We start from the raw sequence: 237,183 nt of genomic DNA on the forward strand, positions 1-237,183 counted from the left end.
GTCAAAAATGTAGAAGAACCTTTTTATCCTTCTTTATAGGTTTTGGAGTTCTCTATCTCCCTTATGCTACTTGTAAAAATCTATAGTGAAACATAAATTGAGATTTAAGGAGATTAATAAGAAGAATAATAACAATGTACAAATGAATTTAAATACTATAGCATATCTAATATGTGTAAGTGTGATAGTATTATCATATGTTCTATTGTCTATTGCATGCACACAAATCCAAGAAAAGGTTTTCAGCACGTGAAGTTTGATTGTTAGTGATGATAGTAATAACATTCTGCTTTAGCATGGAGATGCAAGATATCCGATCACATGTAAAATATCAATAGTTTGTCAAATCTTTAGTGTTAGGTGATGTTAGTAATGATAATTCTTCAATGACATAGTTTTGATTCTCAATATGAGTTGAGTTTTAGCCATATATACAAATACTCCTCAATGGCATTTAGAGCATATGCCTATAATTTAGGTTCTTACACAATACAAAACAAATTTATGGATATGGATTCATCCATTCATAGATTAAAATAGTACAATATATTTAATATAATAATGCAACATACCAGATTTATACTCTTTAAAGTTCTGTCATGAATCCAAAATATGTATGAAATCTTGTTTAGAATGCATCCTTTCTATATAAATGGGAAAACTAATATTAATTGTCAAATAACTCACATATTGAAAGGTGCTATATATACCATCATTTAAAAATTTTAAAAAAATTTACATACAATATAAATGTATCTTATGTTATTGATAAAATAATATAGGGTATAAGCCAAGTAGTTTCTGGCCTCCGGACCCGGAAACTGCCCGAGGTCGAGGTCCGGCTCGCCACCTCGGGCAGTTTCTGGCCTCGAGGGCCCGAGGTTATTCAAATAACCTCGGGCCCCCGGACCGGGAAACTGCCCGAGGTCGAGGTCCGGCTCGCCACCTCGGGCAGTTTCTGGCCTCGAGGGCCCGAGGTTATTCAAATAACCTCGGGCCCCTGGACCCGGAAACTGCCCGAGGTCGAGGTCTGGCTCGCCACCTCGGGCAGTTTCTGGCCTCGATGGCCCGAGGTTATTCAAATAACCTTGGGCCCCTGGATCCCCAAACTGCCCGAGGTCCAGCTCGGCCTTGCCACCTTGGGCAGTTTCTGGCCTCGGGTGAGCCCAATAGTGCCACTAACATCATATTGAATCTTGTGGTTGAGTAGATTTGCAATATATTCCTAGGTATTGATTTGAAACTCCATTAGCAATGCAAGTTTTGCTTGAGCTTTATTACTCACTAGATAGTATTGTGACTGATTGCACAATAAGTAATGGTTATATGGTGGAGTTAGCATATAATTCTAGTAGATTGGTGTTTGCTATTAAAAAACATCATTTATTTAAACACTGGCTTAGAGTTACCTCTAACCTCAAGGAGGTAATTTATATTTATTAAGATTTCATTACATATTTATTTTTGTTTTATATATCACACTCACCTTGAGTTTTTAGAGTTTGAGGTTTTTGAAGTCTATTAAAGTATGCAAAGGCTATGGCTTAACAAATGCAAAGTGAGCACAATCCCAATATAGACGGAGGCATAGAAGGAAATGACATGTTGATGATGACATAGAAGAAAGTTAAATGAATCCTTACTTGAGAAGAAAATCCTATTATATATCAAATCGTCAGTAATAGTGTTAGTGTTAGTTATCAATGTTAATATCATATTCCATAATTGCAAATTGGTATTCTCACATGCAACCATCAATTTGTAATGTTTGTGTGTTGTCATCTCATCCTTCAATATCTTATCAACAATTATATGAAGTGATAACACTAATTATGTAGCAGTTGTGGCAATGCTCAAGAAAACTATAAAAGCCCTTAAAATGTCCTGATCTAAGAAAAAAAAGGCATATTAGGCATCTTAGAATTAAACTCTCAATTTGTTCATTAATTCCCACTAAATCAAGAGTGAGATCTTCTATGGATTGGGTGTAATAGACTTCAACTTGAGGAAACTCCCCATCATTGACTTTGTCAATAGCCTAAAAAACCCATATTCTACACTAGCTAATGCATTGTTTCCCATGGGGATGTTGTTCCTCACCATGAAGAAATAGTGGGTATGTGTCTATAATTTATTCTTGAATTTATTGTACATCCACACTTTCTACGCCCATTGTTAGGCAATTTAAAAAAAATTTGTAATGAAGACATTTGTCTTGTCCAAAAAAAAAGTAACATATTAGACATTGAATATAATAGCATTTTGTGCTTTTAAGTAGTCTTGCCATACCAAGAGCAAGATCTTGCAAAAACATGTGGCACTGCTCTTGAAGCATTGAAGGTAATTACTCTTTAGTAACAATATTCAAAATTTTGTATACAGGGAGCTTTAGTTTGACTTTATAAAAACCTTTAATAGAAAGAAGATTGTAATATGGTTATGGTGGAGACGAATGTGGAATGTTGGTAAACCTTAGGGATGAAGGTAGAAACTAATATGAAATGTTAGGGACTTATAGATGAGTAGTAATGACTTTCCTTTGAGCCATTTCTATATTAAATTTTTTAGGAGCGTAAGGATAATAAAAATACTATAATAACTAACTTTTTTGGCATTTATATATTAATTTTTAGTCTTGGGAATAAGGTTTATTTATTATGACACTAATAATACTCAGATTCTTGAAATGTCAATCTTAGAAATGAGATTTCAAAATCATAGTCTATTTATGAATAGAAGAGCTTCTAGCATTCTAGATACACATGCTAGAATATTTATCATTTTAATGACCATCTATATATATATTTTTCTACACTTGAACTTTCTAGAAAAATACACAAGGAAATATAAATTATATTATAGTAGTAGAGTATGCAAGCACACGGGCCCACATGCATTCTCTTATGTGAGATTACCTCTCAAGCTTGGAAATGTAGATAAACTTGATTCTTTGATGTGATATCACTTTTGAGTCTTTTAAAATATTTTGATTTCTATTATTATTGTTCACAAATGACTCTCAAAAAATGCTAGTGGGGATTCATCCAAAAAATATACCTTAGTTTTCTCATATAGGAGGATTGTGCTATAGGCAAGTAAGTAGAGTTTTTTATATGAATTACTATATAATGGTCTTTACATTCTAATAAGGACTAGAAGTGTAATATGAAGATTGTGATAATGAAAGAAAATTAATATTCTCACATTGATTTGCCCTACAACTCTTACTTACAGATATTTTATTTTACTTAAGAACTCTAGAATTAATGAATTTTATGTAAATATATATTGCCTTACCATTATACACTATAAATGGCTACCCTTCAAAAAATTTATCTTGATTCATATTAATGAATTGTAAGAAAATCAAAATATGATAGTTGTAAAGATAGTCTTTAGTAAGAAAATAGATAGGTTCTCATGAACTTAAAATTTTCTAAATAACTCAATCTAGTAGAAACTTTTGACCTAGGTATTCATATATTTTAATATTTTAAAGTTTGTCAGAACCTTAAATTTTTTAACATAGATTTTCTTTGTAAGAGTTATAGTTGACTACATTGACTTACATTGACTTGTGTTGAATTGAGCTCAACTCATGAGCTCAACTCAACTTTGGACCATCCCCGCTAGAAGCTCTTCTATTCATAAATATACTTACCATCTTTGGTATACTTTAGTAGGGCCGACTGCAGTGAGTTGGTGACCCTGCATCTCAGTCACAACAATCTCTCCGGTGTTATACCAGAGGAGATATCTCGCTTGAAGAAAATGTACACGCTAGTTCTTAGCAACAACATGCTATCTGGATCAATCCCGGCATCTGTGGTACAGATACCAAGCCTTCGAGGTCTTCTACTTGGGCACAACAAGCTTGAGGGTGGTCTTCCAGTGGAGCTAAAAAACACCAGCAATCTAATCCAGCTTTCACTGAACGACAACCAGATGGCGGGAGAAATTCCAAGCTGGGTCGGCTGCTCAGTTAAAGAGACGCGGTATAATAATGATGTAACATTCCCCTACTTGATGGTGTTGCTGTTCAACATAGAGCCATCCATCTGCAAAGGCTACAACGAGGCCATGTTCATACTCCAGGGGATACGTTTCCATGAGTTTGAGCAACTTCCCATTGCAACCAGATGCCAAACTTGGTTCTACCTAGCACCTCCAGGTTTCAACATTTATTTAACTCCAAATCATACTAGCCACTGGTGCATCGATATCTCATTCAACAGCTTCACAGGAACAATCCCAACAGAATTCTGTGCGACTCAGAATTTGTATTGGCTGAACCTTGCACACAACTTGCTCACAGGGGCTATTCCTTCCAATGGGCAACCTCAAGAACATTGAGTGGCTAGATCTCTCACAAAACCAGCTCGAATCACAGATCCCGGGCTCGCTTGCCGACCTCACCTTTTTGAAGTACTTCAACATCTCACACAACAGGCTTCTTGGAGGGATTCCACAGGCAGGGCAGCTTCCAGTTTTCCCAGCAAGCAGCTACGAAGGAAATCCGGGGCTGTGTGGCATCCCACTTGCAGAATGTCAACGTGCTGCTCCTGATGACCATAATTTGGATAATCATTCTGGTGGGAAGGATGAAGATGGAAGGATGCTGGCTGGCATTGTTGCTGCTGTTGTTTCATGTGTTTTATGGAGCTGTGCAGTATTCTTCAGCAAGAGTTGGGAAAGATTACTTCAACGGGTCTTGATGTCTTGGTTATATTATTGAGTTAAATTCAAACTGCAGTCAATAAAAGTGAAGATAATGTAGTCTATAAAAGTGAATACAATCTTTCAAGATTTCTAGCTTACATACGTTCATTAGCAATGGTCATATGAGTGGTTTGGCAATGAAGAGCTTGTTGCTGATTTGCATTAGTCCCTACTTTTTCATGTCATGTGTTCATGACTTTGTTTCTGTATTATATGTAAGGATAGATATGCATTAGTTGCATTTTCACTGTTGACACATCCAAAATATAACACAATCTCCGAGGTTCCAGAAAATCTAACTTGTCCAGGCTCAATTTCTTTAGCAATTAACACATATGTCAAAACTTGATTTTTATACTTACCCATCTTTATCTACTATTCTCTTCTTAGGTTGCTTTAGTGCTAATAGTTAAGATGAAATATAGTATATAGTGTCTTTGCATGAACTACAAAAGATTGAATGATAAGATATTGAAAAATATGTTCTCAATCCCTCATATCAATGATTTGGTGTATTGTGGTGTTTGCTACTTTTCAAAGATTGATTTGAGATTAATGATATCATCAAATTAATATTAAGCTGGAAAGACAGTATTTCAAACAAGGACAAGTCACTACAAATTATTAATGATGCCATTTGGTTTGACAAATATGCTTGCAACTTTTCAAAGGTTTAATGAATCAAGTTTTGCAACCTTACTTGGGGAATTTTGTGATTGATTATTTTGATTGTAGCGCACTTTATCTTTCTCCCCTTAAGCCAACTGAAAAAGGGGCAATTACTTGATGAGAGAGAGCCTTTAGTGACTATTTTATCTCTATTTATCCCCCAAAGTTACAATATATCTAAATCTTATCCCATGATCACATGCGTTACACTCATCCCCCCTTTAGAGATGTCAATGTCTTCATTGACTATTGACTAATAATCTTTACTGAGCCAAGGGGAACCAACACCTCCATTTCCGCATTGAATCTACTAATCCTTCCATTGTGTAGATTAACTATTCCATGTGAAGCAATTAATCATCCACCCGTATCGCAGTCCCATGGTGGATACTTTCGTCCGTGGATACTCCACACAAGAGGAAGGATATACGCATGGATGCCCAATACGTGCGATTTCAAATTTAGAGGTAGGAATATACCTTGCTCAAGGATATATTATATTTTTTAAGTAACCACTAATCAATGGGAATCAAACCCATGTCATTTGCTTCGATACCACATGTAACGCACTTTATCTCTCTCCCCTTAAGCTAACTGGAAAAAGGGCATTGCTTGATGAGAAAACTCTTAGTGGCTATTTTATCCCCATTTATCCCCCAAGGTTTCAAGGATCTACGGTGACAATATATCTAAATCTCATCCCATGATCATATGCACTATATTGATGATATCTTGGTATTTAGTGTTACCTTAGAAAAGCATGAAATGCATGTGAAACAAAGTGTTGGAATTCTTGAAAGACAACAGGAAATTGAATATCTTAAGCATTTGATTTTAATGCATGGATTGAGAGTTGATCTAGCAAAGATCAAGGTTGTGGTTGAGTAGTATATCACCTACTCCCTTAGCTAATCTTCTCCAAAACACATTGAAGCATACTATTATATATAATTGGGATGCAAAATGTCAAATGGCATTTACACAGTGGAAATAGTATTGTGTTTCTGCTTCAGTGTTGAATATCTTTGATTCTAAGAAGTCACTTGTGGTTAAGATAGATGCGAATGACATTGCTATTGGAGTAGTATTGCTTTAAGTTGGGCATCTTCTTCACACAACAAAATTAGCTGACTTGTGACAAGGAGTTATATGATATAGTTAATGCTGTGAAGAAATGATGACATTATTTATATGGATTGGAGTTCTATATAGATTTAGACTATTAGTCTCTCCAATATTTTATTTATCAAACAAATCTTCAAGGCCACTTTGCATGTTGGTAAGAGTTCTTGTAGGAAATGTTAGTTAAGATCCAATATCGATGAGGGGTGACAATAAGGTGGTTGATGCATTACCTAGGATAGTGAATTATATCTCGTTTGTGAAATTATATAGTGATCTTTTGGATGAGCTTAAAGAGTTTGTTGACTTCAACTCCTTTATCATTAATATGCACATGAAGATTTGAAGAGGGATGCCTCTATTGTTGTGAAAGGGGATAATTTTATGTCATTTGAAATACAAGATAGAATCTTGGTGAAAAAGGGTTATATGGTGGTTCCTTATGTTGATAAGCTCATCAAAAAGATTTTGGTGGAGTGTTATGATATGCCAAATGTTGGGCATCCAGAGGTATTAAGGATGTATGTGTTGGTAAAAACACATTTGTTTTGGCTTGGGATGAAGTTAGATGTAAAAAAGTACATATACAATTGTTTGACCTACTAGGCAATTAAATCTGATCATTAGAAGCTCATTGACCTTTACCATCCTCTACGTATACTTGAGCATAAGTGGGATAGCATCTCGATGAACTTTATCACTAATTTGCCCAAAACCTTTCAAGAAAATGATATTATTTGGGTTGATATGGATTGTTTGATGAAGATTGGCTCACTTTTTCCCCATGAAGACAAGTCTTAAAGCTTTTGATCTTCCTTAGTTATTTGTAAACTAATTATTTAGTCTGTATGGTTTGCTAGGTGATAGTATAAGTGATTGGGATCTCAAATTCATGTCAAAGTTTTAGCAAATAGTATTTGAAAAATTAGAGACTAAGTTGAACATGAGTAGAGGTGAGCATCCACAATTTGATAGATAAACAAAGGGCATAAATCAATTGTTGGAAGATATGCTATGATCATTTGTGGGAAACTTGATTAAGCAAGATGTATGGGAGAAGTATTTACCTTTGCTTCAGTTTGCTCACAATAGACTAAATAATTGGCTATTGACATATCTTTATTTATGGTGATATATAGTTGCAAGCCAAAGTCTCTTGTGGGTTTGAGTTTAGCTTTAGTTCAAGTGCTTTTTGCTTGTGATTTCCTAGAGGATATACAAGACAAACTTAAGTTGGCAAAGTTGAATATAAGGCAAACTCAAGATCGAGACAAGAGATTAACTAATGAGCATTATCGTCATTAGGAGTAAAAAGTTGGTGATAAGGTTTTCCTTAAGTTGTCTAATATGCTCAGGTCTCTCAAAGGAGGTAGTAATATTAAGTTGTCTTTGTAGTATTATAGGCTTTGTGCAATTTTGCAACGTGTGGGAGATCTTCCTTACATTTTAGACTTGCTAGCTAGCTCTAAAATTCATTCGAAGTTCCATGTGAGCAAGTTAAAAACATGTTTATACTTTAGCAATATCTTGGATTAGCTCATCATCCAGGTTCTAGAGATTGATGCTGAGAAAAGCTAGTCTAGCATATATTCTTGTTCAAAGGTTGGTGAAAATATGCCATAAAACGACTCAGGAATTGTCAATTCAATAGAATGGCTATTCTAGTGATGAAACTACATAGGAAACTAAAGATGAGATGAAAAGAGTATTTCCAAGTTTTGACTATGATTTGGACAATATTCCTAAGGAAGGGGAGAAGTAATTTTTATACCATATAAGTCATTTTACTCTTGTTATTTCTCTTGTTTTTATGACTGTATTATCATACTTGCCATTTCCCTCTATATTTACTGGAGGTATATTTGGCCGTATTTGCTTCTTATGGGATTCAAACCCTGGACCTATAGTGACAAGATTCGAACCCAAGATCTACCATGCATGTGCATACATACATGGGCATCCAAGATTGGTATGGACCCATGCCTAAATTAGTTTCCTGGATTAGCTCAAGAATTGATCAGATTAGTTTCCAAGGACTCTATAAAAGTAGAGTTTTTAGGACTTTGTATTTAGAGTGTTCAACATAAACTTTTTTTCCTTAATCTTTTCCTTTGTATTTGTCTTTTGATTTTGTCTTTTTCCTTATCATCTCTTTCTCTCACTGACGAGTTCCTAACAGTTTGAACACTCTGATATCCATGGCTTCCTCTTGTTCAGCTTCAATCATATCTTAATATTCTACAGAAGTCATATCAAATGTTAGAACAATCCAACACTACTCTTCAGTCATAACTCTAGCAAGTTCTTCAACACCAACAATGGCTCCCTTCCTTAGAATTGAAGATTGGTATGCCAACAAAATTTGATGGTATATGATCTAAGTTTCATGGATTTCTCAACCAAGTGAAGCTTCGAATTGTTATGTAGCTTGCTTGCTATTTCATTGCAACTTATTGTGTAGGATTGATCAGATCTCTTCTCACTGGAACTCCTCTTTCTTGGTTCTCCACTCTTTTTAAGAAGAATAATCCTGTCCTCCAAGATTTTGATCTTTTTATTCAATGCTTCATTAGTATGTTCAGCAATACTGATTGAGAGTACATCATCATCAACAATTTACAGCAATTATGCCAAGGCTCTAAGTCTACATCCACCTATGCTTCTGAGTTCTAGATGGTTGCCACTGACATCTTGTGGGATGATGCAACTCTCAAAGAACACTTTCGGCTTGGTTTGTGTGATGATATGAAAGATTTGATGCTTTCTCATCCAGATCCTACATCTCTCATGATGGGCATCAATCTTGCTGTTTGGTGTGATAATTGACTTCAAGAATGTCGGCTGGAATGACATCCAAATTTTGTTTCATGTCCAGCACCCCTGGTTTTTGAGAACCCCGTACATGAGCTAGGTGCAGTTCCAATGGAGATTGGAGCTACCCGACGGTGACGTCTTTCTCATGCTAAGAGACAACATTGGATTGAGAACCACTTATGTATGTATTATGGAGATGTAGATCACATCCGGCAACAGTGTCCTCATCTTCCATCAAGATCACAAGCACAAAGACCCCAGGATTTTCTCCGTTCTCTACACTAGCATCTCCCTCTAACATTATAACTGAGTCTGTGTTTAGGAAGTTCTTCCCATCCAACTTTGAGTCCTTTCTAAACATACATTGATTTCATTGTGCAACAAAATACTATCCCACGTTTGGAAGCTCAGGGAGTTTTGATGTTCAAAAGAGGGAACTGGCTGCCTACTTTGCAAATGTGAAGCAGGAAACTGGAAGTAAACTCACATAGCATTTATCGATTAATCTCATACTACGGAGAGGACATTTGCAGCTCACCTGGTAAGTTGGAAATGTTATATTCAAAATTTAAAGAGTATATATATACAGGAATTACAATTACGATGCTTCTGGAAAGGCTTTCAACATGAACCTCCTCCAAAATCTAGACCAGGTTGCTCAGAATGGCGTCCTTTAGTGGAGGTCATCAATGTGGTTTTGGATGCAAAATTCGAATTGCCACACCGCAATAACATAGAACCAAGGATTTGGAGCTACAATTCGAGCAATCAATGGAGGTCAGGATTGTGGCAAGGGCAGTGAGACACACGCACAGAACCATATCAATTATTACAAGGACTTTGCTCACAGTTGGGTGTTTCACCAGGCTGTGCTTAAACAAATGTTTTTAAAAGTTATTATTAATCAACTAATTAGTAATTAATTATAAGTTATGATGATGCTTTTCAACCTAAAGCTTCAAGTTTCCCTGCTAGAACATGAAGGACAAGAAGATTTAGCGAGAGAGGGGGATAGAGCATGTATACCAAGGTGTGGCAATAAAGAGACTTATTTGGAGATCATCTTTGAGTTTTAAGACAACAATCATATTGTTTCTGCAGCTCTAGAAACGATCAGCGACATCAAGTGCTCACTCAACTGTTGATTATCATGGAGTTCTTGTCAATTGCGGCAGTTCTAGTGATTGCTGAGTTATTTGCTCCAGGCTTGGATTTCCAATGTCCAAAAGCCATGTTCTGGTTTGGGGATTCTATTGTCGATACAGAGAATGTTCAAGCAGCAGCTCCGTTTATTAGTGCCGCAGAGTATAAGCCTTATGGCATGACTTTCTTCAGTAAGCCATCAAAGAGATACTCGGATGGTCGTGTGGTTGTCGACTTTTTTGGTAATTGTGTGTGTTGATTAAACAGCATTTGATGTTATTTGTGAATGTTTTTGCAGCGGAGGCTTTTGAGTATGATAGATTCCTGGATCCCATTTTGCAAAGTATTAACTTGAATTATGCCAATGGGGTGAATTTTGCTGTCTCTGGAGCAACTGCTTTGAACACCAGCCTCGAAGTTCCACTGTACCTTCCGGTTCAGATTGACCAGTTTCTGAGGTTCAAGCAGGATGCTTACTACAGCAGACATGGTAAAGGTAATGATTCTTCTCAGACTTTGCAAAGGTAGTTTCATTCATGGATTCTTCTGTAGGGATGTAAAAGCTAGTTCCTTATTATCATCATCTAAAGACTGCTCTGTATGTGGTTGTCATAAGTATTAATGACCTCAATTCCTACTTGTTGGAGCAAAGAAGCCTTGAGAATGTAACAATTGAGGTTGTTCCATATGTTGTGAGAGCCATCTTTCACACATTATAGATACACAAATTCTAGGTTCCAAATGTATAATAGAGATAGTGGGTAGGTTAGGTATGGCCAACCAACCTGATGCATAGTTTAGCTCCTGCTTGCATTCATGTATTTGTTCTGTGTCCAACTTAGGTCTAAGCTCAAGTTCCACACTATACTAGTTGGTGGAGTACTCATATCCTTGCGTTAAACTACCAATATGTTAAAATAGCGCCAAACTTCATTTGACTCCATTTTATGATTCTTGAGCGTATAGTCTAAGGAACGAAGGGACAAAAGCATAGAGCGACTTAGAATAATTTTAGAGCATTTAGCATTCTAATGCCAAAACTAACACACTTTGTGCTTCAATTATTTCGCTCATTAACTCCATATTTAGGAGTTTGGCTCCGTTCCTTTGTTCAATGGCCCAAAACCCTGAAACTTGGGTTCTGCTCCACTATCCTTAGACATGTGACATATGACATGTGATTCTATGGTAAATCACTATAGGATAAAGGGTGAAACCATATGTGTTACAACTTTATTATTGCCTCTATACTTATATTAGATTTTAGCACACATTTCCTACAAGAACTTCTGCCAATGAGTAAGGTGGCCTTGAAGGTCCTTTTAATGATTGAAATACTGAAGAGACTGATGGTTTGAATCCACAATAATTGTTATACTGATAAATGTAGAATTAATATAAATAAAAAACTGTGTTGAATATTTAGTAGTTTTTAAACCTTTTCACTATTTTAGTGGAAGTCTAATCTATATAAATAATGTTGCCATTCCTTCACAACATACAACTCCTTATCTCAAGTAGGCCAATTCCATTGTATAATATCAAACTTTGTGGCTCATGACTGTGAAAGAATGCCTAACTTGAAGCAACAGAACCCTAATAACAATATCACTCATATTATTGCTTATCATTATTTATTAATCACTTTAGCATTTGTTAACCCATTTAGAATAATCCTTACTTTGATGTTGAGCTTTGTGGCAATGAAAACAATTACCCTTTACCTTGTCCATTTCTCCGTGGTCCAAATGAAATTTCTTAGCCTTATTGCCATCTCCATATTTTGAGCCATGCAATGGGTATTTCTTCCCTGAATATGAAACATTGGTAGGCTGGTCATCACATTGACTACCCCATAGACCATCCCATTGACCTGAGTTGACTGAGTTGACTAATGGTTTTGGAGAAAAGATCTAAACCTTAATAATAGCATCAGTCAATGTTTTTAGAAAATCCTTCTTGACCTTTTGGTGCACATCCATTGAGCTCAAACCTTTGATAAAACATTGCACCTTTAACAATTCATTAAAGGTACTTATAAAACTAAGGCAAAGATCATAGAACTGATGGGCATATGCATCCAAAGATAAAGTCCTTTGCCTGATCTCTAGTAGCTGGTTTATGAGATCAACATTTTTAAACTTTTTGACAAATGAAGCGTAAAAAATCTTTTTCAAATCACTTTAAGAAGTTCACTTAGAATTAACTTTGATGTAATTCTTCCACCACAAAGAAGTATGGCCTGTCAGCTTTGTCATAAAAATAAATAAATTTTCACATTATCCTCACAAGGATTGTGAGACCAACAACTTTCCCACAATGTCAACCAAGAATCAACTTCTTATCTATCACAAATATTTAGTGATAACTTCTATTCCACAATACTATAATTCTTGACATGTTTAATGTACCAATGGTAATCACGAATATGAGATTGATTCAACCCTTCAAGGTTCATATGAAATAAGAAATCTTTAATGAAATTGATGGAATCCTTAACCTTCTTAATGACGTTCTGAACCTCAATAATCTAGTGACTATACTATACTACAACACCATCAAGAGTTTTTTCCTCATCATCATGATTGTCATCACTAACACCATACACCTCATCAAGATCTATATCCCACTCATTTGCCATCCCCAAAAAAACATGTTATTCCAATACCTATAAAATTAACAAGGAGTAAACCCTAGGCCAATCTCCCAACCCTTAATGCATTACAGCCTTAAAGCCATAAAATATTCTTGGAATATTCCTGTGATTTGTGTCATATGTTCTGGCAGATTGTAAATGTAATTGCTCTTGGGGATTGGATCAGCCTCTGCAAAAACATCCCATCGAGTAGGTACGGACAGTAAACATAAACCTGTTGGTAACCAATTTGCTATATGCTCTAAAAATATAATACTTATATAGTGAATATTCCATTATCAATCTGTACATACCAAAGTTACCATCAGATTTGAGCTTGCTGTTGCCCACAGATGTCCAAATACTCTCATCTGTTCATTCGAGGCTCCAATCACCTGGGAGAGCAGAGCAAGGACAATGAATGCACAGGCAAACCTTGAGCCCCCTAGCACTAAATTTTGATCCCAAGAGTGAAGAGACAGCACTTTCGTTGCCAGAACCATACTCATACAATGCCGAAGCAATCTGACAGGTCGAAAATAACGAACACAACTTAGAGCACACAAGCACAAACTAAATCAGCATTGATTACTGAGACTATCGTTTGGTGAATCTTTATGCTCTGATGAGAATCAGAGTGAGGTCACTTTGACAACATTTCTCACCGTTGATTCAAATATGAGAGTAATTTTTTGGCCTCTGCAATAAAGAGCTTCGAACCAGTGACCAAAGGACCAGAAAATCATGTGGACTAAACACAAAAAGTAAGGAAAATATAAGTTCAAAAATTGCCGCCAGCCCACGTACCTTGTCCACAAAGAGCTTCATGATGTGATCTCCAAATCTGTTTACTTGAAGACATAGCAAAAATTCCAACGCATTTAAGCTCACCTGCACATTATTGATTACTTAGTGTTGGATTTTTCTGTTAAGAGAGCTTACCGCAAATGTATCCCTTTCAGCTCTTTCGTGGTCTCCCCATATACGGGTGTCAAATATGCGTAGCACGTTCTCAGCTGGACCACCCTCTAGATGACAAAGCTCTAAATGCCACCAGTTATGACTATGCCTGCAAGAGAAAAAACAGAAACCAGAAGTGAGTTTGTATCACATCTATTTGAAAGAAGATCTTCTCAATCGTTAGATTCCAATGGAAACATTCAGCCCTTCATCCTCCAATCTAAAGCAGATTCCTTGGAATGCAATCCTTCCTTTAAGGTGAGCGATGTTCCACGAGGCATAGCGCTACAAGTGAGTCATTCCATCTCAAGCATTGCCTTGTGGACGTTCTCACCAAGTCTGGAGGGCTGGAGGAGGCCGAGGAGCTCATGCATAGCATGCCAGGTCCAGCTCCCTAGCATCCAAGAGAATAAGAAACCAGGCCACCTGTTGCTCGGACAAGCAATCTCCCAAACCCTTGGCTTCGACCAGTTTTGCCCTCCTTGGTCTTCTGCAAGAAGCATATGAATCACTGACAATCCCGTAATTGTGTGGAGGTCTTCATTCTCCCAGTTAACCCTCCCAGAGTGCTTCCACGACGAGTTGCCTAGCTCCACCATTGCCTATGGCTTGAAAAGGAGATTCAATAAGCAAGCTTCGGACTGGATAGAAAGAAATCCATGCACAAGTCCAATGGTGCAGTCTCTGCGAAATAACACAAAACAAGGTTTTTTCAACACAAAGAGCCTCTTGTAACGTGCAAACAAGAAGATCATGAAAGAAAAGCAGAGCAAGAACAACAGATTTCACTTCAACACCCACATTGATTCATGTATGGCTGTATATATATATACAACTTCAATCAAATCGGAAATCACTAGAGATCTAATCACGATTTGGACTGCTTTTGATATGAATTGTCTTGCTTGTCATGTTCATCATTATTCCTACACTCCCCCTTCAAGCTGAGGGCACTTGACACTCCAAGTTGATTCCTTAGCTTGATGAATGTGAGCTCTGAAAGTGGCTTGGTTAGAAGGTCTGCCAATTGATACTGTGAAGGAACATATTCCAGGTGAAGATCTCCAGCTGCTACACGTTCGCGAATGAAGTGATGCTTCATGTCTATATGTTTCGTACAAGCATGAAACATAGGATTCTTTGACATGGCGATTGCACCTCTGCTGTCGCAATGCAGAATGGTCACATCTGATTGCTGTTGATTGAGTTCTCCAAGTGATCGATGAAGCTAGATGATCTCCCTTGCTGCTGTACTGGTAGCTACGTACTCTGCTTCTGCACTGGAAAGAGCAACCATCATTTGCTTCTTGCTTCCCCATGAAACCGGAGCACCAGCAATTGTGCAGCAAATTCTGGAGGTTGAATGTTGTGTATCCAAGCCCAATGCATCACAGTAAGCTTGAAGAACAAGTTTGGACTGATTTGAGCATTTGTAAACCAATCCATGAGCAGCTGTTCCTTTCAAATACCTCAAAACTCTCTTTGCCATCTGCCAATGATAACAACTTGGAGATGTCGGGGCGAGATTGCATGTATCGGTTGAGGAGACCAACAGCAAAGGAGATGTCGGGGCGAGTCATGTTGGCGAGGTAGAGTAGTCCTCCAACAAGTGATCAGTAGACCGAGGGCTGATCAAATAAATCATCCATCTTGCTTATGAACTTGATGCCAGTGATGACTGGTGTAGCCACGGATTTGCAACTTGTCATGTTGAACTGGTTGAGAAGCTTCTTCACATATTGGCGCTGTGTGAGGGTGATTGTCCTGTCTGCTTCATCCCTAACAGCTGCTGTACAGCTCCTAAGTCCTTCATCACAAACCTATCCATGAGCTTGACCTTCACATCCTTCAAAATAGTGTCATTATTGCTGACAATCAAACCATTGTCCACATAAACTGCCATCACAACAAAGTGATCCCCTACTAAAGAAGATATAGATTTCCATTGCTGTTCAACCTCTACATACCAAGACCCGTAAGAAAAGAATCCAAACATTCATACCACTGACAGGAAACTTGCTTAAGGCCATAAAGAGCCTTGTGAAGCTTGCAAACGAGTTTGAAGCGCTGTGATCCAAAAAGCTCAAAGCCTGGGGGTTGCCACATAAATATCTCCTCCTTCAAGTTCCCATTAAGGAAGGCTGTTTTTACGTCTATGTGATGTGCGTGCAAACCAAACTCCACTAAAGCGTTCTGATACTTGTTTGCTTCACAATTGGTGAGAACATCTCATCAAAATCCACTCCAGGAACTTGTGAATATCCTTGAGCAACATGTCTTGCCTTGTAATGCTGAACTATCCATCAGGATTTCTGTGAAGCTTGAACACCCAGTATAGTCTGACAACTTCACATCCTTTAGGAGCTTCCACCAAGTCATAAGTCTGGTTCTCATCAAGAGAATTCAACTCATCTTGCATTGCTGAAATCCACTTATTTGCATCAAGAGTTTGAATTGCCTGCTCAAAGTTGATTGGTTCATAAGCTATTTCTGTTGCTGCAAAAGACCATTGCTTGGGATGAGGTGCTCTGCTTGATCGTCCAGATGATGGCCGCCCATAGTTCTCCATGTTGAATGGTAGATCACGTGTGATTCTGTTGACTTCTCCAGTTCGTGCACGATTGTAAGCTCCTGAGTTTGGACTTCCCGGGAGGTCACCCAACCCAATACTATTCAAACCCAAGGACGCTTAACCCCAAATATCCCAAGACCCTTAACCGATTGGAAAAAGGGGTGCACTCTTATTCATGGGCCCTTTCCCTCTATATTTGAACCCCAACGGATCGTCTCTCGAGTCGTTCCCTTTGGTTGCTTACAACGATGAGCAGCATTGTCATGTTCTTCAGGAAGAACAGATCCAGAGACTAGTGTTGGATGGTCGTCTACTGAAGGAGATGAGGGATAGATGATTGTCAGATCATCGTCATCTTCATCAACATCTTCAACACCATCCCAACTCCATTCTTCTAGAGTCCAGTTCATGTTTTGATCTGAGCTTCCTTCTTCTTGAACGTGATCTTTGTAGAGTGTTCCTTCATTAAAACGAACGTCAGTGCTTACAAAAACAATGATGATGATGATGATGATTACCAGGCTAGTATAGGTGATATCCTTTTGAATTGGAGTCGTATCCAACAAGAAAGGCCAGCTTGCTTCTGCTATGAATTGCTTGAATTTGCTGAAGACTTCATCTTTGTGATGAAGAAAGAAGACGTCCGTGTGCCTCGAGAAATCATTTGTAAATGTCACAAAATACTTCAAGCAAACAGTCACATGGGTCCACAAACATCTGAGTGAACGAGCTGCAAGGGACAAGTGCTTCTAATCACAGCAGGTTTGAAAGTACGACTGGTTTGCTTGCCAAGAACGCAAGTGTGACATTTTGCTGAACTTTGAAGAACGTGGTTGTTGAAGCCATCCACAAGCTCCTGCTTCTGCATACGCCTGATGAGAGGGGGATTGGCATGTGCAAGTCAAGCATGCCAAAGAGAACTATCTGCAATCATGCATATCTCAAGAGCGTTTGATTTTTCTCCAGAAGCTATCTCCTTCTCAAATAGGTTACCACATCTGGAAAATGCATGGACGACCATTTGCAAGAACTTGACATTGATGTTTGGAGAAATTCACATCCAGACCTTCATCCGTAAGCCTGGCTAAAGAAACCAGATTCTTCACTATCTTTGGAACATACCATGCATTCTTCAAGAGCAGAGACTTTCTTCCTAGTGGAACTCGCACATCCCCAGTTGCACGAACAGGTAAAATGTTTCCATCTCCCACATGAATGCACTTCCCTTTTGTAGCATGCAACTGCACAAAGTTCGACCGGCTTTGCATCAGGTGTCTCTCTAAACCTGAATCGATGGTCAATTTTTCATAAACATTTGGAACTGCTACCTTAGATGATGCCACAAGTTCATGGGATGCCAGGACACTACTCCAAGGATTGCCCAGTTGCAACTTGGCTGCAGTGCATGAACATAGGGCTCGCAGCAAATGCTTATTAAGGGGAAACACCAGGTCTAGCATTCCTGTTTGTTCTTGCCCACAAAATAATCTCGAATTGCTGCTTCTTTACCAGAATTCCATGAATTCTGCTGCTGCTGCAGATTTCCCCTAAACCCGCGACCTCTGCCTCATCCTCCTCTTCCATGGCCTCCTCTGCCTTGATGATTTCCAGCCCATAGAGCTGAATGATTGCTTGATGCAGAAACATTTGATGTAAATTGTGACATCAAAACATGGAAAGGCTTCTGATCAAAGTCCACAATCAAACCTCTCGCAGCCAGCTCCAAGCGTAAAGTTTGATCAGCTTGTTCAAAGTTGAGCGACATCATGCGAACGGTAGGGATGAAAGAACTAAAAGAAGAATCTTGCATGGCCTCGCAAAGCGCTAGAACTTTCTTGCTTTTGTTGAACACCGCCAGACTGCCTTCAAGCTCCATCCACAGATCTTGCATCTTGGCGAGGAACTCTTCAAAGTTCTCACCTGGATGAAAACGGGTCTCACGAATGCAAGTCTCGATCATGCTGATCTTGGAGAGGGAAAGAACAGCATACTTGTTGTGAAGATGAGCCCAGATCTCACAAGCACTCTTATGATGCAAACGCATCATAAGGGCATCTGCAAGCTTAGAAAGAATCAATCCTTTTGCTCGAGATTCCTTCTTTTCCAGTGCAGCTTGTTCCCCAAGATCAAGCTGTTGTCGAGCTGCTGCAACAGAGGCACGAATTGCCTCTCTTCATCCACAACTTCTCCTTCCACTGAAGTTGAAGCTCCCAACGCAGCAGGGGCTCACCACGTATGAGCATCTGCAGCAATTGTCAGTGGTGAAACGATTTCTTCTTCCATCTGCAGCACGCGCATCATTTTCTCGGAGGTGTTGAACCCTCTCCTCCCATTAAAGGCAGTGACTCCCTAAAGCAAGATCAATCCAACTTTGCTGCAGCTCATGATGTGAGGCACAAAGAAAGGAGAAGAAAGAATTCAGAAACTGAGCTCTGATACCTACAGAGCAGAAGAAGTCCACAAGAAAATGAAACAAGAACCTGAAGTGTGTCTGGAAGACATCTGGAACGAGTTTCTCTTCCCACTTGGTAGGCAAGTATCTGGACAAGACAAACCACAACCTGCTTGAATCAAAACAGAGCAAACTCCAAACCAAGATGGCAACTGACAAGAAGTTCATTCCCGCGTTTGCTTCCCACAGGGCAGTCACAACAAGCTAAGCTGTTGGACATCACAGCACTCCAAGAAAACGATTACAAGCTCGATCACTCACCTGAGCTGGCAGAGCGTCCTGGAGTGACACACTGCGTTGCCGCTTCCCTACAACCCGAATCAAGCTCTCGCGGCCCTGGAGCATTGTAATGCCGCCTTAGCGGACCGGCCGCTTCCTCCTCGCCCTCCCAATAGACCTCAACCGTACGCACACAGAAAAAAACCATTTCATAGAACTTTTCATCTGCAAACACGACATCCTTGTAGATAACTTATTCATTTTTAGCTAGTAGCTCATCTAAGCTCGAAGAATCTGAACGGCGCGGAAGAAAAACCTGTGATCGGTGGAAGAAGCGGTCGTCCTTCCATAAGTTCTTGCCAACACAATGATCCGGCCATGTTCCATAGGTGCACAAAGTAGTGGCGCCGGGGCAATCCAGTCGCCACTTCCCAGGAAAGATCTTGGGCTGCGAAAACAAGCGTCTGTCCGGCACCACCGGGCGAGCTCAGGATCACCTGGTTGTAAAAGATTTCGTTTCCTGCGGTGGAGAACGCAGCATTGGTGCTGCGAAGCTCCATTGATTCTTGCGTGCATCGAAGACGCTCACCGATTTGCAAGGAGATAGAGCTTGGGACCCAGAGCCCTGCACTCGAATCCTCCCGTGTTGGGCTCATCCTGGCGAGCAAGTCACATTCTGCTATCACATATGCCCACTTTGGGCATCATGACGAGGCAAAGGTGGTGACCTGGACGACAATAGTGAGCACATATGCCCCGATTGACGAGGCAAAGACTTTGTCATGCCGCAACGAGCTCTTCGGGCTTGGCTCGGGCCGAGACATGCATCACGCCAGCCAAATCTTCTTTGGGATGCCTCAGTGCGATGATGGTTAGTCTCTACATGTTCTCCCAACGGACTCCATGCCCACAATGGGGATATGGAGCAAGCAACTGCATTGTTCGATAGGATACTCATCAAGGATGACAGAGTCGCGGGGGATGTTCTTTAAGGTGCATGGAATCCCTCGTGATTCATCTCTTTGGAACTCGCATTTCCTGATCCTCCACCGAGAGGATCTTTAAGATGACGGTGGAGGCCGAGTGGTGATTCTATCACCTCGCAGTCCCGATCGAAGAGCTCTTGAGACGGTGACACTGAGGACTTGGCACTGGCTGTGTGTAGCGCGCAATGGATTCTTGGCAGTCCACAGGGGGTGCTTACCGGTTCTTATGACTTCAAGCAAGGCGGAGCAAGTTGCAGAGGCCTGCGCAGCCGTCTCGGGCCAGGCACTACTCATCTAGGATCGATCATTCATCGTCTTGGAGACCTTGCAAAGTTCCACTGGAACATTAGCATCCGAGAGAATCAGAAACCAGGCCACCTGTTGCTCGGACAAGCGATCCCCTGGACCCTTGACTTCGGCCAGCCTCGCCTCTTTCTCCTTCCACAGCAGAAGATCAGGCATTCCAGCCGTCCAGTTACTGTGGTCTTCTGCAAGAAGCTTGCAAATCACCGACAATCCTGGACCTCCGATACAGACCGTTATTGTTTGAAGGTCTTCAAGCGAGTACTTCTCCCAGTTTACCCCGCTACATGATGTCCCGTAGTGCTCTGCCCAAGTCTCAGCCACGAGTTGCCTAGCTCCGCCATCGCGTATGGCTTGAAGACGAGATTCAATAAGCGAGCTTCGGACTGGATAGAATGAATCCGTGCACAAGTCCAATGGTGCAGTCTGCAAACAAGAACTGTAGAGCAACCACGAGAAAATGAAACAAGAACCTGAAAAGGTGTCTGGAAGACATCTGGAACGTCTGAAAAGATAACATCCCACATGAGCAGCCCGAACAACGTCAGCCATATGCCACTTTCTGAATGGACTCCTTTCCAGCCGCCTCCATCTTCTCCGGCATAGTATTGAAGTGCCAGGTCCTCCACACTGCATTGTTGCCCATCGTAGCCATAAAATCTGCTCTTCATTCCATTGGCATTGTTTAGCGGCCTTCCCATAATCGTCACCTTCAGAAACAGAGTTGTAGCTGAAGGCCAAATATCTGGAAGACACAGTACGTACCACCTTGTGTTTTTTCTTTAAAAGCGCTGCATATGGAGGTACTTTCCACCTTCTAGGAGGTTTTCCTAGTCGGAGAACCCTCCGTTGCAAAGCAATACGATCCCCTCCTCGGACGTTGAAATCATTTAATCCGTTTTCTGCAACGAGCAGGCTCTCTTCTAAACGCTGTAAGTGCTCCAAGTCAATAGATAGCCGGAGAGTCCAGTATCCTCTCCGTCCAGGACAATACTGCATGCTAAGGAGCTGCTTCAAGAGGTTTATAGCTTCAGCATATCTGGTCAAGAGCCAGTTTTAGTTCAAAAGTATTGTCCGCCATTGGTGAAAGAGCGTACCTGCGTTCTTTCTCCAGAAACGATGCAGCCACAGTACAGATTGTTGCATACACCCATGCAGCCGAAAATCGTGCTAAAAATGGATGCTTGATCTCGGTGTGTGCATTGATCAATTCGAGAGTAGTCCTTGCTTTTCGAAAAGAGGAGTTTACAGCCTCAGAATTACCAGCTTCCAGAGACATGTCAACCACCTGAGCCAATTGCAATGCCTGAAAACTCGACGGTCAGACAAATTTTATAACAAAGTAGGAACGGACCTGCTCATACGCCAGAAAGTCCTCTCGAGAAGCAAAGACTGGCATTGTTCTAGCGCACCTATAGCTTGGATACTTGATCCTTCCAATATCCACAAGAAGAAAAACATGGAACTCCTGCTCACCGTTTAGAAAGAACAGCCTCTGAATAAATAAATAAATTGCTCAGCACCAGCAGTGTAACACTTTGGAGAGGATGTCAACTGACCTGTAAACGCCAAAGTAGAACTTCAAGTGTTTCGGCTATTCGAATGCATGGGCCGGTTGCTTCACGAATTAAAGCCGTTAGATTACTGCCGCCAAGTATTTCACGCTTGTATAAAAAACCAATGATCACTTGCTACTTACAAATGCAGCGAAATCAATGCATCTCGAATTGCTGTAATAAGCTGAATCTTTTTCAAACTTAGCGTAGCACTTTTGATCTGTAAGCAGGAACAGAAATAAAAACAAGGAAGAAAGTCTTAGAAGTAACTACCATGATTTTGCTGTTAACTGCCAAATCTTTGAGCTCTTGTACAGTCAGATGTTCAAGCAACTCAGACGAATTGACGTCCGCGTCGAAAACTAAGTAGCGTCTCTCTGTTACAAGGGAGCAAACATATTATGAAGTACACGATGAAAGAAATTGAGTACCGACTAACTCATGGACTGCAGAGTTTGTGTCACCAATATCTTCATAGAAAATGTTCTGAAGACGGAACCATGGCCCTGCAAAACCAGTCTCCCTTGAGTCATAGTTTGTCCGACGGCGTTTAGCTTACCCTTTCGTTGAGCCAATCTTACAAAAAGGCGCTGTCCATCAGACGAGATTGAACGAAATGCCTCGAGAAGTTCGATCTCGTCTGAAGTAAAGAGATGGAGATCCCGTTCCAATACCACTTGGAGCATGTAAAGAAAATTCTGTTGGTATCGACAGCCGTGGTCTTGTCCCTTGTCAGCTGCATCCATCAGACGGCTCCATTTGACAGCCAGCACTTTTTCTTCTGAGAGACTTCCAATAGTCCGACTCTGGATCTCACGCAAATCAAGCTTGAGGCGTGCAGCTTCCGATGTACTCTTGGAGACATATCCCTGAAACCTTTGTGAACAATTGAAAAACGCCCCAGAGATTAGTTACCTGAACGTCTACCACGCCTTTTTCCATGAGAGGAGACAAATAACGCGAAAGCTCTTTTGGAATATGTCCCAGCGAAAGCCCATCCGCTGTAAGCACCTGGCGCAATGTTGTTGTCAGCCATGAAACACGTCCATCCAGTCAAGTTTACCTTCACAGCGTATGTATCCATGGGATTTTCTGGTTCCCTTACCAGGTGAACTCGCATCCCAGCTTGGCACTCGACGTCTCTGTGGTACTTGCGGCCAGCAATCCTTGCCTCCAGGCAGCCATTGTAAAGATCTCTAGTTTCACTGTTGAGCTCTGCCGGAAGGACGCTGTTGGCCACGTCGGGCTCCTCAAAGCATTCAAGAGTAGAAGAAACTTCCGGTTCCGGAGACCCTGCCGCCGGGTTACAGTCGATCCCAGTCTCGAGCAGAGGAGACTGCTGGATTTCTAGTACGCAGTTTCCGCTTTCCTCGTACTCTATCTTTTTCGACAAGTTGAAGTGAAAGAGTGTATGCTGGACACTGTTCTTCTTTTTCTTCCCACTTTGCAGGCAAGTATCTGAACAAGAGAAACCATCGATCAGCGTGCTTGAATCAAAACAGAGCAAAATCCAAACCAAGATGGCAGTTAACGAGAAGTTCATTCCCGCGTATTTGCTTCCCACACACAGGGCATTCCACCCAGTCACAACAAGCTAAGCTCATGCCTCCTTTTATTTCCAGCGAAACATCACCGCACTCCAACTCTTCCTGCAAAGAAATAGAAGCTCGATCACTCACCCGAGCCGGGAGTGACACATTGCGCTGAGCCGAATCAAGCTCTCACGGCCCCGGAGCATTGCTGAGATTACCGCATGGAACAGCGCCGAGCTGTGTGTAGGATGCTTCCTCTTCGCAGACCTAAACCTTAGCCAAATAAAATATTTCCCGCCATTCCTTTGAATTCACTAGGGCAACAGCTTATGATATTAAGTGCACATGATTGAATTATAAAATAGATGCCTTCAAAGTTTGGTCACCTGTATTACAGCAAACACAAAGAGACCTTCTTAGCGTGCTTCGACCAAGAGGAGAAGTTAATATCTACACGGCATTTCAAGACTATGAAGTCAATATAAATCGCAATCCCATTCCTCAAGGCTATAAAAACAGCCCCAAAATTCCATTGCACAACCACGAGTTCTCATACTATCAATTTAAGTACCATGGCATTAGTCATGATAATGTTTATGCTATGCCTTTTAGGATTATCTCCATTCTCTACACTAGCATCTCCCTCTAGTATTATAACTGTGTCTGTGTTTAGGAAGTTCTTCCCATCCAACATTGCGAATCCTTTCTACACATACAACGATTTCATTGCGGCAACAAAATACTATCCCACGTTTGGAAGCTCGGGGAGTCTTGATGTTCAAAAGAGGGAACTGGCTGCCTACTTTGCAAATGTGAAGCAGGAGACTGGAAGTAAACTCGCATAGTATTTATCCATTAATCTCACTAATGTCTTTCATTGTAGCACTGCAATACATTCGAGAGATCAACCGAAACAACGTCTATTGTGACACTACTCGTGGAATCCCATGTCCTGCAGGTACAAAGGCTTACTATGGAAGAGGACCTTTGCAGCTCACCTGGTAAGCTGAAAATGTTATATTCAATATTTAAAGTGTATATATACAGGAATTACAATTACGATGCTGCTGGAAAGGCTTTCAACATGAACCTCCTCCAAAATCCAGACCAGGTTGCTCAGAATGGCGTCCTTTCGTGGAGGTCATCAGTGTGGTTTTGGATGCAAAATTCGAATTGCCACACCGCAATAACACAGAACCAAGGATTTGGAGCTACAATTCGAGCCATCAATGGAGGTCAGGAGTGTGGCAAGGGCAGTGAGACACAACCCGCACAGAACCGCATCAATTATTACAAGGACTTTTGCTCACAGTTGGGTGTTTCACCAGGTGGGAACCTTGGCTGTGCTTAAACAAATGCTTTTAAAAGTAATGAATAAGTAATTAACTACTGAATAAAAACAAATAATAAATCTTGAAATTGGTTGTTGATGATTGCAATCTTTACAGTAGCAAGAATTACTAGAGGAGAATGCTTAAAAGTCATGTATAATAAAGCCGATAAGGATATCTAAACAATTTTGGTATCTAAAAAGCATTGCTGATATTACCACATGAGACATGTGAGGGAGAGAGGTACATTCTTCTCGTTCGTTTTAAACGGAAACTCTAAGTACTTGCTTTGTTGCCACCATCAGTTCCATCCCACCCTCGAAGCTGGTCGAGGTATCCAGTGTGATAAAGTAACCTGCAGGGGATTGTCGTTAAAACAACGACTTAAAATAGCCAAGCAAAATACTGTCTCAGTATGATATTAGCGTATTTTAGTGCAGATAATACGGCCCATAAGCAAAATACGGTCTCAGTCATTCGGTAATAAATCTCTGAGATGTGCTTATGATATTAGCTTGTTTTAGTGCACATAATACGGCCCATTGAATTTTAAAATAGATGCCTTCAAAGTTTGGTTTAACAGCAAAAACAAAGAGATCTTCATAGCGTGCTTCGACCAAGGAGATAATATCTACATGGCATTTCATGACTATAAGGTCAATATAAATCGCAATGCACTGACGACTATAAAGACTACAAGACTATGGCCGTTTTTATATTCCATTCCAAAATTCCATTCACAACCACGAGTTCTCATACTATCATTTAAGTACCATGGCATTAGCCATGATAATGTTTATGCTATGCCTCCTAGGATTTTCTTTGTTCTCTACACTAGCATCTCCCTCTAACATTATAAAGTCTGTGTTTAGGAAGTTCTTACCATCCAACTTTGCAAATCCTTTCTAAACATACATTGATTTCATTGTGGCAACAAAATACTATCCCACGTTTGGAAGCTTGGGGAGTCTTGATGTTCAAAAGAGGGAATTGGCTGCCTACTTTGCAAGTGTGAAGCAGGAAACTGGAAGTAAACTCACATAGCATTTATCCATTAATCTCAAACTACGGAAGAGGAATTTTGCAGCTCACCTGGTAAGTTGGAAATGTTATATTCAAAATTTAAAGAGTATATATATATATATAGGAATTACAATTACAATGCTTTTGGAAAGGCTTTCAACATGAACCTCCTCTAAAATGTAGACCAGGTTGCTCAAAATAATGTCCTTTCATTTTATAGAGGGTTCCAAAAGTATAGTAAGGATAATGAGGTCTAAGAACTAGTTTTGAAGAAACTCTTTAGTGGTGCTTTCACACCAACTTGAGGTTGAGACTAGGGCTTAAGGGCCTTGGGTGGGAATGAACATGGACTCAGGTGGTTCCAAAGATGCCACCTAAAGAAGTGCTCAAAAGTAGCTCTGACTCCCGAAAGGAAAATCAATTGTGATGCTCATGATTTATATGGAGTGGTGCCCCACTTGAGTACCTTGTGGCTCATTAATCGTCACTCCTTCCTAGGAGTTTGGGCCTTCCCTTTGGGATGGAAGTGGGGGAGTAAAGGTACCCATACTAGGATTTTAAGCCATGGTGTTTCCCCTAGGTTCCAAAGTAAGTGATGCATTCAAGGCTTGGGATTTAGAAAATCCCATAATCAAGTCTTGTTGTACCAAAAAATGTTAAGAACTTAGAAGCTTGGTGTGCTTACCTGCTTGTGACTGCGGGGAGTGTAGTCAAACCTTAAGTCTAGTTTAACTAGGATGGGGATTAGGAGAGAAATTAAGAATCCGTGGATGGATGGCTAACACTCTGTTGCCCGTGTAGTGAGTAGCTGAAACGAAGTAGAACTAAGTATGAACTAATACAATAGACGGGAACCTAGTGAAGGAACCTAACTAAAGCCAAGGCAGTATTGGTTGAATAGATAAGGTAAATTGACAAATTGAAAAGGAAAAATTTATGGCTTACAATTTGGTATTAAAGCTTTTTCCTCAATTCTAGCAAAGGATAGAAGCAGATTATTAAAAGATGGCTAAGGCAAGGCATAAAAGAACCAAGGTGGAGTTGGAACCTCCTTCGGAGCTAAAGCATCTGGTTGAATAAGAAACTATGGATGAGGAATTCTTGCAGAATGAGGACTCTAGTGAGGAAACTTCCAAACAAAAGTCCGGTGATGAGGTTTTGTTGTCAAGACTCGATTAGACATTCTAGAAGGACAATTGACATAGACCAATGCCCTACTAAAAACCCTTATACACAAGTTAAAGCATAACGAGAAATGGAAGAAAAGGCAAAAGACTATTGATGCTGATAGTGTAGAAGGCATGGACCTTTTGGCGGGGACTGAGGTGAAACCAAACGAGGTCGAGTAAACCGAAGTGGAATTAATCATTCAAATAGTTCTCAAGTACAAACCAAAGCCCCCACCAATTTTCAAGGGAGTGAATGATTATAAGGTGGTGGAGGATTAGTTTTATGATATGGAAGATTACTTCCGAGCGTTGCAATTACTAAGCTCGGAAAGGGTTTTATATGCAAAACCATACTTGGCAGATAATCCTAAGTCTTAGTGGAGAACAATAGAGGCCAACGAAGGACTAGTGGCCACTTGAAAAATGATGAAAGTGAGGATTTGTACAACTTATGTTCCTCCAAATGCTAATTTATATCTAAGGGATGAGCTGAGTACACTAAAATAAACAGGAACCATTCAAGAGTATGTGAATGCATTTATAGTGAAGAGGATCCTTTTCATGGATATGGGCGATATAGATGCATTCTATGCCTTCATATCAAACTTATAGACCTAGGCTCAAGGCGAGGTGATGTGTTGGAACTTGACCAACTACAAAGAAGTATTGGATGTAGCTATTAAATTGCACTTTAATTATAACTTGCGAAGGGGAAATATAACGGAGTTAGGGTCCATGTTTAGCAAAGGAGCCAAACCAAGGGGGACATATGGCAAAGAGAAATTTAGAAAGAGTTTCTTTAAAAATGAGTCCTTAGAGTTTCAAAAAGGTAAATCCGGTGGCTAATGAGTAAGTATGGGGGAGTCAAATGAAAAGGGATAAACCCAATGATAAGAAAGCCAAGTTTATTAATAGCATGGGAAATAACATATGTTATAATTGTGGTGAAATAGGATATTTTTTGAGAGAATATCCCTACCCAAAGAAGGCTAAAATAAATGTGGTTATTGTAAGCGACTAAATTTTCCATTCTACTTTAGTCACTTAACCACACCTCCGACCACTTGGAGGAGTCTCATTCACAACCTCCATAAGTCCAATCCAGGACTTGGGACTTGCTAGCCCCGAGAATGGCATCCATGCCACTCAACATTTGCACTTGGTCCAAGTGCTCCACGTGTCCGATCCCATGACCGACACTCAAAGGTACCACCGACATAGCAGCCCGTTACGCTAAGGCCATGCCCAATCACCTTTGCCACACTGGTAGTCCAATACCACTTGCATCACAGTCTTGGCTCTCCACGACTAGGCAAACCATCCGTGAGTGATCATCTCAGATCCACTCCTTAGCATCCTTAGGATGCCCACCGACAAGGGGAATAGCCTTCCCCAATATCCCTCTGTCAGTCCCCATTAAGTCCCTTTCTGCCCCTGGCCGTGTTTGCCAACACTGCCACTGGATCGAGACCCACAGGCCCGACCACTAAGTCCCACGGTCCTCTGGGACTTCCTCACCACACGACTGTGTCCTTGGTCACTACCCCAGAGGACTGCTCCTCTTCCTTTCCACAGTCTGGGCCTTTGGGACAACATTTCGGAACACCGTGGCCTTACGCGAGCCACCTGGGTACTCTCCTCGCCTTCTGCCCTTGGGTGCTCTAGCCATGGGCTTAGAGCGAGGTTCCGTTGAGCCACGCCTGGTATCCAAGTAGGTAGTGCCACCCACACTTGGACTGGGAGCATCGGCCAGTCGATCTCCCGGGGGAACTAGAGCCGGCTCTTGAACACTTCACCAAGCTACCCCGCTTGTCGGTCCGTGTTCACTCTAGTCTTGGACTTCCCAGTGGTCAGCTCATCACCCAACACTGGGTCTGGCCTTCCTGGACCAAACTGGCCCTTCCTGGGCCAAACTGGCCCTTCCTGGCCCAACTGGCTCCAACTGGGCTCCAACCCCCACACTCTCCCTACTATACTTTTGGAACCCCCCGCAGCCCCCCCCCCCTGGGAGACGCACGCTTTGGGCTTTCACCCCTTGACCCGTATTAGTATTTGGACTTAGTCTCTGGCTCGATCTCGGATCCGATTTCGGATCCGACTTCGGATTCGGCCTCGGACTTGATCTCAGTCCCGGTTCCATCTCGGACTCCATCTCGGGTCCATCTCGGACTCCATCTCGGACTCCATCTCGGACTCCATCTCGGACTCCATCTCGGGTCCATCTCGGACTCCATCTCGGACTCCATCTCGGACTCCATCTCGGACTCCATCTCGGGTCCATCTCGGACTCCATCTCGGACTCCATCTCGGACTCCATCTCGGGTCCATCTCGGACTCCATCTCGGATCCATCTCGGACTCCATCTCGGACTCCATCTCGGACTCCATCTCGGGTCCATCTCGGACTCCATCTCGGACTCCATCTCGGGTCCATCTCGGACTCCGCTTCGGACTCCAACTCGGGTCCATCTCGGACTCCACTTCGGACTCCAACTCGAGTCCATCTCGGACTCCACTTCGGACTCCAACTCGAGTCCATCTCGGACTCCACTTCGGACTCCAACTCGAGTCCATCTCGGACACTTCCACGTGTCATGTGTTGGTCCTTTTGGGTCCCTTTTTGGAGCCTCGCTTTTTGCTCGCTTTGTGCTCGTTCCTCGAGCACTTCGTTGGGAGTTCCACTCCCGCTCTTGACTTTTCAAGTCGGAGCTTTTGGTCCAAACGTGTTACGCTCGTTTGGCTCTCGCTTCGGCCACTACCACGTGGCGCCCTTCCGGCTCCACTTTGGGGCCTAGGGATTTTGTGTCTCACAACTCCACCACCCATAGACGAAGTTCGATGTCCTCATCGAACGGTGAACCATTTTATAAAGTAACACCCGCATGTGTTACCATTTCCATCCTTGGCGCGTAGCCAATATTTGTCAATGGTGTGACATTGAAGGCTCACCATGCCTTCTCCATATTCGTCAATGGTTGGACATTGAAGGCTCACCATGCCTTTTGCATATCCTCTAAGGAGGGTAGTCTCTTCAACTTAGAGACTGATTGGACCACATATAGTGGTTCTCTCCTTTTATTGGTTTAGTTCTCGCTAAACCTCTTAGAGACCCTTCTCTAAGTCAATCCCACTACTCCTTCTCGAGTAGTCTCAATTTCCATCAATATAACCTTTGCACTTTGGAACTTTGAATTTTGACTTTTTGGAGTCAATTTCCTAGGTGTCTCCGACACCTTGCCTTGCACCTTTTGTGCAACTCCACTTCCATCCTAGGAAGTTCTTTACTCGAGGGCACCATCATCCTCTCTTCTATTTCGTGCCAAAGTTTCAGTTATCATACTTTGTGCTAGGGCTGTTCATGGCCCTATCATTTGGCTACTTTAGCGCTCCCTCCCTTGGAGCTTCCATTTTCGCCAAATCGGAGCATTTCGGAATCCCTCCTTGGAGACACACTTCCTTTCCCGCAACTTGTTAGCGTCCAACACATTAGTGTTCTTCGCCTAACTTTGTCACTTGGATTCCTTCCAAGGGATTCCACGGCCCTATCTTGGCCACTCATCTTTTGCTCCTATCCGTTGATTGTTGCACCAAGCAACATCGAATCTCTACCTCCCTTCTTGAGGTATTGTTTCGGTTCCATAGCAAAGACTCTTCTTTGCCAAGTCCGGAGGATGTTCACCCCTAGTACGTCTCTTTAGCATCTTCTGCTATGGGCTCTATCCACGGCCCAACTTCGTGACCCTCCCATGGGTCTTTTATAGAGACTACTTTCCTCGGACTCACTATGCCATCGCACGGACATAGTTTATTTCCCTTAGGTGCTCTTCCCACTTGGTCATCACGACCAAGCCACACCACCTTAAACAATTCAATTTCAACATTTTGAACCAGGAACTTCATTCCTTAGCCAACCAAGGACCTTGTCCTTATCTGGCCATAAGATCACCTAGTGATCTCACCTTGGCACCTTAACAGAGTTGCCAAGAGGTACTTGGTCTTCTAGACCTCCAAGTTGTTGACTATAACCCCGGAGGCATCCCCCACACTTGGCGGTGCACCCAAGCCAGCCCTTACGGCCAAGGGTTCATAGCAACTGAGATTAGGTGTCCCCATCTCACTCACCACGACCTTGGTGCCACTTGCACCAAAGCGTTCAAGTTAGATATGCTGAGCTTTCACACTAAGCAATCTAACCGTGCATCACGACTCCGAGGCATCCCTCGCTTGGCGGTGTGCCCAAACCAGTCTCCCCACTGAGAGTCCATGACCACCGAAATATGAGTGTCCTCATATTCCAAACCATCACCACGCCCTAGTGATTTGGGACTCGAACCCAAGCACTAGAGGGTCGGGACTCGAACCCAACCTCCGTATATGCATCTACGGACGGCATCACACAAGATGCCTGGCGTGACTCCCCACGCCGGTGCACCAACTTATTTTTTAAAGCGCGCTACAGATCACAGCTTAGGAACCTAGTTCCTCCACACTGCCAAGTCCTCTCACTTGACATGTCTGTGATCATGCATGGACTCCTCCATGCTTGGCCCCATGGGCCACCCTTTTTGAAGTTAGCACCTTCAACTAGGGTATTTGTTCCCCCGACGTGCCAATCTCGTTTGGCAAGTCCTCCGACCACTGTAACATGGTTCCTGCATAAGCGTGGAAATCCTTGACCATCGACTTTCGTTCAAAGCCCTCTCTTTGAACACTCGGGAACTACTTCCCTAACCTTGATAGCCTTGCCTCATGGCAAGCTTCAAGACCACGCTTCGGCTGCGCCACTCTGATTTCGCGCGTTCCACGAACCATTTACACTTGGCCTTTTCTAGGTACTACGCTACCTAGAATCGTCTTTGGGAACCTTGAAGGAACTCTGTCCCTCAGCTTGCTAAGGCCTCCCTTTTTGCAAGCTTTATAGTTGCCATATAGTCTAACATGGACAATTCCATATTTTAGACCCTCCATGGCATCACGGTTGCTAGCGGCAACACCCTCGAGCCCCCACTTGATTCTCCACTCCCCGCTGGCATAACCAACCTTGGTTATGCCCTTCGATTCCTATGGTTCGGTTCCATCCCCTTCTTGCTTTTGGCTTCACACCTTTCCTTTGGTCATTCTCCTCCAAACCAGGAGGATAGCTTTGCACTTTCTATCATGCTTTAGCAAGTATTATTAGGGATGAACCTACCCAATAGCCTAGGGGGTGGTTCCTCAATCCGGGTATGCTCACCTTATAATCCCACACACTGGGATTACATTGTTGCTTATGGGCCTTTACATGCCCATCACTAGCCTTGCCAAAATTCCATTTTTGGCTTTGTCCAACTCGGGTAGACAGTCCTCTCCTGTCTCCGCAACCTTGGACATTTGGATAGCACTTTCTATCCATCATTCGCTAGGGACTTAGTCCCTTGGGCTTTATCCATTGCCCTCGCGACATCAAACACCACCTTCTGGTGTTCTAGAGTGTTCGGGTGTCCCAATGATGGTTTTCTTGACAGTGAGTATTTCCTTTTATGACATTGACTTACTATATCGCAACATAAGCAACTTATCCCCCGTAAGGGTATATCCGACTTCCCTATGCTAGAAGTCTTGGGTAGCTACCTTCTACCCGTTTAACCAGTTATTTTGCACCTCTTGCTTAGTTGCCTCATAGTTGTCAAGTCCTACAACTCATTGCTTGGTGCTTTCACACCTCCATCATTATCTGGGTCACCACACTCCAACTGCATGCTCTGCAGCTTAGGCTATGCCATTCCCATTCCCACTGGGATTCCTTTGGCAAGGGGTTCTCATGAACCCACCAACATAGCCTCAAGGTACCACACCTTGGCACATTTGGTGTCTCCACACCATCGGCTCCACGAGCCTACCTCTATGACACTTCCCCTTCGTGTTTAAGTCTTTGCCAAGACCAACACCGCTCTTTCTCAGGCCAACCATTCGTTAGCACTGCACCATAGAGGTCACACACAACTTTGTGTCAAAGTTGTTTCCTTCTGGGAACACCTTTCCCATAACTTTTAGCATGGCACATTTTGCCATCGATGAGATACCTACTGTTCTCATACTTGGATCTTATGATCCTCCCCATATCTCATGGGGCACCATACACCTCAGTCCAAATGCTTCAACCAATCCCTTAGGACCGTTTCTTGACTCCACTTGAGTCATCCAGCATTTTAGACTTTGCTAATCCAACGACCTGCGAGGTCTTGGTCTTCGAGGTGCCAACTTGCTGGAATACCACTTCTTGTATTCAGGTCCTGCTCACAAGGACCATCTTTGCAAGTGTTCCTCCGACACTTGTTTTGTTCTCTTGAGCAACCTTTTGCCCCTTAGGACCACTTGTCCATGTGATGAGAATACTAACTCATCCTTTGAGTACACCCCAACTCCTTGGGTTGTTCCAGCATTTATTAGAGGTAGCCCCGGCTACCATTTCGAGGACTCGTGTCCTCATCCCTACTTGACCTCTCACGGTCATCCGTTCCGGTCTCACTTTCATGAGCACCAGCCTCAACCATGTGAGGATAAACTTGTGACTCCTTTATTGTTTTGGAGTCTCTATCTTTCCCGTGATCCCAACTATAGTTATTTACCATAACTATATTAGCCAGTTTGCTAAGTCAAACGCTCATCTGGATCACATCCTCAACTCAATGAGGAAAACCTTGCACTGTTCCCAAGATCCCAAAGTCGTTCCATTATTGGCCCTTTTCTATCCACCACCTTGTCTACAAGTTCACACATGAACTGTAATGGAGAGCCATGTCTTCCTGACCTGCTACTCCTCAAGGATAGGCCCACTCCTCGGACCTTCCAATGCCAACACCAGTGGTGATATACTTGAGCACCAATAAAAGTCGGACTAAGGAACAGCTCCGATACCAAATTGTAAACGACTAAATTTTCCATTCTACTTTAGTCACTTAACCACACCTCCGACCACTTGGAGGAGTCTCATTCACAACCTCCATAAGTCCAATCCAGGACTTGGGACTTGCTAGCCCCGAGAATGGCATCCATGCCACTCAACATTTGCACTTGGTCCAAGTGCTCCACGTGTCCGATCCCATGACCGACACTCAAAGGTACCACCGACATAGCAGCCCGTTACGCTAAGGCCATGCCCAATCACCTTTGCCACACTGGTAGTCCAATACCACTTGCATCACAGTCTTGGCTCTCCACGACTAGGCAAACCATCCGTGAGTGATCATCTCAGATCCACTCCTTAGCATCCTTAGGATGCCCACCGACAAGGGGAATAGCCTTCCCCAATATCCCTCTGTCAGTCCCCATTAAGTCCCTTTCTGCCCCTGGCCGTGTTTGCCAACACTGCCACTGGATCGAGACCCACAGGCCCGACCACTAAGTCCCACGGTCCTCTGGGACTTCCTCACCACACGACTGTGTCCTTGGTCACTACCCCAGAGGACTGCTCCTCTTCCTTTCCACAGTCTGGGCCTTTGGGACAACATTTCGGAACACCGTGGCCTTACGCGAGCCACCTGGGTACTCTCCTCGCCTTCTGCCCTTGGGTGCTCTAGCCATGGGCTTAGAGCGAGGTTCCGTTGAGCCACGCCTGGTATCCAAGTAGGTAGTGCCACCCACACTTGGACTGGGAGCATCGGCCAGTCGATCTCCCGGGGGAACTAGAGCCGGCTCTTGAACACTTCACCAAGCTACCCCGCTTGTCGGTCCGTGTTCACTCTAGTCTTGGACTTCCCAGTGGTCAGCTCATCACCCAACACTGGGTCTGGCCTTCCTGGACCAAACTGGCCCTTCCTGGGCCAAACTGGCCCTTCCTGGCCCAACTGGCTCCAACTGGGCTCCAACCCCCACACTCTCCCTACTATACCTTTGGAACCCCCCGCAGCCCCCCCCCCCTGGGAGACGCACGCTTTGGGCTTTCACCCCTTGACCCGTATTAGTATTTGGACTTAGTCTCTGGCTCGATCTCGGATCCGATTTCGGATCCGACTTCGGATTCGGCCTCGGACTTGATCTCAGTCCCGGTTCCATCTCGGACTCCATCTCGGGTCCATCTCGGACTCCATCTCGGACTCCATCTCGGACTCCATCTCGGACTCCATCTCGGGTCCATCTCGGACTCCATCTCGGACTCCATCTCGGACTCCATCTCGGACTCCATCTCGGGTCCATCTCGGACTCCATCTCGGACTCCATCTCGGACTCCATCTCGGGTCCATCTCGGACTCCATCTCGGATCCATCTCGGACTCCATCTCGGACTCCATCTCGGACTCCATCTCGGGTCCATCTCGGACTCCATCTCGGACTCCATCTCGGGTCCATCTCGGACTCCGCTTCGGACTCCAACTCGGGTCCATCTCGGACTCCACTTCGGACTCCAACTCGAGTCCATCTCGGACTCCACTTCGGACTCCAACTCGAGTCCATCTCGGACTCCACTTCGGACTCCAACTCGAGTCCATCTCGGACACTTCCACGTGTCATGTGTTGGTCCTTTTGGGTCCCTTTTTGGAGCCTCGCTTTTTGCTCGCTTTGTGCTCGTTCCTCGAGCACTTCGTTGGGAGTTCCACTCCCGCTCTTGACTTTTCAAGTCGGAGCTTTTGGTCCAAACGTGTTACGCTCGTTTGGCTCTCGCTTCGGCCACTACCACGTGGCGCCCTTCCGGCTCCACTTTGGGGCCTAGGGATTTTGTGTCTCACAGTTATTAAGTTGGGTGAAATTCAAATTAAGGTATGTGATCTAATCCCTAACTCAAAGTTCTTCACTACATAAGCAACTTTGGTAGAAAGTTGTTCGCAATAATTACTAGCCCTCTAAGAGAAGCTCGAAGGTAATTTTATTAAGATTCTTATTGACATGGGTGCTTCAAATAATTTTGTGGCTACAAACATAATTTGGTAAGCCAGACTAATGGTGTAACAGCTGAGTGAACCAAAGACTATAAAATTTGTTCAAGGTAGCAAAAACATTGATGAAGTATTTCGACAAACAAGAGTTAAAGTAAAGACAAGTGGGTCTATCCTCGAGGAGTAGCATATCTAGAAAGCACAACTCTCCATTTGACACTTGAGTTCATACATGAGTATGTAGGTAGAAAGGGGCTAGTGAGAGAACAACTTTAGGATTTTGGGAATAGTAAAAGGTTTTCCCTCAAACAGTTAATGATGTGATCTATATAAACATTTAATTTAGCAAATTAGCCAATGTAATTGTAGCAAACAATTATAATTGGGATCATAGGAATGATAGAAACTCTTAGACAATAAAGAAGTCATAAAATTATCTTTATATGGTTAAGGATGGTGTTAAAAAATTTGAGATTAGAATTAATGACCATATAAAGTCAAATATAGACGAAGATATATATCTTTAAAATGGTAGATAAGGCCACTTTTAATAGATTCATTTCTTCTTTTTTCTACAATACTATTATTTCAAAAGTAATAGGAATATTTTTATTACTAGTGATAATGGTCTTTACATTCCCAAATGGGTAATAAAGACCAAAAGTGTAATATGAAATTTTAGTAGTAAATTTTTTTAACATTTTCACACTTCTTTATATTATAATTATTCACAAATTTTTGGTCTTCTATCTTTGCAAAACCCTAAAACATGGATGAATGAATGAGTCTATAAAAATATTTATATTTTTAGACTAATGTGTGGTGGTCAATTGTTGAAATATTAAAATATTGAAATATCAAAATGTTGAAAGGTTAAATTATTGAGATGTCAAAATATATAATACAAATTTTCAAGTTTGTAGCGAACTTTAATATTCCCATTTTTATTTGAGCTGAAAATAATTCTCTTTAACTAAAATATTGTGAATGTATATGGGTTTGGACTAACTTTTAATTCTAGAAATTACCTAGTCAGTATTTTATTGTATAAAAAAAATCTCCATAATAATATCAAAACATATAAATTTCTCCAAACCATTTTCATAAATTTTAAGTTCACGAAGGATAACATTTTTCTGACATAAAATTTCTTTATAAAACTTATAATTGACTATATTTATTTGCATTGATTTGAATTAAATTAAGCTCAACTTATAAGCTACTATCCCCAATTCCCATATTCGACTCAATTTTAGACTATCCCAGAGGGCTCACAAACTACCTTTTAAACACTCCAACAAACAAAATTCACCAAAAAAATAACTCACATCAGCATCTTGGAGTAACTCTACAAGCTGCCACATTGTAATGCTGCCTTAAATGAAATAAAACTATCTTTTTAAAACATGGAGATCCACTTAAAAAACTTTTCTTTAGCTAGTAGCTGATCTAGGATCCATCAAGCTCGAAGAACTTCGAGGTCGAATATTGGATGTAAATTGCTGAAAGGCACATTGAGCTCATAAACTGCCATCACCTTGGCTTCCAAGCTGCCATCATTGGGAACTTGGATCACTTTCACGACCTTGCAATCCTCCTTGACTGCCCAGATGTTCTTCTGGCAGCTCACACCATGGAACACAGACTTGCTATTGCTGGAAGAAGTGTTCGTCAGCTGGAGTGCCTCCCACGAGTTGTTGCCACTGTCATATCTCTGCAACGTGTTGGCATCGTAGATCCGGTTGCCATGCACAATACAGCGGCACCTGCACAATCTAGTCATGTCCACCACTTCCCAGGAATGATCTTGTGCTGAGAAAACAAGCGTCTCTCCATTACCAGCGCGCAAGATAACCATCTTGTTACCATCCACGACAAGAGCGTTGGGAAAGGCCATGGTCCCATGCGGTGGCAATGGCAGGAGGGGATACCATCGGTCCTCCAGCGGATTGTATGTCTCAGCGTCCTGTTCCTGCCGCTCACGGTTGCCACCAACGACGTAGAGCTGACCCTCCATAGCCGCGGACGCAAAGAAGAATCGGAGGACACAGCATTGGCGCTGCGGCGCTCCATCGATTCGTGTGTGACGCTCAGTGATTTCCCCTGGCCTAATCCGAGAAGATAGAGCTTGCTGCCGAGGGCCCTGCAATCGAATCCGTAGAAGCCCTGCGGTGGAGGAGGAAGAACCATCCACGCTATCTTGGAGCTATTGGGATTGAACGCCATGATCAAAAGCTCTTCCTTTTGCCTGAGGATCACCGTGGCAACAAGCCATTCCTCGTCCAACCCCTGTGCAGAGCGATCATTGTAGAACTTGGCACTGGAGACGAGATCCCGAGATGAGAGGAGGCACTGGCAAGCGGCATCGTTGTCCAGGCCGGGTATGATTGTCGTCGCCATAGGCCGGCTCTATTTGCCCTAACTCTTTATACGCAGAGTAGGGACCTGCTAAAAATGGTGAGCACATATGCCCCGGTTGGGCATCTTGACGAGGCAACGTTTCTTTTTCCTTGGCGCAATGAGGTCGCTGGCTGGGCGAGACATGCATCACGACAGCCAAGTCTTCTTTAGGATGCCCGAGTGCGATGACGGTTTAGTCTCTACGTCCAACGCCGCGATCTACCAGTATGCAATGCTTGAGACATGTTCTTTAACATGCATGGAATCCCTCGAGATTCCTTGGAACGCAATCCTTGCTTTAAGGTGATGGTGGCGATGTTTAGCGCTACAAGTGCGAGTGAGTGATTCTATCTCAAGCATTGTCTTGTGGACGTTCTCACCAAGTCTGGAGGGCTGGAGGAGGCCGAGGAGCTCATGCATAGCATGCTAGGTCCAGCTCCCTGGCATCCGAGAGAATAAGAAATCAGGCCACCTGTTGCTCGGACAAGCAATCTCCCGGACCCTTGGCTTCGACTAGCTTTGCCCCTTTCTCCTTCCACATCATCCAGTTACTGTGGTCTTCTGTGAATCACCACAATCTTGTAATTGTTTGGAGGTCTTCATTCTCCCAGTTAACCCTCCCATAGTGCTTCCACGACGAGTTGCCTATCGCATATGGCTTGAAGACGAGATTCAATAAGTGAGCTTCAGACTGGATAGAAAGAAATCCAGTCCAATGGTGCAGTCTCTGCGAAATAACACAAAACAAGTTTTTTCCAACACAAAGCGCCTCTTGCAAAGCGCAAACAAGAAGAGCAGAAGAAGCCCACAAGAACCTGAAAACAAGAACCTCAAGTTTGTCTGGAAGACATCTGGAACGAGTGTATGATGGACATTGTTCGTCTTTTCTTCCCACTTTGCAGGCAAGTATCTGGACAAGACAAACCATGGATCAACCTACTTGAATCAAAACAGACCAAGATGGCAACCGACAAGAAGTTCATTTACGCGTTTACTTCACACACACACAGGGAAGTCACAACAAGCTAAGCTGTTGGACATCACACACAGCACTGCAAAAAAACGATTACAAGCTCGATTACTCACCTGAGCTGGCGGAGCGTCCTCACTACGTTGCCGCTTCCCTACAACCCGGATCAAGCTCTCGCGTGGATGTAATGCCGCCTTAGCGGACCGGCCGCTTCCTCCTCGCCCTCCCAATAGACCTCAACCGTACGCACACAGAAAAAAACCATTTCATAGAACTTTTCATCTGCAAACACGACATCCTTGTAGATAACTTATTCATCTCTAGCTAGTAGCTCATCTAAGCTCGAAGAATCTGAACGGCGAAGCTTATGGGATTGAGCTTGGCTTCCAAGCCGGATCAACGTCACAGCCTTGCAATTCGCCGAGACTGCCCAGATGTTCTTCTGGCAGCTCACAGCGTGGAAGAAAAACTTGTGATCGGTGGAAGAAGCGGTCGTCAGCTGCAGCTCCTTCCATAAGTTCTTGCCTCCAACACAATGATCCGGCCATGTCGTTCCATAGGTGCACAAAGTAGTGGCGCCGGGGCAATCCAGTCACCACTTCCCAGGAAAGATCTTGGGCAAACAAGCGTCTGTGGGCGAGCTCAAGATCACCTGGTTGTGAAAAGATTTCGTTTCCTGCGGTGGAGAACGCAGCATTGGTGCTGCGAAGCTCCATCGATTCTTGCGTGCATCGAAGACGCTCACCGAATTGCAAGGAGCTTGGGACCCAGAGCCCTGCACTCGAATCCTCCCGTGTTGGGCTCATCCTGGCGAGCAAGTACCGGCAATGCACATTCTGCTATCACATATGCCCACTTTGGGCATCTTGACGAGGCCATCAAGGTTTTCCACTCCCCTTCTCTCGGAACATCCTATTACGAGTCCTTTACGAAGAAAATCGCGTTGCTGATGCGAGGAAAGCCAGGACGTGGTGACCTGGACGACAATAGTGAGCAAATATGCCCCGATTGGGCATCATGACGAGGCAAATGCCGCAACGAGCTCTTCAGGCTTGGCTCGGGCCGAGACATGCATCACGCCAGCCAAATCTTCTTTGGGATGCCCCAGTGCGATGATGGTTTAGTCTCTACGTGTTCTCCCAACGGACTCCATGCCCACAATGGGAATATGGAGCAAGCAACTGCATTGTTCGATAGGATACTCATCAGGGATGACAGAGTCGCGGGGGATGTTCTTTAAGGTGCATGGAATCCCTCGTGATTCATCTCTTTTGGAACTCGCATTTCCTGATCCTCCGCCGAGAGGATCTTTAAGATGACGGTGGAGGCCGAGTGGTGTATCTATCACCTCGCGGTCCCGATCGAAGAGCTCTTGAGACGGTGACACTGAGGACTTGGAACTGGCTGTGTGTAGCGCGCAATAGATTCTTCGCAGTCCACAGCGGGTGCTTACCGGTTCTTATGACTTCAAGCAAGGCGGAGCAAGTTGCAGAGGCCTGAGCAGCCGTCTCGGGCCCAGCACTACTCGGAGTAGCCGATCTAGGATCGATCATTCATCGTCTTGGAGACCTTGCAAAGTTCCACTGGAACATTAGCGTCTGAGAGAATAAGAAACCAGGCCACCTGTTGCTCGGACAAGCGATCCCCTGGACCCTTGACTTCCGCCAGCTTTGCCTCTTTCTCCTTCCACAGCAGAAGATCAGGCATTCCAGCCGTCCAGTTACTGTGGTCTTCTGCAAGAAGCTTGCAAATCGCCCCTCCGATACAGACCGTTATTGTTTGAAGGTCTTCAAGCGAGTACTTCTCCCAGTTTACCCCGCTACATGATGTCCCGTAGTGCTCTTCCCAAGTCTCCGCCACGAGTTGCCTAGCTCCGCCATCGCGTATGGCTTGAAGACGAGATTCAATAAGCGAGCTTCGGACTGGATAGAATGAATCCGTGCACAAGTCCAATGGTGCAGTCTGCAAACAAGAACTGTAGAGCAACCACGAGAAAATGAAACAAGAACCTGAAAAGGTGTCTGGAAGGCATCTGGAACGTCTGAAAAGATAACATCCCACATGAGCAGCCCGAACAATGTCAGCCATATGCCACTTTCTGAATGGACTCCTTTCCTGCCGCCTCCATCTTCTCCGGCATAGTATTGAAGTGCCAGGTCCTCCACACTGCATTGTTGCCCATCGTAGCCATAAAATCTGCTCTTCATTCCATTGGCATTGTTTAGCAGCCTTCCCATAATCGTCACCTTCAGAAACAGAGTTGTAGCTGAAGGCCAAATATCTGGAAGACACAGTACGTACCACCTTGTGTTTTTTCTTTAAAAGCGCTGCATATGGAGGTACTTTCCACCTTCTAGGAGGTTTTCCTAGTCGGAGAACCCTCCGTTGCAAAGCGATACGATCCCCTCCTCGAACGTTGAAATCATTTAATCCGTTTTCTGCAACGAGCAGGCTCTCTTCTAAACGCTGTAAGTGCTCCAAGTCAATAGATAGCCGGAGAGTCCAGTATCCTCTCCGGCCAGGACAATACTGCATGCTAAGGAGCTGCTTGAAGAGGTTTATAGCTTCAGCATATCTGGTCAAGAGCCAGTTTTAGTTCAAAACCATTGTCCGCCATTGGTGAAAGAGCGTACCTGCGTTCTTTCTCCAGAAACGATGCAGCCACAGTACAGATTGTTGCATACACCCATGCAGCCGAAAATCGTGCTAAAAATGGATGATCTCGGTGTGTGCATTGATCAATTCGAGTGTAGTCCTTGCTTTTCGAAAAGAGGAGTTTACAGCCTCAGAATTACCAGCTTCCAGAGACATGTCAACCACCTGAGCCAATTGCAATGCCTGAAAACTCGACGGTCAGACAAATTTTATAACAAAGTAGGAACGGACCTGCTCATACGCCAGAAAGTCCTCTCGAGAAGCAAAGACTGGCATTGTTCTAGCGCACCTATAGTTTGGATACTTGATCCTTCCAATATCCACAAGAAGAAAAACATGGAACTCCTGCTCACCGTTTAGAAAGAACAGCCTCTGAATAAATAAATAAATTGCTCAGCACCAGCAAGTGTAACACTTTGGAGAGGATGTCAACTGACCTGTAAACGCCAAAGTAGAACTTCAACTGTTTCGGCTATTCGAATGCATGGGCCGGTTGCTTCACGAATTAAAGCCGTTAGATTACTGCCGCCAAGTATTTCACGCTGGTATAAAAGACCAATGATCACTTGCTACTTACAAATGCAGAGAAATCAATGCATCTCGAATTGCTGTAATAAGCTGAATCTTTTTCAAACTTAGCGTAGCACTTTTGATCTGTAAGCAGGAACAGAAATAAAAGCAAGGAAGAAAGTCTTAGAAGTAATTACCATGATTTTGGTGTTAACTGCCAAATCTTTGAGCTCCTGTACAGTCAGAAGTTCAAGCAACTCAGACGAATTGACGTCCGCGTCGAAAACTAAGTAGCGTCTCTCTGTTACAAGGGAGCAAACATATTATGAAGTACACGATGAAAGAAATTGAGTACCGACTAACTCATGGACTGCAGAGTTTGTGTCACCAAATCTTCATAGAAAATGTTCTGAAGACGGAACCATGGCCCTGCAAAACCACTGTCTCCCTTGAGTCACAGTTTGTGCGACGGCGTTTAGCTTACCCTTTCGTTGAGCCAATCTTACAAAAAGGCGCTGTCCATCAGACGAGATTGAACGAAATGCCTCGAGAAGTTCGATCTCGTCTGAAGTAAAGAGATGGAGATCCCGTTCCAATACCACTTGGAGCATGTAGAGAAAATTCTGTTGGTATCGACAGCTGTCCCTTGTCAGCTGCATCCATCAGACGGCTCCATTTGACAGCCAGCACTTTTTCTTCTGAGAGACTTCCAATAGTCCGACTCTGGATCTCACGCAAATCAAGCTTGAGGCGTGCAGCTTCCGATGTACTCTCGGACACATATCCCTGAAAGCTTTGTGAACAATTCAAAAACGCCCCAGAGATTAGTTACCTGAACGTCTACCATGCCTTTTTCCATGAGAGGAGACAAATAACGCGAAAGCTCTTTTGGAATATGTCCCAGCGAAAGCCCATCCGCCGTAAGCACCTGGCGCAATGTTGTTGTCAGCCATGAAACACGTCCATTCACTCAAGTTTACCTTCACAGCGTATGTATCCATGGGATTTTCTGGTTCCCTTACCAGGTGAACTCGCATCCCAGCTTGGCACTCGACGTCTCTGTGGTACTTGCGGCCAGCAATCCTTGCCTCCAGGCAGCCATTGTAAAGATCTCTAGTTTCACTGTTGAGCTCTGCAGGAAGGACGCCGTTGGCCACGTCGGGCTCCTCAAAGCTTTCAAGAGTAGAAGAAACTTCCGGTTTCGGAGACCCTGCCGCCGGGTTACAGTCGACCCCAGTCTCGAGCGGAGGAGACTGCTGGATTTCTAGTACGCAGTTTCCGCTTTCCTCGTACTCTACCTTTTTCGACAAGTTGAAGTGAAAGAGTGTATGCTGGACACTGTTCTTCTTTTTCGTCCCACTTTGCAGGCAAGTATCTGAACAAGAGAAACCATCGATCAGCGTGCTTGAATCAAAACAGAGCAAAATCCAAACCAAGATGGCAGTTGACGAGAAGTTCATTCCCCAGTATTTGCTTCCCACACAGAGGGCATTCCACAGCATTGCTTGGCTGTAGCACTGCAATACATTCGAGAGATCAACCGAAACAACGTCTATTGTGACACTCGTCGTGGGATCCCATGTCCTGCAGGTACAAAGGCTTACTATGGAAGAGGACCTTTGCAGCTCACCTGGTAAGCTGAAAATGTTATATTCAATATTTAAAGTGTATATATACAGGAATTACAATTACGATGCTGCTGGAAAGGCTTTCAACATGAACCTCCTCCAAAATCCAGACCAGGTTGCTCAGAATGGCATCCTTTCGTGGAAGTCATCAGTGTGGTTTTGGATGCAAAATTCGAATTGCCACACCGCAATAACACAGAACCAAGGATTTGGAGCTACAATTCGAGCCATCAATGGAGGTCAGGCATGTGGCAAGGGCAGTGAGACACACGCACAGAACCGTATCTGTTTTTAAAAGTAATTATTAATCAACTAATTAGTTCAACCTCCCTAAAGCTGTTCCTTGGTCAAGTTTCCCTGCTAGAACATGAAGGACAAGAAGACTTAGCGAGAGAGGGGGATAGAGCATGTATACCGAGGTGTGGCTATAAAGAGACTTATTTGGAGATCATCTTCGAGTTTTAAGACAATGATCACATCGTTTCTGCATGATCAGCGACATCAAGTCGACATTCTGCTCGCCCAACAATTGATCCCATTTTGCAAAGTATTAACTCGAATTATGCCAATGGGGTCAATTTTGCAGTCTCTGGAGTGACTGCTTTGAACACCAGCCTCGAAGTCCCACTGTACCTTTCGGTTCAGATTGACCAGTTTCTAAGGTTCAAGCAGGATGTTTACGACAGCAGACATGGTAAAGGTAATGATTCTTCTCAGAATTTGCAAAGGTAGTGTCATTCATGGATTCCTCTGTAGGGATGTAAAAGCTAGTTCCTTATTATCATCATCTAAAGACTGCTCTGGATGTGGTTGTCATAAGTACTCTTGTTGGAGCATAGAAGCCCTAAGAATGTAATAGCTAAGGTTGTTCTATACGTTGTGAGAGCCATCTCTTACACATTATAGATACATAAATTCCAGGTTCCAAATGTATAGTAGGGATAGTGGGTAGGTCAGATATGGCTAACTAACTTGATGAATAATCTAACTCTCGCTTGTATGCATGTCCTTGTTTTGTGTCTAACTTAGGTCTGGGCCCAAGTTTTATACTATGCTAGTTGGTGGAATACTCATATCCTTATGTTAGGCCACTAGTATGTTGAAATAGCATCAGACTCCATTTGGCTTCGTTTCACGTATTAGTTCTGGCATTAGGATGCTCAATGCTCTAAGACTATTTTATGTTGTTCCATGCTTTTGTCCTTTCGCTCCTTGGGCTGTATGCTCAAAAGTCACTCTGTCCTCCAGTTCTTTTGCTCCTTAGCTCCATATTTAGGAGTTTGGCTCCGTTTTTTTGTTCAATTGCGCAAGGCCTTGAAACTTGGGTTCCGCTCTACTTATGTGACATGGCATATAGAGGGTTTAAGTTTTGTTTTATGGTTATCCTATAGTAAATCACTATAGGATAAAGGGTGAAAACCATGTGTATTACAACTTTATTATTACCTCTATACTTGTACTGGTGTAATGCACCCTATCTCTCTCCCCTTAAGCTAACTGGAAAAGGTTTATACTTTTATTGATGTAGCGCACTCTATCTCTCTCCCCTTAAACCAACTGGAAAAGGGGCAATTGCTTGATGAGAGAGCCCTTAATGGCTATTTTATTCCCATTTATCCCCCAATGTTCCAAGGATCCACGGTGACAATATATCCAAATCTCATCCCATGATCACATGCATTATATCTGGATCTTAATAGACATTTCCTACAAAAACTTTTACCAATGAGTAAGGTGTCCTTGAAGGTCCTTTTAATGATTGAAATACTGGATTGAATCCATAATAATTGTTATACTAATAAATGTAGAATTAATATAAAAAAAAACTGTATTGAATATTTAGTAGTTTTTAAACCTTTTCACTATTTTAGTGGAAGTCTAATCCATATAAATAATGTTGCCATTCATTCACAACAACAATCACAACTTACAACTCTTTATCTTAAGTAGGCCAATTTCACTATATAATATCAAATTTATGGCTCATGACCGTGAAAGAATGCCTAACTTGAAGCAATATAACCCTAATAACAATATCACTCACATTATTGCTTATCATTGTTTATAGATTCCACCATAGTCACTTTAGCATTTGTTAACCCCTTCAATGTCTAGCCTTGTGGCAATGAAAACAATTGCCCTTTACCTTGTCTATTTCTTCTTGGTCCAAATGAAATTTCTCATCTCTATACTTTGAGCCATGATATAGCAATTGTTATTTCTTCTCTAAATATGAAACATTGGCGGGCTGGTCATCACATTGATTACCCCATAGACCATCCCATTGACCAAAGTTGATTAACGATTTTGGTGAAAAGATCTAAGCCTTAATAATAGCATCAATCAACGTTTTTAGAAAATTGTTCTTGACGTTTTGGTGCACATCCATTGAGCTCAAACCATTGATAAAACATTGCACCTTTAACAACTCATTAGAGATACCTATAAGACTAAGACAAAGATCATGGAACTAATGGGCATATGCATCCAAACATAAAGTCCTTTGCTTGATCTCTAGTAGCTGGTTTACAAGATTAACCTCTTTAAACTTCTTGACAAATGAAGCGTAGAAAATCTTTTTCAAATCATTTTAAGAAGTTTGCTTATAATTAGCTTTAATGTAGTTCTTCCACCACAAAGAAGCATAGCCCGTCAGCTTTGTTATAAAAAAAATAAATCTTCACCTTATCCTATGAGAACAACTTTCTCACAATTTCAACCAAGAATCAATTCTTAGGTATCACAAATATCTAGTGATGACTTCCATTCCACAATATTATAATCCTTAACATGTTTGATATACCAATAGTAATTATGGATTTGAGAGAAGGTCCATATGAAATAAGAAATCCTTCATGAGGTTGATAGAATCCTTAACCTCCTTAATGACATTCTGAACCTCAATAATCTAATGATTAGATTGCACTACAACACTATCAAAGTTTTTTTCCTCATCATTATAACCATCATCACTAATGCCATACTCCTTATCAAAATCTATATCCCACTCATTTGCCATCCCCAAAAGAACATGTTACTCCAATACCAATGAAATGAATAAGGAGTAAACCCTAGGCCAACCTCCCAACCCTTAATGCGTTACAGCGTTAAAGCCATGAAATATTCTTGGAATATTCCTGTGGTTTATGTCATATGTTCTAGCATATCGTAAATGTTTGGATCAGCCTTTGCTGAATAGAAACATCCCATCAAGTAGGTACGGACAGTAAACATAAACTTGTTGGTAACCAATTTGCTATATGCTCTAAAAATATAATACTTATATAGTGAATATTCCATTATCAATCTGTACATACCAAAGTTACCATCAGATTTGAGCTTGCTATTGCCCACAGATGTCCAAATACTCTCATCTGTTCATTCGAGGCTCCAATCACCTGGGAGAGCAGAGCAAGGACAATGAATACACAGGCAAACCTTGAGCTCCCTAGCACTAAATTTTGATCCCAAGAGTGAAGAGACAGCACTTTCATTGCTGGAGCCATACTCGTACAATGCCGAAGCACTCTAATAGGTTGAAAATAATGAACACAACTTAGAGCACACAAACACAAACTAAATCAGCATTGATTACCGAGACTATCGTTTGGTGAATCTCCTCTGTAGAACCGATCATTTATGCTCTGATGAGAGTCAGAGTGAGGTCACTTTGACAACATTTCTCACCGTTGATTCAAATATGAGAGTAATTGTTTGGCCTCTGCAATAAAGAGCTTCGAACCAGTGACCAAAGGACCAGAAAATCATGTGGACTAAACACAAAAAGTAAGGAAAATATAAGTTCAAAAATTGCCGCCAGCCCACGTACCTTGTCCACAAAGAGCTTCGTGATGTGATCTCCAAATCTGTTTACTTGAAGACACAGCAAAAATTCCAACGCGTTTAAGCTCACCTGCACATTATTGATTACTTAGTGTTGGATTTTTCTGTTAAGAGAGCTTACCGCAAATGTATCCCTTTCAGCTCTTTCGTGGTCTCCCCATATACGGGTGTCAAATATGCGTAGCACGTTCTCAGCTGGACCACCCTCTAGATGACAAAGCTCTAAATGCCACCAGTTATGACTATGCCTGCAAGAGAAAAAACAGAAACCAGAAGTGAGTTCATATCACATCTATTTGAAAGAAGATCTTCTCAATCGTTAGATTCCAATGGAAACATTCAGCCCTTCATCTTCCAACCTAAAGCAGATTCCTTGGAACGCAATCCTTCCTTTAAGGTGAGCGATGTTCCACGAGGCATAGCGCTACAAGTGAGTCATTCTATCTCAACCACTCGAATCCTCCCGCATCCTGGCGAGCAAGTACCGGCAATGCACATTCTGCTATCACATATGCCAGACGAGGCGATCAAGGTTTTCCACTCCCCTTCTCTCGGAACATCCTATTACGGGTCCTTTGCGAAGAAAATCGCGTTGCTGATGCGAGGAAAGCCAGGACGTGGTGACCTGGACGACAATAGTGAGCACATATGCCCCGAATGGGCATCATGACGAGGCAAATGCCGCAACGAGCTGTTCTGGCTTGGCTCGGGCCGAGACATGCATCACGCCAGCCAAATCTTCTTTGGGATGCCCCAGTGCGATGATGCCCACAGTGGGGATATGGAGCAAGCAACTGCATTGTTCGATAGGATACTCATCAAGGATGACAGAGTCGCGGCGGATGTTCTTTAAGGTGCATGGAATCCCTCGTGATTCATCTCTTTGGAACTCGCATTTCCTATCCCTCCGCAGGATCTTTAAGATGACGGTGGAGGCCGAGTAGTGACTCGCGGTCCTGATCGAAGAGCTCTTGAGATGGTGACACTGAGGACTTGGAACTGGATGTGTGTAGCGCGCAATGGATTCTTCGCAGTCCACAGCGGGATGGAATGGCGGAGTTACTTACCGGTTCTTATGACTTCAAGCAAGGCGGAGCAAGTGCAGAGGCTTACCGGTTCTTATGACTTCAAGCAAGGCGGAGCAAGTTGCAGAGGCCTGCGCAGCCGTCTCGGCCCCGGCACTACTCGGAGTAGCCGATCTAGGATCGATCATTCATCGTCTTGGAGACCTTGCAAAGTTCCACTGGAACATTAGCGTCCGAGAGAATAAGAAACCAGGCCACCTGTTGCTCGGACAAGCGATCCCCTGGACCCTTGACTTCCGCCAGCTTTGCCTCTTTCTCCTTCCACAGCAGAAGATCAGGCATTCCAGCCGTCCAGTTACTGTGGTCTTCTGCAAGAAGCTTGCAAATCGCCGACAATCCTGGACCTCCGATACAGACCGTTATTGTTTGAAGGTCTTCAAGCGAGTACTTCTCCCAGTTTACCCCGCTACATGATGTCCCGTAGTGCTCTGCCCAAGTCTCAGCCACGAGTTGCCTAGCTCCGCCATCGCGTATGGCTTGAAGACGAGATTCAATAAGCGAGCTTCGGACTGGATAGAATGAATCCGTGCACAAGTCCAATGGTGCAGTCTGCAAACAAGAACTGTAGAGCAACCACGAGAAAATGAAACAAGAACCTGAAAAGGTGTCTGGAAGACATCTGGAACGTCTGAAAAGATAACATCCCACATGAGCAGCCCGAACAATGTCAGCCATATGCCACTTTCTGAATGGACTCCTTTCCAGCCGCCTCCATCTTCTCCGGCATAGTATTGAAGTGCCAGGTCCTCCACACTGCATTGTTGCCCATCGTAGCCATAAAATCTGCTCTTCATTCCATTGGCATTGTTTAGCGGCCTTCCCATAATCGTCACCTTCAGAAACAGAGTTGTAGCTGAAGGCCAAATATCTGGAAGACACAGTACGTACCACCTTTTGTTTTTTCTTTAAAAGCGCTGCATATGGAGGTACTTTCCACCTTCTAGGAGGTTTTCCTAGTCGGAGAACCCTCCGTTGCAAAGCAATACGATCCCCTCCTCGGACGCTGAAATCATTTAATCCGTTTTCTGCAACGAGCAGGCTCTCTTCTAAACGCTGTAAGTGCTCCAAGTCAATAGATAGCCGGAGAGTCCAGTATCCTCTCCGTCCAGGACAATACTGCATGCTAAGGAGCTGCTTGAAGAGGTTTATAGCTTCAGCATATCTGGTCAAGAGCCAGTTTTAGTTCAAAAGTATTGTTCGCCATTGGTGAAAGAGCGTACCTGCGTTCTTTCTCCAGAAACGATGCAGCCACAGTACAGATTGTTGCATACACCCATGCAGCCGAAAATCGTGCTAAAAATGGATGCTTGATCTCGGTGTGTGCATTGATCAATTCGAGAGTAGTCCTTGCTTTTCGAAAAGAGGAGTTTACAGCCTCAGAATTACCAGCTTCCAGAGACATGTCAACCACCTGAGCCAATTGCAATGCCTGAAAACTCGACGGTCAGACAAATTTTATAACACAGTAGGAACGGACCTGCTCATACGCCAGAAAGTCCTCTCGAGAAGCAAAGACTGGCATTGTTCTAGCGCACCTATAGCTTGGATACTTGATCCTTCCAATATCCACAAGAAGAAAAACATGGAACTCCTGCTCACCGTTTAGAAAGAACAGCCTCTGAATAAATAAATAAATTGCTCAGCACCAGCAAGTGTAACACTTTGGAGAGGATGTCAACTGACCTGTAAACGCCAAAGTAGAACTTCAACTGTTTCGGCTATTCGAATGCATGGGCCGGTTGCTTCACGAATTAAAGCCGTTAGATTACTGCCGCCAAGTATTTCACGCTTGTATAAAAAACCAATGATCACTTGCTACTTACAAATGCAGCGAAATCAATGCATCTCGAATTGCTGTAATAAGCTGAATCTTTTTCAAACTTAGCGTAGCACTTTTGATCTGTAAGCAGGAACAGAAATAAAAACAAGGAAGAAAGTCTTAGAAGTAACTACCATGATTTTGCTGTTCACTGCCAAATCTTTGAGCTCTTGTACAGTCAGATGTTCAAGCAACTCAGACGAATTGACGTCCGCGTCGAAAACTAAGTAGCGTCCCTCTGTTACAAGGGAGCAAACATATTATGAAGTACACGATGAAAGAAATTGAGTACCGACTAACTCATGGACTGCAGAGTTTGTGTCACCAATATCTTCATAGAAAATGTTCTGAAGACGGAACCATGGCCCTGCAAAACCAGTCTCCCTTGAGTCATAGTTTGTCCGACGGCGTTTAGCTTACCCTTTCGTTGAGCCAATCTTACAAAAAGGCGCTGTCCATCAGACGAGATTGAACGAAATGCCTCGAGAAGTTCGATCTCGTCTGAAGTAAAGAGATGGAGATCCCGTTCCAATACCACTTGGAGCATGTAGAGAAAATTCTGTTGGTATCGACAGCCGTGGTCTTGTCCCTTGTCAGCTGCATCCATCAGACGGCTCCATTTGACAGCCAGCACTTTTTCTTCTGAGAGACTTCCAATAGTCCGACTCTGGATCTCACGCAAATCAAGCTTGAGGCGTGCAGCTTCCGATGTACTCTTGGAGACATATCCCTGAAACCTTTGTGAACAATTGAAAAACGCCCCAGAGATTAGTTACCTGAACGTCTACCACGCCTTTTTCCATGAGAGGAGACAAATAACGCGAAAGCTCTTTTGGAATATGTCCCAGCGAAAGCCCATCCGCTGTAAGCACCTGGCGCAATGTTGTTGTCAGCCATGAAACACGTCCATCCAGTCAAGTTTACCTTCACAGCGTATGTATCCATGGGATTTTCTGGTTCCCTTACCAGGTGAACTCGCATCCCAGCTTGGCACTCGACGTCTCTGTGGTACTTGCGGCCAGCAATCCTTGCCTCCAGGCAGCCATTGTAAAGATCTCTAGTTTCACTGTTGAGCTCTGCCGGAAGGACGCTGTTGGCCACGTCGGGCTCCTCAAAGCATTCAAGAGTAGAAGAAACTTCCGGTTCCGGAGACCCTGCCGCCGTGTTACAGTCGACCCCAGTCTCGAGCGGAGGAGACTGCTGGATTTCTAGTACGCAGTTTCCGCTTTCCTCGTACTCTACCTTTTTCGACAAGTTGAAGTGAAAGAGTGTATGCTGGACACTGTTCTTCTTTTTCTTCCCACGTTGCAGGCAAGTATCTGGACAAGAGACACCATCGATCAGCGTGCTTGAATCAAAACAGAGCAAAATCCAAACCAAGATGGCAGTTGACGAGAAGTTCATTCCCGCGTATTTGCTTCCCACACACAGGGCATTCCACCCAGTCACAACAAGCTAAGCTCAGGCCTCCTTTTATTTCCAGCGAAACATCACCGCACTCCAACTCTTCTTGCAAAGAAATAGAAGCTCGATCACTCACCCGAGCCGGGAGTGACACATTGCGCTGCCGCTTCCCAACAAGCCGAATCAAGCTCTCACGGCCCCGGAGCATTGCTGAGATTACCGCATGGAACACCGCCGAGCTGTGTGTAGGACGCTTCCTCTTCGCAGACCTAAACCCTAGGCAAATAAAATATTTCCCTCCATTCCTTTGAATTCACTTAAGCCTCAGTAATAAATCTTTGATCATATTAGCTTATTTTAGTGCACATCAATGAATTTTAATAGATGCCTTCAAAGTTTGGTCACTTGTATTACAAGCAAGATCTTAGCGTGCTTCGACCAAGGAGAGAAGTTAATATCTACACGGCATTTCAAGGCTGTGAAGCCCATATAAATCGCAATCCCACTCAAGGCTATAAAAACAGCCCCAAAATTCCATTGCACAACCACGGTTCTCATACTATCCTTTTAAGTACCATGGCATTAGTCATGGTAATGTTTATGCTATGCCTCCTAGGATTTTCTCCGTTCTCAACACTGGCATCTCCCTCTAGTATTATAACTGTGTCTGTGTTTAGGAAGTTCTTCCCATCCAACATCGCGAATCCTTTCTACACATACAACGATTTCATTGCAGCAACAAAATACTATCCCACGTTTGGAAGCACAGGGAGTCTTGATGTTCAAAAGAGGGAACTGGCGGCCTACTTTGCAAATGTGAAGCAGGAGACTGGAAGTAAACTCGGATAGCATTTATCCATTAATCTCACTAATGTCTTGAAGTTTGTATATGGTTGCTTGGCTGTAGCACTGCAATACATTCGAGAGATCAACCGAAACAACGTCTATTGTGACACTAGTCGTGGGATCCCATGTCCTGCAGGTACAAAGGCTTACTATGGAAGAGGACCTTTGCAGCTCACCTGGTAAGCTGAAAATGTTATATTCAAAATTTAAAGTGTATATATACAGGAATTACAATTACGATGCTGCTGGAAAGGCTTTCAACATGAACCTCCTCCAAAATCCAGACCAGGTTGCTCAGAATGGCGTCCTTTCGTGGAGGTCATCATTGTGGTTTTGGATGCAAAATTCGAATTGCCACGCCGCAATAACACAGAACCAAGGATTTGGAGCTACAATTCGAGCCATCAATGGAGGGGAGTGTGGCAAGGGCCGTGAGACACAACCCGCACAGAACCGTATCAATTATTACAAGAACTTTTGCTCACAGTTGGGTGTTTCACCAGGTGGGAACCTTGGCTGTGCTAAACAAATGATTTTTAAAGTAACTAGCTACTAAGTAATGTATTATTAAAAACAAATAATTAATCTGGAAATTAGAGATCTTGGATTAGTTTCTAGAAATCTTTACAGTAGCAAGAAGTACTAGAGGAGAATGGTGGAAAGTCATGTATAAGAAAGCCGAGAACAATATCTTGCCTATCAGTCTACTTATAAAATGGGTAAAGTTGTAAGATGATGGATATCTAAAACAATTTAGTATCTAAAAAGCATTGCTGATATTACTGCATGAGACATGACGCCTCGGCCACTTCCTCCTCGCAGACAACCCTAGCCAAGTCTACTCACATTCTTCTCGTTCGTTTTAAACAGAAATTCTAAGGACTTGCTTTGTTGCTACCATCGGTTCCATCCCACTCTCGAAGCCAATCGAGGTATCCAGTGTGATAAATTAACCTGGGGGAGGGGATTGTCGTTAAACAACGACTTGAAATAGCTAAGCAAAATACTGCCTCAGTTTAGCTTACTTTAGTGCAGATAATACGGCCCAAAAGCAAAATACTGTCTCAGTCATTCCGTAGAGATGTGCTTATACTATTAGCTTGTTTTAGTGCACATAATACGGCCCATTGAATTTTAAAATAGACGCCTTCAAAGTTTGGTCACTTGTATTACAAGCAAACACAAAGAGATCTTCATAGCGTGCTTCGACCAAGCTAATATCTACACGGCATTTGAAGACTATAAAGTCAATATAAATCGCAATGCACTCAAGACTATAAAAACTACAAGACTATGGCCGTTTTATATTCCATTCCAAAATTCCATTCCACAAACGAGTTCTCATACTATCGTTTAAGTACCATGGCATTAGTCATGATAATGTTTACGCTATGCCTCCTCCCTCTAACATTGTAACTGAGTCTGTGTTTAGGACCTTGCGAATCCTTTCTAAACATTCAATGATTTCATTGCGGCAACAAAATACTATCCCACGTTTGGAAGCTCGGGGAGTCTTGATGTTCAAAAGAGGGAACTGGCTGCCTACTTTGCAAATGTGAAGCAGGAAACTGGAAGTAAACTTGCATAGCATTTATCCATTAATCTCATACTACGGAAGAGGGCCTTTGCAGCTCACCTGGTAAGTTGGAAATGTTATGTTTAAAATTTAAAGAGTATATATATACATGAATTACAATTACGATGCTTCTGGAAAGGCTTTCAACATGAACCTCCTCCTAAATCTAGACCAGGTTGCTCAGAATGGCGTCCTTTTGTGGAGGTCATCAGTGTGGTTTTGGATGCAAAATTCAAATTGCCACACCGCAATAAACAGAACCAAGGATTTGGAGCTGCAATTCGAGCCACCAATGGAGGTCAGGAGTGTGGCAAGGGCAGTGAGACACACGCACAGAACCGTATCAATTATTACAAGGATTTTTGCTCACAGTTGGGTCTTTCACCAGGTTGTGCTTAAACAAATGTCTAATTAGTAATTAATTATAAGTTATAATTCAAGTTTCCCTGCCAGAACATGAAGGACAAGAAGACTTAGCGAGAGAGGGGGATAGAGCATGTATACCAAAGTGTGGCAATAAAGAGACTTATTTGGAGATGGCTTCGGACGACACTTGGCGGTACGACAGCGCATTGGATCAATTCGGGAAGGCGCCCCTCCCAGAACTAGTATTGTGTGTCCCATGTGCGGTCAACCGTGGCTGCGATTGTTAGAGGTTCTAGAAGTAGAGAGCAGTGTCGAGTCCACGCTCGTTGTCTTTCCGTCCTGGTTCTCCATGACAGTTTAATGCTAGGTTCATCTTCGAGTTTTAAGACAACGATCACATCGTTTCTGCAGCTCCAGAAAAGATCAGCGACATCAAGTCGACATTCTGCTCGCTCAACAATTGATTATCATGGAGCTTTTGTCAATTGCGGCAGTTCTAGTGATTGCTGAGTTATTTGCTCCAGGCTTGGGTTTCCAGTGTCCAAAAGCCATGTTCTGGTTCGGGGATTCTATTGTCGATACAGGGAATGTTCAAGCAAGAGCTCCGTTTATTAGTGCTGCAGAGTATAAGCCTTATGGCATGACTTTCTTCAGTAAGCCATCGAAGAGATACTCGGATGGTCGCTTGGTTGTCGACTTCTTTGGTAATTGTGTGCGTTGATTAAACAGCGTTTGATGTTATTCGTGTATGTTTTTGCAGCGGAGGCTTTTGAGTATGATAGATTCCTGGATCCCATTTTGCAAAGTATTAACTCGAATTATGCCAACGGGGTGAATTTTGCGGTTTCTGGAGCGACTGCTTTGAACACCAGCTTCGAAGTCCCACTGTACCTTCCGGTTCAGATTGACCAGTTTCTGAGGTTCAAGCAGGATGCTTACGACATGGTAAAGGTAATGATTCTTCTCAGACTTTGCAAAGGTAGTGTCATTCATAGTTTCCTCTGTAGGGATGCAAAAGCTAGTTCCTTATTATCATCATCTAAAGACTGCTCTGTATGCGGTTGTCATAAGTACTAACGACCTTCTCAATTCCTACTTGTTGGAGCATAGAAGCCCTGAGAATGTAACAGCTGAGGTTGTTCCATACGTTGTGAGAGCCATCTCTCACGCATTACAGGTACACAAATTTGCATTCAGTCTTGAAGTTGTTCTAAAGCCTTTAATAGAGTCTCCATGAGCATGGCGCACAAAACTTGTTGGTCTTCAGCACGTTCCCTCACGGCTGCATGCCGATATTGCTGAGCATATCCCGGAAGCGTTCAACAAGCAGTTGTATGATGAAATCCAAGTCTTGCAAAAGAACAGGACGGGATTTCATCTTCTTTATGCAGATGCTTACAAATTCACTTTGGATGTCCTGGATAAACCGCTAGTTTATGGTGAGATCTTGTGTTGTTATTGTAATTACCAAGATTGGAAGTTTGGGCAAACGTTTGTAGGAAACAAAAATATTTATGTCTTTCCAGGATCCCAAAACAAGACTAAACTATCAGCATGTTGCGAGAGTGGAGGGGAATATAACTTTGACGTTACTCAGCCATGCGGACTAGTTATCCAGCCAAACGGTACCACTTTGAAGCCTTCGGAGTACGTCAGCTGGGATGGCGTTCACTTTACCGAGTCGTTCTATCGGCAGTTGTCAAAGGCATTGCTCACAGGTCGATACATTTATCCATCTCTGAACATTACGCAGATTTGCAACTTCACTTCCAATAGGAAAGTGCGGAGAGAGCCCGAATGACAGAAGTTCATTTGCTGCAACAGCCTTGAGTACTCAAATCTTTCTTCTTAATAGCTTAATTGAAGAAGTACATATATGCCTTTTGAATATCAAATCAAAATATCACGAGCAAATGACAGTGTTAATTTAACTTAATTTTAGTATGTCTTCGACATTTGCAGTAATGAAACTCTATGGAACGTTCCATAACAGAGTTTCATTACTGCAAAATGTCGAAAACATACTAAAATTAAGACTGAGATGCATAAGATAAACTAACCTCTGGGGCTCCTCGAATTCCTATAATTGTGGTGATTATGTTATATATCTCCACATTAGGAAACGAGGCCACTTTTCGTCTCGGAAATCTTGGGCCATGAGCAAAGAAAACAGAGAGTACGCATTGTCATAACCATGAAAACCTCCATAGCTACTATTTGTTGATCTCCCAAGCTTCACAGTATAGCTTTCTGATGCCATCCCAATGATAGGTTGACCAAACTTCCCATGTGAGAAATGTAGCCTTTCTGGCAAATATTCCTTGAGGAAAACCTTGAGGAACTGTCCATTATTCACCTTTTCTGACTGCAATCCTTCGTTCATCTTCTTCACAATGTGCTTTGCATCAAAACCTGGTCAAAAGCTTAGTCAATAAGAGTCAAAATAAAGTTATCACATAAATTACCTCTTGGAGGTCTCAATGCAACTACTGCTCCAACCCCTGATCCATGGAGCCAAATCCTCGAGAATCACCTTACTCTCGCAGCTCATTACCCTTCCATGGTCACTAACAATGATAATATGAACATCATTGAGTCTCTTGCGAGTCTGGTCCCGAGGCATGCCCTGCATGATCCGGATTGTCAAAGTAAACAGCAATGAAGCTTGGACTGGCATGTCCACAAACTTTAGAATGGAGTCAATGCGGTCCTCAAAGGCAAGAGATGAGTTTGCAAGGCGAGCACAGTACTCTTGAGGGCAAGTCCAGTGGCCTCTTACAACTTCACTCCCCGGCCATAGATAAGTTCCAGCCCTGAGTCCATTCCTGACTACCGTTTCCCAAAGAGGCTCTCCGTGCCACCACCTTGGATCCGCCCACGAGACGTTAAACCTTGTCCACGAAACTATTGGCAATAATTCCGTGCCATGCAGGATTCAAACCTGTTTAAATTAATTGATTTACTACTGTGGGAAACACTGGAATCATACGTGGAAAAGCTTCCACACCATTCTCCTTGATGAAGTCAATGTTGGGAGTGGACGTTTTAAACTGGTAACCCCATTTTAATCCATCAACAGATATGAGAATGACCACAGGCTTCTTGTTCATGCCGGCAGCCACCAGTTCCACAGAAACATGCAAACTAACGTCAACAAAGCGATCCTCATATCTCGATCTACATAAGGTCTAGAAAGGTGATTAGTTTATATGGTCGATTTGATGTATGGTACGCATCAGGCATCCCGACTTTGGAGGCCATTTTTTCTCGTCGTGATTACCTTAAGTTTTGTATGAGGACCCTCTCCAGGATTATTTCGTACACAACGTGAACAGCACCACCAACGTGAATGATTTCCCTTGCAAGGCCCCCAGCACAGTCACCGCCAGTGATTTCCTGTTCCAGGGGCTCCGCAATCCGGGCAACACCAACAACAAGCTCGGGTCGATCGTCACACCTGCGAGCGTGAGCGTCTGGCCGGGAATCAACACTCTTGTCATCTCTTTGCAAGGATTGACATCGCTCCATATGGTGTCTATCCATCCCAGAGCAACCGAGATCCTCTATCTCCAACAGGGAACCCTCTACTTGGGATTCATCACCAGCAATAACTATAGGTTCTTTGAGCAAACTTTGCAACCTGGTGATCTCTTTGTCTTTCCCAAGGCTCTGATACACTTTCAACTCAATACTGGGAACACCCCGGTTGTTCCTATTGCTGGGTTGAGCTCTCAGATCCCGGGAATCCCCCAGGTTCCAAGGGCGATAATTGCTTCCAGTCCTGGCATTGCTGATGAAGTGCTCAAGAAGGCCTTCCAAGATCTTCTCAAGCGTCTCAGAAATGCTATTCAACAGACTTAAGTTAGATTTTTCCTTCTTTAATCTTCAAACATTTGCAAGTGGTAATCTAAGGGAAATAACGGATAGCCTCCGCATTCACCTATGGTTGACTCATCGTTGAATCTGACTTTCGATGACTAGCTTCCTTCTCCAACGTTTAACATGGGCCGTTCAATGTTTCCGCCCCAAGCACAGTTGATTCTCCCTCGTTCTATTCAAGAATCTGGACTAGGACGTTGACATGAGCGATGACTTTGTGGATAGACGGTGTCACCAAGCCCTCGTCACCCTGGAAGTAGCAACTAGTGGTACGGAGAATTTCTGTATATGCCATCCTGCCTTCAGACTTCTAGAATTTATCCGTGCTTTACACCATTTCCATTGTGGCTTCTAAAGTGAGCTTTGATATGCAGAAAGTATGTGGGCACCCAGCCGGTGTGGTGATACAGGCTGCTTGCGTTTCGATCTTCTTCTACTCTAGATAGGCCACATATTCAGCCTGAAAAAGAGACAATCTTATCAGTGAAGTAGTAAGGACGAAGAAAGGCGAACATGACGAGTATACAATGACCTGGTTGTTCGAGTTCCGTGCCCATCGACAACGACATGGATCTACTCCCTTGAGTAGTTTAACGCCTTGGGCTCTGGAAAACTAGTGCTCCCAGAGAGATATGCAAAGCTTCATTAAAAGAGGAATCAAACAGGAAAGCACATTAATGCACCGAAGCTTCGGAGATCCTTCAAGTGATGAGTGAGTCCTTGACTAACACTAACGAGCATTATAGCTGCATTAGAACGTCAGACATGACATCCATTCCTTCATACATCTTCGTCCAGTGAGCAGAAAACCTGTCTCTAAATCCCTGTTGCAATGCATGAGAAGATTGCCATGGGCAGAAGCTGCCTGGACCTTCATCTCGGTTGTTTTTTTTTCCCCCGTGGCTGATAGAGAACTCCTGTAATCGAAAAAGAGCAAATACAAGTTGAATTTCCGCTTTCATTTCCTTGAGCCCTTGCGTGGCAGGCATCAAACAAGGCCATCCAACGTCACTGGATTAGTTGAAGCAGATATTTACTGCAGCGTGGCAACTGTAAATCAGCATTGATCATTGAACCCTGGAGTGTTGTTGATTAACAACTTTCCTGGAGACATTGCACAGAAGGATAGAAGAAACTGCTTGAATTCTGAGCGTGCAGACTCTGGCTCTCGTCCCAAGACTCCCAAGAAATTGTGGTTTCATAAGTGTGACCTCAAATAGAATAGCAGTTGGTGGAATGTTGGCAATAAATATGTTATTATTGCTTTCAATTACTTAATTTATTAGGTGAAAGTTTATGTTTTACTAGTGCAATTGTTATTTAATATTTTCATTTCAATCAAGTGGTATTCCAACATTCTTGTCTAGAGTGGATTCTCTCAAATAATAATATTATGTTTATAGTTGAGGCATTTTATGTTCTAATATGTTGATTAAGAATACGTTACAGTTTTGCTATCCATAAATGGATGGTTTAGTACAATAGTTTATTTGAACTTTCAATATGATGATTGTCAAGTATGTGAATTTTTAACATTTGTATTGGGATGCTAATTTTTCAATATACATATATGTCACAAGGGTGTAAAGTTTCATTAATGTTTTAGTATATAAATTCATATAGTCATAATCTTTTATTGCCAATAAAGTTAATTCAAGTAAAATTTATTGAACATTTAGGCCACAATTATCATCATCATCCATTTATATAGTATAAATGGATGACCTAATGTTAATGATTTTACTAGACATAATTTGTTTAAAGGTTTTAGAAGGGGTAAATTGGATTGCAAATTTATAAAATTTTGCATAACATTCAACATGTTAATCATCCAAAAATTATTCATGTGCAATGAGATCAAAAGTAAATTACATTGCCTCTTTCTAATGTTTCTCTAAATCCTAACTCATTAACATAGACACAATAACCTTTAACTATTCTAAGATTTTGATTGATTTTAATTCAACCACTCGCTCTTGTATATAAATGTCATTCCTATATTCTGTATTTTTAAATTCCAAACACTCACAAAATGATAAATCATGTTTGTATGTCATCATGCAATGCCTAGCATTTTGCTGTTTCAATGAATGCCAACTATGCCACGTGGCAAAGCCAGATCAAACTCCTAAAGAGTTTTGGATGATCTAAAAACTTATGGAAAGTCCACCTATGACTGAGCAACGAGTTTTTCACAGGAGAGCCCAAGAGCTTTGTTGTTTGGCACCAGGAAGCCAAAAATCATTCCTTTTTCTTGGCGATGGTAAGCCGGAGGCTTGCGGTGACAGCTTCTCAAGATCTTGTGCCGGCTGCGGACGAGATACGAGCGAAGGATACTGAAAACCAAAACAAAATCTGCTTGAAAACCGTGAAACGGTAGCTACCTCTACATTAGAAAGCTCGAATCACGCTTACTTCAGATCGCAGCCAGTTTCACTAGATGTTTGAACTGGTCCGGAACAAACGACTCCACCTTGAACTCTTTGGGCTTCTCGCCTCTCTTGGGGTGTGGTGGCATCGGTGAGGAGTGCTTGATGCCAATCAAGGTTGGCATTGCTGCATTTTTTTATTGTTAGAACTTAGCACCCTCGAAAACTGAATATCACAAACTTACTTTTGTGTACGCGTCCATAAAGGAGCTTCTCGCCTCTCCAGTACTCCAACGGTCTGGACCGGTACCTTGTGCTGCACCTCCTACCATTTTTCCATTCCATCCCAGATTCTGCTTGAACCGGAGAAATAAGATTGACAGTGATAACAAATGCATCAAAGGTTTGTACCTTTGAGCCACGGGCTTTGTTCGGCCTCAGCCTTAACTTCGCGCTTACGTTTAACTCTCCTTGTCTCACAAGTTGGAGCACAATCTTCTGTCTCGCAATCAAAATCTGAAAAGAACGAAGGAAGAGAATTTGTTTCAACCAAGAAAATAATTGTAGTTGAAGCACCTTTGAGACGAAGTTCCTCTAGGAGCTCATTTGCACTTTCTGTTGTTGCCATTTTCATAGCCATACTACAATCTTCTGTCTCGCAATCAAAATCTGAAAAGAACGAAGGAAGAGAATTTATTTCAACCAAGAAAACAATTGTAGTTGAAGCACCTTTGAGACGAAGTTCATCTAGGAGCTCATTTGCAGTTTCTCTTGTTGCCATTTTCATAGCCATACTACAATCTTCTGTCTCGCAATCAAAATCTGAAAAGAAAGAATTTGTTTCAACCAAGAAAACAATTGTAGTTGAAGCACCTTTGAGACGAAGTTCCTCTAGGAGCTCATTTGCAGTTTCTGTTGTTGCCATTTTCATAGCCATACTACAATCTTCTGTCTCGCAAGTTGGAGCACAAGCTTCTGTCTCGCAAGTTGGAGCACAGTCTTCTGTCTCGCAAGTTGGAGTACAATCTTCTGTTGGAGCAAAATCTTCTGTTGGAGCAAAATCTACTGTCTCGCAAGTTGGAGCACTTAAGCTCACAGTTTCCGGTACTTGGGGTTTCATAAAAGAAAGGTCCAGTGTGTGTTTGATTCGCCTGAAACTTTCACTTTTCCCCAATGAAAGAAGAAAAAACAAGACAAACCTCGCACTGTTCTTTGATCGAACCCGCGACAACCGGGACATGAAGCTCGGATTTTCTTCTCTGCCCTCCTCACGGTCCCAAAACTCGGCGACGTCCATCAATCCACCTTTTGAACAAGAGGGAATCGATGGCATCACTCGCGACTTGTTGGTGGCATTTTTCTTGGATCGAACCCGCGACAAACGACACACTAGGCTCTGATCTTCATCTTCGACTGTGCAAATCAAGAACCTCAAGAAAAGCTACAGGAGGAAAAAGAAGAGATAAAAGAAAGTACCTTCGTTACTCTTGGATTGAGAAGGACCGGACTCCCCCATCTCCTCCCAGTCGCAAAATGTAGCAAGATCCTGCTCGCGGAGGAACCCCAGCGACGCTGGCATGAGCCGGAAGATATCATTCTCCTCATCCTCATCGTCGTCCTCGCTCAGCGGCATCTCCTGCCGCTCCACGATCATCCTCCCTGCCCACAAACCCTAGCCCTCGCAAAAGCAAATTCAAATTAATTGGCTGCCCCAGGAATCGAGCCCGAGACTTTTCCGCGTTATCCACCGTGGACGGCTAGGATGCGGCTAGCTCTTTCACTGTCAGCTGACACGTCAGCAGCAATGCAGTGTTGTGCTTGTTCTTGCTCTTGGCTATTAGGGTTTGTGGCGGGCGATGGAGGATGTGCTGCCCGCGCTGCTGCTGCAAACAATCCTGGCACGGACGGATGCCGTGGACTGCGCTAGGGTAGCTTGCGTCAATCGGCGATGGCGGGCGCTGGCGCACGACGACACGCTCTGGTCGCAGCACTGCCGGGACGAGTATGGCGTGTGCGCTGCCGCGGATTTCATGGGCAATCCCTGCTGCAGCTTCAAGGTGAGCCAGAGAGCGAGAGATTGTAGCATTTTCTAGCGGGCATTCTAGGACAAGAAGTGGATTTAAATCCCACCATTGGTTCTCTCGCAGGAAACTTACGCTGCCTGGCACGACGAATTCAACCAGTATGGTGGGCTCGTCTATCGGACCAAGAAACTCTGGGATGATTTGAAGGGCGTGCTGCGCTCCAATTATCCCGCAGTGGCCGATTCTCTCGCCCGCCAGGCCTCGGAGGCGGACATTGTCGCGGCCGAGAGCACGTTGGGCTGGCCTCTGCCTCCTCACGTCCGCCTTCTCTATCGCTTCTGCGATGGCCAGCAGATCGTGGATGGCGACGAGATCGCTCACCAGTACGTGGGTCTTCTCGGAGGATACTACTTCTACAATCACTTTGTCAACGTCCAGCTCCTGCCGCTCCAGCAAGTTGTCTCCTACACCCAGCGCCTCCTCTCGCGAGCTCCCGCTGGAACCAAGAGGATCGTCATCGCCGCGTCGTGCAACTTAAACAAGTTCTTCCTCCTCGACTGCGACAGTGGGATGGTGCTGGTTGGCACCAAGAACTTCCTCAAGAAGTACGAGGTCATGCCTTGCCTGCCGCTGGCGAGCAGCAATCCCGGCGATGGCATGCTGCGGTGGCTCGAGGAATACCGGGATGGACTTTTGAGTGGCAAGTATACAGTGCGCAACGACGATGGGATCCGGAGCATCAGCCTCTATCCGGAGAATGGATCCACTTGCACAGAGGCTGTGACACAGGGAATCCAGGTGCGTTCTTAAGGTTCTTGCGGTCTCTTTGTTGTGACGTTCTGTGAATTTTTCCAGGTGAGAGCTTCTGCGGTGTTTGTTCCTGAGCTGTCTGATCCAGAGGCTCAAGAGAAGTATCTCTTCAGTTACTCCGTTCGAATGCGGTTCCTGCCCGTCAGTGGCTTGGCTTTTAACCAGTGTCAACTTTCGAGGCGCCACTGGGTCGTGACCGCCGACGATGAAATCGTCGATGAAGTGCGCGCTGAGGCTGTGGTTGGCATGGTAAGCTCCAGGATCTCGTAGCAAAACAGGACTTTTTTATGTGAGCTTACCCTTGCTTCTTCCAGTATCCGCTTCTCAAGCTCGGTGGCGACGCCTTCGTTTACGAGAGCTGTAGCACGCAGAACACGCTGTCCGGATCGCTGGAGGGCGATTTCACGTTCGTGCCTGGATGGTATGTTGGTTTCTCTCTTTTGGTTTAGCTCGCTAAAGAATTTGCTCTCTCTCTCTCTCTTGCAGCCTTAGCAGGCAAGAAGGTCCAGAGTTTTGCGTGAGAGTGGCACCTTTCCCTATGCAAGTTCCTCGGTACATATTCTAAGCGCGCACGAATTGGATTGATGGTTTGTGTTGTAAATACTCTGGAAATTTTTCTTCTTTTTTCTCCTGTGCTGTGCTAAGTTATACCTCTAAGCTCTGGTGCTCCTGTATGTAACTCTAGCGTGGAAGAAGAAAGAAAAACATTCATACAGTTATAAAACAAGCCTTGTGTGGAAGTGCTCTCGTCCAATCAGATGGTGTCCATTTGGCACCTCTCCCAAATTGGCAGCAAAGCTGCCACGCGTCACGAATATTCCCCCGGCCGGCTCTATCCGTCATTCTCTGACGGGCGGGCATATTCCGTCAAGAGGAGAATATTCTTTCCCCTTGGCACTAGGCTTTTCTCTTTTCTCTCTGTCTCTCTCTCTGCCCGCGGCGAAAGAAGAAGCTATGGCGGTAGCGTCGCCTCTTTCCATCTCGGTGTCCAACGATGTGGACCAATTCGTGTCCGGCGATGGCGATGGGTTCGAGCTGGAGCCGTCGCGCGTCGTCAAGGTGGAATCGGAGGAGGCGTGGGAGCAATTCCTCAAGGAGGCCAATGCACAGAGCGCCATTGTAAGTGTTTGACCTACGGCTCTAGCTCCACTTGTAGTTCCAGCGCGCAGCTACAAACGCGATCCTTGGGAATCCTTAAAGGATCTAATCCTTGTTTCTTAGGTGGTGGCTCATTTCAGTGCCGAGTGGTGCGCGCCTTGCAAATTCATGGAGCCGGCCTTCAACAACATGTCCAAGCGATTGTCTCACGTTATTTTCTTGGAAGTAGACATGGACGTCCAACATGTAAGTGGTTCTCTCTTCTTTCTCTCTTTGCTCCAAACTTCGAGAACGCGCAGGAATGAGAATGAAGAACAAAACAAAAGAGTGTTTTTTTTTGTGTGTGTTCTTGGTTTGTGGCCTTCGTACTGATTGATTGCTCCTTTGGGTGGAACTTGGCAGGAGCTGGCTTCCAAGTTGCAAGTGAAAGCACTGCCGACTTTTCTCTTCATCAAGGACGAGGCAGTGATCGACAAAATCGTGGGAGCCAATCCGGAGGAGCTGGAGAAGAAGATCGAGACACTGGCCTCGCCGTGTTGATGAGCACGCACGACTCGACTGGACGGGTCTCGTTTTTTTTTTTCTCTCCCCCTTTTCTTTGTTTGATCGCTACGTAGGAGGCCATGGAATAAGTGCTGCTACAAGCCGGGGTTCCATTTCATCACCATCGTCACGGTCGTTGTCGTCATTCAGCCCGCCCAAGGATTTTCGATTTCTCCCACGAGTTTTCTTCTTCTTTTATCTTCGTGTAGGTAGCTCACAGACTGTGCATATGAATCTATAGATGTTTGCGCTCTACACCGATTGAATCAATCTACGAGAGTTTGATGCGTTACCCCGTGATCACGCCAGGTTCTTGGTTGCTGTTGGTTCCAGAGATTTGGATTGGGATTCTGCGAATGGTGAGTCTGTTCGTCACGTCGCAATCGCTTCGTTCGTGTCCGAGAATGAGAAGACGAGTGGTTTCGTCCAAGCGAGAAACTCTGCGTGGCTCCCCGTAAGCCAGCTATGGAGCTTATCATCGTCAGCTGATAAATCCCCCCCAGATGGCATACAGGGAGCCAGGCAGAGTGATTTTGTTTCTTCTTTCTTGCTCGGCTCCACACAAACTTCGAAGAATCCTGGCAACCAAAAAAAACAACAAAAAAAAACCAGTTTTTTTTTCCTCTCTTCTCTTCCCAGAGACCGTGAGAGAATGATTCATGCGTTTGTTTTTACGAGGAAGAAGATGTAAACGAGAACTTTTACCTGGAAACTTGGATGGATCATCGCCAGGATTTGACAGATCGCTTTCGACTGTAACAGCGAGCAATTTGGAGTCTTTGTGACCTGGAAAGCTGCGAGCTTGAATCGGAGCAGTTCCCAGTCCTCGTCAAACAAAGCTTAAACAAAAGAAAAAAAGAGAGTAGCGATGAGCATGAAAAAGTTTAATCGCGAGAGAGTGTGAAGACCACCGACTTGTGTGCGATAGGAATGAATGAATGCTTGTGTTGCTGCGAGTCTTGTCGCCAGTTGGTCTAGATCTCTCCGCGCTATATACAGTTCAATCAATTCAATCATGGCAGGGAATAGTCAATCCAATCACACTCGAGCTCTTCGCCAATCCAATGCAGCATGAATTCAAGCACTCACCATGGAGAATTCGGATAGAAATCTCGCCTTTGCGTCACTTGCATTGTCGAATTCTCGGTTGGATCCCGTTTGGATGGGGATGGACTACTGCAATGGAATGGAGGACAGCTCTCGATCTCCATGCCCGCTCGCTCGCTCGCAGCAATCTCGCAGTCGATCGAAACGCACAAAGAGTGGATTGAGAGAAGAAACGAGAGGAAGAAGAAGAAAGAACGTTGTTCCGCAAAGCACCTTCTTCCTTTTTATTGCCCAACAGAGTTTTCAATCCACAGCACGTCACGCCCGTCGGCGCCCGTCAGTAGTTCGTTTCTGCCACGTGCCACGCTCCCAGCCGTCCGTGGCGAACAACGAAGAACACACGCATCAACCTCCGTTATAGACTAAACTCTTTTTCTATTTCTTCTTCTTCTTTCGTTACGCGTTTGCTTTGCTTTGCCTCGCATCGCAGCTCCATTGCATGCTTGCCCGTGAAACGGCCGTGATGTAGGTAGCCATCTTCGCTCGAGAGATTTCTTTTCGTTTCTTCTACTCGCTCCAACCGTTGCCAAAGGGGAAGCTTGTAGCCCGCTGCTAGATTTCCTGCCTCGCTCCATGGATCACTCCTCCAGAGCATCACTTATCCCATCATCTCCGCTCGTTCGATCGCTCGCTCGCTACTGCCACTGCCACTGGAATCCAAAGAAGCATTAAGTTAGTCCAATCCACAAAGCTTTTCTTAATCCAGGAAGAACTTACTCGCAGGACGATTCCAACCAACCCACCAACGCTTGCGTACTCTGCGGTACCCGAGCTGCAAGGAAAAGCCCGGAGCAATTACAAACTCCCGCCCCCACTCGATCCAAACATCCCAGTCACAGGATTGATTCAGCAATATCACAACCAGAGCTTCAGTGGTCGTGGTCACAGCTTTGCTGGCTGGACGTTTCCTGTATACGACTTCTCGACTTTATGGAAAACAAGTGAGTGAGAAAGAAGAAGATGAAGCTCACTTCCTTCCATTGGCTTATCTCCAAACTCTTGGGCGGAGGACGAGTTGGGATAACTTAGCAAGCAAACGCCTTGTAGTATACACAGCCCCTGGTGGTTTTTCCTTTCTTTCCAACTGAAGAAATGCCTTACCATCGTACGTTCCCTGCTTGTAAAATAAATGACGCAAGGAACTCACATGGGATATGGCTGGCCGGTGGACTGACCAGTCTCACCATGACCGAGTCTGATCACCAGGGCACCAGCACCTGCAAAGCATTTATCAGAATCTTCAATGGAAGGAATAGACACAAGTTGAAAGCCAAGCAACCGACATGAGGCACTTACCCTTGACAGAGATGAGAGAATAGTTCGTATGGAGCGCGCGTAAGCATGAGCGCTGTCCTAGAGCCGGTCCTAGGCTACTTCTGCAACTTTGCGGGTGTAGGCTTCTTCTTGACCGCTGCTGCTGTTGCTGCTGCTGCTCCTGCTGCCGCTCCTGCTGCCGTCGTTGTCGGGGTTTGATCGGCTCCCTCAACTTGTTGCTTGTTCTGGCTCAGTACCATTTGAACGTAACAGTGCAGCTGCCACAGCGTCCCCGTATCCTGTCGAGCGAAACAGTCTTGGTTTAGTATCATCAACGTACTGTACGAGAGATTTCTCACCAGGGCATCAATATCCACCTCGACTTCAGCAACTGCGGCATTGAAACTGGGATTATTCTTTGCGATTATCTGGATCACGCGGTTCAGGCCCGTTGGAGGCAAGCGCCCGAGACTCTGACCAAGTTGTCTTTTCTCTTCGATCGACATTGGCCTACACACACGCAGGTAAGAATAGGAAGAGAAACCATCGAGCATTTGCCTGTATTTTGATGTAGCACTGATTTTAATCTCCTCGAGCTCGTCTTCTAGATTGTTTAGCTGTGAACGTTCTAGGTGAGAAGGAACTCTAGCCTCACAAGACGTGTACCTTTTTGCAGATCTCGTGAGCCATCCTATCAAGCGCAACTTCCTCTGCGGCTTTAGCCTCCTCGCCTTCGTGAACTTCCAATTCCACCATTTCCTGCTTTCGTTTAGCACCCTTAAAGACACACACAATTACCAAGTGGTGTCAAGTTTAAACACAAAAATCTCCTGATACCGACTTACCTCTTCTAGAAGCTTTGGTTCCAGAACGAATTTATATTTCTCCTCAAACTTTTCAGAAAGCGTCTTAGCCATGACATACACGTCGGTTCCCACTTCGTTATATGTCATCGCGTTCGAGAAAACAAGCCTCACGTCCTCGGCAATTTCTTGCACGCTCCGGTATCCACTCCCATCTTTGGCTTCCATCTTTTCTCGAATAGTTCTAAAGTCCATAGGACGTTTAATTACCTGCAAACAAAATAAAACCACGATGATCAGCAGGGAAGACAAGAAGTAAAAAAGCGCTCCTTACATCGTAGTAATCGTGTAATTGCAAGCCCTCCACATCAACAGGTTGCATGAAAGGCCAAGCCCACTTGTGTTGTGTAACCTGCATAAGAATAGAACGGGGTTTGTCAGCTCACAACTCTACATTGCCTTACCTGTCGAAGAATGTTGCTAAATATTCTCAAGTGATCCTGTGCACGCTTCATATGCAGAGCTTCGCGGCGAGCGTTCTCTAGAGCTCGCTGCTTCTTAATGGCCGCGACTGCCTTTTCTCTATCATCGTCAGTCACTGTAATTCCAACCGGTCTATCTTTCAGGGAAGCTCTTCGCATCCTGAGAATATCAGAAACTTGCCGCTCCATCTGTTTATTCACACAAAAATTTGCAGGAGAGATGGAAGGAAAAACAAAAGAAAAAACTTACATCTTCTACTTTGGAATTCATCTCCGTGACCTGGACTTTCAAGCTTCGCTTAAACTCGTCTTTGTCTGGCGATGCTTGCTGCGAGCCTGTGATAGACTGTGTAAGTGGAATAAAAAAAACCAAAGTTTAATCTATATACCCGGCATTCGACTTCGATCGTTCACAGCCGGAGACTCTCCAGCTTTGCCTTCTTCCACGCCTTCCATGGCTTCGTCCCGTCCATTACTATCGGCGGAGCCATCGGTAGCTTGAGCGGACATAAGCGTGGACAAACTCCGGCATGGACGCTTTGCATCCCTCTCGTTGCTGTTGCTGGGACTAACCACGGAGGTGTTCTTGAGATGAGACATTCCTTTGGAGATCTTTCGCTTCCTCTCACCTGTATCATCCCTCTCCTCCATCCAGGGTTAGGGCAAAATCACACTCTAAGAAAGCATGGCGTCCTTGCAGCTCCAGGTTTGTGATTCTCCTTTTCGTCACCGATGATCGAAATCTCTACCAGGAGCGCGCGCTTGGAGCAACCCTGGGACTGATCGCTGGAGCTGGAGCTGTTCTCTACGAGCGCCGGCTGCTGTGGCGATCTACTGCCATCACAGGACACGCATTGTCTGGCGGAAACATGCCACTGCCTCCCCCGATCCCTGTGAGCCCCAAAATCTCGATTTCTATCTCTGCCTGACTCGCGATTCACAGCCTCCGGAGCCGCTCTTCGGGAAGAAAGATCGAGAGGAGCTCGCGCACGCCTGGAATCTCAGCATCGATCGCTACTTCAAGCCGATCATCGCCGAGCTCTCGGCCAGAGGCTGGTAGAAGGAAATGGAATTGAGAGAAACATTTTGACCTAAAAATAAGTTTAGTCTAGCCTAGTCTCCCAAGTGCCCTAATCGAACAGGAGCTCGCGATTGCCCCAGATTTCTCCAGAGCGCGCGAGCTAGGGGGGATTTCCATGGCGTGGCAGCAGCAGCAGCCGCCGCGGCCAATGCAGGTATGCTTCTTCCGCTTGGATCTCGCGTTTGATTCGAGAGAAGAGATTTCTCGTCGCAGCCGTATGGATACAACAATTTTGTTCCTCAGCCCGGTATGCCTGGAATGCCACCACAGCCGCCGCCTGGATCCGGCGATTCAGCCTTCTACAACTCGGATCTCATTCGCACGGGGCTGGGCGCCTACGGCGAGAAATTGTTTGGCAGCAGCAAAGATTATGTACAAAGCAATGTAAGCTTTCACAAAAGAGAATTTTTTTTTTTTTCCTCTCGTTTCTTAGAGTGTTCTTCCTTCGTCGCAGATTTCCAGGTTCTTGGCCGGGCAAGACATTCACTATTACTTCCAGCTCAACGAGCAATACGTGAAGAACAAGCTCAAGATCATTTTGTTTCCATTTCTACACAAGGTGGGAGGCTTGACAAAATCTTGCTAGAGATTGAGAGATTGTGTTCCAGGGACACTGGACGAGAATCGCCGAGCAAGTCGCGGGAGGCATCACTTACAAGCCTCCTCGGTATGATATCAACGCTCCCGACTTATACATTCCTCTCATGGCTCTCGCGACGTATGTGGTTCTTCGCTGCTACGCTCTTGGCTTCACCGGAAAGTAAGATCTCGATCTCGTTCAAGCTCTCTCTCACCATCGCTCTTCGTCACAGGTTCTCGCCGGCAGTGATGCAATCCAGCTTCTCCCACGGGATTGGAGCGTGGCTCGTGGAAGTGATCCTCGTCAAGGGGATGCTCTTCGCGGTGGGCAGTGGCGAAGTCCCATGGCTCGACACGCTCGCCTACAGCGGCTACTCACTCGTCGGTATGTCTCTCTCCATCGCCGCGACGATCTCGAGCAAGTACCTCTTCTACTTCGCGCTCCTCTGGACGGGGATTTGCATGGGTGTGTTCCTCGTCAAAACGCTCAAGAGAGTGTTCCTGGCGGAGGTCCGGAGCTACGAGCGCGACTCGAGCAAGCACCACTACTTGCTGCTCTTCGTCGCCATCGCCCAAGTTCCAATCTTTCTATGGTTTACTCGGCTCTAGCTTTGCCGCAAAGCTTTCGTGCGTTTTAATTTAGTCGCGGCGCGTATATTCCCCATAAACCCTAGAATTTTTTTTGAAAGGCAGCGCCTTGGAGAAGATACTAGGGGAGGAGGGCTTTCTCTCTCTCCCGGGGCGATGGCGAGCGCGATGGCGGTGGATTTCTCCGCCGCCGCCGACGAGGAGGATGCGATCAACGAGCCTATCCTGGTGGGATCACTCATGGCCGAGGTGAGAGGTTTAGCACATCATCGCGGGAAGCTGTCCGGCGACGGGCTCGCGCAGCTCGTCCGCGATCCGACGAATCGTTTCGATACGAATGCGTTCCGGGTGATCAACGAGCGCGGCGAGCAAGTCGGGTACATCCAGAAGGAAAAGGCCAAGAGTCTAGCGCCGCTGGTGGACAAGGGGCTGGCGCAGCTCCAGTGTATCGGTGCTGGGAGTGGGAGCTCTAACAGGGTCTCGTGTGAGGTCTTCGTGTTTAGCTTGCCGGCGATGGTCGACGCTGTCCGGGATCATCTCGAGTACTATGGCGAGCAGCTGAGAAGTCCTTACGATCCTCCAGTTGATAATGTAGATGATGGTCGTGGTGGTGGTGGTAGCGATCAACGAGTAGCAAATGGTAGTTCTTCAAGAGGTGGTGGTGGTAGCGACCAACGAGTAGCAAACGGTGCTAGTTCTTCAAGAGCTTCGACTAGTTCTTCCAGCAGAGCTTCGACGAGGCGTGATTATCGTGATCACCACCAGCAGCACCAAAGGCCTCCTCGTGATCAGCATCACCGAGTCGATCGGTCGTTAAGTGTAGCGGCGCCACCACCGGCCAGGAGAAAGTTGATGATGACTCCTCCGCCTCCTCCGCCTCCTCCTCCTCAAGCTCCAAAGGCTCCAAGCATCGATGATATCTTCGAGAGCATGACGGCTGGAGCAAAGATCCGGCAGCGCATGGAAGCTGACAACAGTGTCATCAAGTCCTCGTTGATGCAACACCAGAAGGAGGCTCTGGCTTGGATGGTCCAGCGAGAAAACTCGTCAGCTCTTCCTCCATTCTGGGAGAAGAAAGGCACGACAATGTATACCAACACTCTGACCAACGTTACGTCCGCCAAGCGCCCCGAGTCTCTCCGGGGTGGGATCTTAGCTGACGATATGGGACTCGGGAAGACACTCACGGTTCTAGCGCTCATTGCCACCAACAAGCCCGGTGCTGTTCTTCCACCGATCGAAGACATCAAGGAGCCAGAGCAAAGTCAGGGTGGCGAGCCAGCCTCGAAGAAGCTCAAAACTTCCGATGACAAAGGAAAGGCAAAGACAGCAGCTCCGGTGCCCGTTTCCAACGACGGACCTCCCTGTGTTCCAGCAGCCGATGGTCCTCGAGGAACTCTGGTGATTTGCCCGCTCTCGGTGCTCAGCAACTGGGAGTCGCAGCTAAAGGATCACACGTACCCCGCGGGGCTCAAAGTCCACAAGTATCACGGACCGAATCGCACCGCCAACGCCAGGATTCTTGCAGACTATGACATCGTTTTCACGACTTACAACATGCTTACCGAGAGAAATTCTCCTCTCAAGAAGGTCCACTGGCTGAGGCTGGTGCTGGACGAGGCTCACATTATCAAGAACCCGAGAGCGCAGCAAACCAAGAGTGCGGTGGCCTTGAATGCCGACCGGAGATGGGCCGTGACGGGCACTCCAATCCAGAACAGTGCCAAGGATCTCCTCAGTCTCATGCAGTTTTTGCATTTCGAGCCTCTCAACGAGCAGAGTTTCTGGACGAAGACTATACAGAAGCCACTGACGAGCGGCGAGCCTGTTGGATTCGCTCGGCTCCAGGTAAAGTTCCTTCTTTCCTTTCGTTTATAACCGGCGGTTTCAACCAATCATTCAGGGACTTATGTCTTCCATCTCGCTGAGGAGAACGAAAGAGACGAAGGTGAACGGCAAGAAGCTCGTTGACTTGCCTCCCAAGATCATCACAGTCTTCCCGGTGGATCTCAGCCCTGAAGATCGCAGTCTGTACGACAAGATGGAAAAAGATGGCAGGAATATGATCCGGCGCTTCCTGGACAACGGCACGGTGACGAAGAACTACGCCGTGGTGCTACAGATGATTCTCCGGTTGCGTCAGATATGCGATCACACGAGTATGTGCCCGGCGGAAATCGTTAATATGAGCACTTCATCAGACACCGACACTCAAGGTATGCCTATGATCAGAAAAAATAAAAGGGAAACTTGACTTTTCTGAAACTTTGCAGGAGCAGGACCGAAAGCGGCCAGTCCAGAGCTGCTGAAAAAAATGCTGGCCACGTTGGGCGATGATTTCGACTGTCCGATCTGCCTCGCTCCTCCTTCGGGAGCCGTGATCACATCCTGCGCTCACGTTTTCTGCCGCCGGTGCCTCGAGAAAGCACTGGAAGACGAGGACAAGCAGTGTCCAATGTGCCACGAGGAGTTGAGCGAGGACGATATCTTCTCTTCCGGGAAACCAGACGAGGAGGAAGATGAAGAGCTGTCCAACAAAAACGATGTCGAGGACGACGATGACAAAATCGACGTGAAAGGAGTGAAGCCGAGCGCCAAGATCAACGCGCTGGTATCTATGCTGGAGAAGACGAGAGCCAAGGATCCAAATATCAAGTCGGTGGTGTTCTCCCAGTTCTCCACGATGCTCAAGCTCATCGAGGGGCCACTCCAAAAGGCCGGCTTCAAGTTCGTCAAGCTCGAGGGCGGCATGAGCGCCAGCAAGAGGGAAGAAAACATGGAAGCGTTCAAGTCGACACGCAGTGGCTCGCCGACGGTGTTCCTTCTCAGCCTCAAGGCCGCTGGAGTGGGATTGAATCTGGTGACGGCGTCCAACGTGTTCATGATGGACCCGTGGTGGAATCCGGCGGTGGAGGAACAGGCCATGGATCGAGTTCACAGGCTGGGACAGACGAGAGACGTTCATGTGTTTCGGCTCATTGCCACGGACAGCATCGAGGAGAGGCTGCTCCAAGTCCAGGAGAAGAAGAGGGCGTACGCCCAGATCGCGCTGGGAAAGGAGGCGTCCGAGCAGCGGAAGAAGAAGTGCGTGGAAGAAGTGAAGCTGCTCATGAAGTGCTAGATCGCTGGCGAAAGAATTAAAATTGTTTGATTATTTTGTAGGTAAGATTTAAACAAACCAGTTTACTTTAGTTGACCATTATTGACCTGACTTCCAGGTTGCTTTAGGGGTCATTAAGACGAAAAAAGGCATTAATTTAATCTCTGCGTTTTATTTCCAAAGTTGCTATTCATCCTCACTTTTTGGTTTCTCGAGTGTGTTAAAGCCATCAACACAGAAAATAACCGAGCTCATGAATTCTCATAACAGGAGGAATTCCTACTGCTCTTTGCCTATCCCTCCCCAGAATCGCAAACCCCATGAATCTTCTTTATTCCTTATTCCTTCAGGTCACGCTCTTGGGACGAGAGCCAGAGTCCACGCACTCAGAATTCGAGCGGCTTCTTCTATCCTGCGTCTCCAGGAAAGTTGTTAATCAACAACGCTCCAGCATCCGACGATCATCGCTAAATATCTGCTTTAAATGCTCCATCTACGTTGTTTGATGCCGACCACGCGAGGGGCTCGAGGAAACAAAAGTGGAAATTCAACTTTTAGTCTCTCTTCTCTTACACGTTTCGATTACAGGAGTTCTCTATCAGCCATGGAAAAGGATAGAAACAATGGAGATGAAGGTCCAGGCCCCAGGCAGGCAGCTTCTGTGAGGATGTAGTACATCCGAGATCACCATACAGCTGAGACACGTGGTGACACGTGGTGGATCTGGACTCTCACCTGTATATGTGTAACAGTATGTATATAACGGTGATGATATCTGAGCGATAAAGTTTTTCTCTTCTTCCTTAGTTTTCAACATGGTATTGGAGCTCAGGGATTAAATTCTGGGCTGAATGGAGGAGGAAGAGGAGGAAGACGATGAGTGAGCGGCTGTGAATTGCAAATATCAAGATGGAGGTTTTCTTGCTTATTTTGTCTTGTGCAGGCAACCCTAAAATGGAGGCGGTTCTTGATCGAGACTGGCCTGGATTTGAATTGAGAGCTTGCAACACCGCTTGCTACTGCTGGAGACGATCTGATGCCCCTGCTGCTACAAGGGAAGGCTTCCTTGGGCTGGAGATTTGCTGATGCTGCCAAGAGGCTTCTCTTCTTCCTGGGAATTGCTGTGTGCAATGATGGAGATATCACATTTGAGTGGGGGACATGGAACAAGATGCTGGTTCCTGACAAGTCCTGATACAAACTGGGCTGTGTGCAAGTTTGGGTACCTTGGAACATGCTGCTACTGTTGTTCAACACCACAAGATGCTGATTTCATGAGCTCAGCTTTTCTTGGCTAAGTGGGGGTGTGAGATAAATTCATAGTGGTTTAGCATTAGTTTCTTTTTTCTGATCCAGCCTTTGCACGCTGATCTCGGCTGAGTGGGGGTGTGAGGATGTAGTACATCCGAGATCACCATACAGCTGAGACACGTGGTGACATGTGGTGGATCTGGAGAGTCATGATTCTCACTTGTGTATGTATAGCAGTGATGATATCTGAGCGAGAATCTCTGATACCATGTTGGAAACTAAGGAAGAAGAGAAAAACTCTATTGCTCAGATATCATCACCACTATACATATACAGGTGAGAGTCGTGACTCTCCAGATCCACCACGTGTCACCACATGTCTCAGCCATATGGTGATCTTAGATGTACTACATCCTCATCCGAGATCAGCATGCAAAGGCTGGATCAGGAAAAAGAAACTAATGCTAAACCACTGTGAATCTATCTCACTCCCCCACTTAGCCAAGAAAAGCTAAGCTCATGAAATTAGCATTTTGTGGTGTTGAACAACAGTAGCAGCACGTTCCAAGGTACCCAAGCTTGCACACAGCCCAGCTTGTATCAGGACCCGTCAGAACCAGCATCTTGTTCCATGTCCCCCACTCAAATGTGATCTCTCCATCAGCCTCAAGGCCCTTGCGCACAGCAATTCCCAGGAAGAAGAGAAGCCTCTTGGGAGCATCAGCAAATCTCCAGCCCAAGGAAGCCTTCCCTTGTAGCAGCAGGGGCATTAGATCATCTCCAGCGGTAGCAAGCGGTGTTGCAAGCTTTCAATTCATATCCAGGCCAGTCTCGATCAAGAACTGCCTCCATTTTAGGGTTGCCTGTACAAGACAAAATAAACAAGAAAACCTCCATCTTGATATTTGCAATTCACAGCTGCTCCAGATCAGGGGGCTCATCGTCTTCCTCCTCTTCCTCCTCCATTCAGATATAATCCCTGAGCTCCAATACCATGTTGAAAACTAAGGAAGAAGAGAAAAACTCTCTCACTCAAATATCATCACCGTTATACATACATAGGTGGGAGCCACGTGTCTCAGCTGTACGGTGATCTCGGATGTACTACATCCTCACAGCTTCACTTTGGAGAGGTTCATGGCAATCTTTTCATGCATTGCAACAGGGATTTAGACACAGGTTTTCTGCTCACTGTGCAGGAATGAAGGTCACGTCAGTGCAGCTACAACGCTCGTTGGCATTGGTCAAGGAATCACTCATCCACTTGAAGGATTTCCAAAGCTTCGGTGCATTGGTGTGCTTTCCTGTTTGATTCCTCTTTTAACGAAGCTTTGCATATCGCTCTGGGAGCACTAGTTTTCCAGTGGCCAAGGTGTTAAAACTGCTCAAGTGGAGTAGATCCATGTCGTCGTTGATGATGTTCCTGTGGGAACTTCGGGTGCTGAACTCGAACATCCAGGTCATTGTATGCTTATCATGTTCGCCTTTCTTCGTCCTTACTGCTTCTTGTCTCTTTTTCAGGCTGAATATGTGGCGTATCTAACTGGTAGAGTAGAAGAAGATCGAAATGCAAGCAGCCTGTATCACCACACCGGCTGGGTGCCCATACTTTCTGCAAATCTCACTTTAGAGGAAATGTTGTAAAGCACAGATGAATTCGAGAAGTCTGAAGGCAGGTCACCATATAGAGAAATTCTCCCTAGCCTTGAACACGAGTTGCTACTTCCAGGGCTTGGGCCAGTGCTTGACACTGCATCGCTCATGTCAACGCTGCTTGTCCTAGTCCAGATTCTTGAATAGAACGAGGGAGATTCAACTGTGCTTGGGGCGAATACTTTGAGCGCCCCATGTTAAACGTTGGTGAGTCAACCAAAGGAGGCTATCAGTTTTTTGCCTTAGATTACCACTTGCAAAAAATCTAACAAAAAAGGAAAAATCTAACGTTTGCTGAATAAGCGCTTTGCTAAAGTTGGCATGCAGCTAACCAAATAAGTTCTAAAGAGACCATACATAGGCAAAGCGACCATATAAACTAATCACCTTTCTAGACCTTAGGTTGATCGAGGCTGTGATATGAGGATCTCTTTGTTGACGTTAGTTTTTATTGTTTCTGTGGGACTTACCAAATCAAATGGCATGATCAAGAAGCCTCTGGTCATTCTCATATCTGTTGATGGATTCAAATGGGGTTACCAGTTTAAGACGTCCACTCCAAACATTGACTTCATCAAGGAGAATGGTGTGGAAGCTTTTCCGGGTATGATTCCAGTGTTTCCCACAGTGACAATGCCAAATCACAATTCCATTGCTACTGGTACGTCATAAAAGATTTTCTTATTTGTTGGTAAATCAATTAATTTAAACAGGTTTGTATCCTGCATGGCACGGAATTATTGCCAATAGTTTCGTGGATCCATCAGACCCTTCATTTCCAAGGTTTAACGTCTCGTGGGCGGATCCAAGGTGGTGGCACGGAGAGCCTCTTTGGGAAACGGTAGTTAGGAATGGACTCAAGGCTGGAACTTATCTATGGCCGGGGAGTGAAGTTGTAAGAGGCCACTGGACTTGTCCTCAAGAGTACTGTGCTCGCCTTGCAAACTCATCTCTTGCCTTTGAGGACCGCATTGACTCCATTCTAAAGTTTGTGGACATGCCAGTTTCCAAGCGGCCAAGCTTCATTGCTGTTTACTTTGACAATCCGGATCACGCAGGGCATGCCTCGGGACCAGACTCGCAAGAGCTCACAGATGCTGTGAGCAACATTGACAAGATGGTTGGAAGACTCTTGGAAGGTCTGGAAGCGCGTGGGATACTCAATGATGTTCATATTATCATGGTTAGTGACCATGGCATGGTAATGAGCTGCGAGAGTAAGGTGATTTATCTTGAGGATTTGGCTCCATGGATCAGAATCCCTGATGAATGGTATGACTGGGTTGGAGCAGTAGTTGCATTGAGACCTCCAAGAGGTAATTTATGTGATAACTTTATTTTGACTCTTATTGACTAAGCTTTTGACCAGGTTTTGATGCAAAGCACATTGTGAAGAAGATGAACGAGGGATTGCAGTCAGGAAAGGTGAATAATGGACAGTTCCTCAAGGTTTTCCTCAAGGAAGATTTGCCAGAAAGGTTACATTTCTCACATGGCAAGTTTGGTCAACCTATCATTGGGTTGGCTTCAGAAAGCTATACTGTGAAGCTTGGGAGATCAACAAATAGTAGCTGTGGAGGTTTTCATGGTTATGACAATGCGTACTCCTCAATGCGGTCTGTTTTCTTTGCTCATGGTCCAAGATTTCCGAAACGAAAAGTGGCATCGTTCCCTAATGTGGAGATATATAACATAATCACCACAATTATAGGAATTCGAGGAGCCCCAAACAATGGAACACTGTCATTTGCTCCTGATATTTTGATTTGATATTCAAAAGGCATATATGTACTTCTTCAATTAGGCTATTAAGAAGAAAGATTTGAGTACTCAAGGCTGTTGTAGCAAATGAACTTCTGTCATCATTCGGGCTCTCTCCGCACTTTCCTATTGGAAGTGAAGTTGCAAATCTGCGTAATGTTCAGAGATGGATAAATGTATCGACCTGTGAGCAATGCCTTTGACAACTTCCGATAGAACGACTCAGTAAAGTGAACGCCATCCCAGCTGACGTACTCCGAAGGTTTCAAAGTGGTACCGTTTGGCTGGATAACTAGTCCGCATGGCTGAGTAACGTCAAAGTTATATTCCCCTCCATTCCCGCAACATGCTGATAGTTTAGTCTTGTTTTGGAATCCTGGAAAGACATAAATGAGTGTAATTACAACAACACCACATGATCTCACCATAAACTAGCGGTTTATCCAGGACATCCAAAGTGAATTTGTAAGCATCTGCATAAAGAAGATGAAATCCCGTCCTGTTCTTTTGCAAGACTTGGATTTCATCATACAACTGCTTGTTGAACGCTTCCGCAACTTGGTTAAAAGGAAGAAGACAACCCCGAGAGTCCTTTGGCATATATTTTCCAAATACGCTCAGCAATACCGGCATGCAGCCGTGAGGGAACGTGCTGAAGACCAACAAGTTTTGTGCGCCATGCTCATGGAGACTCTATTAAAGGGTTTAGAACAACCTCAAGACTGAATGCAAATTTGTGTACCTGTAATGCGTGAGAGATGGCTCTCACAACGAATGGAACAACCTCAGCTGTTACATTCTCAGGGCTTCTATGCTCCAACAAGTAGGAATTGAGAAGGTCGTTAGTACTTATGACAACCGCATACAGAGCAGTCTTTAGATGATGATAATAAGGAACTAGCTTTTGCATCCCTACAGAGGAAACTATGAATGACACTACCTTTGCAAAGTCTGAGAAGAATCATTACCTTTACCATGTCCGCTGTCGTAAGCATCCTGCTTGAACCTCAGAAACTGGTCAATCTGAACCGGAAGGTACAGTGGGACTTCGAAGCTGGTGTTCAAAGCAGTCGCTCCAGAGACCGCAAAATTCACCCCGTTGGCATAATTCGAGTTAATACTTTGCAAAATGGGATCCAGGAATCTATCATACTCAAAAGCCTCCGCTGCAAAAACATACACGAATAACATCAAATGCTGTTTAATCAACGCACACAATTACCAAAGAAGTCGACAACCAAGCGACCATCCGAGTATCTCTTCGATGGCTTACTGAAGAAAGTCATGCCATAAGGCTTATACTCTGCGGCACTAATAAACGGAGCTGCTGCTTGAACATTCCCTGTATCGACAATAGAATCCCCGAACCAGAACATGGCTTTTGGACACTGGAAACCCAAGCCTGGAGCAAATAACTCAGCAATCACTAGAACTGCCGCTATTGACAAGAACTCCATGATAATCAATTGTTGAGCGAGCAGAATGTCGACTTGATGCCGCTGATCTTTTCTGGAGCTGCAGAAACGATGTGATCGTTGTCTTAAAACTCGAAGATTAACCTTGGTTCTGTGGACGACCACCTGGACTACTACTTTGTCGCGTATAATGACGAACTTTCTAGTTTCCCGATTTCATTTTATGTTTAAACAAACAAAACTTTAGTACAGTTTATTGCTCGTGGTGATTCGCCATGCTGCAGTTTGAAACATGTCAAAAGATGAAAGCAATCAAGCAAGCACTCACTCACCATTGTCTTCTTGCTCGGATCACTGGCTGGTTCTATGGCCGTTTCGATGCTCACGCTTAATCGCCCATAACGTAGTTGATCAGCAGTCAAACCCTCGAAGTCCCGATCCAGGTCCTGCCTACTTCCCGCAACTCGGCAAATCACTGAGCTTGAGCCTCTTTACACTCATAGCACTTAACGGAAGAACACAAAAATAGTGTACGACAAAGTGGTACGGATAACATACGGATTGTACGTAATGTGGTCAAGATCGGACGGCTATCACCGACGCGGGAATTTGAGATCAATCGTTCGAGGCGTCTCTGGAGAGAAATGGAAATCACGCTTCTCCAGCCGCGGGCGCTTCCACAGTGATGGCATAGCATCCGGGAAGGAGCCTTTCTGCGAGAGAGAAAGAGAGAGAGAAGGAATGAGAAAGGAGCGATGGAATCGAGAAAGGCGAGAGCTTTATACCGATCCTCATCCACTTCGCGACCCAGCTCTGGCTGGAATCCATGATCGACACGACGCTGAGCAAAGATTTGGCGACATTGAGCAAGAAAGAGAAAAGAATCGAAATATTTTCCTTTCCTTACCCGGTGAAGAGGGAAGTGGTGCTCTCCTCCACGCTCCCGAAGAAATTCCCGCAGTTCTCACAGCCGTCCGTCGCGAACTGCGCAGTGGCATCGGGTCGATCGATCGATCGCTCGGCAAAGAAAGAGAGACGATCGACAAAGAACCTGGAGCTGCGATTTCACCAAATGGCAGCCAAGACAGGCGACGTAGGACGATTTCTTGCCGGATGGGAGCCCGGCGGACAGCGAAAGCGGCAGCTGAGCGACTGGAAGAATCGACCGCGACGTAGCTCCCATTTCCGGTGCTCTGTCTTGGAAGAACCCTAAAACTGTGGGCTTTGTCTCTGTCTAGTTAACGGAGTCTGTGAGACTAACCGACAACCAGAGCGTTTCTAGGGTTGGATGGATCTGTGATCTGTGATGCGGAGCGTTGGAGAGTGCCGCATTCCTGTGAGCGCTGCGAATTTCGCGACGGTTGTGGATGATCCAGCTCGGGAGAGCTCGCATTTGATGCTATCTGGAGGAGAGATTTCCAGCTTCGGCGGTGGCGGCGGCGGTGGCGTTGGCAGGCATGGCGAATGGATTCCACGCGCTATGGGAGCCACCAGGTAGTGCACAGATCTCGCAGAATGGAGGCCACGCCAAGGGAATCCATTCTTCTTCTTTCTCTTCGTCCATTCGCAAGCCGCTTCCATTGTCCTTGTTTGGAGAGCAAGACGATGAGGACGAGGAGGGGCAAGGAAAAGAGGAAGAATTCATCGCTGCTGATCGAGGAGGAGGAGGAGAAGATGGAGAAGAAGAAGAAGAAGAATTTGGAGAATTCGAGTCAGTGGCGACGCACATTGGCGAGCAGAATGGGAATCGCGTGGAACAAGAGAGAATAGAGAAATCACAGGAGAATGGTTTTGGAGATTTGGAAGCGCACACTCCAGAGGAAAAGATCTCGAATGGCTGGGGTTCCACGGTTCCAACCAGCGAGCTGATGCTAGCGATGCATGGTATTCGCAGCGATCGTCAAGTCCCTCTCCACGTCCCAGCTCCGTCAACTCTACTTCCAGATCTCCACGTCCCAGCTCCATCGATCCTACTTCCACATCTCCAGTTCCCAGCTCCATCAACTCTACTTCCAGAGACCACTTCCAACGATGATGAATGGGGAGAGTTTGCGGAGCCTTCCGTTTTAAAAGGTGGTGGTGCACAGGTTGGGCTCGTCGATCTTATCTCTATGTCCGACGATCAAGAATCTCTCGGGAAACCAAGCACGGTGGCAAAGGATTTATTCTGGAGTCCAGGTGTGGAGCAAGCTTTTCCACCTTCATTGCTGGATTCACAACAAGAGGTTCTTCCAGTCGATGCTGATACTGCCATCTTCAGTAGCGAGATCGCTCTAGAGAAACACGAACAGTCCAAACTCACTGGCTGGGATCTGGATGAATCTCGGTGGGGTGAGAAGCAAAGCACCGTGGAGAACTCGCCACCGGATTTCTTCTTGGAGAATGGTAACAGTGCGGGCTTTGAGCATGACGCTTCACTGTCGTTGCTGGATGCACAGCCGGATGTTCTGCCAGTCGAGAAGGATTTGGACGCTGCCAACTTGATCACTCCAGACGGGTCGAAACTCGAAACCACGGTGGAGAAGGATTTTTTCTGGGATAGTAGCAGTGAAGTTCCTCCATCGTTGCTGGATTCGCAACAGGATGTGCCAGTGGAAATCGATGGCTTCGAGCTCGCAGATGATCGCAGCTGGGCTTTCAGTGCTGCGACGCTGGAGAGCAGCGGCTATTCTCGATCAGTCAGCCTCCCAGCTCCGAAAGCCGACGTGAGCTTTCCAGGCGACATTCTCTCCGGCGACGTAACGTCCACTGGCATCTCTCACCGCCGGAGCCACAGCCATGGAGGCTTCCATCCCAGCTTTACTGCCATAGACGAGTGGTCATCGTTCGAGGAGTTTGCCACTTCCATCGGGCCTCGCAATGCTTCGCCCAAAGGTTTGCTGCCATCTTTCGTTCGTCATATCTGGAAACACTAACATCGATCATTCCAGAGATTGTGGAGGAGCACGAGGAGCAAAGTTTGTGGGACACAAGCCCAGCTCTAAATGCATTACAAGATAATGCACTCGCAACAACGAACAGTGATCTTATGGATTTGCTTTCGCTCGACTGGGATTCAAAGGCAGTCCTGGCAGCGACTGCCACTGACGAGGTAGGTTTTTTCCCTGCTATGCAGTAGAACGTAAAGGATGCATAGCTAAAACAATCGTTCCAGTTCGTCGTTCCAATGCATCATTCAAGATAGCTGTGTCTGTTTTCTACGTATGCTCTTGCAGGCATGATAATTTAACTCCTATCCTTCAGGCACAACCAAACGCAGCAGACATGGAAGAAGGGATGAAGCCGAAGTACCTCAAATCGTGGACTCTTCTCGCCCGTGCTTGTGCCACCGAGTTAAAACTCGGCCTTGGCATCTGGAACGATGCCGTGTCCCGTGGCTGTTCTACGCGACTCGTCTCCACCGAGCAAGGTTGTACGAATCTAGGAGCGAAAGTTTTCCTGCGAAAGTAGCCACTGGTTAACTAACTTTCAGCTGAAACAGGTGAAAACTACTTCACTGCCCTCGTACACATTTACCGGGTTTTTCGCCTCCTGGGTGCCTCGGCGGAGCTCTACGCGTCGTGGCTTCTTCCCGGGATTTGTGAGGAGCTCGCGCTGGCCATGGACGAGTCCCGGCTGGCCTGGACTAGGCTCGAGAGCGTGGTGGAGCTCCTTGATTCGAGGACGAGCTTGACAAGATTGGAGGAGTGTCTTCGTTGCTTGCCATCGTCGCCACAGGCACCATCGTCGCCATCATCGTGCTGTGCGTTGTCTCTCTTGCGTTTCGACTCTTTTCCAGGTGAGTTGTCGAGGCTTTTCCATTTCTCTTGGATCCGTGCAGTTCGTCGATTGACTCGTGTAGCTTCTCTAGACGTGCCACTCGTTGTCTGGGACGACAGCACATATTTTTTACCCGTCGCCAATCTCTGGGCCAACCGCGTGTCCCGAATCTCTCCTGTGGCTTACTTTAGTGGATGAAGGACGACGACACTGCCAAGAGCTTCCCGTGGGATTGCGTTTACGTGGTTTGTAGAGTTACTTGTTTAAAAGCGGCCGCCGCAATGTACAAGAGGTTCCCGACAACTACCAAAGAAAGATCTTAAATATCTTCCTAGAGAAATAGACCAGCAAGAAAACGAACCTAGAAGGCATAGCCGCTTGCGTCAAGCGGTCACACCACGGCTTGCCATGTCTTTATGGACGAGCGTCAAGCTTTTCTCGAGCTCTTGACGTGTCAGGTCAGCAATTTCTACCTGGAAAGCACAAAGAAAACAAAACAGTGAAAGAACGATGACAACGAACTTAAAGATTTTTTGCCACCTTTCCAATCCATGTTTTGATCTCTTTCCTCAGACCGAAAGCTTTGTTTCGTGCTTTCATATAGTCCATGGCGGTCGGTTGTGGAGGCCCATCTTGATTTTGAAGAGCAATTATGACCGCGTCGTGGAGTTTTCTCTGCGATCAAGGAATGTTTTCAGGAAGAATCTCAGAAAAGATAACTAGACAGACACTCACCCGCTGAACTCTCTCGGCCATGATAAATCCATCTGCCGAGTTAACAAGTGGAAATCGATCCGTGAGTGATTGCTTCATTCGTAGTCCTTGGTCGTGGGCGTAAGATAGCATCTCCAGCGTGTTCTCGAGGACCTGCATTGCCAACACCGCTGTATCGAGAAACGGAGCAAAGACGGGAAGATCTGATTCATAAAGGAAGAAAAACTCGGAGAGCGCAGACACTACCTGCAACGTCGACTTGATCAAACGCTTTAGCCGACGTATCTCCTTAACTCGCTCGCGCATCCGGGCGTTGAGCTGACCATTTACGATCTTGAGCTCGTCAAAATCCACCACGTGAAGAATTTCCTCGAGATCTTTCTTGTTTCCGAATTGCTTGAGCAAACTGTTGCGCTCGGTCTTGGCTCTGGCGTTCTTTGCCAGAACGTTGTCCCTTAAGTTCTTCTTCCTTCTGTTCTTGTCCACGACGAATCTACATCAACGAAAGGAATAATCCAAGTTTCGGTATCCGAAAAAGCCGAGAAGAAAGAAAAGAAGCGACTGACCTGAGAATATCTTCTGAGTATGGCTTGTCTACGGGATTGAGCTGTGCCAGCAGCAACACATCCCTGTTGAAATCAACACGATCCTTCCTGAATTCGGCAACTCGGTGCTTGGCCGCATTGAGAACCGCTCGGAGGTCGTCGAGAATGCGGTCTTGTTCCACTTTGATCTTCTCGATATACTGCCGCTGGAACAGGCACTCCTCGTCCACAATCTCCAGTTTCTCCTCGGGGCTCAACGTCAAGACCACCATCTCCTGAGGCTTTGCTGCCACTTGCGAGAATCGGACGCCACTTCTCGCGGGTTGATCCGCCGCAACTTCTGAAGCTGCTCTCGCCGCCGCTGCCGCCGCCTTGGCCTTCTCTTCCGCCTCGGCCTTTTCTTTCTCTTCCTGCTCCTTCTCCATGCTTTCCAGATGAAGCTGGAGGCTGGATTTTCGCGCTACAACCACGCGCTGGATCAAAGAGAAAAGAAAAGAGTCAGCGCTAGGCGATAACACGAAAGAAAACAAGCAATGCACGATCTTGTCGAAAGGAAATAGAGGGAATATGGCCAAGAATCGTGAGATTTGGAGGCAATACACCGGATTTCGACCGGAGCTGGACGAAATATCACAATGCGGGGGATGGAAAAACTCACCGAGAGATGCTCCGAGAGCATCGCGTTCTCGACGCGGATGAACATCTGCTGGCGATGGAGCTCTCTAAGCTGCTTGGCGCGCTCCTCCACCTCCAGATCGGCCATGGGGGCCGGGCGCGAGACCTAGCGCTCCTGGCGATGGCGCCCCAGCTCAAACCGCAAAGAATGAAGAGGAGGGAATTTTTCTGGGGTTGAGTCAGATAGGCTTTAGGGCTTAAAGAGCGGTTGGTCGTTAGAAATATCCTTTTGCCCGCTCCGCCAGTGCCGGAGAGCCACGTGGCTTCGTTATTAAACGAAGATGCCAATTAGACTAAGACATTGTTAGCTAGTTAATCGTGCTTAAGAAAAGCCAGATGGCCGATTTTCAACACGTCCAGCGTTTTTGTGTGGCAATGGCGGGGCTTTTCTGTTTCTTTCAAAATCCCTGTTCTTCTTCCACTCCCTGTTCGTGGCTTTAGGTTTTGGCGATGGCGGACATCCGCGCCAGCAATCTCACTGTTCATGCAGCGCTCCTGTTGACGCAGTTCCTCACGGCCTTCATGACGCTCGCGACGCAGGCGGTGCTCAAGGAAGGCGTGAATCGCCTCGTTCTCGGGTGCTACTGCCTCTTTCTCGCAGGAGCGGTGCTCGCGGTTGCTGCATTCGTGTTTGAGAGGTAAAGAACTGCGAGATTTCGGCTGGATTCTCGCGTTTTCTTGAAATAACTCTCGTCGCCCCCCTTTCTTGGCACGAATGGCATCACACAGGGGGCGGGATCTTCGAATTACGTTTGGATTGATTCTCCAGCTGCTCGTCTTTGGTTTCTTGTAAGTGCTTTTGGATGATCGAGAGCAACTGACGGTCTAATCGAGGTATCTTGTTTGTGCTTTTCTCCTTTTTTCTCCCTTGAACAGTGTGTTTATCATACAAATTCTGGGATTAGTGGGGCTCTCCAAGACTTCGGCCAGCTTTGTCTCGGCAATGCATCCACTGTCAACCGTTTTTACTGCCGCGTTCGCGATGCTCTTTGGGTGAGGACAAAGAAGCTCCAGTACTAAGTAAAGATCGAGCTAACTTTCCTCTTTTTCTAGGGTAGAGAAAGTGAAACTTCTCTCAGTGTACGGGCAAGCGAAGATCGCCGGCATTCTCGTTTGCGCTGGCGGTGCAATCTTGATGATCCTCTACAAAGGCCCGTGCGTTCTCGGCTTGCAGTGCTCGTCACCGTCCTCGACAACGCCGATCAAATCCGTAAGGACTGGGGTCGAGTTCCAGGTCGGTGCCTTTTGCATCGTTCTAAGCTCTATGGCCGCTGGAGCAATGGGAACTTTTGCGGTAAAAAATGCTCTCTTCTCTTTACATCTTCATTCGTTTTTTATTTTTCCAGGCAAAGCTGCTTGAGAAGCGCCCCACACCAGTCACAATCCTGGCAATCACTTTCTTGATAGGATCACTCGTCAGTGGGACGGCTGGGTTCTTCACAATCGACAGTTCCGCGTGGAGATTAACCGGGAGTTTAGTCCCCGTCGTTATGCTCATCGTAAGTTTCCATACTCTGGTGCTGCTTTGCCTAGGCTCAAAGTAACCATACACACTGGTTTTTGGTTTTGCTCAGTCCGTTCTTTCCTTGTCCATATTTCCAGTTTTGATGCTTTGGAGCGTGATGCGGCTCGGCCCCACGATCGTCGGCTGCTACACGCCTGTAAATACACTCATCACGTCGCTTTTCTCGAGCATTTTCCTGGGCAGGCAAGCAAGCAAAAGTCTAGACATCTAAAATGCTTCTTTTTTTGCTTTTGCTTTTGCTTTTGCAGCATCATCGGGGCACTTTTCATTTTGATCGGACTTTTGCTCGTTAGCTGGGCCCACGAGGAGTGCTCCAAATCAACCGCCGAACAAGAAGCACCATGCTCGGCGGAGCCCCTCATCGAGAAGATCGAAGCTATAAATCTCGCCTAGCTCAACAGGAAAGTTGTAAATACTACTACCACTACAGGCTACTCTCATATCATGGGTGAGTATCATTCGCTTCAACTTAGTCAGCACGGATTTCTCTGATCCGAAAGATGGTGTTTGACATGATTGAGATCTAATCACTTTGGCACCCAATGAAGATAGAAAAGAAATTCAAGTAATGTGCCCAGACAGAAAGGGTCCGTAGCAAAATCGCCGAAGCCATTTGCTGCGGATGAGTGTGCTGGATCAATCTAGCAAGAGAAAAATAAGTCGCAAGCAACAGCGCATTGCTATCGACTGAGTGCCCTTGCCTTTGCATACAAACCCTAGGCGGCCACAAGAGCCCTAATAAATCCAAACCTAGCATATTCCTAGAGCATCAAATAGTTTAGCATATTCGGTGAGTATCGCATATTCAACTTTTATTCTAGGCTCGCTGGATTGTCCAATCCCACACGCTCGATCAGCTTACCTCAGTGGTGAGGATGTCAAGATCGGACTCGAGCCTTATAACATCCGCACCAGCTCCAATGAAGTTCTCCGCGGTTTCGATGATGCTTAAGAACATAGTTTTTTCTAGTCTTTGGAACTCACCTTCTTCGAAGAGGAAGAGTCCAGGCTTCGTTCTTCAGATAGAGAAAGTCATCCTTGGCGATCTTGTCACACAGAACATCAAATTCGATCATATCGAAGTCAAGGTCTTTGCAGTCCTGGAGAAAAATTGACAAGAACACAAAAAAGCATTAGAACCGATCGACAAGAGAAAGAACTTCTCATTCATTCTCATCGTACCTGGACGTACTGTTTGAAAGATTTCCGGCCGCCCCCAAGAACATCTTCGGCCCATCCACCGGAGGTCACATAAATCCCGCGCCAATGAGCCAGCTCGATCATATCCCTGAGCGACCGCGACATCAAATTGGAGAACTGGAGCCCAGCGATCGAGCTCCCGCTGGACTCCAAAATTTGCTACACCACTCAGAAACTCACAATCTCGCAGTTCCTCCCTTCCTCGAGGTAGCGCGATCCCAAGAAAGAATGGGAGTCCGCCCGGTGATCCGGCTTTTCCGTGCGACCATGAAGATCACATCGCCCAAACATCGCTCCTCTGACCAGAAGCTTAGTTTTGTACTAACGTTTTCTAGCAAAGTCCTTTGGTGGGCTTTTCCTCGTCGATCGAAGAACCGTCGCTACGATCGAGCAGCGCGACGCGCTGATTTCGAAGCTTTGGACGAGCTCTTCCTCTTCGCTTCGTTCCTCTTTGAGAAGAGAAATCAACAAGTTGATTCCAAGTCCACCAGCTCGAGTAGTAAGTAGGAAAACGAAACCCTCCCCTGCTTCAAATTTTTTACTCTGACATTTATGTGTGGCAAAACGAAAGAACGTAATCACCTGCTCTTGCCTGTCCTCTTGCTTGACATTTCCGTCCAAACGAAACGGTGGCCCCCTTTCCCCGAGACAAAACTCAAGGATGTCTGTCATTTGAGAGAAAAAAGGAACGTGATATAAGCACATTAAGTAGTGTTTACTTACATGTTTGTTATGTGATGGTTTGATTGTACACTTTTAGATATTATAAGTTTTAATATTAATTAGAACATAATTTTGGAAGACCATAGTTTCATAACGAAGGTACACATTTAACACTTCTAGCTAATATATATACATCAAATGTTGCAATAAATTAGAGATTTATTTCATACTGATAATGGTAAGGTGTAAATGTTTTCTACGGTTAAAGGTGGTGTTTTTTTTATATACTACATGCAATGCTAGGTGGTATGCCTATACCTGGCGCACTCTCAACACCAACTTGGAAGAATTTTTTTTTACCAACTTTCTCCTCTTCGCATTTCTTGGCTGCCTCCACTCTTGCCGTCTGATCAATGGAAGCATTCTGCACAAAAAAACCACACAATGATCACAAAAGAAAGTCACGCTCTGTTTATTATTATTCCTGGAGTTGTAAAGTGTTCAACCTTTTTTCTCCCACATGTACTCCCCTAGAAACCAAACTACCCTCTGGGAGCTACTGCACTACATTGCTCGAAGAAATTCCCTAATGCCACGACATATATCTGCCACTGACCATCGTCACCAAAGGGTGATGCATGACGCTCCTTTCGCCTTGAGTTTTGTAGACAAGTATTTTATATGATTCCTACATCTCCAACTAAGAATGTAGCTACAGCACCAGATACTTATCTCCAAACAGGTCCTTAGGGATATGACAATGGAAGCATGCGCTTCACAATATCCTCCTCCGTGTCAGTCATCTGCAGAACATGACCACGGGTGTTGAGCTTCAGCACATCCCTCATTGCATCCACAACAGAATCCTCTAAAAGAAACGGGAACAGCTGACGAGACAGCCCGTAAATAACTATAGTCTGCTGGGCAGAACCTTCAACACTCACACGATTATCAGGTGAGCCGAGCTGGAAAACAAGACTAAGCATGAACCCCACGCCATCAACACCAGCCTCAAGCTTCTCAACCGCTTTTGCCATGCCAGTCTTTCTGTCAGCTTCCCATCGTTTTGCCTGGATCCCAATCGCACCCTTGCTGCTTGGCAGAACGTTGTGAACGGCCTTCTGTCCGGGCTTGCACGTTAATGCTCGATAGTGTTGGGAGCAGTCGTTGATCAGGGCGGCATCCAACCTTCCGTAAGTTGGCGAGAAGCTGTTAAACTGGAGCTCAGCGTCCAAGTGAACTGTGCTTGCTAGACCGTCTGGAACCATTCCCAGCAGCGTAGTCAAGAACTCTCGGAGTGTTATCTTCTTTGTGTACATCACGTCCTTCTTGCCTTTGAGACACGTGAGCATGGCTAGCAGCACTAGTAACCTGGTGACCATCTCTCCCCTTGGATCACCAGTAACCACGCCTTTCTTGCACATCTTGGAGACGGACACAAGAATCTTGCAGAGCTTGTTCTTGTCAAGTAAGACTGATGCTGCGGCTGATGCAAGAACCGGTTCAGCAGCATTAGAGACGTGAACTCGTTGCATGTCTTCGGAAATCCACGATGCCGTCATCATATGATGGGCCATGCTGAGCTCCGCCACCTCCGACCATGATGCAACCTCCACTCCAACAGTGCACCCGAGAACACCAACCACCATCTCATCTTTTAGTTCCTCCTGCAGGTTAAGCTTGTCCCTCGCAAGGCCGAGCAACTTTTCAGGACTGCACCCTCGGTCGATAAAAGCGCGCCACAGAGGCCTTCCAAGGCGGAAGACAGATTCTGCTCCACCAGGCCGAGGAGGTGCCGCTGTCCCTGTTAGCCAAAACGGCTTGAACAGCTTAAAGTCTCGAGAGGGCACTTTTCTTGTCGGATCCAAGGCTTGCGCCGGCACAGAATTTGACAAGCGCGGATTCGTACCAAGCATTACTGCCCAAAGACCAGAAGATGCTGTCCTGAGAACCCGCCTTAAAAGTGTGAATCCAGTATCCATTTCATCCGCCAACTCAGTATCCGCCAACGTTCTAGCCTCGTCAAAGCAAAACAACACCTTCAGCCGCTTGCCGTCGGGTCCCGCAACGCCAAGCACAGGCAACTTTTCGATGGCAGCCTTCAAGGCTCTCTGCACAGTACGGTATACATGGTTTTCCCCCCACAGAAAGTTTGTGGTCTGACGCTCAAACGTTATCAGGCCGGGCGCCTCTTGCGCCACAACTGCAGAGTCTTGAAGACGCTCCAGACAGCCTGGTATTTTGTCACGTATCATGGCTGCTATAGGAAATCCATGCTCAGGATGCGTCTGCTTCAAAATCCAGAGACCCGGGTTAGGACCTCCGCCGCCTTCTTCTTTAGAGTTTCCAGTGTCAGACTCCGGAATGCCTTCCCCAACATACTCTCCGAGAGCCTCAATGCTGGCAATTAGAAACGCAGTCATCTTGAGTGCCGTTGCGTTTGTCGTACAGATCCAGTCGGCCAAATGTGGAGTCCGGCCGGGCATTCCAGCCGAGTCAACCTTCATGCAGGAGACATAGATGGTGTACAAGCCTTTCCTGTGAAGCTCACACGCGAGCCTTGACTTCCCCCAGCCGCTGCCCTGCACCACAGCAAAGTACGGCGCAAGATACCTGGAGCCGGGCGTTATCCAGGTCATGTAATCCTGCTCGATCTTACGCCACAGCTCCTCCAGTATGTCCATGTCCTGAAGTGGATAGTCGAAGAAAGCTTTCTGTGCTATCCCCATGCCCGGCGCTGCTCCTCTGCGAGCCCGCCACATGCGGACGTTGATATTCAGAGACTCCTCAGCCATGCTATCCACCGCAGCCAGAAACTCCTCCCTAGTGTTGAGATTTGCCAGCCGCGTTCGCTTACTACCGGTCGAGTGCAGCCAACCCGCAACTGCATCTATCTCCCCCGATGCAAAATTGGATCTCACCCATGAAGCGAGACATTCGAAGGTGAGGTCCTTCTCAGTTGGAGGCCTGAAACTTGCTGATTCAAAGATCTTCCTCGCTCGTTTCGCCATAACCCTTAGGTATGTAAAAGGTCCGGGTTATCTGCTAAAATAAAAAGATTGCTTTTGGCTTGATTTATTTTTTTTTTTCTATTTCAGGTATTGGGTAAAATCTTTTAGTTCCCATTAGGAATCCTTAAAGAAAAGACAAATCTATAATGCAACCATGTAGTTTCTTAACCGTAACATCTGTTATATAAAACTAGAGTTTTTAGGTTAATTGATATGTACTTTCACTCGAATCCCGATAACACATCTTTTTAATCTCTTTGTTTCAACTAGTATTCGTAAATATTATAACAGAGGAGCGAAAAGAGGACGTGGGCGACGGCCCTTTCCCGCGCGAAGGCATTCCAGCTGAGGAACGTGCGAGTGATCCACGAACAGATTCACCTGTAAAACACAGTTTCGATTCGCTGTGATCGATCTCGAGTGTTTGTTTTCATTCGGTACCTGTCGACCGTAGTTTGTGATGAACCACTCGAACACCTTGGGCTCCCTGGCTTGAAAGATGAGTCTGTCCAATCCCACTCGCTCGATCAGCTTGGCGATTACGTCAGTGGTGAGGATGTCTAGATCGGACTCGAGCCGTATAACATCCGCACCAGCTCCAATGAAGTTCTCGGCGGTTTCGATGATAGTTTTGGCATCTGGAAGAGCAAACTTTGGATCAATCGATCAGAAAGCTAGTCTTCAGAACTTTACCTTCTTCGAAGAGGAAAAGTCCAGGCTTGGCTTTGAGACCCTCGTTCTTGATCATGCGAGTCAGGTAGAGAAAGTCGTCCTTGGCGATCTTGTCACACAGAACATCAAATTCGATCATATCGAAGCCAAGGTCTTTGCAGTCCTGGAAGAAAAATCGATAAGAACACAAGAAAGGCATTAGAAACGATCGACAAGAGAAAGAACTTCTCATTCATTCTCATCGCACCTGGACGTACTGCTTGAAAGATTTCCGGCCGCCCCCAAGAACATCTTCGCCCCATCCACCGGAGCTCACATAAATCCCGTGCCGATGAGCCAGCTCGATCATATCCCTGAGCAGCGACCGCGACATCAAATTGGAGAACTGGAGCCCATCGATCGAGCTCCCGCTGGACTCCAAAATTTGCTACACCACACAGAAACTCAAACTCTCGCATTCCCTCCCTGGAATCCATACCTCGAGGTAGCGCGATCCAAAGAAAGAATGGTAGGGGCTGCGAATCTCCGTCCGCCCGGTGATCCGCGGCTTCTCCGCGCGATCCATGAAGAACACATCGCCCCCAAACATCGCTCCTCTAACTCTAGGGCTTTCCAGAAGCTTAGATTCCTTGGCATATTTTGTACTAACGTCTATATACCTTTTTCTTCCATAGCTATACAAAAAAAAATGGATGGGACGATCACGCCGACCCCTCGGCAGGGGGGAGGAAATTCTTGGCGGCTTTGTTGAGAATGATCTCCCAGCCGGGTCCTCTGATGGGCTTTTCCTCGTCGATCGAACAACCGCCGGTGCGATCGAGCAGCGTGACGAGATCACTGTCGCTGATCTCGGAGCTCTGGACGAGCTCTTCCTCTTCGCTTCGTTCGTCTCTGAGAAGAGAAAGAAGGTCCGACTCCTGCACGAATCAAATCAATCGAGAGTGAGAGAAGTTCTTCCAAAAGCTTCTTTTGCGAGCTTACGTCGAGGGTGGTCTTTCCGGTGTCTTTCTCGTGTTGAAACTCTCCTTTGTTGATAACCAGTGTTTCCAGTTGGAGCTTGCTGTTCGCAACTTTCAGCATCCGGCACTGGAAGGAAACATCATTCATCCTGGGAAACTAGAATTGAAACCACAGCATTTACCTCCACAGAGTGTGCTGTTGCGAGGCGATACACATGCACTGGCCGGGTTTGCCCGATCCTATGACAGCGATCCATTGCTTGTAAGTCCATTTGTGGATTCTGCGTGAAGATAGAAACCAAAAAGAGAAGTAAGCTTAGCTCTCCTGAGGTGAAACAGGCTTGAGTTTACCCAATCGCTGTCGTAGATGATAGCAGTATCGGCGGAAGTCAAGTTGATTCCAAGTCCACCAGCTCGAGTACTAAGTAGGAAAACGAATCCCTCCCCTCCTTCAAACTTTTGAATCTGACACAAAAGAAGATTTATGTATTTGGCAAAACGAGAGAACGTAATCACCTGCTCTTGCCTGTCCTCTTGCTTGACGTTTCCGTCCAAACGAAACGGTGGCATCCCCCTTTCTCCGAGACAAAACTCAAGGATGTCCAGCATCTTTGTCATTTGAGAGAAAATAAGAACCTGAAAGCAGCGATATAAATTTGTTCGAACGAGTCGCAACCGTATACAAAGTGTTCTAGCTTACCCTGTGGCCTCGACTTTTCAGCGGTGGAAGTAGCCTGTCAAGCAGAAACTTGAGCTTCCCACATTCAGCTGTCAGCTGCTCCACGGGAGGCCAGTCGTCTGGTTTTAAAGTTTAGAAAAAACTTGAAAACTTTTAAAGACAAGCTGCCTTACAGTCTTGATTGAATTCTTGGCGCAAAAGATCCGGATGATTGCAGTTCTTTCTCAGTTGCATGCAGACATTGTTAAGCCTCTTCTTTCTTGATGTTCCTAATTTAAAATGTTTTGCGTTAGCAAGTTTTTGTGAGAAAATGAACGATAAATACCAGGAGTGGCCGCCTGATGTAAGTATTCCTCTAGCGTTCTCCTAATAAGCTTGCAGTCGAAGTCTTTTTGCATCTTCGACATTTGAGCGTACAAGAGTATCTCTGTCTTCTTCGGTAGAGTCTTTTCTACTTCCGACTTCATTCTTCGCAATAGAAAAGGTCGAAGAATGTCGTGAAGCTTCTTGACAACCTACATACCAAAGAAGAATGAGTTGATAGTGTGATACTATTGGAGGACTTGCCTCAATTCGCGTCTCATCGCGCTCCTCGTCACTATTGTTTTCACGCTCGGCAAACGCAAACCTTTTGATGGAAGACGTTAGTACAAATTTTAAATCGTGCAAAATGCATGCGTACCATGTTTGGAAATCGGACAGGCTCGAAAAAATGTCTGGAAGAATGAAGTTTAATAGAGACCAGAGCTCGGGTAGCTTGTTCTGCAAGGGAGTTCCTGTCAGCAAAAGAGAATTTTCTATCTTCATCTTCTTAAGCTCTTTGAAGAGCTTGCAATCGTGGTTCTTTAGTCTGTGCCCCTGAAAATAAACATACGCGCATTAGCTAAAGAATCCCTCGTTTAAAGCAACCACTTACCTCGTCTACGACAACGTAGGTCCATTTGAACTGCTTGAAATGAGAAATGTCGACCATGAGAACTTCGTAGGAGGTCACAATGACCGGGAGGGATTCGCCATTGCGGGGCATATGTTTACGCCTTTTCTCAGCTCGCTCTTCTTTGGTACCATGATAAAGCAAGGATTTCATGCTTGGACACCATCTGCATGCTCGACCGGTGATTAGTTCCTCCAACGAGTGAAAAAGCCCAGAAAACAAACCTCGAGATCTCCCTTGTCCAGTTTGCGAGCGTCGACAGTGGAGCACACACAAGGAAAGGTCCCTTCACACCGTTCTCCATCAAATGAGCGATAAAAGTGATAGTTTGCACGGTTTTTCCGAGTCCCATTTGGTCTGCCAGAATACCACTGTACCCGTTTTGATATAGTGCCATCATCCATTGCACTCCTCTCAACTGGTACGACTTTAGTACTCCTCCAGTTACCGAGGGAGCGATTTCTTGCTGCAGCTTTTTATTCTTCTCCTCCTCCGTGACAACTTCGTCCTCCACTTCACCCTTTTTACGCTTTCTCCCTCGCTTCTTTCTCTCGTCCATCTGTAGAGAAACCAAGTTCATCAAAATGTGGTGAACAGGAAGGAGTGGCTCCAAAAAAGCTTACTTGTTTCTTCTGGTTGTTGATCTCATCCATTCTCTCGTGCACAAACTGCGAAAACCACTTCGTCTTGGTCAGAAGCTCGTCGAGCTTTAGCAGCAATCCGTTGGAGCTAGGCCTTTCAGCCTGTTTTTGATTCTCCTCTTCTTTGCTTTTCTTGCCTCTCTCCACCTCGAGCTGCTTTTCCACTTCGATCATAGCATCTGTGAGCTGCATTGCACCCACAAACCCAGTAGAGAGAAAAAAAAACCGTGAGAAGAAAATCTCAGCCATTAAAGAAAAGAACTTGCCTCGCCTTCCAGGACCGACACGGGAGATTCAGCCGCTAATACTATGGTCTCTTTGGCGGATGGGAGGGGCGGCGCGGAGGGCATTTCCTGCCGAGAATATCAACAATGAGCGCTAGAAAATCCCACACCAGCATACCTCGTCCTCGTCATCGATCGTGATGACCTGCATTGGAGCCTCATCCACCTTCCGCGGCGCGACGGCTGCTTCTTTGCCCTGGGCGGCGCGCCTCCTCCGCGTCGCCATAGAGAGAGAAAGAATCCCTCGCCGCTGTCAAAGCGGGAAGAGGGTTTTACGCCCAGCCCCAGATTCGAACCCCCGACTACCAAACAAAGTTATTTGCATTAAAATAAAGTAGGATTATTGAAAGGTCAAATGACCGTTAGAACTAGGGTTCTTGTAGAGAGCCTCTAGGATCGCTTGACGAGCTTGCAGAGATGGACGTCGAGCTTGGTGGCGCTCACGCTGGACTCCTGCGTCACCTCCCACGAATCGTAGCGCAGGAACATCTCCGCGATGAACTGGACCGCGATGAGCTCCGCCTGGTTCTTCCCCGGGCACTGCTTGTTGGTGGGCGTCGGCGAGTCCGTCTCGCGCCCATTCGACCACACGATGTGTGGCAGCAGCGCCGCGCCCTCGCTGCCCATGAATCGATCCGGCACGAAGCTGTGAGGATCCTTGAACACCACCGGATCTCTCATCACGAAGTACTGGTGCGTGCCAAGCAGCTCGCCCTTCTTGATCTTGTATCGCGCGTCGTGCGATTCCACCTCCAGATCCTGCCGCGCGCGCCCAAACGCCACGAAGATTGATGGCATGAGCCGGAACACCTCGAGCACAGTGGCCTTGACGAGCTTGAGATCCCCCAGCGCCTGGATCGAGGCCGCGTCCTTGCGCTTCTTGATCCTCCCGCGGATCTCCTGCTTGAGCCTGGCCTGGAACTCCGCCCCGGCTCGCGCGATGAAGAAAAGGATCGGCGGGAACATCTTGAGCAGCCCAAGTCGAGTGTTGATCCCGAAAGAGAAGACGAGGTTGTGGAGCGCCTCCTCGCGATCCAGCCCGTACTTGGTCACGGCCAGATCCAAGAGCCCGGACCCGGCGGAGCGGAAGAACTCGACGATCTGTTCGTACTTCTTCTTGATCGGGAAGAACGGGAGCTGGAAGCTGTGCATGAGTAGCTCCTCGGTGATGTGAGGGAGACTGGTGTAGGCGATCCCCGCGAACTGGACGCCCGTCCAGGCCATGTACACCGAGTGTGGATCATCGCCCATGGTCGCCATGGGGTCCTGGTGAGTGATCGTCTTGTACAGGAACTGGATCACCATGTTTCCAGCAGTGCTCAGCGACTCCACCGAGCCATCCTTGGCGATCTTCGCCTCCCACTCCTGGGCAGTGCGATCGAAGGCGCTGCTCAGCTCCGGCCCGAATCGCTGCGCGCTCTCGTGGAGGATCTCGAACATGAGCGACTTGTACGTGGTGTGCTTCTCCTCGGCGGTGTCCAGGTACGGAAGCGTACGGTAGCCGCCGGTGAAGGCCAGGTCGGGCATGTAGGAGCCAATCAGCGTGTCGCGCTTGTCCACCTTGGCGTTGTCGAGGAGGACGGAGTAACTGACCTGGTCGAGGAGGACGATGCCATGACCCTCGGGGAAGCCCGGCGGGCCCGGCGGGAAGTTGACACGGAAGACTGTGCTCTGGTTCTTCGCCATCCGGGATTTGTAGAACTCTACCTCGCCCTGGAACCAGTAGAAGTCAAGGCGATCCTTGAGAGCTCCCACGACTGGGACGCCATAGCTGCCCGGGACGTCCTTGAGGGGCTTCTCTTTTCCACTGGCAGGCATCCTCTTGCGCAAAGCTTCGACCTGGAGAGATTGCAATGTATAAGCCCAAGGGGAGATCTGGGATCTCGGATTTATACACGGACCTTGGGCGCGTGCTTCTCGTGGTCCTGGGCGCCCAGAGTCCACCAGACAGACCACGATGAGCCGCCACGTAAGGCTAATCGAAAACAAAGTCCAAGAATTGTAAGAAAAAAGCTAAAAGCAAAGATACCTGAAGATTTCTGATAAGAAACAATCTCTCGCGAGATGTGGGCAACCACAAATGCCACAGTTGTTTGATTGATCATGGGCAAGAAAACTATGGCAGGAGTCAGTGTCCTACAACCGTACAAGAGCGCCGTACCTTTCAAGGCGGCGGTCAATCAGTCAGGCCTGGAGGAGCTTGGAGGAATCGCGATGGGGGAAGAAAGCATCGAAATCGTGGATGATGAAGTAGTCGATGCGGCGCGGCGCGGCCCTGGCCACCGTTGCCCTGCGCTTGCGAGGAGCCGGCGGGCACTGGAGCATCTGGATCCTGGACGCCTTGAATTTGGGAGTGTGGCAGCCTTGATCGTCATCGACGGCCATCGCCGTGTCCTCCCCGCATTCCCGACCGCCGCTGCGCTGCTCGCAATCATCCATGCTCCCATTGTTGCCCGCCGCGGCGTCTGGGCGATCGTCGAATCCTCCTGCTTCCTCCGTCTTGCGCCGCGATTCTTGATGATGGAGGTCGCCGAGCTGGAGCTGCCGGGGACGAGCTGGATGGCAACGCAGGGGAGAAGGCGACGACGAGTGATGGAATCGCTCCAGAACACTGGAATCCGGAGCCGTGATCGCGGCCATTGCTATCAATCCCTAGCAGCACCGCAGCTCTCCATACCGCCCGAAATATCCCCTACACCATAGCCAAGAACAGATTCTGCGCAGATCGGGCACGAAATTCCAGCAAGATCGATCGAATCGCTGGCGAGGCGCGAGCGATCGAAAAGAATAGAGGTGCCGGCGCTCCCTCTCTTCCCTACGCTCCTCCTCCTCCTCGGCGCCTATTTATTTGTAGCGAGAGAAAAAGAGCGGGATTTCGAATCAAGGGCCTAGATTTGCCAGAGGAAACGCCCGGCGGGGATGGGATTCGAACCCGCGCGTGTCCGGCGGTTATATTCTCTCCGTTTCGAGTGTGCACGCTTGCTAGTGGTGGGAATTATCCACAAGCCAATCCCAGAGGGGCGGCATTTAAAGCATTGGGATGATTAGTTTCACTAGGGCAAAGAGATTGGAGTCAAGGTTGATCGATCAAACGAGTTTTCTTGATTAGGTTTGTGTTGTTGTCACGCAAGACCACACACACATTACATTGTTCTGGCTTAAATAGCGAGTGACACAAACTCCTCCTTGAGAATGAGACTTAAGCTCTGGACAGAAAACTCCACTCGTCTCACTTAAATGTTGGTGTGACCACGAAAGACAAAGAGCCTTGAATGGAGCAGTGGAATTGGAGCATTGGATTCCCTTTCCTTGTGTTGTGTTGGAAGCATCAAGCGTTTGACTTGGGTTTGTTGATGGATTGATTGATGGTCATAGTAACAACGTGTGGGTTTTCGTTTGGATGGATCTTAGCTTAAGCTTCTTTGAAGAAATACTTGGCTTGTGTGCGTTATGATCGATCATCTTAACTTTGGCAGCGGCAAAGTTATGGTTTTGATGATGATGAAGCCCCGCAGAAGCCCTGCCAGCATTTACAATCGAGAACATCGTTGTTGTACAAGGCGGGGCTCGAGAGAGGGGCCGCGAGAGCCATGAAAGCAACGAGGCCGACGATGTGTACCACGGCCAGGACTAGTTGGTTTTTGAGGAACACCATGAAAACCAAGTTGAGAGTTAGTGGGTGAGTCGAGCGATGGAGCAATTGCGAATCAAACCTCGGTTTTGGCAGGCACGGACGAGATCCGGGAAGCCCATGATGTTGCAAAAAATGTGAGGAACTACGGCAGCAATGAGATGGCCTGCGATCGATCACCACAACAAGGGCATTGTGTTGGATCATGATGGACGACGCTGGGAATAACTTTAAAGCTCGAACCTGTTCGAACGTAGAGGAATGCGGCGTAGCAGCCAAACACGATTGTGTACCCAAGTTGAGCAACTGGAAAGTATAAAAGAGTAGCTTGTAGGATTAGAAACGAGCAGGAGGGGAAGGAAAACTTGCCTACGACAAAGGCGGCTCTTTTGGGGGTGTATCTTTCGTGATGAACGAGTTCCCAGAATCTATGGACGTGTGCTGCAACGATTCGAGATTAATCAGATGAAAGCAATAGTCCAAAGGAATGCTTAAGAGAGATTACTCCAAGTTCTATAAAACCAAAGGACAGAGGTTACCTGGATTCACCTAAGCTGAAAAATGTTGGAGAGATGAGTATGGCAGCTGTAGGCGAGTACCCTCCGCATAAAAGAAGAGGAATCATGCAGGCTCTGAAAACAATCTCCTCCGACAGCGGTGCCTGAAACAAAGAAAAATCTCAAAGAAAAATCTAGCAAAAAGAAGAACAATTTTACCACAACGTAGTTCCGCCAGGCAACCACGTCCTGCCCGAGAAAAATCAAGCTTGCCATGAAACCGTGATCATTAGCGGCGCCTTGTTCTCCATCGATAAGTTCCAAAAGCTCCACGAACAAAGGACCGAGATACAGCAAGGCAGTGAGCAGCAAAGGATATAGCGTGGCTTGCATCTAACAAAGAAGAAAGAAAATGTGAAGCATTGTAGGCCTAAAAGAAAACTAGACTTACCAAGTAATCCGATCGAATTCCCATCAAATTGAGCTTGCTGGACGATCCCACCGGAAGAATGATGAAACACACAAGCGGTGACAGCACTGAGGCGAGAGTAGCACAGACGAATCGCTGAAGGAGAAGCTGGCGCTGCGTCTTTGCCCGGATCTTGAGTAGAATGGGCGGCGCGTAGAGCACTCCCACGTACATTGCCGCCAGAGCGCCACACAAGAACAGCGCCATGGCTTCCTCTCCTAAACCCTAAGCCTAGCTCTAAATGGTATAATGACATGAAAATTACCATTTTGTCGATATAAACCACTGTGTGGAGCGACGCAGCTCGCAACCACGCTCGCAGGAAAGATACGTCTTAAACGCGAGTCCAAATCCAAAACCAAAAGAAAATATACAGCCTTGTTTGTTCTTTGCAAAACGAATCCATTCTTTTGTCTGCATTTCCATCGAGTGTAGACTAATAGAACAAAAAAAGCAGTCCGGGAAGTAGGAAAAAGAAAGAACAATCACAGCAGCACAGTGCATTGTTGTGTGGAAAGCCGTCCATTCCTCAATTTCTATGATTTCATTACTGCCTGCTACCTTGGGTTTAGGGTTTATTGTTGCTAGATTCAAAATATTTTTTTTCGCTCATGCATCCTGAAAATGTCGTGGTTGGTAGTATAGATGCTATGCTGCTCTGTTCTTTTGGCTTAGTCTCCTTAGGAGGGGCAACCTGGAACACAATAGGCTGCAACGTATTGCACCTGATCATGAGCTCTTTCCGCCTGTTCGGAATGCGCTCACCTGAATTAAAGATCTTAATTGGATTTGAAGGGCTAGTTAGGGTTAATGGGAGAGAAGAAGAAGAAACAGCAGCTGGAATTGGTGCGTGTGGAGAACAGAGAGAGCATGCTCACATTGGCGCAGTTGGAGGACAAGTTTAAGCTGTCATGTAACAAGGTCTTTTGGCAGATTCCTGAGACACATGACTCCTAATTTGTGGTGAGTTGAATGAGATTGACGAGGGCAACAAAGGAACAAAAGGATGATTGCTTGTATGGTGGGACATTCATAAAACAAGCAACCAAGAACAATTGAACGAAATTCAATATGGAAATGTCAGATGCAATAATCTGCCCTCGCTTAAAAGGAGACAGAAAGAAGTGATTGATTGCGAATGCTATGACAATCTACACCAACGATGATGAAAAAGAATTAAACAGGAACTTTACTATTGAACTTTTACCTCCTAGGGTGGGGCAAACAGTCCAAGTCAAGATTGATCCATGTGGCAGCAGCAGAAGGGTACCATGTGGTGGTTGGCTGTTGCTTGTTTGTTAACTTCCTATCTTAGGTACGCCCAACTCCAATCCAGCCTAACGAGGGCTTTTCTCCATTGGCCTATATGGGTTTGCCTCACAAATGCTAATTCCTGGTCATATAAGCATTTCTTTCTCTCTCTAAGTGATGTTTGACACCTCTCTACGCTTGAGATCACCCTGTTTATATGGCTTACCAGAAGTCCTCACAAATTCATGTAGTCATGACCAAAAAAATGCTAGACATTCCTTTCTCTCTCTCAGACTGGTGGGATAACTTAAACAAGCTTGGGAATGCCATGTTTCCATGAAGCCACACTAAGATTCCTCTATGGGATGATGATTGAGTTTCTCCAAGGGCATTTTGGTATAGTTGAGTTTGCCAGTTAGGGATGGATTGACACTAGGAAAGTGAGTTTGCCCTGGTTATTTTCTGGATTATTTCTACATACTTGCATTATTGAGTTTGTAGTATGTTTTTGAGATTAGGCCCCAACAACTATGAGCATTGGCTCTTAAATCTTGTAGAGAGAGTTTCCTTCCAGAGAAAAGTTATAAATCTTTATGTAGCTTGTGATCAATTGTGGTAACAGAGTGTTTCCAAGCTTATTTGAATTTATGCAAGTCTGCTTTGGAGTTCTTCCACAACTCAGTCTTCAAACTCTTGCCTTTTATACTATTAGACTCAAGATCCTTCCACACTACTTTATGATGCTCTTGCCTAAGATTCTTATGTCTAGATCTTCTAATGTTCTACCATCTTCTAGCCCTATTTTGTGAATCATGTTGTGGTTTTGCTAAGCCATAGCTCCTTTAACTCTTCTTCAAGTTCAAAAGTTTTCCAACTACCTCTGGTTGCATGAATTTCAAACTTCAAGCCCCTGAAACCACCCAATTTCAGAGCCATACAAGATTATTAAGTTTTGGAAGATTAGGTCTACAATATAAAAACTATTTCATAATGGCAGATGTCAATGTGCATGTGTGTAATCCTTTTTCATTAAATGCCAAAACTTGGTGGCACTAAGTGTGTGCTAAAATAGGGCAGATTAGAAGTTGAACAAAGATGCAATCTCTTATTCAAAAGAAATACTTGCCAAATGATTTTTGTTTGAGAATTCATGCAAAGTTGTGATAGTTAAGGCAATTAGGGGATTTTATGCACTATGTTAATACATTTGCTTAAAAGTGACAAGGATGCTTAAAGTTATATCCTAGAAGATTTAAATTCACTTTTTCGTAATGAGATTTTGAAGTTTAAGCAAAAGAAGTATTTGGAGTGTAAGAAGACTATATAGCAAGTTGCCTTTAGTTACTTGCTTATGAAATAGTATCAACAGTTATACATTGGTACTTCAGATAAGAATTAAAACTCTAGGAATAAACAAAGTAAAGGGTAAAAAGAAGGTTCTACTTCAGATAAGAATTAAAACTCTAGTAGGAATAAACAAAGTAAAGGGTAAAAAGAAGGTTCTACTTCAGAGGCTCATAAGCAATGGTTAACAAGGTGGTGGTTGGTAACTATTGACAGCTTCTTTTAATCCTAGGCCCTCTATTCCTTTTTTTAGTGGGTACAAATAGTAGCAACTTGCAAAATCTGTTCCTAGTGAAATGGGTAATGTGGATCATTGCTACCATTATGGAGAGGTAGATTATAAATCCTTAAAATGTCCTAATAAACATAAGACAAAATTTTGTATCAATGTCATAAGAGAAAATAGTGGTGGCAAAGTTAAGGGGGTTGATGAATTGGTTAATGCAAACTATAAGAAAGAGGAGGTAAGTTATTTTCCTCAAGTTTTTTTTATAATTAAGCTCCCATGTTAATCATCACTTGGATTTGGTGTTTGCAAATAAAACTTACGAGATATAAGAACAAATTAGAGCTATGCATAACATAATATTTGAAGATTTAGATTGTTAGGATTTAAAGCTGAGTGACTGTCACCCATACATTTCTAGTTTGCAAAAGATAGACAAGTAGCTAAAAAATTTATGAGTGATGTTCTCATAAAGATATCAAAATAGAAAGAAAGAATGGATTTAGTATCAAATAATGTTTGGTATGGATTTCTTCAACAAGTACATTTGAGGGATATATAGTGTTGGACAAAGTTGTATTACATTGAGGTCAAAAGTGTAGCATATGTGATTAAGGGATGAGATTTAGATATACTGTCACTATGGACTTTTGGAACCTTCGGGGATAAATGAAGATAAAATAACTACTAAATGCTCTCTTATTAAGCAATTACCTTTTTTCCAGTTAACTTAAGGGGAGAGAAATAAGATGTACTACATGTGGTATTAGAACAAATGGCACATTCCCATTGATTAGTGGCTACTTAAAATATAATATACCCTTGAGCAAAGTATATTTTTACCCTTAAATTTGAAATAATATGTAGCAAGTATCTATACATATGTTCTTCCTCTTGTGGGACATCCACAGACAAAGGTATCCACCTTGGGACTATAATATGGGTGGATAATTAGTTATCCCAATTGGAATAGTTAATCTACACTATGAAAGAATTGGTAGATTTAGTGCGGAAATAAAGATGTTGGTTCAGTAGGGGTTGTTAGTTAATAGTTAATGAAAATATTCACATATCCACGGATGAAAGTATCTATAATGGGATTATAGTATGGATGGATAACTAGTTGTTTCAACTAGAATAGCTAGTCTACACTATGGAAATGGAAGGTTGGTAGATTTAGTGTAGAAATGAAGATGATGGTTCAATAGGGGTTGTTAATTAATAGTTAATGAGAATATTGACATCTCTGAAAGGGGGGTGATCATGGGATGAGAAACTGAGGGTGATGGTGATATCTTCCTAAAAGATTTACTACCAAGGTTATTTCTTAGTTGGGAGGTTAATCATTGGATTGAGATTGTTCTAGGTTTTTTTTGTTATTTGAACATCAAAGAGATGACTGAACTCAAGAAGCAACTTATGAAGATTATTGACAAAAGTATATCCAACCAAATAAATCATCTTATGAAGAACTGGTCCTTTTTTCTATGAAAAAGATGTATATTGATTATTGGGCTCTCAACAAGATAATAATTATCCTTTACCTCACATTAATGACTTGTTTGACCAAAAGTGTTTTACATGACTTGATTTGCAATTTGGGTATTATCAGATCTGGGTGGTAGATCATGATGTGGAGAAGATAGTCTTTAAGATTTATTATAGATCCTATGAGTTTCTTGTTATGCCATTCGGGACTATATAATGCCTTGGCTACATTCAATACAATGATGGATAGAATATTTAGAGATTATTTGGACACATTTATTATTTTATATGTTGACGATGTTTTAGTCTTTAGTGAAACATTGGAGGATCATTTGAAATACTTAAAGTTAGTATTTTAGAAGTTTTATGAACATAAATTATATGCTAAGGAGAGGAAATGTGATTTTGGTTAATTATATATGAACTTTCTTAGGCATATAATTAGTGGTGGTGTAGTTGAGGTGGATCCAAAAAATGTATAAGTGGTGAAGTCTTAGGAAGTCTTTACTACTATATTAAATGTTTATTTCTTTTTCAGTTTGGTGGGATATTATTGCAAGTTTATTTGCAATTTTGCAAGTATAGTGAATCAAGGGTAGTATACCATTTTATTGATACTAATTTATTGTAAGTGACTAAATTTTCTATTATACTTTAACCACACCTTCAACCACTTGAAAGAGTCTCACTCACAACCTTTATAAATTTTATTTCAGACTTGGGGACTTACTAGCCTCGTGAATGGCATTTATACCATTCAACCTTTGCACTTGGTCCAAATGCTCTACGTATCCAATCCCATGATTGACAACCTAAAGATACTACCGACATATCAGCCTATTATACTAAAGCCATGTCCATTTACCCTTGTCTCATAGGTAGTCTAAGACCATCTATACCATAGTCCTATCTCTTAAACACTAAGCTATTTGTTTATGAGTAGTCATCCTGAAACCACTCTTTAGTATCCTTAGGATGCCCGGAGACATGGGGAATAACCTTCCCCAACATCCCTTTTTTCAGTCCCCACCAAATCCCTCTCCGTCCCTGGCTATATTCGCTAACATTGCTATTGGGTTAGGGCTTGAAGGCTCAATCATTACGTTCCATTGATATCTGGGATTTTCTTGCCACATAACTGCATCCTTGGTCACAAGAGGATTATTCCTCTTCCTTTCCACAGTTTGGGACTTTATGATAACATTTTGAAACACTATAACCTTACATAAACCTTATAGGTACTCACCCCACTTTTCACCTTTGGGTGTCCTAGCCATATAGTTAGAGCGAGGTTTTGATGAGCCACTCTAGGTATCCAAGTAAGTAGTGCCCCCCACACTTGGATTGAGAGTATCAACCATTCGATCTTCCAAGGGAGTTAGAGTTAACTCTTGAACACTTTACCAAGTTACCCCTTTTGTCCATCCATATTCACTCTAGCTTTGGACTCCTCAGTGGTTATATCATCACCCACCACAAGTATAGCCTTCCTTGGTCATACTATCATTTTTTAGCCAAACTAGCTCCCCCCCTTACTATATTTTTAGAGCTCACCAAACCCCCTAGGGTTTAGGAGACGATTGCTTTGGGCTTTCACTCTCAAACTCGGACTCGGACTCGAATTCGGACTTGGTCTTAGTCTCGATCTTAGTCTCGCTCTCGATCTCGGTCTTAATCTGGGTCTTGGTCTCGATCTTGGATTTGGTCTTGGTCTCAGTCTTGGTCTTGATCTCGGTCTCTTTCTTGGCCTCGACCTCAGATTCCATCTCAGATCCATCTTGGACTTGACTTTAGACTCCATCTTGGGTCCATCTCGAGCCTATATTGGACTCCATCTTGGATTCCTTTTTGGACTCTATCTCAAATTCCTTCTCAGACTCCATTTCGGACTCTTTCTTGGACTCCATCTCGGACTCCTTCTTAGACTCTATCTCGGGTCCATCTCGGATTCCATCTCTGTCCTTTGTAAGGTACAACACACCTAAGTTTAAACATTTTCACTAATCCTTTAAGACCATTCCTTAACTCCACTTGAGTCATCTAGCTTTTGGTCTTTGTTAATCCCACAACTCATAAGGTCTTAGCCTCATAGTTACTTTTGAGGTGTGGCTACTTTTGAGGTGCTAACTCGCTAGAATACCACTTCTTGTATTCATGCCCTACTCAGAAGGACCATTTTTGCAAGTATTACTCCAAAGCTTGATTATTCTTTATTTCATATGGGCTACTTTTGCCTCTTAGGATTATTTAACCATATGATGAGAATACCAACTCATCCTCTTTAACTCCTTGGGTTATTCCAGCCTTTTTAAAGATAGCCTCAACTACTATTTCAAGGACTTGTGTCCTCTTCCGTATTTGATTTCCCACAGTCATTAATTCTTGTATCAAATTTATCAACACCGTTCTCAACTATATGAGGATAATTCTATGACTTCTTTATTGTCTCAGAGTCTTCATCCTTCCCATGATCCCAACTATACTTGTTTATTACAACCATATTAGCCAATTTGCTAAGTCAAATGCTCATCTAGATCACATCCTCAACTTTATGCGAAAAACTTTATACTGTTCCCAAGATCCCAAAGTCATTCCTTTATTAGCCATTTTCTATCCACCATGTTATCTATATATTTACGTATGAATTAAAGTGGAGAGTAATGCCATTTTGATATACTACTCTTTGAGAATAGGCCCACTTATGAGGCCTTCCAATGCTAATACAAGTGGTGATATACTCGACCACTAATAAAAGTCAAACTAAGGAACAGTTCCAAAACCAGGTTATAAGTAACTAAATTTTCCATTCTACTTTAGTCACTTAACTACACCTCTGACTACTTGGAGGAGTCTCATTCACAACCTCCATAAATTCTATTCTAGACTTGAAGACTTGTTAACCCCATGAATAGCATCTATGCCACTCAGCTTTTGCACTTGGTCCAAGTGCTCCATGTATTCAATCTTATGATTGACACCTTAAAGTTACTACCAATATATCAACCTATTATACTAAAACTATATCCATTTACCCTTATCTTGTAGGTAGTTTTACACCACCCATACCATAATCCTGTCTCTCAAAGACTAGGCCATCTGTTAATGAGTGGTCATCCTAAAACCACTCTTTACCATCCTTAGCATCACTTTTTAGCATCTTTTACTAGGGGAGCTAAAGTTAGCTTTTGAACACTTCACAAAGTTACTCCACTTATCCATTTATATTTACTCTAGCCTTGGACTTCTTCATGATTATATCATTATCTACCATGTAGGTATAACCTTCCTTGGTTACACTACCCTTAAGTTGAGAGCTACAGCTCTCCCGAGAGCTTCACTCTTTTGACATTTTATCACTTATGTCGAGCCCAGCAAGAGCAAACTAGACTCGAGACCTTCTATGATACCAAATGTATATCCTTGAATTTGGACTTCCCAAGAAGTCACCCATCCCAGTACTATTCAAACACAAAGATATTTAATCCTAAGTATCCCAAAACCATTAACTAATTGGAAAAAAGGGTTCATGGGCCCTTTCCCTTTATATTTGAACCCCATAGATCATCTATCAAATTGTTCTTTTTGGTTGCTTATATTTATCAATATGCTTTTATACAATTGAAAGAGATCTTGACTACAATTCCTATTCTCGGGATCCTAGATCTTGATAAACTCTTTGAAGTGCATTTTGATGCATCTGGCTATGCTATTAGTGTTATGTTACAACAAAATTATAACAATATGGTCAGTGTTACACTAAAGTGGCGTGGTTGTCATGGTTTGTTTTACTCCAAGAAATTGGATAAGATCCAACGAAAATGACCTATGCACAAGAAAGAGATGTTTGCTATAGTGTCAGCATTGGAATATTAAAGACACTATTTAGATGGTCATACCAAGGTTTATATAAATAATAACACACTGAGCTACTTTGCAATGCAACTAAAACTTACACCAAAATACTCATTGGCAAGAGAAGCTTGCTAAGTTTGATATCAAAATATAACATATGTGATCATGAGATGAGATTTGGATATACTGTCATTGTGCATCCTTAGAACCTTGGGAGATAAATCGAGATTAAAAAGCTATTAAAAACTCTTTCATCAAACAATTGCTATTTAGTTTAAGAGGAGATAAATGTGATATGTGGTATTAGAGTAAATGGCATGGGTTTGATTCCCATTTATTAATGGGTACTTAAAATATAAAATACTTTTAAACAAAGTATATTCCTACCCTTAAAATTGAAATTGTATGTATTGAGCATCTATAGACAAAAGTATTTAATCAGTCAATATTATAATTGAGTTAAATACTGTTTGACACTATTTTCCATATAAAACCCCCTACAACCCCACCAAACCCAAACCCCACCAAATGAACTTGATCTTTCCAATTATTTTAGTTCATTAAATTTCATTTCATTTTTTTATGTTTTATTTTTTATTTTTTGTAGACTATACATTAAAATGTGGGACTTGATCTTAGACTCAGTCTCAAATTTGATCGCATTCGACAAGCTCTTTATTATTCCGATCGTGATTTTAGGGGATCCTTTAACCTATGACACTTCAATGAGGTGGTTCCTTACATTATGGTTGTCTAAACAGTGAAGTATAGCCTTAAAAAACATATTGCAAGCCTAGCAATGCAAATATATAAAAGCCTAGCTTTTAATTCAAAAGATAAATCCCTCATCAAAGGCAAGCCCACCTTCTTAGAAACAATCTGATTCCTAATTGTAGCGCACGTGGTTTTTACCCTTTATTCTATGGTTATTTACCATAGAATAACACCACGAAGCGGAACCTAAACCTTCTTTGTGCCACATGACAGATGCCACATGTCACATGCCACGTGTCCATGCCACGTGTCCATAGCAACCCGAGGTTCAGGGCCTTGGGTCACTGAACGAAGGAACGGTGCCAAACTCCCAAGCATGGGGCCAAAGAGTGACGGAACCGATCCACGGCGCAACTCCCGAGCGTAAAGCCCAAGGAGCGAAGGGATAGGAGCTCGGAGCGACTTGGAACAGTCCTAGAGTGACCAGCATCCTAATGCCAGGACCAGCACGCAAAACGGGGCCAAACGGAGTCTGGCGCTATTTCGGCATACCGGTGGCCTAACACGAGGACATGGGTACTCTACCAACTAGCATGGTGTGGAGCTTGGGCTTAGACCCAAGCCGGACGCAGAACAAGGACAGGCACGCAAGCAGGAGGTAGACTATGCCTTAGGTCGGTCGGCCATGCCCGACCTACCCACTATCCCTACTATACATTTGGAACCCCCCACAGCCCCCCCCCCCCTTGAGGAACACATGCTTTGGGCTTTCACCCCAAGCCTCCCTTAATATCAGGAGTTAGTCTCTGGGACAAGCTCGAAACTTACTAAATATGGAATGGCGCTAGATTGCGAATTTGGACACGGGACGAACACCATTGTGTTCAGGCCGATCTCTACATTCCGTAGATATACCAAATGAGCCAATCTGAACACTTTCCATAAATAGCATTTGGGACCGAAATGAGACTAACACAAAGGGTATGATAGCGAGGGTGTTTGGCAGACACGGTAAGCTATCATCTAGCGATATTGAGGGACCAATCTCAACATCGCGGGGGTTCTTGATACTAGCAAGTGCAAGCCAATGACACAAGTTTCTCAAACCAAGCCGAGTATGCTCAGCAAGAAACACATAGGGTTCCTACCTTATATTTATCCAATCTAAGTGCATGTTCATTGACCAGTTTCTCAACTAGCTCAAGTGGGAACTGATAACGGGCCCAGCAATATCGACCTCCTGCCGTCATGGCAGTAAGGTAAGAGTGTCCGAAAGGACTGGTTGACAGGTAACTTTCGATACCTGAAATCACATTCGCGACACTCTCCCCCCCTAGGGAAGATCGATGTCCTCGTCAATGCATACTCGAGTCTAGAATACCGCCAAGGAAACAACTCCAGAAAAAGTTCACGGTACTCACACTATGTGAGAAATGCACCAACTTAAATGAGTTAGGAGGCAACCTCTTTGTCTAACGCGGATGCGCTACCAGCTCAGACACCTTCCGGCCGTCGCCGACAAGGAAATGACCAACGGAGTCAGCCACCCTTGCTGCTCTAGGAGTCACCCAGCTTACAAAAGTGTGATACGCCCTGCCCATAGGGACATAGAGAGAGAAGCCAGAGGCCCCAACCCTCCTGAGCAAAGAAACCAAACCCGTCGGTAAGGTTTAGATAGACGACTGTAAACAGGCAGTTAAAGTTGTTTACACGGTCACGCCCTTTGAACGGAATAAGGAACATCGACAGAGAGGCGGGTGATGTGACCAGTCGACAGTAGTTACCCCATGATTAGAGATTTCACCATGCACACGAAGTGCCGAAACCAGTCTGCCCATTACTGGCCCAAACTCAAAGATCAAGAGATGGACAATATCAAAGTCAGAGACAATGATATCTTAGAGACTTAATTATCAATGAATATAGCTTAGATGAGAACACAAAAGTATTCCAAGTAAGTTATCATTCGATAAACCAATATGATAGTATAGGAACGACCAAGAGCATCATAAGTGGTAAACATAGGAATCACCATCCAACAAAATTCAATAGCAAGTATATCATCAAGTAAACTCAATGAGAAACTTAACTACCGAAGATAGCAGACAGTATGCCAAACAACTTACTAAAGATAACTCAAAGAATACCAAGTATCATTGACTAATAAGCATAATGCTCGCAAATGTATTACCCGAAGGAAATAACATCCCAACCTATCAGAACTAACTCGAACAATAATCAACAGAATAGAATGAATGTTACATGGCTAACAAACACTCGTTTATGCCAACTATCACACTAGCCAATCTGAATAGATCCCAGTCAATAATACCAAGGAACTAGAGTTGCTCAAGCAAGTGTGTGCAACATCCTACTTTGATGTCTCAAACCCAAGAGACCAATCCAGAGCAAACCATGTGGTATTGCGGAAAGCCAAAAGCCATCAAAGAGAACACTAACCATCATGAAAGATCATCAATCATCCTATCAAAAAGAGAGATGCATAATCATTGTCGAAGAAAGAATCCACTATCCCGAAGAATAGCGAATCATTCTATATCAACAACAATCAAGCAAAACCTTTGATAAGGAAAATCAACTACTCTAAATGATAGTCAATCATCACCAATGATTGCTAAATACAAATACTAACTCAACATCGAAGCTATGAGCCAAAAATGCCTTCCCCAACTACTTCTAACAAATGGAACAATGAGCATGAAAACTCAAAGAACCAAAAGCTCGAAGAAGCCTAGAGCAAAGTCTTGCCTAACAATGATCACAAGAAGAAATCATGGTACAACCCACAATATCCTCCTCAACACATCTATAAGCTAAACTTCATAATGCTAAAGCTAATGATGAGCATGTCTTCATCAATCCAAAAGCTAATTATAATGAAGCTATGCTCAACAAGTGATCATTAATCGATCCTCCATGAATCTATCTATAGCAAGACGTAACTCACTTCATAACAAGCACAAAAAGAATCATCAATGATCGATATATCCCAACTGAAATTCAACAAGGATTCAATCACTTCAATACCAATCACTAACTCTTCCTTTCATAGAGTTAACATAGTCCACGACTAAATCACTTTTCAAGGAAAAGCTAAAGCTCAACCCCTTACTAAATAATCTCGTCTAGAACACAACTAACTCAAACTTGCCACTCAGCTTGTTTGAACGTTAATACAGTTGCTAACTAGTAAATGCACGAATGCCAATAACACCAAGCCATAGCCAAATCATCAACACTATCTTCATCGAGGCTAATAAAACTCGACATCATTCTTTCGGAGAGACATCTCATTTCACTTAAATCTCAACACCAATAATGTCAACGACAAGGCATCACTTCAATGCCATCAACATCATAACAAGCTAGAAGAAAGCAAGAGTGAATCACCACTCAAAGCTCTTTAGCAACCAAGCTAACCAAAGTCGAAGATACTTTACTCAGTATCCAAGACCAATCCTTCAACAATACTCAGTTATAGATAACACTTCCTGAAGGAGTGGATCACCATATCCAAGACTCAATGAAATTCAACACCACGGACCAAATGCAACCAAATGATATCGACAAAGGTAAAGTCGACATACTAACATGGAAAACCCATGTAAGTCTAACGACACGATCCTCCACAACACCATCTGGTAAAGCAAGTCTATCGTTGCTAAATCTTCATCGAGTGAAGAAAGTGTCAACAATCCTCGACAAAGTCTACAACCAATCACTAGTCGCAAAGCAACTAACAATCACTCCTTCAACTTGCCTTCACAAGACCCAACACTGAACTCATGTCATTGAGTCATATTCTTGTCCAACATGAACGTAATACCTCATGGACGAGATAAGGTTTATAGACAAGCACACACTAAATGACCACTCGAATCCAACTCAATTGCAATAAGCTCACCAATGCATTTAGCCAATAGCTTTGAGCATGCTTTGAAGAGGCTAGCTATGCATGACCAACACTTAGTTGAAACTAAAGTGAAGACCATGAGATGGATCCACATCGGTACACAACCTCCTCATAGACAAAGCTATAGTATGGGTACCAACATCTCAACTTTAAACAACTAAGTTGGACATCACCATTCTCAGCCAAGGCACAGGGCTACCAAGACCAAGTCAAGATCAGTGAGAGTTCACTACTCTCATAGAGTCTAACGAAATGCAAGGTGCAACCTGCCACCAAGCATAACGTTACAAAAGAAAGGCACAAGGGTCACCCTTCTTAGAAAAGCGCAACAGCCACTTTTCTACACCAACTCCAGACTCTATCCAACTCAATTGCCTTAGCCTCAAAAGTCAGCATCCCTTTCGGGTCGCATCATACAAACTACCTATTAAGGTCTAAGCCAACCGAAGTCAACTCCAACCCCTTCACTAGTTTGTACTGGCTTACGAAAATGGAATGGTTTTTTTTTTTGGGCAAAGTAATCAACAGATCAGCCATTGGAAAAGTCTAAGAAAATTTGTGAAAAGTTTTCCATCCTAGAGAAAGAATGACTCTCGGTCTAGAAATGCAAACTTTCAAGACTCAACCAACTTCCTCCTACCAACAACTTCACATAGGTTCACCTCAACACAAATTCTCATGATCCATTAATATGCTTAAGCATCGAACATCTTTTGCCCATTTTTCCGATATCCAACACCGACATCTGCAAAAATGCAAAATGAACATCCAAGGCTTGATCACGAAGACCACATCTTTGAACATCCATATTGCACTAACACTCTTCTTCAACCACTTTCAAGATCCAATGTGAAGCCAAAAACACTAACAGGAAAAATGACATGGAAAATCAAGCTCCAAGGAAAATTTCTCATCACTCGATCAACAATGCCACTTCCACTAACACAAGTGCTAGTGATATCAATGCCTCAACTACACATCTTCTCCATCCAACAATCTACTCTAAGTGCTAATAGATAAACCAACAAGCCATAGCAAGTTAATGCTATAACCTTTTTACAACACCTCCATGGGCAAACACATAGAACTAAGGAACCAACTTAAGCTTAGCATAATGGACCACCATCGAGAATCTAGTCAAAGTTACTACAATGCTACTACGTGCAAGTAGACTAGCTTCACTATCAACCACTTTGGGGTTGATCATCATTTAACCAAGCAACTTCGTAAACACATTACTCATTATCACATGGATATGATATAAGTATCACAATGATTTGATTATCAATTGAGCAACACTACAAGCAATACCCATGTCATTACTTCAAAGGTTTGTGTGAGTATCAAGTGCCAACTCAATCTGATAAAATGCAACATAAATGCCACACTCCCCCGACAAAGATTTACAACACCCAACACCACTAACTTTTGTTCACAACACGGACAAGCTCATGCCACTCTCTTTCCAACCAAACTCAAAACTAATCCAACACCAAGCTACTCAAGGAGCGATAGCAAGGTTCCCGGAAAAAGATTTGAGCATTGCAACTCAAGTCTTCTAATAGCAAGCCTAGACAAAATGGTATAGCAGTTCACTGCTATCCATCCCACAACTCACCATTATAAGACCATCATCTCCAACATACATCAAGATAGGGACTTTTGATTACATAATATGAACACGAGCAATGAGTCACACCTCGTTGCAAATCATCTCTCCAAGAAGAGGAGATGATTTACGTGTTTGATCCTTCGTCCTTGACGACTCTCTTTTCGGCCTCATCTTGATTAAACCTCAAGCTTGTGTTCGCACTGCTTTCAGTCTAATCCAAGAAAAGTTTATGAGAGAGCACAACAATGATTACTTGAATCAATAGACTCATCCCTACAGTCTTGGTTGATCCACTTGTAACCATGCCTAGGAAGGATCCACTAGTGCCATGCTAAATAGCTACGGACCAGCCTATTTGCCACTCATAGCAAACCTAGGGAGATTTGCTTTCACCCATGGTACATGGAACAACTCATGGAACCACCGATAGGCTATCATTAATCCTACCAACTCAAAGTGTAACCTTGAGTTGCTAATGTGCCTCACTCACGAGCCCAAGCACAAATTCGTGTGAAACGGAACATCTCAATCCCTCTTATGAGCCCAAGAGCAAGCTCACATTATTATGGTACGAAAAGGTAACCAAATCCATACCCAAGGAACGATTGTGAAGCCTTTGCACCCAAACGTGTACCCACTCGGATCATCGTTTTCATCTCTGCGTATGCAATGAGACTAGTTGCCCAATCTCATTGGATAGTATTGCTGAGACGTATTCTCTGATACCAAATGTAGCGCACGTGGTTTTTACCCTTTATCCTATGGTTATTTACCATAGAATAACACCACGAAGCGGAACCTAAACCCTCTTTGTGCCACGTGACAGATGCCACATGTCACATGCCACGTGTCCATGCCACGTGTCCATAGGAACCCGAGGTTCAGGGCCTTGGGTCACTGAACGAAGGAACGGTGCCAAACTCCCAAGCATGGGGCCAAGGAGTGACGGAACCGATCCACGGCGCAACTCCTGAGCGTAAAGCCCAAGGAGCGAAGGGACAGGAGCCCGAAGTGACTTGGAACAGTCCTAGAGCGACCAGCATCCTAATGCCAGGACCAGCACGCAAAACGGGGCCAAACGGAGTCTAGCGCTATTTTGGCATACCTGTGGCCTAACGCGAGGACATGGGTACTCTACCAACTAGCATGGTGTGGAGCTTAGGCTTAGACCCAAGCTGGACGCAGAACAAGGACAGGCACACAAGCAGGAGCTAGACTATGCCTTAGGTCGGTCGGCCATGCCCGACCTACCCACTATCCCTACTATACATTTGGAACCCCCCACAGCCCCCCCCTTGAGGAACACACGCTTTGGGCTTTCACCCCAAGCCTCCCTTAATATCAGGAGTTAGTCTCTGGGACAAACTCGAAACTTACTAAATATGGAATGACGCTAGATTGCGAATTTGGACACGGGACGAACACCATTGTGTTCAGGCCGATCTCTACATTCCGTAGATATGCCAAATGAGCCAATCTGAACACTTTCCATAAATAGCATTTGGGACCGAAATGAGACTAACACAAAGGGTATGATAGCGAGGGTGTTTGGCAGACACGGTAAGCTATCATCTAGCGATATTGAGGGACCAATCTCAACATCGCGGGGGTTCTTGATACTAGCAAGTGCAAGCCAATGACACAAGTTTCTCAAACTAGGCCGAGTATGCTCAGCAAGAAACACATAGGGTTCCTACCTTATGTTTATCCAATCTAAGTGCATGTTCATTGACCAGTTTCTCAACTAGCTCAAGTGAGAACTGATAACGGGCCCAACAATACCGACCTCCTGCCGTCGTGGCAGTAAGGTAAGAATGTCCGAAAGGACTGGTTGACAGGTAACTTTCGATACCCGAAGCCACATTCGCGACACTAATTGGCAAGTCTAACTGCACCAAAAGGCCCAAAATGCCCTTGGACTTCAAACTCTTGCCTTTTATACTTCTAGACCCAAGATTCCTCCATATTAATTGATGATGTTTTTACCCAAGACTCTTATATTTGGATCTTTCAACATTCTACTATCTTCTAGCCATGTCCTATGAATCATATTGTGGTTTTTCTATAACTCATTTTAAAAGTTGGCACTTTAATTCTTTATAACCAACTCCTATAATGTTTAATTTTGCCATCTAACAATCTTTTTCCTTTATCATCCACCATATCAGCTATATGAATCAAACCTAGTATAGACTATTCTCCTAACTTTCTCTAAAATAAACTCATCTTTGGTATTTACAAACTATATATGCCAAGTTGGGAAAATGCTAAAATTCAAGTTGGCTTTTGGATAGTAGTGCCACCCACCACATAATATTGGATCAAATTGATTGGTTTTATAGCGAATAAGTTATAAATAAGATGAAACATTAAGAATAATAGTTTTTGGAAAGATCTTTCTTCCTACATTACAATAGAGATCATTAATGTATTGTTTGCTTTGAATTTTTCCAAAAACTTGTTATCTATTTCTAAACTAGCAAAGGATGGCATTTACACTTTCTTCCATTACACAGCAAGAAACTTCATCTTTAGATTGACACACTTTATATATGTAATATTAAAGATGGATTTATTTTCTTCTTATGATATCTATCACTATTATAATAGTATCTTAATAAGGGACACTTTTTCCATCATCATTGAATGCTTTCCATGACAATATAGTGTGTCTATAATTGATTTTTAATCCAGTGCACCATGGAATAAATAAGCACTTTGACATATTCTATTATTTCATTTGAGAATAAATCAAGTTAGAAGAGATTTAGCTGAAACATATGTCAACAATAAATATAGCACAAACTCTCTTTAATTTCTTTTACTTCTAAATCAATTCCTTTGCACAATTCTCTACTCCTCTTAATCACTCCCTTAAATAATAGATTAAAACAACATAGGCCACTAATTCATTTTTTAGGAAGTTTAGCAATTGTTTTCTTTTCATGCTTCTTCAACCCAATATAAAAATTATCAATTTCTTCACTTCTTGAATGGGCTTTTTCATTGATATACTCATACATGATGGCGAGATGCAATTGTGTGTTATCTTAATATGCCATAACACCCAAGCAACAAGACACTTTAGTGTCTAGAAGACATTGAAACTAGTCTAACAATAGTTATGGTAGCCTTATATATACTAGTATGTTAAACACTTTGTTTGTACCTGTGATATATATCAGTAGACCAAGATGCCTTAATATGCTCTATCTAGTCTCCTCCAACCCTTTTCTTTTGCTCAAAAGTTAAGGAAATATCTTTATGAATTTCCTTACCAATCTTCCTTACCACATTGTGGGATCCAAGATTGTACATCTTCGAAGCTCTTTATATGCATCCTGGAGCTTGGTTGGCAGTCACCAACAGGTTCATGGTCTGCCCTGGAGCAATCACCACGACATTGATGTGGAAAGGCTTGACATAGCCAGCGTCCACTTCCACCACGGTTAGAGTGTGGTTAGCTATGGCGAAGAAGAGCTCCGTGTTGAGGACATTGTTTACAAGCCGGAGGAGATAAGTTTTCCCAGGAAGAGCATTGAGGACGAAGACATCTGCGATATAAACTCGCTAGCTATCCAGAAAGGAGGCCTGGAAACGATCACCACACCGTGGGAGGAGCAATTGTAGAGAGGCCTTGGTTTTCCATTGATGGTGAAGGCATCCGAGATGTTTGGACTGCCGCCGGTTCCAAGCGCTTGCTTGACGACTTTGAGAATGTCGCTCTTCCACCACTCGCCTGGACGGAAAACTCTCAAAGTTAGACAAGCTCATTGGGTTTCTAGTGCAGTCTCTAACTGAAGACGAGTGGAACTTCCTTCTCGAGCTTTGGAAACGGGTAGCCGAGGCCGAGCTTTGGATGGATGATGAAGGCTCCATGCACGGTTGCTCTCAGCCAGTTGATGTGTGTGTGCCACCACAGAGTTCCTCGCTGCTCAGTGACCGTGAAGTCGTACGTGAACGTCTGGTTTGGCTGGATCGGGCACTAGGTGATGTAGGCGGGTCCATCAAACCAGGTAGATCGCAGTTGCCTCACTCCATACCTGGTATAAACTCTTGAGCATTCAATCATCTCTCTTTAATTTTCTTCTTTGCTTCAGGACTTACCAGTGAATGGTCATGTTGTGTGGGACTCGGTTCATGACTTTGACGACAACGCGATCGCCCTCGTTGAGGTGAATCGTTGGTCCTGGAACTTTCGGTTCACTGAGATTATGTGCTTGGTGCTGCAGAGCTTGCTCACTTTGTGCGATTGGATCTAGCAAACAAGGCTGCAAGTTTCATCCATCCACTTTGGAGAAGAAAAATCCATTCTACTCACCATGAAGTTGTAGTGCCTGGTAACTCCGGCTTGGACTCCCTGTGCGAGCACAAGTACAATGCCGATGGCGAGCAGCAGCATGGTGGAATGCATTGCCTCTTCCCGAGCAAAGACAAAGCAAGAAAATCAAGAGCTCGAGCTGAGAACTCCTGAGCTGCGATCCTGGTGATGGAAATTCCAGAGTGACGATGGCAGCCATTTATACCCGGGGCCAAGGTTTCCAGCAGACAAGAACAGCCAACAAACTGCGTGGCCACACACACTTGAGGACCAAGGCAAGCAAAAGTGAGAGAGTAGTCGAAGCACAAAGACAGAACAACAATTCCACCAGCCAAGAAGTGCGCCAAATCACCAAACTTCAGCATTTCCCTTCTCTTCTTTTGGGTGCTGTATGAAGCAAGCCCTGCGTGCATCGGATGCACACCCCGGGCCGCACACTGGCCGTTGGATAACCAGTTAGCCATTGGCTTCCTAATTTTGAAAAGAATCGTGATCATTCTATCTATCCATTCCACTCCACTCTACCAACTAAAATCTAGGTAGATTTTAGGGCAAACTGTTGCGATTTTAGGGCCATATCAGTGCCTTGATCCTCCACGTGGACGGCGTCTTCCTCTCAAACTATGCCATCTTCTTTGCGGCAATATCCAGGCTTCTTGGCTCCAAGCGCCTGCTCTTGCTTCACTCGCGGCGGGCAGTGCTCGTTCGGTGCTGCGCTGGTGAGTAACGCACATTCCTCCAGAGATCCAAATTTCTCTGTGATTCGAAGGTCCCTCACATCAGTAAATGCAATCATATGGGAGAGATGACTAAGGACCATGGATAAGGCATGAAGTTCACAACCACAAGGATTGGAAACATGTGTTTGTACAATGAGTTGCATGGATTTTAACTGCATCAAACTAGACTTTAGTTCCATTGATCCTTTCCTTTGTCACCAGTTTAATGCCCCCATACTTTTTCCCAATTTCGAGCATGTTAAAATCGGATTATGGTTGACAATATTCTTGTTTTGGTCAACTGGTTTTCCAAAATGGCACATTTCTTGAGAGTAGTTGGTTTAGTTTATTTAAAAGGAGATTTTTCACTTTTATGGATTGCTAAATGATATTATCAGTGGTTGAAGGCTTTACTTTATTTTCACATTTTAGCACTAGTTTCTTTCTTTACTTCACGTTAAAAGCAAATTGTCAATTCCTTAACATCCTCAAATTATCAACTTCTCAACATCCTTAATTAAAGCATATTATTCAAACTCTTGAGTAGTATTTTTGATGTTTTATTTCCCATAAATAAGATAATTGAGTTGATCTCCTTCCTTCTACTAAGTTTGTTGATAATAATTCTTAACACTATTTAATATATCATTCTCCATTCTTTGTCAACTATAGCCTTCATCCTTATTAATTATATTCATTTTCTTTCAGCACTTGATCTTATAACTATATTTGTTGTTGCTCATGTTATTGCCATGGATTCTCTTCATGAGAAAGTTTACCATCACCTTTCTCATACACAAGCTACTCATTATTGTGCTATTGATCATTCTCACCAACCTTGTCCTTCTTCAATTGGATCAAATGTTTAACTTCTTTATTGTTATTAGATGACCACACACCCTTCCTCCTCTAAATATTATTATTGGCAAGTAAAAGTTTAAGGTTCTTGCTATCCTTGACTTGAAGTATTAGGATCATAAACTTTATTATTTAGTTGATTAGCTTGGGTATCCTCCTAGTGATCATACTTAAGAGCCTACTTCTCATTTTGCTCATGCTTCTAAGTTGATTGCAAATATCCACTTAAATTTTGCTTTACATCATTTTAGTTGCTGCATGAGTCTTGACATCCTAGAAGGGAATAATGTCATGTATTTACCATCCATTGATTATTGTAGGAAGCGAACCCCATACTATAAGGAACTAACTCCTTGAGGTGTCAAAAGCTAAAGGATCCTTGAAAGCATAACTAAAATGATAAAGAGTTTATTGGATGAGATCAAATTCGAGATCAAGTCCAAGATTGACTCTGAGACCGAGTTCAAAACTATGTCTGAGATCGAGCCCGAGACCGACTCTGAGATCGAGTTCAAGACTGAGTTCGAAACCGAGATCAAGTCCGAGACCGAGTCCGAATACTAATACAAGTTGGGTGGTGAAAGCCCAAAGCGTGTGTCTCCCAAGGGAGAGGGGGGGGGGAGGGGGTGTTGTAGGGGGTTTCAAAAGTATAATAGGGATAGTGAGGTCCAGGAACCAGTTTTGAAGGAACTCTCCAGTGGTGTTGAGACTAGGGTTGAGGGGCCTTGGGTGGGAGTGAGTATGGATTCGGGTGGTGCTGGAGGGGCCACCCAAGGAAGTGCTCAAGAGTAGCTCCCACTCCCGGAAGGGAAACTGTCTACTGCGCTCCCGGCTCATGTGGAATGGTGCCCCACTTGAGTACCTTGCAGCTCATTGGTCCTTGCTCTTCCTAGGGGCTTGGGCCTTCCTTTTGGGATAGAAGTGGAGGAGTAGGGGTACCCATATCGGGCCGTTAGGCCATGGTGTTTTCCTCTGATGTCCCGAAGCAAGTGTTGCACCCAAAACTTGGAATTTAGAGGGTCCCATGATCAAATTTTGTTATACCAAGGGATGTTAGGAATCTAGAGGCTTGGTGTGCTTGGCTACTTGTGTTTGCAAAGAATGTAATTGAACCTTAAATCCAGTCTAACTCGAAGAGGGGGATTGAAAGAGAATTTAGGAATCCGTGGATGGATGGTTAATACTCCATCTCGTGTAGTGAGTTGTTGAAACCAAGTAGGGCCAAGTAAGAGTTGGTACAATAGGCGGGAACCTTCACAAGGGAACTTAACTAAGGCCAAGGCTGTGGTGGTCGGATAGACAAGGTAAACTAGCAAATTGGAAAGGAAAAATTTATGGGGTATAATTTGGTATTGGAGCCTTTTTCTCAGTTCTAGTGAAGGATAGAGGTGGATTGCTGGGAGATGGCAAAAGCAGGGCATAAAAGAACTAAGGCAGAGACAAAACCTCTTTTAGAGCTAGAGCCTCCAGTCGAACAAAAAGCTATGGATGAGGAATTCTTGCATGAGGAGGACTTTAGTGAGGAAACTTCTAAACAGGAGTCCGGTGGTGAGTTTCAGTTGTCCAAGGCTTGATTAAATGTTCTAGAAGGACAATTGGCATAGACCAATGCCCTGTTGGAGACTCTCGTATGCAAGCTAAAGCATGACAAGAAAGGGAAGAAAAAACAAAAGACTGCAGATGTTGGCAGTGCAGAAGGCGTGGACCCTTCGGCAGGGACTAAAGTGGAACCGAACAAGGTTGAACAAACCAAAGTGGAATCAATCCCTCAAGCAGTTCCCAAATACAAACCAAAACCCCCACTAATATTCAAGGGAGTGAATGATTATAAGGTGGTGAAAGATTGGTTTTACGATATGGAAAATTACTTTCGAGCATTGTGGTTACCAAGCTTGAAGAAGGTCCCATGTGCAAAACTATACTTGGCAAATAATGCCAAGTTTTGGTGGAGAAAAATAGAGACCAATAAAGGACCAGTGGCCACTTGGGAAATGATGAAGGTGAGGATCTGTGTGACTTACGTTCCTCCGAATGCTACTTTGCACCTAAGGGATGAGCTGAGTAAGTTGAAGGAGACCAAAACTATTCAAGAGTATGTGAATGCGTTTATGACAAAGAGGACACTTGTTACGGATATGGGTGATATGATGTGTTTCATGCCTTCATATCAGGCTTGCAAATTTGGGCTCGAGGCAAGGTGATGCATTGGAACTTGACCAATTATAAGGAAGTATTGAATGCAACTATTAATGTGTATTTCGATGATAACCTGTGAAAGGGAACACAATGGGGTTGGGATCCATGTTCAGCAAAGGAGCCAAACCAAGAGGGACATATGGCAAAGGGAAATTCAAGAAGAGTTTCTCTAAGAATGAGTCCTTAAGGTTTCAAAAAGGCACATTCGGTGGCTAGTAAGCAAGTACATGGGGGAGTCAAGCGAAAAAGGACAAACCCATGGATAAAAAGGTTAAGTCAGTTAGTAGCATGGGAAACAATATATATTTCAACTGCGGTGAAGCAAGACACTTTTCAAGAGAATGTCCTTACCCCAAAGAAGGCCAAAGTCAATATCGCCATTAAGTCGGGTGAAAACCAAACTGAGGTGTGTGATCCAGTCCTTAGCTCAAAGTTACTTATTACATAAAGAGTCATTCGCGACATTTACTAACCCTCCAAGGGAAGCTCGGAAATAACTTTGTTAAGATCCTAGTGCTTTAGATAATTTTGTGATTGCAGACATAGTCCGGCAAGCCGGACTAATAGTGCAGAAGCTGGATGAACCAAGGACTATAGAGTTTGTTCAAGATAGCTAAAGCATCAATGAGGTACTTCGATAAACAAGAGTCGAAGTAGAGACATGGAAAGTAAACATGGACTTTATCGTGTTGGACATGATGGGATTTGATGTGATCTTCGGGATGGATTGGTTCAATCGATTTGTGGTAGCCCTATATGGACAAGGTAGGAACCTTATGGTACTGGCAAATGCCTGGAGGCCCAAGATCTAAAGGTAGGGCAATGTAAGGGTAAAGACTCCTTCTTGAACCTGGTGTCCACAAGAGGACAACTCACTAAAGGAACCAAGACAGCATTTTTGTGTTTACTCTCGGTGAGGAGTGACAAAAAGACGGGAATAAAAGAAGTACCTTTAGTGATCTAGTAGGTGTTGGATTAATTTCAAAATACTATGTCAAAGGAGCTACCAGCGAGATTACCCCCCACATGACCAATAGAATATAAAATTGAGTTGGTCGAGGGTGCTAAGGCGGTGGTTCGTCCCCCCTATCATTTGAACGAAAAGGATTTCAAGGAGCTCAAGCACCAACTGGAAAAGTTGGTGGATAAAAGGTATGTTAGGTTGAGCAAATTGCCATATGGGGTGTTGGTGTTATTTGTGAAAAAAAAAGATGGATCTATGCGCATGTGCATAGATTACCGATTGCTCAATAAATATACAAAGAAGAATAAGTACCCTTTACCAAGGATTGAGGACTTATTCGATAGGTTGGAAAAAGTAAAATACTTTTCGAGTATTGACCTAAGGTCAAAATATTACCAGATCAAGATAGCAGAGGAAGATGTCGAGAAAACAACCTATTAAACAAGGTATAGGAGCTTTGAGTTTTTAATGATGTCCTTTGGGCTGTGCAATATGCCAAGAATATTTTTGGTGTTAATGAACCACATTTTTGTACCCTATCTAGATCACTTCGCGGTCATTTATATTGACAACATCCTAATCTATAGCAAGACGCTAGAGGAGCATGCCGCACACTTGACAAAGGTGTTTGAGAAACTAAGGGAACACAAGTTGTATGCTAAAGAGAGCAAATATGACTTTGCTCAACAAGAGGTAAAGTTTCTCGGGCATGTGGTGGGCAAAAACGGGCTTAAGGTGGACCCTGAGAAGGTTCAAGCAATCCAGGAATGGGAGCAACCATCGAATGTACATAAGTTGAGGACGTTCTTGGGGCTATACAACTATTGCCAAAAGTTTATCAAACACTATTCGAGAGTAACCTTACCCTTAACGGACCAAATGGGAAAAGGGAAAATGGTATGGACAGTAGAATGTGAGGCAGCATTTGTCCACCTAAAAGGGAAGTTGAGTAAAACTCCTGTGTTGGCATTATTAGACTTTGGTAAAGACTTCGAAGTAAAAACGGATGCTTCAGACTTTGTATTGGGTACAATTTTGAAGCAGAACAACTATCTAGTAGTGTTCTTCTTGAAGAAGTTGGATAAAGCTTAGCAAAAGTGGCTTGCCCATGAGAAAGAATTATTTGCGGTGGTCAAGGAGCTCAAGGAGTGGCAACACTACCTTGGGAGGCACTTCTAAGTTTACACGGATAATGTGGCAACAAAACATCTTGTCACAGCTTGACCTAAGAAGAAAACAAGGGCGGTGGGCCAAAGCTTTGGCTGAGTTCAATTGCGAGATTCTGTATAAAACTGAGACAAGTAACATTGTGGCAGGTGCTCTAAGTCGAAAGGCAAGTTTAAAGTTGGTGATATTTAGAGTGACAACAATGTTTTGGGATGATATATGGATAGCATATGAAAATGATGGTTTAGCACAAGAAGTGTTGCTAAAGAACCAAGAAGTGCGGGATGCTCACTAGAGAGGTGAGTTATCAATAAAAGAGAAAACAGGTTATGCAGAATGCAATAGACTCATCTATTATAAACAAACGAGGCTGTATGTTCCAGAAGGGGAACTAAAGAAGGTAGTCTTAGAAGAGTGTCATGATGGACCTCTTGCAAGACATGGCAGAGTGCCCAAGACGATAGGCTTACTTAAAAAGAAGTATCACTGGCTAAATATGGCTAAAGACGTCCAAGACTATATAAAGACATGTCCAACATGTCAATAGGTTAAAGCCATGACTAAGGCTAGTGGGGGCTTGTTACAAAACCTTCCAATTCTAGATCGTCCGTGGAAATGTCTTACGATGAACTTCATTACGGGATTCCCCTCAAGTGAGGGGTTAGATGCGATATTTGTGGTGGTGGACTGGTTTTTGAAGATGGTATATTTCATACTCACCACAACGGAAGTGGATGCAGAAGGTGTGGTGAAGTTGTTTTTCGAACAAGTGGTTTGAGTGCGGGGAAGGCCATAAGAGATCATCTCAGATCAAGATAAGATTTTCACCAATAGGTTCTGGAAAACTCTCTTGGAATAATATCGCACCAAGTTGAAATTCAACACAGCCTATCACCCACAAACAGGTATGGAGTATTAAGTTAAGTTTGATGGCACTAACACTTCTTAAGAGATGGACAAACGGAAAGGGTGAATAAGCAGTTGGAGGATTATTTGTGATGCTATATCTCCGGAGACCAAACTGATTGGATAAGTCATTTGGGACTTGTGGAAATATGCTATAACAACTTAACAAATTCAAGTATTAGGGTGAGTCCATGGGAAGTCATCAATGGGCGAGCTATTGAAGGGCCTGTGGAACTCAGCATGGCCGAGTACCATGGAGAGTTACCTGTAGTGGAGGCATTCACGGTGGAAAGACTTAACATTTGGAATTTAGTGAGGGATTCTTTGGAACGGGCTTAACAAAGGCAAACTAAATATGAAACTAGAAGCGCTGAGATGTAGAGTTCCAACCTAGGGATAAAGGGTCGCTAAACACCAAGAACCTAAGGTTACGAAATAGGATCAGCCAAAAGTTGACCCAAAGGTAAAATGCATGTATTTTTGGAAATGAATTGATCTTGAGTTCCTTAAGTAGGTTCATAAAGCCTTATGATATTGAGGCTCAAATTGGTAAGATGGCTTATTGCCTCTAACTTCCTCAGGAGATGGGGAAGGTGCACTTTACGTTCCACGTGAACTTACTCAAGCTGTATTTTGAGGATCCGCTTCGCAAAAACCAAGTAAGACATTCACTTGAGGTTATCCAAGGGGAAAAAGAATACGAAGTCAATGTCATCCTCAATGCGCACAAGAGTAAGGGATAAAAACGCAAGGTGAAGGAGTCCATGTGAAGTGGAAAGGATTTCTATATTGCAAAGCAATATGGGAACCGGAGGAGAACTTAGCAAATGTGCAAGATTGGAGGAGTTTTTGCAAAATAGAACTCTATATACTTATGCAAAATTTAATTAAAAAATCTATTTAAGAAATTGAGCAATGTTATATGTTAGGAGCCAAAGGCACACTGAAGGTAAGTTAATTAGGATGGGTTAGCTAAATTGATTAGGCATAGGGAACTATGCTCGACTCCCTGCAGGGATGTTGAATCCATAGACGTATTCTATGGAGGTTGGGTTCGAGTCCCAACCCTCTAGTAAAGCAAGGTTGGGTTCAAGTCCCAACCCTATACTAGGGCGTGGTGAGATGAGGGGTATAAGGACACCTATACTCCGTTGTCATGGGCTCTTAGTCGGGGAGGCTAATTTAAGCACACTACTAAGTGGGGGGATGCCCCCGAAGACATAATCAACAAGTCGTAAGATTAAAAAGAAAATGTTCGATGTGGGCATCAAACTTCTTTTATGGGTGGTGGAGTTGTAAGGAACCAACTCCTTGAGGTGTCAAAGGCTAAAGGATCCCCAAAAGCATGACCAAAATGATAAAGAGTTCATCAAATGAGACCGAGTCCAAGATTGAGTCCGAGACTGACTCTGAGACTGAGTTCGAGACCAAGTCCGAGATCGAATCCAAGACCCAGTTCAAGACCGAGTCTGAGATCTGAGATTGGGTCCGAGACCGAGTCTGAGACCAAGTCCGAGATAGAGTCCAAGGTTGGGTCAAAGATCAAGTCCGAGATCGAGTATGAGATTAAGTCCAAGGTCGAATCTGAGATCGAGTTCAAGACTGAGTCCGAATACTAATATAGGTCGTGGGGTGAAAGCCCAAAGTGTGTGTCTCCCAAAGGAGGGGGAGAGGGTGTTGCAGGGGGTTCCAAAAGTATAGTAGAGATAGTGAGGTCTAGGAACTAGTCTTGAATGAACTCTCTAGTAGTGTTTCCAAATTAACTTGAGGTTGAGACTAGGGTTAAGGGGCCTTGGGTGGGAGTGAGTATGGACTCAGGTGGTGCTAAAGGGGCCACTCAAGGAAGTGCTCAAGAGCAGCTCCCACTCCCGAAAGGGAAATTGATTGCGGTGCTCTCGGCTCATGAGGAGTGGGTGCTTCACTTGAGTATCTTGCGGCTTATTGGTCCTCACCCTTCCTAGGGGCTTGGGCTTTCCCTTTAGGATGGAAGTGGGGGAGTAGGGGTACCCATATCGGGCCGTTAGGCCACAGTGTTTCCCCTTGGTGTCCCGAAGCATGTGTTGCACCTAAAACTTGGGATTTAGAGGGTCCCATGATCAAATTTTGTTGTACCAAGGGATGTTAAGAATTCGGAGGTTTGGTGTGCTTGGCTACTTATGCTTATGGGGAGTGTAGCTAAACCTTAAGTTCAATCTAACTCGAGGAGAGGGATTGGGAAAGAATTTTGGAATCTATGGATGGATGGTTAAAATTTCGTTGCTCATGTAGTGAGTTGCTGAAATCAAGTAAGACCAAGTAAAAGCTAGTATAATAGGCGGGAACTTTAGCGAAGAAACTTAAATAAGGCTAAAACCATGATGGTCAGATAAACGAAGTAAGCTAGCAAATTAGAAAGGAAAAATTTGTGGCTTACATATATTTCAAGTTATGGGATTTGTACTCAAGACCTATTATGCACATGAAAAGGCATCTGGAATAAGCATAGATTCATGATTTATTAGGTTTCTAGATTAGCTCTAGATTAGTTTTCAAAGCCTTTATAAAAGTATATTTTGAGGAATTTATACTCCAAATGTTTAATATAATCCAATGTTTTTTTTTCTTCATTGTTTTAATATTTTTTGTCATCTCCCCTCCTCTTGATAACAAGCTCCAATAGAGTTGAGCCACTAATGTTATTCTAGATGTCATATAGCCTACAAGAATGATATGCCACTGCCTACAATGACTAGAGAGCTAGATTTAAAATAACTAGCTCTTTTGAGCACAAAAACCACATTAAAAAGATTTAGATAACTATTGTAAATATAGTTAGAGCTGTTTACACACTCATAGAGGAAGGTAGGTTATAATATGACTAGTTGACAGTAGTATTTGGTGAATTATGTGAATAATTTCAAGCTTTTGTGTATGCATTTTTCAAATTTATTTAGGTAAAGCTATAATTTTTTGATACGATTCAGAAGTAGAAAATCTGAACAACTAAAATTCATCTATAAATAATCTAAGCCTTATGCCTTAGATCATCGACTAAAAATGTTACAAATAGTTTTGGCTCTCTTTCTTATTCCATTATCTGTTTTATCTCAATCACCTCCTAATGGCACTAAAATAGTTAGCATTAGAAACCAAGTTAATGTTACTATCCCTGATATGTGCTTATATGTAGCACCTGTAAGTTTTCCAAGGAGAATAATTTGTCCACAGTGTTCAAGACAGGTGATTATGTTAAATATTTCATTTTATTTTCTTGAGTTCTAAAATTTTCTTTGCTTAGTGTTCTTATAATATCAAAGTAAATGAAGCAAGTTCTGGAGCTTGCATATCAAGCTATCCTATTACAATTGGTATTTATGAAGATTTTTCATATTATTTTGGACAAACAACAGGAGGTTCTGTTTCTAAGGAAGCTTTCCGTAATGAATTTCAAAGTGGATTAACTGTTCAAGGACAATGCCTTGATTTCTGTTCATTAAAAGTTGAAGTTTATGATACTAGTTGTTCTTATTATATTGGAAACATAGTTGTCTCTGGAAATAATATTACAAGGACATTCAATCTAAACAGAAGATTAACTCCAAGAGGGAGAATATATGATCGCAGATACGACAGTTCATATTCAGACCAATGCTATCAGTTAAGCTCACCTTTGATATATGAGATAAGTTCAAATTATATAAATCCATTGGAAAGCTTAATTCCCAGGACACTTGAAAACTCAATAATTTTGGGGAGAAGATTAAGGATGGTAGATATTGGTGATGTCATGGTAGAAATACCAAGATATTGTGTCTATGATGAAATGAACTCCACACTAATATGTACATGTGACTAAAAAGTACTTATACTAATAATATATATGAGTTTTTGGTTTGCTTTAGAAGGGGTGGGGTGGAATAAATATTTTTAGAATATCTAAGTATATTCTAAGAAATTAATCAAACTGTTGTAAAGTGATCAGAATTTAATCATAATTTATTTATTTAGAACTAATATAAACCTTATTTACAATAATGTTTTAAAACTCAACAATCATTAGAAAAGAGAACTCATTTGTTTTATTTGCACAAGACCTCAACTTTATTCCATACTTCTACATCTCCACCATTATAAGCAAATTTGGCTTAAAAGGATGATTGTTATAATGAAGTTTGAGAGCCATAAAAATATGATTTTGAATAGCTAAGTAAAGAGGGATCACTCACCCTCAAAACATCTCCAACTTGATGTTTCCTTACTAAAAAAATTAAAAAGCTTTAGGAGTAAAACACACTAACCAAAGTATAAAACGAAGGGTCTCCAAACAAAATTTAAAGAGCACTTTTAAGAGGTAATTTTACATTATAAATATATATATATATATATATATTTATTTATTTATTTATTTATTTATTTATATATATTTTTATATATATATATTTATATAGTAATTTTTTTTCTAGATTGTTGTCTATTTGTTACTTAACAGTTTTCTTTTCAGTTTAATTCAGTCACTAATCACACTTTATAACCTAACACCATTCCCTATTATCACAAAGCACATTGGTGCCATAGGCCCCTCTTTTGCCAAAATAATCACTCTTTACCTTGAGTATAAGGAGGTATTAATCAACTTAAGCTCTAAATTGGATTGAGTTTCTCTCACAACTAATCTGAATTTGAGTTGGAAAATGTCCTCACTCTGTACCTAGTCCTACACCACATTACTATCATCTTTAATAGATTGTGCTAAATGTGTCTTGGGGGGAGCAAATCCAGCAGCTTGTGTGCTTCCCATAGATTATATTCTAATTGGTTTATATAATCAAATTCATAACAATTTGAAAATAGAAATTGATATCATTGACATTCAAGTCTATAAGATACTATAAATTAAATATTTAACTTTATTTTCTAAAACATATAATTTAATGGTAGGATTAAGATTTATTTTTAATAATAAAATAATACTATCAAATATATATATAATATGGATAATAGCTATAAAATTAGATTTAGTTTTAGAATTTGAGGCCATGTTGCTGATATTTCTTTATTTATACATTAAGAATTTCTAAATTTCCATAGCTTACATCTACAACTTACCTAATTATATCTATTGGATTTCTAGCAAGAGTCCAGCCCTACCTCAAAAATCCCACACAATGTTACTTAGCATCTTTTCTAAAAGCACAATGCATTACAATCCCCAGCTGTCATAGCATTTTGGTGGTAGATGAAGTATAGCAAATTAAGTATGCATTTGAGCATTTTCTTGATAGTTAGGATTATGAGCTTGACACTCAAGATTACGATCTTGACAATCAAGACTCATGAAAAAGTGATGGTTGCCACCATATAGGAGTAGTTAAGGGGGAGAGATAGCACTTGACCCCTATCCCTATCTCTATTGTATTCTAGCCTATCATTAATGCATATTCATTTACTCAAGATTTGGAGTATTTTAATGATGTCAAGCTTATCTTTACTCATGACCACTATTATAAACGTTTTTAAGGATCAAAAGTTTCAAGTTAGTTTCTAATCAACTTGTGTGTTCATTAGCTTGTTCTAGAGATCAAAGATTACTATACTAGCACAAGATCAATAACATCAAAAACCCTTTGTCATTCTGCAACCACAGCAGCAAACTGTTGCAATTAGCTCTTCACTGAATTCTCTCTCACACCTGCAATAAAACTGTAGCAACACTACACCAAAGATTTTCTACAAGTTTTCAGTAGATGATTTGGACATTTAGATTCTTAAACTATTCACTATGCTTTAAATTTAGTTGCATGAGTGTCTTATCACTAAAGTAAATCATTTCATAGTTCACAATGCTAATTTGGGCTATTGCCAAAGCATTTTGATTTCAAGAATGCTAAATTGCATATAAAAAAACTTAAACTTAAATATATATATATATATATATATATATAAAGTAATGTTATGATACAAACCCCAAGTTGAAGTTATGTTCTCTAAGATAAGCCTATAGAGATATTTGTAGAATATGACTAAGTTTAAACAAACTAACCATATTCTTATGCTCTCCAATGCTTACTCATGACTCTTTCCAAATATTTTAGTTTATTAAATTTCATTTAATTTTTATTTTTTATTTTATTTTTTGTAGACTATGGATTAAAACATGGGAGTAGTGTTGGCACCAACAAGAGCAGTATTTGTCACTAAGAATCCCTAGCTATTATTAGAGATGCCACTATGGCCAAAGGGAAGAAAATCCTATATATTCATGTGTTGTACCTATAAATAACTAAAGAGAACGACTTGAGAAATGATTCATAAAGGATTAAATATAAAGGGAAAAGGCATATGAATAAAAGTGCACCATTTTTTTCAATTGATTAAGAGTATTAGGATACTTAGGGTTAAGCATCAATAGTATTAAGTTAGATGACATCTTGGGAAGTTTAAATTCAAGAGCTTATAATACCATCAATGGGCTATATCTTACAATAGGCTAAGTTCTACTGTCTTATTTCTTCTTATAAAACTATTCCATTACTAGATACTTTTATCTACATTCCCATCCTCAAGCATAAGTAAAAAGAAAAAAGAAAGAACGTTCATAATAGTATAATTGTCATCAATGTCATTAGATGTACTAGAAACTAAGAATTTTGATTTTTAGTTAACCTTGATTGAGTTATAGATGCTACTCTATTCTTTTAGCTTAGTTAATTTGAAACACAATAGGCTGCAATAGAGAAGTGTTATTCCACCTGATCATGACCTCTTTCTAGATTAGTTGCCCATCCCAAATACACTCACCACCCATTAAGAGATCATGCATCTTAGGAATCTACCAAAAGACCTTGATACACTATAATTTAAATTTGTCTTCAAACCACACTAATGTGAGCATACTCTCTCTATTCTTCACTGCCATGCACACCTATTCAAATTCTTCTTCTTCCTCTCTACATACTAGAAACTTATCACTTCTACATCCATTTAAAACTCAAGATCTTAATTAGATGACTAAGATTTGGAGAGCTAAAATATCTCTAAGAGTATTAGTGTTGAATGGTAGGATGGACTTGGAGCTATAGGATCAAAGTTCAAGCTTGTGTAGATGTCAAAAATAGAATTCAAGAAGTAAGAAATTTTCAAAAACTTTTTTTTTTGCTTTAAAGAGTAAATTCCTCTAAAATTCAAGAGAAAAATCTTATTAAATCTTAAATTCTATGGAACACTCTCCTCAATCCTATCAAAACTTATTATATCCATTTGGAGATATAAAATAAAAGGCCTACCTGAATAAGTACTAGATCTCTCATTAAAGGTTATGGATGCTTATCAAACATATTTGTAACATTAATAACAATTTTTATCATTCTAAAAGACACTTTTATCACTTCAACCCACTAATCTGTCAAAGAAGATGAAAAAATATAAAATATAGAAAAGATAAAAGGTAAAACTGAAAACATGCCATAAGAATGTATAAGAACTTTTTGCCCCAACATTGGAACTTTAAAATTTCCATTTCCATCAAGTAAAAATCATCTTTATCATTTTATAAAATAACTTTTGCTCATTTACAACTAAAATACTCAAATGATATTTTTATTAATTTTTTATTATATATACTTTTTAGCAGGAGACTTTAATGTCATATGTAAGATAGAAATGAAAGATAAAATGTTTTACTAGCAAAATTAAATAATAATGATATAAAGAATAAACTGTCCTCCAATAATTCCAATGATAATTTCATTTTTAGACATATCCAAGGTTCTAATATTTCAGACCATGTCTGCTTTGATAAACCATCTCTAGTTTCATGAAGATTTAGTGCTGTAAAAGTATAATCAATGTCCACAACTTCCTTATCTACAACGTCCTTGTCATTCTTTATCCTCTCATTTTGGCAAAGATTGGCCAAAATTTTTTAAGCAACCAAGTATCACACTTATGTTTTTAAAGATCCTTCTTCAAAAGCTACATCAGCTTCAATCCCTTTTAAATCCAGCTATAACTCATGGTTTTAATTAGATTGCTAACTTGCCAGGATTTGAAGAGCTACCTTACCCTATCCCATTAGCTTGAACTCTCAAAGTACAACTAATTTCCTATATCTTATCATGCCTAAAACTTGCCTACTATTGTAATGTCACCTAAGTGCTAGAAAGAAGTAGAACAAGGAATTAAGAGAAAAGGGGAGTTAAAAAAGAAAAGGCAGTATACTTCTTATTACATTTACTTGATATGAGTATGGTAAATAATGTGATGTAAAGATGTCCCTAAATGGATGTATTCATGATGAGATAAGTGGAGAAAAGTGATTTGGGCAAATGTAGTAAATGATGGATAAAGATGTAATGAATTCAAGAATGATCAGATAGTGATTTTGAGTGACTCAAAATGATGGTAATGATGTGTGGATGGATCTGATGTAAAGAAAAGCCTGGAAACTATGGGAGAAAGCCGGGAAATGAATAAGCTCCAAGACGATTGAAGTTGATGCCACCTCAAGACTAAAATGCAATCCTGAGCTTGCTACATAAGATTACAAGTCTTAGAAAGACAAGTAGAAAAAAGTAAAAGCAAAGAAAAAAAAGAAAAACAAAGAAAACAAATAAGAGAGAAAAAAAGTGATTGCGAGAGAAGTTGGAGGTGATGCTAGGAGCTGCTGAATGTCACTGTGTTGTAACATGTTCCAGGTGGATGAAGAGCATTCTGAAGGAGGCCAAAGATGCCAGTGAAGCTAGCTGTGTCACCCTCCAGAGTTGGATGTTGTGTTGCTATGTCAAGATGGATCACTGTGAGCTTGAGTGGAAACTTGGAACTCTACTTTGTGTATGCTACAATGAAGTGCCTCTAAAGTCTAGAATGTGGTGTAAGTCATTGTGTATCTAGTGGATGGGTTCTATGGTGTTGGCCACAGAAGATGCCATGATTGCATTGGGTGATGCTTCGACTGGGATCTTATGGGCTGGTGTCACCTCTAGGTGCTGGAAAGGCTAGAGAAAAAAACTAAATTGCTGTAGGAATAAATCTGCCACTACTGCCACCTTTTGCAAGCATCAACTATGGGAGCTTTGCGTATGTATAGGTCTCATTCAGCTGTTGTATGTGAGTGTTGAGGACCCGGAAGAGGCCTCCAAAGGTCTAGAGAAGGTATTGCAACTGAAAACAAGCTTTAAATCATTGTTGATATGTAAATATTCAAACTCATAAGGTCACACAATAAAGTACATGTGTTATGGAGGATTTCTTGTAAAGAAAAAGTAAGCACAACATCATAGATAGTATGGTGGATATGATCTCTAAGAGAAAACAAAATGTCCCTCTCCATATGTTGATGCAAATGCCCACAATGCTTTCTCATATCAAAGAGCAGGGATCTCATTTGGTGTCCACAACTATATATCTATGGGCTGGTCTTGACTCTCCACGTGCTCAAGAGGTGCCTCCTCTACTCCCAAGGTGGTGTTCATGTTGGCATCACAAGTCTCGATGAAAGATGGTGAGCAAAAGCTGGGAAAAACCATATCTAACACCTCCAACTTCATGAAAGGAGTATGTAAAGTGTCCTCTTATGTTCCCCCACCTTAATCTAAAGCAAAAAAGTCATTCCCCAAAGCTGCCACTACATTTCTACTCTCCACCTCGGCATTTGTAAAATATATAGAATCTTAACTGATCTTGGAGCTCAAACAAGTGTGACCAGTTATAGTAGATAGAGGAGGAGCCCAAGGGTGAGACTGTCCAAATGGGATGAAAAAGGCCGATCATGTTGCACTCTAGCATCTTAAACTTTGATATGGTATCATTGTGGTCTAGCTAGTGTCAACTGTGACACTTTTTGGGATTCCAGAGCCTGTCCTTTTGCATTGAGGATGTGTTGAGAGGGGAGCCTCTCAACAGTGTGGAGAACACTCTTTCATACTCTAAAATTCTGCTCAAAATATATCTCTTGTATGAACTCTCTAAAACCCTAGCAATGGGAAGAAAGGGGTTTATACCCCCCTCCCAGAATATCCTTCACACCCCTAGAATATTCTAATAGTGGAATATTCTAGGGACTCACTCAAATGCTATATATATCCTAATAGGAAATCACTATAAAACTCTAATATTCCTATTAACTTTGTGCTTTTACATTCTTGGAAAAGTTTGCCACACAATTAACCATGTAGTGTAGGCCAACTAAAGTGAGTTAGACTATTCCCCCTTCTTGGGCAGCATAAGTGCATTTAATAACACTAACAACCTTCCTTCCAAAGTCTTGGTTTGTTCCCAAATTGCTTGTTTTGTTTCTGTTTTACTGGTCTATGCATGCAGATTGCAGTGGAATAAAATTAGATTGCTGCTCAGAAGCCTAGATTTGTGGACATTAGAATGACTTTAGAACTTTTTGCATAAACCTGTTGGCCACTAAGTTTCTTGCACTTAGGCCTAGTTCTTTTTTTTTAAGGCTAATCTCGAGTTTCTTGGGATAAAGAGCAGGTGATTTAAAGAGACTAACCTTGGAGATCCCAATCAAGTTGAGCACATTGAGCAGAAAGAGATCACAGCTTGGCCTTTAGTGTCGCAATCAAGGGCAATACCCAGCCTTGGAGCACCTGGTTGTGGATGGAGATCATGGCTTGGCCTTTAGAAAGGCAATAAATCCACAATGACAATATATTCCTATAACTGTCCGTGCACTCTACAATGTGCTTCTTGAGCTCCCAAAATTTGGAGACTCACATTAAAAAACACTTTATACTAAGAAATGGGAGAAGAAGCCTCTAAATGCTTATGAGTCTTACCATGCACAAGTTCAGTGTGGAATTATCAACAAGGTGATTTAGTATTGATGAAGTTTTCTCATCTTGGGTGTCTTTTGGTCAAGTAGAGAACTTGCCACGTTAGTGCAATCTGGACCTGTATAAGTACGAGACTCCAGTATAGATTCTCTTAACACTATAGAAATCAACAATCATCTTATACCTTCGATCTTGCTTTATGGAAAGATATGAATTAAACCCATCAAATTTTGAATAATACCAAGATTTAAGCAGAAAACAAATTGAGCTGCTCCATGATCTAGAATGTACGATTTAATACAAAGAGAACTTTTGCAACCTAGGATGCATCAAAGTTCCAGCCCTCAAAGTTTGAGCAAATAGTGTGTTCCTTGCTGGACAAAGAGGAACTTGGTTGCTCAGGCTGGATTGACACCCTATCGAGCCTGTCCTTGCAAAGGAAACTCTAAGAGTGTTGATTCCTGGGAAGACATCAACATTTGCATTGGTGACGATGCTTGTACTTGGTGTTCCCAGGATCCCTGAGTCCCTGGAACATGAAATCACTGCCACTAACGTGGTTATTGTTGAGAATCCCAAGCTCTTCCAGACCACACCAGAGCTTCCCAATCGTGGTCACAGCATTGGTCCCCGATCGTCAAAGTAAGCTTAATCGCTTGTGTCCACAAACTTTAGAATGGAATCAATGCAGGAAGATTCTATATGTACTTGTCTGATGGAAAAGATGGAAGTTACATTAAGATACGAAGTTCTTTCCCAGCTGTGGAAACTCTTGGGGGCTGTTGATGCTCGGGCTTAGAGCGTCTCCTCCTCCAGCGGCCGAGTAGCGAGCTCCAGAGGGCGATTGGAATCCACCCCCTCGTCCTCGCCCTCTTCCACCGCGAGGGCTTCCATCAGCTGGTCTCAGGAACTCGTTGATATTGATTGCCTGTGTTAAAGAAGAATCGATTGTTGATATCGACAAGAACAAAGGGAAGAAACAGCGCACCTTCTTAGATTTCTCGTCTCTTTCGGCCGCGTCCTTCTTCTTGAGCTTATCTTTGTCAGATCCCTGTGCGTTTTGGAAGATTGTGTTAGAGATCACGAGATCCTGGTAAATGTTAACAAAAGATCGCCAGACCAGTTTGATAAAGACGTCGGCATCGTTCTTCTTGTCCACTAGCTGCATCGCTCTGAGCTCACTGTCGGCTTCCACTTTGCGTTCCTCGGCTTTCTGGTGACCCCCGATGCTCTTGCGCCGCTCCTGCACTATCTTCTCATACTCATCCAGTGTCATCTCCTGAAAAAACCATTTCCATTCACACGCCATCTCCTTCGTAAAAAACACAAGGAAAGAGTAAACTTACTTTTTCTTCCGGTGCTTCCTCTTTTTTGTCTTCGGTGTTCTTGTCAGTCTCTTGCGAGGCATCCGGAGGAGGAGCTACAACTTGCTCAAACTTGCTCCCAGCAACCTCTCTAGTTTTCACGAAGAACAAACAAAGTGAGCGAGAGAGAAGAAGGGAAAAAAAAAAAACAGATCGAAAAGCTTACGGTGGCGCGCCCCCGCTGCGTTGCTCATCTGGAGGATAGAAGCCTCCTCTACCTCCTCCACCTCGTCCTTGGCGATCTCTCCCACCATCAAAACTTCGTTCACCGTCGGAAGCAAAGCTCCTGTTGTAGTAGCCCCCTCGGCCTCCTCCGCGACGATCGCTGTGATCACGGTCGCGATCACTGGCAGAATCTCCTCCAGCCACGAGATTCTCGCGGCCCCTTCCAGCCCTTCCACGGCCGCGGCCACGACCGGCCTGGGCTTCCTTCTCAGCCCTCACTGGAGCAGTAAGAAAATTTCCGGAAACGCTTAGAGCTCGCAGATCGAAGAGGACTTACCGGATTCGGCCGGAGGAAGAGGCTTGGAAGGAAGCTTTGCATGATGGAGATCCTTCTTGGGCGAGGATTTGCTTGGAGCTGGAGGCGCCGCCGCGGTGGCAGCCGTGCTGTACTTCGCTACAGGATCCTCGTCCTCATCGTCGCCCAACAGCGCAAATCGATTGAAAGCAGCCATTTCGAGGCAAAATCAGCTGGATGCCCCAAGATTCTCACATTTGCCGGCGAGGTGGGAGAAATGCGCTATCCCGGCATGGGCAGCCGCCACATCCGCTTCCATCGCCTATCTCGAAGAACCCTAAATTTGTGTAAGAGCCCTAATTTCCATTTACATTTATCTCAAACTGACATTTTATTTTGAAGGAGACTCCATCCAATGCGAATTCATATTCGTGCTACCAGCAAAATCTCAAAAAATTTATGGTGTAATATCACCACATTATATTAGCATTAAAGAATTTCTCTCGTTAATTATTATTTTTTTGGATTTTTGAGAATTTGTTTGGTTCTTTCATTTTTGGTAATGGTTTGAGACCACGACCCGATCAAACTGAAACAATCCATGCTATGGTTTTGATCAAGTCAGTGAAATTAGCGTGTTATCCTTCTTTGTCCCCTTCAATCTTTATGCTTGACCAAGTCAGATCTGGAGTGCTTGACACTGCCAGTCGGTGACAACTACTATATAAACTCAACACATTTCTCCTCATTCCATTCTTCGTCAATCAAGTAGCATCACAGCAAAAAAATATCAAAAGCTTTGATCAATCAGCTCAACTCTTACTGCCAAGATACAAGATGTCTTACAAGTTAGCCATTTGTCTGGTTGCCATTTGTGCCATTGCTTTCGTCCATGGATCAGATGAAGATGCCCTCCAGGATTTCTGTGTCCGCGACAAAAACAGCAACACCATCGTCAATGGATTCACTTGCAAGCCTGCAGCGGCAACTCTAGCCAGTGATTTCATGTTCCAGGGACTCCGCAACCCAGGGAACACCAACAACAAGCTCGGATCCATAGTCACCAATGCAAATGTTGGCGTATTCCCGGGAATCAACACTCTTGGAGTCTCTTTTGCGAGGGTTGATTATGCTCCATACGGTGTCAATCCCCCCCACGTCCACCCCCGAGGAACCGAGCTCCTCTTCCTCCAGCAAGGAACACTCTATGTTGGATTCGTGAGCACCACCAACAACACACTCTTCGCTCAAACTTTGCATCCAGGGGATCTCTTTGTGTTCCCGCGTGGTCTCGTTCACTTCCAGCTCAACGTTGGGAAGACACCGGCTGTTGCTCTTGCGGGATTCAACTCCCAGAATCCGGGTGTCACCCAGGTAGCCAAAGCAGTGTTTGCATCCAATCCTCCCATTTATGACGCCGTCATCGAGAGGGCGTTCCAGATCAATCCCAAGCTCATCCAGCAGCTCAGGGACCTCATCAAGCAAACTTAATCAAAACTTGCTTTTGCAATGATTCTTATGTAATTTTCAAGAATAAGATTGAATAAAGAACTTTACCTTTTCAACTGCTTAAAATATTTAAAATAACAATTAAATAATTTAAATCTGAAATATTTGTACGGCTGCTGGCTCGTTGTACGGGTCCGCTTGTAAATAACTGCCTTCACTGTCGGCTGAAGCGGGAAAACTTAAATTTTAGGGCTCGTGTGGTGCTAGGGCTAAGGGCTCCATCACAATGCCGGGGGATCCCAGCGCCATGGCAGCGATCTTGAGGTAGGGCATTTCTCGCGTCCATCGCAAGCGGCGCCATGGGGCTGTCACTGGGAGGAGGATTGGAGACGGCAAACACCCCTCGCAAGAGGCGGCCGTTTGCGCCGTCGCGGCCACACACGGCAGGGGTTACCGCGATCTCGCACAGGCCACAGACGGCACCAGCGAGGCCCCAGTCAAGCCCCAGGAAGAGAATGGATCGAAACAGCCCCTATTCCCCACGGAATCGCTTCGCCACGCCGAGGTCTGCGAACTTGAGCCGGCCCCAGACCGCTGGTGAGCCCTTTGCGCTCAATTCCTCGGCTTGGGGGATGAAGCCGATGCCTGCCGGGTCTCCAGCTTCCGGCCGGTCGAGAGGGAGCGATTCTTCCAGGTGTGGCCTCGATCGAGAGACGCTCGTCAAAGAGCTTGTCGAGTTGAAGAAGCTTGTGGCGGATCAAAACAGGCAGCAAAAGAAGCAAAAGCTTCTAGCTTCCGCGGTGGAGCACGAGAATAGGTACCATTTCCTTTGTCATTTCATCACATCTTGTTTTCTTTCGCTGTGATTCTTCCAACTTACAGGAAGTTGGAGAGAGACATATTGGATCTTGAGTTGAAAGGAATTGCCGACGCCCTCAGTGATTACGACTCACCGTTTCTTCGCGAGAAACTCCAAGGTATGTTAATTGTATTTCCTTTGATCGAAGCTCTTCAACTCTCTGGCTTGTTTGGCTGCAACGTAGATTTCAAGACAAGGATCAGCTACTTGCAAAGGGCTTGCCGGCTCCAAAGTGAGGAGCTCTGCCTTTTGCGAAGAGATGTCCGTGGAACGCACACCAAGGTGCCTAGTAGTCTCGTGGCAGGAATAGACAGCCTTTAATTTCTTTTTTTCTCGCAAGGGAACAGGAGCTTGAAATGGAGCGAGACGTTTTTGCAGAGGAAGCGTTCTTCTTGCAGAGGGTGGCGAGAAAGCTGGCAACGATTCAGACCCGGATCAACTCCGAGAACAAGGAGATTCAGCAAATGTTAGCGAAGAACGAACAGCTGGAAGCAGCCAACTATCAAACCCAGTCCAACATCACGGTATCTCCAGCGTTGTCCCCGATCTCTAGCTGATGGAAACGAGCAAAGTTTTGCAGGAAGTATCCAATGTGCTTCAGAAGGTGACGCATTCTCTGTCCATTTGCCGGTTCAAGACGAGCGAGGCATCCATCGCCAGCAAGAGGTATTTGAAGCAGAGCAAGGACGTGAGAAGGCGTGGATTGGCAGCCGAGCAGTCGATCCAACGCCTGAAGGATCAAAAGCTCAGGTTCCAGATCAGGATGTCCATTCTAGAGAAGAAGCTCATCGCGTCCAAGAAGGAGCTGGCCATTGTGCTTCAAGAGAGAGACAAAGGCAGGGCAGCTAGAATGAAGAAATACATCGAGGAGCAAAGCAGGGCCATGAGATCTCCCAGGCACAGGACACCACCTCGCCGGTCTCCAAAGCCAGTTCCGGCCGACAGGGTTGTGGGAAGCGTCTCTGATCGCTCACAAAAGGAGAAGTTTGGCAAGAAAGACTAAGCTTCTTCCTAAGTTCCGGGGACTTACATCCATGGGAGCCTCCACGACAAGTTAACAGACTCCTGGCCGGAAGAGTTCCTTAAGCGGCCTCTCCAGGTAGCGATTTTCTGCTTTCATCTCATATGTCACTCACACTGGTTTGTTTATTTGCAGAGCGGAGTGTAAAACAACTCCAGAGAAGCACAAGCCTTGGAGAAAATGGTAGAATTCATTCATCCATCTCCTCCTACTCATATTCATCTAAAGCAGGATCTTCTCGGCAGACGTGTGACACGAGGATATACGGCCCGGAAGTCGTAACATTCAACTCCATTATCCTCTGGGCGACGCGCTCGCCTCGCTCGGTATCCCCGTGCTTGCAGCAAGCGCTCAGCAGCGTCGTCCACGCAGCCACGTCCGGCTTAAACGGCATCGAGGTAAGCAGCTCCTCCGCTTCTTCCAGTAACTTAGCTCGTCCCAGCAGGTCCACCATGCAACAGAAGTGCTCCAGCACGAGAGGAACGCCATACACGGGCTTGATCGACACGAAGTGGTCGCGCCCCTGCGAGAGGAGCCCGAGATGAGCGCAACCAACGAGCAAGTTGATGAAGGTCACCTCGTTTGGCCGGACTCCGTCCAGGTTTAGCCTCCGAAAGAGCTCCCCGACTTGATGGTGGTGGCCATTTTGAGCGTAGGCCGTCATCATCGCGTTCCAGGAGACAACGTTCCGGTTTGGCATGAGATCCAGCAACTCTCGAGCTTGGTGGAGGTGGCCGTGCTGCGTGTAAGTCGCGAGCATACAGTTCAATGAAACCATGTCCTTTTGAGGCATGCTCTCGAAGAAACTCTGCGCTTCCACGAGATGGGCATTTGCGGCGTGTGCTGAGATCATTACGTTCCAGGTGAAAACGTCCCAGGCAGGCATTTTTCGGAACAACGACATGGCCGGGTCAAGATGCCCCTTTTGGGCATTTGCTTGCACCATGCCATTCCACGTAACAACATTCCGCTCGGGGCATTTAATAAACACCTCGCGAGCCTTTTCTAGTTGACAAGCCTCTACGCAAGCTTTTACCATAGCTGTCCAGGTTACCACGTTTCTCTGTGGCATGAGATCAAAGGTTTTGGTGGTTTGCATCAAATCCCCCAGATTAGCAAATGCGGTAATTAGAGCAGTCCAGGATATCACGTCGCGTTCTTCCATTTGGTGGAATATTTGATGCACCATTGATGTGTTCTTCTTTTCTGAGAACGCAGTGATTAATCTATTCCACGATCGAATCTCATGCTGCGGCATGTAATCAAAGAACTGTTTCGCTTTGTGCAAATCCCCAGCTTGGGCAAATCCAGTTATCATCGAGTTCCACACCGCACAATCTCTATGGCGCATGGTATCGAAGATGGATTTCGCCTCGTCGATGTGTCCAGCGAGCGTGTAGCCATTGACCATGGCGGTCCAGGAAACGGCGTCCGGATGCGGCATCATGTTGAGTGCCGCGCGCGCGCGATCGAAGTGCCCGTTGCGCACGTAGGCGGTGATGAGCGCGTTCCACGAGTAGGAATTCGGATCCGGGATGCGATCGAACACCAGTTGGGCTTGCTCCACGCACGAAAGCCTCCCATACATGTCCACGAGGAGATTGGCGACGAACCGGCTGTGGCAATTGCTGCTCACGATGAAAGAATCGATGGCGCGGAGCTGCGCGACGCTCTCGCTGGACCGGATCGCCCGAATCACACCGGCAAAATCGATCATTCGCCGCTACCTTCGCCATCAAAGAAAGAACATCGCGGGGAGATGAGACCAAACAAGTATAGAATATTCTGGCGAGTATATGAAATATTATACATCATTTATCTTCTTTAGAACCGATTTGCGGTTTCATGACGCTCACTGAACAATTCAGGGCATGAATAGAAAAAGAGATGAATAAAACTTACATTTGTTTCTTCAACATTGTTGCTGCGGCCTTGAATGTGCATTTATATCTGTCACTTTTCTCAGCTAGCGAAGAAGCTTGTGCAACTGCATTAGCTATTGGAGAAGCACGAGCTTGGGCCTGAGCCAGGGGCAACTAACCTGGAGTTGCAAAATGTTGCTATTGCTCCAACTCTTGCTACTTGTTTCAGCCCCTCCCAAATTTATCCTGGGTCTCTGCTGTCTCCAAGGGGCCTGCATCTCAAGCAGGAGAGCTCCTCCTCTCAAACTACTGCTCTTCAACCAGAAGGGGTTGCCTCTGGACTGTGACTTGGAGTTATATTTGCGATTGAGTTTGTGGAGTTGATGATGTTGCAGAAAAATTGGCAGAGCACTCAAAATTTGTTTTGTTTCACTTTTGGCACTCATAAGATTGTCCTATAGATAGATGATAGAATTGTGACAATGGTGGTGATTATCAAAGACACTTTGAGTAGTCAGGTTTGGAGCAACTGGTATGTTCATACAAATGAGTTGACTGATTTAAAGGCTGCGTTGATACAAGGTGGAAGTGGGCTAGAGGAGGCGATTGCAAAGGAGGAGGCTGGAAACGGCTCTCGGAAGCTCCCTGGGGACTTCATATCTTTCTTCTCCCTGGAGATTCATATCTTTCGGATGACGACGAAATTGCACTCTGTTCTTTTGAAGCTTATCTAGATCTAAGATGAGGATGCATTGGGCTCTCGCGAAGTCCAGATGCAGGCTCCCTCCTGCATGACGAGTTCGTGTGCATGAATCTCCAGGCTATGGGCGAAGATGGGAACCTGAAAGATGGCGCGTTGCCCGAGTTTCTTAACTTCAGGCCTGTGTACGCGAAGCCCTCGCTTCCGGCAGCGCTTGCTCACGAGGCCTTCGGGAACGTGTTCGGACATCGTCTTCTTCACGAAGATGGCAGTCAAGTGTTCCCGGTATTACGATTACAAGGATGAAGTCGCCGAGTTATGGAAAGCAGGAATGGACTTTATCAACGAACTCAACACTGGGGGCCACCATGATTTGCCGGCTTTATTGACAGCTTTGGAGGCGAAAGTTGGGATATTCGCAAGCAAGTGTGACCCAGGCAAGCAAGGCCCGCAGTATGTGAGGCCCTACTGGGCAGATTGGAGACAGGGATAAGTTCTACCTGACTCGTTATCCTGCGCTGCTGATCGAGCACATTGGGCCCTTCGTTCGGATCAGTGCCGTTTTTTTGTTGGCAAGCTGTGCGTCACTCCGCTGACTCAACTTGCTGCTGCTTCACGAGCACGACATGTCCGTCGTTCACCTTTGCAAGGCAACCAGGCTGGCCCTGCAGGAGCTCTCTAGCTTCTACAGGAACCACAAAGGTGGGCACCTGACTGTCCCGTACCCTCTCAAGTGTTCCAAATACGTTCCCTGGCCCTTGGCAGCAGGGAAGCTGTTTTTTCTTGTCTGCAGCATGGTGGAGGTAAGGCTCTTAAGAGTGTTCAGATTTGTGATTTTTCTTTAGATTTAGCTTTAGCATCATCTAGATCTTTGATTTTCTTTTATTTTTTTTATTTTTTCTCCTCTCACAGTAAGTAAATCCTTTATTTATGGAGTAATAATTGCTATAATTGCTCAAACACAATTGATAGCAATATTCATGACATATGGTGCAACTTCTCTTCCTCCTACTCCTTTTACCAATCCTTAAATCTAGTTGGATTTTTTCTATGGAAATTTTAAAGATGATATATATTATTGGTTTAATCAATTCATAGTAACTGCCACTTATCATTTTTAGGATGATGTTTGGATTTCATTATTACTTCTTACCATTTTTTCATGCTCTTCTCATGTTCCCTCAATAATCTTTATAGTATTATAGTTGATTGGCTAAAGAAAAAGGATATTGATTTCTTCGACTTTCATATGTCTTCTAGGGAAAAGATTGCAATATGTCAATCTTCTTCTAATTAGAGATGTTCATTTAAACAAGATTCATGTTTAGTATTAATCACCACAAGAGATCAAAATCTGGTGAGCCAATATTAAGGAAATGTTAAAGAAAGGTGTTATTTGGAAAGTTTGAAATTGTTAGCTATATAAACCTTATTTATGAAGTATGATAAAAGGATTTGGTTCAACATCAACTATCACCCATTGAATGATATGACAGTTTTGACCATGTACCCACTTCCTCGTTTAAAGCAAAGCCATTAGTTCACCATGTTAAATCTCACCTTTAGGTATTGGCAATATTTTTAAAATTATTTTCTATATGAATGGATCAAAACATCATTAATGAATCACCTTTGGCATATTATAAAGAACTTTATCCATATATTAAAAAGTCACTGAAACATTACTCAAACCAAATACCATCATTAAGTACTTATATAAACTAAATAGTGAAAGTGATGTGGGAAGAACATATTTATGATGTACATAAGGTTTGGATTGGTTATATAAAGTTGGTTTGAAGTTAAAGTAGTTTATAAAATCTAAAAACACCACTTATCTTAAGTTTTACATTTCTTATGAAGGTTTGCAAATTAATTTTGACAAGCTTACAATTGTTTTAAGGTTTTCTACACTGAAGTGTATGAATAATGCATAGTGTTTCACTGGCAAAATGCAATATCTTATTAATTATATTTTTTATTGTACTGCACCATTGTAAACATTATTAGAGTCATTGATATCATCTTTCATCTAATGTAAAACTGTAAATAGGTATTTATAGAACTCAAGGATGTTTTGCTAACTCCTCCACTTTTGGTATACACTAATTACATTTATCCTTTCATCTTGAGCATGAATGCTTACAATATTGATTGAAGGATGCTAATATAAGAGAGTTTGAGTGTGCCTAATAAGTGGCTTAATAGTACTATATTTATGGTTGAGACATTTTATATATTAACATATCAACTAAGGATATGCCACACTTTTATGAATGTTTATTATCCACAAATAAATAATTTGATAAATGATTTGTTAAAACCTTCAAGGGGATGATGGCAAAGTATATGACTTTTCAATTAGAATGTGATAGTTATTTACATTTCTTTGGTATAGTTATATCATGAAGTGCAAAGTTTTACTGTTGCTTCACTATTTAAAGTCTTATATACTCATGATCCCAGTTTGCCAATAAAATTGAGTTTATCTTTGTGATTAATATAAACTATTAACATTGGGTCATGGGATTAATAGTTAATAAGCATTCCTTCATTTATTTTAGTGGAACTTGATAAACATTTGAGCAGTTGGATAAAAATGGTACTGCAACATTAATTGTCACTATTTATGGAGTGTAGAGTGGATGATCAAGTGTTAATTCATTCTACCTGTCTTATAGTATATAATTTATGTAAGGGGTTCATTGTTAGTTGAAAAAGACTATATAGCAAATTGAGTCATAAATTTATAAGGTTTAGCATAAAACTTTGAGCCTCCAGAAATTATACATGTAAAATGCTTCATATAAAGAGATTAGGAATAAATTACACTACTTATATATCCACCAATACCTCATTTTCCCGAACTATCAACTAAAGAACATTAATTATTTTCCATCCTTCTGAGAGAAGGGGATGGTATAAGGGTAAGTGTATAGTTATAATGCCATATACTATTATAAGTGTAATTAAATTTTTATATAGAATTGACTCAATTTTTAACTCACTCTCAATTCTCTCTAGATTTAAATAATGATCCCAAAGAGATCTCACTACTAATGATACTAGTTGATAAATGATTATTTGTTCAGTTTTTGGTTGGAAAACCAAAGGTATTAAGGGAAACTAGATTAAACATAGTTTTTAAGTCTAGGATACATTCTATCAATTTTAATATTAATTATAATAATACAAATGGTATATTTATTATCAATAACTAATAATCAAATGAAAAAATATTTCAGCTCATCTTTTAGACTATTTAGATTTTTTTTTGAGTGGGTTTTGATTTTGCCACTCAAGGAACTTAAGTTTCATATATGTTTCAGAGTATTTTGTATTTTAAATAATTTTTAATAAAACGAATTTTAGAAAGCGTTCTATGAATATTTCTTATTAAAATTAATTAAATATAAAATATATGCTCTAAATATTGTAATATAATTTTTACAAATAAGAAATTAATAAATAAAACTTACTTCTTTTATTTTTCATTAAGATTGAGAAGAGTGGGTTCCCTAAAATACTACCTTGATAGAGGTGATATTGTATTAACTGCCAGATCATCAATAAAGCTGAGATAATTTTGTCCATCATCTTATTATAGTATTTTAATTCTTTAAAATACATATTGACACTGTTGTTACAAGTTAAGTTTTATATAATATAAACTTCTTTAATTATATTTTCTAATTTAGCCAATTGTTAGATTTTAAGAAAAAATCTTAATGGCTAAGTTACAACTTAAAAACCTTTAAATGTGTGTAAGGTAGTAATTTCAAGTCATTTGTGTGGTGTCATCTACACAAAGTTTTGCCTTTCATAATCTTGAATGACATTGATTCACCAAGCTTAAATCTTATTTTAAATCATTTAACACTTATGTTTGAAATAATGTTTTTAATATTTTTGATATTATTCATAAAATTTACTATTTCAGCTATAAATTATAGTGGAAAAAATAGTATGACAGTTGAGAGTGTTAATTTAATTATTCTTGCTATTGAACTAATGATTAATATCACTGAATCTGGAGAGTTACCAAAAGGTCAAAGTATGCAATATGATTATACAATACAAGATTATATATATGGTCCTTTAAGCATGACAAATCAAATATGGATTTATAGTTCAAATGGAAAATTTATTGGTACAACTTGTGGAGCAAATCTTGTTGAATATGAACACGATGATGGTGATAATGTAAGACATAGATTGACTACTCTATTAAATTTATATCGTAATAATATTCTTAATTTACGTGCAAGATTTGTTAGAATAGTGTTTGGTTCTTATGCTATTGAGTTTATGGAAAAACATTCTGCACATAGATTACCACAAATTCAAGATACTATATCCAATAATTTACATGATTGTAGAATTGATCTCACTACTTTAATTAGTAATATGCCTTACAATTCCTTAAAAGCTACTGAATTTTTATTATCACCAAATAATAAAGCTTATTTATATTTACATTTAAATTGTATTCTTTCTTTATATGTAAGAAATGTTATAAAATGGTATAAAGGATCTTCAAATTTTAAAAACTGTGAATTTAAGATAGAAATGGATGGGAATATTGATGGTTTGGTCTCCTAATATATATTGTAATAAGAAGAGAAATTGTGATATAGGAAAAACATTTCTTTCTCTTCAAAGTGACTGTAATTTGGTATTATATGAATCCCATCAGAAAACATTTTTAAAACATCCTAAATTGAAGGTATTGTGGGCTTCAAATACAAACCCATGTAATTAATTGTAATTTCTTTGCTATGCCCTTTGCAAATTGAGAGAAAACTGTGATAATTTGTATACAACTAGTCAACAATTCTCAAAAGAAATAAAGACTCTACCTACTTCAGTTGCTCCTTTAGAGAAACTCCTTAATACGGTTTCTTTTTTGAGATGTAATTTAGATTTACATGCAGTTTAAGGGTAATTTAAAGTTAAACCCTAGAAATATTTCTCTTTCGATTGTGCACTCCATCTTCCCATGTGAGATCTGAGAAACTCCATTTCGGCGCTTGGGGATCCGCCGCTATGTTTCCCTTGGCGGAGACGGTGACGCTGTAGGTCAGCTTCTGTCCGGGCTTGTGAAGCTCAGTTTGCTGGGAGTGACCGAGATCGAGATTCCCTTGGCGCTTCCCACGGAAGCGGTGTAGGTCGCGCCGGGATTTCCCACATTGGTCACTGGCCTCTCCACCGTCTTGCTGGATCGATCCAAGAGGACTGCGATGGAGGGATAGTTGAGGCTGAAAGAGGTGTCGTTCTTGGGGCATTTGCTGCTACTGTCGCCTGTGATGTTTTGGATTTGCTTGGAGGTATAGCCCGAGTTACAGAGATAGGTGATATAGTCGAGAGGATCAGTGTCGTAGACTAGTCCTGGATCGACTGCTTTTGCTGGTTGGATCTCACCGTTTCCAACGTCGAAAACAGTCGCTGCCTTGTTAGTGCTTGGATCGACGATTGTTTTGTTGGTGTTGGCTTTGGTGATAGCTTGAGTCTCCAGTTTTATTTTGTTTTCTCTCGACTTACCTGTGGTCATGACTGCTGATTTGATCGCCGCAGGACTCCATGTTGGGTGAATGGATTTCAAGTAAGCGATGGTGCCACTGACGTGAGGGCACGCCATGGAAGTTCCAGAGAGAAAAGTGTACTCCACAAACACTTCCTTTCCATTGTCAGTGTCGGGGATATTGCTTGGCCAAGCTGCTAAGATCTCGACTCCTGGAGTGGTAACGTCCGGCTGCAACGCGAGATAAGTCACAAGCTTCATGGTATGTCTTTCGAGTACCTTGATGATATCCGGACTGATTGTGTGTGGACCTCTTGACGAAAACTCCGCTACAAGAGGTGCTGGCTTGTAAGGAATCGTTGTTCCTCTGAGAATTCGTGATTTACGACTGCACAGAAAGCACGAGGCCAAGAGTAAGTTTCCATCACCTTTTGATCATCTGTTATACTTACTTGGCTGCTATTTTAGCATCCTCGTTGATCTCCCTGTCGATTGTACTGGCACCAACTGTGAAGATCCAGGGAGCACCGTTGGACACTGATCCAGTAAATGCTGTGTCCGAGCCAGAACCCGAGTTCGAGATGGAGCCCGAGCCCGACCCCGACATAGTGCACGCGGGGTGGAGCCCGGCAGCTCGCACATGCACTAGAAGTCCAACTGGGGGTGTGGAGCCGGGCACCTGAGGTCTGACCTCGGCTGCCCAACACTCTCATCCCCCACTATCCTTCCGGTGTTTATGGCCTACCACGCCCCAGGGAGACAAGTGCTTTGTCTTTCCACCGTGTATGCCTCCACTACAGGTAACTCTCCATGATACTTGGCTATGCCGAGTTCCACAAAACCTTCAATAGCTCACCTATTGATCCAAAGTTTCCACCAGCGCAAGAGACCATGATTCCTCTTTCAACGGCGTAATAGGCACCAATCGCAATGACGTCTATGCTGTAAACTGCGGGATAGCCTCCGAGATGGACTAAGCGATTGTTTAGATTGCTAAACCTTTCTTTTTCTTTTTATCTTTGTTTTTTCAGCAGGAAAAAGAAAATTTTCGCTGAGCATAATTCCTAGCTCGCTGAAGAGCTCACAATGAGGTCTGCCAACTTGCTGGAAGAGCGAAACCGAAATGCACAATCGGAGGCTGAGTTGCAAGCCAAGAATTCTTCCTTGCTACTGGCTGTTGATTGATGACTTGAATATTGAAAGGGCTGCCAAGGAGAAAGAAGAAGCTCTGGTACGAAGTCGAAAGATCTGGAAACGGAAAAACATGGATTATCTGGTGTAAGATCGTTGTAAAATGACTTGCAATGTCAGGAATTGCGATTTGTCAAAGAGGATACTGGCCTTAAAGAACATTTATCAATTGAAGCTACCACTGAAGATCTGTATTTTCTTGTTTTACTTTCCTACTGACAGAATCTCCTATTTAACAGACATCAAAGCTGGCCAAACTTTATAAACACAGTGGTCTAAAAATTAGTGCACACTTCTCTAGGATGTATGTTCTTAGTCTCCATTGACCACTACTCTGCATAAAAAACTGCAATCCAGCCATCATCTACCACCATTTTCTAGGAAAGTCCCAAAGCATGGTGGATGATGTCTTTGTTATAAACTTGCCAGTTATCAACTTTGTGTTTATCATTCACATAGCACAAGGTGAGTGCCATACTGTTGAGAGGTGTATGTAAAATCCCACCTCCCGCTTATGCTTCTAAGCTGGCATTGGGGGTTTCAGCCATCCCAATGTTCATCAACTCCCATTTTCCTGTGGAGACTGCAACAAGGAGGGGAGATCCAAAGCCATCTTTGGTCTTCCTCAATGTTTTCTTGTTGAAAAGCACTACTACTGTTTTTTTCTTCCGTCCTTGTTTTTTTTGTTGCCTTGACAGCAACCCCAGAAAGCATTTCTCCAATCTCCTCTAAATTTGAAATTCCATGGGAAACTTGTGTTTGCCATTGTTCATGTTGTTGTTGAAAGCCTTCACCAAACACGCCTCCCCGATCAGCCGTACGCACTCACATATGGTCGCGACCAAGATCTTCTTGGCATCTAATCAAACTCCACAATGGCCGCCTCCACTCTATGCAATCCACACAAGCATCTGCTCGATCACCTCCACTGCCTCGTCCAGCTTCCCAGCCTTGCAAATCTCCGCTATGGAAAGGCTGGATGTCGCAGCGTGTGGACCGTGCGACAAACCCGAATCACACTGGCAACGCTGCACAACGCTCTTGCGGATTGCCCGAATCACACTGGCAAAATCGACCATTCGCCGCTTACCTTCTCCATCAAAGTAGGAGATGAAACCAAGAATGTTTAAATTGTAGCATATTCCCTATCGAATAATTCATACGAATATAGAATATGCTTACCAATATAGAATATGAGTATGGAATATTCTAGCTCCTGCTTAGAACCTCGAGAGCTTGGAGAAGCTAAACTTGAATGGGTTCCAAAGGAGACCAATCTTCAAGAGATTCCATCCACCAAGTATCTGCCATAGCCACTACCCATGAATCCTCATGAAGAAATCCAGAGTGAAGAAGAAACACAAGAGCGGGATAGCAAGCCAAGTTACATGAGCAAGCCGGTGAATTCCAGCGAACTTTGGTACCACCCGAGCATCATCAGCTGAGCCACAGCAAGCACAGATCAATCCCAGAGAAAGGAGCAAAGAAAACTGAAGTAAACCGAGGCTTGCTTGCTTGCTCGCTCGCTTGCAATCGCTCCAGAGCGACAACGTAATCGCTGCGTTGTCGCTTGCCAAGCTTCTAAGCAGTAGTGTTGCAAGCTTTCAACCCCCTGCTATGCTTTAGAAAACTTAGAGACAGCAGTATACCTTTGGCGCTCGTCAGCTTCGAGGGTGGTGGTGGTGCCAAGGCAGCAGCGTCGTCGCTCTTGCTCAGCGTTTGCTCGCTCGAGAGAAGTTTGGCCTCCTCCTCCGCGATGATCGCTGGCGACGGAGTCACGAGCAGCGGCCCCGAGTTGAGCCACGAGTGCTGCAGCGCCTGTGCGGCGGTGAGGCGCTTCTCCGGGACGAACTCCAGGATCGGGCACAGGAAGCTCGACAGATCTTGTGCGTCAACTTCGGAAAAGTCGTATTTCTCCACCAGCACTCTCTTGAGGGGCCAGAATCGCAGCTTCCGGATGTGCCTCAGATCACCGTGACGGTTGAAATAGTCGTGTGAGTACCGTCCGCCTAGAGCAACCTGTGTGATTTACAACGACTAAGAACCTTGGAACCTTGAAACTAGCAACGAAAAAACTCACCTTCCTTGGCATCCGGCCCAAAAGCTCCATGGTAAGAGCGAGGTGGTCCTGAAAATGCAATGACTGTGGTGGTACACGAAGGGACAAACCAGCAAAAGCTATTACCTCGTCTCTGTCGTAATCTTCTCCGGTGTGTGGATCGAAAAGAACGTCTCCAGTGGCAAGCTCAAAAACCACGCACGCCAATGACCACATATCCGCGGGAGTGGAATACTTGGAGCCGACGAGAACTTCCGGGCACCGGTACTGCCGCGTCTGGATGTCTGCAGTGAACTGCTTGTACGTCCAGCAAGCGTTCCCCAAGTCCACAATCTTACACCGCAGGTCTACGTCGTGGGAGGTCTTGCGATTGGAGGCGAGCGGTGGAGGCTTCTTTACTTCGCAAATCAGCTTCTCCACATCGGACGGAGCATCCTCGAGGCAACTCTTGTCCAAGCCGATGTTCTTCCACGCATCTTGGAACGCTTCGATCTCTGCTTTGCCAGGCTCTCGATCCTTCATACTTTTATTCGTAGCAATGCCGTCAAACTCGTCGCCACCTTCCTTGCCAGTAGCGTCGGTGTTCTCCTCGGCTCTAGACTTATTCTTGTGATCGAAGACCCTTGCTTTCGGCAGAGGCGTCGTAAGTAGAATGTTCTCGGGCTTGAGATCGGTGTGTATGATCGACAGCTCCCTGTGGAGATAATCCAGCCCAACGAGTACCTGTGCCGAGATCTCACGGACCACTTGCAGCGGCAGTCCCCGGCAGTCGTGACGCTTGATGAGAGTGAGAAGGTTGTCCCCCAGGAGCTCAAACACCAAGCACACATGCTGCCCGTTTGGACCAGTGTGCCTGAAGTGGTCCAGCAGCTTGACAACACACTTTTTGTTTTCGGGATCTCCTTTGCTGATTTGTGTGAGAATTGTGATCTCGTCCATTGCGGCCTCTGTGTAGTGTTGTGCACTCTTTTGGATCTTGAGTGCTATATTTTTCTGGAAGAAGGAAAAAATCAAACTTAAGTCACTGGAACCAGCTACCTATAGAAAGGGAAAAAATCACTGAATCAAATCAAGAAATCTTCGTCCTAACGATGAAATGCTTGAAAAATTCTAGAAAGAAAAAAAATCACTGAAGCAAAGCAAGAAATCGTCGTCCTATTGAAAACCGCTAAGAAATGCTAGAAATATCCTAGAAAACTCACATTTTCATTGTGCCGATCGCTGGAAAGCCAAACGGTAGAGAAATGCCCCCATCCGAGCTTCTTGCGCACCAAATACCGGCCATCCTTGTACAAATCCCCTACGCACACTGGATGATACCCTCCCGGCCGATAATCCTCACTGGATTCTTCATCGTCGTTCTTAAAAACCACTTCCTCCTCCTCTCGATCTAGTAGGAGGCTTTCCTCCTCCTCCTCTTCCATGGCCGCTGCCGATCGCGCTCCTCCTCCTTCCTCCTCCTCATCCACGGCGCCATCGGGCCTCGCCATTCCAGAACGCAGCGCATGGAGGGAAATCCAAAATAAAACCCTACCATAAATCTAGGGCACAGTTGGAAAGGACACGTCTTTTAAGAGCGCTGGTTCTCTTACACGCAAGTAGAAACCGTGACAATGTCGGAGATCCAGCCAATGTACTCGAATTTGCAGCGGTGCTCCACGGTGTGGAGCTCCTGCGCGTTCTTCTTGAGGTATCGCCAGAAGCTGGGCGATCCAGGGAAGCCCATATTGTCCGCCACGATCACGCTGCCACTCTTGAGCAGCCCCTCTTCCTTGAGCTGGAGATAATCCTTGAGATAGACGTTCTTGTTGTGATCAATGAAGACCAGATCGATGGCGCTCAGCTGGAGCTCGTCGCGGATGATCGATTTGAGCTCCGCAAGGCAAGTCTCGAGCGTGCCCTCGAGAACGCGGACCCTATCAGAGAGACCTGCGAGAGATAATCAGGGCCGTTAGCTTCAAAATCGCGATCCAACGGTGAAGAACACACGAGGAAGAACACGAGCTACTCACCTGCAATCTCCACCATTTTCCTCGCGATCTCGACGTTCTGGGGATTCATCTCAATGCTGATCAGCAGCCCATTTGGATCTTTCATCCGCGACGCGATTCTCACGGCCGAGTAGCCGCAGTAAGCACCCAGCTCCAGCGCGAGCCGGGGATTGGAGCGCTCCACAACCGAGTCGAGAATGGGGCCTTTGTCGTCGCCGATGTTCATGAACCACGTCCCCTTGGATGCGGTGTAGCGATCGATTACATCCAGCACGGATTTGGGATTCCCTGGCTCGGCCTCTGCGACTACGTGCTCGAGGAGGCGCTGCTCTCGCCCATCGCCCACCTGGCCCCGGAAGAATTACTCGGGCTCGTCATCGCCCGGAGGAAGGAGAGCGTCTTGGACACGGAGGGAGGAAGCATTCCTTCTTTCCTTTCTAGCTCTGCCAAAGGAGAGAGATCTTGGATCGATCGATCTATCTCTCTATCTCACTTCAGTGATGGATTGGACCTATGGAATCGATAAAAAGCAAGCTAAGAACCAAGATCTCTCTTTTCTCTTGGGATTTTTTAGCGGTTTGTGCAAACGGTGATGGAATTAATGAGCCAGGGTCGGTTGGTCACGTTTTCGAACGAAAGCGTACCCGGAATCTCGAGAGAATCTCTCGTTCATTTATGATGGGAGAAAGATAGATCTGTCCTTCCTAACAATCCAAGGAAATTTCAAGCTTTGATCGATCATTTTATATATACTGTTTGCGATGGGTGTCGTGAATCCCACGAAGATAATCTCTATACGATGATCCTGTACAGCTCAAGCGAGAATTTTCTTTTCTTTTTTCTCTCTTTTCACTTCGTTTATGTGCCTATAGGTGATCGATCGTCTGGGCCGGCGAGCATCACCTGCGAATGAGAAGAAAACGTTAGAAGCACACCAACAAGAAGAGAATTCTTACATTGCAATCAAACGCAAATCTTCGTGCCAGCATGATCGCAGCGTTTCGCTCGCGCTCGGACTCAAATCCAAGCATGTAAGTCAGGCCTCGCTTCACAAGCCAAAACATGGCGAGAGGAGCGGCCTGTCCGCCGCCTCTTGCTCCGCAAAGCTGCAAAATGGAAGCTTTCGATCAGTATCCTCGTTTGTCCTCAAAGAGTTCAAAGCTTACCTGCATGCCGGCGGCGTATTTCTCTTTGATCTTCGTTGTCAGTCCTTTACGGAGCTTCATACGGAGTCTTCCAATCTCCAAAGCGTGCAATGCTTGCTTTTCTACGTACTCGCCATTCTGCTGTACAATAACTACCTGCAAAAAACGAAAAGCTTCGTTGTTTCTTCAAAAGAGATCTTGTCCATCACTAACATTAAACTCTGAACCGCCCTTCTTTGCCAACGCTTCGACGTAGTTCCCCAATCCAGGCGCTGGAAAAGAAAGAGATGTGTTATCCTTGAATGGGAATAAGCTACGAACCTGGATCAACAGGGCCAGTTGTAGATAAGAATTCTTTCGCTCCATCTGGTAGAGTAATATCCACTCGCAAAATTCTTCCAGCATCAAACGGGTCCGGAGCGTATTGTGACTTAACAGCACCTGGTGTTCACTTGTCAGTCACAGGTAGAAATTGCATAACACGTCTAGAGATTTCTTTACCTGATATGAGTTCCTTTTTACCCCCGTCAGCTGAGATCCGATGCCATTGGAATTTGCAGGAGGATAGATCGGGTGCTTGCTCGTCTACAGGCGATAAGCTTAGCAAAGATCCCAGACATTCAGTACCATCGACACGATAAACTCTCGCATTAGCTCCGTGTTTTGCAACATCCAACTGCAGACATACATATCACAGGTAAGTGGAGCTCATAAACTTGAAAGAGACTCGTCACCTCTTTCCTTAGTTGCAGAACCTCCGCTGACTTCACGTCAAATTGTTGTTGGATAGCTTGAAGTTTGTAGTCCATGTCCATGACCTGCACAACCTCCAGTTATGTGACAAGCCAACTAGAAATGGAAACTAATGCAAAAAGAAGGAAAGAGAGAACCTTGCTAGGCTCGTGAAGCATTTTTATTCTTCGAGCTTCTTGAACTTCGCGCCTCATTGCCTCGAGTTCCTGGCAGTGAAAGTTCCTGCTTGAGTTCCTCGAAAGCTGATATATGCTTACTTACAGCTCTTTCGGAATCACTGTAGCTACGCCTCTGTTGCTCAGTAGTCAACGCCTCGACTCTCAAAACTGAAGCCTTCGCCTTCTCAATCTCTGCCTGTGCCACGGAGCGAGCTTCTTCCACCATCTTCTTAGCTTCACCTGAAGCCTACAGAAAACAACACATTAGAAAGACAAAACTGAGAGATAAAATATTGTCTGGATCGTTGCAAACCTGCTTGAAAAGAGTAGCCATTTTCCGGAGCTCAATCTTTTCCTGGGACATTTCAATCTCTCGTTGCACGAGCTGAATGCCCAAAGCCTCCACCTATGAAGATCTTCCTTGTGAGAAAAGGAAAGAAACAAACATAAGAATCACGCATTGCTTCAGACCAGAGTCACGGATTCCTCGACATCATCTCTGTTTCGGCCAGCTACACGGCCTCCAAGCGCATCCAAAACGTTTCTTAGCTTAGTGATAAGCTCTTGCCTCTCGAGCATGAGAGCGCTCTGGAGCTTCTCCTGTGATACATGAAGAACATAAGAAGATGGAGAGAGAGAAAAGAGAAGGAGACTTATTTCACTCACATCTTCGGCGAGTTTTGCCGCGGCAGCGTGGGCAGCTTCCTGTCCTCGCTCGAATTTACTCGCCAGGTCACGAACAGACAATCGCTTCTGCTGCGCGACGAGGTCAGCAGCCTCCTTGGCCAGAATTTCACGCCTGGAAGGCGATGGTTGATCTTCCTCATCGCTTCCCAGCGCTAGAAACACGCTCCGCACCAATTTGATGTCTGCTTCCACACCCAGCGGCATCATCTCATGCCCGATCGATTGGATTCATGCGAATTGGAAGAAATTCGTCCTAGGGCATGATCCCGCTGCGCGCATTGGCAGCGAGAGCCCCGAGAATCCAGTTACCTGGGATTGCCGAGCTCTAGAGATGCAAATCGAGCGCCAGCATCTCCAGACCACAGCGCCAGAGAAGAAGAACACAAAATAGAGGAACTCCAAACAGAATCAAAAGGAAATAAAGCTTCCCGATCTTGACCGTCCATCGCAGCACTGTATCTGCACCGTCCAGCTGGACAGTCATCCAACGGCTGTCACGCACGTGTCGCGTAAAGAGCAATCCGACGGCTGGGCGCCGCTCATCATGATGTAAGGTCGAAGCTATGTGGTCACATTCTCGCCTAACACCACGATATAGAAATTTTTGGAATGATGATTCGCAGCAACGAGAAACCATGTTGATTCTATCATACCTCCCTTTCATTTCTTAAAGACAAGGTTTGATAGACCATGAGGTGTAGCCCACATTCGTTCGTTTCCCAGAAGAAGAAATCGCGAATGGCAGACAAGAAGGTCCTGGGTTCAACTCCTCTAGGGCTTGTAATGAAAAATAATTCCACATCGTTTGTCAACTTTTAAAAGGTTAGAGATAAGTAGAGATTGGGCCCCACTTTATCCATACCACATGCGTGACCGGACACGTGTCCCGGCAACCGGCTGGTGATTTTGCGAAGAACACGAAATGCGAAAATAACTATAAGTAAAGAAGGCGAGAGAGATTGCGTCTCTCGTCGGCATTTTCTCGAGCTTGGCTAGGGTTTGCGGCGCGCGCGTCGTGTGCTCTTGGCGGCAATCGATTTGTTGTCGCGATTCCTGGGAAGGAAATCGCTGTAGCATAGGAGGAGGAGCGGCAAAACGTCGTCAGCTGGATCGATCTCGCTTGGTCTTGTTGCGATCGCACAGTGGCCGTCTTTCTCTAGGGTTTTGGAATGGGAGGCGAGGATAATCTCGATGCCGCGCCTGTCATGCCGCCGAATTTCGGCGCTGCGTCGATCGATGCGCACAAGGAGGGCCAGGAGAGGGAGATCGGCAAGCACGGATTGAAGAAGCTCCTTGTCAAGGCCGGGGAAGGATGGGAGAGGCCGAGCACTGGGGACGAGGTCAAAGGTATGAAGTGCTCGTGGTTAGAGAGATTGGCACTAATGAGAAGAAAATGTGTGTTTTCTTTGTAGTTCACTACACTGGCATGCTTCTCGATGGAACCGAATTTGATTCCAGTAGAGATCGAGGAGAGCCTTTCTCATTCAAGCTTGGTGTTGGTAACCATCACGTCTTTTCGATCGTTTTGCCTACCTTGATACCTCATTTTTCACGTTTTATCTTTGTTTGCGCAGGTCAAGTTATCAAGGGATGGGACCATGGCATTTCTACAATGAGGAAAGGAGAGACTGCTACATTTACAATTCCGCCAGAGCTTGCCTACGGAGAAGCTGGCGCTGGCCCGTCGATTCCCGGCAATGCAACGCTCAAGTTCGATGTGGAGCTGCTCTCGTGGGACAGCATCAAGGAAATTTGCAAGGACGGAGGCATTTTAAAGAAGATTGTGGCCGAGGGTCGCAACTGGGCGACTCCCAAGGATGACGACGAAGTTCTGGGTGAGTTTTTGATATTTAAAAGCTATAGTGAAACGACTTTTGATTGTTGCTGGCAGTGAGATTTGAGGCGAAGCTGGAAGATGGAACTGTCGTGGCAACAACGCCACTGGCTGGAGTTGAATTTCGCGTCACAGATGGTGAGCTCCCACCGTTTACCTTTATACCATCCAATCATCTACAGCTTATTTACAGTGTATGCTCTGTTGCAGGATACCTTTGCCCCGCTATCAGCAAGGCTGTGAGAACCATGAAAAGGGAGGAGAAAGTTATTCTCACGGTAAAGTCGCAATGTAAGAATGAGCAGAATGAAAATTCCAGCATCTCCTTGTCTAACGTTGTAGCTATAACTGATAGATGGATTTGGAGAAGCTGGGAAGAAGGCACACGGTAATGAATGTGCTATTCCGCCAAACGCGAGTTTGATTATCAGCTTAGAGCTTTTGTCGTGGAGAGTCGTAGACTATATCACGCCGGATAGGAAGGTTGTGAAGAAAATTCTCAAGCAGGGTGAGGGTTACGAAATGCCTAACGATGGATCACTTGTTAAAGGTAAGAAAGGTCGATTATCGTCTTTTAGTGTTGCTATGTCTATAAATCTTGCAGTCAAGTACGTGGGAAAGCTTGCAAATGGGAGGGTGTTTGACGAGAGAGGCCTAGCTGGTGAACTGTTCGAATTCAGAGTTGATGAAGGTAATATTGCAAGTTTTTCTCCGTGAAACAGATTCTAAACTCTACCTTTGTGTGTGAAGAACAAGTGATATCTGGATTGGATAAAGCTGTTTCTAAAATGAAGAAGGGAGAGGTTTCCCTGATTACCATTGATCCTGAGTATGGCTATGGTAATTCTGTCACTCGTGGAAGTTTGAGCCTTATACCTGCGAATTCAACGCTTACCTACGAACTGGAGCTGGATTCTTTCGTAAAGGTGGGGAAGTCTACATTTACTCACAATGATAATGCTTGGTACAGGAAAAGGATCCATGGGATATGGATACAGGGGAAAAGCTGAAAGCTGCCGGTCAGAAGAAAGAAGACGGGAATGCTCTTTTTAAAGCCGGTAAATATCAGCGCGCCTCAAGCAAGTATGAAAAGGTATTGTTTCACGAAAGCTAAGCGATGAGCTGACCCCTCGTCTTTCCGCAGGCCATAAAGTACATCCAGCACGATAACTCCTTCAGTGAGGAGGAAAAAAAAGTCGTAAAGAAACTCAGGGCCAGCAGCAATCTGAACAATGCGGCGTGTAAGCTAAAGCTGAAGGAATACCAGGAAGCAGCAAAACTATGCACAACGGTACATTTAATTTTGCAGGTATTTGGTTGAAGGCTTTCTTCCTCCCAGGTTTTGCAAGTGGAGTCCCAGAATGTGAAGGCTTTGTATCGGAGAGCACAGGCTTACGTTGAAACTTTGGACTTGGATCTGGCCGAGTGGGATCTAAGGAAAGCGTTGGAGCTTGATCCCAATAACAGGTAACTCTGCCTAGTCCTCTATCAACGTGCTTCACATTTTCTCCTTGTTTTTTTCTTTTTGCGAGGCAGGGAGGTGAAGGTCGAGCTAACAAGGCTAAAACAAAAGGTTTGCGAGTACAACAAGATACAGGCGAAGATGTACGGAAACATGTTTGCTCGTCTAAGCAAGAAGGTGGAAGATAGAGGAACGGAGGTACAAGAGGTAAGCGAGCTTTCGAAGTTGCAAATGGCTTTAGCTGACATAGTGCTGTGCAGCCGGAGCGCATGGTAACGGAGAATTAGAGCCTGATCCTTCGTGATCCGCAATTTTGAGGTTAGCTTGGTTGTTTTAACCGCCCTAGGTGCCCTCCAAGCGCAAAGAAGTTTTGTTTCTGAGAAGCCAAGGAAATGAGTCGACAACCATTGGTGGAAGTAGAGCTGTTTATCGATGGTAAAGGGCCGGAGCATGTTTTCAAGGCCCCGCTTGGGGGCTGGGATCAGAACCGGCTCGACTTGGAACAGATCATGATCGACTACAAGCTGCGAGCAATCTATGCCTACTCGCTGAGTAGTGGGCGAGGCCAGCGGCTGCGCTACAATCCCAGGAATGGCCTCTCGATGCTTCCTTACTCCGGCAAGAGCGATAGCATCATTCGACTCGATGGCGATCCAAAGGTTCGAAAGTTCTCCATTTTATTTTTCCGAAAGTTCTACCTTGAATGGATTTCTATGATTTTGCAGAGGTCGCGGCTGGTGCCAGTGATAAAAATTGGTGTTGGAATCGGCTTCATCGTCGCGATGGTAACTTGCATCTTTGTGGATTTTAGTAGCGACTGGATCCAGGCTCTACGCAACGCAAGCGCTGGGAGGATGATGCTGGTGGTTTGTTTCGTCACCATGATCATCCTCCAGATCTCGAGACAGGCCAGGTCTCACAAGAAGAGGCTCTAAGATCTGGAAGTGATAGACAAGTAAAAAGACAAGTGAGAAGTTTTACTCTTTTACGCATCACTCCTCTTTTACGCATCACTCTCTTCGTCTGGGAGGTAAGTCAAGCGAAAGATGGGATGGTTGACAGTTCGAACGCCCTGTAAAAGTGCTTCTTGATGAGTAAATAAAGTTCTCTTTTTTACGTGAGTAGAACTTACTTGCCAGAGCCATTGTGGAATCCTTGGAGGAATGAGTATGCTCCCTTGGAAGGACTCCACAAACTGGGACTCCTCTCGAGAAATCTCTCCGGTTCTCTGGAATCGACAAAACTCCGCCGTCGATGTGGATAAGTTCCAGCACTGGAGCTTTCTCAGACACATTACCTGATCCACAGAAAATCACCACCTCGTGAAAAAAATAAAACGAAGTAAAAACTGTTACTTACCACAAGGCCGGTGACATGAGCTCCATCCAAGCAGTGCAAGTAAGCCGGCAAATTCTCCACGGAGATTATCCTGTGAAGGATTTCCACAACTTGGTTGTGGGAGAGTGTCACGACATCCTGCCAAAGTTAAGAGAATTTCAGAAGAATTTACTCGAGAAGGATCAAAACAATAGACCTGGAATTTGTCCACATGAAAGTGCTGCAGATGGATCCCTTGGTCTTGACAAAAGCTCCTGAGATCTTTGTTGGGTTGAGCCTCTGGAGTGAGCGATACTATCGTCTTCAAGTGTAGCCGCTTCAAGAATCTAAAGTTCTTCATCGTTGGGTAAGCCCCCCTGTGCAAGAAAGAAGAAAATTCTCTAGAGTTAGTACTCCTCTAGAAAGGAGAAAGATCAAAAGCTTACCTGTACAGCGATTCTTCCACAATCGCATACCTGAATGGAGGAATGAGCTGCGTCTGGAAGCTCTTGGCTGTCTCCATACCCTCTCAAACAGTAGCCTACAAACCTATACCTTCTAAAGACGAAAAAACAAAGTTGTCTAGCTTGCCTTGTCTACCTCTCTCTCTTTCCCAAAAGCCGAACTTTTTCCTTGCCGTATTTGAGAGTCTTCTTGTCACCGTTGTCAAAATTTACTGTGAACTGCGATCTGCGTTGCTGCACGTGAGTTATCGTTCCCTTCAACCTGAACACGAGAGTGGTTATAGTTAGTGTTCTTGGTATATGAAACTTTCCCGCTCACCATGTTTTATCAGACGATCGGCAGACTTCCACTCTCTTCGTCACTGCGTCCGAGCCAAGCCGGTGGAGAATAGATGTGTCGTCTTCATCCGATTCTACTGCGTCCGCGACCTCCTCCTCCTGTGAGCTCGCTGGCCTTTTCCTTTTGCTTCTCTGTCCCCGAGCTGTGTTGGAGGCTTCCACAACTTCGGTGCCCGACGGCTTTTTTATCTTGAGCTTGAGCGTCTTTCTCTCGGTTTCCGGGGGCTCAACGTTGTCACTCCTGGACCTTTTCTTGGATGAGTCGGCGGCTTCTTCACTCGACTTTCCTCTTGCTTTCGCGCTGCTATTCACTTTAAACACCCATTTCCCTTCCTTTCTGGCGGGTGCTGAAGCTGGTGCTTGCTCGTCGTCAGAGGACGGACACAGTCTAGCCATCTCGGATTCCGAAGGAAGACCAGCTGAAGCACGCAAGCTTTTAATCTGATCCCGATCTGCCTCGTCTTTGCGTTTCCATAATTCAACCACTGCTTCCTCGACACTCGTCGCCTAAGGGGGAAAACATGTTTGTGCAGCGAAATAGCAAGATGGCAGTATAAATTACCTGGAAGCATTCTCCACGACAGGCAGCACATGTGAAACGCAAATTTTGTATCGTTTGAAACTCCTGATATTTTTCATCGCTACAAGTAACAAACAAGGAAATTAATGTGCGCTAAAGCAGTTGATAAAAACATTACCTGATGCCTTCACAGACACAATGAACCCAATGCTCACAACCATCACATAAAACCATGGGCGTCGGCTCTGATTCTCTGTACACCTGATAAGACAAAGCATGAAAATATTGTCTTTGATTGACAATGACAATACCTTCATGCAGATTGGACAGTATTTATCTTTCACAAACAGTCGTCCGCAAGCATCGCAAAACAGATACGAGTGGAACCACCTGTGAAAAGAAAGAATCATAAAGAACTTATGCTAAGGACACGAAGTACGTACCTTGAACTAGAACCCCCTCCAGGAACACGAGTACCACAGCTATGGCACTGCGAGTGTTTTGGACAAAGAAATGGTCCTTTTGCCGGAGCCTGTGAAACCCAAACAGTCATAAAAGTTCGACGAAGTAATAAGTCTCTACCTTAGCACCACTTTGCTTGCAGTTATTGTGGTGAGCTTCATCGCATCTTTTGCAAAACAAGAGCCTGTTGGGATCACCCGTAACTTTGCAATCCTACATCAATTATGCTCAGATAAAACGATGTCAACCTGACAAGAAAAAAACTCACTTCACACGTCCGGCAATGCAAACAACGCCAAGAAGCCCAGTTGAATAAATCTGCATCGACCATTCGAAGTAAATGACCATCCTCTATCACAGCAAAACTCACCTCGATTTCCTGCCCAGTCTTTCAAACATTTGCGGTGGAATCGTCGGTCACATCCCTGGCAAGTTAGCATCCTTTCCTGCTTCTTACTCTCGGCTTCTGCCAGTTGACATAGCCCGCAGAATATCTCCTCGGGAGGAGCAACGCTTTCTTCCGGCTGAGAAGGCGTACTCACTTCCCCTCCTCCATCATCTGGTGTCTAAGAAACCAAGAAAAAAAATTCCATCGCTTACAAACAAAAGGAAGAAGATCGAAGCGAGGTACCTGATAGTCTGGTTGATTGTCCTCCGCTGGCACGCTTTGTTCTTCGATCTCCGGCTCTGGCTCTGGTTGCTCTGGTTGCTCTGGCTCCTCCTCTTGCTCGGCTTCGTGATCGGCCTCAGGTTCTGGCACTGACTCTAGAATTTTTTCTTCTTCCTGTGCTTGGAGCTCCTGAGGATCTTGAGGAGCGCCTCCATCTTCCTCGGCCGCTGCCGCTGCCACCGACGTGGATGGTTTCTTCTTTTTCTTCTTTGAGGACTCCTTGGACTGCCGCGGCACGAGAACCTCAACCGTGTCCTCGCCAGTCGTGATCATCAGTGGAGACTTCGCCAGGAGCTTCTGGAGAGCCGCCGCATTGCGTAAGAACGCGTCCTTGCCGCCGAGCTTGCGCAGCGGCCCTGACGATCCGAGCGCGCAGTTGCAAATCTTCCGGCTGCCAAGACAACCTCGATCTAGATCGGGAGAGTAAGAGAATCGCTTACCAGGTGAGAGGACATGCCACATGAAACGCCATCGCCTCCAGCTTCTTCCAGCCCTAAATTATAAGAGCTATTTAAATTCATTAACGCTTAATTATTTTAAATGGAAATATAATTTATGTATTTTTGTACTTTATAAATTTGTGAGGGCCAAGTGTACGGATACGATGCCGTATACTAATATTAGCGTAGTGGATTTTGGTAGCCGTCGGATTGGTTTCAATCCGGACCACTTGCTCCTGTATATAAACTAGGGTTTTTGGGCTAATTGATATGCACATTTCTATATTCCCTTTCCATATTCCAGGCACTCACATTGGTGGAGGTGAGGGGCACCTTTGATTATCCCTGAGGAGTGCTTGGATTTGGGATTTTGATTTAGATCTAGCTTTTGCATCGTCTAGATCTAGCTTTTTCCATTTCCTTTCTTTTGTTCTTTCTTTTGGTTTAGATCTAGCTTTTTGCGTTGTCTAAATCTACCATTTCCTTCTAGCTTTTTGTCATCTCTCTTCTTTTGCTCTTTCTTTTTCGTTCATCTTCATGGCAGATCCGCAATCTCCTCCTTTGACTCTAGAGCAGCAGTTGGTACAATTGCTTGATGCTATGCGCTTGTAATTGAACAACCAAACTCAGTTGATGGCGGCGTTCACGGCACGTGGTACAACTCCTCCTGCTCTTGGTGCTAATCCTCGCGTTCGGCCGGAGTTCTTTCGCGGGAATCCTGGGGATGATGTGTACCATTGGTTCGATCACTTCACGGTGATTGCCACATATCATTCTTGGGATGATGCTCGACGTTTGCGTGAGTTTCCCATGTGTCTCCAAGGGACGGCGTTGCAGTGGTACAATGGTTTGAGCGCAGCCACTCGTGGGGATTGGAGTGTTCTCCCGGACGTCTTCAAACGCGCCTTCGGACATGCCGATGATTGTGATGATGCTTTCCAACAATTGCATCGTCTTCGCCAAGGGCCATCTGAGTCAGTGATGCAATTTGGCGTTCGTTTCCGAAGTCTTTTGCTTCGTGCGGAGCCAAATATGTCGGAGCGGATCAAGCTAGGAATGTTGTGGCCAGCACTTCGTCAAGATCTTGTCGGACTTGTGCATGCACTTGCTCTTGCCACCCTTGATGATGCTCTTCGCTTGGCACAACGTTATGAGACGTCGCCTCTTCCACTTCTCGCTGCACGTCCTTCCGCTCCACTTCCTATGGGTGATGGTCCTATTCCAATGGAGGTTGATGCTGCTGCTGCTCGAGTCCAAGGACAAGCGCGAGGACGTGGTCGTGGCCGTGATGTTCGCTGCTGGGCGTGTGATGAAGTTGGTCATACTTATCGGCGTTGCCGTCGTTTTCCGGATTGGCGACCTCTATTTCCTGGGTGGAGACCTTGGCGTCAGCAACGTCCCGTGGGTGCTGCTGCAGTGGAAGGTCTGGACACTGAGATGCATCCGGGAAACGAGGAGTCGCGCGAGTAATGGAGGGACCTTGCGCGAATAAATCAGTGACCCCTCCATCTTTCTTTTGGGAGTATCATCAAGGGGTTCACTCGGCACCGGTTCATCCCGTGTTTACTTTCCAAGCTCGTTTTTATAACAAGAGGTTTCCTATTATTCTCTCCGTGTTGGTTGATACAGGTTCGAGTTTATCTTCTATTGCTCGACCTGTTACCACACGTTGTCGTCTACACTTGCGTCATGCGACGGAACCAGTTTTCATTCTTTATGGCAACGGCCGTACACATGCATGTGCACGGGATGAGGTGGACCTGGTTGTGCGTGTGGGCGATCTCGAACTTGAGTTGCAGTCGTTGCGGGTGGTGCCAAGTCAAGCTTTTGACCTCATTCTTGGTATGGATTGGTTGCAGGGCAATCATGCCAAGTGTGACTTTGAGGCTTCTCCCCCTTGTCTCATACTTCCTTATGTTTCATCCATTCCTCTCACTTCCATACCTCTTCGTCCCTCTACTTCTACCTCTGCTTCCATTACTTTTGTTCCCCCACTCTTTCCTTTTGTGTTTCCATCTTGTTCTGCTTTTCCCTTTTCCGATCCCTCCGACGATCTTTGTGTTGCAGCAATTGACCGGCTCATGAAAGAGTATTCTGATCTCTTTGAATTTGACCTATCGTCTGGGGCCAAGATTGCCACACGTCATCCGATTCCAACCGGGGATGCTCGTCCAATCAAGGTTCCTGTTCGTCGTCGGTCACCTAAGGAGATCAAGATTTTACGAGCCAACGTCAAGGAAATGCTGGAGAAGGGTGTTATTCGGAAGTCGCGGAGTCCTTGGGCATGTGAACCTCATCTTGTGACGAAGCCTGATGGGAGTATTCGTTTCTGCATCGACTATCGCCCGTTAAACGAAGTGACGATCCCAGATGTGTATCCTCTTCCTCACACTGCTGATCTCTTAGATCGTCTGGGGCGAAGTCGTTGGTTCACCAAGCTAGATCTTGCTTCTGGGTATTGGCAAGTACCAATGGCCGAAGAAGATATTCCTAAGACTGCTTTTCGTACACCATTTGGTTTGTACGAGTTCTTGGTGATGCCGTTTGGTTTGAACAATGCTCCCGCAACTTTCCAGCGGATGATGGACGAGGTTCTTTGCGATATGCCGGAAGTGACTGCTGACTTCATTGATGATGTCTTGATCCACTCGGAAGGGATGTGGGAGGAGCACGTTCGTAATGTTTGTAAAGTGTTGGATCGGCTACGGGATGTTGGTTTAAAGCTGAAGCGGTCAAAGTGCGTGTTTGGGTCCAAGGACACAACTTATCTTGGGTACCGTATTTCTCGTGAGGGTTTGCAAGTTGATCCTGACAAACTTGTGGCTGTTCTAAAGTTCCCTACTCCGAAATGTGTGAATGATGTGCAACACTTTTTGGGTAAGGTGCAGTATCTCGGTCGTTTTGTGGATCATCTTTCCGATCGCACTACACCATTGCGAGCGTTGCTGAAGTCATCAACGTCATCTTTCATCTGGTCTCCGGATTGTGAGCGGGCGTTCGTGGATCTCAAAGAGCTATTGACGACTCCTCCGGTTTTGGCATATCCTGACTACACTCGACCTTTTATTTTGCGCGTGGATGCTTCTGACATTGGTCTTGGAGGTGTGTTGATGCAAGAGAGCTCGAGTGTGCCTGGTCAGCGCCATCCCATTGCATACATAAGCCGTACATTACAACCAGCGGAGATGAACTACTCCACGACGGAGAAGGAGTGTTTAGCAGTAGTCTGGGGTTTCGAGAAACTTCATGCATATCTACATGGTTCTCGGACATTACTTGAAGGTGACCATGCTGCTGTTACTTCATTATTGAAGCGGAAGAACCTGGTTGGTCGTACGGCTCGATGGGCTTTGAAGCTTCAGATATATGATTTCGATGTTGTTCATCGCCCAGGGAGTTCTATGGCTGATGCTGATGCCCTTTCTCGAGCTCCTCTTCCTTCTCCACTCACTTCTCATGTTTCTGACGAACCTATTGTTCCAGCGTCTGTGGATTTTCTAGATGAGGATTCTGTGCCGTCGGCGGTTGCCGTCCTTGACATTCAGTGTCCACAGGGCGCAGAGCAAGATCTACCTTCTCTTGATGAGGTTCGCGAGGCTCAAACGATTGAGCCGTGGATTCGAAGGCTTCGAGATGGGTTTGAGAATCCTGCATCACTTGCTGATGACTTGCCTTTCCGGCATTTACATTCTCAATATCGCCTTGAAGATGGCCTTCTTTATTTTGTGGGGACGGATCCTGATGATCATTTACGGTTGGTGGTGCCTTCGGTGTTTATTCCGCGGTTTCTCCATGCCTACCATGATTCTCCTGTTCTAGGTGGGCATATGGGACACCGTCGTGTCACCGAGAAGCTGCGCAGGTCTTTCTATTGGCCGGAGATGCGACGTGATATTATCCGGTATGTGCGTAGCTGCGTTTGGTGCCAAGCTCGTAATACTCCCCCTTGTGCTGCGGAAGGACGGTTGGAGTCAATTGCAGTTTCCCGTCCGTTTGAGTTTGTGGCGTTTGATCTTATGGGACCTTTTCCACGATCGACTGCTGGCAATGAGTATGTTATTATTGCTTCTGACTACTTGACTCGTTGGGTGGAAGTTGGTGCTCTTGCTAGCGCCTCTGCAACTGCTGTTGGATACTTCCTCCTCAATCGAGTGGTGTTCCAGCATTCTTGTCCAGAGCGGATTCTTTCGGATAATGGTCCTGCATTTATGGCTGAGGTATTTCATGTTTTGACATCTCGGTTGGGAATACGCCACACTTTTACGAGTGCTTATCATCCACAATCAGACGGTCTGGTGGAACGGCTCGTTCGGACATTCAAAGGGGTGATTGCGAAGTATGTGAACTTTCAGCATTCGGATTGGGATGGTTATTTGCCGTCTCTTCGGTATGCCTATGTCACAGGGGTGCAGAGTTCTGTTGGTGCTTCACCATATAAACTTCTATATGGTCATGATCCAATTTTACCAACAGAGCTGGGTTTACCTTCGTGATTGCCACGAGCTCCTGATGCTAGGTCATGGGATCAGTATTTGACAAAAGCTCTATTTCGTTAAAGTGGGATTTATTCAGTAAAATGGGACTAGGTACAAATTTTCAAGTATTTGAAAATGACGTGAAATTATATGTTTTTTGTCCAGGGGCTAGACATATCTGGGGCATGGTGACTAGCGCGGTGACCTTATGTCCAGACTGAGTCCATCTAGTTGTATAATAAATCTCATTGTCAAGGTGAACAAGCCGAATCTGAAGCTAAAGAAAAGCGATGGCATGCGCGCACACACTATTTGTTTGTTCATTGAGCGTGTGGTGAGCTTTCCAAGATGAACATCATTCCTATTAGCCAGACATATAACTTAATGGTGAGAACATTTAGATATTATTCAATGTTATCTTTTTCTAACGAATCTAATTGTGAAGGTGTAGCAAGAGGCATTGCTAGTCTGGAGAAGTCATTTAACTCATTTGACCCTTAGTGTATTTTCATGAAACTAAATAACATTCATATTATTAAGGAATTTCTCTAGTACCTTTTTTTTACGACATAGAGGCTTGCATTTCTTTCAAAGGTGATTTAGTAAAAGGCCTGAGGGCACATGCCATTCTATTTCTCAGACCGGTATTAAGATATACTAGTGCAAAGGGAAAAAGGTATTTGGTGATCAAGTAAATGGCATGAGGGCACACGCCATTATAAGCCTAAGCGCTAGTGGACACCTCCTTTTTGGTACTCTCAGCGGTACTATCATCCTTCTCCGGGTCAGTTGTTTTGCTTTGGATTGTTGTCTCTGACGTTACTGGGGCGTTCTCGATAGTTGTTAATGTTGCCGTTTGTTCAGAAAAATGATCACCTGGAGTATAGTACGGGGAGTTTGGAAGACTTATATATTCTACATCTTCACCTATCTCCTTCTCCGTCTCCTTTTCTGCCTCACTTACAGATTTTGTGCTTGCCATGAGACCGCTCTTCACCCTAAAATATGGAGTTCGTTGTGTTATAAAAGGAAACCAACACACACGCTGCAAGGGAATGATGGTACATAAAGCACGTAAGCCCACAATATGGGTTTATGTGCCATTAATATGGGCCACACGCCATATTATTAGATTTATGCACGTGTGATTGGTAAATACATATGTCACATCATCTTTGTTTTACCTCACACACTATATCAAGCCTCCTCTGATTCAGATTCGGATTGTTCACCTTGAAATAAAATACATTAGAAACTTTGTAAAGGAATATTAATGAATCTCACCTTGAACCCGAGTTATGAATGCTCTTGCTGCATCTCTTGCATGGTCTGGCAAGGTGATGGTGGCACTCTGCTTCCGCATCCAACCATGCACAACATTATCCACCGATATGCTCATGCTGGGATCCCTTGGATTCAGCACCCATCTCTTTTCTAGGCAATCCTTCGTATATCCGGAACTTGGCTTGAACCACTCCACAGTTACATTGAAGGAGTTAGTTTCCGCGTCCTCCTCTGCATCAGTGATGCAGCGCCCCACCCATATCATTTGTTTTTTATTACTGGGTCTGACAAGCACGACCATTCCTTTGCAGACCTGTACTGGATTGAATGCTGAATCCGGCTTCTTGTTCCTCGGCCCACAATAGTGATCCTCAACATCGTTATCTGTCACTGCATTTCCAGAGGACATTGTTCCGTTACTATCTGGTGCTCTGGGTTCTGGCCAAAAGGACTCTTCCAATTCTTCATATACAACCGGCCCATTTTGGATAGCAGATATAATCTTCTCCCAGTATTCGAGCAAAGGCTTGCACCTCTGAAAATAGGATTCTCCACCAAACACCAACCCCCTCTTCCAGAAGGCAATATGCTGTCTAATCCCGGCCACTATACTTTCCTGGTCTTTGAGTCCATCCGGGTGCATCGGCCGTGGGGAACCCTGAGGAATCATAGGTTCCCCAGTTATGGGATCTCTCTTGAAGAGTTCAATGCCGTCCACTGGCAGCCACACTGTGTCCCATTCTCTCATCTTGTACCTCATCACTGGAGCACCGTCACACATGCTGAAATGAAACTGAAGAGGCTTGGAGTGGCCAATCAGCGTTTCGGATCCATCCCTGATGTAGCCTCTTACAAACCCCTTAAAGTCTGGAACCTCTGTCAGAAGTGCAGCTTCAACAGTGCCTTTGATGCAATTTTGGAATTCATCGTAGAGTTGTGGGAGGGTGAGGACATTGGATCACCGGAGGGACTCTGCCAGGTGACTGAACATGGCATCGACGTCTTCATGAGTGTGCCCAACCATGAGAAAGCCAAGTGTAACCGTTTCAAATATGCCTTTGGCAACAAGCATCGCCAAGTACGCGAAGACGTACATGTTTTTGTTCTCACTGCCAGCATTGTCTGTTTGGAGCAGAAGATGGGGTGGAAGGCCACATCGGCCGCAAGAACTTCCTTGAGATTCTGCTTCGTTTGGATGAGGCTGTGCATTCACCGGGCGACCAGCCTCGTCGGAATGGCATGAGGCCTCACGTGATAACCCTACAATCTGACGGCCAACATATTCACTGGGATGGCATGGGGCCCCACGCGATACTGCAAGCCTTTGCTCCTCCTCCAGCTGAACCCTGTATGGGGTTCGATCGACAAGGGCCTTATGCAAGGGTTGGCCGTTCAACTCAGTCTGCGCACTTTGCAGAGACCTTAAGTGTTTTGCTAGGGACGCAATCATCATGTTTGCACCCCCGCCACCCCATAGAGGTACAAAGAAGTTCCCATAGTTCTGGGCACCATGCCCATGAGCGATTATGCCAAACAGAGACACAGGCAGCTGCATGGATGAAGAGATTGCCTTGGGGGCAGGATTGAGTCGAGGTAAGCACGTCTTTTTCTGGTCCATTTTGTCGTGGATGATGCAGAGGTAAGAGTCAGGTCTCTCCATGGAGAGAATCCTGTTATGATAATATGCAGTCCTGCAGCTTCTCTGCTCGATGTTGTGGTCGAGCCGCCTTCTAACCAACGTCTCTCGCTCTTGAGCGCTGCAATAATTCTTCGACAAAGCCATTTTGATAGCAGTGCACTCGTCACACTTTGAAAAGCTGGAGTACTTTCCTATACTCACATCCCTGAATCTGTTGCTCCACAATCTACTAAATCTAGATTGGCTCAGCTTCCTGTAGCCATTACTCTGGAGTTCCCGATTCACATCTTCCAATATGGCCCCCTTGGTATACATGGAAGGGAGAACTCGTTGGGTGTCTCGTGTTCCATCTTCCAAGAGGCGGGTTTTATGTGGTTGCTGCTCGCTACATGTCTCGACAAACCTCTTGAAGATTGCCTCTCCATATACAACATGACCCCTAGTTTTGTGCGTACCGTCGTTCCCATGGATTGCCTGTTGAACCCTTTGTTCCTCAAACTCAGTTTTGATTCTGTAGAATGTGGTTCGAGGGACTCCATAAATGATTCTCCATGCCTTCATGCAGACCAAACCCCTCTGGAAGACCATGCCCCCCACCTGATGTTCTGAAGCATCAACAGATGACCGTAATGCCTCATACACAAAATTGCGAGCTGCCTTCCAGGACAATGTCTTGTATCTTGCTCTCTCCTCTTCAATAGCATCCCAATCAGCATGTTGACAGCACCTCCTCTTGCAACAAGTAACTGTCGAGACCATTCGAACCTCCATCGCCATTTTCTGCCTTTTCGGTTCGTTGCTCAGATCCCTTTGGCTGCGCTTTAGGAAGGTGTACTTTCTTTTCCCATGAAGAGATGTTCTGTCATCAGTTGTAGTGGTGTTTGATTGTGAATCCTTCACATTCTCAAACACTAAGTGCCTCAATTTCCACCGCACAATGCTTCCAATAGTCAGACTGTTTTCTTCTGTGTCAACAACCTCTAAAATCGCAACTCCAATATCATCCCAGCCCAATTCTTGATTAGCAACCGCATCTCTTGGATCGACAACTGTGGCTAAGCCCTCAGCTACCACCTCCCCCTCGGGGTTGTTTAGAAACACTTTTGCCTGAATCCATGTAGCATGGTTCTTAAGATCCACGGAGGGAACATGCGTCGCACTTGCGCTGTCCCCAACATCTGCTTTCTTCTGAAGATTTTTCAAGGCAACAACAACATTTACCCCGACGACCATCTCTCCTCGTTCAATAGCGACCACATTCCCATCGAAGACAGTCTCTACTGATACAGCAGCATTGCCTTCCCCAAGCCTTTCACAGTGTATAACAAAGTTCCGATCCATAGACACAAGGGTCCCTTTTGCAACTCTTTTCCCACCATTCAAAATGTAAACCTTTTCCCCAACCCTGAAGTCCATTCTGAAAGTGCAGAAAAGAAGTTAAGACCATACAAAAAATGATTGGAGAATGGCCTAAATCATAACATACCAAACAACCTCAATAGCATGAGGCCACATGCCATTATTCAAACATGCTATTGACACCCACGTGAAATTTCGCATTCACAAAATTGGCATGAGGCCTCATGCCATCTTGATATACACACAGCTGCAGGCAAGTAAAAACATACATGACAATACGCTAGCCATGAAATTGCAAGGGCCCAAGATGGCATGTGGCCTCATGCCATTTCTAAATGTGGTCCTAAGCCATTCCATGGTGAACATACCAGGAAGCACAAGTGCCAAATATCAAGAGGAAGCGGTAGCCACACCAAAGACAGTGCCGCTCGCAACACCGCAACTACTCATAGCGCCGCTCGCAACACCGCAACTGCTCGTAGCGCCGCTCGCACAAACTGCCACTCGCATAAACTGCCGCTCGCAATGGCGCTCGCAATGCCGCAACCGCTCGTAGACGCATAAACCACAGCCCACAACGCCACTTACACAAGCAGCGCTCACTGCGCTCAGCGGAACCAAAAACACGGCGCACAAAAATGATAGACCTAGGAATGAGTTCGAGAATTCAAAAATAACACACGCTTGAACGTCACATCAAATCCTCTGACAAACCAGATCTTATGATTCCTCTGACAAATTTCAAACTGAGTAGCTTCTAGACTTTGCTGTCGGAGGTTGAACTTTGTCACATCATGTCCTTGCCTCGATCCAGCTGTGCCATGTCAGTGATTCGAACTTTGCCATGCCATGTCAGCGATCCGCGCCAAGATTATTCGCCGTGTAAAGGAATAATTACGCTGTGTGTGTACGTCCATTTATGGCAATATAAGGCCACACGCCATTCAAAGAATAATGCTCGACATAAGGCCACACGCCATTCAAAGAATAATGCTAGTCGAGCATTTTTTGGTGCATTTTTGGGTTCAAAATTGCATGAGCCCACACGCTATAAAGTTTACCTGTACCAAAAATAGAAACAGCTTTATTTACTTGGGAATTTAAGTGGTTGAGGCATTTTTAAACTTACAAACACATGCCCTACTTACATTCCTTTGGTTGCCTAAAATTCAAAAATATTATAAACCTTTCTTTTTGCATTTTCAATGTTTTCAATTATGGTTTTTGATTTTCGTAGGACCAGCCTAGTAATCTATTTGCATCCCGTCATGTTTATAACTAGCTTTCGTTCGTCCCCTTCGCTAGCCTGAGATACATCTGCTCGGCATCTGCCTCTTACAGCATTTGCCCAGAAAGGGCATCTTTCTTCACGCAGCATTTGCCACATGTTTAGGGTTTAGGGTTTAGGGTTTAGGGTTTAGCAATTCAGTAGCTTGATAAACATGCAAATACAGAACTTGATGCAAAATCCTTTGATATGTCACAATGCCCCTAGGACCATAAACACATTTCAATAGAGAGGGTCCTTTCATTTCATAACTCCTTACGTAGATCTTGGTGAAACCAGAGTTAGTGAAGTTAGTTTCTTGTGATCCCGCATCTGATTGTGATGTCCCTTTGTAGTTTCGATGGAAAGGTCAATGCACACCAAACTGTGAAATCTTGGAGCAAAATAACGGTCGGATCTATGGCAAATGCCCCTGAAACATTGTAAGGCTCGTGTGGTCTCATGTGGTGTCCGATTGAGATGCTTCTTTGCAGGGTCATCAAGAAAGACATTGTATACCATTCTGTAAAATCTAGTTGCGATCTAACGGTTGGATCTCCAGAAAACTCAAAAAAATCTCGCACGTGTCAGAATATCCTAGGAATATACTCCTATGTGCCCCTGAAAATGGCATGCGGCCCCACGCCATTCAAGAGATAATGCCAGATGACGCCGAGAATTTTTTGGTGCATTTTTTGGGTTCAAAATTGCATGAGCCCACACGCTATAAAGTTTATCTTTGCCAAATAGAGAAAAGTTTATCTGTGTCATGTGAGGTAGTTACAGTCCTTTGTGCTCGGCATCTGCCTCTTGCAGCATTTGCACTGAAAGGGAATTTTTCTCCATTCAGCATTTGGCCCTGAAAATGGCATGCGCCCACACGCCATTCAAGGAATAACGCCACAGGACGCCTGGATTTTTGGGTTTAAAATGTTTAGGGTTTTTTGGGTTTTTTCAAAATATTTTGGGTCCAACGTTTTTTGGGTTTCTTTGGTTCAAAATTGCATGAGCCCACACGCTATAATATTGATTTGAGAGAAAAATAGAAACAGATAGAATTTCTTTATTTAGCTGAACATCTGCCATTTTTGGAAATACAAGATGCTTTGGAATATCCAATCATGCATGGTATAAATATAGCGAGGGTATTAAATGATATCCCAATCATGATCTTTCTTTTGGATTTCGTGTGCATGCAGTCCGAGGAATGATGACGTTGCGGATTTCTTTTGGATTTTGCGTGCTTGCATGCGCGCGGCAATCCAGAAATTAATGGTGGCGCCCAAGTCCGAGGAATGATGACGTGGCGGGATTACCAACCGTTGTGACATTTCGCGCGTGTGAGGTTAGGTTTTGCATTTTGCTTTGTACTCGCGCTCGCGCTCGCATCACACTCGCGCTCCCGCTCGCATCGCGCTCCCACTCGCGATCACGCTCACTTCTCTACAGGTTTCTCGTGTGCATCGGCGTCCACTCGCGCTTGCATCACACTCGCGCTCGCATCGCGCTCGTGTGCATCGGCGTCCACTTCAAGACACACTCAGTTTGTAACTTCGCCGCCAACTCCGCCGCCCACTCCACCACCCACACGCAGCCCACTTGGCGTCCCGGGAGATTTCAGCACCACTCTCCAACTGTAAGTGGCAGAGTAGCCTTGCTGCTACGATCCGCTGCACACACAGTGCACATTCGCCAGCGAGTCCGGCCTCGATTGTCACGGCCTCCATTCGGCTTCAAATGGTAAGTCTTTTAGACCAAGTAGAAAATGGCATGAGGCCACATGCCATTCAGTAGCAACATTGGCATGCACCGATTGGGCTCTCGAGTGCAGTCCGGTTACAGATGGCGTGTAGCCTCACGCCATCTTAGGATGCAGCCTCAAGACATCTGATGCAGTGGTGAATGGCGTGTGGCCTCACGTTATTTCCAGCTGCTAGCTTTTCATCTGTCAGCTCTAATTGTTGTGCATTTTTGAACAGGCGAGGAATTGCGTTCTTCTTCCAGCCACTGTCAATGTGGATGTAGAGAAGGGGGAGGAGCTCACCAGTTGGACTTTCGGGATGGAAGGCAAGGATCTGATGCTGTACAACACAGATGGTGGGAGAAAAGAATGCATGGGGATCCTCATCCAAGTGACAGACACTCCATGCAGTTCCATGCAAGAATATGGACTGGCACTTGTGGTAGAGACAGCGTCCGCCTTCAAGATCCACCTTGCACATCCTAGCGGCTTCCCGGAGGGGGGCAGCGGCTATGAGGAATTCCTAGAGGGAGCTAGGGAGAGGTTGTCTAGGAGGCCCACAATTTCAAAGACGCTGCGGGTCTATGAAGATCACATGGAATCCACGGACCTCACCTACGACGATGTTCAAAAACTATATTCCAACATTGAGCCGTTGAGAGTGCCTCCAGTTTGCGAAGCGAAGGGGAAGGGGGTCGATCTGGAAACTACCCCGAAGCAGAAAAGGGTGGTCAAGCTCAAGCCGACGTCCGACTCTGCTGCTCCAAAAAAGAAGCTACTCGGTGATGCCATTGCCTCGGGTTCGAACACTACACCCACCAAAAAGAAGAGCCGCAAAGAGCAGAAAGAGCAAGAAGAGGCAGCAAAAATCGTCGCAGATAATAGTACTTGTTACTATTCCAACAAAGTATATACAATCGACGTGAGCCGTATCGAGATCCAAAGCAAATACAACCACAGGCTAGTATCTGATGAGTGGGTGGAGAAACTGAAGCAGAAGATGCTGGCAAGTCCAGTAACACCCGACATCGCAGACGTGATCCCCTATTACCGAACAATGAAGGGCGAGACGAGGTTTCCAGACTTGATCAATAGGAAGGTGTTGGACGATCAGAACATCCGGTTCTATGCCGTCTCCGGGCAGCATTCTATCTTGGCGATGCAACAGATAGTTGTGGATATTATGGTGGGCGAGGAGGTGAAGAAAGTCTTCAAGACAAGAGTTGTCCGCCTGATAAAAGGCAACTCGCCCCTCCGATCTATCATATACATCTCCCACGCGCAGAATGTCAAGCAAGAAACGTGCTACAAATCGGGTCTGCACGAGACATTGGCACGAACACGGAAGCTCTGGGTTCAACTGAAGAAGCCACAAAAACCAGGACAAGGACGTGCACTAGCAACTAGCGCCTGGCAGGTAAGCCTCGTTGCATGTGGCATAGCATGTGGCCTCACGCCATTTCCATTGCAGGAATTCTCGAGTCTTCTCTCGAAAACACTGGGGGTCAATGACACACTCAGCATCCATAACATTCTACTCGCGACAAAAGTTGTTTTTGACAAATGGGTAGATGTGCTAAGGAGGTACCATGACGGGGAGTTGCTAAACTCAATGGGTGTGGAGGACGGCCGGAAGCCCAATGATTTGAAGCTCAACGCCTTGCGTTTCTCGCGGTCTCTAGACGACGACGACCTTCTGACAGTGGCTAATGCTCTTCTACGTGGTGAGGTAGTCTTCAACAAGACCAAAATGACTCCCGGCCATATTGTGACATACGAGGACTTGTGCACGACTCTGAGAGCTCGTGCGCTATTGAAGGATTGGATCTTCGAGCAAGTGGCCGTGGCGAGGGTGAGCATCGACACCACGCAAGAGATGATGGAAGAGCTGGACTTGTCAAATGAAGACATCGACGAGTACGTGAAGGGGGCCCCCAAGTTCATCGATCTGCTGCGGGATGCCACGAAAAGTAAAGCTGAGAAGTTGGATCAGTATCCAAATTTCATTAAGAGGGATGTCGACCGCCGGCTTCAGAAACAGCTCGACCCCGCAGCAGAGGCCTATCGAGAACCTTACCGGGTATATGTGAATTCGGATGAGGATCAAAGGTGGAGGAGCATTGTTTCCCGCGGAGATGAGCAGGTCAAGAACATCTTTTGTGTGATGGACTTCACAAACGAGGAGATCACTCATGCAGACGAAGTCAGCTCCATCATTGACTTAATGGTGGGACTTGCGGAGGTGGAATCTTCAGTCCACTATATGATCTACGACTCCGAATCCTATCACAAGTTCTGGAAGGCCTTGAACGAGGTGAAGGCTCGGTTGAAAGGCAAGGAGATGCGGGAGATCCATGGGATAATGGCTAAGAAGAAGATACCGACGAATGTCCGCATCTTCACAGTTGCCCTTGTTATTGGTCCTGCAGTAGAGTGGGACTGGAGTGACTTCCCAGCTTCGTTCAACAAAGCCGATCGAATTGATCTGAGGGAGGTCAATTTACCCGTGCCTGAGGAACTGAAGACGGCTATGGAGCTTTCGAATCCAAAGAAAGCTCCAGGTGCAGCATGGGAAATGCTCAGCTGGGTCTTCAACGCAATAGCGGGTGACTCCAAGGGCAAATGCGTTGTCGAGTACAACTGCGGCGGACTATTCTTTCGAGCCGCACTACTCAAGGGTGTCCCATGTGTTGCGGTGACAAACTCCATTGAAGAGGTGACTTCAATGGAGCATATAATTACAGTTGCCAAAGAAAAACAGTATCTTCTCTACGAACCTGGTAAGTACGCACTTTAAGTTTAAATGTTATCTCACAAGCTCTGTATGCAGGAGCGTGGCCACCCCCAGATGCTGAAACGGCGTTAACAGCTACTGATGTTAGGCCGAGGTCACAACCTGCACAAGGTAAGGTCACGTGAGGCCTCATGCCATTTTGATTATAGATCGTTGTGAATATTCAGACACGAGGACTGAAAAGCGCACTGGTGGCGCGTCGAAGAAGGACAAACAGACAAGCAATAGGAAAAAAAGAGGTACAAATTATATTTGCAATGGCGTGTGATCTCATGCCATTCCTTGCAGGAGACACTTCTTCAAAGGCAAAACAGGCAAGCACCAGCCAAGCTCAAACTGACAGTGGTCATAAAAAGCGAAAGCACGTTGGACAGTCGTCGGGATCAGAGGCGTTTGATTCGAAAAGGAAGAAGGGCAACGAAAAGATGATAGGTAATGCCTCGCAGTTATGGCGTGTGTGCTCATGCCATTCATTGCAGATCAAGGGCTGAGTGAAAGGAGCCAGTCACCACCTTCTGACTCAGATTCCTATGGCGGACTCCCCTTCCCCAATCTCAATGGAGAGGTACAATGGATGAGGGATGCTTTTCAAGTCAGGGCCACGTTTTTCTCATCTCGTCGTCTTCGAAGGGTGCAAGAACGTGCAGAAACCATGTTAAGACAGTCGGGTGAGGATACGGTCCTAGGTCACGCACTAAAACAGGCTATGGATGTCTTGTATTTTGAGATGGAGACTCGGCCAGATGATTTTTCCAAGATGGTCCTGGAAAAACAAGCAATCCAGCCTGAGCAGCCTATGGAAGAAATGCAAGAGGGGGATGAGGAGCCAGAGAAAGATAATGAGCAGGAAGAGCAGAAGGACGAAGAGGAGGACAAAGAAGAGGAGGACGAAGAAGAGGAGGACGAAGAAGAGGAGGACGAAGAGGACTTGGATGGTCCTCACAATGGTGACGATCACAATAACGACGATGATGATGATGACGATGATGGCCAGCCTGAGGTGGCCAAAGAGCAGCGGAGGAAGGTCATACAAGACAAACCATCAGGTAAATAATAGTACATCCATTCCTAACCTTTTACCATTTCTAACATTGTCCATGTAGGTCGCAGAAGAAATGGTAAGTAGAGATTATTCAGTTGAATTAAGATACAAACTCTAGCCTTTAGTGTCGAGGAAGGATAGTGCCAAGCAAGGGTCGAAACGTATGTCCAATCCTTCAGAATCAGCAGTGCGCCCAAGTGATATCGGTCCTAGTTCCTCAATAGCAGTTGATGGTAAATACAGTATAGTCGATTCAATGTGCTAATGAGTTTGTTTTTAGTAGCACGGGAGGATACCATCTCAATCGAAGGGAGATATTTGGACATGCATATGGATCCGCCAGTGGACTCTACTTGCCTGCAAGAGTCATCAGAGCTGGTGGAGGCTACTATCCATATCAACGCCAAGCAAGCTGACCACGCTCCACTTGATGCTGCCCATACCACTAAGTCAATCTTGTCCACGTATCCAACTGACGGTGACTAGGCGCCATTGGACCCGCATGAGGCCGCCCCAGCCGCCGAGCCGGTCGTATCCTCATTTCCAACGTGTGCCCAATCGTCTGACTACGCGCCATTGGAACCTCCCTACACCGCCCCTGCTGCCTGTTCGGTCATGTCCACTTTGCCAACGGAGGCACCAGCTGAAATGGCGTGTGATCACACGCCATCGGAACCACCCCATGCCACTGTTGAGCCAGTTGTACCAGAGTCTACAGCTGAAATGGCATGTGCCCACACGCCATCGGATGCGATTGACCCCACATTGCAGAGGAGAGTATTTCCGCCCTTCACGTTTCCTCGACCAAAACCCTCTGAACGACCATCGGGAGCACCATTCGCTAATATTGTAGATGGTAAAATTGACTTGTACCATTTTTTATGCTAACGCATTTCATTTCAGAGTCACGGCGAAAGTACTGTATCGTTTTTGATCTGAACGGTGTCCTTTTCTCCCATGAGCGTGGCTCGTCCTCAAATGTCACTGCACCCTCCAAAGCCTGCGGTCGCAAGTTGGTCAAAAGAGACAGATTCACATTAATCACACGGGAGAAACTGCGGGATCTAATAATGACCATGCGACACTTAAAACAGAGGGCCGGGTTCAATTTGCAATTGGGAGTTTGGACATCCATGATGCGCCACAATGCATTAACGTTGCTACAGATGATGCACGATCAGACGCGAGTAATATTACCATTTGACTTTCTCCTAACGCAGGAGGATTGCTTGACTATGGTCCATGTGAGGGGTAGCAAGCCCATTTTCGTCAAGGCAGAGGCTGTAGTGATGAACCGGACTGCTAGGTCAAGTGAAATCCTCATCATCGATGACTCGCCGATTAAAACTGCAGCGAACACGCACACATATGCAGTGCACCCCATCTCTTGCAGTATGGAAACTAGGGAGAAGAAACCGTATGTTCTGGGGGACCTTGCAAAACGGCTTGAAGCGATGGTGATAGAGAACCGGCCAGTCCAGGAGGTGGCTGCAGAAATCAACCAAATGGCAGATGGAACGGTATATCAGAAGCCATTTGATCGGACAGACACCAGTCATCATTTATGGCATGTATATTGTCTAGCCAAGCACTATCCGCATCTCCATAATCTGCTCAACCGGATGGGTTCTTCGACCACTGAACATGAGCGTGGACGTATTAGAGAAGAGATGGCATTACTATTGGGTTTAAATCCTGATAGTGTGGAGAGTGATGAAATTCCAAGATTATTGTATAGGCGTTGGAGGCAAAAAATAACAGTCTGAGATGGCATGTATTTATTTAAAAATGTAACTTATTATGGCATGGGGTTCCATGCCATTGTATTAATATTAAAAGACAATTCTTTGAGAGGATTTGCATTATACTAGAAGTGTTACAGCATGTTATTGGAAGTCTACGAAGTTGTTTTATTAATAAGGGGAAAGTAAAGATTGAATGGGGACTTGGGCTCCACCTAGACTCGGAGCAACTGAGCCAATATTAAAAGGATGGAAAGAAATTGGACGACGATGACAAGGAGAAGAGAGAGGTGAAGCAGTGAGAAGTGATTGAGTAGACATTTCCTTGTTTAAAATAAAATGGCATGTGCCTCAATGCAGTTGAATTTTGTTATATTTATATACTATATAAAGGTTTGGAAACCTTATTTTACAAGTGGGATAATGACAATTCCCACTTTAACGAAATAGAGCTTACAAGCATTCTTCCACTTGTCCGAGCAGAGTCTGCCGAACACTTAGGCCGCGTACAAGTGGGACAACAACGGCGCTACAACTCCCATCATCGTCCACCTGCGGAGTACAAAGTGGATGATTTGGTGTTAGTCCGTTTTCCCCATCTTACGGTACGTGGTTTATCTAAGGGGCTCCTTGCGCAGTGGAAAGGACCGTATCAGGTGTTGCGGCAAGTTGGACCGCAAGTTTATGAGGTTCGGCATGACGTTCAGCAGGCCGATCCTCCGGAGATTGTGCATGTGCAGCGGTTAAAACACTTCATACAAAGGGATCAGGAGCAATTAATACCGTCTACAGATCCGCCGATGCCTCCTCCTGATGTTCCTCCAGATCCCGGCCCATCTACAAGAGAACCCTGACGGCCTTCCATTATTCCGAGAGGAGGGGATGATGTGAGGGCCAAGTGTACGGCTACGATGCCGTATACTAATATTAGCGTAGTGGATTTTGGTAGCCGTCGGATTGGTTTCAATCCGGACCACTCGCTCCTGTATATAAGCTAGGGTTTTTGGGCTAATTGATATGCACATTTCTGTATTCCCTTTCCATATTCCAGGCACTCACAAATTTAATTTATAAACTCATTTATAATAAATATTATTAAGTTTTGTAATTTTAGTATATTTATAAATTTAAAAAATTAAAATTAAAATCATAATAAGAATAAGAATATTTTAGATAACTTGTAAAGAATTTATTAAAACTACAAAAAGCTTTTACTTATAACTAAGTGAATTATATATTAAATGATGTATATCTTGTACTCAAAATAAAGATATTAATAAATATCTTAATAATTTTAATGTTTATTTTTATTTAAAAGAATAAAATAATAACTTTACATTTTTATGGAAATAATGAGAAGGGTATTAATAAATAAAAGATGCTGGATCATGAAACATTTTGATTATGAATATTTATATTTTCTTTAGATTTTTATTGTTTTACTTACATAAATTAAAATGTTTATACTTAAGTATCATTTTGCTAATTTTCTAATTGAGATCAAATAATATATATGTAATGTTATGAATAAAATCTTTATATTTTTCTCATAACATTTTCACCATTATGGACAAGTATATATTCAATATTATAAAGCAAATAAAAGTAACAATAGTATGTTAATGTAATTTTATTGTTACCCTTTATCATTTTTACTAATTAAAAACTATTATTTTATGAGTTTTACAACTGTTTATTTTATTAATGCTATATTATATACTTCAATGTAAAAATGACTTCAATTACTATTTTAATTAAATTTATGTTATTGTTTCTAAAGTACAAATAGATTATGTCCCTTTCATGATTAATATTATAACAAGAATAAAATTCTAAAAACTCAAATTTAGATAATCCAAAAGCCAGGTTTTCCTGTATGAGATCTTGCAAAATTAATCCAATAGCTAGAATTGTTTTAGGCTTCTAGTTCTAATGGTTGAGATTTTAAGATTTTAAATTTGGATATTCCGAGCCATTCTGAAGTCATTTATTTATTTAAAATTAAATGCTTGGAATTATAAGAACCCTAGTTTAGCCATGGTGGATGGAGAGGAGGGATTCCAGGCTCGTCTACCAGGCGCTTGTGGACGAGGGCGTCAAGCCGAGCATTGGCGTTCTTCTCGCAGCGATCAAGGTATGTAAGAATTCACGGGATTTACAAACCGGTAGGAGGATTCACGGGGATGTGATCAACAACAGGGAATTCTCGTCTCACCGCTTCGTGGCAAGCGCATTGGTGGACATGTATGCGAAATGCGGCCGACTGGGGGATGCCAGGAGGGTGTTCGAGAGCATGAGCTCTCACGACTTGGTGTCGTGGAATTGCATGATCCAAGGCTATGCTCAGAGAGGGGAGATGGATTTAGCACTGGAACTCTACGATCGGATGCAAAGACAGGGCTGCGATCCAAACCGAGGGACGCTGCTCGCTGCTCTCAAGGCATCCGTGAGCCTGGCTGAGAGAGAAGAAGAAGAAGTAGAAGAAGAAAGCTCGAAAGTTTCTAGACGAACGAAGCGTGGACAGTGCTTGGAAAGAGGCCGAGAGATACACTCTCACGCTGTGAAGACTGGCAACGAGCTCGATCCTTTCGTGGCCAACACTTTGGTGGCCATGTATGCAAAGTGTGGAAGCATGGAAGAGGCTCACGAGATTTTCGACAAGATGAGGCAGCGGGACGTGGTGTCCTGGAACTGCTTGGTGATGGGATACGCGAAGAACGAGCAAGGCGAGATGGCTCTGGAACTCTTCTCGCGGATGGAAGAACAAGGCTGCCAAGCAAACGCTGTGACTTTTCTCGGTGCTCTCAAGGCTTGCGTGAGCTTGGCTGAGAAAGAGCAAGGCACGCTCGTCCAGGGAAGGGTGATAAAGTGCGAGTGCCTTGAGCGAGGGAGAAGGATCCACTCCCGAGCTGCAGAAACTTTGGGACCGGATCTCTTCGTGGCGAATGCTCTTATCGATTTCTACTCGAGGTGTGGAAGCTTAGACGAAGCACGCAGTGTTTTCGAGATCTTGGACAGGCGCCGAGACGTGGTCTCATGGAATTCCATCATCCAGGGGTGTGCTCAATCTGGAGAGGGAGATCTGGCTCTAAGTTTCTATCGAGCTATGAAAGGTGACGGCTTCCAGCCGAACAGGGTGACGGTTCTTGCCGCGTTGAAAGCTTGTGTGAGCTCGGCTGAAAAAGAAGAAGATGGAGATCCGGAGAGCAGAGTTTCATCGGCAAAGTTAGCTCGAATCCAAAAGCGTTTGGAGCAAGGCCGAGAGATTCACTTCGAAGCAGCCAAGCTTGGACTGGACTCCGACGTTTTTGTGGCCAGCGCGCTCGTCGACATGTATGCCAAGTTCGGGAGCTTGCCGGAAGCTCGCAAAATTTTTGAGAGTATGAAGAAGCGGAGCGTAGTTCCCTGGACCGCCATTATCATGGCCTATGCTCAAAACGGCGATGGAGAGATGGCTTTGCGACTCTACTCACGCATGGAAGACGAAGGCTGTGCTCCAAACCGGGTCACCGTTCTCGCTGCTCTCAAGGCTTGCGTGACTCTGTCGGAGAAAGAGCCCGCCATGAAAGAGCTCTCGCTGGGAAAAGGAAAAGCTATACACCGGCAGGCCGTGGAAATGGGAGTGGACTCGGAGCTCTTCGTCGCCAACGCTCTCATCGACATGTACTCGAGGTGTGGCAGCATGGCGGACGCGTCTCAAGTTTTCCATGGCATGAAGGCTCGAGATATCGTCTCCTGGAACTCCATCATCCAAGGATTTGCACAGCGGGAAGGAGGAGATCCAGAGACGGCCTTGAAACTCTACTCGAGAATGCGGGACGAAGGGAAGTGCTCGTCAAACCAAGTGACAACTCTCGCAGCACTGAGAGCGTGTGTGATTCTCTCCGAGCGGGAAGACGCACGAAAGCTAGCCGATGTCGGTGTGAAAGTCAAGAGCTTGGAAAGAGCTCGAGGCATTCATGGCGGAGTTCTCGGGAAACCCGAGACTTTGGTGGCCAACACTTTGATCGACGTTTACTCGAAGTGTGGCAGCATGAGCGATGCTCGCCAAGTCTTCGATGGTATGGAGGAGAAGCAACGTACCACAGTTTCGTGGACGGCCATTATCATGGGCTACGCGGGGAATGGCGATGGCGAAGAAGCTCTGGAGCTGTTCGAGCGTATGATGAAGGAAGGGAGCTTTGCTCCGAGTGAAGTAACTCTTCTCGGTGCCTTGAAGGCTTGCTCAAGCCTTGCAGAAAAAGAAGAGGCGATTTACGTCCAAGGCAAGGCTGTGAAAGCTCGTAGCTTGGAACGGGGAAGATATCTTCACTCTCAAGCGATCAAGCTTTGGAACAGGGACGAAGAGCTCAACGTGTTCTTAGCCAATGCTTTGATCGACATGTATGCAAAGTGTGGAGAAATGGTGGAAGCCCAACAAGTCTTTGACGAACTGGACCACCGGAAGAGCGTGGTTTCATGGAACTCGATGATCCAAGGCTATGCTTACGCTGGAAATGGTGTTAAGGCTTTGGAACTGTTTGATCGGATGGATGTATTCCAAAGAGATGGAGTAACTTATCTGGCAGCTCTCAAGGCTTGTGCGAGCATTGGAAGAAAGAGTCTTGGAAAAGGACGAGTCATACACGAAGAATTTATAGGAATGGACAATATCAATGACAATAGAATAGATGTATTGCTGGCTAACTCGCTTATAGACATGTACGCGAAGTGTGGAAGCCTGGATGAATCCTGGATGGTTTTCGAGAGGATTCATCCAAAACAACGAACAATCTCTTCGTGGAACTCTATCATTCTTGCTCATGCTGAGAGTGGCGAGGAAGAACAGGCTATGGAGCTCTACTCGCAGATGAAAGACTTGGAAAACTTCCAGCCGGATGCGGTAACTTATTTTGCGGTGCTCAAGGCCTGTGGGAACTTAGCAGCGCTTGAGACTGGCAAGAAGATCTGCAACGAGATTCGAGAAGTTCCAGGGAAACTCCAAGATCAAGTGATGCTCGCAAACTCTATCGTCAGTTTCTTCGCGAAATGTGGATGCATGGACGATGCCGAGCGAGTTTTTCACTCGATTTCCAGGAAAAACATTGGCTCCTGGAGTGCTCTCATCGCCGGATATAGCTTCCATGGTGACACTGATCGAGTGTTTGAGCTCCTAGAAACGATGATCCAGGAAAAAGATCCTCGCCTCCTACCAAATGAGATGATCTTTCTTTCAGTGCTCAATGCTTGCAGCCATGCTGGGCTCGTCGAGAAAGGCTTGGAGCTCTTTGATGTGATGCGCTACACGTATGGGATCCCAGCAGGGATCCACCACTACGCTTGCATGGTGGATCTTTTAGCTCGAGCAAACAAGCTTGATGAAGCTTTGGCGATGGTGGAAGGCATGCCTGTGGAGGCCGACGCAGTGGTGTGGACGTCGCTGCTGGCTGGAGCCACGAAGTGGAAGAATGCAAGGATTGGACGCATTGCATTTGAGAAAGGATTGGAACTAGGTTCTGGCAAAGATCGTGTAGCAAACTTGATTCTCATGTCTAATCTCTATGCAAGCCTTGGAAGGTTTGAGGAGGTGATAAAGATCCAAGACATGAAAGAACAATTACATAATTCATAAAAATAAAATTCTAATTAAAACATTTTTATAACTACTTTTTCTATTTTTTAATAATTATTAAATGAATTATGGAGTTTAAATGAATAATGTATTTATTATTAAATAAGAAATGATTTGAAATACATATTCAATTAATCTAAAAACTCTAACTGAAATAAAAGTGTTAAACAGCTGAGGTCAAACTTTAAATGCTTACATTTGCATTTTTTATTAAAATTTTAATTTATGTATAAGTTATTAAGTTTCATTTTGCATACACCATATTATACTCAAATTTAAATTTCATCTTGGACTTAGGTTTGGGCTGGAATGTAAACACGTGGGGTGAAAGTTTAAAATATTTATCTCCCTAAAGTGTGATAAATTGTGATTTTTGAAAAGTTAATAGGGATAAAAGAATATTATTTTAAAGAGGTTTAAAGTTTAATTGGTAAACAACATATAAAATATAATTAGAAAAATTATTTAATAAAATTATTAGTCATTAAATTATTAGATTCTATGTAATACTTTTAGTTTTTTAAACAGTAGTAAATATATTAACAATTAAAGTCAATAAAATAATTTAATAGTTATTAATGAATGCTTGCTTCAATGCCAGGCTGGCACTGTTGGCAGATTTCCCAGGCAAAGGACATTGAGCATATGGAGCATGCTGTGAGCAATATTTTTATTGTCTAATTTGTTAAGTGCAATAGTAGTAATTTTAGTAAAAAAAAGATTTTTTTTAAATATACAGGCAAATTAATGAGATATTTTTTGGAGCATAAAGGAAAAACACACAAAATAATGTTTTAAACTTTTAAATTTAAAAGACTTTTAACCCTAAATATTCCAAAATCCTTATTTGATTGGAAAAAAAAATGCATTTTGCATTTCTATCATTTTCAACTATAATTTCTCAAAAAAATATCCAAGAGTTAAAATTGTCTATAAATAATTGTGTCATGTTGCTTTGGTGAATATGAGTGATATGAAGCATAATCCATCCTTGCAAAACAGTCTCTTAATGTTGATCTTTGGAGCCAATGTTTGCATTGAATCAAAGCTTTGTTGTTCGAGTCCCTGGAAGTTAAACCCTACTCTGTGTTTTAGGGTTTTGGCGCTATGGCGGAGGACTCCGAGGAGGAGTGCGGCGCGCCTGACGACAATCGCTTGCAGGTAAGCGAGAGTTTCGGAGAATGCAGGATGTGTGACCCGCGATGCTGTGTTTTTCCCCTCGGAAGTCTTGCTTTGTGCTTCATAGCTCGAGAAGCAAGGCGAGGAAGGACAGGGTTGTCTCGCGCCTTCTTCCGGATGAGCCTGAATGCTGCGAGCAATGGCGCAAGGACGCGTTTGATAAATTCTGGAGGCACGTCGAGAGCGTTGTCGAGGTAGAAAACACGTTTTCCTTCGAGGTTCTTTAAATTTTTTTTCTTTAGTCTACCCTCGAGGATGGAAATGCGGATTGTTTTAGCAGCATTGAGCAGTGGATTTGCAACAGCCAGTTTTGCAAAGAGCAAATAAAGCTGTACAGCTTTTGCAACGCAAGCTCCTCTCGGCTTAGTTCCGCTTTGCTGTTTTCAGGTAATGTTGTGTTTTCCTCCGTTGTTTTAGTGATGGATCCATTCTTTTCTCTTTTTATTTTCTTTTGCAGGATCCGTGGACTCGTCTGACACGCATGCCATTTTCGATGGCCTTTGCTCGCATTTGCAGAAGCAAAATAGGTGCCGTGTTGCTCGCTTGCAGCCTCACCTTTTACTTGGCAAGCATGGCGTGAATTCTCCTCTGCGAAGCCTTTTCAAGCAGTTCACCGGAATCACTCCTGAGGTTTGGCTCTCTTGTCTTGAGCTTGAGGAATCCTGATGTTTACGTTTCAGACTACAGACATGGAAATTCTTGCTGCTTGGCACCAGGAATCTTGTAATGAGCAATATCCACTGGTTGTCATTGTCGAGGACGCAGAGCATTCCCACAGCTCCGTCTTAGCAGAGCTTGTAGTTATCTTGAGGTTCGTAACGTTGTTTCTGTGGCTTCCTGTTCTTAACTTAAGGCGCTTTCTTTTCTTCGTTTCCAGTGAATGGGCTGCACAACTTCCTCTTGTTCTTATCATGGGAATGGCAATGACTGAGGACTCGTTACAAATGATGTTGCCAGCGAGTGTGACCGGACGACTTCATGTTCATAGTTTTTATTTGAAATCGCCTCTTCACAGGCTAGAAGCGGTCGTGCAGGCTGTTCTGATTGACTTGCCTTTCGTTTTTACCTGGGGAACGGCTGTGGTGAAGGACTTCTATGAATTTTTCTATTCGCATGACAACACTGTTACTTCCTTCCTCAGACTTCTCAAGGTACTTTATAATGTCTATTGTATTCTTATCCATTTTATTAAACAGGTTTCGTGTATGGAGCATTTCTCCAAGCAGCCTTTAAGTTTTTTGTGCGTAAATCTCGTCGATTCTACAAGTCAGGTCACGCCGCGCGAATCAATCTCATGGTCCTGACTCTTGGCTTTCCAGGTGGAGTTTGAAAAGTTCTGCAAGAAGCTTCCATCTGCACACTTGAAATATGCGTCCATTCTTTCACCTTCGCAAGGGTGATTTTTTGCTGGTCTTTTTCCCGTGTTGACGCGCGTCCCGGCTTTTTGGCAGTGACGATATATCACAGAAGATTGCAGCAGCACTTTGGAGCTACAAAGCAAATAGACGGTGTTGGAGCATGGCTTTTCAGGTGAGGGCTTTTGAGCTTTTGTGTGTTCCAACTTCTATAACGTTATTTTTTCCTGCAGTGTTTCCTCGCAGCTGGGTTACATATGAACTTTAAGTTTGCAGACGTGTATTACGGGGCGCTAACATCTTCAAAATTCTCTGCAGTGGTCAAGGACGAAAATGTTTTGTCTCTGATAACTGAGAGAATGAAGTAAGTCTTATTCCGGCATATAAGATACGCCTGACTTCTTTCTGCAGATATTTAGCTGTCTCGACCATGTCGGAACTTTTAAAAGAATGGACGTTACTGACTTCTCATAATGGACAAGTAAGAGAGACGCACTGATTTCTGTAGTAAGCTGCGTCGGTTTGGTTTGCTAGTGCAGCAAAGATCTCGAAGCTCTACGCAAACAATTATCGTCGACCGATCCAGCGGATGTGGCTCCTCCATTGCAGTCATCTTTCTGTGGCACTCCCTCAATGACAACTCGTAGGATGAGAGCTCTTATGGGCTGCAGTTCACCACCCGGTGTTTCACACTGCAACGATCCAAAGCCAACGGAACAGCCGAAAGGGTACGATATGTTTTCTTTATCTCGTGACGCAGCTAATTCAAATCGAAGTTTAGAGACCAGAAAGCTAAATCGATGAGGATGGCAATGGAGTTTTTGGAGCGCCTGCAGAGGTATTTGTGGTAGAGTCTTGGACAGTAGCAGACATTTTGCTTGATCTTGTGCAGGGATTACATTGTAGCACCTGAATCAATACCATTTCATGATGTGTTTTGCTTTAAGGATGTGAATGCACTGAAACAGGTACTGATTTCTCTTAATACGTTTTCAAGGAGCGCGCTCATTCATATTGTTTCAGGCAATGACGGGAGAAACGCGTAAGCGTGTCCATTCGGACCTTCTTTCGTCGCAGGCCACGCTGAAATGCGAGTGTTGTCCTAGTAATGGCTCTCCGGCGTTCTCTCTCCACGACACTGCTCTTGCGTAAGAGTTTTTGTAAACTCTTATGTTTGTTAACTCATAGTTAATTGTGTGTAGGTACGCTCTGTCCCTTGAGCACAACGAGCTTGTTAATGTCCATGATTGGTACCAATCCTTCGAATTTTTGCATTCTGAGAACAAATCAGCTGAGACAAGTAGGAAGCGAGGTGCGAAGCGAAAAGTGTTTTCAAGCTCGGAAGGTGAAATTCCAAAGCCAGCGGTAGCATCCATCCAGTAAGTGGCTCTAAGGTTTTCGCTTTGTTTCTTTTCTTAACTTGGTTAAAAACAGGGCCAGATTCTGCAAAGCTGTCGCAGAGCTTCATGTCACGGGGCTCCTTCGTCTTCCCAAGAAGCGACGTCCCGATTCCGTGCAAAGGATTTCCATTGGCTTCTCCTCAGAATCCTGTACGTACACGTCGATGTTTTCCTTAAGATGTGAATCTGACCACCCCGCGTGTAACAGGAGTTCGTCATCACGGAATTCTTTCACGTACCTCCGCATGCCGCAGTGCTGATTATTTAAGAAGCACGGAGATCAGCATTTGTGAGGCGAGCGAGTAGGAAGATGAAGAGGATTTCCATGCTGCTCGTCGTCGCCGTTATGGCAATTGCGATGTATGGAGCCAGTGCGGACTACTGCGACCTCACAACGCTTCTTCCTTGTCTGTCATCCGTGATTGGTGACAAGCCAACGCCTCCTTCGGAAGAATGCTGTGCGGTCGTGAGAGTTGTGGATCCCGACTGTGTGTGCGGTCACGTAGGAGACGATGAAGGCATCACTGGAATCAACGTCAAGCTGGCGGCTCAGATCCCCAAAAAGTGTGGGAGGCACGTCCCCAAAGGATTCAAGTGTGGAGGTAACTTTCTCTTATTCGGGCTTTCTTCTGATTCTGATATGTTTCCAGATGTTCCGGTTCCTTCGTGAGCTCTGTGTAGTATTTAACCTGTCGCATTGATCTACTCGTCCTGAGAACATTGGTTCTTATGAATACGAGATGGAACTTCATCGAACCCGATAAGCTTTGGCTCGAGATTGGTTTCCTAGATCCATTTGATGATGCAGGTAGTTTTTCGTGCTGCGCTCTGTCGAGGTTGGTTAACTATGTCTTGCTCTGAGTTTTCATTTTCTCATCCTGGAACTTGAGGTCAGCCTCAAGAGGGCAGATGAGAAACGAGTATCATTCTTAGATTATGGCTGATGTCGCTCAACTTGCTGGCTCGGAAGCCATGGAGAACAACATAAGGCTTCCTCTCTTCTTCTCGTGTTTATGATTCTAACATTCCATAGACCGATTGTCTTCTGGCACTGGCCACCCTTCAACATACTCCAGATGAGAAACTTTCAGAGAGGAGTTGCATGCTTCAAGGACTCGAGCTGACCAGGTTTGACTAGTTGTCTGGACTTTTTGTGCTATCAGTGTGTTCCTTGTTAGCATAAAAACACTGCGCAAGCTAATGAAGAGCTGGAGGAGGCAAGTTCAAAGAGGAGGTGAACACTTATATATGCCGCTAATGGCGTTTTTGCAGGTTACGAAATCACAGGACACTGTTTACCACTGCTTCTGAGCAGCAGAAAACTTCTCTCTCTTTTTCCCAGATTCATGCGCTTAATAATTTCGTTTTGCAAAACCGTTTTCTTTTGGATCGTGTGGAAGCAAAGCATATAAATTCAGCCAAGAAGGACCGCAGGACGAAAACCACCAGGAGTTCGTACGTGATTTTTCTCTTCCGAATACAGAGAAGAACGAATTTGTCTTGTAAGCTGGCTGTTTTCTTTTTACAATAGCTTGAGGTTCATAACGACCTTTGCGGACAGTGATGTGAGGAATTTTGGGTGCTTTGGGTATAATTGGCTGAAGCTACGCTAAACGTTAGTTCACAGGTTAAAGATCTTGCACGGAAGTCAGAGAGCCACTGAACTACTGATCTTGTGCATGAATGGTGCAAGAGTTTCGAAAAGTTTTTCGATGCACGCACAGGCTCAGATGCGTCTGCCTGGCGTGGAAAGAAGCGGTGGACCACAGGGACAGCGATAGGTTCTTTCGCCAAAAGAGAGGAGTTGCGTGAAGAAATACTCGACGTGTGAAATCCTCAACGATCATTACTTAAGCAAAAAAGCAAAGAAAAAAAAACTGGATTTGTCAACTCTACCGATTGCATCTCATGGATCTTAACGTCGTTAAGAAACAAAAGCTTATAGCGGATCAAAATGAAAAGCGCAAGACTGCTTCAAGACATGAAGAGCGTGGTAGCCATGTCAAAACAAAAGGACATTACAAATGGCATACATAAATCCATACCAATTTTATTTATTTTTGTTTTTAAGTTTTGTAATTAATGTTGATACTTTTCCAGCCAAATGATCCACATGCAGAAAATCTAGAATGCATATACGTGTTGCAATCCTCTTGGTTGTAAAGATCTGCTGTGTTTGTGCTTCCATCTGGGTGCCACTCAAAGCCATAACTGGATGAAGGATCTAGGATCAAAACCAAAAAGAAAAAGAAAATTAATAAAGACTAGCATTTTTAACCTAGATGTGTTTTTCTTTCCTTTAAACACATCTAGCAAGTTTGACTTAATCTTGGTAGTATTTCATTTAATTGAACTAATGATTGAGACATTTCTATAAGACAGAAAGAATTAAATAAAGATTAGTCTATAATATATTTAAAATCTGCTTTGCCAAGAAAGTTTTGAGCTGTTTCTATAATCTAGCTTTCTCTGCTAGCTTTCAGAAACTTGATCTTCAAACTAATCACGCTATCTTACATGGAGAACTTGATAGAATCTGATAAGTTTTGAGCCTCGAACGATTTCTCGAATGACGGTGACGATGTTGACGCTACTTCATTTCCAGAGTTCCTTAAAGGTGCTCGTCCCGGGCTCTGTTGCAAAGGCATCTCTCGGGACACCGTTTTCTTGCTTGTGCCTGCTCGCTGCATCAGTCCAGCCAGTGATTGCACCACCTCAGACATGGCAGGTCGATCCACTGCTTCTGCCTGTAACGAAAGAAAAAATGGATTCTCTACCAGGTACATACTTTTTTCAGCTTACTTGGATGCACTGTGTTATGATCTCGGCGTAGCGAGAGAGAGCCTTGGCAGCATACATGCCTTCGAGCTTTGGATCCACAATGCTTGCCAAGCTATCCAAGTCGTTGAGCTTTGGAACGGCCCATGCTACCAGAGAGAGCTCCTTGGATCTCGGCCTTGAGCTACAAAGTTTAGATCACCAAGTAAGCTTTCTAACTTTCCTTTTGCGAGTTACCTGTCTAGAGGCTCTCGGCCGGTTAGAAGCTCCAGCATCAAAACTCCAAAGCTATAAACATCGCTCTTCACTGTGTAGATTCCAGCCAAAGCATATTCTGGAGCGCTGTATCCAAATGATCCCAACATTTGGGAAGAAATCTATCGAAGTTAAAACAGTGAGAAGTTTTTCCTCTTGATCTCTCGAATTTTTACCTGTCTTTCCAGACTGAGTGGGATCAAAGCGGCCAGGCCAGTGTCAGACACGAAAGGATTGAATTCCTGGTCGAGTAAAATATTTGCCGATTTGAAGTTGCGATGGACTGTCACTGGAGAAGCAACCTCATGCAAGTATCTTCAAGATAAAAAAGAAAATGGTGATTTTTTTGGTAGAATAGAAAAAAAAAAGAAAGAAAAAAAGACTTACTCTAGAGCACGAGCAGCACCCAAAGAAACTTTCATTCGCTGGTTCCAACTGAGATTTTTCTCGGGAGAGGAATGCAAGTGATCGTGAAGAGTTCCCGTGCTGAAGTATGGATACACGAGAAAACACTGGTTCTTTTCCACGCAAAATCCACATAGCTCGACTATGTTTCCATGTCGGAGGCTGGAAATGCTGGATATAATTCTTCGTAGAGTTTCCTCGTCTTTAAAATAGCTCGACGTGCTATCCAGTTTTTTTATGGCAAATACCTGCTCCATGATCTTAACGAAAGTTCTTATATGAGAGCTTTGTTACCTGGCCGGAAGGAAATTCTGCTCGATACACGCTGCCCAGCAATCCCTCGCCGATCAAGTTGTGCTTTCCAAAGTTTCGAGTTGCTGCTTGGATCTCCACGCACGAAAACGAAGCTGCTGCTATGTGATGATCCAACTCTTTGGCTTTTGTTGACAAGACCAAGTTCCCGGACGTTTTCTGGATTGGAGGATGGTACTTTTCCATTGGAAGTGGTCGAATGCTTGACAAAGTTTGTTCTTTGTCACCTTTCTCCTTGCCTGAAACAAGAGCTTTAGTAGACAATAGTTTGATATTTTGTTAGACCTGGAGGATCATTTGATGGTAGTGAAGGAAGAAGCTTTGTGTTTGTGGAAGTTTGCGAGCCATGATCGATGACCCTCTTGAGCTTGCTTAGCGTGAAAACAAAGAATGTAAGCACGAAAGCTACCACGATGGCTCCGGTGATGATTCCCGCGAGCTTTGCTCCTGTGAGAAAACTAGAGCTAGTCTGGTAAGGTTTGAGTGATTCATGTGGTCGAGGACCTTGCATTGGCAATGCAGCGTTTGTTCCTTCGTGGCTGGAAGATGGATTGTATGGGAAATCATCAAATCGATTTCCACCACCCCTATAATGTCATATTTCTCCAATGTTAATGATATGGTCAAGAAGCTTGCCTGAATTTTGGAAGAGATTGTAGGCCAACAGGGAGCTTACCAGTAAAATCATTGTTTTCAATGTTTCTGAGCACAGATATTAGTAAAAGCACAAGAAAAATAAGACTGGGTCTTACAAGTCTTTGAGAGGTAAATGCTCCAGAAGTTGTAGTGTTCCATTGAGTTGGTTCTGCTGTATATGCCTGTTAATATTTATCTAAGATTCTGGATGAAATGTTTGAAAATCTGCTTGAATTTTCTTACAAGGTTGCCAAGCCGCTCAATAAACTAAATGAGTCCGGGAGCTCTCCAGTAAAATTATTATTTGAAATGTCACTGAATTCAAAGTTTTTTAGCAAGACTTAATAAAAAAATTAATTTGCCAAGACTTACAAAGTGTGAAGATTAGAAAGCTTTTCAAAAATATCAGGCACATAACCAGAAAGAAAATTGGTGCTAAGATTCCTGCTCCAAATCATGTAAAACTTAAAAATTTGTTAGTTAACTCTTGTATAACTTACAGGCTTGTCAAAGACATCAAGCGTTTCATTGAATAAGGAATGGGCCCAATAAAAACATTGTTTCCCAGATTCCTGAAAAAAAAAAGAGACCACATTTATATTTTTAAAAATAATATCCTTTTTCTCTTGATAAAATTTTCATAGTTAAAAAGACTTACAAATGAGAAACACGAGCAGGAAATTCGAAGGGCAGCGTTTCACCAATGTGATTGTTACTCAAGTCCCTTTAAGAAACTCTTTCTCAAAGTTAGTTAAAGCTTACAAAATCTAGACAAACTTACAAGATGGAAAGGCTTGTGAATTTGTTGAGTGCGTAGCCCAAAGATCCTCGAAGCTTTAGACCCGAGAGTCGTCTGAGAAGATGAAATTTACGAGACAGTGAGCTAACATAATAGTTTTCTTCCAGATCTTACATTGCAATTACGTTGTCCCCAGAGCATTCTACACCATGCCAGTGCTCTCCGCAAGGATCTCCTCCTCCATGGGGCTTCCATCCAAGCACAGAAGGTGACCGGAGGCTCTCGTATAGAATTCGCAATGCATAGACTGATAAAGCAAGGGAAGAAATGTTAGACAAGAATGAAACCATAATCCAGAAGAAAAAACAAAAAAAACCATCTTGTGGATCCGTGAGTCCATCACTTGCTTGTGGAGAGAGGCTCAAGATCACACCAAGAGCGAAGAATTGGAGCATCGCAAGAGCCGAGCTTTCATCTCACATAAACTCTCATGTCTGGATCAAAATGCCCGTCTTTGCAACCAATTCCAAAAGTTCCAGGCAAACAAATTCTCATGCTGCCGCGCTTGTGATCTGAAAGAGACCTCTTTTTCTTTCCCATCCAAAGTGGTCCCAGCAAGCCACTTTTATTCTGACAACGAACGCTACATACGAAATTTTCGATCATCCATCATGTATCCAAATGGTGCAAAGCGGCCAAAACATCATTCCAAGAGCACAAAAAATCCAACTCACAGCTTGAGTTCCAAGCATAATCCAAGACCTTGCATTGCACTCTAGAATTTACATCACTCCATAGATTTATATCTTGAGCAAAAGATATCTGCACCACTTGGAGTGGAAAAGCTTATAAGATTGAACAACAAACTTACATTACATACCTTGCAAAGTATATATATATATATTTTTTTTTCAAGAGAAATCGCGATCTGGGAAGAGGAGCGGTGCGACGAGTGACCAGACGTAGAGTATGGCCGTGAGCCACTGCGTGCAAATCCGGACCCAGACCGATGGCCATCCAACGTCGATGGTGTCTTTGCCTTCGGCCGAGTTTCCCCACCCGGTGAGCAGCATCGCTGAGTACATGCTCGCCAGAGCGAAGATGAGGTGGAAGAACGAGTAGACGTAAGTCACGGGGCGCGGCTCGTCCTTCTTTCTCCTGTCCTCTATGTCGTCAGTCTCGTCGTCTTTGAGCAGAGGCCTCTGGCCTGCAAGTGACAGCTTTTGGGATCACAAAACGAGAAAAAGGAAAGGCAAAACAGACCTGCTCTGGGAGACGATGGTGGAGAGAGGAATGTGGTGGAAGAACCAGCTCGAACGGCGGAATATACCACGGACAACAGCGTCGTAAGCATACCGAGAACTAGAGTTCCGGTGGAGACGACGTTCTCGTGCTTGTGGAGTCCATTGCATTCGTAGTTGCGGGGCTCGCTGGAGAGGGCGCTGTAGCATATGTATGTGCAGTAGACGGCAATCACAGAAGCTGGCAATAGACTTCCATTCACCTGCGAGGGAAAGTAAGAAAATGGTTAGCTTGAGAAAAAAAAAAGAAAGCTTTTATGCTCACCTGAGGATGGAGGGAAATAACCGCGAATGCTATGGCCAGGATGATCGTGGTGACAATGAAGAAAGTATTCAGCTGGCAGTCGTGACCACTGGGATTGAACCAGCGGAAGAGCAAACCCGAGAAGACGAAGCTGATGGTGTAGCAGAAGATCGAGATGAGCAGCAGCGCGATGTACCAGAATTGCTCATCTTTCGCGACCCAAGCTGCGTTCCAGTTGTGTGTAAAATCCAAAAGTATGATCACCTGGACGAGAAGGAAGACTCCGGATCCAAACCTCGAGATAGCTCCTGCGAAGAAAAATGAAAAGAGGTTTTTAGAGGAAAGAAACAAAGAGACCAACCAAAGAAAAAAGGGAAGAACTACTTACCGTAAGCATCGACAAGACCATTTGGCAAGAAGAACATGAGCACCATGACCGTGAGCCAAAGTATGAGCTTCGCCATCCAGCCACCGTGATGCCACGAATCACGTTGATCGCTCTGGTTCTTCACACCGATCATAACGATCGCGAAGGCCAAGAAAAAAAGGAAATTTCCAAGGCTGACACGAAGAACTGCCTGGGTACCAAACCATTCCTTGTTGGGTGTATGCGCGAACGAATTGATCCCTGTAGGGGAGCTAGGTTATCCACTAGAATTCTCGGGAAAACAATCACTTACATGGGATTTTCTCCAGAACCGGATACCCGAAATCGCGGAGGATCCACGCCAAGAGTAGCGACAGCGTGAAGAGGCCGCAGTAGGCGATTCGCGCCGATCGCCTCGAAATCCCTCCGGCGACGCCCTTGCAAGCCTCGCAGAGGCACGATCCACAGCAAGACGCCAGACAACCAGCTGCCCACATCGTCGCTCGCTTACCCTCTTTCCCAAGAACCCTAGAATGTGTCAAAACAAAACTTTCCACCACGTGTCAGCCACGTGTATAGCTTTCAAATTACTACTTTTGCCGCCAAAAGTTTAGGGTTCTTGAGAGAACAATGCCGGCGACGAAAGGGGGCGATAGCGCAGAAGGTAAGATCGCTTCTCGCTGCTTCTAGATCTCGCCATTTCACTCTATCTTCTCTCGAACAGCTATCATCCTGAATTTCATCAACGAGGTAAGTCGCCACGCGCGAGCATACTGAAAACATTTGGGGCTTGATTCTTGCAGCAAAACAGGCCGCTCAACGTCCAAATCGTGGCGGACACGCTCCAGAAGCACGGGATCAAGAAGACCGCCGCGCAGAAGATCCTCGATTCTTTTGCCGAGAGTGGCAAGATCTCGTTCAAGGAGTATGGCAAGCAAAAGATTTATCTGGCAAAGCAGGACCAGTTCGAGATCCCCAGCAAGGAGGAGCTCGAATCGATGAAGGCCGACATTGCCAAGCTGCAAGAAAGCCTTGCAGCCGAGAAGAAGATCGTCGCTGGCCTTGAAACAGGTATGAAGAAAAAAAAAAGTTATAGCTCTCTTAGACTTTGGTTTTTTTATCACAGAGGTAAGATCTGCCGAGTCGAGCTTGACGCTCGATCAAATCAATGACCGGATGAAGATTGTCTCGGACGAGGTATGATCGTTTTTCTTCTCGACGAAGCAAACGTGGTGACAACTTTCTCTGTGCTAGATTTCATCCATGGAGTCCAGAATCACCCAGCTACGAGCTGGGACGGTCCTCGTCACTGCCGAGGAACGCAACAAGGTGGAAACCGACTACAACAAAAAGACCGGGCTATGGAGGAAACGCAAGAGGATGTTCAAGGACCTCTGGGACATGATCACGGAGTCGATGCCCAAGAACCAGAGCGAACTCAAGGTATGATCAGTGGTTTACTAGACAGACCCCTCTCAAGCTAACAATGCAGGAAGAAGTCGGGATTGAGACTGACGATGATCTAGGAATCGACATCTCAAAGTACTGCTCCTACAAATTCAAGAAAGCCAAGCTCCGGTGAACCAAGTAAGATACATGCTCTCGTATTGCACCGAGTCAATCAGCAATGCTCTCAAATGGCGAAGAACTCACAAACCGTAGCCAAAAACGGCACGAATCTTGTGGAAAATCAGCTCCTTCCAGCCTCGACGAGTGGTCTCGTAGACAGTCGCATTTCCAAACCTTTGAAACAAAACCACTGTAAGCATCACACCATGGCACAAAAAAAAAGAAGGCTTTTTTTCTACCTGTCTTCTTCCGGGACGTCTGTCTGTGTCAACTTAAGAACAGTGGTTCCAATCTCTGGCTCCTCGAATGTCATGCACACCTGATCATCAACATCAAGAGAAGAAAAGAAAGTAAGAACAAAACAAAGAACATGAAACTTAGAACAAAAGGAGAACTTACAGTCGAGTAGTGACCATCGTTCCAGTTCGCAAATCTCCACTTTTGGACGATCAGCCTGTTCTCTTCCAGCTCCTGGTTCACCCCCGTCACCGCTCCATCGAAGATCGAAAACATGCCTCCCACTTCCTTGCTCACTTTCGCATTACTCTGCGTGAATCCCTTCCACCGGTTCTCGTCCAGCAACACCTCGTACAGATCCCGAGGCCGGCAGTGGAAGCGCTCAGTCATCGTGATGGTCTTGAATCCTTCCCTGGCTTTCGCCTTTGGTGGCTCCACCGGCTTGGCCGAAACTTTCTCGTCGAGAACAGGCTTGTTGGATCCCTTCCCTTTCACTTCCAGGTTCTTGCTTTGCATCTCCTCCTGAGCCGGGCCTCCATTCGCCATTTGCTTCACGTAACTCGCAATGCGCTCGAGAACCAAAGGCTTTCCTTTGGCCAGGAACGCTTCCTTCAATCTCTGCCCGAGGGAAGTCTCGTCCATGACGCTCACTTTCACTTCCGGATCTTCGTCGGCATTCTCGTCAGCGATATACGGCAGCTCCACCTTTCCCTGGACCGTTGCTAGACTATTCCCGCTACCATCCTTGGCCTCTCCCTCCCAGTTCATCACAGCACTGATCTCATACCCGGGGATGATCTTTCCTTTGCGGATGTTCACGTAGGCCTCGCCCTTGACGCTCTCCACCTTGGAGATCTTGATCCACAGGCCTCCCTCGCCGGATAGAACCACCAGACCCTCGAAGAGTGCGTCGAATCGCTTGCACGTCCAGTCGTAGCAATCCTTCTCGGACCAGTGCCAATTGTGGACATTGGCGCCGTCTTGCCTCTCCTCCACGATCCATCGCTTGTCGCCCTCGCCAAACTTGGCCATGGAATCAAATCCTCGAGAACGGAGGAGATGCGATACAAGAGCAATGGAACTGCCAGAGATTCGATTGCGCGGTGAGAATCAGCTAGAAGATTGCGATCGGAGAAGAAGAACACTCACCTCCCGCGTCTCGGACGCTCGCTAAATGGAGCCCTAAAATAAACCTCGCAAGGAAACTTCTAGAGTGCGAATCCAACGGCAGAGATTAAATCAGATCGTAACTGCTGGTACGAAGTTCGATTCCCATCCGCAACGAAATAAAGTAAAGAACAATGCCGCGAATATTCGATATTTAAATAGAAGAAGTTTCTATCCAAGCCATTGCTCGGCGCTGCGATCGCCGCCGCCGCCCACGGCTTTGCGAATGCTAATTTTCTCGTGGGAGTAGTGCTCGCGGTACTTCTCGAATGATGTCTCGTCCAGTTTGCCGCTGGAGCCCTTGCCTTGCTTGCGCTTCACTTGCTGCTCCCTGACGGACACGCAGAGCTTGACGATTCTCTCGCGCTGGGATTGATCGAATCGGTTTGTGTTGTCGAACGCGTGCTTCGCAGCGATGTCTACGATCGTTTGAGCCCTGTTGGAACGAGAAAACCATGAGAAAACTAGACAGAATGAATGGGAAAACGAGTGGAGCTACTACTTACCATGCCTGCTTGTAGCGTTTAGCAGCTATTGTCAAGCACTCGATCAAGGCTTCTCTCCTGTCCCTTTGCAAGTTTTTGCCTCCGGTGGTCTCGTTTTTAGCTTTCTTCTTGCACTTGTCTTCCTTCTTTGGCAAAAGAGCATCCAGGCCAAACGGATCCACCTCTTCGGCATCAGCAGTAGATTCTGGATTTGACTCCACGGCATCTTCTGCCACTGCCTCAGGTAGAGCAGTGATGAGTTGCTTCAGTCGTCCAGAAGCCTTGGAAAACTGCAAGAAGAAACTCCTGTTAGCTCGTCAAAGGAACGGATTGAAATAATTTCACCTCAGCCGTGATGCATAAAACATAACGCTAGAATCTGGCAAACACGCTAACAAAAGACTTAGTATGCAAGGCGGACCTCGAAAAACTCACCACGAACGTGTCATCGGTGTAAAAGTCATTCCCGAGTTGTGCCCAAAGAGCCCACACTTCGATTTGTTCTTGCTGTGAAGGAGTGAAGGACTGCAAAACAGATTCTGTCTGTTCTAAAGGAAAGAAACTCACTTAGAGGTGCTACTTACATTGAGTTTGTCTTGCACAGCCGAAAAGAGCTGCTGGTAATCCGCTCGAACAGCTGCTGCGTTGGCCTTAGTTGGAGGACTCATGGCGACTTCAAGCATCTCAAAGAATAACGTCGATGTTTCGTCGTCAGCCACGCTTCCAGCGTCAAGCAGCTGCAAAGCGAGCTTACAAGCCTTGGAGAACTTTGACGGATTCCCGATGTGAGTTTTGATCTTGTGCAAAGCTTCGATCACTTTCTCCTTGCTGGTTTCAGTCGTGGTCTTGAAACGAACCTGTTTAGCACCTGAAAAAAAAAACACACACACACACACCTTTTAGAACACTGATCGAAAATACAAACTCACACAAGCAAAAAAGAAAAAACGAGATACCAAACAAAAAGAAAAAGAGAGAGAGGAAACGCTGAAAAAAAATGTAAGCGAAGAAAAAATTCATGGAATATAGAACACACAAAAACGTTCTACCTTCAGCCGGATCTTGAGGAGCAGGGCGCTTGATCGCAGGCTTGGCCGGCTCGACCGATTTGAGACTTCTGGAAGCACTCACCGGTGGTGGCGGCGACACCGATTTGGCTGGTGCTGGAGCTGAGGGAGGAGGCAGTCCTTCGAAGAGACCTCCGCCATCGCCATTGCCCGCCATCGCCTCTCCAGAAAGCCCTAAAATTTCGCCCTTGGCTTCTCTCTCGGTTTATTTATAGTGAGGTTCGAATCGCATTGCCGCCTTGCTGCTGCTCGCTTTGCCACTTCGCTGTGAAAGACTTTAGAAAAGAGAAGGAAAGAAGAAGAAGAATCGCTGGAAACCTGGGTGAAATCACTTCCTGCTGCGTCGATCCAGGAACTACTCGATGAAGAAGAAGATTGCGAAACCTCCAATCGATCAGCATACCTGTTTCGTGCCTGGAGAAAAAATCCAAACGTCGAAGTTAGTGAGCGAAGTTCCAGAAACATCTCGCTAAATTCTTACCGCTTCCGGTTGCGGGCATGACTGCCTCTCAAAACCATCGACGATAGCTTTTCCTTTCCGGAAAGTCTTCAAAAGCAAGACACAAAACAAAGTTTAGAGATTGGAAGCTTTTTTTTTCTACGTTTTGGGCGAAGAACCTGGGATGAGGAGCTCATAAGCAAGTTGGTATTTGGACTGGGCTCTGAAGATCTGAAGCCTTTTCCCTGCTTTGGATTCTCGATCGCAGCTTTCAAAGGAGAAACTTTGGACATGGAACACGAAGCACTTAGTTCTTCCCCGGTTTTCTCAAACAGTCCAACAATGACCTGTAACAAAGGAGAACTTTAACGAGAGAAGAGAACCAAAGCAGAAGAACTACCTCACGAATCACAGGCTTGACTCCTTTCAAGAACTTCTCCACTCCAAGACCGATGATCTTGTAGACTTCTGTGGTCACTTTCATGGCGGCACTGCGAACTTCACCGTTTGGATAGTTAAAACAGTGGACCACGAAATGCATCAGAGGTTCTGTCGCAAATCCGGTAGATCCACTCCGACCCTGCGGTTGCAAACCAAATTTTGGTATTCCCACCAAAAGCCATTGCAAGCGTCCCAAGATTGGTTTCCACAGTGCCTAGAAAGAAACCATGTAACAAACTAAAGAGAGATTCCGGAAAGCTTACCAGAGTTTTTGGAACTTTGAGCATCAGAGGAGCGATCACGTTGAGTCCGGCTTCTTTTACCATCGCAAAGAACATCAGAGTATCAGCGGCAGCTTCTTTGGTTCTTGCATTGGAATCGCCAAGTTTATCTCGAAGAATCGATGCAATGTCGCCCAAACAGGAGTGAAGCTCTCTGCTTTGAACTTCGGCCGCATATCTCGTAACATACGCACGCAACACCTGTTGTTTGAAAGCAAAGAGATTGTGATAAAACATCTAGTGAGAAAACCAACCTGAATGGAGCTGAAGAAAATATTCGAGACTCGATCGTTCAAGCCTCGAGTTACAACTTTGTGGATGGCTCTGCAGCAAATCGATAAAGTCAGATCATGATTTTCTCTGTCTCGCTCGGAAGAATTTCTACCTGAAAGACGTGACTGTATCAGACATATGGGATTTGGACTCGAGCTCTTTTTCCAAGACTTGGAGAGATTTGTCACGAAGCTGCCAATGCTTGCTGAGAAGACATTCCAGATGATAGCGATCCATCACGGTCAAGACGTCCGAAAACTCCTTCACCACCGTTTCTGGAAGAGGCTCCGGTGTCAAAACCTCGTCGCTGCTGCTGCTTTGATCATCTTGAGAGGTTCTCATCTCAGTTACCACTGAAAACAAAACTTGCCACTTTCTGCTTTCACTAAACAGAAAATATGCTTACCAGTGTCTTCGTGCAAAGCCTGCCTATAAGTTGGCCTATCTTCTTGTTGCACAAATACGGGCTCTGGAGCTAAAGTTCCAGACGTTTGTTCTACGGTTTGCTGAATATCATTGTCGTCTATGCCATGGATGGGAAGTTCTTCCTTGTACTCGTCTTCCGAAACTTGCTCAGAAGTCTGGGTCGAGCTATCACGGCTTTCTCTATGAACCACACCATTGAAATCGTTTTGCTGGAAAGGGTTATGCGTTGTAAACAAAAAGAAGAATAAGACCAACAAGAAATCACCTTGTTCTTTGCAGTGCAAGGAATCACATTTGACAAATCTCCCATGTCGCTTGTTTCGTCTTCAGAATTCTCCGAGTTTAATTGACGCAGCTTTTCTATCTCCAACTGCAAAGCAGCGAGTCGAGTGTCAGTCTTACTAGCAGAAAGATTGTTATTACCTTGCAGTATTTGGCCTGATCATAGTCCTCTTCTTCCACAGCCAACTTCTTCTTTCGTTCCAGCTCTTTAATTTGTTGTCCCAACGTTTTGAGCTTTTCAATCAGCAGCTATTCAGAAGAAGAAGAGAGTTAGTCAACCATACAGAAATTCAATAAGTATGTACCTTAAGTCGCTTAGCTTCGTCGTAATCTTCCTCTTCCACGGCCTGCTGTTTCTCCTGCTGCAGCTGAAGCAGAAAGCTAGCTATGCCATCAAGTCAAATACTTAAAATGAAGCAGAGAATTAACATACCCTCTGGATTCTTTGCCCCGTAATGCAATCAACGTTGGCAATCTCGCTGACACCGCCTCTTGGTTTCGTTTTCTTCTCCAAAATCTTCTGTCTGGAACAAAAATCCGAGACAAAAGATTTTCAAATCATACAGCTTTGTGAACAAGTCGGGAAAAAAGAAAAAAAAAAACCTTGGACTTTCAGAGGGTATTGTGTGTCGCAACTGATGCATTATTATTTGTTCTTCACTCAAAGGATCGCCAGTTACCACGAGTGCAACTATGCCAACCTTTGCAGAAGAAAATCGAATACATAAAGAGTAGTAATAAATGAAAGAAAGGGGGTGAGAAGAACATATACCTGGTTGTAAACATTTAGCTTGTTCGAGTAGCAATTGTGCAGTACAAGCCGCAGCGAGGAGGCAGGCGCGTTGATCTGGATGCTTTTCAATTCACGAGCCTGAAAACCAGTTCGTTCGTTTGGATCCAGCGATAGATGACTGATATGAAATCACAAAATCACTCGAGAGTAAGATCATTCGTTTGTTACTTTTGTTACTGCTAGCATACCCGAGTCTTTTCATCTGCTTGCTACTCATCTGCTCGTTAGCCAGAACACTAGCGAAAATTTCCACCTTGGAGGAAATCTGATAACAAAACAAATCAGAGCGCTGATCATAGCTCAAGAAAGAAAAAAAAAAAAAAACTAAAGAGACACCAACCTTATATTCATGGCAAAGTAGCTGCATTGTGAAAACATGAGATGGCCACTGCAGCTCAATCACCATTTCTTGAGGGTATTCGCAAAACCTGAGTGAATGGAATCCAAGTCTTCAAGAGAATAATTTTTCTTTTGCTCAAACTCACCTTTGCGCTTGCCATCCTCGACCAGATGCCCCTTTGCTCAGCTCATTCGCAGGAAAATCATCGTCCTGGAGCCAAGAAAGTCAGAAAGACGAGACAATCCTCAGGAAAAAAAAGACTACCTGTCCAGAGCAAGAGACGACGCTGAAGGGCAATCGCCTCTCGTCCTCAAATGGATCGTCCATTTTGAGGGCATTTCTCACCTTCTCGTGGAGCACATCCTCCACGCTGTTGATGAGACAAATGCGAACCATAGCCGCTCCAACTAGCCCTAGAATAAGTTCCAACAACAGTACGTAGTAAAATATACCAAGAATATGATTGCTCATATAATTTAATTTTTATTATGATGTAGCAAGAAAAGCGATCTACACAGAAAGTTTTGAAAAGAATCACTTACCATTTTTATTTGCTAACAAATTATTCAAAAAATCAATTACACCAAACTAGATTACTGTCATTATTTGCTACATGAGAATCCAAACCAATAGATGCCCAGTGCAATTTCTTATCATGCCCTCTACACCAACCTCCTAGATTTACAAATTATCCTCCCCATGGAACCTTAACAGTGATAATCGTCATATCATAACAAGAAGAAGTGTAACCATTTCCTGGGGTGGCAAGAAAGGCATCGTCGTTGCCAATATAGATATTTAGATTTATGGAAGTTTTCTTTAGCCATCCTTTGTTCCACTCGCAACGAGCAGTCAAGAAACCCCCAAAACGTTCATATTTATAAAAGTGACAAGTTCTTGAGAATGAGCCACAGCCAGCCTGCTTATATTATAGAATATAGAGTTGTATTACTTAAATTTCTCAAATACACACAACCTTGGAATGTGGTAAAATTAAAAGCCACATAACGGCAATCCAAAACATTCTACGGGATATTACTAATAAACAAACAAAACATACTTTCACAATTAACAATGTTATTTACATAAAGTTCGTGGATAGCAATTAGAAAATAAAATTCTGACGAGAAATCCATGGCCGCAGCTTTAGCAACTGTAGCTATGGTAGCGCTTTCGATCGCCGTGGCTGCTCTCTACTCGAGAATTCTCTCGACTTCACGCCTTGCTGATCCACTCCCACTGAATTTTCCTCGTCCGCCATCAATCCACGATTTTCCAGAGGCCAGGGACGAGATGGAGCGAATGGAACGCATCGGAGAAGGCTTGATTCCAGGAGCCGAGGACTTTGCTGTCGACCAAGATGAAAGATACCTCTACGCAGCTTGCAGCGATGGCTGGATTCGTCAGATTGATCTGGTCGATCACAGCGTCAAGAACTGGAGCTACGTCGGAGGAAGGCCGCTTGGAATTGCTGCTGGTTTGTCCAAGGATGAAATGCTCGTCTGCGAGCCACAGATGGTAAGCAAAACTTTGAAAGAGTCTAAAAGAAACTTTGCATACCTTTTGTTGAGAAGGGACTGCTCAGTGTCACCGAGAATGGAGTCCGAGTTCTTTCCGGCCAAGCAGACGGCCTCAGCTACAAGTCCGTTAAGTTGCTTTCGCTACCACTGATCGATCTTCTTCTGTTTTGTTCTTCAAGGTTGGCCGACGGACTGGATGTTGCTCGAGACGGGACCGTCTACTTCACGGATGCAAGCACCAGCTATGGCTTGCACGACTTTGATCTCGACTTGCTCGAAGGCCGTCCATATGGTCGACTCTTGGAATACAGTCCTCGCACGAACCAGACCACGGTGCTGCTGAGAAGCTTGTTCTTCCCCAATGGAGTCGCTCTCTCCGAAAACGAAGACTTCCTCGTCTTCTGTGAGACTTCCCAGTAAGTCTGGTCCTCCGCCTGTTTATCCTTCATTTCTTCTGTTGTTTTCCCAGAGCAAGATTGCAGCGGTACTGGCTTCGAGGAGATAAAGCTGGAACAGCTGAAGTTTACGTTGACAATCTTCCGGGACTTCCTGATAATGTGCACCGTTTTGGAAACCATTTCTGGATAGCTCTTCTTGGAGTAAGTCTTACTGTTTTGAAGATGCGTTAACAAAGCTTTTACAGGGACGCTCTTTCTTGTGGGAACAAGCCCTGAAATTTCCACTTGTCAAACACATTCTTGGAAGCCAGAGGTTGCTACTACATTACCTGCACACTTCTTATTCCAGAGTATTGACTGTCGACGAAGACGGCAAGCCTTTGGACATGTATGAGTCGCTCCAGAGCGAGTCCATAGGATTCATGACCACAGGAATGCGCGTTGGAAACTTTCTCTACCTCGGCAGCCTTTCAGCGAACTACATAGGCAGAATTCCCGTCCAAGAATAAGACGTCCTCAAGCTACAACAAAAGACATGGAAAGTATTAAGAACGCAACATGGAAAATTGAAAACTATTCCTTACGTGCTCGGCATTTGTCGGGAGCTTATAAACCATCCGTGACTGCCGCACGCATAACTGCAGGAGGAATGCCACCCTTCTTGACCAAAGTTTGAGCTAGCTTGTCCGCCTGATCACCCATTCCAGCCTTCCAGAGCCGCCGTATTATCGAGTTCACAGTCATCAGCTTTATGAGACCTTTGTCGACCATCATGTAGATAACTTGAAAGCCAGGCTCCAGATTCTTCAGCCTTGACAAGATTATGTCCAGTCCTTTCGGAAAACCATCTCGCTGGTCAGCGAACTGATAGTCTTCAGCCATCTTTCCAGACCTGGTAAAGCCTTCTGTTAGAGTCTTGTAAGTGACTGCAGTTGGAAGGCATTTGGCGTCCACCATCGCAACAAAAACTGCGCAAGCTTCCTCAATCTTCACGACCTTGCAGAATCCGTCGAGAAGAATGTTGTAAGTGACAACACTTGGTAGGCCTTCGTCTTGCATCTCGTGAAAGAAAGCAAGAGCCTCGCCCATCTTTGCTGCCTTACACAGCCCGCCGAGCAAGGAATTGTAGATGTGAGTGTTGGCTTTGGATCCCATCTGGCCCATCGAAAGTAGAAACCAGCGTGCTTCGGAAAACCTTCCAGACTTGCAAAGACCGTCGATGATAGCACACGAAGTGACCACGCTTGGAGCACTCAAGCTCGAGCTCAGTATCCCTTTGAGATGCCTGCGAGCTTTTTCCGGCCTGTGTGTCTTGTAGAGACCATCTACGATCATCGTGTATGTCCCTGTGTTTGCTGGAGCACGCCCCTTCCTCAACGTTTCATGAAGAAGCTTGCAAGCTTTGTCAGCTTCCCCGCTGTTACAAAGCTCCTCGATCATCAAACAGTAGACTTGAGAACTTGGTTGGCATCCCACTCGATCCATCTCTTCGAGCAGCTCCAAGGCTTGCAAGCTCCGTCCCGACTTACAGAGCCCATTCACAAGAGTGCCAATCATGACAGGATCCGGAGCGCACTTGTTCCCTTGCGTAACGTTGCTGAAAAACTCGAGTGCCTGTTCCACCATGTCTAGCTCGCAAAATCCAGCAACGATACTGTTGTAAGTCGCGGCGTCTGGATTCAGACCCCTGCTCGTCGACATCTCCTCCAAAAGCCTCAATCCATCCTCCACTCTTTTCGACTTGCAAAGCCCCTGGATAAGAATGCCGTAAGTGACAGCGTTGATCATAGCTTTGTCCTTGCATCTCTCGAAAACCAGCTCTAGAGCCTCGTCTACTCTTCCGGCCCTGCACAGCCCATCGATCAGAGCATTCGCAGCGGCAAGCGTTACCATCGTGGAGTTCCTCTTGGTTCTCTCCGCCATCCGTGTGAAGAGCTTGACAGCCTTGTCAAAGCTCCCGGCCTTGCAAAGCCCCGCCACCAGCGTGTTGCAAGTCACAGCACTGGGCATCCATCCCAGGTCCACGATCATCTCCTCCGCGAGGTTGAAAGCATCGCTTAGCTTCGCCACCTTGCAAAACCCATCAATCAGTGTATTGTACATGGCAGGGTCGACTCCACTAGTATCAATCACCGACCTGAAGTGTTCCAAGGCCTCTTCCATCCTCCCAATCTGGCAAAAGCCCTTGAGAATCTCACCGTGCGTCGCTTCGTTGGGCGCCAGATCGCGAGCTTTCATCTCCTTGACGAGCCGCAGCGCCTTGCACACCTCCCCGGCCTCGCAGTAGCCCCGGACGAGGAGATTGTAGCTCGCCACGGATGGATAGTGGAGCGGCAGGAGGAGATCTGTGAATAATCTGTGCGCCTCGCCTGGACGGCCCTCATCTACGACGACGCGCAGCAGGGAATTGCAGGTCTGCGTGTCGTGCTCGAACTTGGCCTGCGTTGGCGCCCAGCGGAAGAAATCTAGCGCAATGTCGGTCTTGCGCACGCTCGCCATAGCCTCGTGGAAGATCTGCGGCGTGATTGCGAGGGAGTACCTGTCGAGAACCTCTCTGGCCGTGATTCCGCGCATTTCCGCCCCGCGCAGGAGTTCGATCAAGACCTTGACAGCCATGAGCCCTAGAAAAACCCCCGCATTAGGGTTTTAAAGAGCTACCTGGATTTTTTTCGGCTTTTATTGTACATAAAAAATTATTAATCAAATTTTAAACTTTAATTTATAAAATTTTAATAAAATTTTCAGAATGTTGAAAAAATATATTATATATTTAGAAAAATTATGATATAGTATAGATGTCCAATAGTTGATAGTTAAGAAAACACAAAATGTATATAATAGTTAATATTAAAAAATTTGTTTAAAATAATTTAGTTGTATTGGGTAAATTTAATTTGGCTTTTTAACTCTTTCTTAACAAACATTCAATATATTTGCAAGTAGGACAATAACAAGTTTGTGGGGATATAATGCTTACTTGTTAATTGCAAAGACTATATTGCTAATATTTTCACTATTTGCAAAAATATATTTCATGATGATATTAAAGAGTGTAAAATGTAACTCTTAGCATTTTGTAAAGTTAATATCTTCCACTTGAGGTACTGTACCCTATCATCACATTATACACCAACTCAAAAATATTAATAATTACTTACTTTAAATAATATATTATATACATCACAAATACATATACTAAATTAAAATATAAAGAAATCCTTAAAATATTCTACTCTATAATGCATATATTTTACATTTGGATGTATATGTATTTTTTTAATGGTTTTATAACTTTTGAAATATTATTTCTCTTGGACCAAAAAGTAAAGAAAAACATATTTTATTATATAACATTTTTAAAATTAATATGTTACAAGTTACAATTTGTTTATACTAATCTTTTAATAAAATACTATATAATAGATGATTTATTATTTAAAAGATGGTATTTGTCAAATGTTATTATAAATTTTATGTATGAATTTCTTTTAAGAAAATTAAGTTATTATCCAATATTAGTAAAAAAAACTGAAGAAAGTAAATATCAAACAAAGCTTATTAACTTAATTAACATTTAATATAAAATTAAAATTTAAAATCAGTAAATAAGCTATTAACTCAATTAAAATTGTTGTGCCTTTACACTAGACCTGTTTTATAATTATTTTATATATATAAAAATAAAAAGATATATGTTTAAGATTTAAAAATTTAAATTTAAATTTAAATTTAAATGTACATAAAAATGAATTTAGTTAAAAAATATTCAGAAAAAATATTACATAATCGAATAGATTTTTCATGCAACAACAGAAAAAGAAAACTTTTCTTCTGTAATAAGTTCTGGAAGTCATGATGGTGATTTTGCATGGTGGGAACCTGATTGTTAAGACCATCACAGATGGTGGTGCTCCCTTAGGTTTTGGGGGAGTGTCCATTGAAGTAGGTGCAACTTCAGATGTCCGCATTACCATCTGCATCTCTCAAGGAACAATGGGCTGTATGTGTATATTCTTTTGTTTCCATCAAAGATTATTAACAGTAGGTTTTATTCATTTCAGATGCTGGGCACTGGTGGATATAGAACATGACCACGCATGGGCGGCATGCTTTCGGAGATGGACAAAACAGAGGTTTTACATCTGATTGAGTGACCCGAGGCTCTGAAGGCCAAGGCCATGGGAGTGTTGAGGAAGGCCAAACTTTTTCAATGAGGCCTTTGCTAGCTTTAGTTGAAGGATTCTATTGTTTAATTCGTCTGGTGAAGCTTTGCAACTTTGAGGAGATACTCCAGCAGGATGGCAGGCTTGCTGAAGAACGGGCTGTGATCGGAATGAACATGAAAAACCCGTTTTGGTGGATTGTACTCGATCATCAAATCCTGCAGCTTGGGTGAAATCAGCTTGTCTTGTGTTGTCTTCACGAAGTACCTCGGAATTGATCCATACTTCTCCCGTGAGAGCTCAGCACTGTGGTGCTTGAAAAGCGGGCGAGGTTTCAACAGCAACTTTGCTAGAACTACATCTTTGGATGGAGAAAGGTGGTAGAGCACGTCTTGTACTAAGTCAAGCTTGAATGCCGCAGCCACAGGGGTCTTTGATCCATTGGAGTAGAAGTACACTTTGCTGTTCTGTACGGCCTTGTTGTTAGTAATAACCTGTAAGTTGACACCAATTGAACACTTATAAGCATCCACTTTGCTGCTGCTCTTGATGTATCTATAGAACAGCTTTGGCAAAGAAGAAGAGAAATGAAATCAAGCAAGAGTTTTATATGAATTTAACAAGATCGAAACAATTTACCTGGTTGTAAACAAAAGTCCCGTTGGAGCCCCTTGGAAACATATTTGCAGCCACAAACATAGCAGCTGCAATTTGGTGAGGGTATTTTTCCATCACATAGGTGAGACTGTCACCTCCGAGACTGTGACCAACTAAGATGATCTGCAGTAACAGCAAGTACTTGTTTTGGGTGAAGGCCAGCAATAAAACATAAATATCAGGTTTGTAATGTCGGTTACCTTGTGGCCACGCGGCACCGATCGGAGCAGCTGGAGTAGCGGGCCGGAGTATTGCTCCAGGCTGGTCACAGAACGGGGGTCAACTCCGTTGATCCCCGCGCTGGTCAAGTCAACGTCGCTGACCCTGTGGCCTCGCTTCTGTAGTTGATCGATTACCTTGTACCAGCACCAAGCGCCGTGGCCTGCTCCATGAACAAGAACAAAATGGGAACTGGCATTCTGCTGCTGACTCGCTGTTCGGATCCTTGATGCTGTGGAAGTACCAATTAGATTGCCGCCATTGCAGAAGAATGATCCGAACAATCCAAAGAGTAGCAGCAGCAACACTGCAACCTGATGCATCTCCTTAGTGCACTCACCGAGATTCTCACCAAATTGGAGAAGCAGAACAAGCTGCTGCTTACCCTTGAATCAAAGGGCAATTGCTACACCACACATATATATTAAAAAAGAGATGTTGGAGCTGTCAACGTGGAAAGCAAGGGAGCAAACTGTAAGGCTTTTTCTATTATGACTTTCCGATTTATGATAAAATATGCAATTCCAATTTATTAGAAAGAGTGTGAACCGTTTGTTCCTAGCTTAGTAACCATGCGCTTGCCATGTTTGGGGACAACATCAATTACTCTTAACCAAGCTTGTGCTGTTAAGCTTCAAGAGACCCTCGTGGTAGTAAGAAGCTGCTAAATCACATCAAGTCACAGTTACCCAATGTCCAGGTCAACAGCCTCCTTGATGGCCAGGCCTGAATCGAGCTTCACCCTCGAGCAGCCCACTCCATGGATCTAGCTGCCAGTGATGTCATCGGCCGCTCATAGAAGTTGATCTATAATAACCATGACTTTAAATTGAAAAATAAATAATATAAAAGAAAAAACAGTTGACCATATACCTTTTAGAAAATTCTACATTATTCATTACAATAAAAATACATTATTTATTTAAATCTCTTATAAATATGAATAAACCGAGAAACCATATTGTATTATATGGTATTGCTAGATTAAACTTTATACTAGTTTAAGAGAAACAACTTTGGTAAATAACTAATATACTAATTTAAATATAGTTTATCTCTGTACTGCATCTTTTGTGAAATCTGTAATTAAGGAACCAGAATCCTGTTCTAAACGTGAAACGTTCAAGTTGGTAGGACCGATAAATTGCATGGACCAGATAACTGTATGGAAAACGTGCACCGTATAAAACGACAAGATTTCTCTCCAAGTATGTGGCTATGTGTGTAACGTACAGAATACGGATCACACGGAAATAAAAAACGTGAAATGTGATCTCTAATAGCTCTGATAGTATAAAAGACCCTTCTCCAGCCTCTGTTTCCTCAACCCACAGAGGAGTAGAAAACATTCTCCAATCAAGTTGATCAGATCGATCAAACAGTTTTCACCATTTCGACATGGCTGCAATCGTGTTGATGATTGCGTTTCTCGTGATGGCTGCAGCATGGAAGATGGTGTGTATCCGCAAGAGAGAAGAGAGGGCACGATTTCTAGCGTCGCTCCACCCCGTGAGAGACGCACACAAGATCTTGTGGTACATGTACTCGGTGGAATTCCCCTTCCTCTCGCAAAAGGCGCTCGAGTTTGGCACAATCCGCACGCTCGGCATCCCGGGGATCACAAATCTGCTCTTCAAGACCAAGTACGGCCTCAAGGATCCGCAGAAGCGCGCCGCCCAGACCAACATTCTGGTGAGCGAGATGATCCACCACCACGTCGACAGCGATCGCGGCTCATACGCGGTGAGGAGATTGAATGGAATCCACAACAAATTCAAGATCCCAAACGACCAATTCGCCTACGTCCTCTGCCTCAACGTGGTCGGCCCCATTGATTTCTCCGAGAGATTTGGATTCCGCAAGTGGACCGACAACGAGAAGGAGGCCGCGTATGTTGTGTGGCACGACGTGGGCGTGAGGATGGGCATCACAACCATCCCAGATAGCATTCCAGAGATGCGGGAGTACATTCGCGATTACGAGGCCAAGAACGCCATCTTCACGGACAAGAACAAGAGCATCGTCCAGGATCTCAAGCATCTGGTGCTGGATGCATTTCCTCGCCCCGTGCAGCCGCTGGTCGAGACTGGGATCTGTGCACTCATCGATCCCACAATCAGGAGCGCTGTTGGATTGGAAAAGCCTCCAGCAATTGTGGAGTGGATCATCTTGGGTGCGTTCAAGCTGCTGGCCGGGAGCTTCGTCTCCGCGTTCTTGCCTCCCAGACGTGTGGAGGACGCAAAGGGCAGCATTGAGGTGGACTGGTGTCCTAATCCCGCTGCCAATCCGGAAGAGTACCGGCAGCTCAACGTGAATGTGTATCGGCCACCAGCATTCGAGAAGGGATACAAGCTGGCGGAGCTGGGAGCGCTGAAATCAGGCAAGCTTGGACCATACTACGATGGAGGCTTGCGCTGCCCCTTCCGGCAAATGCACGCATAGAAATAGAACGGGCATAGGACATTCGTTCGGAGAACAAAGCATCATTTGAAAATGCGTAGTTTACGTGAATCTTTTTGTAATTTTTGCAGAACAATATGGGATCCAAACAATTTAGAAACACGCTCTGGCTAAAGACAATGATTCTAAGATATTACAGGTTGTAGTTAGAAGTCCAAGTTGACACGCTCACTTTACACCTAAGAGAAGGAAAAGTTTGTCAAGCGGAAGGAACAAAGGTCAAAAGCTTACCTCCACGAGAAAACTTCACGTTAATCCATGGGGCCTCAGCACGGCGCATGCCCACCATCAGGTGCAAACTGCCAAACTTTCCTTGGAGTCCAGCGCCACACTCACTGGCCAATCAGGATACCCGAGTACAACTTGAGCTCTCCCACTGAGATGGCTGCAAAGCCGCTTTCAAAGCTCGGCATCCCCCATGCCTATGCAAGGCAACAGACTCTAAACACACGAACAAAACACACCTTGGTACGTTCAAGGCAAAAGACTTTAAACACACGACAAAAACTCACCTTGGAGCAGTAGTACAACCGGCCAACAGGGTGCAACCCATCCGGAATCGTAAGGTCCTTCGATAACAAGGATGCTCCCCAGGCTGCAAACTTATCCCGAACCTCCTGCTTCGTGAAGGCCTCTTCCGATATCGGCTCTCTGGGTGAGTCAGGGAACGAATGCAGAGAAGCTTCAACCAGCTGGTTTCCCTTGACCTGCACATATCCATCGATCTCAGAAATGGCATATCGCCATTCCCTCATGTCCATGGCATACACAAAACAAACGGAAATTGATTTCAAAACACGAAACTAGAAACTGGTACATACATGAAGATATGTTGGAGGTCTTGCTTGCTTCTCTAAGCTGGCAGTGATCCACGTACATGAAAACCTGTACCAGATCTTAACGCAGATTTCAGATACTAACCAGCTTTACATAGCAGATCGCGGTGCTTCACATCAATTCCCAATCTTAGTGTACGCAATCCAGGATCGGAATGCCAATCAAGCCCTCCTCAGAGGAGGTGACATCGTTAGTAGGTTGATCAATGCCATCATGTGGAAACTCCAGGTCCAGAAAAACGGCCTCCTCATCCTGTGCCTCCTCATCCTCCTCCAACTCTAAGCCCATCTCTAACTGGAACTCCCGCCACTCTGGTTCTTGCTCATCGTGCTTACACTCTGCCTTGTACAGCATGAAAAGGGCAAATGAACACAAGAGCCTAGAGAAAATGCTTGCCGGCCCTTGTCTTGGAAAACCAATGTGGCGTACACATCTTTAACCTCCAACTACACGCACGGCGCTCTCCCTTCCTGGAAACATCTTTCGATTATACCTGGAATGTCGAGAAACTTAGACACAAGACGAGGTCAAGAATCCTTACCGATCATAGGGAGGCGTGGCATCTGGGAGCCTGTACCGCTTCTTAAATTGCTCTTCAGTAATCTTGCTAGGTGACACTTGGAATAGTGGTGCTTCTTGCTGTAGCGCTGCGAGTTGTGCTGTGGGAGCAACTCCTTGAGCAGAGCCCTAATGTGTTCCAAAGACGAACCAAAACCTGCATCCCTCTGTTTCTTATGAGCTGCCCCCCTCCACCTCGTCTGACTTTGGTGACTCTCTTTTGGTGATGACGGCATTGCCGTATATGATCGCGGTCACCGACTGGGTGATTCCACCTCGATTTTCGATCTGACATTGCCTACATGGTTTGAAACAATGTTTTAGCAAAGCTTTTGAAGTTTAGACAAAGTCCATTGAGCTCAAAGAACCTAGACATGAAAGGTTCTAGGAAGAACTTGGATCACTGTCACAATCTTGCAATCCTTTGAGACTGCCCAGATGTTCGTCTGGGCAGCTCATAGTGTGGAATAAGTCAAATATTTGTCACCCAGCCTGTCAGCTAGAGCAACTACCAAACAACAAAGAGACTTGGAACAAGATCTTTCTTAGGAAGTGGCAGACATCCCTAGATTGCAGGAGTTGTGTTGCTGCTTTATGCAAGCTTGTATTACCCTAGAAAGGTGTAATGAACAAACTTAGTATATCTAACATGTGCAATGCTTCCCTGATCTCTTGCTAACACAACCTGGTTACTCTTTGCTTGCTAATGGCAGCCTCACAATGCAAAACAAGCACATGCACATGACCCAGCCTCACAGCACACTGCAGATGCTGATGTGAAATTGCTTCCCACTTTTATTCTCTACCTTTGAGATTCTTGGGATCTCAGGAAATGATCTTGTCCTCATCTTCAAACACCATAAGTAGTTTGCCATGGTGGCAGCCTCTTTGCTTGGACAAAAGTGGCATGAGTTACAAGGAAACATACACTTCTACAGTTTTCTTATTGGTAACTTTAGCTTTAAAAGGGGACTCTGTTTGAGATCTGTGACTCACAAAATAATCTTTATAGATAGAAATTTTCAAACATACATCTTGCAATATAATTGAATTAGTACTTGCCCAGCAAATACTGGATGAATATAAAAATAAATTTTATACACCTGAGTGAGAGCTGAGTGCATGTGATATTCAAGTGTTGAGTGTTCAAGTCTTGAAGAATGTTGTAGGGCTGTGTTTCCACTTTTTGTGTGACAGCTTAGCTAGGGTAGTTATTTTGGGATCAGGGACTGGTTTATCTTGGTTAATTGTAGCTGGAGGATCTGATCTTGGCTGCTCGCTCTCTCTTTTATCCTTGCAGTTCTTTTTGTGATTTTCTCTAGGTTTTCCTCCTCCTCAGCATCATCAAATACAGAGTTTTTCCTCCTCCTCAACATCATGAAATATAGAGTTCTCCATATGCTAATGCTGTTGTGCCCATGTCATAACTTTAGATTTTGGTGCAGCTTGTTGGATGAAAATTGCATTGCTTTCTACTTGGCTTAAGCTTGTGTAGGCAATTGTCCTGCATATGCAAGCCTTGTGTCTGACAGATTCCACATATAGGCTAGTACCTAATCTGTTTCCTCGGATGCTGGCTTGTAGCTCATTGTCTGAATTGGAGGAGACAATGGGTGTTGAAAGAAAACTAGTGCTCAAGCCGAAGATGGCAGTGATGATGGCAAGGTCTTGATAGGAGATTTCTTGGCTTGTAAAAATAATCTTCCTTTGAAATAGATCATTTGAAGTAAACATTTGAAGAAAGGTGATGGCCATCAAGCCATATACACGGTCAATGAGAGCATCGTCCATTGTTACGTGCTGTGTTGAGTTGCTATAAGTGGATATCAACCGACCATGTACACATATAACCATGAAAAAAGGATGGTCATTGTTGCACTCAATGCAGTGTCCAATCTGCAAGTTAATCCTAGATAGCCAAAATTTGTGGCAAACACACCAGCCCAAGGACACAGAGATGTCTTGAGAGGCAAAAGGAATTAAGCATCCCTTTATCTTAAATGAATAAATATAAGCCATTGAACAAATAAATATGACATACATACCCCATTAAAGTCTCTTTGATACATAGAAGTTATGGATTTCAAGTGGTCATGAATTGCATTCCATGGTGCTAGTCCAGGCACATTGTAAACTATAGTTGGAGGTCCAATCTTGGAAATATTATGATCACTTGTTCCTTCGATGTCGTGAAATATTTTGAGTGGCATGTGACGTCCAAACCATTCTGATTTGACTTTATGATACACGAAAGACATACATGCTGCAACTTGAACCAGAGTATGGTAGTTATTATTAACAGCTGTATTGAAAGCTCAAGCATACCTTGTAAATATACTCAAAGTCGTTAGCATGTTTCTGCTCTGCTCATTTAGGTCAACTGAGGAAGTATGCTGCAACAGTGCAAAATGCTGATCATGTGGTTTCTAGCATGAGATCATGCAAAAGAACCAAGTTGGATATAGGAATTATATCAAGCATAGGTGGCCTCAGTGGTGGGAACTCACAAACCAGGGAGGAAGCAATAATATCAATAGCAAATCTAAAGGAATAGACCACCAAACATATCAGCAATATGTTGAGAAAGAGAAGCTGTAGCAATATGAACACCACCAATATCAGTGAAGTCAACATTGGGGGAGGTGGTAGAGCTAGTTCTCCACAAGCTGTTGCAGAAGCCATCATAAGTTCCATAGCAAGATAGGGTGTATAGTAGCAATGGCGAGCTCCAGATAGCAGCTGCAAGTTAGCAATTTGATCCACTAAAGAATGGCCACTGGTTTGAAAATGCTACTTGTAATAGAACACCACAGATTATCTTGTGATATGTCACTAATGTCACGCTTTGCTGTGTCAAAAAATAGTAAGAAAATATCACCCAAAAAATGTTTTTTTACATAGTGCTACCATTGAATCAAAAGTTGAAGTGAAGTAATCCACATGTAGTTTCGTAAGAATTTTGTAAGAAACCATGTTAAGAGAAAACCATGTACCTGTTGAAATAAATGCCATCACAGTGGTAAGTGTTGCATGGTTGGCATGAAATAAACATACCACTAATGTCAAGTATGCTATTAGAACTTTTGCCAACTAAAATGCAAATTAAAATATCATTTGAAAGAAAAAGTGTAGCATACCACTATTGTGAGGAGCACCACTTGACTTTACATTAAATTTGATTAATCAAAAAAGCAAAAATGTCAGTAATACATACTAGGAATGTTGTGGTGCTTGGTGACATTAGGTTTCGTTGCAACACAGTTCACAGCTGCGTCATTATTATCCCCAAGCTCAGTGGTTGCTATAGCATTCTTACAATGTTAAAGGAAAGTTTTGGTTATAATGGAAATTATACCTGGGTGTAAGTTCAAGAACTTGCTACATACATTGTCAAGAGTTTGATCTGATGAATGAGACTTGCTATTGTGAACCTCCTGAACCTGTGATGTGCTAGAAATGTAGTCAACTGCATCATCACTTGAAGACGACAGACTAAAACAAAGAAGAACTTTTGGAATGTTGAAAGCCTAAAAAACATATGGTAAATGGGACCAATGCATGTACTAATATTGACACATTGCATGGAGGCAGCCATTGCTGTTGCAGAAGAATGATCTGAACAATCCAAAGAGTAGCAGCAGCAACACTGCAGCCTGATGCATCTCCTTAGTGCACTCACCGAGATTCTCACCAAATTGGAGAAGCTGAACAAGCTGCTGCTTACCGTTGAATCAAAGGGCAATTGCTACACCAAGCAACCATGCGCTTGCCATGTTTGGGGACAACATTACTGTTGCAATTACTCTTAACCAAGCTTGTGCTGTTAAGCTTCAAGAGACCCTCGTGGTAGTAAGAAGCTGCCAAATCACATCAAGTCACAGTTACCCAATGTCCAGGTCAACAGCCTTCTTGATGGGCGGCCAGGCCTGAATCGAGCTTCACCCTCGAGCAGCCCACTCCATGGATCTAGCTGCTAGTGATGTCATCCATCCGGCATGGCCGCTCCAAGAGCTTTATACCAAATGCATAGAAGTTGATCTATAATAACCATGACTTTAAATTGAAAAATAAATAATATAAAAGAAAATCAACTTGACCATATACCTTTTAGAAAATTCTACATTATTCATTACAATAAAAATACATTATTTATTTAAATCTCTTTATAAATATGAATAAACCGAGAAATTATATTATATGGTATTTCTTGAAATTATGCTAGATTAAACTTTATATTAGTTTAAGAGAAACAACTTTGGTAAATAACGAATATACTAATTTAAATATAGTTTATCTCTGGTTTCTACTGCATCTTTTGTAATTAAGGAACCAGAATCCAGTTCTAAACGTGAAACGTTCAAGTTGGTAGGACCGATAAATTGCATGGACCAGATAACTGTATGGAAAACGTGCAGCGTATAAAACAACAACATTTCTCTACAAGCATGTGGCTATGTGTGTAACGTACAGAATACAGATCACATGGAAATAAGAAACGTGAAATATGATCTCTAATAGCTCTGATAGTATAAAAGACCCTTCTCCAGCCTCTGTTTCCTCAACCCACAGAGGAGTAGAAAACATTCTCCAATCAAGTTGATCAGATCGATCAAACAGTTTTCACCATTTCGAAATGGCTGCAATCGTGTTGATGATTGCGTTTCTCGTGATGGCTGCAGCATGGAAGATGGTGTGTATCCGCAAGAGAGAAGAGAGGGCACGATTTCTAGCGTCGCTCCACCCCGTGAGAGATGCACACAAGATCTTGTGGTACATGTACTCGGTGGAATTCCCCTTCCTCTCGCAAAAGGCGCTCGAGTTTGGCACAATCCGCACGCTCGGCATCCCGGGGATCACAAATCTGCTCTTCAAGACCAAGTACGGCCTCAAGGATCCGCAGAAGCGCGCCGCCGAGACCAACATTCTGGTGAGCGAGATGATCCACCACCACGTCGACAGCGATCGCGGCTCATACGCGGTGAGGAGATTGAATGGAATCCACAACAAATTCAAGATCCCAAACGACCAATTCGCCTACGTCCTCTGCCTCAACGTGGTCAGCCCCATTGATTTCTCCGAGAGATTTGGATTCCGCAAGTGGACCGACAACGAGAAGGAGGCCGCGTATGTTGTGTGGCACGACGTGGGCGTGAGGATGGGCATCACAACCATCCCAGATAGCATTCCAGAGATGCGGGAGTACATTCGCGATTACGAGGCCAAGAACGCCATCTTCACGGACAAGAACAAGAGCATCGTCCAGGATCTCAAGCATCTGGTGCTGGATGCATTTCCTCGCCCCGTGCAGCCGCTGGTCGAGACTGGGATCTGTGCACTCATCGATCCCACAATCAGGAGCGCTGTTGGATTGGAAAAGCCTCCAGCAATTGTGGAGTGGATCATCTTGGGTGCGTTCAAGCTTCTGGCCGGGAACTTCGTGTCCGCGTTCTTGCCTCCCAGACGTGTGGAGGATGCAAAGGGCAGCATTGAGGTGGACTGGTGTCCTAATCCCGCTGCCAATCCGGAGGATTACCGGCAGCTCAACGTGAATGTGTATCGGCCACCAGCATTCGAGAAGGGATACAAGCTGGCGGAGCTGGGAGCGCTGAAATCAGGCAAGCTTGGACCATACTATGATGGAGGCTTGCGCTGCCCCTTCCGGCAAATGCACGCATAGAATAGGACATTCGTTCGGAGAACAAAGCATCATTTAAAAATGATGAATCTTTTTGTAATTTGCAGATAGCACAAAACCATTATTAATAGTACGGGATCCAAACAATTTAGAAACACAGAGACAAAAATATTGCAGGTTGTAGTTAGAAGTCTAAGTTGACACGCTCGCTTACACCTAAGAGAACGAAAAGCTTGTCAAGCGGAAGGAATAAAGATCAAAAGCTTACCTCCACGAGAAAACCTCACGTTAATCCATGGGGCTAGCATGCCCACCATCAGGTGCGAACTACCAAACTTTCCTTCGAGTCCAGCGCCGCACTCACTGGCCAATCAGGATACCCGAGTACAACTTGAGCTCTCCCACTGAGATGGCTGCAAAGCCGCTTTCAAAGCTCGGCATCCCCCATGCCTGTTCAAGGCAACAGACTTTAAACACACGACAAAAACTCACCTTGGAGCAACCGGCCAACAGGGTGCGACCCATCCGGAATCGTAATGTCCTCCGATAACAAGGATGCTCTCCAGGCTGCAAACTTATCCCGAACCTCCTGCGTGGTGAAGGCGCGTGTGAACTCTTCCGAGATCGGCTCTGTGGGTGAGTCAGGGAACTAATGCAGAGAAGCTTCAACCAGCTGGTTTCCCTTGACCTGCACATATCCATCGATCTCAGAAATGGCATATCGCCATTCCCTCATGTCCATGGCATACACAAAACAAACAGAAATTGATTTCAAAACACGAAACTAGAAACTGGTACATACATGAAGATATGTTGGAGGTCTTGCTTGCTTCCCTAAGCTGGCAGTGATCCACGTACATGAAAACCTGTACCAGATCTTAGCGCAGATTTCAGATACTAACCAGCTTTACATACCTGTAGCAGATCGCGGTGCTTCACATCAATTCCCAATCTTAGTGTACGCACATCCAGGATCGAGGTGGTGAACGCTAGAATGCCTGAATGCCAATCAAGCTCGGCCTGTTCCTCCTCAGAGGAGGTGACATCGTTAGTAGGTTGATCAATGCCATCATGTGGAAACTCCAGGTCCAGAAAAACGGCCTCCTCATCCTGTGCCTCCTCATCCTCCTCCAACTCTAAGCCCATTTCTAACTGGAACTCCCCTCACTCTGGTTCCTGCTCATCGTGCTTACACTCTGCCTTGTACAGCATGAAAAGGGCACATGAACACAAGAGCCTAGAGAAAATGCTTGCCGGCCCTTGTCTTGGAAAACCAATGTGGCGTACACATCTTTAACCTCCAACTACACGCACGGCGCTCTCCCTCCTGGAAACACCTTTCGATTATACCTGGAATGTCGAGAAACTTAGACACAAGACAAGGTCGAGAATCCTTACCGATCATAGGGAGGCGTGGCATCTGGTATCTGTTCGATCAGCCCGTACCTCTTCTTAAATTGCTCTTCAGTAATCTTGCTAGGTGACAGTTGGAATAGTGGTGCTTCTTGCTGTAGCGCTGCGAGTTGTGCTTTGGGAGCAACTCCTTGAGCAGAGCCCTAATGTGTTCCAAAGACGAACCAAAACCTGCATCCCTCTGTTTCTTATGAGCTGCCCCCCTCCACCTCTTCTGACTTTGGTGCCTCTCTTTTGGTGATGACGGCATTGCCGTATATGATCGCGGTCACGGACTTGCCCCGAGGATGGGTGATTCCACCTCGATTTTCGATCTGACATTGCTTGCCACAATCTACATGGAATCAAGGAGTTTGAAACAATGCTTCAGCAAACTCTTAAGCTTTGAAGTGTAGACAAAGTCCATCGAGCTCAAAGAACCTAGACATGAAAGGTTCTTGGAAGGATAGTGAGAACTTGGATCGCTGTCACAATCTTGCAATCCTTTGAGACTGCCCAGATGTTCGTTTGGGCAGCTCACAGTGTGGAATAAGTCAAATATTTGTCACCCAGCTCGTCAGCCAGAGCAACTACCAAACAAGATGGTATTTGAGTGGTCCCAAGGAGACTTGGAACAAGATCTTTCCTAGGAAGTGGTAGACATCCCTAGATTGCAGGAGCTGTGCTGCTACTTTATGCAAGCTTGTACCCTAGAAAGGTGTAATGAACAAACTTAGTATATCTAATATGTGCAATGCTTCCTTGATATCTTGCTAACACAGTTCAGTTGCTCTTTGCTTGTGAATGGCAGCTTCACAATGCAAAACAAGCACATGCACATGGCCCAGCCTCACAACACACTGCAGATGCTAATGTGGAATCTCACTCACAGGAATGTAGAATCCCCAAGGGTGGGGTGGGGTGAGGCTCAGCCTAACCATCACTCCCCATTGCTTCCCACTTTTATTCTTTAACTTTGAGATTCTCGGGATCTCAAGAAATGATCTTGTCCTCATCCTCAAACACCATAAGTAGTTTGCAATGGTGGCAGCCTCCTTGCTTGGGCAAAAGTGGCATGAGTTACAAGGAAACATACACTTTTACAGTTTTCTTCTTGGTAACCTTAGCTTTAAAAGGGGACTCTATTTGAGATCTGTGACTCACAAAATAATCTTTATAGATACAAATTTTCAAACATACATCTTGCAATATAATTGAATTAGTACTTGCCCAGCAAATGTTGGGTGAATATAAAAATAAATTTTATGAGCAAATGTGATAATCAGGCGTTGACTGTCCAAGTCTTGAAGAATGTTGTAAGGCTGTGTTTCCAAATTCAGCACGTGTTTCCACTTTTTGTGTAACAGCTTAGCCAGAGTAGTTATTTTGGGATCAGGGATTGGTTTATCTTGGTTAATTGTAGCTGAAGGATCTAATCTTGGCTGCTTGCTCTCTCTTTTCTCCTTGCGGTTCTTTATACTGATGCTACTGTGCCCGTGTCATAACTCTAGATTCTAGTGCAGCTTGTTGGATGAAAATTGCATTGCTTTCTACTTGGCTTAAGCTTGTGCAAGCAATTGTCCTGCTTGTGGAAGCCTTATGTCTGACAGATGCCACATATAGGCTGGTATTTAATCTGTTTCCTTGGATGCTGGCTCATAGCTCATTGTCTGAACTGGAGGAGAAAATGAGTGTTGAAAGAAAACTGGTGCTCAAGCCGAAGATGGTGGTGATGATGGCAAGGTTTTGATGTAACTTGCATGGATTGCCAGATTTCCTGGCTTGCAAAAATAATCTTCCTAGTGATGATTAATTTGCCGAGAATACTAGCACTTGTCTCAATTCATCACTGGTTGTGGACACTTATTTGGGTAGTGTCTGTAATTGTTGCATCACATACACTAAATGTTTTTTCGCTACTGTATGGCCTACTTTGTGCCCCTCGAACCCAATTCAATTGCAAGTCACTATAGTTGTTGCTAGATTTAGACCTACACTCATTAAAGCTTGCCATTGTTGTTGTTGCTAGCAGCTATAGTCCATCATCCCAAGGCCTATTCCAAATATTGTTCCAAATACTATCAATGAGACAAGGAAAGAGAACACATAGAGAGAAAGGAAGGAGTTGTACTAGCTGGTCTTTGCTAAACATTTGCTACCTTATGGCTGGAATATCTCTATGTGCCATTATTAGTTCCTATTGACCAACTCCAAAGCTTTCTACTAGCTACACATACATATTTTATATTATAACACAATACATTTGCATTTTTATTTATTTTTGTCTTTTTTGGTTTGCTTAAGCAAATTTGTAGAGGAACTGTACCTAGAATATGCTTGAATATTCTACCAGTTATTATTCATTTAGATTAATCTTGTATTTATTATTTATAAACATGTTTATAATTTATAAACTTGCTTAAACACTTTCTAGTATATTCTTTTTTATTCTACCATCTAATAGTTGATATGAAATAAGATTAATCTTGTGTTTATAAATTATAAACTTTTATTTGATCAATTGAATTAATAGGTAACACTACTATTAAGAAAACCAAGCATTGCTACATGAAACGCATAGAAAGTTTTTTTTTCTAATAACTGATATTCATGTATTTACCTCGATTTGAAGGCCATAACTTTAGAGATCCCATTTACAGTGGGTGACAAAAGAAAGATGCCTTCTGGATAAGGATTGTCTTTATAGAGTTTGATGGCCATAGATAAATCAGTTGAAGTAAACATTTGAAGAAAGGTGATGGCCATCAAGCCATATACACGGTCAATGAGAGCATCATCCATTGTTACGTGCTGTGCTGTCGCTATAAGTGGATATTAACCGGGCATATACACATATAACTATGAAAAAGGATGGTCATTGTTGCACTTGATGCAGTGTCCAATCTGCAAGTTAATCCTAGATAGCCAAAATTTGTGGCAAACACACCAGCCAAAGGACACAGAGATAGGCAAAAGGAATTAAGCATCCCTTTATCTTAAATGAATAAATATAAGCCATTGAACAAATAAATATGACATACATACCCCATCAAAGTCTCTTCGATACATAGAAGTTATGGATTTCAAGTGGTCATGAATTGCATTCCATGGTGCTAGTCCAGGCACATTGTAAACTATAGTTGGAGGTCCAATCTTGGAAATATTATGATCACTTGTTCCTTCAATGTTGTGAAATATTTTGAGTGGCATTTGACGTCCAAACCATTCTGATTTGACTTTATGATACACGAAAGACATACATGCTGCAACTTGAACCGGAGTATGGTAGTTATTATTAACAGCTGTATTGAAAGCTCAAGCATACCTTGTAAATATACTCAAAGTCGTTAGCATGTTTGTGCTCTACTCATTTAGGTCAACTGAGGAAGTATGCTGCAGCAGTGCAAAATGCTGATCATGTGGCTTCTAGCATGAAATCATGCAAAAGAACCAAGTTGGATATAGGAATTATATCAAGCATAGGTGGCCTCAGTGGTGGGAACTCACAGACCAGGGAGGAAACAATAATATCAATAAAGGAATAGACCACCAAACATATCAGCAACATGTTGAGAAAGAAAATCTGTAGTAATATGAACAATATCATTGAAGTCGACATTGGGGAAGGTGGTAGAGCTAGTTCTCCGCAAGCTGTTGTAGAAGCCATCATAAGTTCCATAGCGAGATAGGGTGTATAGTAGCAATGGCTGAGCTCCAGATAGCAGTTGCAAGTCAGCAATTTGATCCACTAAGGAGTGGCCACTGGCTTTGAAAATGCTACTTGTAATAGAACACCACAGATTATCTTGTGATATGTCACTAATGTGACACTTTGCTGTGTCAAAAAATAGTAAGAAAATATCACCCAAAAAATGTTTTTTTGCATAATGGTAGCATTGAATCAAAAGTTGAAGTGAAGTAATCCACATGTAGTTTCGTTGTTATAAGAATGTTGTAAGAAACCATGTTAAGAGAAAATCATGTACCTGTTAAAATAGATGCCATCACAGTGATAGGTGTTGCATGGTTGGCATGAAGTGGAACAATGTTAATATTAGCCAACCTTCCTGCAAGAGTGTTAGATCATGCTATATCAGTTAAAAAGAGACAAACAAAACTTAATAAACATACCACTAATGTCAAGTATGCTATTAGAAGTTTTGCCAACTAAAATGCAAACTAAAATATCATTTGAAAGCAAAAGTGCAACATACCACTATTGTCAGGAGCACCACTTGAATTTATGTTAGATTTGATTAATCAAAAAAGCAAAAAATGTCAGTAATGCATACTAGGAATGTTGTGGTGCTTGGTGACAATAGGTTTTGTTACAACACAGTTCACAGCTGCGTCATTATTATCCCCAAGCTCAGTGGTTGCTATAGCATTCTTACAATGTTAAAGGAAAGTTTTGGTTATAATGGAAATTATACCTGTGTGTAAGTTCAAGAACTTGTTACATATGTCGTCAAGAGTTTGATCTCATGAATGAGACTTGCTATTGTGAACCTCATGAACCTGTGATGTGCTAGAAATGTAGTCAATTACATCGTCACTTGAAAACAACACTATACTTTCCATTCTTGGTGACAGACAAAAACAAAGAAGAACTTTTGGAATGTTGAAAGCCTAAGAAACATATGGTAAATGAGCCCAATGCATGTACTAATATTGACACGTTGCATGGAGGCAACCGCTGCTGTTGCAGAAGAATGATCCAAAGAATCCAAAGAGTAGCAGCCTGATGCATCTCCTTAGTGCACTCACCGAGATTCTCACCAAATTGGAGAAGCTGAACAAGCTGCTACTTACCATTGAATCAAAGGGCAATTGCTACACCAAACATATATATTAAAAAAGAGATGTTGGAGCTGTCAACGTGGAAAGCAAGGGAGCAAACTGTAAGGCGTTTTCTATTATGACTTTCCGATTTATGATAAAATATGGCAATTCCAATTTATTAGAAAGAGTGTCAACCGTTTGTTCCTAGCTTAGGAAACCCCTAACCATGCGCTTGCCATGTTTGGGGACAACATTACTGTTGCAATTACTCTTAACCAAGCTTGTGCTGTTAAGCTTCAAGAGACCCTCGTGGTAGTACAGTTACCCAGGTCAACAGCCTCCTTGATGGGCGGCCAGGCCTGAATCCTACAGTGAGAGCAAAGTCAGGATGATGGCAGGAAAGAAGAACACGAGTTGCTCCATGAAGAATTCCAACCTCAACACCAAATGCATAGAAGTTGATCTATAATAACCATGACTTTAAATTGAAAAATAAATAATATAAAAGAAAATAAACTTGACCATATACCTTTTAGAAAATTCTAGATTATTCATTACAATAAAAACACATTATATATTTAAATCTCTTATAAATATGAATAAACCGAAAAACGATATTGTATTATTGAAATTATGCTAGATTAAACTGTATACAGAAACAACAAAAAAACTTTGGTAAATAACGAATATACTAATTTAAATATAGTTTATCTCTGTAATTAAGGAACCAGAATCCTGTTCTAAACGTGAAACGTTCAAGTTGGTAGGACCGATAAATTGCATGGACCAGATAACTGTATGGAAAACGTGCACCGTATAAAACAACAAGATTCCTCTCCAAGTATGTGGCTATGTGTGTAACGTACAGAATACGGATCACACGGAAATAAAAAACGTGAAATGTGATCTCTAATAGCTCTGATAGTATAAAAGACCCTTCTCCAGCCTCTGTTTCCTCAACCCACAGAGGAGTAGAAAACATTCTCCAATCAAGTTGATCAGATCGATCAAACAGTTTTCACCATTTCGAAATGGCTGCAATCGTGTTGATGATTGCGTTTCTCGTGATGGCTGCAGCATGGAAGATGGTGTGTATCCGCAAGAGAGAAGAGAGGGCACGATTTCTAGCGTCGCTCCACCCCGTGAGAGACGCACACAAGATCTTGTGGTACATGTACTCCGTGGAATTCCCCTTCCTCTCGCAAAAGGCGCTCGAGTTTGGCACAATCCGCACGCTCGGCATCCCGGGGATCACAAATCTGCTCTTCAAGACCAAGTACGGCCTCAAGGATCCGCAGAAGCGCGCCGCCGAGACCAACATTCTGGTGAGCGAGATGATCCACCACCACGTCGACAGCGATCGCGGCTCATACGCGGTGAGGAGATTGAATGGAATCCACAACAAATTCAAGATCCCAAACGACCAATTCGCCTACGTCCTCTGCCTCAACGTGGTCAGCCCCATTGATTTCTCCGAGAGATTTGGATTCCGCAAGTGGACCGACAACGAGAAGGAGGCCGCGTATGTTGTGTGGCACGACGTGGGCGTGAGGATGGGCATCACAACCATCCCAGATAGCATTCCAGAGATGCGGGAGTACATTCGCGATTACGAGGCCAAGAACGCCATCTTCACGGACAAGAACAAGAGCATCGTCCAGGATCTCAAGCATCTGGTGCTGGATGCATTTCCTCGCCCCGTGCAGCCGCTGGTCGAGACTGGGATCTGTGCACTCATCGATCCCACAATCAGGAGCGCTGTTGGATTGGAAAAGCCTCCAGCAATTGTGGAGTGGATCATCTTGGGTGCGTTCAAGCTGCTGGCCGGGAGCTTCGTCTCCGCGTTCTTGCCTCCCAGACGTGTGGAGGACGCAAAGGGCAGCATTGAGGTGGACTGGTGTCCTAATCCCGCTGCCAATCCGGAAGAGTACCGGCAGCTCAACGTGAATGTGTATCGGCCACCAGCATTCGAGAAGGGATACAAGCTGGCGGAGCTGGGAGCGCTGAAATCAGGCAAGCTTGGACCATACTACGATGGAGGCTTGCGCTGCCCCTTCCAGCAAATGCACGCATAGACATAGAACGGGCATAGGACATTAGTTCGGAGAACAAAGCATCATTTAAAAATGCGTAGTTCACATGAATCTTTCTGTAATTTTTGCAGAACAATATGGGATCCAAACAATTTAGAAACACGCTCTGGCTGTAGTTAGAAGTCTAAGTTGACACACTTTACACCTAAGAGAAGGAAAAGCTTGCCAAGCGGAAGGAATAAAGGTCAAAAGCTTACCTCCACGAGAAGACCTCACGTTAATCCGTGGGGCCTCAGCGCCGCGCATGCCCACCATCAAAAGTTTCCTTGGAGTCCAGCGCCGCACTCGCTGGCCAATCAGGATACCCGAGTACAACTTGAGCTCTCCCACTTGAGATGGCTGCAAAGCCGCTTTCAAAGCTCGGCATCCCCCATGCCTGTTCAAAGCAACAGACTTTAAACACACGACAAAAACTCACCTTGGAGCGTAGTAAAACCGGCCAACAGGGTGCAACCCATCCTGAATCGTAATGTCCTCCGATAACAAGGATGCTCTCCTGGCTGCAAACTTATCCCGAACCTCCTGTACATACATAAAGATATGTTGGAGGTCTTGCTTGCTTCCCTAAGCTAGCAGTGATCCACGTACATGAAAACCTGTACCAGATCTTAGCGCAGATTTCCAGCTTTACATACCTGTAGCAGATCGCGGTGCTTCACATCAATTCCCAATCTTAGTGTACGCACATCCAGGATCAAGGTGGTGAACGCTAGAATGCCTGAATGCCAATCAAGCTCGGCCTGTTCCTCCTCAAAGGAGGTGACATCGTTAGTAGGTTGATCAATGCCATCATGTGGAAACTCCAGGTCCAGAAAAACGGCCTCCTCATCCTGTGCCTCCTCATCCTCCTCCAACTCTAAGCCCATTTCTAACTGGGAACTCCCCCACTCTGGTTCCTGCTCATCGTGCTTACACTTTGCCTTGTAATTCAAGTGGTCCCAAAGAGACTTGGAACAAGATCTTTCCTAGGAAGTGGCAGACATCCCTAGATTATGTTGCTGCTCTATGCAAGCTTGTACTACCCTAGAAGGGTGTAATGAATAAACTCGTGCAATGCTTCCCTGATCTCTCACTAACACAACCTGGTTGCTCTTTGCTTGCTAATGGCAGCCTCACAATGCAAAACAAGCACATGCACATGCAGATGCTGACATGGAATCTCCAAATATTTCACTCGGAGGAACACAAAATCCTCAGGGATGGGGTGGGGTGAGGCTTGGCTTAACCCTCACTCCCCATTACTTCCCACTTTTATTCTCTAGCTTTGAGATTCTCGAGATCTCAAGAAATAATCTTGTCCTCATCCTCAAAACACCATAAGTAGTTTGTAATGGTGGCAGCCACCTTACAAGGAAACATACACTTCTACAGTTTTTTTCTTGGTTAGCTTTAAAAGGGGACTTTGTTAGCAAGTACTAATTCAATTATATTGCAAGATGTATGTTTGAAAATTTGTATCTATAAAGATTATTTTATGTGTCACAGATCTCACAGCAAATGCTGGGTGAATATAAATCACACTTGAGTGAGAGCTGGGCGGATGTGATATTCAGGTGTTGATTGTCCAACTCTTGAAGAATGTTGTAGAGCTGTGTTTCCAGATTCAGCCACTTTTTGCGTAGCAGCTTAGCCAATGTAATTATTTTGGGATTAGGGACTGGTTTATCTTGGTTAATTTTAGCTAGCCCTCTCTTTTCTTTCTTGTGATTTTCTCTAGGTCTTCCTCCTCCTCAACATCATCAAATACAGAGTTCTTCCTCCTCAACATCATGAAATACAAAGTTCTCCATATGCTGATGCTGCTGTGCTCATGTCACAACTCCAAATTTTGGTGTAGCTTGCTGAATTAAAATTGCATTGCTTTCTGCTTGGCTTAAGCTTGTGCAGGCAATTGTCCTGCTTGTGCAAGCCTTGTGTCTGACAGATTCCACATATAGGCTGGTACTTAATTTGTTTCCTCAGATGCTAGCTCGTAGCTCATTATCTAAACTAGAGGAGAAAATGGGTGTTGAAAGAAAACTGGCACTCAAGCCGAAGATGGTGGTGATGACGACAAGGTTTTGATGTAACTTGCAAGGATTGCCAGATTTCCTGGCTTGTAAAAAAAATCTTCCCAGTAATGATTAGTTTGCCAACAATATTGACTTGTCTCGATTCATCACTGGTTGTGGACCATTTAGGTAGTGTCCGTAATTGTTGCATCACACACACTAGATGTTTTTTCACTACTGCACAGCCTACTTTGTGCCCCTCAGACCCAATTCAATTGCAAGTCACTGTAGTTGCTGTTGGATTTGGACCTACACTCATCAAAGCTTGCCATTGTTGCTGTTGCTAACAACTATAATCCATCATCCCAAAGGCCTGTTCCAAATACTAACAATAAGACAAGGAGAGAGAACACATAGAGAGAAAGGAAGGAGTTGTACTAACTGGTCTTTGCTAAACATTTGCTACCTTATGGTTGGAATGTTTCTATGTGCCATTGTTAATTGCTGTTGACCAACTCCAAAGCTTTCTACTAACTACACACACATATTTTATATTATAACAATATAGTTGCATTTTCTTGTCTTTTTTTGGTTTGCTTAAGCAAATCTGTAGAGGAATTGAGATGGTAGTGAATATACCTACAATATGCTTGAATATTCTAGGATAGTCTACCATCTAGAATCTTGTATTTATTATTTATAAACATGTTTATAATTTATAAACTTGCTTAAACACTTTCTAGTATATTCTTTTTTATTCTACCATCTAATGGTTGATATGAAATAAGATTAACCTTGTGTTTATAAATTATAAACATGTTTATAATTATAAACATTTATTTAATCAATTGAATTAATAAGTAAGAATAACACTACTATTAAGAAAACCAAACGTTGCTACATGCAACACGTAGAAAGTTTTTTTTCTAATAATTTATATTGATGTATTTACCTCGGTTCAAAGGCCATAACTTTAGAGATCCCATTTACAGTGGCTAACAAAAGAGAGCGGCCTTCTGGGTAAGGATTGTCTTTACAAAGTTTGACAGCCATAGATAAATTAGTTGAAGTAAACATTTGAAGAAAGGTGATGGCTATCAAGCCATATACACAGTCAATGAGAGCATCATCCATTGTTACGTGCTGTGTTGAGTTGCTATGAGTGGATATCCACCAGCTATGTACACATATAACCATGAAAAAAGGATGGTCATCATTGCACTCGATGCAGTGTCTAATCTGCAAGTTAATCCTAGATAGCCGAAATTTGTGGCAAACACACCAGCCTAGGGACACAGAGATGTCTCGAGAGGCAAAAGGAATTAAGCATCCCTTTATCTTAAATGAATAAATATAAGCCATTGAAGAAATAAATATGACATACATAAACCATCAAAGTCTCTTTGATACATAGAAGTTATGGATTTCAAGTGGTCATGAATTGCATTTTATGGCACTAGTCCAGGCACATTGTAAGCTATAGTTGGAGGTCCAATCTTGGAAGCATCATGATCACTTGCTCCTTCGATGTTGTGAAATATTTTGAGTGGCATTTGACGTCCAAACCATTCTGATTTGACTTTATCATACATGAAAGACATACATGCTGCAACTTGAACCTAAGTATGGTAGTTGTTATTAACAACAGTATTGAAAGCTCAAGCATACCTTGTAAATATACTCAAAGTCGTTACCATGTTTGTGCTCTACTCATTTAGGTCAACTGAGGAAGTATGCTGCAGCAGTGTAAAATGCTGATCGTGTGGCTTCTAGCGTGAAATCATGCAAAAGAACCAAGTTGGATATAGGAATTATATTAAGCATAGGTGGCCTCAGTGGTGGGAACTCACAAACTAGGGAGGAAGCAATAATATCAATAGCAAATCTAAAGGAATAGA

General features: G+C 44.1%; 46 protein-coding genes, 2 long non-coding RNA genes and 2 pseudogenes across 64 annotated transcripts; 20 read left to right on the forward strand and 30 right to left on the reverse strand.

Annotated features, from left to right (window-relative positions):
* Positions 1 to 14,930: 14,930 nt before the first annotated feature.
* LOC112341727 lies at positions 14,931 to 15,642 on the reverse strand. Its single transcript, XM_024662327.1, has 2 exons — positions 15,532 to 15,642; positions 14,931 to 15,257 (listed from the first exon to the last, which is right to left on the reverse strand). Exons 1-2 carry the CDS (start codon positions 15,640 to 15,642, stop codon positions 14,931 to 14,933), a joined length of 438 nt encoding a protein of 145 aa, XP_024518095.1.
* A 4,937-nt stretch (positions 15,643 to 20,579) lies between these two features.
* LOC9638575 (fanconi-associated nuclease 1 homolog) lies at positions 20,580 to 24,268 on the reverse strand. The gene is made up of 15 exons (XM_024662328.1): positions 24,254 to 24,268; positions 23,830 to 23,853; positions 23,667 to 23,799; positions 23,214 to 23,608; positions 23,066 to 23,161; positions 22,710 to 23,019; positions 22,582 to 22,656; positions 22,424 to 22,527; positions 22,294 to 22,370; positions 22,154 to 22,238; positions 21,949 to 22,089; positions 21,692 to 21,900; positions 21,360 to 21,633; positions 21,068 to 21,304; positions 20,580 to 21,020 (listed from the first exon to the last, which is right to left on the reverse strand). The coding sequence occupies exons 1-15, from the start codon at positions 24,266 to 24,268 to the stop codon at positions 20,586 to 20,588; spliced, it is 2,610 nt and encodes an 869-aa protein (XP_024518096.1). The 3' UTR covers positions 20,580 to 20,585.
* Positions 24,267 to 25,110, forward strand: LOC9638576 (acidic endochitinase). Its single transcript, XM_002988449.2, has 3 exons — positions 24,267 to 24,513; positions 24,566 to 24,683; positions 24,730 to 25,110. Exons 1-3 carry the CDS (start codon positions 24,267 to 24,269, stop codon positions 25,031 to 25,033), a joined length of 669 nt encoding a protein of 222 aa, XP_002988495.2. The 3' UTR covers positions 25,034 to 25,110.
* Positions 25,111 to 40,951: 15,841 nt separating this feature from the next.
* On the reverse strand, positions 40,952 to 42,790 carry LOC9638053 (annotated as a pseudogene).
* A 4,996-nt stretch (positions 42,791 to 47,786) lies between these two features.
* On the reverse strand, positions 47,787 to 49,128 carry LOC112341723. Its single transcript, XR_002990657.1, has 3 exons — positions 48,183 to 49,128; positions 48,048 to 48,131; positions 47,787 to 47,991 (listed from the first exon to the last, which is right to left on the reverse strand). It is a non-coding gene; the product is annotated as an uncharacterized LOC112341723 (long non-coding RNA).
* Positions 49,129 to 49,175: 47 nt separating this feature from the next.
* Positions 49,176 to 52,638, reverse strand: LOC9638577 (fanconi-associated nuclease 1 homolog). 3 transcript variants are annotated; one of them, XM_024662320.1, is made up of 14 exons: positions 52,506 to 52,638; positions 52,343 to 52,475; positions 51,890 to 52,284; positions 51,742 to 51,837; positions 51,386 to 51,695; positions 51,258 to 51,332; positions 51,100 to 51,203; positions 50,970 to 51,046; positions 50,830 to 50,914; positions 50,624 to 50,764; positions 50,367 to 50,575; positions 50,035 to 50,308; positions 49,743 to 49,979; positions 49,176 to 49,695 (listed from the first exon to the last, which is right to left on the reverse strand). In XM_024662320.1, exons 1-14 carry the CDS (start codon positions 52,575 to 52,577, stop codon positions 49,261 to 49,263), a joined length of 2,643 nt encoding a protein of 880 aa, XP_024518088.1. In that variant the 5' UTR covers positions 52,578 to 52,638; the 3' UTR covers positions 49,176 to 49,260. The 3 variants fall into 3 exon arrangements, with proteins under 3 accessions (XP_024518088.1, XP_024518087.1, XP_024518086.1); XM_024662319.1 differs by having other exon boundaries at positions 50,038 to 50,308; positions 52,343 to 52,638; XM_024662318.1 differs by having other exon boundaries at positions 52,343 to 52,638.
* Positions 52,639 to 52,902: 264 nt separating this feature from the next.
* On the forward strand, positions 52,903 to 53,800 carry LOC9638578 (endochitinase CHI). The gene is made up of 3 exons (XM_002988450.2): positions 52,903 to 53,204; positions 53,277 to 53,394; positions 53,441 to 53,800. Exons 1-3 carry the CDS (start codon positions 52,946 to 52,948, stop codon positions 53,769 to 53,771), a joined length of 708 nt encoding a protein of 235 aa, XP_002988496.2. The 5' UTR covers positions 52,903 to 52,945; the 3' UTR covers positions 53,772 to 53,800.
* Positions 53,801 to 55,327: 1,527 nt separating this feature from the next.
* Positions 55,328 to 56,958, forward strand: LOC9638054 (GDSL esterase/lipase At1g28590). Its single transcript, XM_024662329.1, has 6 exons — positions 55,328 to 55,404; positions 55,569 to 55,810; positions 55,918 to 56,108; positions 56,203 to 56,334; positions 56,425 to 56,596; positions 56,684 to 56,958. Exons 1-6 carry the CDS (start codon positions 55,328 to 55,330, stop codon positions 56,956 to 56,958), a joined length of 1,089 nt encoding a protein of 362 aa, XP_024518097.1.
* A 4,057-nt stretch (positions 56,959 to 61,015) lies between these two features.
* Positions 61,016 to 63,095, reverse strand: LOC9638579. 5 transcript variants are annotated; one of them, XM_024662448.1, is made up of 9 exons: positions 62,882 to 63,095; positions 62,605 to 62,818; positions 62,351 to 62,556; positions 62,135 to 62,206; positions 61,982 to 62,074; positions 61,817 to 61,921; positions 61,651 to 61,758; positions 61,452 to 61,592; positions 61,016 to 61,372 (listed from the first exon to the last, which is right to left on the reverse strand). In XM_024662448.1, the coding sequence occupies exons 1-8, from the start codon at positions 63,057 to 63,059 to the stop codon at positions 61,453 to 61,455; spliced, it is 1,116 nt and encodes a 371-aa protein (XP_024518216.1). In that variant the 5' UTR covers positions 63,060 to 63,095; the 3' UTR covers positions 61,016 to 61,372; position 61,452. The 5 variants fall into 5 exon arrangements, with proteins under 5 accessions (XP_024518216.1, XP_024518214.1, XP_024518215.1 ...); XM_024662446.1 differs by having other exon boundaries at positions 62,135 to 62,227; positions 62,279 to 62,556; XM_024662447.1 differs by having other exon boundaries at positions 61,016 to 61,391; positions 62,135 to 62,227; positions 62,279 to 62,556.
* Positions 63,096 to 63,228: 133 nt separating this feature from the next.
* On the forward strand, positions 63,229 to 64,979 carry LOC9638580 (F-box protein SKIP16). The gene is made up of 5 exons (XM_002988452.2): positions 63,229 to 63,462; positions 63,553 to 64,227; positions 64,285 to 64,488; positions 64,554 to 64,660; positions 64,726 to 64,979. Exons 1-5 carry the CDS (start codon positions 63,262 to 63,264, stop codon positions 64,802 to 64,804), a joined length of 1,266 nt encoding a protein of 421 aa, XP_002988498.1. The 5' UTR covers positions 63,229 to 63,261; the 3' UTR covers positions 64,805 to 64,979.
* Positions 64,980 to 65,134: 155 nt separating this feature from the next.
* LOC9638051 (thioredoxin-like protein CXXS1) lies at positions 65,135 to 66,172 on the forward strand. Its single transcript, XM_002988453.2, has 3 exons — positions 65,135 to 65,358; positions 65,461 to 65,583; positions 65,740 to 66,172. Exons 1-3 carry the CDS (start codon positions 65,194 to 65,196, stop codon positions 65,875 to 65,877), a joined length of 426 nt encoding a protein of 141 aa, XP_002988499.1. The 5' UTR covers positions 65,135 to 65,193; the 3' UTR covers positions 65,878 to 66,172.
* LOC112341725 lies at positions 66,063 to 67,153 on the reverse strand. Its single transcript, XM_024662325.1, has 3 exons — positions 66,970 to 67,153; positions 66,796 to 66,869; positions 66,063 to 66,719 (listed from the first exon to the last, which is right to left on the reverse strand). The coding sequence occupies exons 1-3, from the start codon at positions 67,089 to 67,091 to the stop codon at positions 66,538 to 66,540; spliced, it is 378 nt and encodes a 125-aa protein (XP_024518093.1). The 5' UTR covers positions 67,092 to 67,153; the 3' UTR covers positions 66,063 to 66,537.
* Positions 67,154 to 67,345: 192 nt separating this feature from the next.
* Positions 67,346 to 70,200, reverse strand: LOC9638052 (transcription factor GTE6). 2 transcript variants are annotated; one of them, XM_024662324.1, is made up of 11 exons: positions 69,916 to 70,200; positions 69,777 to 69,862; positions 69,509 to 69,715; positions 69,379 to 69,456; positions 69,087 to 69,314; positions 68,908 to 69,018; positions 68,800 to 68,858; positions 68,601 to 68,751; positions 68,284 to 68,540; positions 67,705 to 68,204; positions 67,346 to 67,631 (listed from the first exon to the last, which is right to left on the reverse strand). In XM_024662324.1, exons 1-9 carry the CDS (start codon positions 70,175 to 70,177, stop codon positions 68,358 to 68,360), a joined length of 1,365 nt encoding a protein of 454 aa, XP_024518092.1. In that variant the 5' UTR covers positions 70,178 to 70,200; the 3' UTR covers positions 67,346 to 67,631; positions 67,705 to 68,204; positions 68,284 to 68,357. The 2 variants fall into 2 exon arrangements, with proteins under 2 accessions (XP_024518092.1, XP_024518091.1); XM_024662323.1 differs by having other exon boundaries at positions 67,346 to 67,637.
* Positions 70,201 to 70,652: 452 nt separating this feature from the next.
* Positions 70,653 to 71,874, forward strand: LOC9638581 (protein YIF1B). The gene is made up of 5 exons (XM_002988454.2): positions 70,653 to 70,761; positions 70,821 to 70,991; positions 71,062 to 71,166; positions 71,216 to 71,367; positions 71,420 to 71,874. The coding sequence occupies exons 1-5, from the start codon at positions 70,723 to 70,725 to the stop codon at positions 71,793 to 71,795; spliced, it is 843 nt and encodes a 280-aa protein (XP_002988500.2). The 5' UTR covers positions 70,653 to 70,722; the 3' UTR covers positions 71,796 to 71,874.
* A 56-nt stretch (positions 71,875 to 71,930) lies between these two features.
* LOC9638055 (putative SWI/SNF-related matrix-associated actin-dependent regulator of chromatin subfamily A member 3-like 1) lies at positions 71,931 to 74,950 on the forward strand. The gene is made up of 3 exons (XM_024662330.1): positions 71,931 to 73,622; positions 73,678 to 73,990; positions 74,054 to 74,950. Exons 1-3 carry the CDS (start codon positions 71,931 to 71,933, stop codon positions 74,893 to 74,895), a joined length of 2,847 nt encoding a protein of 948 aa, XP_024518098.1. The 3' UTR covers positions 74,896 to 74,950.
* A 3,248-nt stretch (positions 74,951 to 78,198) lies between these two features.
* On the forward strand, positions 78,199 to 79,548 carry LOC9638056 (ectonucleotide pyrophosphatase/phosphodiesterase family member 3). The gene is made up of 3 exons (XM_024662331.1): positions 78,199 to 78,439; positions 78,546 to 79,094; positions 79,148 to 79,548. The coding sequence occupies exons 1-3, from the start codon at positions 78,199 to 78,201 to the stop codon at positions 79,546 to 79,548; spliced, it is 1,191 nt and encodes a 396-aa protein (XP_024518099.1).
* A 92-nt stretch (positions 79,549 to 79,640) lies between these two features.
* Positions 79,641 to 81,455, reverse strand: LOC9638057 (GDSL esterase/lipase At1g28590). Its single transcript, XM_024662332.1, has 6 exons — positions 81,409 to 81,455; positions 80,813 to 81,054; positions 80,480 to 80,705; positions 80,282 to 80,348; positions 79,965 to 80,130; positions 79,641 to 79,831 (listed from the first exon to the last, which is right to left on the reverse strand). Exons 1-6 carry the CDS (start codon positions 81,453 to 81,455, stop codon positions 79,641 to 79,643), a joined length of 939 nt encoding a protein of 312 aa, XP_024518100.1.
* On the reverse strand, positions 81,158 to 82,137 carry LOC112341729 (transcription elongation factor SPT4 homolog 2-like). Its single transcript, XM_024662333.1, has 5 exons — positions 82,006 to 82,137; positions 81,862 to 81,938; positions 81,740 to 81,795; positions 81,287 to 81,667; positions 81,158 to 81,232 (listed from the first exon to the last, which is right to left on the reverse strand). The coding sequence occupies exons 1-4, from the start codon at positions 82,135 to 82,137 to the stop codon at positions 81,606 to 81,608; spliced, it is 327 nt and encodes a 108-aa protein (XP_024518101.1). The 3' UTR covers positions 81,158 to 81,232; positions 81,287 to 81,605.
* Positions 82,138 to 82,187: 50 nt separating this feature from the next.
* On the forward strand, positions 82,188 to 85,041 carry LOC9638582. Its single transcript, XM_024662425.1, has 5 exons — positions 82,188 to 83,828; positions 83,885 to 84,045; positions 84,198 to 84,363; positions 84,436 to 84,732; positions 84,805 to 85,041. The coding sequence occupies exons 1-5, from the start codon at positions 82,412 to 82,414 to the stop codon at positions 84,909 to 84,911; spliced, it is 2,148 nt and encodes a 715-aa protein (XP_024518193.1). The 5' UTR covers positions 82,188 to 82,411; the 3' UTR covers positions 84,912 to 85,041.
* On the reverse strand, positions 85,018 to 86,779 carry LOC9638058 (coiled-coil domain-containing protein 113). The gene is made up of 6 exons (XM_002988520.2): positions 86,631 to 86,779; positions 85,994 to 86,445; positions 85,674 to 85,920; positions 85,449 to 85,580; positions 85,254 to 85,388; positions 85,018 to 85,186 (listed from the first exon to the last, which is right to left on the reverse strand). Exons 1-6 carry the CDS (start codon positions 86,733 to 86,735, stop codon positions 85,097 to 85,099), a joined length of 1,161 nt encoding a protein of 386 aa, XP_002988566.1. The 5' UTR covers positions 86,736 to 86,779; the 3' UTR covers positions 85,018 to 85,096.
* Positions 86,780 to 87,035: 256 nt separating this feature from the next.
* On the forward strand, positions 87,036 to 88,741 carry LOC9638583 (WAT1-related protein At4g19185). Of its 2 annotated transcripts, none has more exons than XR_002990675.1 (7): positions 87,036 to 87,285; positions 87,377 to 87,436; positions 87,524 to 87,640; positions 87,701 to 87,941; positions 87,994 to 88,146; positions 88,250 to 88,355; positions 88,421 to 88,741. XR_002990675.1 is itself a non-coding variant. In XM_002988458.2 (7 exons), exons 1-7 carry the CDS (start codon positions 87,098 to 87,100, stop codon positions 88,563 to 88,565), a joined length of 1,038 nt encoding a protein of 345 aa, XP_002988504.1. In that variant the 5' UTR covers positions 87,036 to 87,097; the 3' UTR covers positions 88,566 to 88,741. The 2 variants fall into 2 exon arrangements, 1 of the variants encoding a protein (XP_002988504.1); XM_002988458.2 differs by having other exon boundaries at positions 88,222 to 88,355.
* A 4,535-nt stretch (positions 88,742 to 93,276) lies between these two features.
* On the reverse strand, positions 93,277 to 94,335 carry LOC9638584 (protein HEAT-STRESS-ASSOCIATED 32). Its single transcript, XM_024662383.1, has 5 exons — positions 94,197 to 94,335; positions 93,966 to 94,145; positions 93,740 to 93,881; positions 93,488 to 93,684; positions 93,277 to 93,427 (listed from the first exon to the last, which is right to left on the reverse strand). The coding sequence occupies exons 1-5, from the start codon at positions 94,305 to 94,307 to the stop codon at positions 93,329 to 93,331; spliced, it is 729 nt and encodes a 242-aa protein (XP_024518151.1). The 5' UTR covers positions 94,308 to 94,335; the 3' UTR covers positions 93,277 to 93,328.
* LOC9638585 (ATP-dependent DNA helicase DDM1) lies at positions 94,328 to 97,464 on the reverse strand. 2 transcript variants are annotated; one of them, XM_024662382.1, is made up of 15 exons: positions 97,334 to 97,464; positions 97,198 to 97,284; positions 96,914 to 97,117; positions 96,515 to 96,849; positions 96,273 to 96,456; positions 96,039 to 96,214; positions 95,924 to 95,984; positions 95,682 to 95,871; positions 95,530 to 95,625; positions 95,378 to 95,475; positions 95,194 to 95,313; positions 95,029 to 95,142; positions 94,860 to 94,958; positions 94,700 to 94,804; positions 94,328 to 94,635 (listed from the first exon to the last, which is right to left on the reverse strand). In XM_024662382.1, the coding sequence occupies exons 1-15, from the start codon at positions 97,439 to 97,441 to the stop codon at positions 94,420 to 94,422; spliced, it is 2,193 nt and encodes a 730-aa protein (XP_024518150.1). In that variant the 5' UTR covers positions 97,442 to 97,464; the 3' UTR covers positions 94,328 to 94,419. The 2 variants fall into 2 exon arrangements, with proteins under 2 accessions (XP_024518150.1, XP_024518149.1); XM_024662381.1 differs by having other exon boundaries at positions 95,029 to 95,313.
* A 54-nt stretch (positions 97,465 to 97,518) lies between these two features.
* Positions 97,519 to 99,350, reverse strand: LOC9638586 (allene oxide synthase 1, chloroplastic). Its single transcript, XM_002988524.2, has 2 exons — positions 99,245 to 99,350; positions 97,519 to 99,190 (listed from the first exon to the last, which is right to left on the reverse strand). The coding sequence occupies exon 2, from the start codon at positions 99,031 to 99,033 to the stop codon at positions 97,606 to 97,608; it is 1,428 nt and encodes a 475-aa protein (XP_002988570.1). The 5' UTR covers positions 99,034 to 99,190; positions 99,245 to 99,350; the 3' UTR covers positions 97,519 to 97,605.
* A 1,072-nt stretch (positions 99,351 to 100,422) lies between these two features.
* Positions 100,423 to 102,041, reverse strand: LOC9638587 (CAAX prenyl protease 2). Its single transcript, XM_024662393.1, has 7 exons — positions 101,795 to 102,041; positions 101,563 to 101,736; positions 101,396 to 101,507; positions 101,216 to 101,287; positions 101,090 to 101,152; positions 100,929 to 101,012; positions 100,423 to 100,845 (listed from the first exon to the last, which is right to left on the reverse strand). Exons 1-7 carry the CDS (start codon positions 102,017 to 102,019, stop codon positions 100,700 to 100,702), a joined length of 876 nt encoding a protein of 291 aa, XP_024518161.1. The 5' UTR covers positions 102,020 to 102,041; the 3' UTR covers positions 100,423 to 100,699.
* A 17,522-nt stretch (positions 102,042 to 119,563) lies between these two features.
* LOC9638588 lies at positions 119,564 to 120,637 on the reverse strand (annotated as a pseudogene).
* An 18,167-nt stretch (positions 120,638 to 138,804) lies between these two features.
* On the reverse strand, positions 138,805 to 140,294 carry LOC9638589 (RGG repeats nuclear RNA binding protein A). Its single transcript, XM_002988527.2, has 6 exons — positions 139,994 to 140,294; positions 139,658 to 139,934; positions 139,474 to 139,582; positions 139,248 to 139,406; positions 139,116 to 139,178; positions 138,805 to 139,055 (listed from the first exon to the last, which is right to left on the reverse strand). Exons 1-6 carry the CDS (start codon positions 140,166 to 140,168, stop codon positions 138,864 to 138,866), a joined length of 975 nt encoding a protein of 324 aa, XP_002988573.1. The 5' UTR covers positions 140,169 to 140,294; the 3' UTR covers positions 138,805 to 138,863.
* A 494-nt stretch (positions 140,295 to 140,788) lies between these two features.
* Positions 140,789 to 141,442, forward strand: LOC112341730 (germin-like protein subfamily 1 member 18). Its single transcript, XM_024662335.1, has one exon. The coding sequence runs from the start codon at positions 140,789 to 140,791 to the stop codon at positions 141,440 to 141,442; it is 654 nt and encodes a 217-aa protein (XP_024518103.1).
* Positions 141,443 to 142,044: 602 nt separating this feature from the next.
* LOC9638590 lies at positions 142,045 to 142,831 on the forward strand. The gene is made up of 2 exons (XM_024662395.1): positions 142,045 to 142,541; positions 142,607 to 142,831. The coding sequence occupies exons 1-2, from the start codon at positions 142,380 to 142,382 to the stop codon at positions 142,814 to 142,816; spliced, it is 372 nt and encodes a 123-aa protein (XP_024518163.1). The 5' UTR covers positions 142,045 to 142,379; the 3' UTR covers positions 142,817 to 142,831.
* Positions 142,832 to 143,488: 657 nt separating this feature from the next.
* On the reverse strand, positions 143,489 to 144,997 carry LOC112341731 (pentatricopeptide repeat-containing protein At4g02750-like). Its single transcript, XM_024662336.1, has one exon. The coding sequence runs from the start codon at positions 144,995 to 144,997 to the stop codon at positions 143,489 to 143,491; it is 1,509 nt and encodes a 502-aa protein (XP_024518104.1).
* Positions 144,998 to 153,716: 8,719 nt separating this feature from the next.
* Positions 153,717 to 156,137, reverse strand: LOC9638591 (serine/threonine-protein kinase SRPK). The gene is made up of 6 exons (XM_002988529.2): positions 155,816 to 156,137; positions 154,740 to 155,606; positions 154,635 to 154,682; positions 154,204 to 154,573; positions 153,943 to 153,995; positions 153,717 to 153,858 (listed from the first exon to the last, which is right to left on the reverse strand). The coding sequence occupies exons 1-6, from the start codon at positions 156,101 to 156,103 to the stop codon at positions 153,775 to 153,777; spliced, it is 1,710 nt and encodes a 569-aa protein (XP_002988575.2). The 5' UTR covers positions 156,104 to 156,137; the 3' UTR covers positions 153,717 to 153,774.
* Positions 156,138 to 156,165: 28 nt separating this feature from the next.
* Positions 156,166 to 156,956, reverse strand: LOC9638592 (catechol O-methyltransferase). Its single transcript, XM_002988530.2, has 2 exons — positions 156,626 to 156,956; positions 156,166 to 156,542 (listed from the first exon to the last, which is right to left on the reverse strand). Exons 1-2 carry the CDS (start codon positions 156,828 to 156,830, stop codon positions 156,202 to 156,204), a joined length of 546 nt encoding a protein of 181 aa, XP_002988576.2. The 5' UTR covers positions 156,831 to 156,956; the 3' UTR covers positions 156,166 to 156,201.
* Positions 156,957 to 157,245: 289 nt separating this feature from the next.
* On the reverse strand, positions 157,246 to 159,730 carry LOC9638593 (stomatal closure-related actin-binding protein 1). The gene is made up of 12 exons (XM_024662405.1): positions 159,327 to 159,730; positions 159,132 to 159,260; positions 158,974 to 159,066; positions 158,764 to 158,907; positions 158,640 to 158,708; positions 158,484 to 158,567; positions 158,251 to 158,425; positions 158,071 to 158,190; positions 157,963 to 158,021; positions 157,771 to 157,905; positions 157,561 to 157,710; positions 157,246 to 157,507 (listed from the first exon to the last, which is right to left on the reverse strand). Exons 1-12 carry the CDS (start codon positions 159,552 to 159,554, stop codon positions 157,463 to 157,465), a joined length of 1,431 nt encoding a protein of 476 aa, XP_024518173.1. The 5' UTR covers positions 159,555 to 159,730; the 3' UTR covers positions 157,246 to 157,462.
* Positions 159,731 to 160,306: 576 nt separating this feature from the next.
* On the forward strand, positions 160,307 to 163,758 carry LOC9638594 (peptidyl-prolyl cis-trans isomerase FKBP62). The gene is made up of 14 exons (XM_002988461.2): positions 160,307 to 160,694; positions 160,760 to 160,846; positions 160,922 to 161,182; positions 161,239 to 161,319; positions 161,392 to 161,472; positions 161,537 to 161,731; positions 161,786 to 161,872; positions 161,932 to 162,107; positions 162,152 to 162,274; positions 162,326 to 162,472; positions 162,521 to 162,648; positions 162,718 to 162,850; positions 162,904 to 163,302; positions 163,369 to 163,758. The coding sequence occupies exons 1-13, from the start codon at positions 160,517 to 160,519 to the stop codon at positions 162,928 to 162,930; spliced, it is 1,704 nt and encodes a 567-aa protein (XP_002988507.2). The 5' UTR covers positions 160,307 to 160,516; the 3' UTR covers positions 162,931 to 163,302; positions 163,369 to 163,758.
* Positions 163,036 to 163,578, forward strand: LOC112341732. The gene has a single exon (XM_024662337.1). The coding sequence runs from the start codon at positions 163,036 to 163,038 to the stop codon at positions 163,576 to 163,578; it is 543 nt and encodes a 180-aa protein (XP_024518105.1).
* Positions 163,294 to 166,898, reverse strand: LOC9638062 (histone-lysine N-methyltransferase 2A). The gene is made up of 15 exons (XM_024662385.1): positions 166,856 to 166,898; positions 166,377 to 166,806; positions 166,116 to 166,311; positions 166,014 to 166,063; positions 165,866 to 165,958; positions 165,727 to 165,815; positions 165,595 to 165,673; positions 165,462 to 165,544; positions 165,326 to 165,404; positions 164,744 to 165,270; positions 164,407 to 164,686; positions 164,178 to 164,337; positions 164,003 to 164,119; positions 163,776 to 163,940; positions 163,294 to 163,715 (listed from the first exon to the last, which is right to left on the reverse strand). Exons 1-11 carry the CDS (start codon positions 166,885 to 166,887, stop codon positions 164,557 to 164,559), a joined length of 1,788 nt encoding a protein of 595 aa, XP_024518153.1. The 5' UTR covers positions 166,888 to 166,898; the 3' UTR covers positions 163,294 to 163,715; positions 163,776 to 163,940; positions 164,003 to 164,119; positions 164,178 to 164,337; positions 164,407 to 164,556.
* Positions 166,899 to 186,253: 19,355 nt separating this feature from the next.
* LOC112341770 (pentatricopeptide repeat-containing protein At2g13600-like) lies at positions 186,254 to 189,837 on the forward strand. Its single transcript, XM_024662436.1, has 2 exons — positions 186,254 to 186,332; positions 186,398 to 189,837. The coding sequence occupies exon 2, from the start codon at positions 186,441 to 186,443 to the stop codon at positions 189,807 to 189,809; it is 3,369 nt and encodes a 1,122-aa protein (XP_024518204.1). The 5' UTR covers positions 186,254 to 186,332; positions 186,398 to 186,440; the 3' UTR covers positions 189,810 to 189,837.
* A 1,043-nt stretch (positions 189,838 to 190,880) lies between these two features.
* Positions 190,881 to 194,519, forward strand: LOC9638595 (origin of replication complex subunit 3). The gene is made up of 19 exons (XM_024662441.1): positions 190,881 to 190,970; positions 191,036 to 191,182; positions 191,231 to 191,375; positions 191,446 to 191,618; positions 191,669 to 191,799; positions 191,866 to 192,139; positions 192,185 to 192,259; positions 192,308 to 192,384; positions 192,440 to 192,518; positions 192,577 to 192,707; positions 192,755 to 192,824; positions 192,878 to 193,071; positions 193,125 to 193,181; positions 193,236 to 193,311; positions 193,367 to 193,491; positions 193,546 to 193,722; positions 193,778 to 193,893; positions 193,952 to 194,345; positions 194,394 to 194,519. Coding segments are annotated over exons 1-18 (2,103 nt in total). The 5' UTR covers positions 190,881 to 190,916; the 3' UTR covers positions 193,954 to 194,345; positions 194,394 to 194,519.
* Positions 194,520 to 196,153: 1,634 nt separating this feature from the next.
* Positions 196,154 to 199,507, reverse strand: LOC9638063 (protein STRUBBELIG-RECEPTOR FAMILY 8). 3 transcript variants are annotated; one of them, XM_024662301.1, is made up of 17 exons: positions 199,245 to 199,507; positions 199,043 to 199,175; positions 198,911 to 198,982; positions 198,788 to 198,853; positions 198,630 to 198,701; positions 198,502 to 198,576; positions 198,373 to 198,444; positions 198,246 to 198,311; positions 198,130 to 198,195; positions 197,998 to 198,080; positions 197,779 to 197,940; positions 197,476 to 197,732; positions 197,164 to 197,429; positions 196,953 to 197,091; positions 196,759 to 196,898; positions 196,546 to 196,705; positions 196,154 to 196,490 (listed from the first exon to the last, which is right to left on the reverse strand). In XM_024662301.1, exons 1-17 carry the CDS (start codon positions 199,321 to 199,323, stop codon positions 196,257 to 196,259), a joined length of 2,142 nt encoding a protein of 713 aa, XP_024518069.1. In that variant the 5' UTR covers positions 199,324 to 199,507; the 3' UTR covers positions 196,154 to 196,256. The 3 variants fall into 3 exon arrangements, with proteins under 3 accessions (XP_024518069.1, XP_024518068.1, XP_002988579.2); XM_024662300.1 differs by having other exon boundaries at positions 197,779 to 198,080; positions 198,502 to 198,573; XM_002988533.2 differs by having other exon boundaries at positions 197,779 to 198,080.
* Positions 199,508 to 199,605: 98 nt separating this feature from the next.
* LOC9638596 (probable serine incorporator) lies at positions 199,606 to 201,324 on the reverse strand. Of its 2 annotated transcripts, XM_024662304.1 has the most exons (6): positions 201,094 to 201,324; positions 200,802 to 201,041; positions 200,435 to 200,721; positions 200,132 to 200,372; positions 199,749 to 200,075; positions 199,606 to 199,690 (listed from the first exon to the last, which is right to left on the reverse strand). In XM_024662304.1, the coding sequence occupies exons 1-5, from the start codon at positions 201,275 to 201,277 to the stop codon at positions 199,780 to 199,782; spliced, it is 1,248 nt and encodes a 415-aa protein (XP_024518072.1). In that variant the 5' UTR covers positions 201,278 to 201,324; the 3' UTR covers positions 199,606 to 199,690; positions 199,749 to 199,779. The 2 variants fall into 2 exon arrangements, with proteins under 2 accessions (XP_024518072.1, XP_024518071.1); XM_024662303.1 differs by lacking the exon at positions 199,606 to 199,690 and having other exon boundaries at positions 199,700 to 200,075.
* Positions 201,325 to 201,382: 58 nt separating this feature from the next.
* On the forward strand, positions 201,383 to 202,470 carry LOC9638597 (homologous-pairing protein 2 homolog). The gene is made up of 6 exons (XM_002988463.2): positions 201,383 to 201,444; positions 201,505 to 201,530; positions 201,584 to 201,851; positions 201,907 to 201,977; positions 202,035 to 202,223; positions 202,273 to 202,470. The coding sequence occupies exons 1-6, from the start codon at positions 201,411 to 201,413 to the stop codon at positions 202,360 to 202,362; spliced, it is 678 nt and encodes a 225-aa protein (XP_002988509.1). The 5' UTR covers positions 201,383 to 201,410; the 3' UTR covers positions 202,363 to 202,470.
* On the reverse strand, positions 202,362 to 203,796 carry LOC9638064 (activator of 90 kDa heat shock protein ATPase homolog 1). 2 transcript variants are annotated; one of them, XM_002988535.2, is made up of 4 exons: positions 203,736 to 203,796; positions 202,749 to 203,667; positions 202,589 to 202,668; positions 202,362 to 202,523 (listed from the first exon to the last, which is right to left on the reverse strand). In XM_002988535.2, the coding sequence occupies exons 2-4, from the start codon at positions 203,616 to 203,618 to the stop codon at positions 202,430 to 202,432; spliced, it is 1,044 nt and encodes a 347-aa protein (XP_002988581.1). In that variant the 5' UTR covers positions 203,619 to 203,667; positions 203,736 to 203,796; the 3' UTR covers positions 202,362 to 202,429. The 2 variants fall into 2 exon arrangements, with proteins under 2 accessions (XP_002988581.1, XP_024518073.1); XM_024662305.1 differs by having other exon boundaries at positions 202,749 to 203,792.
* Positions 203,797 to 203,878: 82 nt separating this feature from the next.
* Positions 203,879 to 205,558, reverse strand: LOC9638598. Its single transcript, XM_002988536.2, has 5 exons — positions 205,288 to 205,558; positions 204,823 to 205,106; positions 204,674 to 204,763; positions 204,260 to 204,528; positions 203,879 to 204,189 (listed from the first exon to the last, which is right to left on the reverse strand). Exons 1-5 carry the CDS (start codon positions 205,460 to 205,462, stop codon positions 203,925 to 203,927), a joined length of 1,083 nt encoding a protein of 360 aa, XP_002988582.2. The 5' UTR covers positions 205,463 to 205,558; the 3' UTR covers positions 203,879 to 203,924.
* Positions 205,476 to 208,982, reverse strand: LOC112341713 (centrosomal protein of 104 kDa-like). The gene is made up of 19 exons (XM_024662299.1): positions 208,845 to 208,982; positions 208,726 to 208,790; positions 208,581 to 208,668; positions 208,429 to 208,505; positions 208,220 to 208,358; positions 208,051 to 208,148; positions 207,881 to 207,971; positions 207,753 to 207,815; positions 207,589 to 207,696; positions 207,431 to 207,535; positions 207,146 to 207,374; positions 206,852 to 207,092; positions 206,721 to 206,790; positions 206,449 to 206,667; positions 206,145 to 206,399; positions 205,924 to 206,091; positions 205,787 to 205,852; positions 205,624 to 205,719; positions 205,476 to 205,570 (listed from the first exon to the last, which is right to left on the reverse strand). Exons 1-19 carry the CDS (start codon positions 208,974 to 208,976, stop codon positions 205,511 to 205,513), a joined length of 2,370 nt encoding a protein of 789 aa, XP_024518067.1. The 5' UTR covers positions 208,977 to 208,982; the 3' UTR covers positions 205,476 to 205,510.
* Positions 208,983 to 209,632: 650 nt separating this feature from the next.
* On the forward strand, positions 209,633 to 211,081 carry LOC9638599 (protein STRICTOSIDINE SYNTHASE-LIKE 5). 2 transcript variants are annotated; one of them, XM_024662428.1, is made up of 5 exons: positions 209,633 to 210,098; positions 210,155 to 210,222; positions 210,280 to 210,516; positions 210,570 to 210,699; positions 210,744 to 211,081. In XM_024662428.1, exons 1-5 carry the CDS (start codon positions 209,715 to 209,717, stop codon positions 211,005 to 211,007), a joined length of 1,083 nt encoding a protein of 360 aa, XP_024518196.1. In that variant the 5' UTR covers positions 209,633 to 209,714; the 3' UTR covers positions 211,008 to 211,081. The 2 variants fall into 2 exon arrangements, with proteins under 2 accessions (XP_024518196.1, XP_024518195.1); XM_024662427.1 differs by having other exon boundaries at positions 210,155 to 210,516.
* On the reverse strand, positions 210,951 to 213,208 carry LOC9638065 (pentatricopeptide repeat-containing protein At1g63330). Its single transcript, XM_002988537.2, has 2 exons — positions 211,083 to 213,208; positions 210,951 to 211,019 (listed from the first exon to the last, which is right to left on the reverse strand). The coding sequence occupies exon 1, from the start codon at positions 213,112 to 213,114 to the stop codon at positions 211,105 to 211,107; it is 2,010 nt and encodes a 669-aa protein (XP_002988583.2). The 5' UTR covers positions 213,115 to 213,208; the 3' UTR covers positions 210,951 to 211,019; positions 211,083 to 211,104.
* Positions 213,209 to 214,625: 1,417 nt separating this feature from the next.
* Positions 214,626 to 215,909, reverse strand: LOC9638600 (putative methylesterase 13, chloroplastic). 3 transcript variants are annotated; one of them, XM_024662404.1, is made up of 4 exons: positions 215,519 to 215,909; positions 215,301 to 215,441; positions 214,929 to 215,227; positions 214,777 to 214,879 (listed from the first exon to the last, which is right to left on the reverse strand). In XM_024662404.1, the coding sequence occupies exons 1-4, from the start codon at positions 215,858 to 215,860 to the stop codon at positions 214,873 to 214,875; spliced, it is 789 nt and encodes a 262-aa protein (XP_024518172.1). In that variant the 5' UTR covers positions 215,861 to 215,909; the 3' UTR covers positions 214,777 to 214,872. The 3 variants fall into 3 exon arrangements, with proteins under 3 accessions (XP_002988584.1, XP_024518171.1, XP_024518172.1); XM_002988538.2 differs by having other exon boundaries at positions 214,626 to 215,155; XM_024662403.1 differs by having other exon boundaries at positions 214,626 to 215,227.
* Positions 215,910 to 216,935: 1,026 nt separating this feature from the next.
* LOC112341733 lies at positions 216,936 to 217,979 on the forward strand. Its single transcript, XM_024662338.1, has one exon. It carries the CDS (start codon positions 216,936 to 216,938, stop codon positions 217,977 to 217,979), a length of 1,044 nt encoding a protein of 347 aa, XP_024518106.1.
* Positions 217,980 to 218,815: 836 nt separating this feature from the next.
* On the reverse strand, positions 218,816 to 219,520 carry LOC112341720. The gene is made up of 2 exons (XR_002990655.1): positions 219,376 to 219,520; positions 218,816 to 219,327 (listed from the first exon to the last, which is right to left on the reverse strand). It is a non-coding gene; the product is annotated as an uncharacterized LOC112341720 (long non-coding RNA).
* Positions 219,521 to 232,232: 12,712 nt separating this feature from the next.
* On the forward strand, positions 232,233 to 233,276 carry LOC112341734. Its single transcript, XM_024662339.1, has one exon. It carries the CDS (start codon positions 232,233 to 232,235, stop codon positions 233,274 to 233,276), a length of 1,044 nt encoding a protein of 347 aa, XP_024518107.1.
* The last annotated feature ends 3,907 nt before the right edge of the window (positions 233,277 to 237,183 follow it).

The sequence above is a fragment of the Selaginella moellendorffii genome, unplaced genomic scaffold (genome assembly GCF_000143415.4).
Source record: "Selaginella moellendorffii unplaced genomic scaffold, v1.0 SELMOscaffold_89, whole genome shotgun sequence".
Lineage (NCBI taxonomy): Eukaryota > Viridiplantae > Streptophyta > Lycopodiopsida > Selaginellales > Selaginellaceae > Selaginella > Selaginella moellendorffii.

What these genes read in the sequence shown, in the direction of transcription:
- LOC112341730 (XM_024662335.1), top strand. Translation starts at nt 140,789, where the DNA reads ATGTCTTACAAGTTAGCCATTTGTCTGGTTGCCATTTGTGCCATTGCT.
- LOC9638592 (XM_002988530.2), bottom strand. Translation starts at nt 156,830, where the DNA reads ATGAACATCGGCGACGACAAAGGCCCCATTCTCGACTCGGTTGTGGAG. An exon ending in GAAAATGGTGGAGATTGCAG is followed by an intron (nt 156,543 to 156,625) that starts GTGAGTAGCTCG and finishes TATCTCTCGCAG; the next exon opens with GTCTCTCTGATAGGGTCCGC.
- LOC9638056 (XM_024662331.1), top strand. Translation starts at nt 78,199, where the DNA reads ATGAGGATCTCTTTGTTGACGTTAGTTTTTATTGTTTCTGTGGGACTT. An exon ending in TCACAATTCCATTGCTACTG is followed by an intron (nt 78,440 to 78,545) that starts GTACGTCATAAA and finishes TGGATCCATCAG; the next exon opens with ACCCTTCATTTCCAAGGTTT. An exon ending in TGCATTGAGACCTCCAAGAG is followed by an intron (nt 79,095 to 79,147) that starts GTAATTTATGTG and finishes GCTTTTGACCAG; the next exon opens with GTTTTGATGCAAAGCACATT.
- LOC9638591 (XM_002988529.2), bottom strand. Translation starts at nt 156,103, where the DNA reads ATGGCGAGGCCCGATGGCGCCGTGGATGAGGAGGAGGAAGGAGGAGGA. An exon ending in GCGATCGGCACAATGAAAAT is followed by an intron (nt 155,607 to 155,815) that starts GTGAGTTTTCTA and finishes TCCTTCTTCCAG; the next exon opens with AAAAATATAGCACTCAAGAT. An exon ending in AAGATTACGACAGAGACGAG is followed by an intron (nt 154,683 to 154,739) that starts GTAATAGCTTTT and finishes TTGCATTTTCAG; the next exon opens with GACCACCTCGCTCTTACCAT.
- LOC112341732 (XM_024662337.1), top strand. Translation starts at nt 163,036, where the DNA reads ATGAGTCGACAACCATTGGTGGAAGTAGAGCTGTTTATCGATGGTAAA.
- LOC112341733 (XM_024662338.1), top strand. Translation starts at nt 216,936, where the DNA reads ATGGCTGCAATCGTGTTGATGATTGCGTTTCTCGTGATGGCTGCAGCA.
- LOC9638598 (XM_002988536.2), bottom strand. Translation starts at nt 205,462, where the DNA reads ATGGCGGGCAATGGCGATGGCGGAGGTCTCTTCGAAGGACTGCCTCCT. An exon ending in ACACCGATGACACGTTCGTG is followed by an intron (nt 204,529 to 204,673) that starts GTGAGTTTTTCG and finishes TTCTTCTTGCAG; the next exon opens with TTTTCCAAGGCTTCTGGACG. An exon ending in AAACGCTACAAGCAGGCATG is followed by an intron (nt 204,190 to 204,259) that starts GTAAGTAGTAGC and finishes TCGTTCCAACAG; the next exon opens with GGCTCAAACGATCGTAGACA.
- LOC9638585 (XM_024662381.1), bottom strand. Translation starts at nt 97,441, where the DNA reads ATGGCGACGCGGAGGAGGCGCGCCGCCCAGGGCAAAGAAGCAGCCGTC. An exon ending in TCATCTACGACAGCGATTGG is followed by an intron (nt 94,959 to 95,028) that starts GTAAACTCAAGC and finishes ATCTTCACGCAG; the next exon opens with AATCCACAAATGGACTTACA. An exon ending in CCGGAAAGACCACCCTCGAC is followed by an intron (nt 94,636 to 94,699) that starts GTAAGCTCGCAA and finishes TGATTCGTGCAG; the next exon opens with GAGTCGGACCTTCTTTCTCT.
- LOC9638586 (XM_002988524.2), bottom strand. Translation starts at nt 99,033, where the DNA reads ATGCCTGCCAGTGGAAAAGAGAAGCCCCTCAAGGACGTCCCGGGCAGC.
- LOC9638597 (XM_002988463.2), top strand. Translation starts at nt 201,411, where the DNA reads ATGCCGGCGACGAAAGGGGGCGATAGCGCAGAAG. An exon ending in CGTCGCTGGCCTTGAAACAG is followed by an intron (nt 201,852 to 201,906) that starts GTATGAAGAAAA and finishes TTTTTATCACAG; the next exon opens with AGGTAAGATCTGCCGAGTCG. An exon ending in TGAAGATTGTCTCGGACGAG is followed by an intron (nt 201,978 to 202,034) that starts GTATGATCGTTT and finishes TCTCTGTGCTAG; the next exon opens with ATTTCATCCATGGAGTCCAG.
- LOC9638595 (XM_024662441.1), top strand. Translation starts at nt 190,917, where the DNA reads ATGGCGGAGGACTCCGAGGAGGAGTGCGGCGCGCCTGACGACAATCGC. An exon ending in CTGACGACAATCGCTTGCAG is followed by an intron (nt 190,971 to 191,035) that starts GTAAGCGAGAGT and finishes TCCCCTCGGAAG; the next exon opens with TCTTGCTTTGTGCTTCATAG. An exon ending in ACGTCGAGAGCGTTGTCGAG is followed by an intron (nt 191,183 to 191,230) that starts GTAGAAAACACG and finishes TTTTTTCTTTAG; the next exon opens with TCTACCCTCGAGGATGGAAA.
- LOC9638590 (XM_024662395.1), top strand. Translation starts at nt 142,380, where the DNA reads ATGTTAATTGTATTTCCTTTGATCGAAGCTCTTCAACTCTCTGGCTTG. An exon ending in TCCGTGGAACGCACACCAAG is followed by an intron (nt 142,542 to 142,606) that starts GTGCCTAGTAGT and finishes GCAAGGGAACAG; the next exon opens with GAGCTTGAAATGGAGCGAGA.
- LOC9638600 (XM_024662403.1), bottom strand. Translation starts at nt 215,860, where the DNA reads ATGCATCAGGTTGCAGTGTTGCTGCTGCTACTCTTTGGATTGTTCGGA. An exon ending in CGGTGCCGCGTGGCCACAAG is followed by an intron (nt 215,442 to 215,518) that starts GTAACCGACATT and finishes CTGTTACTGCAG; the next exon opens with ATCATCTTAGTTGGTCACAG. An exon ending in GGACTTTTGTTTACAACCAG is followed by an intron (nt 215,228 to 215,300) that starts GTAAATTGTTTC and finishes TCTTTGCCAAAG; the next exon opens with CTGTTCTATAGATACATCAA.
- LOC9638589 (XM_002988527.2), bottom strand. Translation starts at nt 140,168, where the DNA reads ATGGCTGCTTTCAATCGATTTGCGCTGTTGGGCGACGATGAGGACGAG. An exon ending in TCTTCCTCCGGCCGAATCCG is followed by an intron (nt 139,935 to 139,993) that starts GTAAGTCCTCTT and finishes TTACTGCTCCAG; the next exon opens with TGAGGGCTGAGAAGGAAGCC. An exon ending in AGGAAGCACCGGAAGAAAAA is followed by an intron (nt 139,407 to 139,473) that starts GTAAGTTTACTC and finishes TGGTTTTTTCAG; the next exon opens with GAGATGACACTGGATGAGTA.
- LOC9638051 (XM_002988453.2), top strand. Translation starts at nt 65,194, where the DNA reads ATGGCGGTAGCGTCGCCTCTTTCCATCTCGGTGTCCAACGATGTGGAC. An exon ending in CCAATGCACAGAGCGCCATT is followed by an intron (nt 65,359 to 65,460) that starts GTAAGTGTTTGA and finishes CTTGTTTCTTAG; the next exon opens with GTGGTGGCTCATTTCAGTGC. An exon ending in TAGACATGGACGTCCAACAT is followed by an intron (nt 65,584 to 65,739) that starts GTAAGTGGTTCT and finishes GGAACTTGGCAG; the next exon opens with GAGCTGGCTTCCAAGTTGCA.
- LOC112341731 (XM_024662336.1), bottom strand. Translation starts at nt 144,997, where the DNA reads ATGATCGATTTTGCCGGTGTGATTCGGGCGATCCGGTCCAGCGAGAGC.
- LOC9638581 (XM_002988454.2), top strand. Translation starts at nt 70,723, where the DNA reads ATGGCGTGGCAGCAGCAGCAGCCGCCGCGGCCAATGCAG. An exon ending in AGCCGCCGCGGCCAATGCAG is followed by an intron (nt 70,762 to 70,820) that starts GTATGCTTCTTC and finishes TTCTCGTCGCAG; the next exon opens with CCGTATGGATACAACAATTT. An exon ending in TGTTTCCATTTCTACACAAG is followed by an intron (nt 71,167 to 71,215) that starts GTGGGAGGCTTG and finishes ATTGTGTTCCAG; the next exon opens with GGACACTGGACGAGAATCGC.
- LOC9638576 (XM_002988449.2), top strand. Translation starts at nt 24,267, where the DNA reads ATGATAATGTTTATGCTATGCCTTTTAGGATTATCTCCATTCTCTACA. An exon ending in TGTGAAGCAGGAGACTGGAA is followed by an intron (nt 24,514 to 24,565) that starts GTAAACTCGCAT and finishes CTTTCATTGTAG; the next exon opens with CACTGCAATACATTCGAGAG. An exon ending in GGACCTTTGCAGCTCACCTG is followed by an intron (nt 24,684 to 24,729) that starts GTAAGCTGAAAA and finishes GTATATATACAG; the next exon opens with GAATTACAATTACGATGCTG.
- LOC112341734 (XM_024662339.1), top strand. Translation starts at nt 232,233, where the DNA reads ATGGCTGCAATCGTGTTGATGATTGCGTTTCTCGTGATGGCTGCAGCA.
- LOC9638577 (XM_024662318.1), bottom strand. Translation starts at nt 52,577, where the DNA reads ATGCTCCGGGGCCGTGAGAGCTTGATTCGGCTTGTTGGGAAGCGGCAG. An exon ending in TGGATACATACGCTGTGAAG is followed by an intron (nt 51,838 to 51,889) that starts GTAAACTTGACT and finishes ACATTGCGCCAG; the next exon opens with GTGCTTACAGCGGATGGGCT. An exon ending in TAAAGAAAAAACAAAAGGTG is followed by an intron (nt 49,980 to 50,034) that starts GTACGTACTGTG and finishes CTGTTTCTGAAG; the next exon opens with GTGACGATTATGGGAAGGCC.
- LOC9638596 (XM_024662304.1), bottom strand. Translation starts at nt 201,277, where the DNA reads ATGTGGGCAGCTGGTTGTCTGGCGTCTTGCTGTGGATCGTGCCTCTGC. An exon ending in TGGTCTTGTCGATGCTTACG is followed by an intron (nt 200,722 to 200,801) that starts GTAAGTAGTTCT and finishes TTTTCTTCGCAG; the next exon opens with GAGCTATCTCGAGGTTTGGA. An exon ending in ACCATCGTCTCCCAGAGCAG is followed by an intron (nt 200,076 to 200,131) that starts GTCTGTTTTGCC and finishes TGTCACTTGCAG; the next exon opens with GCCAGAGGCCTCTGCTCAAA.
- LOC112341727 (XM_024662327.1), bottom strand. Translation starts at nt 15,642, where the DNA reads ATGACTCGCCCCGACATCTCCTTTGCTGTTGGTCTCCTCAACCGATAC. An exon ending in ATGGCAAAGAGAGTTTTGAG is followed by an intron (nt 15,258 to 15,531) that starts GTATTTGAAAGG and finishes CTCAATCAACAG; the next exon opens with CAATCAGATGTGACCATTCT.
- LOC112341729 (XM_024662333.1), bottom strand. Translation starts at nt 82,137, where the DNA reads ATGGGAGCTACGTCGCGGTCGATTCTTCCAGTCGCTCAGCTGCCGCTT. An exon ending in TGGTGAAATCGCAGCTCCAG is followed by an intron (nt 81,939 to 82,005) that starts GTTCTTTGTCGA and finishes GCCACTGCGCAG; the next exon opens with TTCGCGACGGACGGCTGTGA. An exon ending in CGCGAAGTGGATGAGGATCG is followed by an intron (nt 81,668 to 81,739) that starts GTATAAAGCTCT and finishes TCTCTCTCGCAG; the next exon opens with AAAGGCTCCTTCCCGGATGC.
- LOC9638583 (XM_002988458.2), top strand. Translation starts at nt 87,098, where the DNA reads ATGGCGGACATCCGCGCCAGCAATCTCACTGTTCATGCAGCGCTCCTG. An exon ending in CTGCTCGTCTTTGGTTTCTT is followed by an intron (nt 87,437 to 87,523) that starts GTAAGTGCTTTT and finishes TCCCTTGAACAG; the next exon opens with TGTGTTTATCATACAAATTC. An exon ending in GCGTTCGCGATGCTCTTTGG is followed by an intron (nt 87,641 to 87,700) that starts GTGAGGACAAAG and finishes CTCTTTTTCTAG; the next exon opens with GGTAGAGAAAGTGAAACTTC.
- LOC9638580 (XM_002988452.2), top strand. Translation starts at nt 63,262, where the DNA reads ATGGAGGATGTGCTGCCCGCGCTGCTGCTGCAAACAATCCTGGCACGG. An exon ending in CTGTGACACAGGGAATCCAG is followed by an intron (nt 64,228 to 64,284) that starts GTGCGTTCTTAA and finishes GAATTTTTCCAG; the next exon opens with GTGAGAGCTTCTGCGGTGTT. An exon ending in TTCACGTTCGTGCCTGGATG is followed by an intron (nt 64,661 to 64,725) that starts GTATGTTGGTTT and finishes TCTCTCTTGCAG; the next exon opens with CCTTAGCAGGCAAGAAGGTC.
- LOC9638594 (XM_002988461.2), top strand. Translation starts at nt 160,517, where the DNA reads ATGGGAGGCGAGGATAATCTCGATGCCGCGCCTGTCATGCCGCCGAAT. An exon ending in CTCATTCAAGCTTGGTGTTG is followed by an intron (nt 160,847 to 160,921) that starts GTAACCATCACG and finishes TTGTTTGCGCAG; the next exon opens with GTCAAGTTATCAAGGGATGG. An exon ending in CCTCAAGCAAGTATGAAAAG is followed by an intron (nt 162,275 to 162,325) that starts GTATTGTTTCAC and finishes GTCTTTCCGCAG; the next exon opens with GCCATAAAGTACATCCAGCA.
- LOC9638062 (XM_024662385.1), bottom strand. Translation starts at nt 166,887, where the DNA reads ATGGCGTTTCATGTGGCATGTCCTCTCACCTG. An exon ending in AGACTGGGCAGGAAATCGAG is followed by an intron (nt 166,064 to 166,115) that starts GTGAGTTTTGCT and finishes TGGTCGATGCAG; the next exon opens with ATTTATTCAACTGGGCTTCT. An exon ending in GGAGGGGGTTCTAGTTCAAG is followed by an intron (nt 165,674 to 165,726) that starts GTACGTACTTCG and finishes TTCTTTTCACAG; the next exon opens with GTGGTTCCACTCGTATCTGT.
- LOC112341725 (XM_024662325.1), bottom strand. Translation starts at nt 67,091, where the DNA reads ATGGAGATCGAGAGCTGTCCTCCATTCCATTGCAGTAGTCCATCCCCA. An exon ending in TTCTATCCGAATTCTCCATG is followed by an intron (nt 66,870 to 66,969) that starts GTGAGTGCTTGA and finishes AACTGTATATAG; the next exon opens with CGCGGAGAGATCTAGACCAA. An exon ending in TTCATTCCTATCGCACACAA is followed by an intron (nt 66,720 to 66,795) that starts GTCGGTGGTCTT and finishes CTTTTGTTTAAG; the next exon opens with CTTTGTTTGACGAGGACTGG.
- LOC9638587 (XM_024662393.1), bottom strand. Translation starts at nt 102,019, where the DNA reads ATGGCGCTGTTCTTGTGTGGCGCTCTGGCGGCAATGTACGTGGGAGTG. An exon ending in GAATTCGATCGGATTACTTG is followed by an intron (nt 101,737 to 101,794) that starts GTAAGTCTAGTT and finishes CTTCTTTGTTAG; the next exon opens with ATGCAAGCCACGCTATATCC. An exon ending in TCCAACATTTTTCAGCTTAG is followed by an intron (nt 101,288 to 101,395) that starts GTGAATCCAGGT and finishes GAATCGTTGCAG; the next exon opens with CACACGTCCATAGATTCTGG.
- LOC9638064 (XM_002988535.2), bottom strand. Translation starts at nt 203,618, where the DNA reads ATGGCCAAGTTTGGCGAGGGCGACAAGCGATGGATCGTGGAGGAGAGG. An exon ending in ACGATGGTCACTACTCGACT is followed by an intron (nt 202,669 to 202,748) that starts GTAAGTTCTCCT and finishes GTTGATGATCAG; the next exon opens with GTGTGCATGACATTCGAGGA. An exon ending in GACGTCCCGGAAGAAGACAG is followed by an intron (nt 202,524 to 202,588) that starts GTAGAAAAAAAG and finishes TTTGTTTCAAAG; the next exon opens with GTTTGGAAATGCGACTGTCT.
- LOC9638063 (XM_002988533.2), bottom strand. Translation starts at nt 199,323, where the DNA reads ATGCTCCAATTCTTCGCTCTTGGTGTGATCTTGAGCCTCTCTCCACAA. An exon ending in CTTTCTAATCTTCACACTTT is followed by an intron (nt 198,445 to 198,501) that starts GTAAGTCTTGGC and finishes CTTTGAATTCAG; the next exon opens with TGACATTTCAAATAATAATT. An exon ending in CACTCAGTCTGGAAAGACAG is followed by an intron (nt 196,899 to 196,952) that starts GTAAAAATTCGA and finishes TAACTTCGATAG; the next exon opens with ATTTCTTCCCAAATGTTGGG.
- LOC9638052 (XM_024662324.1), bottom strand. Translation starts at nt 70,177, where the DNA reads ATGGAGGAGAGGGATGATACAGGTGAGAGGAAGCGAAAGATCTCCAAA. An exon ending in CGATCGAAGTCGAATGCCGG is followed by an intron (nt 69,863 to 69,915) that starts GTATATAGATTA and finishes AGTCTATCACAG; the next exon opens with GCTCGCAGCAAGCATCGCCA. An exon ending in TTAGCAACATTCTTCGACAG is followed by an intron (nt 69,457 to 69,508) that starts GTAAGGCAATGT and finishes ATTCTTATGCAG; the next exon opens with GTTACACAACACAAGTGGGC.
- LOC112341770 (XM_024662436.1), top strand. Translation starts at nt 186,441, where the DNA reads ATGTATGCGAAATGCGGCCGACTGGGGGATGCCAGGAGGGTGTTCGAG.
- LOC9638057 (XM_024662332.1), bottom strand. Translation starts at nt 81,455, where the DNA reads ATGAGTGTAAAGAGGCTCAAGCTCAGTGATTTGCCGAGTTGCGGGAA. An exon ending in GATTTGCCGAGTTGCGGGAA is followed by an intron (nt 81,055 to 81,408) that starts GTAGGCAGGACC and finishes TCGTTTCTGCAG; the next exon opens with CTCCAGAAAAGATCAGCGGC. An exon ending in CCATCTCTCACGCATTACAG is followed by an intron (nt 80,131 to 80,281) that starts GTACACAAATTT and finishes TATATGCCAAAG; the next exon opens with GACTCTCGGGGTTGTCTTCT.
- LOC9638593 (XM_024662405.1), bottom strand. Translation starts at nt 159,554, where the DNA reads ATGATGCCGCTGGGTGTGGAAGCAGACATCAAATTGGTGCGGAGCGTG. An exon ending in CGGCAAAACTCGCCGAAGAT is followed by an intron (nt 159,261 to 159,326) that starts GTGAGTGAAATA and finishes CATGTATCACAG; the next exon opens with GAGAAGCTCCAGAGCGCTCT. An exon ending in TTCTGCAACTAAGGAAAGAG is followed by an intron (nt 158,426 to 158,483) that starts GTGACGAGTCTC and finishes GTATGTCTGCAG; the next exon opens with TTGGATGTTGCAAAACACGG.
- LOC9638058 (XM_002988520.2), bottom strand. Translation starts at nt 86,735, where the DNA reads ATGGCCGATCTGGAGGTGGAGGAGCGCGCCAAGCAGCTTAGAGAGCTC. An exon ending in TGGCCGAGAGAGTTCAGCGG is followed by an intron (nt 85,389 to 85,448) that starts GTGAGTGTCTGT and finishes CCTTGATCGCAG; the next exon opens with AGAAAACTCCACGACGCGGT. An exon ending in TCAAAACATGGATTGGAAAG is followed by an intron (nt 85,187 to 85,253) that starts GTGGCAAAAAAT and finishes TGTGCTTTCCAG; the next exon opens with GTAGAAATTGCTGACCTGAC.
- LOC9638065 (XM_002988537.2), bottom strand. Translation starts at nt 213,114, where the DNA reads ATGGCTGTCAAGGTCTTGATCGAACTCCTGCGCGGGGCGGAAATGCGC.
- LOC9638054 (XM_024662329.1), top strand. Translation starts at nt 55,328, where the DNA reads ATGGCTTCGGACGACACTTGGCGGTACGACAGCGCATTGGATCAATTC. An exon ending in CCCCTCCCAGAACTAGTATT is followed by an intron (nt 55,405 to 55,568) that starts GTGTGTCCCATG and finishes TCGTTTCTGCAG; the next exon opens with CTCCAGAAAAGATCAGCGAC. An exon ending in TTATGGCATGACTTTCTTCA is followed by an intron (nt 55,811 to 55,917) that starts GTAAGCCATCGA and finishes ATGTTTTTGCAG; the next exon opens with CGGAGGCTTTTGAGTATGAT.
- LOC9638579 (XM_024662446.1), bottom strand. Translation starts at nt 63,059, where the DNA reads ATGATCGTGGAGCGGCAGGAGATGCCGCTGAGCGAGGACGACGATGAG. An exon ending in AGATGAACTTCGTCTCAAAG is followed by an intron (nt 62,075 to 62,134) that starts GTGCTTCAACTA and finishes CGTTCTTTTCAG; the next exon opens with ATTTTGATTGCGAGACAGAA. An exon ending in AGAGGAACTTCGTCTCAAAG is followed by an intron (nt 61,922 to 61,981) that starts GTGCTTCAACTA and finishes CGTTCTTTTCAG; the next exon opens with ATTTTGATTGCGAGACAGAA.
- LOC9638055 (XM_024662330.1), top strand. Translation starts at nt 71,931, where the DNA reads ATGGCGAGCGCGATGGCGGTGGATTTCTCCGCCGCCGCCGACGAGGAG. An exon ending in TTGGATTCGCTCGGCTCCAG is followed by an intron (nt 73,623 to 73,677) that starts GTAAAGTTCCTT and finishes CCAATCATTCAG; the next exon opens with GGACTTATGTCTTCCATCTC. An exon ending in ATCAGACACCGACACTCAAG is followed by an intron (nt 73,991 to 74,053) that starts GTATGCCTATGA and finishes TTGCAGGAGCAG; the next exon opens with GACCGAAAGCGGCCAGTCCA.
- LOC9638582 (XM_024662425.1), top strand. Translation starts at nt 82,412, where the DNA reads ATGGCGAATGGATTCCACGCGCTATGGGAGCCACCAGGTAGTGCACAG. An exon ending in TCGCAATGCTTCGCCCAAAG is followed by an intron (nt 83,829 to 83,884) that starts GTTTGCTGCCAT and finishes CGATCATTCCAG; the next exon opens with AGATTGTGGAGGAGCACGAG. An exon ending in ACTCGTCTCCACCGAGCAAG is followed by an intron (nt 84,364 to 84,435) that starts GTTGTACGAATC and finishes CAGCTGAAACAG; the next exon opens with GTGAAAACTACTTCACTGCC.
- LOC112341713 (XM_024662299.1), bottom strand. Translation starts at nt 208,976, where the DNA reads ATGGTTCGCATTTGTCTCATCAACAGCGTGGAGGATGTGCTCCACGAG. An exon ending in GATACAGTCACGTCTTTCAG is followed by an intron (nt 206,791 to 206,851) that starts GTAGAAATTCTT and finishes GATTTGCTGCAG; the next exon opens with AGCCATCCACAAAGTTGTAA. An exon ending in TCAAGCCTGTGATTCGTGAG is followed by an intron (nt 206,092 to 206,144) that starts GTAGTTCTTCTG and finishes CCTTTGTTACAG; the next exon opens with GTCATTGTTGGACTGTTTGA.
- LOC9638584 (XM_024662383.1), bottom strand. Translation starts at nt 94,307, where the DNA reads ATGTTTGGGGGCGATGTGTTCTTCATGGATCGCGCGGAGAAGCCGCGG. An exon ending in TTGGATCGCGCTACCTCGAG is followed by an intron (nt 94,146 to 94,196) that starts GTATGGATTCCA and finishes TGTGTGGTGTAG; the next exon opens with CAAATTTTGGAGTCCAGCGG. An exon ending in ACTTTTCCTCTTCGAAGAAG is followed by an intron (nt 93,685 to 93,739) that starts GTAAAGTTCTGA and finishes TTGCTCTTCCAG; the next exon opens with ATGCCAAAACTATCATCGAA.
- LOC9638578 (XM_002988450.2), top strand. Translation starts at nt 52,946, where the DNA reads ATGGCATTAGTCATGGTAATGTTTATGCTATGCCTCCTAGGATTTTCT. An exon ending in TGTGAAGCAGGAGACTGGAA is followed by an intron (nt 53,205 to 53,276) that starts GTAAACTCGGAT and finishes GCTTGGCTGTAG; the next exon opens with CACTGCAATACATTCGAGAG. An exon ending in GGACCTTTGCAGCTCACCTG is followed by an intron (nt 53,395 to 53,440) that starts GTAAGCTGAAAA and finishes GTATATATACAG; the next exon opens with GAATTACAATTACGATGCTG.
- LOC9638599 (XM_024662427.1), top strand. Translation starts at nt 209,715, where the DNA reads ATGGCCGCAGCTTTAGCAACTGTAGCTATGGTAGCGCTTTCGATCGCC. An exon ending in TCGTCTGCGAGCCACAGATG is followed by an intron (nt 210,099 to 210,154) that starts GTAAGCAAAACT and finishes TTTGTTGAGAAG; the next exon opens with GGACTGCTCAGTGTCACCGA. An exon ending in TCTGGATAGCTCTTCTTGGA is followed by an intron (nt 210,700 to 210,743) that starts GTAAGTCTTACT and finishes AAGCTTTTACAG; the next exon opens with GGACGCTCTTTCTTGTGGGA.
- LOC9638575 (XM_024662328.1), bottom strand. An exon ending in ATGTGTCACTCCCGGCTCGG is followed by an intron (nt 23,800 to 23,829) that starts GTGAGTGATCGA and finishes ATTTCTTTGCAG; the next exon opens with GAAGAGTTGGAGTGCGGTGA. An exon ending in TGGATACATACGCTGTGAAG is followed by an intron (nt 23,162 to 23,213) that starts GTAAACTTGACT and finishes ACATTGCGCCAG; the next exon opens with GTGCTTACAGCGGATGGGCT.